Genomic DNA, 242,573 nt, shown 5'->3' on the forward strand with positions numbered 1-242,573 from the left:
AATACAACAGAGAGAGAGCCACATGGAGAAGCTTGTTGGCAGGAAAGTTGGGTTGAGTTAGGTAGGCTAGCTGAGGAACTGCCCCAGCAAACAGGCCGAAATCTTTACGCTATACAGATGTCACTTTGTCCTTATTATTAAACGGGACTGCCTCCTGAGTTCTGGAACTAAAAGCATGTGCTACTATTCTCTGCTTCGGTATTTTTAAATAAGATTTTAACACATCCATGGGCCCAAGTTACTTTGATACATTACAGGGTGGCAACTTGTCACTTTTATGGGCAAATTACTTCCAGTCTGTGCCTCACGGGTTCCACCAGATGCTGTTGTTTATGTGCCTAAAAGGTGCAGAGTCATCTGTCTCTCTGCCCACAGAATGGAGTCAAATGCTGTCTGAACAGCCTGAAAATCCACTGGTTTACGCAACAGGGAGTAACGGGGGCAGCCTGATGTCAACATGAATTGAGTTCGGTAAAAGGACTACATTAGAGAACTTATACTTCCTAGTTTCAGATCCTGTTCTTTAAACAACAATAATCAAGACAATGTGATAATAGCATAAGGTAGTGGTAGATATCGAAATAAAAGAAGTCCGAGTTCAGAAATAAATCAGTGTGTCTATATACAATGATTCCGAAGTGTGGTTGATAACATTAAATGAGGAAACACTATAGTCTCACTTAGATTATCTTCTTGTAGACGGGTGAGGTTGGGTGCAGACTATATCTTAAAATTAATTCAGCTGGCACAGAGGACATGCTCAAGAAAGTGGAGGTAGGAGGATTAATCATGAGTCCTAGGCTAGCCTGAGCTACACACATAGTAAGACTATGTCTCAAAAAAAGAAAAAACCATCTAGGGATATAGTTTAGTTGCTAGAAATCTTGTCTAGCATCCAGAAGTCCTACATTTGATTTTCACCACCAAGTAAACTGAGCACACGCGTGTCTGTAATCTTTGTACTAGAGGAATGGAGGACGAAGGATTAGAAATTCAAGGTCATATTCAGCTGTGTAATGAGTTCAAGGCTAGCTTAGGCCACATGAGAATCTATAAGTAAATAAGTAAGTTAATAAATAAGTAAATAAATAAATAATAAAATGTTTTATAACAAAAATTTGTACCAAAATGTTCATATTTGTGGTGCATAAAAGAAAAATGACTCTAACTCTTGGTGTCATTTCCCCAAGAATGGGCAGTTTTGATCTCTCCTGTTCTCATTTAACAGTAGTCTAATCTAAAAGAAGTCTAGTCTGCAAGAGAAAGGTCTAGTCTAAGTGATGTCTAATATAAAAATAGAGGCATCCTGTCTGGATATTGAGCATAGGAAGCAGAAGGAATGAGAAACTTTTATCTTCATCAACCTTAAAGGCATCTCATGAGGGAGAAAATCATTCTTCTGGACCATCTGTCTCAGAACAGGCCACAAAGCCACACCAGATATCACTTTATACCTACATGTTGTTTCCAACATTTTGGGGTCCTGAGGGACATCACTTTATGTGATGCCTGGTTGTTTCCACAAGACTGTCTCGGACGCGGTTGTCACCGCATCTCATACACACATATTGTTCTGAGTCAGAGACATGAATGGTTTGCCAAGGAAAAGCACAGAATATGGTACAATGAGAGCTGCGTGTCCGCCTGAACTTGGAGAAGTTGATGACACTGGAAGTCCAAACTATACTAAGATTGGTTGCAGCATTTTTCCTAGAGGTCATATAATTCCAAACAGGTTAAATGTACAGTATTTAAGCAGAATAAGTCCTTGGTTATAAATGATCTCAAAGCACATTACTAATTTGGTTGAAGGTTGGGCAAAAGTTTGATTTGTGAAAGTGAACTTTAAGAAGCATTTTTCAGGAAAAACATCCCACCCATTTTAGCATTATTCTCAATGGCAAAAACTTGGAAACCATTCAATCAATAGATGAATGTGTTGTGGATTTAATCAAATGCTGCTTGTGTTAATTTGGTCCTCAAAATTACACGAGAAACCACATGTCTGCACATAAGCTGCTGAGGAACCCTGCCCCCAGTTGGTTTTGATTGGTAAATAAAGTTGCTGGTGGCCAATGACTGGGCAGGGAGGCAGAGACAGGACTTTTAGGATTCCCGGGTAAGAGACTGAGGAAGAAGCAGGAAAGGACAGCAGCTATTGCCTGGGTGTTGGGGGCCGACTTTTAGCAGAAAGCGGCTATCAGCTTTGCAGCCATCTTGAGCCATATACCCTGACATGAGACTTGGATTACAATAGCCTACAACAGCTGAGCACACTCCGATAATCTTGGTTTAAATACCTTGAGATTAAAGGTGTGTGAGATTAAAGGTGTGTGACTTAAGAGTATGACTTAAAAGTATAGAGATCAGAGTTAGAGACAAGACCTAAGGGCATGATTATAGGTGTAACTTAGAGGCGTGGCTTAGAAGTGAGACATATAAAAGGCAGAGACAGACTATAGAAGACAGAACCAGAAGACAGACTATAGAAGACAGAACCAGACATCAGACTATAGAGGGAGAATCAGACAGGAGACACTTAGAGAAAGAGAGACTGAAGAATAAACAGGATTGAATCACACCCTGTCTGGTCTCCATTCTTTGAGTCTGCCCTCACCCTCACTCTTGCTGAACCCCGACCCGCAGACTGGAGCAGCAGCTTGGGCCGGGATACAGTGGCCGCCCAAACGTGGGTCGGCCAGGACCTCAACGTTTTGCCTGGGCTGCAACATTTATTTTGGCCGCCTCAACGTGGGGCTAGTGTGGACCCCAACATTATTTTGGCGCCCGAACAGGGACTCGAGCTTGGGTCTCAACACCTGGGAAGAGAGGAGACATCACACCTGAGAGGTGCAGAGGGCAGAGAAAAATAGATGTCATGTAGGTGCCGGGGAATGCAGCTGAGGGGCTGCAGGTCTGGGTCTGAGTCCTGGGCAGCAAAGATAAAATAGACACTTTAGTAAGTAACTCAGGAATATAGGAGGGGAGTGTGTTAGCAACATGGAGGTTAGGGAGTGGCCCAACCATTAAACTATTAAAGGCATATTAAAATGCAAAGTCTGTGTGTGTGTGTGTGTGTGTGTGTGTGTGTGTGTGCGCGCGCGCGCATGTGTGTGTTTCATTAGGTAACTCAGAGCATTGGGGTGGGTAACAAGGAGTGCTATGTACAGGGTCAAATTGAGTAGCAATAACTGGGATCAACTACATGAATGCACATGCAAAAAGCAGTATATTAACATAATAGAATATTATCCAACAATTATCCAGAGAAATGGAGCTTTGATAAATGTTACAATAAAGATGAATCTTAAATATTCTAAATGAAATAAGACACACACAAAAGAACAAACATAATGTGGCTTGGTTTATATTAAACATTTAAAAGATAAAAATTAAGTTAGATAGCAAATAGTCTAAAAGTTACCAGAGTCTAGAAGCAGGGTAAATGGTAAAGTTGTTGTTTGATTAAAAAACAGTGTTTTGGTTTGGAGTGGAAGAAAATATTCTGTTTTTTTTTTTTAATTTTATGTATATGAGTACACTGCCATGGTTTTCATGACACACCAGAAGAAAGAATCTGATTCTGTTACAGATGGTTGTGAACCACCATGTGGTTGCTGGGAATTGAACTCAGGACCTCTGGAAGGGCGATTAGTGCTCTTAACCACTGAGTCATCTCTCCAGCCCCAGGAGAAAACATTCTTAATAATGTAGGTGGTTCCGTGAGATTGTGAAGTTAAATAATGTCACCACATTATACTGTATTGGGGTTTCCACTTCATTGTAAACATTAATTCAACATTAATTAAACATGATCAAAATGGCAAATTATAAAAAATTAAAGGAGCTGGGTGTGGTGGCACATGCCTTTAGTCCCAGCACTTGAGAGTCTGGTTCAGGTGGATCTCTGTGAGTCTGAGGCCAGCCTGCTCTACAGAGTGAGTTCCAGGACAGCTGGGGCTCTGTTGAAACATGTGCCTGTAATCCGTCACTTGGAAAAAAAAAAAAAAAAAAACAGGAGGATCCAGAAAGATAAAGCAGTTCAAGTTCATCCTAAACTACACAGTGAGTTTTAGGAGGTCTGGGCTCTATGATGCCCTGTCTCAAAACACAGCAGCAGCAACAAAATCCAGCAGAGCTGACACAGTTCAGTTAGTAGAGTGCTTGTCTAGGAGGCAGAAAGCCATAGATTTGGTCCTTAACACTATAAACTGGACTTAGTGTCATCTGCTTGTAACTCACAGGACTGAAGTGGTAGACAGAGAAGAACTGGGGGTTTAGTTTATCAATTCAGCACAGGAGGGGCTGGAGAGATGCCTCCGAGGTTGGGAGCACTTGTTGCTCTTGAAGAGGACCTGGGTTCAATTCCCAGCACCCATAACTCCTGTTCCAGGGTATCTATTCTGACCTCTGAAAGTACCAAACCCTCAATAGGTGCATATATGTACATGAAGGCAAAACACACATAAAACAAATAAATCTGATTTTTAAATTAGGCACAGGAAGAAATTATCAATGATAACTTGTTATAGGATGGAATAATTCTGACAAACCCAATCACTGTGCCGTCACACCATGGTCCTGACTACTGAGAGACTCAGAAGTGTGGGGTCAATACCCTGAACTAAGGAATGCGTCACATACCAGTCAGGACTACATTCGACAGCACGGAGTTTTGTCATACTGTCCAGAACAGGGTGCAATTGAGAACTTATGAATGATTGCTGAAACTTTCCATTAGCTGTTTCCTGATCACAATTGAGCTTAGGTAACTGAAGCCGTGAATAAGGGAAGGTTGCTGTGTTTGATCTATGAAGAGAAAGAATAACAGGAAGAAGAATGAGGAACTGTAATTCCTGGGTCGGTTGCCACAGCTTCAACCCTAGCATGGAGGAGCAGCAGTGTTCTGTGTAATCAGTGACTAGAAATAAAATCCTGAGTGGGATTTAGAAATGACTAATCCAACTCACGAGGAGTTGGGTTACTTCATGTGTAGGAAAATTTAAACTTGGAGTTGGAGGATATCTCAGCTAACAGAGTGCTCACCTTGCAACACAAGGTTCTGAGTTTGATTCCTAACACCCACATAAAAAGCCAGGCATGATGGGCATGCAATCGGAACCCCAGTACTGTAGAGGCAGAGACAGGCACATCCCTAGGGCTCCCTAGCCAACAAGAAAAATCCAATTGGTGAGCTCCAAGCCAGTGAAAGACCCTGTCTCAAAGGAGATGGACACATCCCTGACCCAAGGAACAGTGTATAAACAAAATAAAAGCTAAGTATACAATGGCATGGTTGTTATTTGCAACGGCTAAAATGATAGGAAAAAATGAGTCATACTATCTATCATTTGGTGGTTAGAGCTCCAGCCTTTAGACTCGGGGTTCTACTGAAGGAACGGTGAAGCCTCTGATGCCAAGTTACTTAGACGTTGGCTGGCCTGAGTTCTGGCCTTAGAGCCCTTTCCAGCACACTGAGGCAATGGCAAAGATTGTTTGTCTGAGTCTTAAGGGAATAGGGAAAGGATGGAAGACAAGAAGAGTCAAGGAATCCATCTTTGAACAGTTAGTTATTAATAAAATGGAGTTGACAGCTGGATAGTGGTGACACACACCTTTTGTCCCCAGTACTCCAGAGGCAGAGGCAGACAGATCTCTGAGTTCAAAGCCAGCCTGGTCTACAAATTGAGTTCCAGGGTAACTGGGGCTACACAGAGAAACCCTGTCTCAAAATTAAGTAAAATGGAATTGTCAGAAGCAGCAAAAAGACGAAGGCCAGCTCTGCTGTCAGTAGCTGGGGGACCCTCCCTCAGCACCTCTACTCAGATCAAGTCAGATCCTTGACTATACTGCAGAAGAGAGTTTAAGGATGAATCAAAGTAAAACAAAGTTAGTGAATTTATTATATAGAAGAAAGGAAAAGGGTGCTTTGGGCTTAAGTGTAGCCTGTCAGAGGAAGGAGAGGGGGTGGACTGAGAAACAAATAATTACATGCCCGAAGCATGAGTGTGGGCTTCCCAAGAGGGATGGTCTTTCTTAGATATTTTTACAATCGCTATATAGATGATTTTGTGGCTAAGTTATATTGGTTAAATGATGTAATTTATTACAAGGTTTAAATATTAAGTAGTTTAAGGAAGGAGGAAAAGGTAAAAAAATATACAAGGTGGTTTCTCTGGCTCCCTCCCTCTCTCTCTCTGTCTCTTTCTCCAGTTCTCATAGACCTATGTGCTAGATCTCAATGCTCCAAAATGAGAGTCTGGGCTCAGCTCAGGCTGGACTCTGACCCAGTAAACTCTCAGCATTCCTCAGAAACCTTGTAAAGTGGGTTTGTGTTTGCCAGGAAAAGCCTTACTTTCTTATCTGGTCCTACAGCTCCCCTGCCCCACTCCAGAAAGGGCATCTTAGGTTCTCATCTAACCTAAGCAAGCCTCCAACCAATCCCCTGGCTAGTTCCCAGGCCTGAGGCCAAAATAATAATAATTGCAAACTTATCATGATTTAAACTTTAACTTTTGACTTATTATACTTCAGAGCTCAGAGCTCTGAGGTCAACTACTTGTATTTTCCTGTGAAGCTCTAATGATAAATGACATGGGCAAAGCTGCCAGAAAGAATCAAGTTAACCCTTAACTCAGTAGTTCCCTAGCTTTCTGCTTCTGTACATTGCACTCAATAACTCTCCTAAGAGACCCAGTGTTTTGACTTAGTTTTACTTGTATATAATATTATGTATTCTATACTTTCTTATCTATGAACCACTCTCAAATGTTGTATAAAACTTATTTTATAATTTCAATAGTTTTTTTTTTCTTTCTCAGTGTCCCAATGTTGGCTCTGTTTCATTTTTTAATAATTTTTTCAAACTTTGCAAGTCAAGCATTAATCTGGAACTACCATTGTGCAGTTGTTGCATTGTTTCCCAGATGAGAACACACAGCATGCACCTGGGCCATTAGGACTGTGCTGTGCCTCATGCCTCAATTTTTAATTGTTTAAGAATCATTATATCAAGGAACATCTAGTTTCACAGAATTCACCAGAGCAGAAGGAGAAAGAAATAAGACAGTCAGATATAATAGAATAATTATGCACACCAAGGACAACTGAAAAGCAGTCACTCGAAAATGAAATCTATACAGCGTTATCCAGGGCTAAGGTTAGGAGGAAAGGGAACAACTGTTTTTTACAAAGAGCCACCTCAGGCTACTGAGATGTCTCCCTCCTGCCTCAAGGTAACATTACCCCTACAGCTGGCAGGACTCTCCTGCCATTTCTGCTATCCCCTCTGTGCCCTAGAGATAGTCCTGGCAATTGACAGTCTGCTCCTTCTCTACTTTTCCTCTCTGCTCCTCCCAGACCCCTGAGAAGGAGCCATGACAGACTCCCCAGGTACCTCTAGCTATTCTCTCTCTTATTTGCAATAAAACCTTTCCCTAATCATGGGATGGCCATTTTTGTGGTTTCTTTACTACCAGCCTCGATTACACTGTGTACCTGACATGTCAAACACATAGCACTGCCACACCAGGCAAAATCAAATTCACCAATGTAAAGGTGTTTGTAGTGCTGGATATCAAATCCAGGACCTTATGCATGCTAGGGAAACTCTCTAGTACCGAGTGGCAGCAACAGCCTATATTTGTCTATGTTGAAGGTTTTCCTTTCACAAATAAAATTGTAATACGTTCTATGAGGTGCACTGTTGAGACTTAGAAGAACGCTAATAATAGGTAAACCACAAACATACTGGCTCTAAGTAAGTTTGCTAATTTTTTTTTAACATTCTTGTTTGAGATGTTGTAACCATCCTCGCCCAATCAAAATGTTCTAAAGAGACATTTGTGGCCCCTCCCTTTGGCTTTCAGTTGAATGAAATAATTGTCCTTGAATCAACAGGAATCTCCAGAGAAGTTTCCTACTGGGAAAGGGCTAAGGCCTGATGCCAGCTGAAAGTTGCCTCTGAGGGAGTTCTCAAAGTCTGACATTTGCTAGACTCCTATCACTGACCTTGTACTGGAGCCCAGACAATGGTCAGTGATAGAACCAACTGCACCTCAAGCAAGACTGGTTAGTTTTACCTATGTCAGACAAACCCAATGGCAGAATACTGAGATGGACTTTGGCAGTGGTCACTAGGACTTTTGTTTGTTCCTCTCCACAGTGTGGCTTCATCGAATACACTTTTTTTTTATTGGATATTTTCTTTATTTACATTTCAAATGTTATCCCCTTTCCGGGTCCCCCCCTCCCAAGCTCCCTATCCCATCCCCCGCCCCTGCTTCTATGAGGGTGTTTCCCCACGCACCCACCCACTCCCACCATCCCCCTACTCCAATTGTATTTGTCAGGCTCTGGCAGAGCTTCTCAGGAGACAGCCATATCAGGCTCCTGTCAGCATACACTTCTTAGCACCCACAATAGTGTCTAGGTTTGGTGACTGTATATGGGATGGATCCCCAGGTGGGGCAGACTTTGGATGGCCTTCCCTTCAGTCTCTGTTCCACACTTTGTCTACGTATTTGATCCTGTGAGTATTTTGTTCCACTTTCTAAGGACAGAAGCACCCACACTTTGGTCTTCCTTCTTCTTGAGCTTCATGTGGTCTGTGAATTGTATCTTGGAATACACTTTAAAAAAAAAAAAATCTGCTTTCCCCTATTATATGTCTGTTTAACTGGCCTGTTGAGAATGGGTAAGCATGCCCATGTTGTTGGCACTGCCAAGGGCCAGGCTTTGTCTCTGATGACTCAGGTAACAGGGACTTTAGGAAAACATGCTCAATCTCTGTTGGTAACTTTGGCTTTGTCAGTTATGTTACATAATAAATATTTGTCTTGGTTCTCAGCCAGCAGAAAATAAGAGCTAAGATCCCAGGGTGAGCTTCTTTCCCTTCCCACACCTGCCCTTTTTCTGTTCTCCATCTTTCAACCTGCCTCTGGGTGACAAAAACAGGATGCGGTGCCATGCTCTGAGATGATAAGTAGACCAATGGGAGCCACTTAAGCTGCTCCTCCCTCAATATGATTTATTCAACTTTGGAGAAATTCAGGAAACCTGACCCCAATCATCTGGGGAAAGCCCCACAACCAAATCAACACAAAGACTGATAACAAAGGGCCAGAGCCCTTCAGCTCAAACTCTTTTCTACACCTATTGGCAACACCCAGGATGTACATGAATGAGGAAACCAGTCAGGGAGTGGAGAAAAGACATTTTGGGGATTTTCTGATATTGGAGCCATATGCATGACAGCATCCCCTAGTGAAGCTCTAAGGAAGACCACAATCAGATCAAGACCATGCACAAAGGCAAGCAGCTGAGGTCAAGGAATGGAAGTGGACTGTTTAAATAGGTTACATATGAAATCGTTGGGGTTTTTCCCTTATCTGGGAAGTTTGTGGGAATAAATATTACATTTGAATAGGGAACACTTTGCTCGCCTAGCATGTATAAAACTAAAGTGTGTTGCTGTCCTAATGGAGGCTAAAGTTGTGAGGGTTAATGAAAGTTTGAATGAAAGCTTGTTATTGCCAGATGGTGATTCATGCTTTTGATCCTAGCACTAGGGAGGCAGAGGCAATCAGATCTTTATGAGTTTGAATCCAGCCAGGTCTACATTGTGAGACTCGAGACAACTAGGACTAGAGACAAACAGGGAGACCTGTAGGCTTAGCTTTTTCAAAACCTACTTTAATAAGGATTCTCAAATGCTTTGATCCCTCTTCTAGTCCACCATCCAAAGGTAGGAGAGAACAGATGGTACATAGGACAAGGAGATGTGGACCTGTTTACAAGTAGTTCTTTGGGGCGATTCCAATCTCTGTTGTCAGGATACCAACCGTCCAGTTCAAAGAGTGTCACCAAACAAAAATCAGCAGTGGTGGCACAATCCAGCAGAAACAGCCAGGCCTCCACCAAATCAGCAGGAGTCAGCAACAGCAGCAACCAGAACCAGCCAGAAAACCAAGAGAAGTTCTCTGCCACGGCTTTCTCAAAGAAGTGAAGATCAGCGAAGTTGTGCAAGACCAAAGAAGCATTGCATAGCTAACTATGCAAGTGCCTTCCCTACCAGCCATCCCTGCCCCATCACTGTCTGCTGGGTGTTACTTATCCTCTCTCCAAACATCATGTGTCCTCTTATGGGTCTGCTTCAGCAAAACACCAAAGGAGTCTACATCACATGATACAAACAAAAATTTCCACTTCAGAGACCCTGTCTGAAAGTCACAAAAAACAAACAAACAAACAAACAAACAAAAAAGACATACTATATTTTGCTGCATGTGGTGGCACATTTTTTCTAAAAAGATTTATTTTGTGTTTGTTTGCCTGCATATGTATTTGTTTGTGCACCATATACATGCTTACTACCCTGAAGGATTCCCTGAAACTGGACTTATAACCAATAGTGAGCTGGCACATGGGGGTTGGAACAGAACTAGGGCCCTGTACAAGATCAGCAAGTGCTTTTAACCACTGAACCATCTTTCCAGTCTCCATGACCTTTAATTTTAATACTCTGGAGGCAGAGGCAGGCTAATCTGTGTGAGTCCGCCTGTGGTCCACATGATGAAACCTTGACAGAAAACAAACAGAACCTACCAACATTGTTATGTTTTAGCTTGTATTTGTGATCTCAGCACTGAGATTAAATGAGGCAGGAGAATTGCAGGTTCAAGACCAGACCAGCCTGGCTACATGGTGTGTCTTAGTTAGGGTTTTTATTGCTGTGATGAAATACCATAACCAAAAAGCAAGTAAGGGAGGAAAGGTTTATTCAGTGTCTTAGGGTTTTATTGCTGTGAAGAGATACAATGTCCAAGGCAAGCCTAGAAAGCATTAAATTGGGGCTGGCTAACAGTTTCAGGTTTAGTTCATTATCACAGCAGGAAGGAAGTCAGCATGGACACATAAATATTTTTTTAATTTATTCATAGGAAGAAAGGGAGGAAGGGAAGAAAGGAGGGAGGGAGGTTGAACTAGGGATACAGGTCAGTTGACTAGAGGTGCAGCTCAGTAAAGTGCTTTCACAGCAGGTTCAAAACCCTAGGTTTTATCAGCATCATCTCATATACCAAGCACAGTGGCCCTCAGCTGCAGTCCTAGCACTTGGGAGGTAGAAGTAGGAAAATCAGAAGTTCAAAGTCAAGCTCAGATCTACATGGAGTTGGAGGCCAGAATAGGCTGCAGGAAACTGTCTCAAGAGAGGGGGCAGGGAAGAGAGAGGGAGGAGAAGCAGAGAAAAGAAGAACCATTAAAGACAAATAATAGTTGATATGAGGTCAGGAATTTACAGCAGGAGATGGTATGTATCACCCAGTGATAACTGCTGGGATTTTGAGCCAGAAAATTTTCATTTGTGGAGAAATTCCTAGTTTGCTCTTGGACATTAAGTGACACTTTCAGGCCGGGTGGTGGTGGCACACACCTTTAATCCTAGCACTTGGGAGGTAGAGGCAGGCAGATTTCTGAGTTCGAGGCTAGCCTGGTCTACAGAGTGAGTTCCAGGACAGCCAGGACTACACAGAGAAACCCTGTCTCAAAAAACAAACAAACAAACAAACAAAAAATTAAAAAAGCCACAAAAAAGTGACACTTTCCCTAGAACTAAAAGACTTAAGACATGAAATGTGCATATTTAGAGATGTTGGGGAAACTCTCTAAAGGACAATGAAGTACCTAAAAACATTCTTTGACAAAATGAAAATGGCTTGTATAAGACCACACCCACGGGAAATTGCAAGGAGATGCTGTACTCACCCTGTTCCCTAGAAAATACAAGTTTATTTTTTCTTTTTGTTCTAAAACTAAAATTGGGACTGAGACTTTGCCAGATTTAATCACCATCTGGCCATTTCCTCTGACCAGCAAAGAGCTGCTGGTTTATAATAGCACTTCCAAGGTGGCCACTCAGCATCTTTTCTGAGGAAGCTGTGCTCTGATCTAAGATGAAAAAAAACAGATCAATTCAGACTGTTGAACAAATGCTGTTTGCTCCTGCTTTTGGTTTTCACTGAGTCCTGCCTGAAAATGATGCCTAGTCATAGGGTCAGACAGTGAGGAAAAATTGAAAACTAGCTAATTAAAGGCAAATCCCTGCCAGGGCACATGAGATAGAATGATGTCAAGCTAAGGACCAACTTAGGCTACATAGTAGGTTCCAGGCTAGCCTGTGCTACATAGCAAGATTCTGCTTCAAAATAGATAAATAGCAGGTTGTGGGTGGCTTACAGCTTTATTCCCAGTACTCATGAGGCAGAGGCAGGCAGATCTCTATGAGTTCGAGGACAGTATGGTCCCTGTCTCAAACTAAGAAAGAGAGAAACAAACAAAGGAAGGAATGCTTCTGTGGAATTCACTGTTTAAATTTGAAAGATTAGTGTATAAAGGGGCTGGAGAGATGGTTCAGCTGTTAGGAGCTCTGGCTTCTCTCCCAGAGGAAGAGGTTCAATTCCCAGCACCCACCTAGCAGCTCACAACTGTCTGTAACTCCAGTTCCAGGGAATCTAACACTCTTACACAGACACTCATGCAGGAAAAGCACCAGTGTGTATGAAATAAAAATAAATAGAATTTAAAGTAGAATGTAAAAAGTAGAATGAAGCTTATTAAAGCTAGTTTCTAAAACTGGAAGTGAATGTCCCAGCACGTTCACTTGGGGTGAGTAATCAGGAGCATGAAATGAGTTAGTGTTCAGAGATTGGCAAACATAGAAACAGCCCAGTGCCCTGGGGCAACTTCCCTTGGAAAAATGAATGGGCTTCTTAAAGCTGCTTGGCATCCAGCACCTCCCTACCAGTGTGTAATTTAGGGTCAGGCACTTCCTGGTTGGAGAGAATAAACAAGGCTGAGATAACACTGGGCACACAACCAACAGACTGTGGTTGTCAGTCTGTTCTAAAGCAGTTGGGCCAAGGGAAACCCCTCTTGTTAGTATTGTCTCTTGTTTGTACTGCCAGGTCCAAAGGAAACTTCGATTCCTCAGACTCCAAAAGGTGGTCCAAACATCCAGAAATGAACTCACCTGGCTTGCAAGAGGATTTGGGGGAGTTATTAAAGCCAGAATTCCTCAGGAGTTGTTTTCCTTACCTCCTGCAAAAGGCACAAATGGCTCTCCAATTAACACAACCAGTGGCACCTGGCAGCAGAACCAAGGTCTGCGCTGGCCTCCAGGATGCCTCAGTCCCTACGCATGAGTACTTGTTAGACATTTCTTCCTTCCTTTTTTTTTTCTCTTCTTTTTATTTTGTTTATGTGTTTGTTTTTGAGACATAGTTTCTCTGTGTAGTCCTGGCTGTCCTGGAACTCCCTCTATAGACCAGGCTGGCCTCTAAATCAGAGATATGCCTACCTGGAATTAACTGTGTGTGCTATCACTGCCTGGCTACTTGTTACACATTTCAGTGCCCCTGCAACCAACTCACTATCTACATTCTGCCTTCTCTATTCTCTGCCCTCTGTCATTCTCCCCAGCTCTCCCAGAGAGCCCTAGCCTGGTCCAGTCTGCTGACCATGTTCAGTCTGAGCCTTTCTCTCTCTGCTCTGGACTCATCCAGATGTCTCTGGCTATTCTCTCTCTCTCTCTCTCTCTCTCTCTCTCTCTCTCTCTCTCTCTCATCTACAATAAAAACCCTTCCCTAACCACATCATGGAGCAGTCAGCAGTCATATGGTCAATTTATACAGTATGAGTGCGTGTGTAAAACTTATGGGATATATGTCGATACATGCAGAGTGTCCAACACTATCTAACAGTCCATCAGTCAATCACGGCAAGGAAGTATCCTATTGTTTTTGGTGGAGATCAACCCCTCCCTCTGTGGACAGTGATGGGACAAAACCCAAGTTCCATTCTGTCACCCTCAGTGTCCCACGGAATACCCCTGATCTTTCAGGGACCTTGACTCAAGCCAAACCAGAGTGGTGGTTTCAAAGCAAAAAACAATTTTGGTGTCACCAATCTGAAGCAGAGTTAGAAGCTTGAGCAGGAGGATTATGGAGGAAAGAGATGCCTGTGGGCTTATATTTTTCAAAACCTACTTTAATAAGTGTACTTAAATGCTTTAAGCTCCTTCTAACCCATCACCCACCAGAGATAGTGGAAAGGAAAGGTTAATAGGGCAAAGGAGGATGTGGACCTGTTTAGAAATAGTTCTTTTTGGCGCACACCTTTAATCCCAGCACTTGGGAGGCAGAGGCAGGTGGATTTCTGAGTTCGAGGCCAGCCTGGTCTACAGAGTGAGTTCCAGGACAGCCAGGGCTACACAGAGAAACCCTGTCTCGAAAAACAAAAACAAACAAACAAACAAAAAAGTTCTTTTGGGTGATTGCAATATATGTTGGATATCAGCAATTCAGTTCACATTAATCAGCAGTAGTAGCTCGATCCACTCACAAACACCATTCATGAATCAACAATGGCAGTTTGATCCAGAAGAAACCAAGAGGCTCTGTCAATTGGCTTGAATCCAGGAAGTGGCAAGAAGCTACTGGAATACCACCAGAAGTTCTTTGGTGTGTTTCTCTCTATGAGGTCACAACAAATGATGATCAGTGACGAAGGAAAGAGGAACCAATGAAGACCAATGTCAGCAAAGCCCAATGAAGACCAGCAAAGAGTGGCAAGGTGAACCAGTGCCACACACTGTGGTCCACTTTCTGTTGGGTTATATTTATACCCATCATGTGTTCTCTCAAGCATCTGCTCTAGCAAAACATCATATGCCCTTTTTCCAGGCAACTTCCAGAAAAACACCACATCTGTTCTTAGCAAAACATCTGCTCATAAGACAGTTTCCAGAAAAGCATCACATGACACAACTGAATCTCCAAAGAAACCAAACATTCCCACTTCAGGGGTCAAGAAAGACATACCTCAGGCTTCCTAAGAAACAGAAGGGCCAGGCAGTGGTGGCGCACGCCTTTAATCCCAGCATTTGGGAGGCGGAGGCAGGTGGATTTCTGAGTTCAAGGCTAGCCTGGTCTACAGAGTGAGTTCCAGGTACAGCCAGAGCTACACAGAGAAACCCTGTCTCGAAAAACCAAAAAAGAAAAAAAGAAAAAAAAAAAAGAAACAGAAGGAAACTAAGACATAGTCTAAGTATAAATCTCCTCAAGGGAGATTCAGAATGAACTGTATTAGCATTAGCCATGAATATGTTTTTGTTAGCTCTTAAGTTCCATCTCAAGAGGTTGCTAGGAAACCTTTACTCTCTCTTTCCATGAGTGAGATTACAGGATGGCTCTGGAGATGCACTGGATGGAGTTATGATAAAGTAACACCAGGACAGCAGGTTACAGGAGGGGTTTAGGTACATGTTCTTTCCCTGTAAGCCAAGTTTCTGATGAGATTTTAGAGAAATGTAAATATACTGCTGGGCAGGGAGATACATTGTCATTAATTGTGCTGGAATTCTTGTTTCTGTGGTGTCCAGAGGCTTCAACCTATTACTTTGGCTTTTCCACCCAGCACTTGTCTGTTCCCTGAAATAACGACTCCGAGACTTATTTATTAATAAATGCCTAGACCACATCTTTTGGCTTGTTTTCCAACTAACTCTTAACCTGTTTATCCCTTTTTGTTCTAAGCTAAGTTCAGCTACTTGGCTGGTTTATTTTCCTTGTTTTCTTATATTTTTGGTTGTGAACCTAGCCTTTAATGGCTGAGACATCTCTCCAGCCCTTTCCTTGTTTTCTTATGTCTCCTTGGCATTCTGGGGCAAATTTCCCATGCCTCTGACTATTTCACAGAATTCTTTCTATACCTGCCAGATGTCCCACTTATTTCCTGCCTCAGCTCATTGGCCATCAGCTTTTTAACTGACAGGTGATACTTAGATTCTTTCTACACAGACAGATTCCTGGTAAGGGGACCTCACCCTTTAGCCTCCCCATAATTTCCTCTGCCCCACTTCCATTCTTCTAAATTTATTAAGAGGAACCCAGAAAAGAACACTCACTAGAGCCTGCTTCTATCCTGTGGGGTGATCTCTGTGATTCTTACTTTTTTTTTTTTTAATGAATCTATACTTTCATTGCCATTCAATATCTTGTCCAATTTATTGTTTATTTTCTTTCTCTCTTTTTTAACCCAAAATCAAAATTTTCAGCAGTAACGGGCAAAGAGATAAATCTAACAGACATATCATGTTGCATATTCTCTTTAAAGTGAAGCTGTGATAGAGAACTGTCAAAACAGTTGTTAGGTTTGAAACTTGATGCTCTTGTAAACTGAATTCAGTTCCCAGCACCCATAACTCAGTTCCAGGGAATCTGATACACTGTATTGGCCTCCATGGACGGAAGGCACACACATGGTACACAGACAAACATGCAAGCAAATCAATCATACACATAAAAATAAATGGTTAAAATAAGGAAACAAAAGTTAGCTATAAAACACTTGCCTGCATAGAACACTGCTCAGCTACGGGAAGGAAAAAAGCATGGATCCATGGCTACAGCATAGGGCAACACCGTGAGTGCCAGGCTAGCCAGGATATGTAGAGAGACTATGGGGGTTTGAATGAGGTTGGTCCCCATAGGCTCATATATTTGAATGCTAATTGCCAGTTGGTGGACAGTTGGTGGACAGTTGGTGGACAGTTGGTGAACAGTGGGGAAGGATTAGGAGATGTGCCCTTGCTGGAGGAGGTATGGCACCAGGAGTGGCTGCTACTTCTGCAGCACCATGCCAGCGTGCACGTGGCCCTCCTCTCACCATGACAATAGTGCACTAACCCTCTGAAATTGTAAGCAAGCTCTTTTTTTAAAAAAAAAAAATAAGAGTTGTCTTCACAACCATGGAACATTAAGACATAGACCCTGTCTCAAAATAAATAAAATAAATAAGCCAGACATGGTGGCTTACGTCTTTAATCCCAGCCCTTAGAAGGTAGAGTCAGGCAGATCTTTGTGAGTTCAAGGCCAGCCTGGTCTACATAGTGAGCTCTGGGTCAGCCAAGGCTAAATGCAATCCTGCCAATAGATAGATAGATAGATAGATAGATAGATAGATAGATAGACTAAATAGACAATAGATATGCTAAATAGATAATAGATAAATATAAATAGATGATAGATAGCATGATGATTTGAATATGCTTGGCTCAGGGAGTGGCACTATTAGAAGGTGTGGCCCTATTAGAGTAGGTGTGTCACTGTGGGAATGAGCTTTAAGACCCTCATCCTAGCTGCCTGGAAGTCAGTATTCTCCTAGCAGCCTTCAGATGAAGATGTAGAACTCTCAGCTCCTCCTGCACCGTGCCTGCCTGGACGCTGCCATGTTCCTGCCTTGATGATAATGAATTGAACCTCTGAACCTGTAAGCCAGCCCCAATTAAATGTTGTTCTTATAAGAGTTGCCTTGGTCATGGTGTCTGTTCATAGCAGTAAAACCCTAACTAAGATAGATAGATAGATAGATAGATAGATAGATAGATAGATAGATAGATAGATGATGCCGGGCGGTGGTGGCACACGCCTTTAATCCCAGCACTTGGGAGGCAGAGGCAGGCAGATTTCTGAGTTCGAGGCCAGCCTGGTCTACAGAGTGAGTTCCAGGACAGCCAGGGCTACACAGAGAAACCCTGTCTCGAAAAACAAAAAAAACAAAAAAAAAAAAAAAAAACAAAACAAGAACCAAATAAAAAAAAAAAAAAAAGAAACAAAAAAGAACAATAAAAAGAGGTGTAAATAACTCACTGTGGTAGCTTTTAAAAATGTCCTGTAGAGGCTCATGTACTTGTTGTTTAAGGAGCCTGTGATACCTTTAAGAGGTCGAGCCTTGCTCAAGGAAGTATGCCACTGGGGATAAGATTTGAAGCTTTATAGCCTTGGCCCACCTCCAGTTCTCTATCTCTGCTTCCCTCTTGTGGAAGAGATGTGATCAGCCAGCTTCCAAGTTTGTCCCGCCCACCCCACCCCCTAGATCTCCACCCTCACACCCTCAAACCCCCCACCCACACCTCCACCCACCCACACCTCTATCCTCACCCACCCCCACCGTTATGGACTCTAGCCCTCTGCAACCATAAACTAAGTTAAACTTTCTTAATTTGCTTCTGATCATGGTATTTTATCACAGTAACAGAAAAGTAACTAATTCACTAATACAGAAGGAAATAAAGGAAAAGATGAGCAAATAATTGAGGAGGGCAGCTGCCGTCAGCTCCGGTCTGCGCATACCACTCCCATACACATAAGCAGAGGAAAAGTATATCATATGACTTATATCATATCAAAAGGCTAACATGAAAACAAATACTGCTTATCTTTTAGAAATATATACAGTAGTTTGGAATAGTGGTGCATGCCTATAACCTAGTACTTGGGAGGTAGAAGCAGTAGGATCAGGAATTCAGGGATAGCCTCAGCTATATAGTGAGTTTGAGGCCAGGCTGGGCTATACAAGACACTGCCCCCCCCCCCCTTTAAAAAAGAAAGAAAAAAAAGAAAAGAAAAGCTGGTGGATCTCTGAGTTTGAGGTCAGCCTGGTGTACAAAGTGAGTTTCAGGAGAGCCAAGGCTACACAGAGAAACCCTGTCTAAAAAAAAAAAAAAGAAAAGAAAGAAACATAACAAAACATAAAACCCCAAAACCCAAAACAACAACAACAACAACAACAAAAAAGCCTGCTTAATGGCCAAAAGTTGGTAATTGGTGAAGCTTGTCACCTGAAGGCTCATTACACTGTTTTCTCCACCACTACATTATGTCCCAACTTTTTCATAAAGGGCGAGGGATAACCACACCAGAAAGAAGGGAATGTCACTTCCTCTGAGAGGTAACCTGTCCACAGTCACTGACCACCCCACGCCTGGGCCCACGAGTGAGACTCATAAATGATTAAGGGAAATTTGAGCAGCTCAGAAGCCATGGAGACTGGGAAGGTGGTGAGCACAGGGGCTGCTGTGGACCAGGCAGCTCCGTGCCCTCAAGGGGCTCACCCTGTCTCTTCCGTCCCACCTGCCAAACTGACTGTGGTGGTAGAAGTGGTATCGGATCAGGGATCAGGTAAGAGTGTTGAGGGGGTCGGTTGTTGCTTGCCTAGCATGCAGGAAACCCTGGGTTTGATTCATAACCCCGCACATAACCTGTCTAAAAAAGATAGAAAGATTTGGGAATATAGTTGAGAGGTAGAATACTTGCCTAGAGCATGAGGGGTCCCAAGTTTAATTCCCCAAATTACATTCAAAAGGAAAAAAGGCCGGACAGCTTTCTGAAAGAGGTGGGGCTAAGCCGGCTCAGGGTGGAGGTTGAGAGCGGTGAGCCAGCTCATCTTTAGTTATGAAAACTGACATGAAGCCCACCTCCCTCAGGCCCCACATTTCTTTTGGAGGGACCCAAGAGCCTTCGCCTACTTCAGCCAGACACTCTGGAGCCTCAGGTAGATGGTGGGATGAGGGGAGCAGGGGAGACGAGTATGCCACTGCTGACGCCCCTCCCCCCACCTCTGTGTCCACAGGAACACCGCTTCACCTTTGACAGAGTGCTGGGCCCGGGCGCTGCTCAGGTAGAGGTTCTGAGAAAGGGATGAGAGGAAAATGGGAGCGCTCAGGCCTCTGCATCCTGGGATTCTGAGTAGTCCAGTCTTTTTGCTCAGGGCAATACACAAAGGGATATCCTTATGTGTTCCTACAGGAAGCAGAGCAGGAGCTATTGACACGTGTCCAACCCATGCTGGCCTCTGTGGGACAAGGGTACAATACAGTCCTCCTGCTCCAGGGCCAGAAAACAGAGGCACCCAGCTTTGTGCCTCAGGTAAGGAGCCACCAGCACACAGGTATCCTGATGTTCAAGTATTGTTTGGGAAATCTTTGCTTGCTCACCCCAGCCAGACTGGGGACAGCTTAGATCCCACGGCACACTGTGGTCCTTGGAGGACATTTTACCAAGGCTGCTTTGTGCAGCCGAGAAGACAAGATGGAAAGACATGGCTGGTGGGTGAATGAATCTGGGAGAAGCGAGCGGCACCACAGATCGGATCCTCAGGAGCTCTGCCACTACACTTCTTGTAACACCACAGAAACTACACTTAGAAGCTTTACTACCAAGGTTTCATTAAAAATATCCCCAAATCAAAATGGCTACCTCAGAACCTTACCACACCACGACCCAGCAACAGTAAGGCTTGTTGAAGATGCTTGCTTGCTTGCCTGCCTTCAGGGCGTAAGGTCTAGGATTGGCGACTAGAACCCTTTCAGTTCTGTTTACCAGTGCACAGGGCCTGTTACAGAGTTTATTCTCAGAAGTGCTGAGGGACAGAAAGATGTTTTCTCTTCCCACTGAGCTCCTCTCCCTACATTAGGTCCTGCAGATGTTGTTTGAGGAAGCTCTGCCTCTCTGCAGCTCTGGCCCTGCGCTTTGTACTCTCGGTCTAGTGCAGGTAAGGAGGAAGGGGCTAAAAGAAAAGAGGGAAGGTGGAGCTAAGTGACACCACAGAACCCCCATGATGCTTGTGGATAGTGAGAAAGATGGGTCCAGATCCTCTCTGCTGCTCCAGCCAGGACTTGCCTCATTAGGATCACATTTATACGCTGTCAATGCCTGCCTTTTTTTTTTTTTTTTCTATCTTTCTTCTTTCTTTCTTTCTTTCTTTCTTTCTTTCTTTCTCTCTCTCTCTCTTTCTTTCTTTCTTTCTTTCTTTCTTTTTTTTTTTTAGTTTTCTTTATTTTTATTTATTCACTTTACATCCTGATCGCTGCCCCCCTCCCAGCTACCCCCTCCCACAATCCTTCCTCCCATCCTCCCTCCCCTTCTCCTCTGAGAGGGTGGAGCCCCCCCTGGGTATTCCCCTACCCTGGCACATCAAGTCTGCGGGGCTAGGTGCATCCGCTCCCACTGAGGCCAGACAAGGGAGCCCAGCTAGAAGAACATATCCCACGGACAGGCAACAGCTTTTGGGATAGCTTCCATTCCAGTTGTTCCGGAACCACATGAAGACTGAGCTGTACACCCTGCTACATATGTGCAGAGGTGGCGGGGGGGGGGGGAGACTCTGTCCAGCCCCTGTATGCTCTTTGGTTGGTGGTTCAGTCTCTGAGAGCCCTAAGGGTCCAGGTTAGGTGACTGTTGGTCTTTCTATGGAGTTGCTATCCTCTTACAAGCCCTCAGTCCTTCCCACAACTGTTCCATAAGAGTCACCAAGCTCCACCCAGTTTGTCTATGGGTCTCGGTATCCATCTGAGTCAGCTGCTGGGTGGAGCCTCTTAGAGGATAGCTATGTTAGACTCCTGTCTGCAAGCATAACAGAGTATCATTAATAGTGTCAGGGATTGGGACTCTAGCTGGGCTGGTTATTGCCTGGCCATTCCCTCAGACTCTGCTCCATCCCCCATCCCTGTATTTCTTGTAGACAAGATAAATTTTGGATCAAGAGTTTTGTGGGTGGGTTGGTGTCCCTATGGATCCACTGAGATTCCTGCCTGTCTACAGGAGGTGGCATCTTCAGGTTTCATATTCCCGATGCTGAGATGCACAGCTAAAGTCACTCCCGTTGATTCTTGGGTGCCTCTCCTATCCCAGGTCTCTGGCATGTCCTTGAGATATCCCCCCACCACCCCACCCCTGCCACTTGCAGATTTCCATTCATTCTAATGGTCAAAATTCTTGATCTCACTTAGCCCATGGGACCTACAGGAAGGAAAAGGCTTAGCTTGTGACAGTTGTCTTTGTGTGATCCCAGATTAGCCGCAGTGGACAGACTCGGGACCTGCTCTCTCCATGTATGGAGGACCTGCCAGTACTAGAGGTGGCCCCTCTGGGCTTGTAAGTGTTCAGGCCCAATGGACAGGGGCGCTTGCCTTAAAGCCACAGTGACATCTTCAAGATAAGATATAAGAGGTTTCTACTCTGCATCCCAGGAAAATGAAGCCCTGAGCTTGCAGTCAGGCTTACTTGGGTCTAGATGGGCTCCCAGAACTCTCTTTCCACCCTCTTTCCCTCATCCCACACATATACATCTTATTGCCCTCATAACAAATACATTTCAACTCTCATGCCCACCTTCAAGGCCTAAATCAGTCCAGTATCACACTAGGTGGTTCTGAACACCTCAATGAACAGTTTTTCCCATCTTTGAATTGGCCCGACTAACCTGTTTCCCTTCCTGGGAAGACCACAGGAGGTAAAAACAAGGTTAGGAAGATGAGAGACATTTAAGGAGGCATATTGAGCTCCGAGACTTTGGGGTGATTCTTGTGTGCAGATACTGTCATGGGTTCACACCCAGAGAGAGAGACACTAGCGGGTGCTGCATAGCACCGGGGCTGAAAGGCTGTGCTCAGCTTCTCCTTACTTCAGGGTGGTGAAAGATGCCAGTGAAGTGGAAGTGTCTGATGCCCAAGCTGCCTCTGAGCTGTACCTAAAGGCTGCTGGGAGTGAAGGCAGGTGAGGACCAGACACCTGTCAGCCACCCATCCTCAGTTCCTGCACAAGTCTAGGATTCATTCCTGAGCTGGCCATGTCCTCTCCAGGGCCTGCTCTCTGCTCACTCTTACCATGTCCTGCCCCGGACCTGAGACCCAGCAACTGTGGCGAGGTACCTTGAGGATCATGCAGCTTCCAGGAGACCCGTAAGCCTTAGGGGTCTTGTTCCATCGGGAAATGAGGTAGAGGCCACAAAGTATGGATATGAATCTAAATGTCCAAAGCTGAGATTAGAAAATCCCTAAGTAGCCAGCCCATCTTTACCCCACCATTCCCTCAATGTTCAAAAATAATGAAGACTTCAAGTAGTCACAGCAAACTATAAATGATAAACTATAAATGATAAACTATAAACTATAAATGATAGCAAACTATCATTTCGGGCCAATTTTCAAGATGCGTAAGCATCATGGGAATATTGCCAAATTCAGAATTGTCTCAAAACAAAGTAGAAACAAATAAAGGAGCAAAAGTAACCTGAGTACTGAGGTATTCTGAGGTATTCTTTCTTTTATTATGTAAAAGTATTTTTAAAATATTCATTTATTTTTATTCATATGTACATGACTGTTTATCTATGTGTACATTATGTATGTCCAGTGCCGAGGGAAGCCAGAAGAGGATGTTGAATTCCGAGAATTGGAGTTATAGGCAGTGGTGAACCTCCTGATGTGGATGCTGGGACTTGAACCCAGCTCCTCTGCCAGAGCAGCAATTCCTGTTAACCTCTGGTGGTACAAAGAAAGTTGTAAAAAAAATCTCACTGGGTACTGAGTTACTCCTCCCCATCTACCGCAGGACATTCCTTGTCTTTCTTCCCTCCCCCTGGTAGAGACTGCCCCCTGCTGCAAATACTGGCTGGTGCCACTGCTGGTGAGGAGGTGGAGGGCTCTCTGCCTTGGATCATCTCCTGGCTCCTGGAGGCAAACAGCTACAGTGGAGTACTTCTTCGTTTGGACCCCCGAGGTAGCTGAGAGTGGGGATGGGGTCCTTTGGAAAGTTTCCGCTCGCCTCGTGCTATTCATCAGCCAGTTCCTACCTGCCTGTAGCCCAGTGAGAGAGCCTGATTCTCTAGGTGGGCCAGCATTCAGGAAGGTTTGTCACAGCCAGCATGCCACTGCCAGAAGACTCAAGAGCAAAGCTAATAGGAAAACCAGCCTCAAATCCTTAATCTCAGAGATTTCTCAACAACTTACCAAACTTTTTTCCTGTCCTGCCTTTTGGAAGAGTCTCCCTATGTAGCTCAGGTTGTTCTCGAAATATATATGTAGTCCAGGCAAGCTAGAACTTACCATTTTTCTGTCAGCTTCCTGAGTATGGGGGTTAGTTGTTTGCCACACATTCAGGATTTTTATCAAGCATTTTGACACCTGTTCTCTTCAACTGGGTCTCACTGTAGCCCAAGCTGAAAACCTGCCTGCCTCACCATTCCGAGTGCTGGGATTGCAGGAGTAGTCAGCCGTACCCCGGAATATAGATCTGATTCCCAAATGAGAGAGAGGCAGGCCTAATTTGTAGATGAGGATGAGGAGAGGACCACAGGGGAGAAAACACTTAACCTGTTTTCACAAACCCATTGCAGACAAGGCCTCTGAGGTTGTGGTGCCAGAGATTTGGGGTGGGGGGTGGGGGGGGTGGTGTGTGCAGTGGGGACCAGAGATTAAAGAGCCATGGCAACAAAGCTGAGTGACACACACCTGTAATCCCAACACTCCGAAGACTGGGGTAGGAGTACTGCAAACTCAGGCCAGAGTGAGTCCCACAGCCAGATGGTCTCAGGTGTAAAAGGCTAGAAAAGAACATCAACAAATGGCTGGAAGACAGATTCGCATTAAAGCGCCTGCCTAGATACTTAAGGCCTTGGAGTTGATTCCCAACATCTGAGGGTGGGGGGCAGGAGTAGGTAGACAACTGACCCTCTCTGTCTCCACAACCAACAAACATTCATTTGGCCAGCAGTTCCCAGACATTTCCCTGTCTCTAGCTTGATGGAAGAAGGTAAGTTGGAGCGTCTCATAACCTCAAGATATTAATCAGAATATAAAACTAACCTTTGTCTGCAGGGAGGGCAGACATGTTCTTATGTGCAGGTTAGTTTTATGTTCTGATTAATGGCACAGGCTTTAAGAGGCAGATGGTTTAGAGTTGCTGTGGATAAAAAGATTGGAGAGATGGCTCAGCGGTTAAGAGCACTGACCACTCTTCCAGAGGTCCTGAGTTCAATTCCCAGCAACCACATGGTAGCTCACAACCATCTGTAGTGAGATCTGATGCCCTCTTCTGTTCTGGTGTGTCTGAAGACAGCTATAGTATGCTCACATAAAATAAATAAGTCTTAAAAAAAAAAAAAGATAAATCCAAGAGCAGCCTGAGCACAGGGCTATCAAACACAGTGAAGGTCAAAAAGGAGTTATTAGATGATGAGAAGAAGATGATGGTGGTGGTGGTGATGATGATGACTATGTAGAAGAAGAAGATGATGATTTTAGAATGGGGATTGAACCTAGGACCCCAGCACATAGTAGGCAAATTTACTACTGAGCTATATCCCTAGCCTCTTTGATTTTTGTTATGAAATGGGTTCACTAAGTTTCAAAACTAAGCCTTGAACTCGCTATCATGCCTCAGCCACCAGAGTAGCTAAGGTGACTGCCTTACCAGACCTGGCAAGGGTTAGGTCAATTTTAATACAACAGTTCATGGTAGAAATTTAGAGTATTGCCAGGCAGTGGTGGCGCACGCCTTTAATCCCAGCACTTGAGAGGCAGAGGCAGGCAGACTTCTGAGTTTGAGGCCAGCCTGGTCTATAGAGTGAGTTCCAGGACAGCCCAGGCTATACAGAGAAACCCTGTCTTGAAAAAAAAACACACACACACAAAACCAACAACAAAAAAAGAAATTTAGAGTATCACAACCAGTGTGCTCTGCGGTGCAGGAAAGAGTAGTCTAGTGTGTTGTCTCTTTTTAGGTAGCCCTCTGAGTTTGCTCCAGAATGCTCTGTTGGGGGCCTCAAGAAAAAGGGTGCAGGTGAATGAGGTGAAGCCCACCCTGTGGAATCCAGGAGAGGAGATGAGGGCGCGCAGGGCCACCCTGAAGATGCTACGCTTAGGCCTTCTTGGCGACACCTTGACAGACGGTGGGTTGAACCGACTAGGAAGGGCACTCTGGGAACTACAGGTAAGCAAGGTGAGACATGGTGAGACACCTTCATCAGAGGTGGCCAGTACCCACTTGAGTCCTTTCCTTTTAGGTGGTAAAAGCCTGGGGCCCAAGAAGCCATGCACCCAAAAGGCCTAGGGCTGAGGCTGTGAGGTCTGGACCACAGGTACATTTTCTCATCCAAACTCTTAGGGGCTCCATATATGTCTACCCTCCTCTTCTTTGTTTACAGAATATTCCACTTATTTATTGATTTCCAAATATTTATTGACCATGCACCACACTCTGGGCACAGAGCCACGTTAGCCCCAGGAGTTGCCTGCCCTGGTAGAATTTAGTCTGAGAAGAGACAATTACATTGCTGTGGTCAATGCTCTGAAAAGCTTGGCAACTTGACTCTATAAGACATCGATACGCCTTGAAAAAAGAGGAAAGCAAGATCTCCTAGGAAGTGAGTTCTGATGGAGTTTATAAAGACAGTGAAGAACATTCTAGGCAGAAACTGAAACCAGCAGATACTTGATATCTCTGGGAAACTGCAAGCAACTTAATTTTCTGGAGAACGGAGACAGAGAAAGAATCAGGACTAGACTGGAGCTGGAGGCAGCCAGGGCACACAGGTTTTGTAAATCTAAGGAGACATTAGGTCTGTCTCTTGAAGGTTGAAGGCGAACCACTGAACTACTGTAAGCAGGGAAGACACTCAGATCATTTGTCAGGTAAGCAAGCCGAGGAAATGTGAGCAGCCCAGGGTGTCACCTTGCTTACCTGCAGGCTCACATCTCACTGCAGACCCTGGGATGGGATGCTTTAATTCCTTTGGGTTTTGTGCTTCTCAACCTTCCCCATGCTGAGAACTTTAATACAATTCCTCATGTGGTGATGACCCCCCCCCCCCATAAAATTATTTTCACTGCTGTGGTCCTAACTGTAATGTTGTTGCCGTTATCATAATGGAAACACCTGTGTTTTCCTGATGATCGTAGAGAACCCTTACAAGAAAGTTTCCTTTGACTGGGGGGGGGGGGGGGGGGGCGGCAACCCACAGGTTGAGAGTCAGTGCTTTAGACAAAGCCTTTCTTGTCCAAAAGGGGGCACTGTCTTCCAGGATTTGCTTCAGGGTGGTTGAACCCAGCCCTTCTTTCTTGTGCGGGGGTGGGGGTGGGGGGTGGGGTGAGGGGTTGGGGGGGTGGGGGGTGGGGGGTTGTCCTTCCCTCCTCTCCCCTCCCCTCCTCTTCCCTTTCCGTCCCTTCTTCCCTTCCCTTTCCCCTTCCTTCCCCTTCACCTTTCCTTCCCTTTTCTTTCTTTTCTTTTGAGACAGAGTCTCATTATGTAGCCCTAGCTGGTCTTGAACTCAAAGATCCTACTACTTGTGCCTCCTGAGTGCTGGGGTTATAGACATGTGCCACCATACCTGTCTGCTTTTCCCTTTTTTACAATTGCATATTCACAGCCTATTTTTACCGACCTGGGATAGGGAATTAGGTTTGTTACCACCCCCCCCAACACCCCCCCACTTGGCAAGTATTTTGCTGCCCTGAGCTTTGTTTGCATTGTTATTCATCTCCTCTACTCTGTGTGTGTGTGTGTGTGTGTGTGTGTGTGTGGGTGTGTGTGTACACTTTTAAGTGACTAATGACATTTTCCTCTAGAGGCAGGAAGAAAATTCCTAGGGTCTGGGCTCCACCTAAAGCATCCCCTCAGGCACTGTGAGGAACAGGTAATAACACTTCACATACTTCCTAAAGCTGGGGGGATAAGGGTCCTCAAGCCCTGTGCTGTTATCAGGGAGGAATGGAACTTCTGTGGACAAGGACCTGAAGGTTCTCTGGATCTCATGGGAAGGATCACGGGGAGCAGCTGCTGACCTACTGGATGGATCATAGTGGTTGGGTCCTTATACTACTACAGTACCCATCAGCAGAGGGTCTGTCTCCTCTCTCTAGTGGAGCCTGCTAAGTCTCATCTCAGTCTATGGGCTCTCCCAGGCCAGTCAGAGTCTAGGATCAGCAGTAGCACTGAAGTTCTGTTGGAAAGGCAGGTGTTTGTTCCAGATGTAGAAGTGCGCTGCTTTCTGACTAAGCCTCAAATGATGTCATTTAGGCCCATCAGGCCCCAGATGTGGCCCTGCAGTTCTTTCTGGCCCAGGCCCGGAGGCAGAGACTTCGAGAGGAACACCAGGTTTGGATCCAAGAAGAGCTGAAACATTTGGAGCACCAGAAGGAAGTGGCCTGTGAACAGATCAAAGGCATGGTGGCAGAAGAGGTGAGGAGTGGGGAGTATGGGACCTGAGGCTCCTTGTTCCTAGGCCAGACACTGTGACAAGGACTAGACTGGATCATAACCAGCTGGTCCATGTGCATGCCACACCCCTCTCAGCCTTGTGGGACACCAAAGACGCCATACTCAGTGCCATTTACTATGATGGGCAGCCAAAGGCAGGTAGGAACAATGAGGCCCACTTTACCCAGGCTGGACTGGGTAGTCAGAGGATACTGGGCCTAAGGAGAGACTCAGAGGTAAACTGGAATCAGCCCAGGAATTCACTGTAGTTAGTTCCATGAGGATGCTTAGTAAAAAGTTGTTTAAGAGATAAAACATGTGGCCACAAACCACTACCATGGTACAGGTCTCTCAGCACCCAGGAGGCATAGGCAGGGGAGATCAAGTCAGTTTGGCATCTAAAGAAGACCCTGTCTCCTTCCCAATCCTCTCCTGAAAACACACACACACACACACACACACACACACACACACACACACACACACTACAATTTCAAACAAACAAACAAACAAACATGTGTACATAGTGGGTGGGGACATGTTCTCAGATAAGGCAAAGCCAGAAGCAAAGTAGAAGGAAAAGGCAGCAAAATTGAGATCACGGATTGTTCTGCCTGGCTAGAGCCTAGCAAGTATAGTCAGAGAGAAGGTTACAGAGACAAGTGGGTCACATCTCTGGATTTAGATTTAACTTGAATGAGGACAGGGAACTCTTGAAAGCATGTGTCATTTCAGCTCTGTTCAGTGGTAGCCATGGGAATTTTGTCCATTAGATTACTTATTGATGCATTGTTTGCAAATCTGCAAAAAGGAAACTTTGTCATAAGGCTGTTAGGGATAAAATGAGATCAGATGCATGAACTACTTAGCACAGAGCCTTGCACAGAGGTGGCACTCATGGAAAGATACAACTTATCTTTGCAGGCTTGCATGGAGAGAGAGAGTCAATGGAAGGAGCAGGCAGTGCTGAAACTTCAGGTGGAAGCCCTCCAGGCAGAGCGGGACATGGCAGAGCAGGATCTGGTGGTCCTATATGACTTGTATGTACAGGCCACCCGTGCTCGGACATGCCACTTGCTGCAGGTCAGTGGAGACAAAGAGCAGGTCTTAAGTTGGTGCCGTGGCTGATGGACCAACAGGCACCTCTGAATCTGCACACAGGTATTTCAAGCATGGCAGGGGGTGTGGGAAGAGAAGGCCATGGCCACAGAACATCACCACCGCAGTTTGCTGGCTGGCATCCTCCAAGACACCATTGATCTGGCCTTGAAGAACCAGGAACTCCAAGCCCAGAACCAGGAGCCTGAGCAGGGTGCAGACAGAGCTAGCCGTGCTGCAGTCCTGCCTGGAGAGAAATCTGATCCAGAACATTCTGGGGCTACTTTCCTTTGTCCTCATTCATGAAGGCCCAGAAGGGAGAGGAAGGTGGGGCATACCAACCAAGATGGCTCTCATTACAGAAACCTACCAACACTACCACTAACTGTGTCTCCTTGTACCAAATTCTGCTAAGTGCCCAATAGCTAGCAGTTTTTTCCTCAGCCCCCTGTGTTTGTGCCATTTGACCCTCACTCAGAAATAACCCATTCTAATAACTGTCCAAGGAGTCAGCTAAGTAGCAGAGGGAACATTCTCTTCCTCTTGTGCTAGGGATAGAACCCAAGGCCTCTGCACACCAAGTATCTTCTCTAGCTTTGAACTACAGCTCTAGCCCTGCCACCTTTTCTCTTTTGAGATATGGTCTCAGATAGCCCAGGCTGACCTGGAACTTGCTATGTAACTAAGGATGACCTTTACTTCCTGGCTTTCCTGCCCTCAACTTCAGAGTGCTAGGATTATATGCTGGCATCAGGACAACTAGCTCTTCTTTTGAAAAGCCCACCCAGTGTTCTACCACAAGAGCAGGATCTGACCTTCCTCTGGCCAGGATTTCAAAGGATAGATGATTACAGGGATCAGAACCAGAGTGAATTAGAGTCAAAACAGCAGCTGGGTATGTCATCTCATGCCCATAAACTCTGCACTCCAGAGGCTGAGGCAGGAGGAGTGCTTCTAATTTGATAATAGCCTGGGCTATAGTATTCATTCCAGGTTAGATTCAACTATGATGCAAAACCCTGCCCCAAGACACATTGTGTTAAGTGCTTTCTAGCCTAATTCGTTCGCTGGGTTGAATATTTTCTAGTTCCAAGAATCTGTAAATCCCTCAGAGCCTAAAGTGATTAAATTGTTTCTCAGTTCTGGGGCTCAAACACAGGGCCTTGCACATGTAGGCAAGTGCTTGGCTCCTGAACTATAATCTCAGCCCTTCATTTTCTCTTTCTTTGAGGACAACTTAAAATGTAGCCTAGGCTGGCCTTTCATTTTAAAAGAAACTATGTTTGTGAGTGGGTCTACGACTGTCATGGAGGCCTGAGGGGCCAGATCTTCTGGAGATGGAATTTGAGTCCTCGACAAGAGCAGTACATATCTTAAGCACTAAGCAAGCTCCATCTGCACACTGATCCTTCTGCCTCTCTCCCAAGCAGAGTTACAAGTTCGCATTATCACAACCTCTTAATGGTTCTCTTTCTGAGACAGGGTCTCAAGCCACTCAGCCTGACCTTAAACCCGAGGTCTTCCTTCTCTACCTCAGAGCTGATCACAGGCATGCCCCACCATAACTGGTCAAAAGTCTCAGATCCACAGGGCTCCCAAAAGGAACCACTAGTGACACTTTCCCCCACTCTAGAAGTTACTCCAAAATTACTTAGGAAACTCGGTAAAATCACGTCTGAGGGGAGCCATGAAACACAGAAGACAGGACAACTGTAAATGGTTGTAGGAAGCACCCTACACCCTACAACACTTTATTAAGACCTTATTGCTGAAATAGTTAGACACTGATTGGCTATAAACGTTTTCTGGACCTGGTCCCTGGTTACTCTGCAGAGCCCTCCCAAGCTGCTGGAAGTGAGGACACCACTGAGTGGGAAGAACAGTACCTCCTAAGTGCTTCAGAGGTAAAGTGGGCTTCAACAGGGCTCTCAACTTAGCACAGGGGTCAGGAGTGTAGGCTTAAGCCAGGGCCCAGGGGCAATGTTCCCTGAGATGAGTCAAGCCCCAGCTCCCTCTGATCTTTCCAGAATAATGGGTGGGTAAGGGGAACAGCACTGTAGAGGGGGCAAACTAAGCATCTCTTATGTGGAAGTCATGGTGGGCTGGAACAGCCAGCACCAAGCTTGGAGACAGAGAGTCTTCAAGAATGACCACAGCAGGTAAGAAGACTGCAATTTCACTTGAAGCAGCCATGTACATGTACATGCAGGACAAGGCAGGGTTCTTCAAGGTCAGGCTGCCCAGGCCTGGATTTGGGGCTCCCGCTCTTTAGTATGAAGGAATACACGAGTGCAGTTGGGTGTTTCCTTAACCAAGCTCACTCTTTATGCCTCCTAGGGGCAACTCTCCCACCTGAACATGCAAAGGCTAACCTGGACACCTTAGCTTCTCTTACAAGGCACTTGTTAGAGGGCTGCTGGGGATTGCAGGGGGAATGGGAGGTAACTCTGGTAGTTGCATTTAATCTACGCAGCCACAAGTGAGTGGAGGTGGTCAAGGACTTAGGGGCTACCATAGTACAAGCACACAGCCAGACCAATGAGCAGTGCGGCCAGGAAGAAGACGGCTGTGAGCTGCAGTTGTAGCAGCACTGCTGACAGCATAGCATTGACCAGTAGCGAGCAGGACACGATGAAGAGTCGTGTGATGCTGCTGCCATGCTTCATGACAGCTGACATGAGCAGCCCATTTACTGCCTGGTTCAGCACCACAAGCACTGCCCATCCAGAGAAACCCTCTAGGAAGCCTGGGCCTGGGCCACTGCCAGCATACAGTCCAAGGTTCAGGATCACCCCAAAAGTGTAGAGGAAGAGGTTCTGAAGAGCCAAGGGCAACCGCTGTCGCTTCATGATCAGCTCTGTGTACACGGAGGACAAGCCCGAGATGAGGCAGTACAGGATGAGGAGCAGAAGTCCCAGTGGAGTGATATGCAAGGGCATGGGATGGGCTCCGGCTGCTGATGGGGGCTCAGGAAGGGTGTTCACAGGTTCCTGGAAGCCACCTGATGCATAGCAGGCTCCTGCAGCCATCAACAGCAGCAGCGCCAACCCCTGACGTGCAGAGAGACGGTGTCCAAGGCAGAGGCAGTACAATAGAGCTGTGCTTCCAATCTTGAGATTGCTCAGCACCTGATAGGTGCTAGGGTCCATGTAGTGCTGCAGATAAATCACCAGGTTGTTGTTGGCGCCGTAGAGCAGGGCTGATAGTGCAAAGGGTGCAGCCTGGCGCCAGGGTGGTGAGCCCCGGGGCCATGTTTGCCAGCCTACCAGGAGGGAGAAGGCGCACAACAAGAGCTTGGTCAACTCAGTGAGTAACACAGCGGAGGAGGGCCGGAAGGGCACTCGGCCATCCACATGGCACAGTGCTAAGAATGGCGCGTGGGCACCATACATGGCAGTGGACAGGAACAGCATCAGGGTCCAGCGAGCCTGTCTTGGGCGGGTTAGGCCTGGCATACCCCCATCTTCTACACTCATGGCCCACACCAGACCCTGGGTGGCCTGGGTAGCTAGCAAGGGACAGAGGGACTGGGACACATTTGTAGGAAATTGGGTATAGAACTGTGGTACATCACCAGAGAGAATACTGAGGATCAGAGACAGCTGCACATTCCAGTTAGGTCTTGAAGAAGGGATTCATGACCCATAGTTTTGGGGTCAGTCCCATGGAACTAGGGAGGGAAGGAGTCTAGGGTGCAGGCTGACAAAGCACTGTCCACTCTCTGCAGGAAGAAAGGCAGGGATGAAAGAGGCAGAATAGGTGGAGTTAGCATATGAACAAAGGCAGGGGAAGCCAGATAGAGTGTCTGTGATAGAAAGGTCTCTACCTGCAGGCCCAGCATGCTCATCCTGCTTTCCCCAAAGGGTCTAGTCAGGCCCCTTTCGTAGTGACCTAAAGTAGTTCTTCAGTGCCTTCTCCACATTGGGTACAGCATATGACTGAGCTGCATAGATGCCAGTGCAAGTGCCCACTGCAAAGCCCAATACTGCTGATGCCCTCAGTTTGGCCACCACGTATCCTGCCAGGAATCCCTTGAAGAAAGGGGAGGACAAGACTGCGCCATCCTGCAGGGAAAAACACAGAAGGAAATCAGGTGTGCTCTCTTTTTCTCTGCCTAGGAGCTAAGCTGGGCTTAGAGCATTTGGACACCTGTTCCTCACTGCTGGCAGCTGTGTTCTTTTCTCCAAAGATTATCTAAAAATTCTGGAGCTCGAAAAAGAACATAGGAGTCCCATCACATAATAGGTTCAGAGGACTCTAACCAGAACTCCATTCAGCCAGAATGCCAAAGAGGCTTCCAAGGAACCTGAGTCCCTTCATTTCCTAGTGTGGTCTCTGATAACTTGCTCCTGCTTCACGTTTGTAATGTTGCTTATCACCAAGGCTCTACCTATGTATCTGGAATGTTCACACACACACACATCCCTTCATCTATTTAAAACCCACCTAAGATCTCAGCTCAAGTGCTACTCCCTTCCCCCACTCCTGCTTTCTGGTTTGCCAACAAGGTCTCTTCTGTGTACCAATGGCCCTGTGTATAGGCTGGCCTACAGCTTTCTAGGAAGACCAGGTTGGCCTTCAACCTCTGTGTACTACAATAACCAGTTCAAGTGCTATTTTCTCAAGGAGACTTGTCTCAGGCCCTCAATGTCCACTGAGAAAATTAAAAAAAAAAAAAAATCTCCCTTTCAACATTTCTAAGAGCAACTGGACCCACTGGACCCTTACCTGGCCTACACCACTGTTGACTTCATCTTCCACACGTTGCTGAAGGCGCTCCAGTTGGTTCTTGAGAAATGTCAGGTCCTTAAGCTTGGGCAGAGAATCCTAAGACAAGGGAGAGGCTGGCTCCAGCAGACTTGACCCAGTCCCATGCCCTGCTCAATTTTATCAGAGGCTAGGAACTAGCTGAGCTGTGGGAGGGATGATGGGAAGAACCAAATAAATCTCATCCTACAAAACCTTCCTGCGACAGCAGTGATAAAGGAAGCCAGACACCGAAAAGCGGCGTGCACATGGAGAACAGGAAGGTCAGGTGGGATGTGCACCAGGGACTTAAAATGACTGTTACAGAACCATACAGCAAGCAGAGGCACTTCCATTTTAGCTTTATGTAGGAAGTGCTATGATTAAAGCACAATCTTGCTGAAAATGGTCATTTGTCTTCTCTAACTGCTGTGTTCTAACACCGGAGAAACTGGCAGGCTATTAGGAAATCTGTGAGCGACACTGGGCTTCCAGACCAACTGTGGATAATGGGTTGAAGCAGTTCCCTGTACAAACCAAGACTAACCTGATATATGCTTAGGCCATTTCAAACTGAACATGATACACGGATATGTGAGAGGATAACTGTCACAAGAGTATGACTAAAAGACTCAAGTCTGGTAGCATGTGAGTATAAAATTCAATGAGTGAGCAAAGAGTGAATGAGGGTGGTGGTAAGGATGGACTGGAAACGCTGTCTCTGTAAGGCAGACTTCAGGGGCTAGAGAATGGACCCGAGTGAGGACTGACACAGAATGAATATATTTGAATGTGTGCTCATAGTTAGGTACTGTGTCCGTCCCCAGAAGGATAATCCTTCGCCTAATGGCCCCTACTGTTGAGGCAATTGACAGGAACTCAAAAAAATACCCAAGAGTAATTCCTGACGTCTCTGTTCAAAACTAAGATGGTTAAGAAGCGTGAATACCACGCCGACTGAAGCAGCCCTCGCTTTCAACTCACCTTGTCATCCGCCATCTTCCCCCCGCCGAACTTCTTGCGCACGCGCAGTCCCGCCTCCTCATGTCAAAGGCCACTTCCATTTTTAGAGGCACTTCCGGGGCATTGTGGGGCGGAGATTGAGGGGGAAAGGCGGGGCGTTTTTGATGAAGTCTGTGGCAGATAAGGCCACAGTACTTCTCCCTTCTGGTCTTTTGCTGTGTGCGCGCACGGGTAAAGGTCGGGGCGTGATGATCTCATACTCCACGCGATGATCTCATTCGCGCCCTGGTGCACACTGTGCTTGATCTCCTCTCCCGTCTTCCGCCGTCGGAGGAACTCATAGTTACCGACCGGTGCGGAGTTCGTAGTGTCAGTACGCTTCGTAGGGCACACGTACCGAAACACGTGAGGACGCGCAAGCAGCTCAGGCCCGCCTCTGCCCTCCCCCAAGGCCGTCCCTATCCCGCCCAGTGTTTGTTTGAGCGGTGCCAGTTGGCCCGGCGGTCTCCGGCGCAGAGAGGCTGGGCTTGTGGCCCCTGCAGCTCCGGAGGTCGCCTTGGGCTGAGAGCGCAGGCCGGCAGAGGCTATGCTGGGCAAGGATTATATGCTGGCCATCATTCTGGTCAACTGCGATGGTGTGCACCGAGGGTCCAGTTGGGAGGACCAAAAGCCGGGAGTGGGGGGGGATAAAGGAAGGCTACCCGAGGTTAAAACACGGGGTGGTGGTGGTTGGCGTCTCTGGGATGAGAACCAGAGGATAATTAAACCCTGATCTTTGCATGTGCTGTCTTTAAGATGGGAGTTGATACCTAGGTTTAGGGTTGTCTCCAATGGGGCGGAGCGAGGGTTATAACCGTATTGTTGGGAGCTCACGAATAACATGTGCCCTTGCTTTAATCCCTTGTTCCTTTAGATGACTTGTGGGGGGACCAAAATCTGGAGGGGGAAACAGGCCTACCCCCTGGCTGGAGAAAGATCCGTGATGCTGCAGGAACTTATTATTGGCATGTACCCAGCGGTAGCACTCAGTGGCAGCGCCCAACCTGGGAACTAGCAGGTGCAGAAGACCCAGGAAGGGTAGGTAGAACAAGAGGAGGGAGCCTGAGTTTATGAGTGGACCTAGGCCTGCTGCTACACTGACTAATCTCTATTCCATAGGGAACAGAGGGGATTTGGGAACTGCGACCCCCCAAGGGGAGATCTTTCTCCAGCCTGGACAGCTCATTGAACCGGAGGTAACAGGGGTGGCTCAGGCCAAATGAAAGCCTTAAGGTTATTGTAGCATTCAAAGCAATGCAGCTGGATCCATAAATTGCTTTTTATTTTGAGATAGGGTCTCAGGTCTCACTGTGTATGTAGCCCTAACTAGCCTGGAACTCACTATGTATACTAGGCTGCCCTGGAACTCATAAAGATGACACCATGCCTGCCTCCACAATTTGCTTTTAAACTGTGCTTATGGGGACTCTAGTCTGGGCCTCTATTTGTACTTGGCTTTGTCTCCTGTCCTTGACTTTGAGTATTTTGAATTTTGTCCATTGCAAGTTTTTATCATTAGATCTATGATCTGTATTCTCTGTCCTGACCCATCTATTGGCGTCATTTCTTTTGGGGTTTCTATTCTATGTTCTAGACTATCTTGTTCTGGTTTGAAGCTTTTGTCCACATGTTAATTCATATCCATATTTATGTCTTTTAGTTTATGTCTGTGTCTTGTATCCTGAATTTCTTCACATTTTAAACTACTCGTTGTTGGTTTACTATATTCTGAATCCTATTTGTTTTTCTTGGTTTGCATTTGTGGGAATATATTTTGGGTCTTGTCCCCAAAAATATTTTGATCTGTGCTTGGTCAGGTAGGTTAGGTTTCACCATTGCCTCTAATGTAGGGATCTTAATCCTTTTACTGTCTCTACTTTCTATTCCAGTAACTCTCTAACATGGTATAGTGAAGATTCCTATGTCCAGAGCCTGGAGCCAGGAGCTAAGGTAGTGATTGGACATGATGGCCAGTTTAAAACACTAGGAGATCTCAAGAGAAAATTTGGGGTAGAATAGTAAAGAGTGGAGTTGGCTAAGTGTAAAGAACAGGACTGCCCAAATTTATATGTGTAGATCCTGTGTCATCCACCACTCCACAACATTTCGTCGCTTCTTTTTCCCTATTTTGACAGTGCTTTGCAGTCCGCTCTCTGGGCTGGGTAGAGGTCCCTGAGGAGGACCTGGCACCGGGAAAGAGCAGTATTGCTGTCAATAACTGTATCCAGCAGCTGGCCCAGACCCGAAACCGGAGCCAGCCTCATGATGGTGCCTGGGGTGAGGTAAGCTGTCCGATTTCCCTAGGGGGGTCAGCCTATGTCCCAGCAGAGGTAGGTTTTTCCTGAATTGCTTGTTTGCCATGTTACCACCTTTATCTGTCAACTCTCTGTCCTTGGTAGGGCCAGAACATGCTGATGATCCTGAAAAAGGATGCCATGAGCCTGCTGAATCCCCTGGACCACAGTCTGATCCATTGTCAGCCTCTGGTTCACATCCGTGTATGGGGTGTGGGCAGCTCCAAGGGCCGGTGAGGACTTTTGCATTCCCCCAAGCAAGAGTTGCTTCCCCCTCCTCCCCCTTGCAGACTGTGATCCCCACTGATGCTGAACCCTTGGACACAGATCCTCTGATGTGGACCCAGCACGGCCTTCCCTGCCTGGTTCATCCCTGATTGGGGTGGGTGGGCCCAGCTCAGCAGGGACAGATAGGGGAGAGTCTGAGAGACTGGGCTGATTTTCTCCTGTGCTTCCACATGCTTCTGGAACAGTGACAGGTATGTGATAACTAAGTATTCTAAGCCTTTTCCCTGACTTCCCCATTCTAACGATACCATATCTAAACCCTAACTTCAAAAGCCTCTTACAGGCACCTTGCCCCTAACTTGCTTTATCTCTGCCCCTGCCAGGGACTTTGCTTTTGTTGCGGGTGACAAAGATAGCTGTATGCTCAAATGTCACGTGTTTCGCTGTGATGTGCCCGCAAAAGCGATAGCAAGTGCTCTACAGGGGCTCTGTGCACAGGTGAGGGCCAGTGGTGGGCAGGGAATATGGAGTTTGGATAGGGTGAGCTTGGCCCCTTACCCTGATTTCTCTCCTGTGTACCTCATGCTTGCCTGCATTGTATTTTAGATCTTGTCAGAGAGGGTAGGAGTCAGTGGAGAATCTGCTTGCTGTTCCCCAGATCCTATTTCCCCTGAAGACTTCCCGAGGCAAGGTATGACTTGCTGCATTGCAACTTCAAGATGCTTTTGTGAAAGATTGAGGTGGTAAGGGGGCTGGGGTTCATGGTTAGTTAGCTTCTCTCAGGAGAGTACAGACTCAAGGACCCAAAGCAGTGAATTGGAGGTGCATCTAAAGGTTTTCCTTTACTAGCAACAGCTCTAGCTTGAGTCCTAGCTTTTTCATTAGTGTGGGGAAGCTGGGAATGGTAAGGCATACCTGTAATCCCAGTACTTAGAAGGCAGAGGTAGGAAGACCATCACACATTTAAGGTCAGTCTGTTTGTCATAGAAAGTTCTAGGCCAGTTCTAAGTTACATAGTGAAACCCTGTCTTCAAACTACACACAGGAAGGGTTGGGAAAGGGGTATTGAGTTTCTATGCTAGCTTAGTGTGTGATGTATATATTTCAGTGGAGTTGCTGGATGCAGTGAGCCAGGCTGCTCAGAAGTACGAGGCACTGTACATGGGAATCCTACCAGTCACCAAAGCCATGGGTGAGGACGGAGGGGGCTGGATGGGTATGGGTGTGTTAGGAAAGGGAAAATGGGTGAAGTAAGGTCTATGCTGTAGTCTTAAGAGTTCTTGCATGTTCTTATATAGCCTGAAATATATCCCTTCTTCCAACTCAGAATTCCAAGCTCAGCTCCATCTATTCTCTTTCTATCTCTTTGAATCCTAAGTTAATGAAAGAGTTCTAGAAACTCCCAGGAGACCCTTTCTATCTAAGCCAGACAACATAGTAGGCTTGTCTCCTCAGGTATGGATGTGCTGAATGAAGCCATTGGTACCCTCACTGCCAGAGGTGACCAGAAAACCTGGGTCCCTGCTATGCTCAGTGTTTCTGATTCTCTGATGACTGCACATCCTATTCAGGTATCACTAAAGGGCCTTGGAGGATGAATAGGCTTGTTGAGGTTGGGGGGTGTGTCTTTACTTGATTCTGGAAGTACTGGGTCTGGCCATTGCTTAGTTTATAGTGATTAGGCTTTGTGTATGCAGGCAGAGGCTGGAGCAGAGGAAGAGCCACTGTGGCAGTGCCCTGTTCGCCTTGTAACCTTTATTGGTGTTGGCCGTGATCCGCATACCTTTGGCCTCATCGCTGATCTTGGTTGTCAGAGCTTCCAGTGTGCAGCTTTCTGGTGCCAGCCTCATGCTGGGGGACTCTCTGAAGCTGTGCAAGCTGCATGCATGGTGAGTTAGGGATGGAATGGGAATGGGAGAGGGGTTTCCCTGTGGCCACTCTGTACTGTGGAGTGGGCTCAAGATGGGCAGCTCTCCTTAAATCATAACCCAGTGATCACAGGGCCAAATCTGGTTCACAAATATATCTGGCTTTTAAACACTGTTTTTGCTAAGTTTTGTGTTGGTTACTAATATTTGAAGTCTAGGGCATTCAACATAATAATTTGCTATTTCTGCTTAAAGTATGGGGAATGCTAATACAAGGTACACACACATGCACACACTCATGGACACACTTATATAACACATTTCAGCATTTGAATGAAGTTGTGCTATATAGAGTGGGCCCCATTTTACTGATTCAACATACTTCTTCATGTATGTGGCCATTAAAATGTAGGATGCAGGCTGGAGAGATGGTTCAGCTGAGTTCAATTCTGAGCAACCACATGGTAGCTCACAACCATCTATAATGATCTGATGCCTTCTTCTGGCATACAGATGTGCATGGAGATAGAGCACTCATACATTAAGCAAATAAATCTTTTGAAAATGCAGGATGCTTAAACTACACTATTCAATTCACTTAATCCAGTTCACTTATTAATTCAACAAAAGAATATCTGCAGGGTCCAACTAGTGTAATCAATCCTGAGAATTCATCTGTATAGAATGCCCACACAGCCTTTGCCATTACAGAATGCTCTAATACACATCAGAAATAAGATACATACCACATGATGATGGAGATGGTTCCTCAAGAGGCAGAAAGGCTACTGGTAGAGGAGAAAAAGGCACCCAGAGAAGTATACCAGAGGAGGAGACATAAGGCAGGAATACCAGAGCACCTCCGGAGTGGAAGCGAGAGTGCTGTTAGTGGGTTAGAGTACCTGAAAGAACATAGTATGCATGGCCTGCAAGAGGATAGATGAGAACAAAAATGGCAGTAGCCAGGGCATTGGGAACCTTATCGATTAGTCTGGGACACTAAGGACCTTGAATGGTTTTAAGCAGGACAGGAAAGTGAGATTTGTGACTTTACCTACTTAAGCTACAGTGCAGGTAAACAAGAGGAAGTAGGAAGGCTAAGTGGAATCTGCTCTAAATAATTAAATAAGTTGCTGAGATAGTTATTTGGGAATGGGCGGAGTTTATGGACATTTTCTTCACAGAGAGTCTGTTTTGCATAGACTGGTACAGAACAGGGAGATAGAGGGGACTCTCATAGTGGTAGGTGCACTTATAGTTAAGAGTGCATGTTTTGGCCAGGCAGTGGTGGTGAATGAATTCCAGCATTCACAAGGCAGGTAGATCTCTGTAATTTTGAGGCCAGCTTTGTCTCTAGATTGAGCTCTAGGACGGCCAGGCTACACAGAGAAACTCTGTCTCAAAAAAAGCAGACAACAACAAAAAGAGTGCAAGTTTTGCAGCTGGACAGACTTACATGTCAATGTCAGTTCTAACATTTTTCTATTTGTGAGACCTTAGACCAGTTGATCCTTTAATATACTTCATGTTTTGTTGACCCCCAGACAGAAAATTATTTCATTCCTACTTTATAACTTGAATTTTGCTACTGTTATGAATTGTAATGTAAATATCTGATATGTGACCCCTGGGGGGGGGGGTTCGATCCACAGGTTGAGAACCACTGCTTTAAACAAATCATTTATTATCTTGGGACTGTGGTTATCTTCATTTGTAAAATGAGTTTAGCAACACTTCATAAATAACTAGGTTAAATTAAATGATACAAAGCACTTAACACAGTGTCTAGCTTTCCATAAGTGCACACTACATGTCAAGCTTCATGTTTTTGTTGCTGAGAGGTACCTGGGAATGCTATAGGTACTTGAGACATGACTGTGGGCATTGTATCAAACAGAATTCTTGGCCAGTTACCTGCCCTATGGAAGCTTTTAGGTATGCAGGGGCAGAAAGCTGGATGTTCATATTCCTCTTCTTCCTAGGTTCAATACCAGAAGTGTCTAGTGGCCTCAGCAGCTCGGGGTAAGGCCTGGGGTGCTCAGGCCCGTGCTCGCCTGCGGCTCAAGCGGACCAGCTCCATGGACTCCCCAGGCGGTCCCCTTCCTCCCCCTCTACTCAAAGGAGGAGTTGGGGGTGCTGGAGCAGCTCCTCGAAAGCGGGGTGTCTTCTCATTTCTTGATGCCTTCAGGCTAAAACCTTCTCTTCTCCATATGTCCTAAATTGATCTTAGGAGGGCTGGGGAAAGAGGCTCTATACTCTTCCGGTCCCTAGGGTTCTGTAGCCTCACCTTCCTGCCCATTCCTGATCCTTGCCTACTCTGTATTTATTACCAAATTCATTGTTTATATGGATGACTGAGAGGCCCTGCACTATAGCTTAGGCCTGTGGCACCCCTTTCCTTGGGTCCTTTTGTTCCTTGCCCCTGTCCAGCCCTGGACAATTGGCTCTACCTCAGCAACTTTATAGCAGAATCAGTGCAAATAAAAATCCCTCAGTGACTTCACTAGTTATGAATATATTGACCTGGGCTAAGATTGGGGACCATCAGCCTGTGTGAGGTGGGTATGTATGCTTGGTGTTGGTGACTGCCTGTAGTCATAATTAGGGCATGGTTCGTAATGGTTCATAATCTGACTCCATTCATTTAACAAACAGTTTCTAAGAGCTTTTCTATATCAGATATTAAAGTAGGCCTACTTGTAAGGTTCCTTCTGAGACTTTCAGAGGAAAAACAACCAAATCAGAAGATACCATGTAGTCTAACCAGGAATTATCAGAGGGTTGTGAGAGCTCAGATGGCACTTGTCCAAGGCATTTCAGAAGACTTCTGAAGAGTTGACATATCTGAGTACTGAAGATGAGCTCTTGTTAGCAAGCCTAGATAAAATGAATGTAAAGATTGTGCAGGGCCTTCCAGAGGTGGTTGTACATGGTTAGCTATGGCAGGAACTTAAAATGTTTGAATTTGCTTCTGAGAGCAAACTAGGAAACATTAGAAAAGCTACCTATTTGGTATCTTGTGATATGGTCTGCAGATCACTTGCCAGTTGTCCTTTAAAGAACTGGTGCTGGGCTTTCTAGGCAGCTTGAATGAGTAAGCTACCGCCCCGGAAATGACGTGCTGCCCCGCTGGCGGTGCGGAAGTGGAGATGGCGGAGCTGTACGTGAAGCCCGGTGAGCGCGACCGGCGGGCTGGTGGTACTCGCCCTCTCCCGTCCCCTCAACCCCAGTGTATCTTCCATTGGTTTGTTTGGTTCCTGGTTTCGTCTCATACACTTCCTCGCCTTCGCAGGCAACAAGGAACGCGGCTGGAACGACCCACCGCAATTCTCCTACGGGCTGCAGACTCAGACTGGTGGACCCAAACGCACTCCCCTTACTAAGAGGGTCGCGGCCCCACAGGATGGATCCCCTAGAGGTGGGTGAGGGCCGAGGGCAGAATCCTGTACAAAAATGAAGAGATGGTGTCTGGGATAAATCTGTCCCATCGGCCTGTTTTCCTCAAAGACTCCATAAGAAGGGTTGGGAGTCCAAGGCTCAGCGCAGGCGCTTTTTGAGCCCGATCTTTTTGCAGTTCTGATTAGTAAATGGTATGTTGGATAAAAGGACTCCATACTCTCATGTAGATCGTTTTCAAATGTTTCTTGCCTAGACCTTTCCCCAGGATCCTATAGTCTCTGTGTTATATAAGCATCTTAGATTTTAAATTATTCACTCGTTTGTTTAATCGGTATTTTCTGAGCACCTGTCAAGAGCCAGGAACTGTTTATGTACAGACTAAAAAATGGTGAACAGACTAACAGGTTTTTGATTCCACAGTTCACACTAGCTCAAGATGAAATATTGGTAGGGACTTTGCAGAGAAAACAGGGGAAGCAATAATTTACAGGTAACCAAGTTGTGTGTGTGTGTGGGTGCAGCTATTTAAGTAATCATGGAAATCTAACAAGTTAGGCACTAAAAGATGCAAAAGCATTTCAAGCACAAGAGACAGGTTAGTACAGTCTCTGAGATGAGAACAACTTGGTCTAGTTCAGAGACTAAAAGTAGAGTGCTCCAAAAGATGTTTTAATGGAGGGGTGGAAGTTGGGATGCTCTATGTGATTTGGTGTAATGGTGTAATGTAATCATCCCCAAAGGAGAGGGTGTGGATAGAGGCCTAAAGATGAACCAAGACAAAACCTTATGGGTCTCTAGCACCTAATGATTGTATAGAGAAGACTGGTTAGAATTAAATTTTAAATCAGTAGTGAAGGGAGTTTAAATAAGTTAAAGAGATCAATCAATAGATTTAACATTTCTGTAATAATCTTCAAAAGGAGTTGGATCTCTTGAGTTTGAGGCAGTTTGAGTTGAGCCTGGTCTAAAAAACATTAAACTTGAGTTCCAGGACAGCCAAAGCTATGTAGAGCAGAACTTTTAAAAAAATAAAGGAAGAGAAAGTAGAATGTGAAGGGGCTTTTTTTTGTTGTTGTTTTGTTTTTGTTTTTCGAGACAGGGTTTCTCTGTGGTTGTCCTGGAAGTCACTCTGTAGGCCAGGCTGGCCTTGAACTCAGAAATTCGCCTGCCTCTGCCTCCCAAGTACTGGGATTAAAGGCATGTGCCACCACTGCCCAGCTGTGAAGGGGCTTTTTGATAGCAAATACTGCAGCCTATTTGTACATTCATGGCATGAGGATAGTTTGTATTGGATTCAGTGCTGTGAATAAAGTCAAGTGAAATGAGAAGATGGGAATAAAATGAGCATTGCATGGGGACTAAGCCTTGTTGCCTGATGTAAACATTTCAGCCCCAGAAACTTCTGGGCCACCTCCAGTGGATCATCCACCTCCTTCAAGTAAGGCTTCCAGGCCTCCACCCATGGGGAGCTGTCCTGCTACTGGTGTGGAGCCTCCAAGCTCCCCAGTCATTGAGTCTGAGACTCTGATAGAAGATGTGCTGAGACCTCTGGAACAGGCATTGGAGGACTGCCGTGGTCACACGAAGGTAGGCCCTGGCACTTCAGCAGGTAGAAAGGACTTCTATACAATCAAATATAGTTCTTAAAGACAGATCTGATGGCCTCAAGGAAGCTCTCAAAGTCTTTCCAGGAAAATGGACACTGATGTCAGAGGGATTCTCAGGACTTTTGAAGGACCAGCCAGTAATAGAAGCCTTGTGGAGATGAGTTATATTAAATTCCTATTAGTGAGTTATAAGCTTATTAATTTTCTTAACAAAGCCATTCAGAATATACTGTTGATTTTGTACTCAATCTGGGAGATACGAACAAGCTTTGTACGAAGGTTTTTTCAGCTCTCTAGAGGCAAAGGATTGAAGAAAAAGGAAGCAGCATGGTAGTCTGCTTCAAATTTTCAAATGTTATTTGAACAGTAACATAAAGATGAGCCTTTGAGGGGCTGAGGAGGCACTGAAAATTTTAAATTCTTGCATGTATCTTTTGTCATGGGAGGACACTGGCTTTATCATATTTGTAGTGGAGGGCCTCTAAGCCTTAGGTAAAGGAATATGAACTCTAATGGGCAAGAATCAAACTCCTGAGCCAGAGTGAGCACATGCCAGTAGCACTGAGCTGGATGGGCTTCTGTTTCAGAAGCAGGTATGTGATGATATCAGCCGACGATTGGCGCTGCTTCAAGAACAGTGGGCTGGAGGGAAGTTGTCAATACCTGTAAAGAAGAGGATGGCACTGCTAGTGCAAGGTATGGGTGGGGGCCCTTTATCCTCCCATTGATGGCGGAATTGGTGGTACGGTTTTAATTGATTGGGAGGGGAGGAATGGAAGGCATGACTTTTATTGCTACTTGCTTGCTCAAGCCCTGTCTCTCCTCAGAACTTTTACATCACCAGTGGGAGGCAGCAGATGACATTCACCGATCACTCATGGTTGATCACGTGACTGAGGTCAGTCAATGGATGGTAGGAGTAAAAAGATTAATTGCAGAAAAGAGGAGTCTATCTTCAGAGGAGGCCAAAGAAGAGAAATCTACAGTGGCACCTGAGAACCAGACAATACCAGGCTTCCAACAGTCATCATAATGCCAATGGCTCCCCAGACTCACGTCACATGACTTCCTATGCCTTAGTGTGGAAGGCCTCTTCTCACTTGGCTCCCTTTCACCACCAGGGAGACTATTGGTCTTGACCAAAGATCTTACCTAGGATACTGCAAGATCACTTGTTATTCATATGTACATTTCAATAAACATCTCAGTGGTGGGAAGTGGGTAGGAAAGGTGAGCCATTCTGATGCCAGACTGGATCTTTCTGGTGCCAGCTTCCCCGCTCCATGGATACTACTGCTTAGCTTATTCATCAAGAAGGGCCTTGATAGGGATTGCCAGATTGCTACCTGCTCTTCTCAAAAGTAGACTGGAGAGTGTATTCATAATGTGGCATGGTGTCTTTGGATAATATCATTTTAGCCTGAGAACAGATTCAAATAACTGGAAACTTCCTGTCAGAAGAAACCATTCCTTTTGTTATATCTCTGGTATATTGCTATAGAGAATAGAACCAGTGATTGGGTTTTCTGCTGTTGAGATTGAAGGAGAAAGGCCAGATTTCTGCATTTCTGTTGAGTGTAGTAGCATACACCTGTGGTCCTAACAGTTGAGACATGGAAGCAGGAAGAAGAGGTCAAGGTTACGCTGTACTACAACTACATAGTGACTATGAGCCCAGCCTAAACTATGTTGCTATCCTATTTCAGCAGCTAGATTACTGACACTTGAGGTCAAGATAATCTGATTTACTGAACAAGGTGATGCCTAATTTTGAGTTTCAGTATAGGTCTTAAATTCTTTTTAAGATTTATGTTCATGAGTGTTCTGTCTGCATGTATGCCTATACACCTGAAGAGGGCATCAAATTCCATTGTAGATGGTTGTGAGATATAGTTTTGTTGCCGGGACTCAGGATCCCTGGAAGAGATGCCAGTGCTCTTAACTGCTGAGCCATCTCTCCAGCACCATCCCCAAAATTATTTCTAACACTTAAAAAAAAACAAAAAACAAACAAACAAAAACAGCTGGGACCAGAAATATATGGTAGTTATGCTGAGAAGGTTTTCAGCATTGACCTGAGGATTGGTACTTAGAAAGAGTAAACAGAAAAGTCAGGACAAGAAAATAAGGATAACTGTTTGGTGGCGAGTCTCTCTTCTGGGAGTCCAGTTTACAAATGGATAGGGAGGGGTTGCTAGAATGGTCCAATTCCAGGAAGGCTGCTGCCTGGAAAGACAGGAACTGCTCAACCTTGGCAAGGCTCAGGCTGTTCTTGCTTGTGCCTGGCAATTTCAGTAGCCTTTCCTCAAGCCCTGATTGCTGTTGGAAGTGGGCCAGTGGGAGCTGGAAACTAGACTTCTAGCCCCTTAATCAAGGTTTCTGGGTCTCTCAGATGTGCAGCTGTGAATTTAGCACTGAGGAGGACAATGGAGCCATGATAGTTTTTTGAAAGTTTACTAAGCAGCCAGAAGGTGACATACTCTGTTCCCCAGTGCCAGCCCTGAGGGGAAGAGGTTTGGGAGGAATATGTATAGACCAGAGAAAGCTAAAGGCTTGGCAGGTTGCCCACTGCTATCCCTGGTCTAGCTGCATCAGAACTAAAGGAAGCCCAGAACCAACAAGTCACTCTTTTCCAGATTAGATGAGACCAACTGGCCCGTGAATACCCAGGAAGAGGTGATGACAATAGTGGCATGAGAGCTCTTTCCATAACTCCGTACAGGTCATTTTGCCTAGATTACATGTCCATTTCAAATTGTTCGTCATCTGGGGAGAGAAGGCAAGAGAACAGTTAATCCATCTAAGGGTCTATAAGCCCAGCTAGTACAGGAATCCCTCTTAGAATTGAATCCCAACTCTACTTCACAAAGGCAGTTAATAGTTGATCTTATTTTCTTACCGGTTATCTCTTCCTCTGTCTGCTTCTGTTCCTTCAGCAACTCCAGCTTGGAGGGTGGTACTGTTGGGAGGGTTGTGACCCCTGGAATCTGAGGAAGGCAGCAGGGAGGTGTCCGGGCAATGGGTGAGTTCTTGCACTCCAGTAGGAACTTTCTGTCGTAGATGATCCTGGTGCCTGTGAATGTGTAAGGATTGAAGTTAAGAGTCAGGAACTTGGACAGAGATTACTGCCCAGCTAGGATTCAGCAAACCATCACACTACAAAGGACTTATGTACCCAACCAAGTTCAGTCTAAGCATCATTAAGGCAAGTTGAACATTTTAGCTAGTCCATGTAGGGTGCTGTAGGTTAGGATGGTGGTGGTGGTAGTTACAGCCTTGAGAAGGAACACCACACTTTAAACTTAGGTACTTGAGGCTGTTAGTCTACAGTTCAGTTCTCATTGCTTTGATGTATGTTTAAAGTGGGGCCTAACCTCACCTCTTGCAAAGGAAACTTCATTCCTTGGTAAACATGATGGCCCACCCACCCATCCAAAGTCCATCAGGGCTAACCTCACCCACAGGAATATATGGTCAGCAAAGTGTCCTCAAAGAGCCCTGCCCTGTTCTTGCTGTTCCCTTCTGCTTCCACATAGTAGAAACCTGTTTGTCAGCCCAGCATCTTATGATCCAAGTGCTACAACCATTACATAATACTTGCTTTCTGCTGAAGCCACCTTCTATTGCAGAGGTTCTCAACCTATGGGTTGCTATACAAGGGGGTGGGATGGAGTGGGTGTCAAACAACCCTTTCACAGGAGTCTCCTAGGACCACCAGAAAAAAACAGATGTTTCCATTATTCCTAACAGTAGTAGCAACAATAGTAATTTCATGGTTGGGGTTAACGTGTATTAAATGGTTACAGCATTAGGAGGGTTGAGAACCTCTGTTCTATTAGGACCTAGCACCAGTGATTTTGGTGCAGCATAGGCATGGTGCACAACAGAATTATTCCCCAGAATTACCAGAAAGCTAGGCATAGAGCCTTGTTCCACTGCTTTGGGTTTTCGGGGGAAAACGAGTTTCAAATAGTCTTCCCTCAACGCTATAATTTGAAGAGAAGTCCGAGAAAGCAATGCCAAGGTCAACCCCACCTCACCCTTATACTGTCCCACAGAGCACAGACCCCTGCCCTGCCCTGCCCTGCCCTGCCTGCTGACCTCCCGGGGTAGTGGCGTATAGTGTGCCGCCAGGCGTGGTGCTGTAGCCGTCTGGCAGCCGGTCCCGGCACCCCGGAATTGGGCAACTCGTGGACATGGACATAGCAGCGGGAAGGCAAGAGCTGGTGCCTTGAAAGCGTGGAAAACAGCTCTGAGGTATAGGCAGTCGCAGCAGGCTACACTAGTTTAAGTCCCACCCAGGATGGGCCACTAGCCAGTCAACTCGAGAGCTCCGCCCACCCGCTCCGCCTACCCGCCCAGGGAACACTCAGGATCTGCATTGACAGACCCGAGAGAGATGTGGAGTTTTTTATTTACTAGTTAGACCTGGATGTTGGGAGGAGTAATGTATTATTAACTACGTTTTATGATGAAAGTATGCCCACAGATCTTACAGGAGGGGAAGACAGGATCCCATTTGAGTGACTTCAGAGTTTGGATCCTTCAGCCCAGCTTTGTAGTGCCTCTGATAGCAATTTGTTGTACTTGGTTAAGGTGTCCTGATGGCCTGCCCTTGAGCATAGCAGGAAGGTCAGAGGCTTTCTGAATATGACACTTTTAAAGGTCAGTAAACTAAGGAATGCAGTAGAGGAACGTGGTAGTCAAGATATTTATAGAGTACCGAGGCCAACACTTAGATCACACGTAGCTAACTAAGGGCTTAGTAAGGAAGGCTTAGCCTTTTAAGCTCTCTGGAAAAAAACAAAGATAGACTTGCCTCAGAGACTGGATTTTATTTATTTAGATTATTATTGTTTAGACAGGATCTCATTGTGTAGTCCTAACTGCCCAGGCTGGCTTTGAATTAAGAGATCTATTTGCTTTTACCTCTGAGTGCTAGTCTTAAAGGCATGCACCACTAAGCCTGGCTGAGGTTGGATTTAAAAAAATATTTAAGCACACTGGACAGGTAATTCCTGTTAATGCAGAAGCTGCAGATTTTCAGAATCACACTATAGGTAGCAAGTGTACATACATTTTACTATTCCCAAAATGGTACTAGAGTCTCTTACAAAGTTGATGCATGTCTGAACAGACTGGATAATTGTCTGACAATTTCACTTTTAAGCAAACTGAGAAAGTAGCCTGTTGGTACTGAGTAGAGAGGATGGTGATACTGCAGATGAGTCCATTGGGTAGTGACAATGGAGATGGGTAGTGACAATGGAGACAAGAGAAATGAATGAAATTTAGATACACAAAAGAAGGACAAAGTGGGGGCCAGTAACATGGCTGAGCAGATTAAGGCACTTGCTGTCAAGCCTGATGATCTAAATTCAATCCCTGGGACTTCATAAAGTAGAAGGAGAGAACCAATTCCTGGAAACAGTCCACTAATCTCTACACAGGCACAGTGACATACACATGTCCCTCTCCCAGTAAGTGTAATAAAAACTTAAAAGGTGGAAGATAAAGTGAACTGATCAAGGGCAGGCTGAGGAAAATGGAGTTAAACTAAGGTAACACCCAGTCTCCTGGCTTGGGAGTCTTATAGCTGGAACTATAAAAGGGAAAACAAAAAGGGGTATGGCTTATATTAAGGAGTGAATACTGTGTGCACTGTAAGGAGCTGTAATAAACTGCTCAGAAGGCCTAGGGGAAAACTGTCTGATTATATATGATTATATATATGAATGAAATGAAAGTCAAGATTATAGGATGTGATCATCTGAGAAGATGCAGTGCAAGAAAAGGTTTAGCATACCAGTTTTTAATTAAGAAAGTGATTCAGCAAAATGGACTGAGAAAAAGCAGAACTAGAACTATAGGGGCTGGCTGTATGTGGTGGTACACTTCTTTAGTCCCAACACTGGGAAGGCAGAAGCAGGCAGATCCCCAAGGTTGAGGCCAGCCTGGTCTACATAGTGCGACAAAGAACACAAAAACTATAGGGGCTGAAGAAGTAGCTCAGCTGGTAGAGTGCTTGTGTATGTTTGATTCCCAGCACTACCCAATAAGAACAAAACCCAAACAAGTGCTAAAGGTTTTCAAGGAGTGGTGTGAAGTGAGGTCTTCCTTCTTTGAATCTCCATTATAAAACAGCAGCTAGGATCACTACTATTGCTTTTCTTAGGTTAGCTTTTCTATAACATACTATGGGCTGTCAGGGCTAGGAAACTAGAAAGAAAGCCAAACTCCACCAACACAAAGCATCAGAAACTTAAGCCATAGGGTTAACACTAATAGTTGATAGAGAAGCAAAAGAACCAACCAAAAATCAAAACAGAAACTGCCTAGGAGATACAATTAAACCTATAAGGCTAATACCAGGTAACTATCATTTAAGTAAATAGCTTTGGGGCTGGAGAGATGGCTCAGAGGTTAAGAGCACTGACTGCTCTTCCAGAGGTCCTGAGTTCAATTCCCAGCAACCACACAGTGGCTCACACCCATCTGTAATGGGATCCCATGCCCTCTTCTGGTGTGTCTGATGACAGCTACAGTGCACTCATATAAATAAATAAACCTTAAGACAACAACAAAAAAAGCAAATAGCTTTGGATGCCTAGTAGTCCCACCAAAATAAAGCAAAAGCATCTGGGTATGGTCACACATGCTGTTACTCCCACAAATGGGTAGGCAGAGGCAGGTGGATCATGTCTTTTAAGTGAAAAGTACTCATAGACAGTTTGAAATCAGTTAGTGTCTTCATGCTCTTGTCCTCTAACTTAGGTCTTGAGGCCAGGCTTATGTTCTCTTTTATTATTTTGATATGAAGGACTTCCTATCTTGTTCAGATTGGTATTGAGTTCCTAGGCTCAAGTGATTCTCCTGCCTCAGAAGGAACTTTCAGCCACATGTCACTATGCCTGGCTTCATGACCTTCATTAGATGTGGTATTAACACATGATTTTGATACTTAAGTCCACCTATTCACATTCATTTCCTGAAGTAGAGAGTAAAGGTGAAAGACCAAGCCCATGTTTAATTGCTAAATCACTGAGGGTAAATAGAAAATGCAACATCATCACAGCCCTCATCCCAGGGCAGTGTCCTCTGGGAAGATATTGTTTGGTAGAAGTACTTCTTGCTAGTCATAGAACAAGATGTTCAGAAGTTGTTTTCCTACAGGTTTGTTTGCTTCTTCTGGGTTTACAACATGGTCCAAAGGGCTTCAACACTATGACAGAACTATGCATAACAAGTTCTCCCTTTTGGCCTTTGCTGGGGAGGTGGTGTTAAGATCCTACCTCCACTTTGTAACTGCTAGACACACAGGGAAGTGTACACCACGATGTGAAACTCATATGCCTAGCTCTCTCCTTCTAAATGCTACCTCATACTGAGGACAGACCTTTTGTGTAGTTATATTTCAGCTGGAAGGGGGATAAACCAAAACCATAAGGCTTAAGATTTCTTACCTCTGATTAGAAGAGGCTACCATTGGCTGTCCAATTCTCTTCTTTGGTCTGGTTAGCTGAGGTGATGGAATTTCTCCCTTTAGAGCAGGGACTGAAGAAAGCACACTGGCCTATAAAAGGGCAAGTCAGCACACTGTAGCCACAATGGTTTTAAAGAGTTGTAAAACAATAATCATTTTATTATTAAACAATTTGAAAGAGGTGGATCTGTGAAACCTTGAACATACAATTTTACTCCTTGAAAGATCTTTTATTCTAATGGGGTTTGATATGTGCCTTACTTAGCAGGATGTTTCTTAAAAACTTAAGGGCTCACTATGGATGTGTAACATTTTCTTTTGCTTCCACTAATTTCCAAGCAAAACTGGTCTCTAGAATAGTTTTTTGATTCCACTTATCAGAACCAAACCTCAGAACTCTAAACATTTCCAGTATTCCCAATGCCATCCATCCATTTTCACTGACAAGAAAAAGAAGAAATTCTGTGTTAGAACTACAAGACTCCTCTGGGTTAATTTAATTTTGATTTCATGTTGAGATGGGAAATGCGAAGCCCAGAAAAATGAGATGACTTGCCTAAAGTCACGAAGTTGTAAGTGACAGAAATGAAAATAGGGTTTAGTCTGTTAACTCTCACTCCACTACACCCAGACTGCCTCCCTCCATCCCTTGTATGTTTGGAAAATAATCAAGTTCTTACCTGAGCTAGGTTTTATCCAATGTTCAAGTTGGTAAAATAGCAGTAAAGTAATGGCAGGAAGAGGCAGGAAGAGGAAGAAGAGATTATAGTAGGTAAAATAGGGCTGGGATTAGGCTACCAAGATTCAAATAGAGAGGAGGGTGATGTTAGTGAAAGAGAAGGGAGGAGGGTCTCCCCAGGAGCTCCTTCTACTGCACAATTCCTTTCTTCCTAATTCTCCAGGAGGTTCTCTTTCCTTTCTCTTTATGGGTTCTAGTTCCTGACCTGAGACAGAATTTCTTCTTCTGTTGTATTGAAGGCTTAGAAGTAGATTTCAGGGTACCTTCAGATTATTCGAATACTTTATAGAAAATTAATGTAGAATAAAACTCACCTTTTTGTCTTATCGAATAATTTACTTAAGGCTACACTTTTCTATTTCATCAAGAGTAGTCTCATTTATTTCACTAATTCTAGGTGATTATTTCTGTTATCAATAGGAGGAAGCAGCAAGATATGTAGGTGATCAAAGGGATCTTTCTGTCCTAGTGTGAGATGGCCTCGAGAAGATAGTAAACTTCCCACGAGTGATACTTTCCAAACTTATCAAAATAGAAGATAAGAAATAAGCTTAAGGAAGCTTTCTCATATGTAAAATGGTATAGAAGACTGAAGAAACCAGTTTCATATTACACAGAACTAACATGGTGTTTTTGACCTAGTGATGGCTTAGGACACAGTCAAAGATTATTAAGAATTCTTCATTGCTGTTAGAGTAGAAAAGTGCTGCTTGCATGATTCTCTGCTTGGTTGTTAAGCACGCTTGCACATACGTGTGTGTGTGTGTGTGTGTGTGTGTGTATGCACGCGTGCTTGCACACACATGTGCATCCTCTTGTTTTCTCAGTCCACAAAATAATGTTTTCTTTTAAACATAGTTTATAAAGCTGGGATACATTAAAACAGAATTGATGACCATGTTTCAGTAGGAGAATCTTTTCTCTGTTGTGTCACATTCTTGGCACACAGTATGGTTTAGCTGATCTATTCCCATGTTTTTGTGATTGATTTGTTAAGCATACCTTGCTCTTCATTTTTGAGGCCATTGAACTAAACCCAGCACTAGTCATCTATTTATAAATATTACTCAGAGATTCACCATAAGTTGTTAACAGAAGTCATCCCTTTCCCAACATTTTATGTCCCAACTCAAAAGCCAAGAAGCACAAAAGAAACACAAAGTGAATGATTTGGGTATTCCTAAATCTGTTCAATGTACAGCCTAAGGTTCTTACCAACATAGTCATGATTCATAAAGAACAAAACCTATTAAATGGCCTATTTGCTAATGTCAGCTAAGATAAACTGTCAGGGCTTGAATGTTCTCATATTTAATATTAATAAGGTAAAAGATAGGAGAATAAGAAATAGCTAACAAGCATTAGCAGTGCTTTTGTGGCTGTCCAAGACGCTACAGTGTTAAATGTGAAAAACCTGTTACAAATAAATACAGCATTATCAACCTAATTCAATATGACAGTGGATTGGCTAGTATCTTCATGACCACTGAAAGGATCACACCCCACTTCTAAACACTGTTCATTTTTTTATTGAATATTCTGGTAAATATTTCACATTAATACAGGCTACATTAAGTAGAGCTGCTATATGACAAGAAATTTACTCATATTTTTTCCTTTTAAGTATGTAAACAATTATACATGTATTTATCACCCTAAAAAGTTGAAACATGTAATTATCTAATTCTCTTCTGCACACAAGTAGCATTCATATGTTTAGCCAAAAGCACTAGGCTCATCTGATCTCAAGTCAAAAATGGCTTAACTAACCAGAGAACATATTCAGGTGGATAGGAAATCATCTTTTGTTCTTACACAATGGGCAATCAATTTTCCATTGCTAAAGCCTCAGAGAGTATTTTAGATAGGCACATTAAAAAGACAAAAAACAAAAACAAAAAAACAAAAAAACAAAACAAAACAAAAAACAAACCAAAACAAAATGAAAAAACCCAGAGTTCTTCCATAGTCATAGGTTTCCCAAACAAGGCTAAAAGAGGAAAGACCTTCTAACTTAGTTGACATATTTGAGATGCATGTTTCCAATATGAGGTGCCCACGTGCCAGGCCAAATCTGAAAGGGGGAGGAAAAATTGGAATTTCTAATTAGGAATCTTTACAATTTGTGAAATGAATATATAAATTCAATGGCAATGCACTGTTTCTGCCTAGAAAAAATAACACATACAAGACAGAATGTTTAGTAGCATCATCTTAATAACGAAAAACTTAATTCAGATTAATAGTCATTATTTAGATCTTACATTTCCCATCAAATTCAAAGAGTCACATGACAAATCTGAAAATTGGAAGAGCTTTAAGCCTGTTTTACCTGCTGGGCTTCAGTGCATTCAGTTGAATTCTGGATAACTTTTATCATAGGGTTCCAAGCAGGATCTGGGTTGTGAAGTCCATTGAACAGTGGACCCCCTGGAACTTCAGCAAGCTGAGGATGAGAGGGTATAATGGTGCCTCCATACATGGAAATTGGCAGACCCTAAAACAGCAGAAAAAAAGTCTTAATCATGAAATATTAAGACATGAAATATTAATCAGGACAGATAATGATTCCATTAATACTGCGACCTCTAACTCTTTTTTCAAATAACTTCAGAGGATTCTATTAGTATATCATGGCACAGGATGGAGAAATCAAGTATTTCATCTACATTTGTAGTATTTTTCAATAAGAGAGGAGAAAAACAAAATAAAACAAAACAAAAAATAAAATCAAAACTAATCTAATACAACATCACTAGGAACTTTCCTCACACTGGATGAAAATATAATACACTAAATGTTCTCCTAATTCAGCTTCACTAATAACTTTATACTAATAAGAGGCCAGGAGGTGGTGGTGCACGCTTTAATCCCAGTACTCAGGAGACAAAGGCAGGTTTTCTGATTTCAAGGCTAGCCTGGTCTGTAGAGTGAGTTCTTAGATAGCCAATGCTACATAGAGAAACCCTGTCTCAAACCCCCACCTCAACCCACCAAAAACAAACAAACAAACAAACAAACAAAAAACAAAACAAAACAAACAAACAAAAAAAACCCAAACCAAAAAACCTCCCCAAAAAACTGAACAAAAACAACAAAGTAATTCTTCATAGTGTTCACAACTATAATCTGGCTATTAGGCAGAAGGAAAATGAAAGAGTACAAAAGAAAACCAAATTCAATAGCCAGTTCTTTAGAGGGTAGAGGCCTCCTTCAAATGTGTGGCACGGAAAGCAAAGCAGAACTCAAATTTGACTTTAGAAGGATGGAGACATCTTCAGGATAACAGAGGGCAAAGTACTGTAAGACAGCAGTACCCACTCTTAAAACTGAACAAAAGACCTGACAGTGCTAGAAAAAAGGGTGATTTCCACACAAACTATTCCCTAACAAGTGACTATAGTGGCTGGCAGTGTATCAAAGTTACAACGACACATGTCAACTTACTATAGAAAAATCCACAAAGCCACTTACCATCGGCTGGTGAAAAATGTTAGTGGGAGCTACCATTCCAGAATCATCTCTCTCCATTGGTTGATGCTGGGAGAATGTGCTTGGGTCTGATAACTGTTGATGCATTGGATGGTTTCCTATAACAGATTGTGACCAACCTGATAAGCCTTCTAGAAAAGAGAATTGAAAACAGTGTTTGGTATTTATTTAGGTAAAATAGTAAAATATTACTTTCTTTATATCAAATTTTAGCAAAATAATCCTTCACAAGAGTTCCAAAAACATCAGTTTGGCAAGCTACAACCAATCAATTGAACAAACAAAAGTAAGTTCCTAGAAAAACAGGTGAATGCCTCTGCATATTTCCAACTCCTGATCTGAAAGAACTCAAATAATCATCCTATTTTGCACTGGAAACCTTAAGATAGAGAAGAATTATGCTCTGAGTCATATTCCACTTGAGAAAGAAACTCACTCTGGTAGTCCAGGCTGGTCTGGAACTCATGTTAATACTCTTACCTCAGCTTCCTGAGCTACCATGTCCAGTTGAATCTTTTACTCCTGATAAATTCGATATACCACCAAAAAACATTCTAGACATAAATCCTTCAGAGATATAAGTACCTTTCTCTCACTGAATGTTAAGTGTAGAAACAGGATTTTTCTTCTTCTTTTACACTTTGGTATGTTGTGTCTGTGTGCCATAAAGAACTAAAGTTTTTGCTTCTATGTACTATTAGAGAGTCAACCCATGGCTTTAGGTAGTCAAAGCAAGTGTTCTACTTTTGGGCTGTATCTTTAGTTTTTGGTTTTGTGAGAAGGCCTCACTGTGTAACAGCACAGACTGGGACATAAACTTCCTGTGTAACTCATGCTGGTCTCCAACTGGTGATCCTACTGCCTAAGGTTCTCGTGTGCTGGTATTATATATGTGTACTGGTATTATATGTCTGTACCAATATACACACGCTTAAGGAGTTAATAAATAACTTTATGTGTATGTGTGCATGCCTAAGTATATGTGTATGTATACCACCTGCATGCAGGAGGCCACAGACGTCTGAAGAGGGATCAGAGGCCGTGGAATTAGAGTTATAGGCAACTGTGAGCTGCCATTTGCTCTGCAAGAGCAACAAATGTTCTTAATCACTGAGTCATCCCTTCAGCCCTTCTTCCCCTACCCCTAGGAATTAAGTTTCAATGGCAAACTTTAATAACTTACTCAAAATGTCTTGACAGAGAGGGCAAGGTAATTGTACCTGACATAGCATTGACACCAAATGACCAGATTCCACTGTGTCCAACAGGAGCAACAAAACTGGTCCCTACAGGGGCTTGTGCAACAGATCCTCCTTGCCGAATCCTGGCCAGCCTCTCTGTTCCAATAGGAGGAGGTATCTTTCGATCCTGACTGGCACTGTTTCCTTTTGGTTGTTGGCCCAATGTTGGAGGTGCTGAAGTGGCTGAAAGAGGTGAAGATGATCCCGAAGAAACAGATGGAATAGGAGAGTCACCTGGTGGCAAAATATTTCTCTATTGTTTTATTACATATAAAAACTAAAGGAATATGAGAAACCTTGTAAAGACCTATTCCAATAACATAGGTTCTGTAAAGAAAAGTTCACTTAAAAGGATAATTCAAATTACTAAATTTCTATAACCACTGTTTAAACTACTTTCTGCCTGAGGTAAGTATAAAGAACTTGTAAGACTTTTTTTCTAGTGGAATTGGACAAAACTAGAAAAGAATTTACTATTTTAATAAATAATCTGCTAAAAATTACATCTTACATTTACTGATGCAGTGTTTAAAGAATACTTAGACTACTGTTTGGAAAACACCTGTGTATTTGTTAATTCTCTCCCATTTCTATAGCCCCCATTTTCTATAAGGAAGAGAAGCTAAATGTTAAAATCATTCTAGAATTTAAGTGATAGAAATTAAGTGATTCGTCAATGAACTTAGGTAGTTTTCTTTGTCACAAATACTAATACAGACCAGGCATGGTGCTGCATACCTTTAATCATGGTACTCTGGAGGTAGACTGATCTCTGTCTGATCTCTGTGAGTCTAAGGCCAATCTGGTCTAATTAGTAAGTTCTAGCCAGGGTTACACAGAGAAACCTTCTCTCAAAAAACCCAAGGGAATAAACAGCTAATAAGAACTACTCCACTACAAAAGAAATAAATGTATGAAAGAAAGAGAGAAAGAGAGAAAGAAAGAGAGAAAGAAAGAGAGAAAGAAAGGAAGAAAGAAAGGAAGAAAGAAAGGAAGAAAGAAAGAAAGCAGTAGCTGTAGCTTAGTCCTAAAGAACTTGCCTAATTAATTATGTGCAAAGCCCAGAGTTCAATACCTAGAACAAGGTGGTGGAGGAAAATAGCATATATTATATATGACACCAAATAATTTACATGTTCTAAGTACTGGAATAAGTGAAAATAAAGATAGATCTAAAAAGAACAATAACACATTCATAAAATGCAAAAATAAGTATGAAATCATACCAGAATGACCACCTACAATCAGCTTCTTTTCAAAGTCAAGAAATTTCACAATACTGCCCTTACAGGGGCCTTTTGTAAACTACAAAGAATATTAACAATTCTTGATCCAAAGTCCCAATGGAAACATTTTTGGTTTGATCATATACAGAACTTGGATACCTGCATATTGCTTATTTTACTAAAACCACTATATTGTACCCAGAAACAAATGGCTTAACAACTTATTCAAGATTCTTTGGAAAGAATTTCTCTAGGATTCCTACATGTGTTTGAGGCGCTTGTCCAAGGGTGGGGAGAAAAATGTTGTCTGTTGAAACTAGGAGTGCCGACAGGTGCTGGCCCTTGCAGGAAAACCCTTGTTCCTGGTATGCCAGAGAAACTTGTCAGAGGAGCAGCAGCAGATGGGGAGTTGCCTGATGGGTCAATGGATGGCAACCCTGAAATAAAACAGGTCCAAGACATCCAATTAGTGAAAGCTTTAAAATGGGAAGTTGAAAACTTTACTTAATATTTGTTTTCAAAATAAAGAAGCATATAGTTTATTTTTTCATAAATCAGAGAAAATGTATATGTGATACTGTATGACCAAAACCAATCTTCTAAAAGCAGAAGAATATCACCTAATCTCTCTATAGGAAAGTGAGCACAATGTTTAAAAATGGAAGTCATTTGAAGTATGTTCTAGATAAATCTTCAAGCTTTTGTTAATGAATAGAACATAAAATAAGACCATATTGTATATGTCTATGTGCTATTTGCCCAATATGGTCTGCATTCTCTTTTGAGGAAAATCTTTAAGAATAGCTAGTAATTTACAAAGCTATAGTAATTTCCAATGAATGTAAACATCAAAATTTACCAATGTTTCTATCTACACACACACACACACACACACACGCAAAAGCCTACTAGAAAAACATTCATTTCAGTATTTTTTTTTTGTTTGTTTTTTTCGAGACAGGGTTTCTCTGTGTAGCCCTAGCTGTCCTGGAACTCACTCTGTAGACCAGGCTGACCTTGAACTCAGAAATCTGCCTGCCTCTGCCTCCCAAGTGCTGGGATTAAAGGCATGTGCCACCACTGCCCGGCATCATTTCAGTATTTTCATAAACAAAAATTACAAACTATATTCAGCTTCTATTAGTTTATATAAATCTGAATTTAGCAGTTTTCTTAAATTCCACTGATTTCCCTAGTAAGTGTACTAGGAATATGAGACAATGTTTTAGAAAAAGACTATGGGTAAGTAATCATTACCAGTCCAGAGTAAGTACTTTTTGTTTTTAAGTTATTTTTTTAATGTGCATACCACATGAATGTGAAGATATCATGCATTCGGGAGCTGGTTCTCATGGTCTACCATGTGTTTTCTGGGAATTAAACTTAGGCATGGTAGTGATGGGCCATCTACCAGCAAAGTAGGTACACCCATGTCCAACTTTATATTTAATATTTTATTTTTTTATGTTTATTTTATTTATGTGTATGAATTTTTTGCCTGCATGCATGTATGCATGTCTAGTGCTCTCAGGGGTCAGAAGAGGGTGACTGGGTGTGGTGGCACACATTTTAGTTCTGGCACTGTGAGTTCCAAACCAGCCAGAATTACAGATGTGAGACACAGTCTCAAAACAAAACAAAACAAAAACAAAACAACAACAACAACAACAACAACAAAAACGGAAAATATTGAATCTAAATGGTCTGAATGGAACTCATTATATAGACCAGGGTAACCTTGAACTCTGCCGACCTCTGTCTCCCAGGTGTATTACACTTACAGACATATGTCCCCATGCCCAGCTAAAAAATCGTTACCATAAAAATAAATAAAAAATTATAAAAAATTATCTTGCCAGGCAGTGGTGGTACATGCTTTTAATCCCAGCATTCAGGAGGCAGAGGTAGGTGGATCTCTGAGTTCAAGGCCAGCCTGGTCTACAGAATAAAGAACCAGGACAGCCAAAGCTGCAGAAAAACTGTCTCGAAAAACACAAAAGCAAAGCAAAACAAAAAAAACACAAACAAACCTTAAGAAGGTACTTTTAAACAATTTGATTTCTCCATCATTAAGGAAAATTTTCTTGGTATGTATGTAATACATCTATTTAAAAAGTATAAAATTGCCGGGCAGAAGTGGTGCACGCCTTCAATCCCAGCACTTGGGAGGCAGATTTCTAAATCTGAGGCCAGCCTAGTCTACAAAGTGAGTTCCAGGACAGCCAGGGCTATACAGAGAAACCCTGTCTCGAAAAACAAAAACAAAAAACAAACAAACAAAAAAGTATAAAATTGGGGGTGGAAAAAAAATTGGGGGCAGATAAATGGCTCAAACTGGTAAAATACCTGCTGTATGAGCAAAAGTATCTGAATTTGATACCAAGTACCAGGCTCAGTAGTATGCACACAATAACCCCAGACTGGGAAGGCAGAATTAAGAGGAGCCCAGGGGGTTGCTGGCTAGCCAGTCTAGCTAAGTTGGTGACATTAAGGTTCATTCAGAGAATCTGTCTCAAAAAATAAGGTGGAGAAGGACTGGTGATATAGGTCAGCAGTCAAGGGCCTTGCCATCAAGCCTAATAATCTGAATTTTTAATCTCAGGAATCTATGTTGGGGAAAGAAAACTAACTCCTGCAAGTTGTCTTCTAACCTCCACATTGTGCTCTGGTGAGTGTCTGCATGCAGATATACATTACATGTACAGACACAGTCAACACACACACACACACACACACACACACACACAAATAAGGTGGAAAAGGACAGAAGAGATGAGTCAGAGGTTAAAAACACTCTGCTGTTCTTTCAGGACCTGAGTTTAGTCCCCAGTGTGTCTGGTGGCTCATAACTGACTATAACTCTAGCACCAGGGAATCTGACACTCTTTTATTACCTGAGAATACTGGCATGCAGGCACAAAAAATAAAAGAAATAATAACTGAAGAATCACTGGGGAGGACATCTGACATTTATCCCCAGCTTCCAGGTGTATGTGCATATACTGACTCCCAATCTTCTCCCCATAAGGAAAGTCAAAGAAAAATATTTTCTATCACTAACAGTGAGTTTTTCCTTCACACTGAGGGTTCTGAAAATTTCTATGAGTTTCCCAAAATGAAGTCATAATAGATGTTTACCTCAGAAAACTAAAAAAAAAAAAAAAAAAAAAAAAAAAAAAATTTACATAACAGTTTGGACAATAGTCTTACAAGGTTATATTTCTATTTGAAAAGTAACAGTTATGTTTTGCTTAAAAGATAAGTAAATCTAAACATATCTGAAATAAAAGTTAAGGTTATACCATATCCAGAACATAAATTAGTATTGTACAACTAGCAAAAGGTATCATGGGCTAAAGAGCAGTCTTGCAATTGGAAGAGAAATATTAAGTGGCAGCAGTGTTTCTTTTTTTAGTTATTTTTCATTATTTGTTTCTGTGTATGTGCACCTTAATTCGGAAGAATGCCTCAGATCTTTTGGAGCTGGAGTTTTAGGCAGTTGTGAGGCACATGATGTGGGTGCTTGGGACTGATCCCAGGTCCTCTGGAAGAGCAGAAATTGCTCTTAACAGCTGATTTATCTCTCAAGGCCCTAATGGTGTTTCTTTTCTTTTCAAAATAATTTACTTACCTTTGTTTTCTAAAATTAATTTTATTTATTTATTTTAGGTTTATGGGTGTTCTATCTGTATGTATGCATATGTATGCCTAGTGCCTGTAGAAGCCAGAAAAAAGTGTCAGATCCCCTGACACTGGAATTATAGACAGTTGTGAACTGCTGCTACTTGGGAGGTAAAAATTGAACCCTTGGTCCTCTGTAAGAACAGCTAGTGCTCTTAACCACTCTCTCTAGCACCCATATTTTCATTTGAGACAGAATCTTGCTAAGTAGTTTAGATTAGCCTGGAACTTGTGGTCCTCCTAGCTCAGCCTCCTAAGTACTGCAATTACAGGTGTATGCTACTATACTTATCTCTCAAATGATGTTATTTTTCCCCCAAGTTTTGAATTTCAGACACATAAGAATTTCTCATTTTTCAGTATAGCACATATTGGACTAAAATTTTGCTCTTACTCTCTGCAAAATAGATTTCCTCTTTCAAATATCAAACCAAAACTGGTTTCCAGTCTATCTATATTTCTTAATAATGTATCAGCATATAATTGTTATCTTTTTTCTTTGACAATCATACACACACACACACACACACACACACACACATTCTGATTACTTTGTCCTGTGACAATCATTTATTTCACTCTTACCTCTGCTAGTCCCCATTCTTCTATACAAATCTTTCCCGTATTCACAGGGTTTTGTTTAGTGTCCTAAAGAATTTTACTAGTGCCATCTGTGTGACCCTGCATTTGGAACCATCTGAGCATCACCAGTGGGTACAACTGGATACTATGCCTTACCCCTCTCTTAGAATCTGTTGGTTGCCAATAGAGAACAGTAAGTGTAAGGAACTTCTCCACCCATAGGAGCATCTAGTTTCTAAGTTAATAAGTCAAAGCCAGACACAGTGGTTCATGCCTACAATTCCAGCACTCTATGGCTGATACAGTAATACTGCTACAAGTTACAAGTTTAAGGCCAGTGTGATTACAGAATGAGACCTTATCTAAAAAAAAAACAAAAAAAAAAAAAAAAAAAAAAAAAAGAAAAAAAATCTATAAAGAGTTAGCCCATGACTAGATTATGCCATGAATCCTTTTTATTCATCAACTTCCAAAAACCTGGACCAATATAAGGTATGAACGCCTTACTGTTAGGTACAGAAATAAATAGCTTATTTTATGTGATTTACATACAGTAATTTTTGCATTTAAGTAGCATTAACTAAAAGGCATTATTTTTGTAAGGTTAAGATAGTATTAGGTACAAAATAAGTGCCCATTAGCTTGGAAGATGAGTTTTTTTGTTTTTTTTTTTTCTCCTCGAGACAGGGTTTCTCTGTGTAGCCTTGGCTGTCCTGGAACTCACTCTGTAGACCAGGCTGGCCTCGAACTCAGAAATCCGCCTGCCTCTGCCTCCCAAGTGCTGGGATTAAAGGCGTGCGCCACCACCGCCCGGCTTGGAAGATGAGTTTTAACAGCTCCATATTTAGCTAATGACTTACCAACTGGACTAGTAGAAACTCTCTGTGACGGTGGTCTGAAGCCAGGTGCCTTGGAGTTGTCAGGATGCACATTTTCCAAGTGTCCAAGTACAGAGTTACTCAAGAAAGCTGACTGAACAGTGAAAGAGGCATCTGCAGCAACTCTTGAGGGCAGAGGTCCATCTCCCCACCCTTGGTTAGCTGGCACTTGACCACTATCAAAAAGACTACTGAAGTGATTAAAAAGTGTGGCTGGGCCAAATGTAGGTTGCAAAGACTTATTTGCTGGGTTTATATGCATTTGAGAACCATTCATAATGTTCACAGCTGATGAAAGCTGTACTGCAGCTGGCGGGCCTTGAGGTGGTGTTAAAGGAACTGGGTTGGTAACAAAAATTGACTGGGGATCCTGGTGTATAGTTGCATTTGGTACCACTGAGTAAAAAGAACCTCTGGGCTGTATTCGATGAGAAACGCGAGGTGCGGGTACAGCTAACTGAGGTAAACTACCAGTGTCCTGATTATCAGCAGCAACCAATCTGGGTGATGCCAAAGTCAATGGAGCAGGTTCTGAGTTAGAGGCAAAAGGCATTGACACAGGATTTAAATCAGACACCTTGGATGGCTGTCCCTCTTCTTGTGTATTACTGGAAGGAGGAGTAGGGCTACTGGATGGATGAGTTTCTGGAGCTCCTGAGGTGTTGCTGGCAGAGCTATTACAACTGTTAGCTGTTGGAGATGGTGTACATAGGTTTGTCAAGGGCTGGTCCTGTGTGGATACCTTCTCTTTAGGAGGTGGTATAACAGAGAAAGACTCCACCTTTTGTGAAGAAAGTTGTACTTGAGGAGTAGTTGCAGGCATAAATGTGGTGGTAACTTGTCCACTAGTGATAGATGTGGAAGACACAGAAGGCATGGAACTACTAGTGCTTGTCACAGAGGAAATCACTGTTGATGGAGGACTGGTCTTAGACACACAAGCAAACAACTGCTTTCTGACTGATGAAGGAGTCCGGGAATTAGTCATACATAGTTGCTGACTGGCAGCAACTACAGAAGAGACAGTGACAGGACAACTGGCAGTAGCCAGTCCAGGAGCTTCTGATGGTAAAACAGGTCCATTCTGATTAGGTAGACGGGCTGTATTATTATGCTTTGGAGAACTATTTGTATTGCCAGGATTCACAGGTCTCACTGGGAATGGTCCCCAGGTGTTAGGTGATGGTGAGAAGGTTCCTCCAAACTGCGCCATGGGTAAGCGAGGATGTCGAATCTGTTGCATAGTTTGAGCAGCCAGGAGAGCAAAATGAGGATGAGGATAAGCTAAGGGAAGAGACACTGGGAAAGGAGATCGTACATTTGTTGGCACATTCTTACTAAGTTTATTAGTGGGCTGGAACGTAGATAATGTTGTTGCTTGTGATGTTACAAGAGCTGGAGCACCCAAGGGAAATGCATTCTTGCTGGACGTTGCTGTGGTGCCTACTCCAGATGAGAAGTTTGTATGAATGGACTTGGTACTGGCAGGTGTCCTGATATGGTTTTTAGGAATCAAGTCTTCTAGTTCCTTTGCAGGATCTTGAATAAGGGCATTGATAAGCTGAACTGCGTATCTTGTTGATTCTGTACCACCCCTGGAAAATAAACGACATGAGATCAACAATATAAAGAACAACATACCTTTTTTATCATTGAAAAAATTCTTTTTCATTCAATACATTTTGATTTGGTTTATCCCTAGAAAATTTTAGGAAACATGTAAATTTTTTCCCTGGAGTTAAACATAGGGCTTAATATATGCTAAGCAAGCAATTTATCATTGAGCTATATCCCAATTTTCAAATAAAATTCCTACCTTGAAGTATTCCTCTTATAAAATTTTGATCCAGAACTAGTAATATATGTTATTTTTATAGTTACCGTATTGTAATCATTCTTTCTCCATTCTTATCTTTTTGTTTGTCCACATCAATATGGGCACCAGTAACATCTTGTATTGCTGTAATGTTGCATCCTCCTCTTCCCATTATTCTGGACACCACTGAGGCTGGAACAGATAATTTCTTTGACCTAGAAAATGAAGGCTACCCATGAGTTTATGAAACCAAATGTCTTTAATATTGGAATATAAAGTTAAAGATGTCTAATTATGTTGATGGAATTTTATAGAATATCCTTGAACCTTAAATAATTAAATTCTTACTTTAGAAATCATTCTATTGAATTCAGTTGAGGAAAATGAGATTAAAAATTAGATTGCCATTTAAAACAAAAATCCTAAGCAGAGTGTGGTGGTACAAGCCTTTAATTCCAGCACTTGGGAGGCAGAGGCAGGGAGATCTCTGTGAGTTTGAGGTCAACCTGGTCTACGTTGTGAGTTCTAGGACAGTCAGGGCTACATACTGAGATCCTGATTTAAACAAAGAGACAACTTAGCAACTCATAATGTAAGCATTCTAATCTGCTTAAAATATCACAAGTCAACTAATCTGCAACTAATATGCTTTCTCTTTCTAAACAAAAAACAAAACAAAACAAAACAAAACACCATTGGGCCAGGAATGGTGGTGGTAGCACACACCCGTAATCCCAGGACTGGAAGGCAGAGGCATTTGGATCTCAATGAAGGCCAACCTGGTCTACATAGTTAGTGCCAGGCCAGCCAGGGCCAGCCAGTGAATGAAGCCCTGTGTTAAAAACAAAACAGTGAGTAGTATATATTAGCTTGTAATTTTAAACCATGAACAGTTCATATTTAGCAATTTTTAAAAAGTCTCAAGTTTGGCCTACATAAAATGCAATTCAATACCTTGTGTAAATTCTATGTATTGTTTCTAACTTTCTTTTATTCTATTCTGTATTTAGTATGGTGTTTTCTTTTTTAAAAAATTATTTACTTATTATATATATAAGTACATTGTTGCTATATTCAGACATACCAAAAGAAGGCATCAGATCCCACTACAGATGGTTGTGAGCCATCATGTGGTTGCTGGGAATTGAACTCAGGACCTCTAGAAGAGAGCAGTCAGTGCTCTTAACTGCTGAGCCATCTCTCCAGCCCCTGGTGTTGTAGTTTATAATAAATAATGGTTACATTCAAATGATTAAACAGGTAACCATATCATAAAAGATAAAGAATTTTAAGCCAGGTGTGGTAGTATGTATCTATAATTCTAGTATTGGGCTGTGGAAACAAGTGGATCAGGAATTTAAGGTTAGCTTTGACTGTTTAACAAATTTAAGGTCAGCCTGGGCTGTATCAACTCTAAATAAACAAAACAAAGTAAAACAAAAAGCCATTGTGGTGGCATACTGCTATAATCCCATCACCTGGGAGACAGAGGAGGAGGTCTGCCAGGCATTTTAAGATATTTTTGGTTTACTGATTAGTTCTAAGCAGGCCAGAACTGCTTAATGAGAACCTGTTTGAAAAAAAAGAAAGAAAAAGTAACAAATAGGATTAATTCTACTTACCTTCTAACAACTTCTTTCCACCCTTCTTCTCTTTTTTGACCCCTTTTAGGACTAGTGAGATTCAGTTTCATGGTTGGAGAATTTAATGGCAATGACTTGTAGCTTGTTGACGTGGAATTAGCATTTACTTCACCATCAAGGCTGAGAAAATGGAATTATGGAGTTCAGCAAAAAATACATTTTAAGATAAAATTCAAAAGATTACATAGATTAATATTTTTTGAAGTTTGGTACATTAAATAATCAAGACAGGAAAACAAACAAAATCAGCAACCATCTATTTTAATATCAAATGGGTTATTCAATAAAATTAACACAGTAAACTAAAATCAAAGTTTGGCAATATTTTTAAACTTTAGACTTGAATCTTGTAAAGATTCTTGTAAAGAATCTTGTAAAATATCTAGTAATCTTTACAATGAAAACATGGTCAAGAGGACGGAGACAAATTTTAGCTCTGAAGACTAGAGACAGGATAATATTATGGAACTGTTTAATACAACTTGTACTTAGATAACATACTGTAAAATTTTTATGCCAGGCATGAAATAAGAAGAGTTGAATAAAGAGTTAAAATAGAAAAATGTACCGTGTCTGAGTCTTGGGAGTGGTGGTAATGGCCTTTTCCTCTTGAGAACTGACAACTGTGGAGCTCTTCCTGTCACTGGTGGAATTCACATCCACACTGAAACTAAACTCTTGACTTTTCCCACCGCTGCTGCTCTCACTGTTGCAGTCTGTGCTATCGATGTTATCTGAATCACTATTCCCACCTGCACCACCACCTCTAGGTTCTCCATTTATTTTATTTTTATCTGCCTTTTGTTGTGCTAAAGATATATGTGGCTCAGGTAAAATTAAATGTGCTGTGGGAGGGGACTCTTTTGTCTTATTCTTCTTATTTTTCCGATTGGTGCTGGGAGTTGTCACTACATTGGCTCTTTTTTTGCCAAATACATTTGTAAACGTGGTAGATGTAGCAGAGATTCCAATTGTAGTAGTGGTGGTTGCACTCGGAGGCTCTATGGGAATTTCTTGCTCCACTGAAATTAATGAAAAAAAAAATCACAATGAGGGCCAAAGATGTCAAATAAATCATAACAGAATATATGTAATAATTCATAACCAATCATTTTTTGGGTCATATTTTCCTTTTCACTAATAAATAAATACTTATTGTTATTAGATAATTCTGATGTATAAGTTTGTGTAAAATATATACCATTAATATTCTTTTAAAAAAACATTTTGTTTATTCTTATTTTATGTGCATTGATGTTTTGTCTGCAAGTATGTCTGTGTGAGGGTGTTGGAGTCTCTGGAACTGGAGTTGCAGACAGTTGCGAGCTGCCACGTGTGTGCTGAAAATTGAAAAGGAGTTCTCTGGAAGAGCAGCCAGGGCTCTAAAACACAAAGCTATCTCTCCAGCCCTACCATTAGTATTCTGAAGACTGATAGTACAAATCCTATGAACTATTAAAGAACCACAATATACTTTGAATTTAGGAAAAATCTAAAATAGTATTGAGGAACTAGAATTCAAGAGATGCACAATTAATTTGTCTACTAAATACATCTACTGATAAGTCTACCCTCCATAGTTTTAAGCCTTAACCTTTGCTAAGAATTCACTGAGGAATTATTCTAATTATGGAAGTTAAAAGTAGAGAAGAACCTGAAGGAAAACTGGTAAATCTTTTATTGTATTTGTTTAATATATACAAGGTGTTTTACAGGAAAACTTAAGTTATACTCCACAAAGCTGGTCAGTGGTGGCACACACCTTTAATCCCAGAAGTAGAGGCAGGAGGATCTCTGTGAGTTCCAGGACAGCCAAGGCTACACAGAGAAACCCTGTCTTGAAACAAAGAAACAAAAAATGAAACACTCCACATTTTTAAGTCATGCTTGCCTTTATCTTCCTGTTTTCTCTATTGGTTTATACTGTAAAGCACTTTAGCATTATTTACTATAAAAGCCAACTATCAATTTCAGATTAAAGTAATGTCCCCCAAAAGGTTAATTTAAATTTTACTTATCATTTAATTTAGAGACAGTGTCTTTCTATGTAGCTAGCCTGGTCTTGAATTTATGGCAATTCCCCTGTCTCAGCATCCTATGTGATGGGATTACAGGTTTACTCTACTGTGCTAACTAACAGAGGATAATTTTATCCGTAATTCATGAATCATTTTTTTACCATCTTCATCATTCTCTTCATCTTCACCCTCTGGTTGTTCTAAATTCTCTTTAGGCTTGTTCTCTTCATCTTCTTGTTTCTTTTTCTGTTCCTCTTTTTTCTTTTTTCTCTTTTCTTTTCTCTTCTCTCTTTTAGCCGCAAGAGCTTGCTTTCTGCTCTCTTCTCTTGACTGTAAATAAGGTATATCATTTAATTTAATAATGTGAAAACATTTCTTATATTGTTTTCTGTATGGGTGTTTTGCCTGAGTATGCATTATTTGGCATGCTTGGTGCCTGAGGAGGTCAAAAGCAGGCATGGGATCCTCTAGAACTAGAGGTATAGATGGTTGTAAGCCACCAATGTGAAGGCTGGGAATTGAACCCATTCTCTGCACATGCCACACAAGTGCTCTTAAAGCTAAGCCATCTCTCCAGCCCCAATAATGTAGTAATTTAATTTAAAACATTAAATGAAATGACATTTTTGTCCTTTAGTTCCCATGGATGCCAGTCTCAAATGAAAATTTAAAAGCAACAAAAGAAAAAAAACAAATTTGATGTCAAGATTAAATATCTTTATAATTCAAATGATCATCAATTATAAATATCTTTATAATTCAATGATCGTAAGAAAACGGCATATAAAAATAGAATTACTTTATCTGATAAGATACATGTATACCTAAAATATACAGGTATCTCTTTTTATTCACTAATGATCAAATAACCTAATTGAAAAATGAACTATCAGGCTAGGGTAAGAGCTCAGTGGTAGAATGTTTGCTAAACATGGAGTAGTGGCAGAGAGACATCAAGTCAGAGCAGATGTGATGGTATATACCTATAATTCAAGGCCAGTCGAAATAATACAGTGAGATCCTACATTCAACTAAACCACTAAATAAAAAATTGCTAAATTAAATTTTAAAAGAAATAAAACCATATATTAATTTGTAAATTTTTCAGTTATTCCTTAATAAAGCTATTTAAATAAATAGGAAGGGTTAAGGATATGGCTCAGTGGTTAAGAGTATGTAATACTCTACAGAGGACACAAGTTTGGTTCCAGTACCCTAACCCTAACCCTAGGCAGCTTGCAGGTGTCTGTTACTCTAACTCTATGGGGATCTGATACCTCTAGGCAGCATATGCATAATTAAAAAGAAAAACAAACAAACAAATACCCAGGCTGGGCATGGTTTAATCCCAGTAGTTGGGAGGCAGAGGCAGGTCTCTGATTAACAGGCCAGCCAGAACTACATAGAAAGACTCTGTCTTAAATAAAGTGAGGGAGATGGCATAGATAGATTGTAGTGATGAATGAATGCACAAGTCAATGAATATAATACTACAGTGATTTGTAAAACTTTAAATGGATAAAATCTGTGACATATAAATTTAACGTCAGTTAAAAAAAAAAAAAAACAGAAAAATACAATTCTGAGGTACATATTTGCCTAAACCACAGCTATCATAATATTTATAAACAAGCTCCAGGACAGCCAAGGTTACACAGAGACACCCTAATTAATTTCCTAGTGACAAGACATTTAAGATTTTTACTTTTGTTCATTATAAGCAATAAAACAATGAATGTCAATGAATACTCCTATCTTTTTATCTTAAATTTATTCTGAGACTCATCTTGAACTCTGAGTTCTGCCTCCTGAGTACTGGGACTAAAGGTGTATACTACTATGCCTGGCCCTGATTGATATTTTTAGATAGTGTGTTTTGTACATCTCAGGTGGCTTTAAACTAATGAATCTACTTAATCCTCTGAGTGCTGGGATTATAGGTGTTGCCACCATACCCAGCTTAATTGTTCACTAGATAGTTCTTTGTTTATTAGTAAGTTGAACATTTTTCACCTATTTATTGGACATTTCTATTTTTTTTTTTTTTTTGTTCTGAGTAAGAGTGTCAGAAAGGAAATCCGGGTTTTTATTTTAAAACTTTTCCCATTGTCTTACACATCCTAGACAGTGCCATGGAACAAAGCTAGGATTTCCCTAAATACCCAGACAATAATATAAAACTTTACAAGGAAACTCTAACAATTACCTTTTAATCATATTTTGCTAAAGACTACTATTTAAACAGACAACAAATTACTCTGATTTTGATTTCTAACAGGGAGCTCATTCTAACCCCTCACCTTTTCTAGATCCAGTTCTTTTAGGAGAATGCTTGCATTTTTATTTGCTTCTGCAGCCTGCTGGTCTTTAGCCTTCACAATCGTCTCAACACATTGGTGACACTTCTTCAGCAGTTCCTTCAGAGAGGGCAAAGTACAATTACATAAACACAAAAACATTTATTAATAAAGGGTCCAATATAATTAGAATAAGAAAGGTCCACAAGTCAAACCTCCAACAACTAGAAATTGGCCAAATCAAATTAAACTTTGAGTTTGGTTCTGTATCAATTGTTTATAAGAATGAAACACCTTTAAAAAGAAAAAAAAAATTTTTTTGAGACAGTAGCTCAGCCCAAACCTAGCCTTCAACCCACTAAACTGTTGAGATGGGCCTTGAAGTTAGTTGAGTTGTTGAACCTCCTTCCAAGTGCTGGAAATACAGGTATGGAACTACAATGTGGCAAAAATAAGGCTTATTTATTTATTTATTGAGGCAACGTCTCCTTATGTGGCTCTGGCTGCCCTCAAACTTCTCGAAATCTTGCCTCTCAAGTACTGGGATGATAAGTGTGCATCATCATGTAAGACAAAGGTATCTTTCCTTTTTCTTCTCTTTTGTTCTGATTTTTCAAGACAGGGTTTCTCTGTGTAGTCCTGGCTGTCTCAGAACTCACTTTGTAGACCAGGCTGGCCTTGAACTCACAGAATCTACCTGCTTCTGCCTCCTGAATGCTGGGATTAAAGGCGTACTACACCTGGCTTGGCATCTCTCTTTAAAAAGGTATTCTTAGAAAAGCTAATCAGGCTAACAAAATTTAGCAATAAACCTTAGCTATAGTCACTACCATTATGATGTATAGGGGAAAGGTAATTTTAAATATGCCACCAACAGTATCATATCCATCTACTTTGTAAATGGATAAGCCTAAAGCCTCTGTTCATTTTTTCTTTCCTTCCTCTCGCCACCCCCTTCTTTCTTTCCACAACAGGGTTTCCCTGTATATGCCTGGTTGTGCTGGAAGTCAGGCTATAGTCCAGGATGGCTTTGAACTCAGATATCCACTTGCCTATGCCTCCTCAGTGATGGTGGTAAAGGCATGATGCACTGCCCCCGCCCCCAAGCAAGACCCATGTTCTTAATCTTTAGATGACAAAAAGAACAAGTTCTTTGTTTGGTGCTGGGACTGAACTCATGGCCTTCTTGCCAGCTAAGCATACTTTTATCTCTGAATGCATACACAGCGGAAACAAGTTCCTCATTATACTTCTTGGCATATGCTGCCATAAAGAATAAAAATGAGCTTCAATAACATAGTAAACTTACCTTATCTGTAATTGTTGCTATGTATCTCATGCATTCTATATCAGATGGAAACTGATTGACTTCCTTCACCAAATACTGAACAACTTTTACATGGCCCTAAAAGAAAAAAAAAAAACAAAAAGCACAACAAAACCCACAAAAGTGGTTTTTGAAATTTTATCCATGTTTTAACAACTTAATGTGAAAAATTAGTATTTTAAAAGATTACTAAATTCATAAATAAAATTATGAAAATATGGACACTGTTCAGTTTTTAAACAGAAAAAAATCAGTAGAACATGCTCAAGGATATATGGTAGTAGGCTGGTCACAGTGATAGATGCCTTTTAATTCCAGCATTCAGGAGACAGAGAAAGGCAGGTGGATCTCTGTGAGTTTGAAGCCAGCCTGGTCTACATAGTGAGTTTCAGGACAGTAGGGCTACATAAAGATACCCTGTCTCAAAAACAAAAACAAGCAAGCAAGCAAGCAAGCAAGCAAGCAAACAAACAGTATATGAGAGTAAAGACATTAATTTTCCCATGTCCCACAGAAAACAGGAAAGCTATTTCTAATAGCTTTTTATATAATAAAGCTACTAATAAGGAAAAATGTGGATTGTGAAATAAAGCTCAGCATAAAGGGGGTCTAAGTCTGAAAACACCAATTTTTATATTTCAAAGCATGATTTGAGTTTTATCTTACTATTACACAAAGTGATCTATTACATTTTTCTGAGATTTATGACTTGAATAACTAAAACACTTTTTTTTTTTTTTTCTTTCCGAGACAGGGTTTCTCCGTGTAAGCCTGGCTGTCCTGAAAGTAACTCTATAGACTAGGCTGGCCTTGAACTCAAAGAGATCATACTGCCTCTGCCTCTGCCTCTAGAGTGCTGGAAAAGGTATGTGCTACCACTGCCTGGCTGATAAAAGTTGCAAATTTTCTCTTCCTATTAAGGTCCTGAAACATCCTCAAGTGTGGGTTTCAGAATGGTATGATGACTCAGCTTGTGAAGGCACTTGCCACAGAGTTGGACAACTTCAATGTGATCCCCAGAACTCTTCTCCTGTGAAAAAACTGACTCCTGTAGTCTGTATTCTGACTTCCATTCTGACACACACACACACACACACACACACACACACACACACACGTCCCATACAAATACACTTCTTAATTAACAAAAGGCATTAGACTCTTTCTGAGGGAGACAAGAAAATAGAAAGTAGTTGCCTCTGGAACATGAAATTAATTAAAACATATTAGATAATCTCCTAGTAATATGAAAGTATCTTTTACCTTTATAGGGTAATGAAGTACATGGAATATGCATTTATACCAAGTCATTAAACTATGTGTACTATTTATGTTCTTTACTAAATTAAATTTTAATTAAATGATGTTTTTATAGAACTGGAGAGATGGCTCAATGGTTAACCATGTATATTGTTCTTCAGAGGAACCAAGTGTAGCTCTCAGGATTCAGGATCTAAAGCCTCTAGTTTCTACTTACATGCCCTGACACATACACACACACAGATATACAGGACACATACAGACAATTAAAAAAAAAAAAAAAACTGGGGATTTGTAGAAATGGCAGAAGTCTTGGGGTTCAGTTCTCTGCATGGAAATAAACATTTACAACCATCTGTCACTTCAGTTTCACAGGATCCAATGTTTTCTTCTGGCCTCCCTGCATACCAAACGTGTGTATGGTGTACATGCAGGCTAACATTCATATACAAAAAATATACTGTTATTTTTAAAAAGCCTTAAACTGGGTATGGTGACATATGCCTTTAAGTTCAGACCTTCTAAGACAGACACTATGAGTTTGAGGCCATCCTGGTCTAAATTTCGAGTTCTAGGCTAGTCAAGGCTACATAGTGAGACTTGTCTTAGAAAAACAAAACCAAACAAAATAAAATCTTTAACTTGTATTAAACAGTAATAAAATGATAATAATGTTTCTTAGCCCTCGTGGGCATAAAAATAATAAAAAGTTTGAATATGTAAAATTACAAATCAAAAGAAAAATACATTTTAACCATAAAACCTTTCTCAAATTGGTTATTAGAGAAAGACTCAAAAAAGGTCATGTAAAATGAGAAGTAAAGGATGGGAGAATGGTGACCTAGGTGGAAGAACAATGGAGTACATTTTTAAAACAGGGAAATAAATGAGCAAAAGCATATGAACATTTAAAAACCTAGTGCATTCCAGGCCAGTGACAACACAATACAGTACACAAAAAGAGGAAAAGCAACATGAGTATTTAGGCCGTGAAAGTTAACAAGAACAAAATTATGCAGTATTTTATTGTGTATGTGTTTATATAAATATAAAATGGGGGAGTTCATTCATTTTAAGATTTATTTATGTATGAGTACACTGTTGCTGTCATCAGACACACCAGAAGAAGGCATCAGATCTTATTACAGATGGTTGTTATCCACCATGTGGTTGCTGGGAATTAAACTTAGGACCTCTGGAAGAGCAGTCAATGCTCCTAACCGCTGAGCCATCTCTCCAGTCCTTTTTTTTTTTTTTTTTTTTTTTTTAAGATTTATTACACACACACACTGTCACTGTCTTCAGACACACCCAGAAGAGGGTATGAGGTTTTATTTTACAGATAACTGTGAGCCACCATGTGGTTGCTGGGAACTCAGGACCTCTGGAAAAGCAGTCAGTGCTCTTAACCACTGAGCCATCTCTCCAGCCCCTGAGTTCATTCCCTTTTATTCATAAACAACCATCTGTATGTATCTATTGCTTTCCTTAAATTCATTCTCTCTCTCTCTCTCTCTCTCTCTCTCTCTCTCTCTCTCTCTCTCTCTCTCTCTCTCTCTCTCTCTCTCTCTCTCTCTGTGTGTGTGTTGTATACAAGACTCTGGGTGTTTTATTCTATTGTTCTCTGCCTTCCTGCCTTGAGACAGGGTTTTTCACTGAACCAGAAGCTTGCCATTCTGGCTAGGTTGTCTGTAATCCCAAATGGTGGGCTTGCAGGCAGGTGTAGCCATGCCTGGCTTTTAATTTTGGTGCTAGTATTTCCAACTCAGGTTCTCTTGCATACACAGCAAGAATTTTTACTCATTGAGCTATCTCCACAGCCCCGAATTTTATTTCAGTAATATGACATAAAAAAGCTAATCAAGATACCAAATGAATTAAAATCAAAGCTAATTATAATGAACTACCAAGTAACTCTTAGGTTTACCCACAAAAGACTGGACAGACACCAATGTTTTCTGTTTTGTTTTGCTTCAGATACACAATCCTAGACTGGCTTTTAACTCTGGATCTTTCTGTCTTTACTTACTCCGGAGTGCTAGGATTACAGAATGTGCCATCATGCCTGGCAATAGTATTGTTTGCTTGTGTTTGTTTGTTTGTTAAAAGATGGTATCTCACTTTGTAGTTCTGGCTAACCTGAATCTCATGTAGAATAGGCTGGCCTTGTACTCAGAGGTCTACCTGCCTCTGCTTTCCTGAGTGCTGGGTTTAAATGTATGAAATACCATGTCCAGAAATAAGCATTGACTTTTATACACAGATACACTTATACAGATGCACTTAATTCCACAGTATCAGTTTATATTCTACATATGGTTTTAACTTAGAATTATTTTAAAATTATTAAATTTTATCTTTCCCCCTATGTCATATTACCTTGCGAAATGCTGACATAAGAGGTGTGATTTTCCGGTTGTCTGCTGCATCCACATCAGCACTAGATTGCACTAGTAATTGTACTACATCAAAATGACCACCATTGGATGCCAGCCAAAGTGGTGTATTTCCCTTCTTGTTACGAACATCAATATGTGCTCCTCTACAAACAAAAAAATATCAATAGTCTATTTGATGTAAGAGGCTGACATTTTTGTAGTGTTCTTTACCATGCAACAATTGTTTTTTGAAATGTTAAAGTTACTTTTTAAAAAAAAGAGTGAAAAGGACCATTGGAGTTCTACACATATCAACAAAAATTTACCTACCTGTTAATCAGGAGCTCACAGAACTTGTAGTGGCCTTTGTCTGCTGCTATTGTCAAAGCAGTGTCTCTTGAGGAAGGCACAGGAGGCGCATTGACATCTGCTCCTTTATCAAGGAGAACTCTTCCAACCTCTGCATATCCTCCAGAAGCTGCTTCCATCAAGGGAGTAAGACCAGTCTATTTAAACCAGTTAAGAATGCAATGAAATTATGTAATTCTTAAAAAGATTAAACCAATTAATATTTAAGTAGATTATATGTCTGATTTTCTCTCATAAAACCCCCACACATTCTGTTTTCAATTGTACTAAGTTAATTTCTTGATAGCTCATGTAATCCCAACTCTTGGGGAGGTGAGATCAGAAGGATCAAGACCAGGAGCTCAAGGTAATCCCTAGTACAAATCTCATAAAATCCTGTCAACAGCACCCCACCCCCCAAATAAATAAGCAAATAAATAAAATTTTCTAAATAACAGGTGAAATCATTAGATTTAATGGGGCATGCCAGAGTGCACTCACTTACAATCTTATGCAAGAAGAAAAGCAGAGCTAGGTATGGAGATACCTAAACTCAGCTCTCAGGATGCTGAGGTAGAAAGACAGTTTAAGGGAGCTAGAATTACAGAGTGTCAGTTGGCTCATTCTCCCACCTCCAACCCTTTGAAAGTCTTACTTATATAGATCACACTGGCCTTGAACATGAAGTCTTCTGCCCCAGCTTCTATAATGTTGGAATTTTAAGAGTATAGTTCCATGCCTGGTATAAATTTTTTTCTTTTTCCTTTTTTTAAAAGTTCTTTTTTTAAAAAAAAGATTATATATATATATATATATATATATATATATATATATATATATATATAAAATATCTTCAGACACAATAGAAGAGGGCATCAGATCCCATTACAGATGGCTATGAGTCACCATGTGGTTGCTGGGAATTGAACTCAGGGCCTCTGGAAGAGCAGTCAGTGTTCTTAACTGCTGAGCTATATCTCCAGCCCCTTGAATTTCTTTTTTTTTTTTTTTAAATAATTTACTTATTTTTATTTTATGTGCATTCATGTTTGGCCTCCATGTACACTTGTGTGAGGGTATCAGATATTGAAGTTACAGACAATTATGAGCTGCCATATGGGTATTGGGAATTGAACCCAGGTCCTCTTAAAGAGCAGTTAGTACTCTTGACCACTGAGTCATCTCTCCAGTTCCTTTGAGCTGACTTTAACAAAAACTATTTCTTAAGCCAGGCATGGCACCATCAATCAATGTATGAGGGAGGTAAAATCAGACGGTTGAGTGCAAGTCTAGCCTGGGTTACTATCTCAAAAACCAAAACAAACAAACAAAAACCATCAACAACATCAAAAACAAAACTCAAGCCAAAATGAAACAAAACAAACAATACTACCACTGGCACTAATCCCCAAACAGTGTGCATCATTCCAGGTCTTTTAATAGGTGAACAGAACACAATTAATATTTGAAATTGAAAAGCAGCGGATTATCTTCTAGGTATCGTATGGCCACTGCACCCATAAAATCACAACACCAATGGCTAGCAATACAAGACTGAACACTCAACACTCCATCATGGATGGCAGAGGAGATTCTAATCCACCCGTTCCTGAGAGGGGCTATTTATAGTTAATGGTTGCTAGAAGAGAGAAAATCCTTTTCCTCAGTGATGTAACTACTTGTAGGTAAAGTGTCCTTGCTCCAGCAAACCATCCATCCATGCTCATGAAAATGTACATACATACATACATACATGTGTACGTGTGTCCGTGTGTACGTGTATACGTGTGTGTGTGTGTGTGTGTTTGTGTGTGTGTGTTTGTGTGTATGTATGTACATTGAGATGGCTTGGAAGATAAAGGCACATGATGCCAAGCCTGGCCACCTTAATTTGAGTCTAATATCCACAAGGTAAAAGGAGAAAACTAACACTCTCAGGTTATCCTCTGACTTCCACATATTACCCTGGCATGCACTTGTATACACAGGAACATACACACAAAAATAAACAAAACAAATGTAATAAAAAATGTTTAAAAAGAAAATAGGTTAGGGACCGTGGGGAAAAAGGTATCCAGGAAGCAAACATGGTCAAGGCAAAGTGTGTGTGTGTGTGTGTGTGTGTGTGTGTGTGTGTGTGTGTGTGTTTGTGTGTATGTATGTATTAAAGTACAAAAGAATTAGCCCTCAATTTCTTTGTAGAGTCCACCAGTGTAACTATCAATTCTGGGCTTTTATTTTGGGGAAATGTTTGATTGCTCATGTAACCTTCTATAAACTGTTGGTCTGTTTGTATTAGTTATATTATTCTATATATGTGTTGAGGGGGATGCACATGCCATGGCATACATGTAGAAGTCAGAGGACTTTCCTTACACTATGTGGGTTCTAGGGATCTCAGGTCATTGGGCTAAGAGATAAATACCCCTACCCATTAAGCCATCTCTCTCGCAACCTAACTTTTTGTTTGAACCAAGGTTTCATGGTATTGCAATATATTTTAAGAATAATTAACTGAGGAACTGAAAAGACAGATCAGCAATTAGGAGCACTAGCTCCTTGTATAAACATTCTAAATTCAGTTCCTAGCAACCACATCATGGTTCACAACCACTATAACTCCAGTTCCAGGGAATCTGACCTGTTCTTCTAACCTCTGCAGTGACTAGATATGTACATGGTACACATACATGCAGACAAACATTCAGTCACATATTATTTTTAAAAAATTAAAAGGCTGGGAGTGGTGGTACACACCTTTAATAGTAGTACTGAAGAGGCAGGGCAGAGTCAGGATGATTTCTGTGGCCAGCCTGGTCTACAAAGAGAGCAAGTTCTAAGATAGTTACATAAAGAGACCCCATCTCAAAAAAAGAAAAAAAGAAAAAAGAAAAAAGAGAAAAAAAAGGAAAAGAAAAAAGAGGAAAAAAAAAGATTAACTGTTATAATTGCGAGGGATGAAATTTCCATTCAACTTTTCCAATCTTAAATACTTAAGGTTTCAGCTGTCATCTCATGTAAAAAAATTTGCACCTACCATACCTGGTGGCACCCACCTTTACTCCTAACACATAGGAGGTAAAAAAGCAGGTGGGTTCAAGGCTAGCCTGATCTACAAAGTGAGTCCAGGACAGCCAGGGCTCTGTTTCACAGAAAACCCTGTCTCAAAACAAAACAACAACAACAAAAACCACACAAAAACAAAAACAAAAAAAAAAATCTAAAAAACCCAACTCTTCCACTCCACCTACCTATATGTAAATACCTAATAATTTAAGGTAAAGAAATTCAAAGTACTCATGTACTACTGTTATTTATAAATCCCAAAGAGTCATGAATCTCTCAGAATTTGTCATGTTAACCAGATTTTAGTTGTCTAAAATTTTATAACCCATGAACTTTTTTTAGTTTAGGGATTTTATCAATGATAAGTATATGTCTCATTACAGAAAAAATTTAAAATGTTAATAGTGTGCATCACCAGGAATATTTAGTTTCCTAAACCTTCATTGGAGATGAGCTGAAATAACATATTGTTTCTATAGAACTAAAAACTGAAAAAGTTTACAAGTTATAAAAATCTTACCTTAGCCCTGTGTTCAACATTGGCTTTTCGGTCCAAAAGCAAACTCACTACTTCTGCTCGGCCCTGGAAACAGGCCAGGGTGAGAGCTGTGTTCCGGTTGGTCTCTATTTGTGCATTAATGTCTGAACCCATATCAAGCAGCAATTTCACTGCAGGAACATGTCCATTCATTGCAGCCAACATCAATGGAGAAATACCTAGTTTACTTCCAGTCCTAAGGAAGAAATGTGCTCAGAGAATTAGTATGGTGCCTTGTTTGTGTTTTTTGTTTTTGTTTTTTTTTAAAGCAAAAAGCATGATAGATGAAAGTGTCAGTAAAGAAAGATTTCTAACATTGATGAACAGACCATCTAACTCAGGAATGGCAAAAATCCCATAATTTAAAATATAATTCCTACTAAAGACATTTAAGTAACAGTAAAAACTCAGCAGTCATGAATGATAAGTGAACAGGTGATACCTTGAATTAATTTCTGCCCCAGCATTAAGCAAAATCTTAATAATATTCACGTATCCTCCAGATGCAGCCAGACTCAGTGGTGTATAATCAGACACATTCCTATGTTCTTTATTGGCTCCTCGGGCCAGCAGCAAATCTACCACCTACAAAGGAAAATATGGGTAGAGAAACCAAGTTTACAGTAGTGCTCAACTTAAAATGAAGGAAACACGAATAAAGACCTTCAATTTTCTTGTCTAAATATCTTACATTTAGATATATTTTATTTTATTAGGCATTAAGTATTAAAATATCAGCATTAGACAAATGGATTCAATTTCTTTTTTTTGTGGTGAACTTACAATTCTCCTGTTTCAGCCTCCTAAGTGCTAGAATTTTAAATATGTATGTCCACCATGTCCAGCTGAATTTCCTATCAAGAAACTGTGAGCCTGTGTGGCAGCTCATTCCAGTTCTCTGGAGCACCAGTCAGAGGACTATCTCAACTTTGAGACTACCCATAGCTATATAAGAAACCCCCCAACTTAAACAAACAGAGAAATTTAGTGTTGTGCCCTGTATGGTAGCACACATGTGTAATTCCCGTGCTTGTAAGGTGAAAGAAGAAAGATGAGGAATTCAAAACCGGCCTTAGCTATAATGAGTTGAAGGCCAGAAATTCAGAGCTTTAAAATCCCAGTTATATTGAAATAAGACACTTTCCATTTGTCAATTAATGAGCAATGAATCTGCATTTATACATGTTAGAACTATATTACAGAATGTTAATAAATGTAGAAATAAAGACAACTGGTATTTGTCTTCATGGTTAAAACCATTCCTTTAAAAGGTGTGTGCTATTTTCATTATACTTTATAGACATATTTCAATCCTCAGAAAGTCTATAGCAGCAGTTCCCAACATGTGGGCTTGTGACCCTTTTGAGGGTTGAAAAACCTTTTTTTTTTTTTTTTTTTTTTTTTTTTTGAGACAGGGTTTCTCTGTATAGCCTTGGTTGTCCTGGAACTCCCTCGGTAGACCAGGCTGGCCTCGAACTCAGAAATCCGCCTGCCTCTGCCTCCCAAGTGCTGGGATTAAAGGCGTGGGCCACCACCACCTGGCAAAAAACCTTTTCATAAGTATTGCATATCAGATATGTCATTATGATTCATAGCAGTAGCAAAAGTACAGTTAGGAAGTAGCAATAAAATAATTTTATGGTTGGAGGTCACTACAAGAATAGGAACTGTATTCAAGGGTCACAGCATTAGGAAGGTTGAGACCCACTGGTTTATGAAGCTTTGTAAAACACATGTGATTTACATGTAGTTAAAAAATACTAAGCACGTGGCAGGAGCAACAGCTCAGCAGTTAAGAGAACCTACCGCACGTGCAGAGGACCCAACTTCAGTCATTCCCGGCACCCAAACAGGCAGCTCACAACTTCAGCTTTGCATCTGAACTCTTTGAGCTCCATGAGCATCCACATGCACATAAGCATACATGTATTTAAAAAAAGATCTCAAAAAGTACTAACCATATACATATATAAGCAAAATATTTACAAAAGAAAACCAATGTTAACATACCTCCTGCCGTCCACCAGAACACGCCAAAGAAAGTGGAGTATCTTTAGTTCGTTCAGATTGTGCCTCTATATCTCCACCTTTATCCAAAAGGATTTCAACAACTCCAACATGCCCTGCTGTTGCCGCCAAGATCAGTGGGGTAAAACCTAAATTAGAAAATAAAACATTCTAAAAAATTTGTGGTTTTTACTTACTTTAATGTCACTGTTTTCAATTCCTTTTTATTTTAATTTAAATGAGTTCAGGGCAGATACTGATGAACAATTTAGCACCAAAATGCTCTAATTCTAATTTGTTAATGATAAAAACACAAACAACTGTCAAAAGGAAACACTAAATCAACAAAAGCTATTAAAGTTTATACTCACAAACCACATGAGGATTAAACACAAAGACATTCACAATTTGTTTTTTGTGCCTAGGGCCTGAAGCATGCAAGGCAAGAGTGCAGCCCTATTACTCTATCGCCTTCACTAATAATTTAGTTTACTTTTTTCTTTTTAGAGAAGTATTTGGTTCAGTAGATGAATGAGTCTGGAAACTGCCAATTTATTTTATTACTAACAAAACCAGGTGGTAGTGGTGCATGCCTTTAATACAGCACTTGGAAGGTAGAGGTAGGTGCATCTCTGAGTTCGAGGCCAGCCTGGTCTACAAGGCGAGTTCTAGGCATTCAGGGCTATACAGAGAAACTATCTTGAGAATCACTTATTCATAGTAAAAATTCTATAATTTTGGGAAGTGTAAATACTTAGATTTCATTTCTGAGTGATATTTCCTACCTTTTTTGTCTCTATGCTCAATTTTAGCATCCCGAGCAATGAGAACAGATACGAGTTCTTCATGACCACCTGCACAGGCCAGTGTTAAAGCTGTGTCATGATTGCTTTCCGTCTAAAGAGGAGGAAAAACAATTATTTATGTATTTATAAAAAAGAGTGCTCAATAAAAAGTATTTCTTTTCCTCATAAATGTACAATGACAATTTTCTCTTTTATAATAAATTAAAACACGTAAAGTAAATTTATAAAATCTACTCACATGTGCATCAATGTCAACCGAAGGATACACAGGGGGAATGGATGGGGTAACCATATTGCTTGGAGTCGGACAACAGGATTCAGGTGTAGGACATTCTGTGGTCTGAGAGGGATTGTTTGAACCAACAGGTACTCTGGTACTCACAGCTGAAAAATAATATTTATATTGCTAAATTCTACTTTAATGAATAATATTGTTTGTACACAGAAAAACATGTAAAACAAAATGTCCATTTGAGTAACATACTATAGTGAAATCACTAAGCTTTGGAGTCAGAAGAACCTATACTGAATGACTTTCTGAACTCATGCAATTTATTTAACACATTTAGCCTCTATTTATATGTACAATAAGGATAATAACAATACCTGCCTTGAAAATTTTTTTGGGAAGATCACTTAAGATAATAAGTGTAATTGAGTACAGGGCCTGTTAGTGGCATTTTACACAACCATTAAGGAAGTATAACATTTCACAATTTAAGTTTTTAGCCAGATATGGTGATCCATACTTGTAATCTCAGGACTCAAAAGTCTACGGCAAGAGGATCACAAGGTTAAGGCTAGAGTGGAACACCCCTCAAAAACCAAACAACAACCAAAAAAGAACGTTTATCTTAATTTGCAAAAATTAGACAAAAATATTCTGTAAATAATGAAAAGGGTTGGGGCAATAAGTTAGATAATTTCTCACATAAACAAACAGCAAGGAATGTGTTTTAAAAATTCAGCATTTACTTTTTTTTTTTTTACTTACAATCTCACTATATAGCCCTGGCTTTTTCTGGAACTCCCTATGCCTATGCTGGCCTTAAGCCCAAACACACCTGCTGGGATTAAAGGCATGCACCACCATGCCCAGCTACTATTTACTTTTAAGTTTAGGTAAAATTCTATTTCTGAAAGTCAAACTACTTTAAAAATGGAATTTATATTTGAGATCTCAAAAATTTCTAGTTTGCAGTTTAGAACAGTGATAAATGCTTGTAATTCTAGTACTGGGGGGTGGGGTGGGGGGTGCAGGCAGGAAAGTCAGGAGTTCAAGCTCAACCCTACCTACTGTGCAATTACAAGGCCAAACCCAAAATGTGGTGTTTGAAAACAAGAGTTGAAAATTATTTTACGTCTGTTATATCTTTGTTTCACAGAGGATGGAGTTTTGACTCACAAAGGGTTAAGTAGGGCTAATCTTAAAAAGATGTTAGTAATTTGTGAGATAATGTCTAGTCCAGGCTGGCCTCAAACCTGAAGTGTAGCTAAAGACGGCTTTGAACTATTCATCCTCCCACTCCACCTTTCAAGTGCTGGGATTATGTGCTACTCTCAGTTTAATGTAGACGCTAAAATAACTCAGCAAAATCTAAGATGCCTGGATTTGCTTCTCCATAAGTCATCCTTTCTTCTTCTCCCCACCAATATATAAAACATATTGGCAACATAAATTCCAACAACTTTATTCACCACAAAAATAACATTTAATTATCTGGCTATAAATAGGAATGATTATTTAAAGCTTTAAAACTTTTTGTCATTCAATGAAAGTGGCAGAATAATGTTGTTACATCCCAAAACATCTATATGTTCAGAAGACAGCTCCAAAAACCAACCCCTCTCAACATACTAGATTGATATGTAACATCTTAGTAACTTATTTTTTCAGTGGTGGGTCTTATAATTATTAACATAACATACACCTTAGAAAAGAATTATATTTCTATCAGTTTATTCCTGTTATCTTTTTCAGTAAATGTAAAAAGCAAGGTATCTTAAACATTTTAAAAGTATTTGACTAGAGTAGAAAGCTAAATTCTGATGTTATGAAAGACTCCCTTATAGGACTTACTTAAAATATACACATTTCCTGTGTATTTAACAGCCCTACTACCCAAAACATGGTATGCTACATTATTCTAAGATATTTTCTCTGTAATAATGACAATCAGAACCATTCCATGGAAAGTGACTTTAATAGGATTAATTACAAATGAAGGTTTATAAAGGTTGTATTATAAGAACATACTTTAGAACCATGACATTTTCATCAATTTTTAAAACATTTCCTATCTCTGAACAAAATGTCGCTTAAAATAACAGAAGCAGAAAACTACAACAAAAAATCAATATACAATTCAAATTAAAAATTTTACACTGTTCAAAAGTAGGGCAATAGAAGAACCAAGTGTAACATTTTGACCTGACTTTTTAAGACACCAAGCAAAATTTTGTATGTAGTATGGAATAATAACAAATCTTAACATAAAATTTTATTGCTACTAGAGAGATAAAATATGTTGTAAGGTTTTAATCACTTAATAGATATGGTGCTACTCACCTGTAAGTCATAGTACGTGGGAGACAGAACACGGAACATTAGGAGTTTAAGGCTAGCCTAGACTACATGAGACCCTGTTCCCAACCCCATCCCCACCAGCCCCCAAAAAAGTCCCAGGCATGGTCATACAAGTGTATAACCCAGCTGTTCCACAGGCCAAGGCAGGAAGATTACAAGTTCAAGGCCTGCCTAGTTACAGGCTAAATTTAAGGACTGAGCAACTGAGTGAAATCCTATCTCAAATAATAAAAAACAAACTGGGTTGTGTTAAAGGACTTCCCTAACATTTGTGACAAAATAGAAATGTTATCATTTGGTATATGTCATAGTAGTGATAAAACACTCTCATTTAATTAAAGCCTAAGCTAGGTGGTGGTGGCACACTTCTAACCCCAGCACTCAAGCAGGTAGACCTCAGAGACCTATCAGCCTCTGCTTCTTTGGGAGAGGCCAGCCTGGTCTACAGAGCAAGTTCCAGGACAGCCTGGGCTATACAGATAAACCCTGTCTTGAAAAACAAAACAAAACAAAACAAAAATTAAAGCTTAAAAGTAAAATATTAACATTAGAGGTAATTATTATTTAAAATATCTTAAAAATCTCCCCCATAAGAGGATCTCCAAATTCTTTAAAACACACACACACACACACTTATTTTATTTTTAATTACTGTATGTATGTTGTATATGTGTGTATCACTTATATGTTGGGGTACCCATAAAACTGGAGTGGTTGATCTTTGTATATGTATGTGTGTGAGAAACAAGGTCACATTATGTAGCCCTGGCTAACCTGGAACTCTTTATGTAGACAAGGTTGGCCTTAAATTCACATAGCCATCTGCCTTTGTGTCCTGAAAGCTAGGGTTAAAGGCATATGCACTGGTGATTATGAGCTACCTGACATGTGCTGTGAACTGAACTTGGATCCTCTGCAAGGACAATACATGCTCTTAATTTCTGAGCCATTTTTCCAGCCCTATTTTTTTATGTTTAAACTTCACAATGATCACTACAGTGTCACTTAAAACAAATATATTAAAACTTGATTTTTAAAAAAAGATTTATTTATTTTATGTATGTGTCCCTGTCTTCGGACACACCAGAAGAAGGCATTAGATCCCATTACTGATGGTTGTGAGCCAACATGTGGTTGCTGGGAATTGAACTCGGGACCTCTGGAAGAGCAGTCAGTGCTCTTGACTGTTGAGCCATCGTTCCAACCCTCTTAAAAGTGTAATATAAACAAGTGCACCAAAGTGCCAACAGCAATACCATATTAGACACAAAACCATATTAACTCACATACATACCAAATTTTAATATAAAAACAAGACTGACCTATTGTAATAGGATTTAAAAGTATAAGAAACAGTATTTTTAAGATAAATGCAGAACTTTTATTAAAATCAAATGCATAACACAGTTCTTTTCTTTCTCTTTTTCTCTTTCTTTCTCCCTCTTTCTTTCCTTCTCCCTTTCTCTCTTTCTTTTCTTTTCTTTCTCTTTACAGACAGGGCCTCACTATGTAGCTCTGGCTGGCCAGGAACTCAGGGATCTGCCCTCCCTCTGCTTCATGAGTTCCCAAACTTAAGGCCTGCACCACCATGCCCAGCTTGAACTAAGGTTCTTAAATATGGCTGAACTGAGTAAAAATTTTATACTAACTAGCAGCTTCTTTTATTACTCCTGTTGCAGATGGATGTAGATTTATTAAAGAAAGGTGACAAGGAACTCCCAGAGTTAGGAAAATGTACAGGGAAGTATCCTCTACTTCTCTTCTCAAAGCTTTAGTTTCCATCAGAACTGGAGATAGGAACATCTATTTTGTGGAAAGAGTTTAAACAATCTAAGATGGTTTAAATAAAGTAACTAACACTAAGCTTGGTACATGGTTAGTGCTCCATAGATGATAAATTGATGCTGATTTTTAAACAATGCTCTTTATATATTAATGAAATTTTATTGAATGTTTTCTACAACTGCTCAACAGTCAAAGCTATGTTGAATTTCTTTGAATTGCTCTAAATTTCTAGAGATTTTCTCAGTTTGTTTCTATTCTGAGTATATTTTCCTTCCTTTCCTTTCTATTAAATTGAGACAATATAGCCCAGATTGGCTTTGAACTTGACATGTAGTAAGGATGACTCTGAACCCCTGATCCTCCTGTGACTATTTCCCAGGTACTAGGATTACAGGTGTCAACCAAGAAGGAAATTTTTTTTTTTTAAATTCAAGGAAATATATAAATGGCTATTAAAACTAAGGAAAATTAACAAAATATAAAAATATTAGAAATAAATGTTGTAATAACTGCTTCTATGAGTATATCATATACTTTCATATAAATTTGATAAACATTTTACTTTTAAGATCACTTACTATTATAACTGATAAAAGCCTAATCCTTTCAAAAGAAAGATTTGAGGTAGCATGTTCCTAATCAAGATTAAATATTCTGTTTAGGACTGTATAGAATTTAACATATCTAAGATTACATGCTATAGGCTGAGTAAATGACATGAATTATGACATTAATAAGTTATATATATATAAACAATTCATTAATAATGAAAATATTTTGAGAGTAGAACATCTTAAAGAGGGAAATTTATATTCCCTTTGGAGGGACATGTATGTGTGTGTTTTTCTTCAAGTGAAACTTCTTTTAAGATACATACTATTTTCTCTTTCACTAATGAAAATAAACTGAAGTAGAATTAATTGTGCCTATGGCTTGCTCCATAACCCTACTGATATGCTTGAATGTTTTACAATATAGTTAGCTATTAACCTGTGTAATTTTTGTCACCATGAATTAAGAAAATTAGACTTGGGAAAAATAATTTTAAGTGAGACATGTCATCATCTTGAACAGAGAATACAATTATCACCATGCATTTCAAAACAGATAAACTTCATAAAATAGAACTTTATTTGGCAATTTAAGTTATTTAGAATGTGATGAGCATTAAGGCCTAAGTTTTATTAGGTCAATTAACATACAACACTAAAAAATGTTTTCTAAGGTAATTTTTAAGTTTCGTGTGAACTCTGTAAAAGATTTTTTCTATTTTAAAACACTTTAGTAAAATAAACACTTTCAAGAATGATCTGTAAAAATTACCATAAAGTTAACTACAAGATTCCTTTAGAACTGTTTTGGTTAAAATAAACTTGACTTAAGAAGAACTATAAACCAAAAAATATAAAAATTCAAATTAAAGAATAATAATCCTAACTCCTTAAAATATTTCCCAGCATTTGAATTGTAAGAAAACTAGACATTTTTCTTCTTCACAATACTATCTGTTACATGGCAGAAAAGCCTCAATGGCAAAATTACATCTATTACCAATGGAAATAACACATATACTCAACAAAAATTCCTGACTTAATCTTATTCCACATTTTAAAAGATTTAGTAAAGATCAGGAAGACTAAAGGCTCACAAAAGAAGAAAGGAAATGGGATAGTATAATTGGGGTGGGAAGGGGAGGAGAATATGACAAGAGGAAACAGACAACAATAAGGAAAAAAATGTTGCAATCAAGAGACAGAGGACTGGCCTGCCTTTGAATATCACTCCAGCTACATCTTAGTTCTTGGTCTTCATCCAGTCAACAGCCATTCTGGCTGCAATTCTGAACTGGGCTCTCATGGAGGTGATACATTCACCAGCCATCTTTAGGAAGGTAAATGATTAATTGCACTGTTTTCCCACTGCTGCAAGGACAATGAAAGGGAAAGTAAACTTGTGCACCTCATTTCATAACTAGTTGTAATTTTCCACACAACAATAAACAGAAACATAAACTTTAAGATTATCAGTCCTTTTTCTTTTTTTGTGTATGTGCACAAATGTGCCATGTATGCATGCACACTTTTAAGTGTATCTGTATGCCTGTTCATCAAGAGTTAACAAACATTCTAATCTCCAAACATCAAGTACAATAGTTTAAATGTACTTTAATCTTCTGAACCCAAACTCTATACCATGTAATGCTCAGCTTTTCCCATTTAATTAGAGATAATTAAATTGGTCTGATAACAAAAAGCAGTGTCACTTAAAATTCTGATGCCCAAACATGAAATTCATTGGCAAGAAAATTAAGTGGGTCTCCTTACCTGCATATTTCTAAGCCCTAACAAGAGAGTCTACTAAATGCTCCTACCAAGGAAGTAACAGAATGGCTTTGATAGAAAATTTCCAAAGGATTATAACTTTATTTGTCTTTGAAATGCATTTTGTTTTTTAAATACAAAAGGGAAACACCCATAAAGTGCTAGTGCTATTGGGTTTACTTAAATTCACTCCTGAAATCAGAATAATTTTACAAATTCAAATACAGAAGTAAAAAGTCTTGTGTTTTTGAAGGGGCATTAAAGAAGTTGAACACACAGATTAAAGAGAAAGTATTTTAGATATATTTCTTAACCCACCTGCTATCAGGTCATCAAGAGTGTCGGTAAGCGTCTGGGCTGGAGTTGCAACCATGAGTCCATCTGGCTCTTGAACTAATAGCCCCTGCTCATGTCCAGCAATCGCAATCTGAGGCTGTCCTAAGAGCTGCTGGTTACCTGATACTTTCTGAAGCACAAGAGAATTTGTCCCATTAGAACCTAAGTCACCGGAAAAGTTACATTGTGGAGATGATAGAGGCTGGACTGGGACAAAGTCAATTTGTTCTGCCGATGATGGAGGCTGTTGCTTATCATCAATACCATGATCCTTAAATAAGACTGTATTAACTTGGGGTGATTCTGAAGAGTGATCCTGTGGAAGATTGCCATCGTCTTCCCCTGTCATGAAGACTCCTCTATGAGAACATTGCTGGTGTGGAGACTCTGTGTCTCTCTGACCTTTGGTTTCCAAGTATTCTTTGGTAAATTGCTGCTGTGTTTTCATCTGTAATTGCCTTTCCACTTTCTGTAGTTCTTTCAGTATTTTCTTCTTCTTCTGGACTTGTTCTTCTCTGTTCTTTTTAAGTTCTTCTATCTTATCCTTGTTTAAAGGCTCACCTTGAATTAACTCCAATGACTTAAGCTGTGCTTTCTCAATAGCACTAATTCTTTGCCCCAGTTCATTCAGCTTGCCTTCAGTCTCTTCTACTATGCACTCCAAAGGCTGGTATGGGTGAAAAGGTGATAGTAGGTCCTGATCTGCTACCTGCAGAGAACTGGACTTCTGCTTGGATGCACCTAAGCACATGAAAAATGTTTGAAAATGTGCCATGCTAAGAGGAGAGAGAGAAAGAGAGAAAGGAAGAGAAAGAGAGAGAGATACAGAGATAGAGAGAAAGAAAGAAGGAAATAAAACACACACAAAAAACCCAAAACCCCCAAAGATTCCCCAAAACAAAAACACACAAAAAAACCCATATCCCTCCCCTCTCCCAGACTTACTTCCCCAATTATACGTAATGCTATAGAATGATTCAAAAGTTACACCAGTGTGAAATACATTAAACCTGTACTATCTCATCTGTTTTCACACAGCATAAACTGGAATGTTATCAACTCAAAAATTAAAAACTATACTTTTCAGTGTAGGAATTTGGAAATTATGACAGTACAATGAAAAAAGTAGGAATAAAAGAACCTCAGAATTTAAAAATCTAGTTGAGTATGCTAGTACATGCCTTTAATCACAACACTCAGAAGCAGAGGCAGGCAGAGAGATCTGAGTTCCAGGCCAGCCTGGTCTACATAGTAAATTCTATAAAATTTATAATTTTATAATTTAAATTTATAAAATATAAAATTCTGTAAATTATCCAGGACCACATAGTGAGTATCTTGTTTCAAGAAAACAACAAAATAAATAAATAAATAAATAAATAAATGTATCAAATGTAAATCAGAATCAAAATGGCATTCAGAATATTAATATTAGTTTAATTGCTCTTTCAGAACAATTCCTTTAGGAATGACTATACAAGTAAAGTTTACTCCAAGAGAACAAAATGGGGCAAATATTTTTTTAAGTTGGTAAAAAAGTCTACAGAGTGAGTTCCAGGACAGCCAGGGCTACACAGAGAAACCCTGTCTTGAAAAGCCAAAATAAATAAATAAATAAATAAATAAATAAATAAATATAAAAATAAATAAAATACAATGTGAAATCAGTTTCTTAAGATATTGTCTTCTTTAGCTAGGCATGTAGCCTGTATGCCTGTAAAGTCAGCACTCAAAGTACAGGGTAGAAGAATCAGGGATTAAGGGTTATACTCAGTTATATAGCTGAGTTCGAGGCTAGACTAGGTTACCTAGAACCTTATCCTCAATAAAACAAAGATATATCTTTATCAAATTCTCTATTAAAAATTCTAGTATCTTTGTACCTAAACACTATATTAAACTTATACCACAAAGGACAATTTAAACTAATTTTAAATAAACATTACAAATAACATCCACCTAAGAGAGAAACAATGAGTGTTAGTAATAGGGATAGTCCATATAGAAATATTCATAATGATAATATGTTTTAAAAGGAAAACATTATTTAAAGTTATTAAATATATTTATTCCTTCCTTATAATAAATCTGCTGAAAAGTAAGTATTAACAGCCCTAACCAAAGGTGATAAATTAAAATTTTTATATACTTGATTTGTTTGAACAAATTCAAGGCTGAATCTTATTTAGGAAGAACTATGCCTACTGTGGGGGTAGGGAGACAAATTACTAATGCATCTAGAAATGTAGATGAACTTCAAAACCCTGCTAAGTGAAAGGATCCAGATACAAATTACATATTGCAAAATCTCAGATAATATAAAGTTTACAGAGAAAAGGCAAATATACAGATAGAAAAGGAAGTAGTGGCCTTGGGGGAGGCAATGAGAATAAGGTTCAAATGCAAACAGGCACAGATCTTTTGAGGGTCGTAAAACTATTAAAACTAAGTGAGAACTGTATGGAGCAACAGATGCCTGAAATCCTAGTAACCAGGAGGCTGAGGCAAAAGAAACAGGACTCTGAGACCAGCCTGTGCTACCCAGTAAAACTGTTTCAACGTCTCGAGAGTAACAATAACGAAGACCCCAGGAAACTTGATGGTCGCAACTGTCTCGGAAATAGGCCAGTTTACGAAAACACACTGTACTGCATATTTTAAAATGAGTGAACCTGACAGTTAAGTTTAAGCTATTTTTTAAATTTTTTATTTACTTATTTTATGTATATGGATATTTTGTCTGTAACTATGTCTATATATGCCTGGAACCCATACAGGCCAGAAGAGGATGTCCAATCCATTGGGGCTAGAGTTATTAAAGCTTGTGAGCAGCTATATGGATACCAGAGTTGAACCTGGTATTCATCAATTGCTCTATACAGCAGGGCTATCTCTCCAGTCCCCAATGAAGAAGCTAGTAAAACAAAAAAAAACTGGGTAAAATAACTGATTAATCTTCTGAATTGTAGTTAGCATATTAAAAAACACAGATCATCACTTTAAGATCCGTTTGTTTGTTTTGTGTGAGACTGAGTCTCAGTTGGCTGGTCTTAAACTCACAGTCCCAGGGCTCCATTATCTTCAGTGCTGGAGTTACAAGTATACACGACCACATTTAAGGATTTTTTTTCTTTCTAACAGGTTACTTGTTTGTTTAGAAAGTGAGAGAAGAAGAGAGAAAGGATGTGTGTGTGCTCACATGTCACATAATATTGTGGAGGTCAGAGGACAACTTGCAGAAGTCAGTTTTCTTCCTTCTACCATGTAGGACCCAGGGATCAAATTTAAGTCATCAGGCTAGGAGACAAATGCCTTTTTCCTCTGAGCAATTTTGCCAGCCCCAACATAAGAAATTTTAAAAGAAAAAAACATCTCTAAGTTTAAATCATTCTCAAGCTTAAAAGACTCACATACTAAAAGAAAGTAAATCAGAGATCTTAGAACTACATGCCAGACCTGGTGGCACACAACTAAAATTCCTTAAAACTAAAGTTCCTTAGCAAACTGCAGGAAGAGGAATTCAAAGCCAAAACAATTAAGACCATGTCTCTAAAAAATTAAATTAAAAACTTTAGGTAGTTCAAACATATACATATATGTTTTAACTATGAAAACAATACAAGGTTTCCCCTGGATATTATTTTTATCAAGGTCAGAAGACCAGTTTTAGTACCACAATGCAATTACTTTCAGAGGCCTATTTACTCCCTAATGCAAAATCTGAAAAGCATGTCATATTTAATTTCATATTCCTACTTGAGCAAAATGGTGGGAAAAGACTATTCTTTCAGAGCAAAAGCCATTAGATTTGAGAGATTATTTGATTATTACTTTCATAAGACCTTACAGAAGCCAAACATTTTAACAATTAACAGGAAAGAAAAAGAAGGTGAAACTGTCACAAAGAGCAATATATAAATTCTTATCACAATACAAGTAAAAATGTCAGCTTCATGAATAAATGCAATGACATAAGCAGAGTAAGTATAAAGGCTTAGCAGAGACTGAATTCTCCTGGAAACTTTCCTAACTGTAGCTGTTCCTGTACTAGGATAAAGCTGCCTAGATGATGATCCACAGTAGAGAAAAATACTAAGGACAGAAAGATACAGTAATGACATGCTCAACCATATTAGAAACAGTACATGGAACTACACGTGATGTTTCATAGAACAGAGAGGTACATATAGAACATTAAAAGGGTAGGATGTGGCTGCTCTTCAGAGGACCTAGGTTCAGTTCCCAGCGCCCGTTTTAGGTACCCCATAACTGTATGTAATTCTGGTTCCAGGGATCCAACACCTCTTCTGACATTCATGGGCACTGCATGCACATGGTACACATAAATATACTCAGTGCATATGAATACACATTAAATTTATAAAGTTTAATATATATATATATATATATATATATATATATATATGAATAAAAACAATGGGCCAGCAAAATGACACTGCTGCACACCTGAAACCTGAGTTGAATTTTGGGGCCTACATGTTGGAAAAAGAGAATCAATTTTCTCAAATTGTCCTTTGATTCCCACATATGTCATCAAGTGTACATGTGCACACTTACACATACATTAAAAACATGAAAACATAAAAATTTAAAATGTAATGCATGAAAGTTTTTTCCTTCAAATAGTCAATAGTTAAACTATCCAAAGTTAGAAACTTAGAACTGTCTAGATAGGGGTACATCAAAGCCATTAACACAATTTATATCTCAATAAATCAAAGGTGGTAAAAACAGAATGTTATCTGAAACTGTAGAAATACCAGTTAATAGGTAGAAATCTTGACAAAAGCTCATTGACAATAAAATTTTAATATAAAATAAGTACTAAAGGATGACAGAAAATAAGATTTCCAAGTCCTTCAAACATTTCCCACTGTTAGATATATATTTTTCTGATATACATTATATAACAGAAATACCTAATAGTGGAACACACATACACTTACACACACATACACACACACTCTCTCTCTCTTTCACACACACACTTTCTCTCTCTTTCACAAACACACACACACACACAGAGAGAGAGAGAGAGAGAGAGAGAGAGAGAGAGAGAGAGAGAAAGAGAGAAATCTGTACAAGGATATCATACAGTTGACATGTTGAGTACAATTAAGAGTAGTCATCATCTCTTTTGGTTTGGCTTCTATCTTACAGTTTTTGCTCCCTCTAAGCTTTCTCCCTTCCTAGTAACAAAACTGAAAAACAGTAAACACTAGAAATTGTGGTCTACAGCAGTTTAAAACCACCTTTACTGCTGTTTTGCTGCTGGAGATTAACCGAGGGTTGTGAGCATGACAGGTGAGCATTCTGTCATTGAGTTATTTACATCCTCAGATCTTTTTCTTTTGTTGAAGTGTTGGAGAGGGAATTCAGGGTCTTGTGAATGGTAGATGTTTCACCACTGAGCTACATTCCCCCATCACTGATATACATTAACTAACTTATTTATTTTTATGAGTAATAGGTAGGTGAGGTATGCATCTGCTAAATATTTAGCTCTCTGAAATGAACTTAACCCTATTATTTTCAAGTCTGTATTGATTAATTAGTATAATGTGCAAAAAATGATCAAAGGAAAATATTCATTATCTAGAGTTTTAACATGGAAATCTCTTAACCAAAATATCCAAAGATAGACCATCTGTGTTACACAGTAACATATTCATCCAAGCTATCTCTTTTTACTAAAAGCAGTTATATGTAAAAGCACATTATTAGGTTTGGGCATGCATAAACTTACATAAGCATGATTACATGATTAAAAATTAGTAGTGATATTAGTAAAGTTTACAGAACATTCCATTTTAACTACAACATACACAAGTTTTTCTATATAGTTTAATATTTCCCATAAAAATGTGAGTGTTCATGACACTGACTCTAACAAACAACACTGGAGGTGAGGTGGCATATATTTTACCTGTTTGGAACTTTATAAACACCATCACTCTGAAATACAACTTTTAAAATTGCTATTTTAAATAAAGACAGGGTCTCAGTGTGCAACCCTGGCTGACAAGCATGCGCGCGCGTGCGTGCACACACACACACACACACACACACACACACACACACATACGCACGCACGCACGCACACATGCACATGCGTGCACACACACACACACAGTAGGGCTAGGAAGATGATTTGGATAGTAATTAAGACCTGTGTAAGAAAGCTTAGGCTAGTAATCTCATCAATGGGGAGGGAGACAGGAGGATCACTGGTCAGCTAGACTAGTCAAACTGGTGAGCTCTAAGTTCAGTGACTGATTCTATCTCAAAAAAATGATACAGGAAGAAATCTGACATCAACCTCTTGCCTCCTTAAATGCACACATGCACACACACAAAGAACAATAGTTCTTATAAAATACTCACTATTTTATAAGAACTTATAAGACACACTGGGAGGATAATGGAAGGTAAAAATGATACAAGAAAATAAAACAGAAGAGTCATAAAGACAAACTACTAGGAATTGGGTGATTAATTCAACCCTACATTTCAAGTCTGAAGGAAATGACAAGAGAAGGAAGAGGCAATGAAGTACTACAAAGTTCTCAGAAAAGAAAGTACTTCTCAAAAAGGTCTGAATTATACAAAAGATATGTTGGGCTAAGGGTATACACTTCAGTTGTAAAGAGTTTGCCTACTGTGTGTGAGGTCCTGAGTTCAATACTCAGTACCACAAAGAAAAGAAGGAAAGATAAAATTCAAACTTGCAGTGTTAGCAATTGAACCCAGGTTCTACATACTAGGGCAACCCAGCAATATGATCTCCCATCTTCCCCAACATACCATGTGTATAACTACACACATATACACAAGATAAACACGATTTAATTTTAAAAGCTTAATACATCTTTAAGATGGAATTTTATATCTAAAATGAATATCCGTATCCTTTCTTTTTTTTTCCAAGACAGACTTTTGTTATGTAGTCCTGGTTAGGCTAGATCTTGCTATGAAGATTAGGTTGGCCTTGAACTCACAGAGATCTGCCTGCCTCTGCCTCCCAAGAGAGGAATAAAGACTTGCATTACTACACCCATCCCAAGTGACTTTTTCATTCTGAAAGATTTTATTTTTATTTATGTATATATGTGCCCACGCATGTCAAAAAGGGTACCAGATATCCTGGAATTGTAGTTATAAGTATTTGTGGGCTGCCTAACATAGGTCTTGGAAATCAAACTCTAGTTCTCTGGAAGAGCAGCAATCTTAACCACAAAGCTACTTCCCAGCCCTCAGGTAACTTAAAAAACAAAATAAGACAGAATTTACAGGGACATACACTCTAGGAAGAGTCCAATTTTCTTTAACTAACCTGACAGCTTAATCCAATAAATTATCACAATTTGATCCTTTATAATTGTTAAATAGCTAAGAGGAACTTCTCAAGTATTTAGATACAAATGTTAACTATTTTCCTTTCTTAATAATTTAGTAAAAAGTGTCTTTAGAAGGTTAATTTTTATATCATTGAGTAAAATAGTAAACTAGAGAGAAGGAAATAAGTTGATTCCTAGTATCAGACAGTTTCTAAGCAAAATCATTACTCATGAATATCAACATAAAGAAATCTCAAGGTTTTCTGTTGCTTACATATTAGCTCAGTATTTAAAATGTTCTAATTCTTCTCTGAACTCTTGTCTAGATTGGTTTTTGGTTATTTTGTGGTTTGTGTGATTTTTTTAAAATAATTATTTGTTTTATGTGCATTGGTGATAGCTATGTCTGCATGTACATCTGTGTGAGGGTATCAGATCTTAGAGTTACAGATGGTTGTGAGCTGCCATGTGGGTACTGGGAATAGAACCCAGGTCCTCTGCTAAGCCATCTTTTCAGTCCCTTATGTGAACTTTTAAAAGCGATTTCCTGTTAAGTATTAAATTTCTGAAGCCCAAATTCTTACAGTCTTTTATAGGGTTTAACCATTCAAACATAAAAAAAGATCAGGTATAGGGTATGAGCCTGTAATCCCAGTACTGGGAAGCAAAGACATGAAGATAGTGGAGTTGTTTTGCAATGAGATTCTATCTCAAACAAACCAGAAAAACAGAATCAGTAAAGTAGCCCAGAAGGGAAAGGCTCCTGCTCCAAGTCTGGTGACCTGAGTTTGATCCCTAGAATCCAAGTAAAGCTGGAAGGAGAGAACCCATTCCATAAAGTTGTCCTCTGACCTCCATACATGTACTATGGCACATGCATTCCCATACACTTATCATGTAAACACATAAACACAATAATAAGTTTTTTAACCTGATAAAAACAAAACAAGAGGTACTTTAAAATATTTTAGAAAAGGGTGTTAGTTGGTTACGCTGCTCAGATGTTAACAATGTATATTTTTATTTACTAAGATTAAAAATAGCAGGAAGCCAGGCATGGTGGCTATATTAACATATACTTATTTAGTTTTCAATAGTCTTCTATTTACAATACACTAAATAAGATATATTCATAAAATTTTTTATGTTAAGCTTTTTGGACAGATGCTATTGGTCGTAAAAACCAGGGCCTCATATATGCTATAAGTGTTTCAGTACTATCCAATAGTTCCAACTCCTATGCAATTTATAATATCGTAGACATTACTTCAGCAAACGCAGATATTATAACATATAATTATCGAGAGAAGACACTTTATATCTACGAATGAAAAGAGGAAAACTAAACCAGAGCTAATAAGCTTGACTCCTTCAAACAGTGTATACTCCTCTTAATAATTATTTGGGGTTCAGGCCTATAATCCTAGTACTCAGGAAGCTGAGGCAAGAGGATTGCCATAAACATGAGTTAGGGTAGCCTGGGCTTCATAGAGAGTTCCAGGTCAGGTTGATTTATTCATCCAAGTTCACAGACTGATAATTATTTCTTTAACTCAACCACTATATTCCAGTGTTACATAAAGTGAATGCAACTCTTCAACCTCCTTCTCATGAATTAAATTGATGCTATAAAGATTTACTAGGTAGCCAACACATACTTTTATTATTATACTACAGTTTGGCTAAAATATTGTCAAATAGAAGCTGGGTGTCATAGCACATACTCATACTTCTATCACTAAGGCAGAGGCAAAAGACTGCCACAAGATCAGGCCCAGCCTGCTGTAACTACTGAGTTCCAGGCAATAGACAGGTACATAGAAAGAGCCTGTCTTGAAAAACAAAACAAGAGCTACCAGGTAGGAAAAACAAAGTTTGGCAAATTTTTTTGCTTTAGTATAATAAAAAGCTTAATTTATTTCTTAAGTAATTTTACTTTTGGCCAATGGAAAACTACATCTAGCAGTATGTTAACAGGAAAATAGAAAGGCATTTTTCTAGTTTTTAGGACTTTCCTATTTTAAACATCCTCTAATAGTACCGACATTTGTCAGAGTTATGTATCTCAATTAGACACAGGTATATTAAATATCTCTGTACCATTAAATAAAATTTATTAACTAGTTGAAAAAATAGTAGTTTTAAGAAAAATAATTCAACAACTAACCTTTTTGTACTCCTAAAAGGGCAGTAGATGTCTCCTGGGAAGTTCTGTCAGGTTCCTGGGGAGGCACAACCATGGCAAGTGTGTGTATGGGTACTCGTGGGACCTAAAATATCAACTCAGAAAAAAGTCATCTCAGATCACAGAAGAAAACAAAGTTCCATAAATAAAACATATCTTGCTTTATGTTTTCTTCATATAACATTCACTTCTTTCTTTTTTAGATTTATTTTATGTATATAAATGTTTGCCTGAATGTGTGTATGTGAGCCACATGTGAGTCTGGTACTCTTGGAAGTCAGAAGAAGGCATAGGATCCCCTGGAATTGGAGTTATAGATGATTGTGAACCACCATGTAGGTGCTGGGAACAAAAGCTAAGTAGGTCCTCTGTAAGAGTAGTGCTTTTGACTGATGAACCATCTCGCCCTCCCCCTCATTTATTTATTAGAGCTTAAAATTTTTTCTTCAGCCTTCACCAAGGAATAATTTCTGGGAATATTAAATAAAAAGACTGACAACAATCTATGTGTTTGATGATTTAGGTTAAATAATATTATTGTCTTTTGCTCAAGTGAAAGCCTTACAGCTCCAATTATAGTGAGAAGTATAAGTCATATACTCACTATGTACTGGCCAATTTACTCTTGTTCAAATTTTATTTGAGTAAAAGAGAAAGTAAAATTCCAACATATTTATTGAATTGGAGTAGACTATGAACTTCCAGGATAATTGAATTGAAAAGAACTATTGTTTTTTTTTTTTTTTTTTTTTTTTTTTTCCTTTCTTTTAAATCAGAGCTGAGGACTGAACCCAGGGCTTTGCGCTTGCTAGGCAAGTACTCTACCACTGAGCTAAATCCCCAACCCCAAGAACTATTGTTTTCATTAAACAAAAACTTTCAAAGAATACTTGTATCAAGAAATCGTCTATTTTATTTATACCTGAGATTCATCTTGTGACGGAGAGGTAAGTTGAGACACATCTGTGGTGGGAACCGATAGAACATTATTTGGATAATCCAACAGATAAGAAACAACATTAGTATGGCCACCTTTTGCAGCTTCAATAAGCATTGTTGATCCATCCTAAGAAAAAATTGATCATAGTTAATTCTTTATAAACTTATTCTTAAACTCTGATAAAATTACTTAGTAATTCATATAAAAATCAGTATCCATGGTTTTTTTTTTTTTTTTTTTTTTTTTTTTTTTAGTGGTATTCACTTTATTCCATACATGTCAGCTCCACTGATTTGTCATTCTTTCGGTATCCATGGTTTTTTTTGTTTGTTTGTTGTTTTTGAGTGGCATATAAAATCAAATGTATCAATTTAATTTTACTTTCAGGTTTTGAAATACAGTCCTGCTATTTAGCCCAAAACTTACTTTGGATTCAAGGTAATCATGCTGCTTTGGCTATGCTCCCATATGCAGCTCAAATCCCATTAATAGTAGCAAATATTAAGCATTAAAAGATCAAGCAAACTTTTAATAATAATATATCTTATTATTTGGTAGGTTTTGTTTGCTGGTTTATTTTTTTCTCAAATCAGTCTCAATATGTACCCCATGCTGACTTTGAACTGACATAAGTACTGCTTTGGAATACCTACTGACAATATTATAGGCATATGCCCATACCCAGCTAGTTTTACTTATACACTATATTAAGTAGAATACCTTGAGCTGGGTGTGGTTGTGCATGCTTTCAATATCAGCACCTGTTGAGGCAGAGGCAGGAGGATCTCTGGGAGTTTGAGACCAGCCTGGCATACATAGTGAGTTCCATAGACAGCCAGAATTGCATAGAGAAACACTGCTTTAAAAAAGCAAAAATGAAACAAAAAGTAGAATACCTTGAGTCGATGAGTAGGGTCAGCTCCATGAGCCAAGAGTAGTTCAACCACTGCCAAATGGCCTCCTGCACATGCTAGTGACACTACTGTGTGATCATTATTGGCTGTAGCCCTATTCACATTGGCACCTTTAAAGAAAAACAGTAATCTTAACAAAGGTAAAAATCAAGCCAATTTACAATATCATTTAAAGATTTTTTTCCAAGTATAATACAAATTTAAAACAGTGTAAATCATAGGTGTGTATAGCTTAAAACGTTCACAAAGTGAACACACCTGTGTCACTAGAATCAGATCAAGAAATAGAACATTATTTACAAACCAAAAGCCCTAGCAAGTGCTCCCTTTTCAGATACTCCAAACCATGGTAACTCTTAACTTTGACTCCAAATGGTATCATGTAAAACAAAAACAAAGTACTATTGTATTTTATTTAATCTTCAAGTAAACATAATCTCAAATTGTATAAAACAATCTTTTAAGAAAGATAAGACAATATAATGATCGTCTATTACAATATGAGATTATTTTTTAAGCTGTTTAACAATAAATTTAGACAATGCAATTATTTAGAAAGGCATCATTCAATGTGTCCCTATTCTTGGTAATTCTTATTATATTCTTGGAAGGTTGTTGGTGGGTATGACTTAGGCATTCTGTTTAATTATACAAGCATAAGAGAACTCCAGAAGTTATCTATCTGCTTCATTAATCACCCTCTTACCCCAGCAGCCATTAACTGTAGCTCTTAATCTTAAGGGGTTGGGCCTTGTAAGATTTACCTTCCATGTTGGAATGCCTATTGGTAGTGTCACTGTATAGGTCTTGTTTATGCAACCATACTGTTTCAAGGAATATTTATTTGTTTGATATAGGATCTCACAGTGTAGCTCTGGTTGCACTGGAACTTACAGGCCAGCCAGACCAGGCCAGCCAGTCTAGGCCAGCCTAAAACTCACTGAGATCCATCTACTTGCTTCTGCATGCTGGAATAGGTATGCAGCATCATACCTATGCACAAGGCCTCAAGACATATTTTTAAAAAGATCTTTGTATACTGTTAATTCAACTGTATGACAAAAAGTATAGCGTCTCTCACCTATATCTGCAGTAAAACTGCCTTGAATGTGTTCAGTATTTACTGGAGAACAGTGGTTATTTACTTTTACCCTCTCCAGTTTTCAGGACCAATCATATACAGTTTGATGGAAAAAAAAAAAAAAAAAAACTCAAGACTAATAGAAAATTTCCAGTAATCATCTCAAAAACCGTTTGCTGTTTACTACATAAAATACACCTGAAAAAAGTCTGATTATTTTTAACCACTAAGTGTTTTTCTCAGAGATAGAAGGCTTTTGGAAACAACCACTTTCTGAACTTGCTTTACCTTTGCTAATAAGAAACTGAACTGTGCATAAATGACCAGCTCTTGCAGCTTTCATCAAAGGTGTTCTTCCACCTTCAGATTCATGTTCCTATTAAAGAAACAGAAAATAAATCAATCAACTAACTAAACATTTAAGAACTTAGTACTGATATGATTAACAGTGAGGATTTAGTACTTACTCATGTGGACACTTACACTACCGACTTCAATTCCTCTAATATACAAATTCATTTCAGCTACACTAGATAGCATGACCTATCATGGGCAAGTTTCAACCCTGCATACCCAACAATAACCTTTAAAGATAATAAAACTAATGTTTAGTTTGGTTCCCAATAAATTAAATTTTCTAGTCACAATTAAGAAGGTATTTTTCTTAACTATTCATGTGAACTGTTTCGGGGTGGGGGACAGACTTAAGTCCCTAAGATGATTTTTAAAATCCTGATATTTTATTAAAATCCATTAAAAATTTTACCAAACGGTAAAAGTTGAGAACAGACTTCTGCAGTTGTCCTCTGACCTCCATATGTGTAGTGGCATGCATGCACATGCATACACATACATGAACACACATACACAATTTAAAGGATTTCTACCAAAAGATGAAAACAGCACTAAAAAAAAAATTCATAGTATTTTATGAATAAAGGGAAACAAGAATATATCAATGAACAGAATGTTTTAGAATAGAAATTAAATACTTGAAAAGTTAAAGGCAAAAGACATAGTTTTAGCAGCAAAACCACTGTTCTTCTCCAGGAAGTTTGCCAGATAAAAGAATGAGTGATAAAAAAGCTTCTAACCAGGTCTTTTTTTTTGTTTTGTTTTTGTTTTTGTTTTGTTTTGTTTTGTTTTTCAAGACAGGGTTTCTCTGTATAGCCTTGGCTGTCCTGGAACTCACTCTGTAGACCAGGCTGGCCTTGAACTCAGAAATCCACCTGCCTCTGCCTCCCAAGTACTGGGATTAAAGGCGTGTGCCACCACTGCCCGGCCTCTAACCAGGTCTTATTATCGAATAGCACCCAACTGAACTCTCTTGTATGATTAGTAGTCTTAGTATGGTTAGTGTACAAACTCTTACTACATACACCTAAGTACGGGAATTGTTGTTGATAACTTTGTTTCCATGAAGAGTTTTCTTACCTATCCTCCAGGTTCATGTTTAAATTATACTAAGTATGTAAATGTGAATTCTGTTGTTCCAGTTGATTTTTATTAGGAAAAAGTAGACAAATTGGTAATGACAGTTTTTATTTCACCATTCTTTTAAATTAACTTAGAAAGTTACTTAGCTGTCATACATTCAATTCAAAAGGTGCTTTGTCAACAGAACATAACAAAAAACTTTAATCTACGTTATAAATTAAGGGGGGGGGGGGCAAAGAAATAGTTGGGGCTAAAGAGATGGCTCATCAGTTAAGAGTTCTTGAAGTTCTGCCAGAGGGCCCAAGTTTGATTTCCAGCACCTACACAAGCTTCTGTGACTCCAGGTCCAGAAATCTAATGCCCTCTACTGGCTTCCCAAGGTACCAAACACACACAGAGAACACATATACACATCAAGTAAATAAAAACTCAAAAAAATTAAGTGTGGATTATCAGCCTATTGAAAAGTTTAAACTAGAAGAATTCCAATCTAGAAGGACTTTTTTCTTTTAAATTTTATTTTGAGGCACGGTGTATAGGCCTTAAAAATCACAATTTTTCTGTCTCAGCCCCCAGGAGTCTACAAGTGCACCCTACTGAATCTGATAAACAAGTGGCTATAAAGTCCAGGTTGTATATACTGTTCCTCAACTACTAATAAAATTTTGTTTACTTTAACTTCTTAATTATTACACATATTGATTAGGTAATAATCTTTACTAACTCTGAGTTATGAGAGAACGAGTAACTATAGATAATGCTAAAATAATCTGTTTTTTAGAATGGATTTTGAAAACATTAACTTCTTGAACTCAACTCATGTATTAAGTCACTTTTCAAAACAAATTTCTCTTTGGTCTTTCATAGTGCAGTGAATATGAGAGCGGAGACGTGCCAAGCATTCTTCCAAGCTTTAGGAGATGCTTGTCAAGAGCTTTATTTGGTGTACTGTCAGATCAGGATTTTCAAAGGTGATTGAAAGAGTTGTGGGAAAACTTATTTTGATAAATTATTACACATGAAGAAAACCTGATCACTGACTAGATCTGTTTACAACATGGAAAATAAACTGGATTTTCAGTAAAAAAAAAAAAAAAAAAAAAAAAAAGAATGGATTTTGAAATTTATGTGTAACCAACTAGCATTTCTGGCAATCTAGATTAAAATATATATACACAACAAAGATATCAAATGGCTTAGGGGACTTTGTCTAGGCTTTCTATCCAGACTGTTTTCACATTTTCCTATATTTCATTTTACTTACTATCTTTTAAGTCTAACTTTAATTTCAAAGCTATGTATCCATGGTTCATGCTTGTCATCCTAGCACTCAGGAAGTAGAGGCACATCATAAACAGTTCAAAGCTATCTTCAACTAAATATAGAACCTAAGGTAAGTCTTGGCTACCTGAGACTCCATCTCAAACAAACCGAACCAAAACAAAAACAAAATAAACAACAAAAGGCCAGTGACATGCATGATTCAGTAGGTAAAGGTGCTAGCCTAACCTGATGAGCTGAGTTCAACTCCTGGAACCACATGGTGGAAGCAGACAACTGATTCTGGTTGTCCTCTGATCTCCACAATCGGAGCAATGTGCATGTATGCATACACACAAGAAATAAATGTGAAAAAAATTGAAGCAAAACAAAACAACAATAAGAGAAAAAAAATCACCTATGCACCTATTTCCTTTTGTTGGCTTCATTTTTTTTTTTTTTTTTTTTTCCGAGACATGGTTTCTCTGTGTAGCCCTGGCTGTCCTGGAACTCACTCTGTAGACCAGGCTGGCCTTGAACTCAGAAATCCGCCTGCCTCTGCCTCCCAAGTGCTGGGATCAAAGGTGTGCGCCACCACTGCCCGGCTTGTTGGCTTCATTTAAACTTAAAATGTATGGTTTATTAAACAAGGCTATATAAATATTTATTATATGTAACATACCAGAACAGCTTTCAGCACAAATTCATCAGCAGCTCCCTGTCTTATTACAAACACAGATAATCAAAACAATCTTGAGCATAGTATTTTTATTATTATTTGTTTTTGTTGAGAGAAAATCTCACATTATAGCCCAACTTGGCCTTGAGTTCACTCTGTAGATCCCAAATTAGCCTTGAATTGACAGCAGTCCTCTTGCCCCAGCTCCCTTAATACTGGGATTGCAGAATTAAGCTCCCATGCCTAGCTTGAATAGACTTTTGATGCTATTAGTAGGCAGCACCCGAATCTGTTTAAAAAAATTAACACAATTTGTGACAATATTTATTGTATCCACTACTTTAAATAATTTAAATTATAGCTCCTTCACTAAGATGGACAAACTGTGTCACTGTTGTTTTCCTTCTTTTTAACTTGTCAGAAATATACATTTCCACTGCCACCTGACACTTCTTGCCATACAACACTGAATTTTATTTTCAACATTCCAGTTTCAGTTATAAATGATAGTACCTTAACAAGAGAAAAAAAAAAAAAAATGCTGCATTTTGTCTCCTATTTCTCCATATAAATATAAATGAGAATCACATTTGGCCGTGAAGAACTTGTAGAAGACCTCACTGGCACTTACAAGTATAAGTAAAACAATCCTAATTATATATATATATATATATATATATATATTGTGTATATATACATATACATATACATATACATATATATATATATATATAGTTGGTTTTGTTGAGACATTGTCTCACTATGTATACCATGTAACTAACTATGTAGACCAGGCTAGCCTCAAACTCACAGAGACCCACCTACCCCTGCCTTCCCAGTACTGGGATTTCCACTACACCCAGCTATGAAAATATTCTTATATTTGAGCTGAGTCACTTACCAGCTAGACTTCTCTTACTTCATTTACTTTGCTTGTGATATTTGATCAAGACATTAATGAGTAGAAGGTTGTTCAGTTAAATATGAAATTCACTAAAAATAACTTAAGTTTATACTTCTGGGAGATTTTTTAAAAAGAATGCCATATATAAATAATACTAAGGAAATAAATCACTAACAATGCAAATCTCTTCACCAAGACATCATCATATTTACAAATTAAAGAGGATTTTCTTTGTCAACAAAGTCCTTTAATTTCTTAGCTTCAATTCAGATATCCCAATCTATTCTATATGGTATCAGTTTATAAGCATCAAAAGCCACTGTGATCTAATCTTTGGCTTGGAACTGTGCTCTTCAAAATAGTTTTCATGTCCTCCTGCTTATCATCCTGAGAAAGAAAAAAGAAACTATAGATCTCATCCTAAAAAAATGAGAATCACATTTGGCCGTGAAGAACTTGTAGAAGACCTCACTAGCAGTTACAATTATAAGTAAAACAATCCTAATTAATAAAGACCATAATCTTATGAGCATAGGGTTTTTCTTTATTTTTAAGACAAAGTCATTCTATGTTGTCCTAGTTGTTCTGGAACTTACACTGTAGACTAGGCTAGCCTTGAATCCCTGCCTCTGCCTCCAGAGTGCTGGGATTAAAGTTGCGTGTCACCACACCCCTATGAGTGGTATTGTTTTTGAGACAGGATTATCACTGAGTAGCGATGGTTGGCCTAGAACTCTATATGTAGAACAGGCAAGCCTCTAACAGAGATCTACTTGAATATAGTTTTTTTTTTTAAGGACATGATAATGATCTTTCAATAAAATGTTAATAGAAATCTTGAAAGAAAGTAATTATGCTAAACTATAGACACTTATGCCTTGGTCGCTAAAGAAAGCTAAAGCCACAAGCAGGAATAACATTTTAAAATATCTAACCAAGAATATTGAAGATGGCAAGAAAAATACTATTTAAGGTAATTAGTTATGTAGCTTTCTCGTCTCTCATAAATGTGTTTAATGCTTTTTAGTCATTGACTAGAGTCATTGGAATCCCCACCAAAAAATTAAGAAATGTAGATTTGTAAAGGGTTCACTTAGAATAACTCCAAGTTCCTTAGTGATTGGGACACATTCCTATGATATAAATTTAGTAAGAAGGTATTGAGATAATCATATGATTTGAAAGTGACTTTCAAGTATTCAATTTCTGTCCTGTTCCCTCTCCTATTAATCTCAACTAACAGCAACCCAAATTCAAACAAATAATAAGTACAAAGTATCTGTCATGGAACCTATTATGATGCTCCTATAAAAATAGAAATGAAACAAAAATTTAAGCTATTTCTGTTCATCAAATAACTTCAAAAGAACAGCCCATGTTCTTTTGAACATGCTGGCCACAAGCCCTAGAGAAGAAGCAATTACTGTTGTTTTACTAAATGGACATGTTGTAGATCGTCAAAATAGTCTGTAAATATTTATGTTCAGAAACTGGAGAAATGGCTTAGTGGTTAAAAGGGCTACCTGATCTTTCAGACCAGAGTTCTCTCATCACCCACACCAGGTCTGTAACTCAAGCTCCAGGAGTTTTTGACAACCTCTTCTGGCCTCCAGGGGCACCTACACACACAGCATACACATTTTACAAAATAAAAACTACATTTATGTCAATAGGTAAGTGCTGTTCTGCCAGCTCTGGTCAAAGATACTTCATTCTGCTGTAGTTAGTGTTACTGCAAAGTGCTGAGAATAAGTGACTGTTCAATGCTTAGTCCTAAATGATATCCCTACCACCCTTCCTCCCAACCCCAAGGCTCAGGGACTATCACAGAAGAGGGAGTAGAAAGAATGGAAGAATTGGAGGAAGGTGTAGAGTCTTATGGAATGCTGTCTTCTGGGGCATGACAAGATCATCACACTCATTAACTCAGAGCAGCTGTGCTTACCTGCATAAGATCTACACATGATTGAGTTGTCAACATTCCCTCACGGAAGGGGGAGGGGCAGTTAACAGTTGCTTGGGGGTAGGGCCTCACAAGGCCCCATCCCTCCCTGAGGACCTAGAGGCAGTTAATGGTTGCTGGGTGAGGGAGAGACATTTTCTTCTGGTGTAGTTACTGGTAAGTTGCCCATACTCCCATAAACAACCTCACCAAAGCTCCTATAAGCAACCTTAACTAAACTCACTGGGTCACAAAAAACAACAAAGCCCATGGAAGTAGAAGAGAGATTACTTGGAGAGAAGGAAATCAGTGAAAAGCGGGAGAAAGGGAGAGTAAACATGATCAAAATACATTATATGTGAGTGTGAAAATGTCACCATTAAACTCACTATTGTGTACAATGTATGCTAATAAAATAAAAATATCAGATAAAAAAGTTTTAGAAAGCCATATACTAAACACTGATCTGATACAGTATTTTTAAAAATAATTTATTTTTATTTGATGTGCATTGGTGTTTTGCCTACAGTTATGTCTGTGAGAGGGTGTCAGATCCCTTGGAACTGGAATTACAGGCAGTTGTGAGCTATCATGTGGGTGCTGGGAATTGAACCCTGGTCCTTTGGAAGAACAGCCATCCTCTTAACCACTGAGCCATCTCTCCTGCTTTCCTATGTATAACATTAATGCAAATAAACAAAGTATATTAGGTATAGATATACAATAATATGGATATAAAAATAAAGCTCCTATTCATTTAATATCTGCCAAGAATCAAAGAACACCCTCCACCTCATGCTTCTGCCACGATGCTCTGCTCAAGCAAACTTGAAGCCTCAGGTGCCCTAGGTATACTTATTCTACCAACTGGACTAGATCACTCACACAGAAGTGAAGGCAAGAGCATCAGAGCTTCAAGGTAATCCTTATCTACTACATAGCAAGTTCAGGGGAAGCCTGGGTTAATGAGATCATTTCACAAACAAGAAAAAAAAAACATGACCCAAGTTTACTGTTAGCATAAGAAAAGGCATATTTATTACACTGTATTGTCTCCCTTTGGAATTCTTAATGACCATAGTAAAACTTACATGATCATAATAAGATAGTCTAGAAGATAATATTACATCTTATTTTACAAATAAGAATAATGAGGCAGATGTGGCTTTTTGTTTTGCTTTGATTCTGTTTTATGAGACAGTCTCACAGAATAGCCGAGGTAAGATGTAATGCAGTATGAACCCTGGATAGCTTGGAACTCTGAACAATCTTTCTGTCTCAGTCTCCAGAGCACTAGAGTTACATGCATGAACCTTTCTAACGATTCATATCAAATTAGTGACTTAATGAAATGATTAAAATTTAAGTTAATTTACCAATGTTTAATATATAGGCTTACAGGATGCCTTCCATGGGTATTTCTTCCTTTTAGCAGACTAATTTAGAATGACAAGACAGGCAAATGAAATGAAATACTGAATCACAAAATCTCATTAAATGAATAGGAAATTAATGTATTTCTAATATCTACATAAGTTGTTCACTATGGGATAAAATCCTTAAGTACAGAAACTCTATATCAGTAGTATAGTATAGAACAGTATAGTATAGCATAACATAATATAGATCTTGAAATAAATGACAAGCAAAGGAACAAGGAACAAGAATGTAATATTTATCAAATTTATGTATTGTTCTTTGTCCTACTCCATGTTAGTTCTGTTGGAAAACTCATGTGAGAGAAGTTCTACAGCAATGCATAGTTCCTTTACCATAATGAGTACTGTTTTAGTGCTGGAATCAACATGATGCTACAATGAAGACAAAGAGAATTATCTTCACAAATAGTTTGAATATATAAGACACTTAGCAAATCAAAACATCTCTAAGTATGTTAGCTGATACAACATACTTAGCTACATATGAAGTGACTATCTCTTAAGACCTTTGGAAATTATGACTTAAAACCACCACCTAGGGCTGGAGAGATGGCTCAGGGGTTAAGAGCACCGACTGCTCTTCCAGAGGTCCTGAGTTCAATTCCCAGCAACCACATGGTGACTCACAATCATCTGCAATGGGATCTGATGCCCTCTTCTGGTGTGTCTGAAGACAGCAACAGTGTACTCATATACATAAAATAAATAATTAAAAAAAAAAAAAGAAAAAAAAAAAAACCTTTGCAAGTTCTCTACTTTTAACTTGAAACTAATAGTGAGTAAGAACTAAAGGACTATAGTAAAAGAAGCCAAGTCATATATGCTTTGGCAAAGAAGAGTAACTGTGCCTGGTGACACAAACTTGTAATTCAAGCTATTTGGGAGGCTGAGGCAGAAGACTTTCAAGTTCAAGGCTTGTATGGGTTATAGAATAAATACAAGGTTGACCTGACCACTTAATGAGACACTGTCTCAAAATTTAAACAAGTAAGGCTGGGTATATAGTCTAGTGGTATCATTTCTAGCGTGCAAATTAACCCTTAATACTGGTATACTATAATATATTAAAATTCAGTTTTCTGCTGTAAAGTTCCTGCAGTATTTGAGAAAACAGCCTGGAATAATGTGACGCCAGAACATTTGGAATATATTTTTAAAAATTTTCCTGCATAGAAGATGGATTAGTGAGCATGAGATGCTTGGGCTTGTTTGCCACCAAGGCTTACTATCCAAGGTCAATTCCTAGAACCAACAGGATGGAACAAGAGAATGCTTCCTGCCAATTGTCCTCTGACTTCCATAGGTATGCTGCAGTATACCTTCCCCCAGAAAGAATGAAGCGTTCTCTCTCTCTCTCTCTCTCTCTCTCTCTCTCTCTCTCTCTCTCTCTCTCTCTCTCCTTTTTAAAAGCTGCATGTGGTCCCATTGCTATGGGAACAGAGACAGGAGATTGCTGGTGCTTGCTAGTTGCCAGTTTAGCTCCAGATTTAGTGAAATATCACACATGTAAGTATTATAATTATTCGTTGTATTATTTATAATTTTCCATAGCTCTAAACATTATAATACATATGAACTTGCCACATAATTTGATATTACTCTAGCAAGGAATTAGAGTAAATAACTGACTTCTCCTCGGGCCTTTGTGCAGACATGTATGTTACATTTAGCACACATGCATGTGTATATTCACATACACCACACAAAAATAAAGGAGGAAAAGAAAAATAAACAGAAAGGGAGCATACTGAGATCTATTGTCATAAATCTTGCAGAAATGTTAACTGATACAGCAGATCCTGCTTAGTAAAAACAAATTCTAGGGTTGATAGACGCCGTAACAGGGAAAAGGTCTGGTGTGCAATCATAAGGACCAGAGTTCAGATCCAGAGCACCCACATATATGCCAGTTTTGTATGGTGTTTTGTATGACCCGCCTATTCGGTCAGCATGTGGGAGAGAGACAGGAGAAGCCACTTAGCAAGACTAACCAAATTGCTAAGTTCTAGGTTTAATTGAGAGACTCTTACCTCAAGATAAAGGGTAGAGAATGATGGAGGAAGACACCACCACCAACCTCTAGCCTCCATCCACACACCAGCACCATTAACACATACTGCATTATAATAATAATATATAATAATAATATAATAATAAGCATTATAATACATATGAACTTGCCACATAATTTGATATTATAAAAAGTCAAATACAAAAGGATAGAAAAAAAACAGAACATGGTGATGTTGTTAGAAAGATGGTTAACAGTTAGACTCCTTCTTTTGTCATACTGGAGCTCGACCTGGGGCTGTGCACATGTCAGGCAGGCCCTCTACTGATCAACTACATCTTCAGAAGTAACCTTGCTTCTAAATGCAGAGAAAGTCAGCTCCTCTACCCCCCGTCCCAAAACGAACTGACAAGTTATTTTATTCTGTGAATACATCACTGAATTTTATGATATATGTAATAAATAGCACTTTAGAAAGTACAGGTTAAATGAGGATAAGATGAGAAACTAATAGTTTTACCTAGGAAAAGAAATAGTATTTTCGGCCGGGCAGTGGTGGTGCACGCCTTTAATCCCAGCACTTGGGAGGCAGAGGCAGGTGGATTTCTGAGTTTGAGGCCAGCCTGGTCTACAGAGTGAGTTCCAGGACAGCCAGGACTACACAGAGAAACCCTGTCTCGAAAAACCAAAAAAAAAAAAAAAAAAAAAGTATTTTCTATTAAACATATTTTAAAAACATTTAATACATATAATCGCTTACAAGTGACCAGAGGCTTATTTTATTCAATTAAATCTTAGTGTGTATGTGCAATGTGTATGTTCAACCACATGTACACATGAGGTTTAAGGACAACTGAGAGCTGGTTATCGTCTTCTACCATGTGGGTTCTGGGAATTAAACTCATGTCTTGGCAGCAAGATGTGTATGCCATACTACCAATCCCTATTTTATTGAAAATGTGTAAATTACTGATCATTACAAATGTTTTCTAAATGATAGATGTGAATAAATATTAACATTCATGCATAAATATTTGAAATTTAAAAAAATCTTACTAAATGGGACCCTGCTTGAAGTAGAATATCTGCAACATCCGTATGTCCATTTTCACAAGCATAGGTTAGAGCTGTGTCTCCTGTTGCTGTGGTAGCATGCACATTAGCACCTAGAAAAAAAAAAAAAATACAACCACACATTTACCCTGAAGTTGAAGAATTACATTAGTCCAATTTTGCAATAAGGTGAAACTGAAGAATTCAAAATGTGAAAATGCTATCAAAATACAGTTAAGTATTCCTGTTTTCCCTTTTTGTTTTATTTCCTTTAAATACATTTCATAAAAGTGTTTTGCCTTACAACAAAGCAATAAACTAAATGATTTTAAAGCAGAGAAATTTACCTGAATATCTCACAAAATATACCTTAAGTACTAGATACAAAAGCAAAACATTTAAACAGGGAATTCTCAAACAGCTCTATGGGTAATACGGTACAAATCAAGTAAATATTTGGTAAAAATGAAAGAAAAAATCTCATTAAGAAAACCACATTAATTATTTAAGTTAAATAAAAACCTCATGGTTCTAAATTGGAAGTACAAACATGAATTTATGGCATTTCTTTTAAATGTTTAAGAAAAATATATTATTTCTTATCCCTGACCTTTGGGTCCTGGAGCCCAAAGGACCTTAAATTAAAGCCTGATAAGGCAGCTCTGCAGTGCTACCCAAGTCTGACAACATGTGTTTGATTGGTGGAATCTACAGAAAGGTAGGAGGAGAAAGAAGAAAACTGACTTCACAAAGTTGTCCTCTGACCTCCACATCCACACTGTGGTGAACTTATGGCCATGCACGTACATATATGCAAGTATGCATGCACATGCATACAGACATGTACACAGAGTAGTAATTTAAAACACTCCTCTTCCCCACTACACTGCCTACTTTTGAAGGATACTAGGGGATCATCTCGTTTCTAGAAATGGATACATAAAAGGAGAGGAAAGTCAAGCCAAATGTTATCCTACAATATCTACATGAATTTCTACCAAATTTTGAATATGAGTAGACTTCTTTTTACAGAAAATCCCAGCTAATGAACAAGAACAGAGTAACAGATTGCTAGAATACTTCTACTTTGCAACCTCTTATAATCTAAGTGACCTAAATTATGATAATGGCTAACTAATGATACTATTTTTAAAAAAGAGAGAAAACCAGATAACTGAAAAGCCAGATAACTACTGATGAAGTTATAGAAATATTATTGATAATGTCTTCCTATTTTTAAAAATTCTACCTAAATACAACCAAGTTTCCCTCTAGAGTTAACCATTAATTTATGAAAATATAAGGAAAAAAATGACAAGTATGATTACAGAAATTACTGGGAAGCTTAAGGAATCAACAACACCACCAAAATTCACAAGGAAAAAGTATAAAAACCTACAGAGATCCTGCAAATTAAAATTTTTTTATGGATGCCAAGCATGGTAGTACATACCTCCAATCCCAACACAATGTAGGCAGACACAGGAAGACTTCTGTGAGTTGGAGGCCAGCCTAGTTAGTCTATACGGTGAGTCATTAACCTTATTTCTATTCTATTTTGTTTTATTTTATTGGTATTTTGAGACAGGGTTTCTCTATGTAATTTCAGCTTTCTGGTAGCTGGCTAGGTACACCAGGCTAGCCTTAAAGTCAGAGAGAGCCTTTTGCATCCTCCTCTCTGAATGCTGGCATTAAAGGTGTGTTACCACAAACAGTCTACCTTGCTTTTTAGAAGCAGGAAAAAAGTACTGTGGCTATTTTTAATTTTATTTTTTATCCTTCTTTTGAAGATTTTTAAATTTTATTTTATGTATATGAGTACTCTATGTGCATGTATACCTGCATGCCAGAAGAGGGGATCAGAACTCATTACAGATGGTTGTGAGCTACCATTTGGTTGCTGGGAATTGAACTCAGGACCTCTGGATGAGCAGCCAGTGCCCTTAACCACTGAGCCATCTCTCTAGTCCTAATTTCATTTTGTATAGGTATACTAAAATCATTATATATCTTTTTAAAATCTAATTTTTAAAGCTTTACACATTATAGTTAGGAGCTGCAGAGAGGTCAGAGGTAAGAATACCTGCTGCTCTTGCAGAGGAGCTGGTTTCAGCCCTCAGTACCCACATGGCAGCTCACAATCACCCAACTTCAGTTCTAGAGATCTTTCACCCTCTTCTGGCCTCTATGGACACTGCATATACATGGTGCACACTCAGGAATACATACATATTTAAATAAAAAAAAACTTTGTTTTTGTTTTGTTTGTTTTTGAAACAGAGTTTCTCAGTGTAGGTCTGGAACTTGCTGTGTAGACCAGGCTGGCCTTGAACTTGAGATCTGTCTGCCTCTGCCTCCCACGTGCTGCGATCAAAAGTGTGCACAACTATACCTGATGCATAAAACTTTAAATAAATAATAAAATTAAAAGTATAAATGTTTATTTTAAATAAAAAATTATAAAAATAAATAGGGGAAGTGGGAAGTATATACATGAAATGAGATTGACCATGAATTAAAATTGGGTGGGTAACAAATTGAGCATGATAGGACATACCTGTTACTCCAAATTGGGATGTGAAGGCAGGAAAAACAACAGGAGTTTGAGTCAAGACCAGCCTGTGCTACAGAAGGCTGTCACAGAAAAAAACAAAAACAAACAAAAATCCAAAAACATGCTCATACCAAAGGCAAAAAGAAAAAGATTGGTTAATGTTGGAGTCATCATTCTAATCAGAAAACCCTGGGAACTATATCCTTCAAGTCAGCAGTAGGAACAAATATGAGAGTCAACTGAGACACAACAGAAAGTGATGCCAGGGGCTCCAGGGTTGATTACTGAACACCAGCAAGGTTATATTGATGATACTATGTAGCAACTTTGCATCAGTTAAGTTTCAAGACTTAAAAAAAATAATAAAGCCAGGTATCCTTCCCAGAAGGCTGCAGTAAGAGCCAATAGGGATATATATTAGGACCCAGGATCAAAAAAACAAAAAATAGAAACAGAATGAGTTTAATAATATTTATTTTTTTCTTTTTCACACAGGGTTTCACTTTTTTACACAGGGTTTGCAACTTTCGTGTAAACCAGGTTGACTTTGAAATCAGAGATTCACCTACATTAGCCTCCTGAGTACTCAGATTAAAAGCATGCACTACCACACTCAGCTAATATTTTTTATAACACAATGACTAAAGGCAATTAATAGAAGTAATACAAAATCTGAGTAGAAATATCTAGTATTTGGTAAGTTCTCTCATTTTGTTTTGGTTTGTGAATACATGGTCTCATGTAGCTTAGGTATGCTCTTATGTGACCAACTTGAAGTCCTGATCCTCCTGCTTCCACCTATATGAAGTTCGTTTTGTTTTGTTTTGTATAAGACAAGGTTTCAGTATGTAGCCCTGGCTGGCCTAGAACTCAATTTATATAGAAGAAGCTGGATCCTGCTTCTTCTGCCTCTCCAGTGCTGAGATTATAGGCATGCGCCACCATTTTAGAATTTAGCTTTAAAACAATGTATCAGGGCTGGTGTTGGTGGCAAAGAGAACACAGGCCTTTAGTTCCAGCAGACAGATCTCTGTGAGTTCAAGGCTAACTTGATCTACAGAGTAAGTTCTAGACAGCAGGGCTACACACAGAGAAACCCTGTCTTGAAAACAAAACAAACAACAAAAAAAGGAAAAACCTTGATAAAATGAGAAATTCACTATTACTCCTAAAAGACAAAAGTTTATGTTTTTATCAATACTTTTTCTGGCATATCCTACAGACAACATATATTCTAAAAATGTACTTATTTCTTGATATTACTTAATAAAGAATAATGCACAAATATTTGAAAGAAACATTTTGCCTGTAAAATTATTTCCCACTTTTTGGGTCTATGTATGACTGCTGTGTGCATTGCTGTGTATAGGTGTCTATGTGTATTACACATATATGTAGAGCATATTTGCAAATGTTTATAAAGGCTAAAGGGTGGCATTGGTGTCTTCTTTGATGATCCTCTTATATATTGATGTAGAGTCTTTCTCTGAATCTGAAGCATGCCACAGTCTAGCTAGCCAGCTTGCTCTGCAGATTCCCTGTCCCTGGGATTACATGGTGGCCATCATGCCCACCCAGCTTTTACATAGGTATGACCTTCATGCTTGCATGACAAGGATATGCCAGCAGAGTCATCTCTCCCAAACACCTTTATTTATTTATTTATTTTTTTGAGGCAACTTAAAATGTCAAGAAATTAACAGCCTTAAAGTATCATGCCACAGCCATCTCCTCTTATCATCAAAGACTAAGCAGGAAGAATTAACCTTCCAAAAAACAAAAAAATGAACAGTTTATAAGCAAATTACAAAACAAAAGCCAACAATAGTAACAAGTCTGTTAAAGACCAGGTCTTGGAATATTGCTCAGGTGATCTTCCTGATTAGTGGAATTCCCTAGTACCTGATGCAAGTATGACAAACTAACAAACCCAGAGCTTAATGCATACTAAGAAACCCTTGAACACTGAGCTATATCCGTAACCCCAATTTTATTTTTAATAGACAGATAATACTTGTATATACTTATAGGGCTCAGTGTTACGTTATGAACACATTGAAATAATCAGATCACATGAATTATTATCTATCACCTCGCCTATATATATTTCTTGGAGATAAAAATATCCACGGTCTGGTCATAGTAGAAATTTTGAATTGGGAGATAAGATGGCTTAGCAAGTGAAAACATTTATGGCACAAGCCCGATGACCTGAATTTGACTCCTGAAATTCACAGTGGAAAAACAAAATCAAGTCTTCAAGGTTGTCCTCTCACTTCAATGTATGTGCTGTGACACATGCATGCTTGCATTTACATCCTCATATTCTCTCTCTCTCTAAATAAAAATTTAAAAGAATAGTAAAACACTCTATACCCCTAACTGGGTTATCTTTCTGTGCAGAAGGTAAGTCACTAAACCCTGGCAGTCTGCCAACATTCCCCTTTTTTTGCTGTAGATTTTTTTATGCCTTTATACTATCCCTAGACTCTGGTAACTACCACTGCACTCTCTGTTTCTTAGTTCAATGTTTTTAGATTTGAGACATTAGTAAAGTATTGTTTGTATTTTTCTTTCTGTGGTAAAGGCATTTTTAAAGACACGTACCAGCAGCCAGCAAATATTTAACCAACTCCAGGTGTCCCTCCTGAGAAGCCTCCATGAGAGGTGTAGAACAGCCGAGCTCTATGTCAGCTCCCGCCTTTATCAGGAAATCTGCAACTTCAGAAAAGCCTCCACAGCAAGCCAAGGTAAGAGCAGTTTCTTGAGTTTCTTCTGTCTGGGCATTTATATTTGCACCTGAAAGCGCAACCAAAGACAGAACTAGCTGTAAGAGAATTATATACTGTATGCAAATAGATGATAATTGCCTACCATCTCTGCTTAGGCTATTCCTTCTAGAGTACTGAAACTTTTATATGATTGAAATTCAAGGCCTACCTAAGCTATAGAAAATTTATTTTCTCATCAGTCCAAAAACAGTATCGATTTCAACTCATATGCAAAACACACAAGAGGTTAATTTTAATAAAGTACAATGGCTTTACCTTGTGCCAACAGAAGTGCCACCATCTCTTCATGTCCTTCTCGAGCAGCTTCCATCAAGGGCGTGTATCCTTCATCATTAACTTCTTCAAGATTTGCTCCTCTTTCAATAAGCAGTGCTGCCAATTCAACATGTCCACCACAGGCAGCTAGAGTCAATGGAGACTCAAAGGAATCCGCGGGCATATTCACTTGAGCACCACTGTCTAAAAGCAAACGTGCCACCTCTACATGTCCATCCTGTAGATGATCAGAGGTAAAACAAAGACAGAATTTGAGATTTTTTTTTTTTTTAAGTGGAAGGCAAACAAGGGACTAAAGAAAGCCAATATGGCTTAGATATTATACATTATTATCAAACTACTTGAACCCTACTTAACACCTATTAATACTATTTTTTAAATTGTTTAAGGGGCTGGAAAGATAGTTCAGTTCTTAAAATCACTGACATCTCTTCCAGAGAACCTAGATTCAATTCCCAGAGCCCACATGGCAGCTCACAACTGTCTGTAACTCCAGTTCCAAGGGACCCAACAACCTCACACAGACATTCATGTAGGCAAAACACGAATGAACAAAAAATAAAGAATAAAAATAAATGTTTAAATTTCCTCAATTTTCACAAACTGCAAAATTTTCTAAAACAAATCTAACCTGGTAACAAATAGTCATAATTCCAATAACTTTGAATTTTTATATTCTTTGAAGTTAAAAAAAGAAAAGAAAACCAACCAAATCCAGTCAACAACCTCAAAAAGAATTACTGTTCAAACAATTGTCAGGTCAAATATAACCATACTCTCAAATTTAGAGGGATCCTGCTTCCAAATGTAGAAATTGTATTAGCTCTTCCTTAGAAACAAAAACTTGACAAAGAGACAAAAACAGACAAGACATAAGAAATTGTGAAGTCATTATCACTTGGGATTATGTCACTTAGGGAAGTCCCTATGGATTAGTACTTTTTTGTCTTTGTTTCATCAACTTGTTGACTAAGGCAAAGATATTTTAAATTTATAAAATAAAGATTTTATTTATGTGTAAATTATTTATCAGGGTCTAACAAATGCTAAGCCCACATTTTAACCACTGAGCTCCACTCTAGTCCTCAGATTTTTTTGGTTTTAAAGATTTATTTTTATTTATGTGCATATTTGTATGCCTATAAGTTTATGAATACCTCATGCCAGGATGCCAGAGGGCACTGGATCTCAAAGAGCAGATGTGAGCTACCACATGGGTGCTGAGATATGAACTTAGGTCCTTTGCATGAGCACTAAGCATTCTGGTTGCTTGGATAAGACTGACTTCCATAGACATATATTTGAATGTCTAGTCCTTAGTAGGTGAAATGTTTGAGTAGGATTAAGAGGTGCAGCCTCATTGGAGAAAGTGTGTCACTGGAGTTGGGCTCTGAGATTTCAAAAACCCACACCAGGCCCAGAGTCTTTCTCTGCCCATTGCCTATGGATCAGGATGTAGCTCTTAGCTACTGCCCTGGTGCCATGCATGCCACCATACTCCTGCCATGATGATAGTGGTCTAACCCTCTGAAACTATAAGCAAGCCCCCAAATTAAAAGCTTTCTTTCATAATAGTTGCCTTGGTTATAGTATCTCTTTACAGTAATAGAACAGTGACACTCTTAACCTCTGAGCTGTCTCTGCAGATTCTCAGTTCTCAGGTCTAAATTCTTGACTTCACACTTTATATTGGCTTTAATACTTGTTATAAGTATATCATACAGACACAAATGGACACACACACACACATACACAATATTCAAACCTTAAGTTCAAACCCATGGACGCATATAATAGATGAATACTGAAATTCAATGTTTAGGATTTAATTTTTATATATATAATACACACAAAAAAGGAAAAAATTTAATGTAAAAAATTAAAAGAAACATTAACTTTAAAACTAAAAACACTACATCAAGATTACAAGTTGCTATTATCCTCTAAAAGTCCATATATTAAAGCATTACCTGTTTTTTACTTAGAATTTGGTTAAAAATACAAGCAAAACGTTAACTAGAGACTGGGCTCAGTTGAAGTGGTTGCCTTGTAAGCACGAGGACATAAGTTTGGTCACCAGAAACCAGAGGGAGGAGAAAAAAACTAGGTGTTTTGGTATACAACAGTGAGGTAGACATTTAGATCACTAAAGCTCAAAGCCAGACTGCGTTTTGTGCTTATGAGGTTTCAGGCCAGTGAGAGACTCTGCCTTAACAAGTAAGGAGGATGAGTCTCAAGAAGAACACCCAAGGTTGTCTGTCCTCTGGGCTTCTAAAGGCATGTATATGTACCTGCACACACACAAGAACAGAGACACACATGCAACAGTAACAACAATAACAATTCTCAAATTTTCCCCTACAAGATTTCAAATGAAGATAATTAAATTACCATGCAAGCCTCCATTAAGGCAGTGTGCATCTCATCAGTTTTGTGCTCTTGATCTGCACCAGCTTCAAGCAGAAATCGAACCATATCCAAATGGCCTTAAAAATAAAGTTAGAGGATTGACTATCAATTAAATGGTTTTATTTTCAAATGTCTAGATACAATTTATAAAGTTTTATCTTGAATTTAATTAATCAATCAGTCAATGACACTAGGAAGCCAACTGTAAACAATTAAGTAGGTGCACTTTCAACAAGGTCATATTAAGTTTTAAAGACTGACTTTCTAAAGCACATATTTCTACTTTAAGTAATCATGCTTGTTCTCTGATTTAGTTTATATAAACTATCAAAACACTAGAATCAAATAGAAAGCCAGATAAAGTATATTATAACATATTTTCTAGAAAAACATTGAAAATCACCATAACAATGACAATAAGCAGACACACAAAAACTCCATTTAAAAATAATTACAATCCCCTTGATACATTTAATTTTAAAAAATGTTAATAGCCAATAAAAATACCAACATTCCACTGTAAAAACACATGAAGAATATAAAATAGTAATTCAAAAAATGCACAAATAGACACTAAGCTGATAGAGGAGAAATGAAATAAAACACCATTATTTTAGCCACCCAAACAGCAAAGAGTAAAGAGAATGATAATGCCCAGTACTGGAGAGGGTGTAAGGTAGATAAAGGGGTTCTCAGACATCTAGTGAGGTCTGAGACACTTAGTAAACTGGTTCAACCTTTCTAGAAGGCAGTCTGGAAGTATGTATCAAAAGCTTTAAAAATGTCCATACTCTTTGACGCAGCAATTTCACTTCTAGAATTTATCCTAAGAAAATAAGAGGATTAGGCATATCTACACAAAGATATTATCAGTGTTTTTACATAATAAAAACAATAATAAATAAATAAATTTTTAAAAAATAAAAAGAAACTGGAAGCAATTAGTCTCCAACAATAGGAAATGCTGGTGTATTCATTTCATGAATTCAGCAGAGATTGAGTTCCCTACTCAACATTTATTCTTACTTATTATTCTTGAGAAATAGGACTTTAATTTTATCTAGGTGGCAATATGCCTAACTTTTAAAAAACTATTTCCTGCCTTCCTTGTAGCAGAGGGAAGTCAGGAAAATGCAGTGAGAGTTACAAAGTGAAGCTTCTAGAAAGACTTCTGAAAGGAACTTACTAAATTGGAAGGCAGTTGCTACTTTGCTCTTACCCTCTTCATCTTACAGGACAGACTACTGAGCTCTAGCTGCCTCCTGGACTACAGATAATAGTAACATTAAGGACAGAACCCATATACTAGGAGGTACAACAGAAAAATAACACCCTGATATTGAGGACAAAATTAAATTGCAATACTAGAACAAGTAAGTTAACTTTTGGGTTTCTCTTCTGTACAAATCATTGTTTTGTGGTATACGCAAGCAAACAAGTCTAGAAAATTAACTGAAATACTATGCAATCATCAAAAATTATGTTACAAAAACATTTATTAAGATGAGTGCATATTCATGATACCTACTAAATAAACAGAATATAAAACTATTAAGTCATTTTATTTCACATATATTTTTTAAACACTTACTTGAAAATATACTAGACATATACTAAAATACTTTTTTATGCTTTTTAATCTTTAGACAATAACATTACAGGTCATTTAAATTTTTCTTTGTGGTCCACCATATTTTTCTGGTTTTCTACATCAACTGTTTATCAGTAGATCTGTGTATAATTCTTTAAAGGAAAAATTCTATAGAGTGAAGGGTATTAAATAATAGAAATCCTAAAATCTGTAAGTTGTTTGGTTAACATCATAGCTAAATGAACAAAAATAATAAAGAAATACATATAGGAATAGTACAGAAAATACAGGTTATAATGGCCTTTATGTCTTATTAAGTTTACACCACAAGAATATAACAATATAAAGTTCATTCAAATACTCAGGTGAAAAAGGAATAAAAAGTTATCCAAATATTCAATATTCAAATATCTGAGGCTGTTATAAAAACAATTATAAATATTTTGACATAAAAAGTACCTTTGTAGCAGGCAAGTGTCAGAGCACTTTCTTTAAACTCATTAGAATGAGTGTTGATGCCTGCACCGTGATCTAGAAGAACTCTGGCAACTTCCACATGACCTGCACTGGCTGCTTCCATTAGGGGAGTGTGTCCATTTTCATTATGGTCTTCTATATTTGCACCCTCATTAAGAAGCACTTTTACAATGTCAATAAATCCTCCAGCACAAGCATAAGTCAGTGCAGTGTTCCCTAACAAATAAAAAAAAAAAAATTTCAAAATTATGAGACAATAGATGGGTATACTACTACTATTCTAGTTATCTCTCTCCAATTCCTTAGCATAAATCACAACTTCTATCTCAAGTTATATGTTTGTTTGTTGTTTTTTTATATGCACTAGAAATTCAACCTAGGGTCTCTCACACATGGTACACAAACACGTTCTCCTTCTACTCCCAACCCAGCAGTCTTTCCACATCACCCACACTAGTCTCAATTCAAAATTCTCTTGCCTCAACTTCATGAGTAGCTGAAATTACAAGTGTAAAACATCATTCCCAGCTCAAGTTCTTTTTTTAAACTGTCATCAATTTAAAACATAACTTTATTTTCTGACAGAACTTCTTCAAAGCCCAATACAAAATACTATATATTTTAGCTGTCTAGACAATATAAAAGATGTAGAAAAGAAAAATCTAAACACAAAAACCAGAATAGTGGTTGCTTAAACATCTTCAAATGGGTAAAAATCCTTTATTTACTTTAGATTTATTTATTTATAAGTATTTTGCCTGTATACATGTATGTATGTATGTATGTATGTATGTATGTATGTATGTATGTGTATGTATGTGCACCAAATGTGTAGCTACTGTTCGAGGAAGTCAGAAGAAAGGGCATCAGATTCCCTGGCTCTGTAATTACAGGTGGTTTTGACTGTAACCCAGGTCATCTACAGAGATTTTTCAATAGTAACAGAATTAACCCAAAAGTAAATTGTACAACTTAGCACTGCACATTTAAAACATTTAATTTCACAGTATAAGTCATCAATAAAGTGAAGGAGGTTTGTTTGTTTTATTTTGGAGGTGGTACAGCTTTGCAGCCTAGACTTGCCTCAAACTCTCCACCTGCTTGTCTAAGCTGGAACTACAGGTACAAACTACCACAGCTACCTAGTTTTTGGTTGTTTTTTTTTTTCCCCCACAAAAACAAAATAGCTATATTTGTGTTGAGCCTCAGATAGTGAGTAGGTAAATACAGTATCTGGTACCAAGTAAAAACCACCTAAAACCAGGTAACAAGATTGCTGAGCACCTCCTCAGATGTAGCCAAAGTACAGTGCTATGGTCTTTAGCTCTGTCTCTAAAACTGGACAGCTCTGACGTATAAAAGGAAGTATCCTAGAAGCCTTTAAAAACAAAAATGTATTTAGTTATGAGTACTGTGTTTGAGAGTGTGCAGGCATATATGTACCATGGTGTGCATACATATAGAACTCAGAAGTCAATTTTTCAGAGCTGGTTCTCTCCTTCCATACTTATGTGGGTTTCAGGGGATCAACTTGAGTCATCAGGCTTGAATATGTACTTTTTACCAGCTGACCCATCTCATCAGACTGGGAACCTATATTTTTAATAATCACCCTAAATGATTCTGGCATATAATAGGAGGTAGAGTCTACTGAAAAAAAAAAAAAAGACTAAATTAGGGGCTAAAGAGATGGTTCACTGGTTAAAAGCACTTGCCACAAAAACCATAAAATTGAAGTTTAGATCACTACACCCACAAAACAAGCCAGACATCCTGTACATACCTTGGTGGATACAGGTTGCAGGCTATTGGCTTACTCAAGAAAACAAGAGTCCTGGGTCAGAAAGAGACCTTGCCTCAAGGGAGGAGGGAGACAGTGACAGGAGGACACCTGATGGCCAATTCTGGAACACATGGAAATGTGTTCACAAGAGCATACACAAGTAAGTAAATGAGTCAATGAATTTTTTAAAAATTATTTGATTGGGAATTTACTTATGGGAAGATAAATCAACTTCTTTTTTAATTTCTCTGGTTTTCAATTAAATATGAGTTAAAAACCACTGAGTGAAAATGTTTTAGGTGTAAGGTACTTTCATTAGCTATTTGTAAACTACAATACCATTGGCATATACCTACTGCCTTATACATAACCAGGTTTCTTTCTATATTTTCAGCACTCAAAAAGCAGAGGCAAGTAGATTTGAGTTTGAGACCAGCTTAGTCTAAATTATGAGTTCCAGGTCAACCAAGCTATATAGTTGAGGCCCCGTCTCAGCCCCCAAACCTAAATAAACAAAATGAAAATAAAATGCTAAAATATTATTCAAAATTACTCCTTTACTATGAATACTGTATAACTTAGAACATTTAACACCTTATTTATCTATCCATTGATTTTTTTTTTTTTTAATGTTTTTAACAGATCCATTCAAAAGGCAACTCACTGCTTTTGGGTACATTTTCCCCCAGACATGTATCTTTTCTTAAAAATTTTATCTTTATTACACATACATGAATGTGGATGCATGCAGGTGCTGGCAGAGACAGAGCTATTAGATCCTCCTACAGCTACAGTGCTACAGTAACAGGTGTCTCTGAACCCCCTGAGTCAGGGCTGGGAAATAATCTTGGGTCCTCTGCAACAGCAGAATGTGATCTTAAATGGTATATAATCTCTCCTGCCCAAAGATAAATAACTCATATCTACATTCACAAAATGTCACAGCAAGATATGTATATATTCCTCTCAGTTTAACACCTTCAAAAGAATTTTATTTATTTATTTATTTACTTTTTTTTTTTTAACCTATACAGTTTTTTCACTGTATGAGAATTCTTCTCTTGCTTCAGGCTTGAAAATTCTGAGATTATAGACATGTACCACCAAACCTGGTTTGAACAGGAATGGCTCCCATAGGCTCCTATTTAAATATGTAGTCAGCAGCTGGTGGAACTGTTAGTATTAAGTGTGTCTTTGTAAGAAGAAGTCTGTCACTGAGGTGGGCCTTGAGTCTTGAGCCAGTTCTAGTCTGCCTCCTGCTTAGGGACCAAGATATGAGTTCTCAGTTATTCCTGTTACCATGGTCTTGCTCTAACCCCCTGAAACTGTAAGGTCAATTAAATAATTTCCTTTTATATTTGCCTTAGTCATAGTGTTTTATCATAGCAATAGAAACTCTAACTAATACAGATGTTAGTACCAAAGAGCGGGCTGTTGATGTGACAGACCTGACCATGTGGGGTTTTTTGGATGAATGTAAAAGAGTTTGGGATTTTGGGCAAGATAAATAGTTGAATGATGTAAGCAGAGTTTAATGAACCATTCTAATAGGAGCTTGGAAGACAGTAAGTAGTGCTGAAAACTGTGGACTACGGAGGTCTAGCTTAGGAGGTTTCAGAGAAACAAATAGCAACTGAGCTAGAGACCATTTTTGTGATTTTTTTTGGCAAAGAAAATGGCATCTTTCTGTTCTTGGGCTAAGAACTTGCCTGAGGCTAAATTGACAAATAACAGACAAATAACTTCTTTGTCAGAGATTTTAAAGACAGTCTAATACTGACTCTGTATTAGTAATTACTCTTACAACTACAATGAAAATCAGTAAGTAGGATAAAAATAAATAGAATTTATACAGTTTAAAGAAAAAAAGAACAGCAGGAAATTCAATGTTGGAGTCAAGGCTTGTGTGAAACAGGTAAAGAGATCAAGGTGAGACCTGATCCACATAAAAATAAAGAGAGGAATAAAGACTACACCTAGTTAAGTCTCCAACTTATTAAAAGGCATAAGGAATTTTCTGTTCCTAGAAACCAACAACAAATGAAAGCTGCTGTGTAAATGTGATTGAAGGGGGCCAGACTCCACCCAAGCAGGCAGCTGAACTTAGCAACGTTGTCTATGTGGTTATTGCTTTAGAATCAGTGAAGAATACAGGAGTAAAGGGATTGTAGAATCTTCCTCCATGGTTAAGGAGAGCTGCTGAGGTCAAGTGTGTAGCAGGGGTCCTCCCTGCATGGAGGCTCTGAAAAGCCATTTCATAAAGCTGTGGGTGACAGCTGGATTTCATTGGAGATCTCAAGATATTACAGGTGCCAGAGTTGTGGGATGTCTGCCAGTGAGAGCTGCATACAGGGAGTGGAACTATCCTGCACACAGGGAGAAAGAAGTGTGAAGCGGACTGCAAAGCTGGAAGGAAGAACAATCTAAGCCCTCTGATATAACACATGGAGTGCAGTTTGCTCTTCTGGGTTTCCAGCTTGTTTTAGTCTAGTACTTTGTCTTTGCACCCCATCCCTTCCTTTTGGAATGGTAATACATATTCTGTATTACATTGTATGTTGGAAGCACATAATTTGCTTTTTGATTTTAAAGGGGTTCCAACTAAGAGATTGCCTAAGTAGTGGTTCTCAACATTCCTAATGCTGAAACCCTTTCATATATATAGTTCCTCATGTTATAATGACCCTAACCATAAAATTATTTTCATGGCTACTTCTTACCTGTAATCTTGCTACTGTTACAAACTATAATGTAAATATCTGTGTTTTCCAATGATCTAAGATGACTCCTATGAAAGAGTTGTTCAATCCCCAAAGGGGACAAAACACACAGATTGAGAACTGCTGGCCTTGAGTCTCAGAAAAAGACTTAATTTTTAAAACAGTATTGAGACTGTGAAAGACTACAGGGACTTTCAAAGTTGGAATAAATGTATTTTATATTATGACATGGCCACAAGCCTACTTAGAGTCAGGGAGTGAAATGTAGTGGTTTGAATTAGAAGGTCCCCCATGGCTCATAAAATTGAATATGTAGTCCTCAGTTGGTGGAACTGTTTGGGAAGGATTGGGAGGTATGATCTTGGAGGAAGTATGTTATTAAAGATAGGCTTTGGGGTTCAAAAGACTTCTGCCATTTCCAGTGTGCTCTCTCTTTATGTCTCCTGCTTAGAGATGAAGATGTGAGCTCTCAGCTATTCCCTGCACCATGCCTTTGCTCCACCACCAGTCTCTAACACTCTCAAACTATAACCCCAATTTAATGTTTTCTTTCTTTTTTTTTTCTTTTTCTTTTTTCTTTTTTTTCTTTTTTTTTTTTTTTTTTTTTTTGGTTTTTCGAGACAGTCTCTCTGTGTAGTCCTGGCTGTCCTGGAACTCACTTTGTAGACCAGGCTGGCCTCGAACTCAGAAATCCACCTGCCTCTGTCTCCCAAGTGCTGGGATTAAAGGCGTGCGCCACCACCGCCCGGCAATGTTTTCTTTTATAAGTTGCTTGGGTCATGGTATTTTGTCACAGCAACAGAGGACATGTGGTTTATGTGGTGCTGGGAATTGAACCAGCATTTCAAGTATGCTTGGCAAGTACTATAACAACGATTCCCAGCACCAGCTCTAAATTTAAATCATACTTTTGATATATATTAGTAGTTAGTCTACTCAAACTTATGGCATTAAAAAAAAAGAGGAGGGGAAGGTAAGTTGGGGATGAGTAGCATTCTCTTATTAATACATGTATTCAGCATACTATAAATGAAAAATCTGACATGGTAAACATATTCAAAGTCAAAAGAGCTATCTACTTAAATGAAATAAAAAACTACAGGAAATATAGCACATAACTTTTTCTTTATACATTATATATCACTGGGACAAAAGAAAAGATTGTTTTTAGCAGAAAAACTGTTCATCTTGACCAAACACAATCTATACTGTTTTTGATATTGTTTTACTATGTAGACTTTCCTAGGTATCCAAGCTGTATCTCAAACACACAGAAATCCTCCTGCCTCGGTTTCCTAAATGCTAAGATTATAGGCAAGTGCCACTATGCCTGGTCCAAGTTTACGTTAAAGATTTGTTGCTGGCTCTTACTATCAACCCCAGACCACCCTTAAACTCAAGCACTCCCTACTTCAACCTACTGACTGCTAGGAATTCAGGAAGGCTGCACAGTGGCTTAAAGACTTTTCAGCCGGCATGGTAGTACATGCTATACTCCCAACAGTTTGGAGACTGAAAAAGTGATTTTTAGAACAAGGGCCATCCTGGTCCACCCATTGAGACCATAACTCAACAACTACAACAAAGATTTTTTAAAGATATCAAAGTCATAATTATTTTCAGAAGGTTTCCATTCATTTTCCCTAATAATCTATTTTTTAATTACATTTGTTTGTTTTGTGTATGCATGAGGTAGGATATGTATATGAATGGCCAAAGTGTGGAAGTAAAAGATCAACTTTCAAGAGTTGGTTCTCTTCTGACATGTGGATCCTAGGAACTGAACTCAGGTCATTAAGCCTGGCAGCAAGTGTCTTACTTATCATGCCATCTCACCAATGCTCTAGTAATCAATTTTTATTCATCATGTTAAAATAATTTATGCCAATATTTCCTTCAATTTCTACATACCTGTTGCTGACTGAGAGTTGACATCTGCATCATGGAGAAGTAATAATTTCACAATATCTAAATAACCTCCACTGGAAGCTGCCATAAGAGGGGTTATATCTCCTTTATTCCCTCTATCTTCAACATTAGCATGCATAGCTAGTAGTACCTTTAAAAAAAACACAAAGAAGTTGTTGCTTACTATTAATCGTACTCACAGAGAAACTACTTAATCTGAGAAAATAATATTTTGAGATAAGGATAAAAAATAAATAAAAATATTCACCTTTGAGGAAAATTCAATTTTCTGGTCAGGATGACAGGTCAGATGCTATATTTTTCTACCCCTACATCTGAGACTTTTTTTTTAAAGATTTATTTTTTACATAATCAGCATTCCTCCTGCATGTCAGAAGGCACCAGATCTCATTATAGATGGATATGAGCTATCACGTGGTTACTGGGAATTGAACTCAGAACCTCTGGAAGAGCAGTCAGTGCTCTTAACCACTGAACCACCTCTCCAGCCCAAGATGTTATATTTTTACAGTACTATTGAGAGGCTGGTCTCAAACTAACCAGGCAACCAAGGACAACCCGGCATCCTAGATCCTCCTGTCTCCCCAACCCAAATGCCATTATAGGCATGCACCACCACTTCTAGCAATTACATATTAATCTTTAAATAAAACTCTTATTAGCAATCCTATTATATAAGTCTACTCTTGTGAAAGAATTTGTGCCATGTTTAAGATAATCTAGCAAGAGAACAATAAAAAGGTTAATTTCCAATATTGTTCCATATAGAAGGAAAAACATTAGAACTAGGAGCATCTGAATGGAGAAAAAATAAACTCCTATTTTACCTTATACTTTTATTTGTTAAGGTTATTTTGATATGGGGACTCACTATGTAAGTCAGCGTGGCCATGAACTCAATGTTTGCTTGCCCCAGTCTTCTAAGTACTAGAATTATAGGTGGGCACCACCACCTTAGTTACATGCTGTTCCTCTTCCCTTTATTTTAATTACATTTTATTAATTCTGTATGTAAGAGAGGGCATGCAAGGATCACAGCACACATATGGGAGTCAGAGGACAACTTGTGAGAGCTGGATCTCTCCCCTTTTACTACATGGGCCCCAGTAATCAAACTCAAACTCAAGTCCTCACTAGACCAGTCACCTACTCTACTTTCTTTTTAAAATTATTTTGTATCGGTGCTTTGCCTGCCTGTATGTCTGGTGCCTGCAGAGGCCATAAGGCATCAGATCCTCTGGAAATGGAGTTACAGATGATTGTGAGTTGCCATGTAGGTGCTGGGACTCAAAAACGAGTTCTCTTAAAGAATGGCCACTGCTCTTAACAACTAAAGCCATCTCTGAAGCCCCAGTTACATACCATTTCTTTTCTTTTTATTGGAAACAGGGTTTCTCTGTGTGGCCCTGGCTGTCATAGAACTCACTCCATAGACTAGGCTGCCTGCCTCTGCCTCCCAAGTGCTGGGGATTAAAGGCATGCACCACCACTACCTGGTGCCACTACTGACCAGCTTATATACTATTTTTAAGAGACATATGAGAATATGGGTCAGTGAATAGGGTTTACCATGAAAACCTGAGGGCTGGAGTAGCCAGATGTTGAGAAGCAGATACAGATCTAGAGTAGCAAATTGGTGAACTCAGATTCACCAAGGTAAGAGACCCTTGTGTCAATAAATAAAATAGAGAATGGTTAAGAAAGACACACCCAACATCTACTTCCAGCCTATATATGTACCCACACACATATCCAAACATACATATGTACATAAAAATTTTTAAAAGCTTAAAATATGATTAAGCAATTTTTATTTAATATGATTAGCTTTGAATACATTAGCTTTGAATACATGCTATAAAAATAAACAATGCCTAACTACATATATACAAAAAAAGTGAATTGTGTATGTTTCTAAAGGAAAAAGGGAGGGTCTCTGACTTCCAATTATAGTTCCTTCTACAAATAATAAAAACAAATAAAACACCTAAGGCCACTCTATAATTTTAAACACTAAAGATTATTTTGGGGCTAAGAATGTAGCTCAGGGGTAAAGCACTTACCTCACATACACAAGGCCCTGAATTTGATGATCCCCGCACTACTAAAATTAATAAAGATTATTTCTGCTTACTTGTGCTAGTTCATAATATCCTGCTGAACAAGCCAAACACAGCAGGCTTTCTCCTTCTTCTGTATGTTCATTTACACTTCTGCCTTCATCTAGTAATTTACGAACAGCATTCACATCTCCATCTGAACAAGCTTCTGCCAGACTGCGACTAAAATTAAAGATTACACGAAATTAAGTGATGCGAAGACTCATGATCCTATGATATAAAATTACATTAAATAGCTAAGACACATATAAAAATTTCACTAACATAAATTGGCATAAATATTTTATGTGCCAAGCATCCTACAGCAACTGTAATTATATATAAACTTTAACTAGGCAAAATTATAAATTTGAAAATAACATTTATTATTATTATTATTATTATTATTATTATTATTATTATTATTATTATTATTTGTTATTATATTTTTAGCAGTTATAGGCAATTGTTAGCTGCCATGTGAATGGGAACTAAACCTGGGTCCTCTGTAAGAACAGCAAGTGGTCCTAACTACTGAACCATCTCTTCTGCCCTATTTTTATTTTTTAAACAGTCTGCACAGTATGGGTTTCATTACCAGATTTTTATACATATTTCATTTCTGTTGATTCTCTTCCTACACTGTTTTCTCAATCACTGTCCCAATAACTGCTATTTTTATTTTTCAAAATCTTTCTGGTAAACTGTTTTTATATCTGAAATTGACCTAACAAAATAGCAATCCTCAAAGCTTACAGACTCAAAGGCAATTAACACAATCACTCTTAGATTTTAGGGTCTATAACTAAAGTAAGTTGTGTTTATTTATTGACATGGGTCTAATATAAGATAGTCCTGAATGTCCCCAAACTCTATGTAATGCTGGGATTACAATCACATTTGATCATACTATACCAGCTATGCACAAAGTGACTGAAGATCAGCAAGATGGCTGGCTGAGTGGGGAAAGGCAAAATGCTGCCAAGCCTGACAACTCAAGTTTCAGCCCTCATTGGCCTTCAGTCTTTGTAGCCAAAAGTTTATGAAACATGAATATTCTTTATTAAATATAATACGTGAGGTCCTAGAAAGAATATTTGAGTAATAGTTTTAAAAAGACAAGGTCTTTTTCTATGTAGCCCTGGCTGTTCTGGAACTCACTACATTAGACCAGGCCAGCCTTGAACTTATAGATCCACTTGCCTCAGCTTCCCAAGTACTGTGCCACTGTGTCATTTTAGCAATTTAAGATTTTGAAAGTTTTACATAAGCTTAATTTGAAAGTTATTTTATCCAAAATCACTTTTAGACAGTAGACTCATAGAACAACAACAGTGAAAATACCAGCACTAGCTCTGCAGTGGGTCCCTTAACAGAAAACAATAGGCTCTTGGGGTGAGTCATCAGCTTTTTCCTTTTTAAAAACATCTATTTAATTGTATATAAACCTCTGCCACAGTATCAGTATGTGGAGTTCAAAGAACAGTTCATATGAGTTCATTTTCTCTTTCTAACATTTTATCTTTCTATCCCTGGAATCAAACCGAGATTGTTAGGCTTTGCAGTAAGACCTTTTACCACCGGAGCCATCTTTCTGGGCCAGAGCCATTAATTTCAAATTCCAAACGTCAGCAAGAAAAGAGAGATAGCTCAGTGGTTAAGAGAACTTGCTGCTCATGCAGAGGAGCTGGGTTCAGTTCTCAGCACTTGAGTTCACAACTGTCTGTAACTTCATTACAGAGGACCTGAAATGAAACCCTTCTCTAACCTACAAGCACCAGGCATATAATATGATGCAAATGTGCACATGCAAAAAATGATTAAAAACCATTAACTGATGTAGTACAAAGACACTACCTGTTTTCTGGTATGGGTTGAAGCTTAGCTTTTCTCAAAGCATTAACTCATAGTAATCATAATCTACAAATGAATCCAGAGTTCTTGTAAACTGAAAGGTGACATCACAGTTTAGGCTCTCCTATTTGTGTTAACAGACACTACTGTAACAGACTATATAAAAGCCACCTATGGTGAGTCTAATTAACTGGCCTGTGCTTCTTTGAGACAGGGTCTCATCTTTTTTTTTTTTTTTTTTAGAGCTGAGGACCGAACCCAGGGCCTTGTGCTTGCTAGGCAAGCATTCTACCACTGAGCTAAATCCCCAACAAGACCCTCACTATGTGTATCTGGCTGTTCTAGAACTTGTTATGCAGATCAGGCTGACTTTGAACTTAAGAGATCTGTCTGTCCCTCTGTCTCCTGAATGAGTTGGATTAACTGATCTTTTGCTAAGATATTTTTTTTGCCTTTGTAAAAAAAAATTGTCTTTTGAAGCATTAGATGGACAAGCTTTTAAAGGTACCATCATACTGATTCACAAAAAAAAAAAAAAAAAAAAAAAAAAAAAAAAGAAGATATTTTTGAGCATGAGCCTATGACAAAAGTCTTATCTTGGTTAAAAAAAATCTAAAAACAAAAAACAAAACAACAAAAAAAACCCAATCACTATAAAATAACTAACTGAATCCACTGAATCCATTAATTATTTTTTTTCCTTGTAAGATGGAGTAAAAAAAAAGATGGAGTCTTTTAAGTCCATTCCACTTATGACTATTTAAGTAGTCAGGCTAGACTTAACTGTAACCTTTAGACTATGTAACTTATTTTAAAATAGAAACTAGGTCTTATTCAACTTGGATTTCTTATATACTGTAATACTGAACACCCATAAAAATGTTTACTAGAAAATGAATACAAAGTCAGGTATGATGACTCACACTTAACAGCAGCACTCAAGAAAGCTGAGGTAGGACTCCTGAGAATTCAAGGGCTGCCTAGGCTACAGAGTGAGATCCTGTGTCAAAAATAAAACCAGAACCCAACATGGTGGCACACATCTTTAATCCCAGCACTCAGGAGGCAGAGACAAGTAGATTTCTGTGAATTTGAGTCTAGCCTGGTCTATTTGGGATGTTCCAGAATATGTAAAGCATTTCAGACTAGCCAGGTGAGGCCCTATGAAACCACATAGTGAGACCCTGTCTCAAAAACCAAAACAAACATTTCCTGGTCAATGCAGTATTTGGGGGGGAGGTGGAAGGAGATGCACATGTAATGAGCATACATGTATCCAAACATGGTGGCACATGCCTTTAATTCCAGCACTTGGCATTTGTGAAGCAAAGGCAGACAGAGCTCTGAATTGAGGATAGCCAGGGCTATATAGACTACCTCAAAAACCCAAAACCAAAACAACAACGACAACAAAAAGAATAAATACATATATCTATTTTTATATTTGTATAGTATGTATAGATTCATATATCCACTTTAACATTGTTTCAAATAACTAGTTGGCTTATGTTTTTCAAGAAAACATTCAATACTAGCAAAATATTGAACACCTACGTATCCACTTGTCCAGTACTGTGTGTGTTCTCTGCTCTCATCCGTGTCAATGCAGCAGCAGCTTCGTCCAGCGCACAGCTAACTGAAGATGTCAGTCTCCGGAGTACTTCAGGATCTGCAAAAGCTTTACCATCAGCAGTTGACAATTTGCCAATTCCTTAGTCAATGAGGCAGTGCCGGGAAAGAAAAAGCAAAAAACTGAAGTGAAGATTGAAATTATGTTTTAAACGTCATTATATACGCCAAAGAAACAATATAGTCCCCATATATGAAACTGACAGAAGACAGGTAAGTTTGATCAGTTTAGTTCTACCACTAACATCATAAGCCATGGCATAACCACCGATGTTTTAGAACTTCCATCTTTACAATATAAATATTAGTTTTTCCTATACTTAATTCTGAATTTGATTTAATATGACCATCATTATGCCAAATGAATACTATTTCACTTAAAGAATTGCCATATCAATAAAATCTCTAGTACAGGACCCTGGCCCATTCTGTTTTGAGTAGCAATGGAGAGACTCTAATTTATAATAAAAATGCAATTATTTTTCCTCCTTTTATTCACATATACACTTAATATCTTCTGGGGTAACGTTTTTAAGTTTAGTCTATCAGACTCAAAACAGAAAGCAAAATATCCAACACCCAATGAATTTATGTAATTTTATAAATAAGCTCTATAATTTTCTTTTTGTATCTTTGTCATTAATAGGTGAAATATAAATTTTCCTTCCTTTGATATAAAAGATATTAAAAGACTATTAATGATCTTTCTGAATCTCTAACAGTATAGTTTGAGGTTTTGCTTTTTAATATTATTATTTTGAATATATGTTCATGTATGTATTTGAGAATACAGTAAATGTTATGCAGTATATGCATGTGTGTGAAGGTGCACATGCTTCATTTAGCACACAGGAGGACATCACATGCCTTCGTCAAATTCTACCTTAGTCCTTCTAAACTAAAGTCTCTCACTAAACCAGGAGCTAGATTGACAGCCAGCAAGCCCCAGGGAATCTCCTGTCTGCTTCCCCCAGAGCACTGGTTCACAAACTTGCCACACCTGACTTTTTACATGGTTGTGGGATCCAAACTAATGTCCTCATGCTTGTACAGCAAGCACTCTTAACGATGGAGATATCTATCCAACACCTTGGTTTTTTGGGTTTTTTTTTGTTTTTTTAAGATAAGAATTTATAACGTAGCCCAGGCTGGTCTTAAACTTCGGATCTTCTTGCCTTGAGTTTCCTGAGTACTAGGATCATAGGTGTTTAACACACATCTGGTTAGTAGTACTAGGAAGGTGAGTTAACTTACGTGCTTTAAGAGTTTTATTTTGCCAGGCAGTAGTGGTGCACACCTTTAATCCCAGCACTTGGGAGGCAGAGGCAGGCGGATTTCTGAGTTCGAGGCCAGCCTGGTCTACAGAGTGAGTTCCAGGACAGCCAGGGCTACACAGAGAAACCCTGTCTCGAAAAAAAAAAAAAAAAAAAAAAAAAAAAACAAAAAAAAAAAAAAAAAAAAAAGAGTTTTATTTTGAATTTTCAGCATTTTAGTAGTCTTTATCCCCTCGTTTTTATATTGTCTAGGTTGGCCTCAAAGCTAATATACAGCTGAAGCTGGCTGTAAGCTTCTGCTTCTTTTGCCTCCAGCTCCCAAGATTACAGGTGTGCAACACAATGGAGGCTAACAGATGAGGTAAAAGTATGGCGCTTAATGTACAGCTACATAGCAGGCCTCTCTTCTTTGTTGTCCTCGTATTCATTTATTTGTTTTTGTTTTTTTTTTGGAACAGGGTCTCTTTTGTTGTCCTGGCTGCCCTGGAACTTAATATGTAGATTAGGCTAGCCACAAACTAAGAGATCCACCTGCCACTGCCTCCTGAATGCTGGGATTAAAGGAAGGTGCTATCATGCCTGGCTTTAGGTACTATATATAAGATATATGAGGAAGGAGCTGGAGAGATGGCTCAGTGGTTAAGAGCACTAGCTGCTCTTTCAGAGGTCCTGAGTTCATTTCCCAGCAGCCACATGGTGGCTCACAACCATCTACAACGGGATCTGATGCCCCCTTCTGGCATGCAGGTGTACATGCGGATAGAATACTCATACACATAAAATAACTAAATAAACCTTTAAAAACAGTAGGTGTCAAATAAATATATATTTTATATATATGGAAATAAGATGGCTCATCAAGTAAAAGCATCAAGTAAAATGCTGCCAAGCCTGATGACCTGAGTTCAACCTCAGTGTTGCACAAGGTAATAAGAGAAAACTAACTCTTGAAAGTTATCCTTTGACCTCCAAGCTCATGATGCGGCACAAGCACCCACACACATACATATGCACACAAAAAAAAAAAAAACCAAAAACAAAAAAAACAAAAAACCCACATAATAAAAATTAAATAAATTTAAATAAATAATAATTTTATTTATCTTTATTAATCTCTTTTTTAAAAAATTTTGAGAAAGGGTCAATATGTAGCCAAGGCTAGCTATCAACTCCTGATCCTTAGCCTCCCAGGTGCTGGAAGCACAGGTATGAGCCCCCATACATACCTACATATATACTCAAGAAAAAAAGGAAATGACAGATTTTCACTTTACAGGCCAGGGTGGCCACAGATTTGCAGTAATCTTTCTGCCTTGGCTTCCTGAGTGACAGAATTTAAGCATGTGCCCCAACAATTAGCTAGACTTCCTTCTTTTATTTTGTCTTTGTGAGACAAAGTCTTGCTATGGAGGCTAAACTAGTCTGAATTTAAGGCAATCCTCTAGACTCAGTGTCCCAGGTGATAGAATCTAGGTTGTGCTACCACACCCTGCTCTAGATTTCTGTATTTTAGAGAAGTGAAATACTTTAATTATAATGCAATGGAAACTTTGTACAGTAAATAATGAGTAGAGTATACATTATAAAATAATAAGTATGACTGTACATGTGCTTTGTTTCTTTTTAAAAATCATCTACAACTTGTAACTCATGTTCTGTTTTCCTCACCTTCCCTTATACATGTTTACAACACCTAGTGAGCAAGTATGTTAATCACATATTTAGATCAGCTTTTTTTGTGTATAGGTATTTTAGTTTTATGTATGTCATGAGCAGCCATGTGAGTGCTGGGCATTGAACCCAGGTCCTATGGAAGAAAAGTCAGTGCTCTTAATTGCTGAGCCATTTCTCCAGCCCCTGAATCAGTTTTTGAGACAGAGTCTCATACCATAGCTCCAGCTGGCTTGGAAATCACTATGTAGTCCAGGCTCTCTAGACAACAATGCCTCAGCCTGTAGAGGGCTAGTATTATAGGTGTGAGGTACCACATTAGGCCCATCAAAGTTTTTTTTTTTGTTTTTTGTTTTTTTTTTTTGTTTTTTTTTTTTTTTTTTTTTTTTTTTGCTGATACTTCAAAACCAGTAGTTTGGCACACCTTGATATATTTCAAGTTTGTGCTCATTTAAAATAAAAATAGCTATTTATAATTATGGTAAGCATCAATTAAAATGAATAAGTAAACATTAGAATTCCCTGAATCAATTCAAATACAGTAAAAATGTGATAAACTACAATTACTGCTATGTTTTTATGCCCAGAAAATTTCCTTGATAACTAGCTATCCTTACCTTAAAATTTGAGTCAAAAAATTATTCATTGCATTCAACCAAGAATTTTAAAAATATAGAATGTGAACTTTTTTAGGAAATATAAATAAAAAATTATCACAGAGATTGTAAATTTGGGATGTTAAATATTTCTGAGATAATCTTGTTTGGTTTGTTTGTTTGTTTTTTGGGTTATTTTTTAAAGATTTATTTATTTATTTTATGTACCCACCATTGCTCTCTTCAGACACACCAGAAGAGGGCATAAGACCCCATTGCAGGTGGCTATGAGCCACCATGTGGTTGCTAAGGCTTGAATTCAGGACCTCTGGAAGATCAGTCAGTGTTCTTAATCACTGAGCCATTTCTCCAGCCGGATAATCTTGTATGACATCTTAGAGAGAACTATACTATCTATTGTCATTGTTGTGAGATAGGGTCTCTTCATGTAAACCAGGGTGGTCCTACAGAGGCCAGCCTGCCTCTGCCTCTGCCTCTGCCAGAATTAAAGGAATGTGCTATCACTTCTGGTAAGATCTGCTTTTAAAGAGAAAATCAACAGAGTACCTGCTGCTTCTAGCAATGCTTCCAGTCTCGCTTGGGTCTCTGGATCCACTGTGCGCAAATCTGTTCCTTCTGCTGTACTTGATAAGAATATCTCTGACGTTTTAAGGACTGGGTTATCCAAATCTTCTTGGTCCAAAATAAATGATTCAACCTGTTTATGAATTAAAGATAGAATAATGATAAAGCTAATGCCAATGTGATTACAATAACTATAATCTGTCAGCATTATTTGAAATTTAAATATAACCAGATAATTATATAAACATCAATTATGAGAACAGAACTTTGAGGGAGTATTCTGTTAATCTTTAAGCATGATGGCAGGTATAAAAGACACATTAAGTAAGTTTCTTGGAGAGCACTGTATCTTTATGTTCCTAGCACAGAGCATAAAAATCTATATTCATATATGAAGTATATACACCTAACCTTTTAGAAAGCTGTACACAGACCTAGATCGCAAAGTGCACACATCTCAGCCTCCTAGTGCAGACCTGCAATCCTAGCTTCTCAAGAAGTACAAGGCAAGTTAACACATCCCTTGTTCTAAGTAAAACAAAAAAGGGCTAAGTGGGCCAATGGGTGGCTAAGAATAAAAGTACTTGCTGCCAAGCCTGACAGTCTTGAGTTTGATCACAGAAACCCACATTGTAAGAGAGAAGTAAATTCTGCAAGTTATCTTCTACACTGACACCCATATGTGCACACACAGAGAAAAACACATATACACACACAGACAAATAAGTGTAAGGGGAGAAGCTGGGTGTGTGTCTTATATTAGAACACTTGTCTAGCATGTGCAAAACTAGGCTCAATCTCCAATATTGAAAAATAGATAACAGCATTGTTAGGCCATTATAAGATAATTCTCCTCTTTTCTAAATAATTTATTCTGACTCTAAAAAAAAAAAGTCAGTTTTAACCAACTGCTGGGTGTGGTGGTGCATGCCCAATACATCATACCTAGCAAGTATTTGATGTACACTCTGCTGAAATTAATAAATGATAGAATAAAAATCAATTACAAAATACATGGAACCCTCCAATTTTAAATCAAGTTAATTTTAATTGAATTTTAAAAAATTAAAGTGTACAGCTTTCTTGGAATGTATTAAGATTTATTTTTAATTATTTGTATATGCATGTGCCTATGAATGTGTGTGTTAACATGCACACAGGTACCCTCAGAAGCCAGAAACAAAGAAACCATCAGATCCCTAAAACTAGAATCACAGGGTGGTTTTGAGCTGTCTGACATACATGGCTGGGCATCTAGTATTCTGCAAGAACATTAAGCCATCTTAATAGTTAAGTCTATTTTATTTTTTTCTATCTATTGTTCTGCTTCCTATCTCATAAAAGTATAAAAACATTTGAATCTAAACTCTCAATTAAGTCAGGCAGTGGTGGCACATGTCTTTAATCTCAGCACTTGGGAGGCAGAGGCAGGCTGATCTTTGAGTCTACAGAGCAAGGTCCAGGACAGCCAAAGCTACACACAGAAACCCTGTCCTGGAGAGAGAGACAGACAGAGACAGACAGAGATGGGGGGGGCACAGAGACAGACAGAGAGAGACAGAAATACATAGACTAATATAGGAAGATCATGAGGGTTTTGAGGCTAGCTAGCTATATAACATAACCTAGTCTCAAAAAAAAAAAAAAATGGTTATGGCATGGTGTATTCCTGTAATTTCAGCTACTTGGGAGGCTGACATAGAATGATTAATGAGGCCACAGGCTGAAGACTAGCCTGGGCAACATAGCCTGGGCAACCTATCTCAATAAACAAAAAGCAAACAGCAGCTATAAACGTAGGTTTATCTTTCTTTAGTCTGCTGGCTAAGATCAAATGCACGTTAAGCATGGTGGCATATGCCTTTAATTCCAGCATCAGGAGGCAAAGGAAGGCATATCTCTTGAATTCAAGGTCAACCTGGATTTTCAAGTTCCAAGACAGATAGGGCTTTGCAGTGACCCTGTGTCAGCACAAAAAGATAAGGACATAAACCAATCTTAAAACCCAAAGGTCTGATTTCAAATCCTGACTCTTGCTGGATATGGGAGTACACATCTATAATCCTACCCCAAAGCTAAGAAAGTAAATGTCAAGTTCAAGGCTAGCCTATGCTGTGGTATAGAAATCCAGCCTCCAAAATAAAGAAAAAAAGGAAGAAACCTAGCTCTATCTGAATATAACTCTGTGTATGTTATATATCATATACATATTGGTAATCATATACTTTTCCTTCTATGATACTTAAGATTTATTTTTAGAATATATAAACAAGCCTTTTAGTTCAGTGGACAATGAGCACTCAACATGTTATAACTATGATTCCAGAAGCCATAGCAATGAAAGCATATATATCAGGACATACAATAATAGCTTAATCTTCAGAACTACAGCAATTTGGTATGGCTCAAATATAAAAATCAAATGGAGGTCAGTGAGAATTAGGACATAAAAAAAAAGCAAAATCCTAAATAATCTTGTATACTATGAAAACATTTTCTTTTGGGGGGTGGGGAACTACTTTATAGCCTAGGCTAGCAACAATCCTACTATCTCTGTCTCCAAAGTTCCAGGACAACAAATGTAAGCTGAAATGAGTAACACTTTGGTAAAAGAGAATTTACTCTAATGGCAGGGTAAAGAGCTGGAGATACAAGATTAGAGGCAGACAGACAGCAATAGCATAGGTGAAAGATAGTTTCATTTACAGCAGAACAACACAGAAAAAGAAATGAATTAGATGTCTACGATGAGAAATAGCAACAGAGTAAGCTATGAGGTCTCTGAGTAGAGTTACTAGTTTTAGGGCAATGCTACTTACAAAGATGACAAGGGTCAGTCAATATTTAGTTCAGTGCTAAAGTACTTGCCTAAGATCATACCCAAAGCCTTGGATTTAATGTCCAGTACCCCACCACCACCACCACCACCACCACCACCACCACACACACACATACACACACACACACAAATGGGGTAAGAAGAGATGGAGTAGACAAAAGAAAATGATCATTTCAGTTTTAAAATTGGAGAGCTTGAGATATTTACAGAAAAGAAGCAATAGGTAGTTGGAAGGTCTATTAAAAGAATCTGGGAATAGTAGCACATGCCTGTAATCCCAGCATCAGGTATTAAGGTATTAGAATGTGAGACTAGCCTGGGATCCATAGGGAGTACCAGGCCAGTCAAAGTCTACATAGAAAAGACTTTAATAAGATTAAAGAAATGGAGGTATCAGGCTGCTGGTGTAGTTCAGTGTTAAAAAGTAGTCAAGTCAATGCTACATGAAACATACAAATCAATGGGCCAAGGATACCCAGCAAGACCCTGTCCCCTAAAATTATTTAAAATAAGATAAAAAATTAAGAGAAAAAGAAGCCACATGAGTATCTTAAAGGAGAATGTTCTTATCAGAAGGACCTGAAAATGGCAAAGGCCTAGAAGTAGAACATGCTGATAGAGTATGTAAGACATTATTAGGCCAGGGAGCAGCTCGGCAGACAAAAGGGCTTAACTGAACTTGGCCATGAAAGTCTGCCAACTGGGGTTTAATTCCCTGAACCCAAGTGAAACTCCAGACATGCGATAGAAGGCAGAGACAGAAGAATTACCCAGGATCTCATTGGACAGCCACCTTGCAGCAGCAGAAACAAGAGATCCTGTCATGACAAGGATGACAAGGTAGAGCATCTCATCTCCCCCCCAACCCCCCAAGACAGGGTTTTTCTGTGTAGTCCTGGCTGTCCTGGAACTCACTCTGTAGACCAGGCTGGCCTCGAACTCAGAAATCCACCTGCCTCTGCCTCCCAAGTGCTGGGATTAAAGGTGTGTGCCACCACTGCCCGGCTTATGACAAGGTAGAAAGTGAGAGCTCCCTCCCCAAATTTGTCCTCTGACTGTCATACACATGCCATGGCATGCAACTGCCTGCACACACTAAATAAGTAAATAAATATATGAGTTTATAAGATAAAGTTGGAGTTTTGCTAAAACATGAGCACAAGAGCTGGATAGATGACTCAGTGGTTAAGAGCACTGACTGCTCTTCCAGAGGTCCCGAGTTCAATTCCCAATGGTGGCTCACAACCATCTGTAATGGGATTCAATGTCCTCTTCTGACAGCAACAGTGTGCTCACATACATAACACAAATAAATAAATCTTAAAAAAAAAAAAAAAAAAAAAAAAAAAAAAAAAAAAAAAACACAAAAAACCATGAGCACAAGACACAGGAATCCATGATGGCTGAATAGGAATGCTTTTATTTTAAATTATTACCAATGTAAGCCTACCTCTTATGGCTCATCCATGACCTCAAGTAAAGACTCAAACACTACCTATATCATCCAATTAATGCACACCAAGAGTTTATGCATTGATTCTGGTATCTTGGATTGCCACAGAACTATAACAAAATTAAATATGATGAGGTAATTCAATTGCAGCATGCCTGGGACATGCAATATAATTCATTAATATTGAAAGAAGTTTAAAAGGATATATACATTTTTCTCATTCCTTGAAATGTTATTACTGAAAAAAAAAAAAAAAACTAGTATCTTTGAGAGCAGAAAACATTTTTTTCCCCATCATCTAAAGCCTAGCATACAGCTTAACAAATAGTAGATTCTAAATAAATAACTCTATTCCAAAATACCAATCAGGCTAGATCTGTGGTATTACCCTGTAATCCCAACTACATAGGAAGTCAAGGCAAGAAGTTCAAAGCCTACTAGAACTGAGTTCAAGGCCAGTAATTTACTGAGACTTTGTCTCAAATAAAAAGAGGGCCAGAATCTTTAGCACCACAAAGAAGCTGGGAGCCAGGCATCACTGCTCATGCCTATCATCCTACAACTTGGAAAACTGAAGTAGGGTTGCTATAAATTCCAGGGCAGCCTGGGCTACACATAGTAAATTATAAGACAGCTTGAGACAGCTTGGATTATATTACAATATGAAATAATATCTTGAAAAAAATGACCAGGAATATAATATGGCTCAGCCACAGAGCACTCTCCTGGGATGTCCAAAAACGTGGGTTTTAATCCTCAGCGTGGATGAATAAATGAATGAATGAACAATCAACCAACCAAAACTCTTTTTTTTTTTTTTTTTTTTTTTTTTGCTATTTTGTGTGCACATGCATATGCAGGTCAGAAGACAACTTGTAAGAACCAGTTCCCTCGTTCCACTGTATAGGTTCTAAGGACTAAAACCTCTGAACAACCTTTTTTGTTTTCTTTTTGCAAGTGCTGGGGATAGATCCTTGGGCCTTGTACAGGATAGGAAAGTCCTCTATTGTTAAGCCACCATCACCAATTCTTGTTTTGTTTTAGCTTGAGACAGTCATGTGCAATTCACTGTGAAGCTAAGAACAACCTTGAATTTCTGATCCTTCTACCTCTACCCCTATGTGAGCCAAGATTACAGGTGCACACCACCAAGTCTAGTTTATATGGAGATAAACTCAAGATCCGTCAACACTAGGTTAGCACTCTACCAAATGAGCTATATAGCCTCTGCTGCTATGGACGGGGGAAAGAGGTGGAGGCTAGAGGGCAATCTTGGATTCCCTTCCTGCTCAGGCATCATGCACCTTGTTTTCTGAGACAAGGTCTCTCACTGAGGCCCAGGAATAGGTAATTAGGTTAGGTTAGGTTAGGTTAGGTTAGGCTAGGCTAGGCTAGGCTAGGCTAGGCTGGCTAGCTAGCAGCCAGCAAGCTCTAGGGGACTTATCTGTCTTGGCCTCCCCAAGGTAGAATTACACACATGCACTGCCACTCCTGGCTTTTTACTTTTTATGTGGATGTTGGTGATCTCAGGTCTGAACTCTCTCCAGCTATCCTTTGATTCCTTAATGTATAGGTCAGGCTGGCCCAGGGATCCCAAGGTAGCTTTATTCTGACACATAGGTAGGGACCTTTAGAATTATTTCATTTTTATGTTTCTTTCTTTTGAGATCGGCTCCATTGTAGCCCAGGCTGTCTTCTATCTCTTAACTCAGTATGCACTGAGGACAGACAACCTTCAACTTCTGATCTTCCTGACTCTACCTCCCATAGTCTTACACCATCAAGCTTGGTTTTATGCTATGATGGAAGAGAACCTAGATTTTCCTGTTGTACTAAGCGAACACTCTACCAACTAAGCTACATTCCCAGCCTGGAACTATGAAATTTTATATGAAAGATAAATTCATGAAGAAGTTCTACTCACTAAACAGTTTCTTCTGTAAAGAATGAATAAACAGTAGGACTAGAGAGATGACTTAGTAGTTAAGCACACATACTACTCTTACAGAGGACTAGAGTCCTATGCCCATCACCCACCTCTAACTCCAGCTCCATCAGAATGTGATGCTATTAATGTGATGCTATTAAGCACTCACACATAGACTCCACACATAGTTCCACACAGACATATAATTAGAATAGAACATAGGATCTAAGAGATATTTGTCCACCTATGTTCACCACAGCATCATTTACAATTACCAAAAGAACAAAGCCAGCATGGGCTACAAAACAAAACCCTGAATTTTCTCCAAAACTAGAGTGGGTGATTATTTCAAGATCACCCTAAGCTACATAGCCAGTTTGAGGCCAGCTTGGGCTTTATAAGATCCCACCTCAAAATACACACACAAGAGAATGAAAGAAAGGAACTGAAGGAAGGAGGGAAATGGATAGACACCAGTAATCCCAGCACTTTCAAATTAAAAGCACAAAGATCCTGCTGAGTTCTAGGCCAACCTGAGCTGTATGAGACTGAGTCTCAAAGGTGGGGGAGGGACACAACAAAGATGGCTCTGCAGATAAAAGCACTGTCACAAAAACCTAACAACCTGCATTGGCTCTCCAGATCCACAAGTGGAAGGAGACAACTAACTTCCAAAAGTTGTCCTCTGACCTTCACATTCAGGTAATGGGTCATGTACTTCCATGCTCACCTCTGTCCCTCCCTTCTTCCCTCCACACACTCTCACACAATTTTTTAAAGGAACATAAAAGATGAAAAAAAGGAGTTCATTACTTTTTTTTTATTAAATTTATGAACTACATGTTAAATGTTTAAAGATGCTTTTAACACTTAACAAAACCCCTTAAAAACAAAAACTCTCTCGTTCTTCAAATTTCACAATGAAGTCTTTTTCCACTAACACTAACCAATTCTGCACTGCTCTAAATTCATATAATAACAATCAATGCATTAATTTATATGCTGTCCTACCGCTTTACACAATGATACTGTCCAAGATTGATACTGAAGATTTTAAGTTATAGTAACAGCACATAGCCTTCCTTTGTTTAATATTTCCAACATCTCCAAAGTTTACATATTAGACTACAAAGTTATATTTCCTATTTTATCACTGATATTTATATAATAAAACCCTTTCTGTTTTAGTTCCCATAACAATTGCTGTATATTTTATTTTCATGAAAACCAGGTAAACTTTTTGAAAATATTTTAAATGAAAGTTCTTTTAACTGATAAACTTACTTTAGAAAATTTAAAACATTTCTGACTAGTTTTACATTAAACTTATTAGTACCTTCTATTTCTCTCTTGTTATGTGTAAGCCCTGGGATGCTATTAAAAACAGTGAATCACCTTGTTTACCTCAAGTTTGAATAGAGTATTCATGACAAAATTGCCATCTCTGACAAGAGTGGCCTCTAAACCAGTGAGTGTTTGTCAAGCAAGAGCAACTTTGTTCCCCGTGAGGCATCATATAAGAACTTGAGTCTATTTGAGTCTATCTCAGTTAGGTAGTTTCCACTGGCATCTAGTGGGTAGATACAGATACTACTAATGCATGGGAAAGCCCTCACAACAAAAAATTATCTGGCCCAACATGTCAATATACTAATGAAAACTCTGTTCTATATTACATAACAAATAACTATAAAGGAAATTAACTAGCTCTTTTGCCACTGGAAGAAAAATTCAACACTACATGGTCTGTACTTCTGACTCTTAACTACAGCTCTACCTCTCCAACCTATGCTTTCAGATTTTTGAATCTGAAAGTAATTTTCAGAGAGGAAAAAAAATCCCTACAAAGTTTCTGCTATAGTTTTCAGAGCCATATTCAGTATCTTTGTGCTTTTACAAAGTTGTAAAAACTATCGATATGATATAAATTTATTGAAAGAAAAAGATTATTGACTACTTTGAAGAATGAAAATTGAATGGCTAGTTGAGGTGGGAAGGACTTTACTTTCTACACGTTCTTTGAGACTGTTTAGTTTTATAATTTTAACCTTTTTCTTCCTGTAATGGAAACTGAACCTAGAAACATGTACATTAGATGAGAGTTCCACCCTATCATGAGCTACATCCTAAGCCCCATAACTTTGTAGTATACTGTCCCCCACAGTTTTACTCTGTAGCCCTGGCTGGCCTGAAACTTGATGTTTAGCATATAGACCAGGCTGATTTTAAAACTCAGAAATCTGTCTGCCTGGGATTTAAGGTGTATGTGTGTACAACTACACCCAGCAGTTTATAATATTAAAAGATGTCATATATTATTCAAATATAGTATATGCACACTTTAAAAAACTTTAAAATCATTGATCTAAAAAAGTCCTTTCTCTAGAAATTTTTTCTTTCAATCTGCTAAAAGGGGAGAGGTATCACTCCAAAATTCACATTTAAAAAGTGGTTTGTAACTGGTTTGTAGTGTGGTACAAGCCTTTGATCTCTGGCTGTGGCAGAGGTGAGCCTCTCTAAGTTTGAGGCCAGCCTGGTATACATAGTGAGACCCTGTCTAAAAACAAACAAACAAAAAAATTGACTTGTAAGCTACAAAGCTGATTCAGTGGTTAGGAAGACTGACTACTCTTCCAGAGGATCTGGGTTTAATTCCTATTACCCACATGGTGTCTCACAACTATCTGTAACTCCAGTCCCAAGGAGATCTGATGCCCTCATCTGGCCTCTGTGAATACTGCACACATATACCTACAAACCAAACCACTCATAAAATAGTTTAAAAAAAGAAAACTGGTTTATAAGGAGAGATGGCTCAGCAGTTAAGAACATGAAATGCTCTTACAGAAACCTTGATTCCAGCATCCACACTGGACTGCTTACAACTGCGTTCCAGCTCTAGAGATTCTGACAAACACATATATATATGGCATACAGACACACATACATATAAATCTTAGAAAAATAATTTAAGTTGACTTATATGGGTTTTATTTTTGAGACAGGTTCTCATGTTGTTCAGGCTGGGCCTGCTATGTATGAAACTGAGGATAGCCTTTAACTCCCGACTCATTCTCCTAACTCATTGGATTATAGTTGTGCACCTAGCTTGAGGAAATTCTTAACCTGACCTCTATTACCAAGTGCGAATTTTGGCTCCTCTAGTCAAGGACTTACATGGATAAGAAAGAGACTCAATAGCCCTGAAGAAATATAAAACAAGATATTCCCCCTGTTTAAAACTATATGCACTAATTGGATTTGGTGGCATCAGATGAAGCAGAAGTACGAAGTTTGAAGTCCAGTAGGGTGGCACATGCCTTTAATCCCAGCACTGAGAAGCAGAGGTTGGTGGATCTTTATTCAGTTCAGAATAACCAGGACTTTACAGTGAGTGTCTCAAAATCAAACAACAAAGTTTAATCCTTGCCTGAACTAAACAGCAAGCTCAGCCTGAGCAATTTAAGGCCATCTCAAATTTTACAAAGTAAAGACATGCTAGAGATGTAGTTAGCAGAGTACTTCCTAGCAAACACAAAGCCCTGGGTTTAATCCCCAGAACCACTAAACAAATAACTGACCAAATAATAAATTCCCTAAAATAAAATTTAAAAACTTAGGTTTTTGCTTGTTTGTTTTTAAATGTATGGAGTCTGGTTCAACAGTTATAAATACTTCAAGTCCAACCACCTCAGTTCAAACCCTAGAACTCATAGTAGAGAGGACTAACTTCCACAAGTTTGTCCTATGACATGTAAAAGAATGCTACCACACACACATGCATTTGTGCACATACACAATAATAATAAATAAAACTGAGAAAAAAATTACTAGTAGTAACAGTCCTAAATTCCCTCCTCAAACTATAGAATCTTTTAACTTAACCAGCCAGAGACATTACATTTTATTTTTCATTTCTTACCTTTTCCTGCCCCACATGGTAAAGGAGATAATCTCCATTTCCAAACTATGTAACAACTAATCCACTGTCTGGCTCTAAAATAATTTAGAAAATATGAAATGAGGATTTTATTATTCAAATACTTCACAGGTAAGATTTTTTTCTAAGAATATTATTTGTTATCCCTTCCAAAGTAACAGGAAAAGACAGTTCATAAGAAAAGAAAACAGAAAAGGTAAATAATTTAAGCAAAATAATTCATTTCATTCACAAAGACAGACTATATACCCTACTGCACTTACTGCTGCTGTGAGATATTTCAAGAATTTCTTTTCTGAAAGAAAGGGAAAACCACAAAAAAGCTTCTTCTTCTCTACAGGTTAAGAATCTACTTGCACACCAAATGCTACTCACCCTCCCCAAAATCCCCTGTAGCTCAGAGATCTGCATTCCAAAACTGAAGTTTTGTTGTTATTATTTTGGTTTTGGTTTGTTTTGTTGTTTTAGGGAGGTTTTTTAGAAGAAAAAGAAAGGAAGGAAGGCCAGCCAGCCAAACAAACATAGTGGTGGCTGAGACAAAATACTGCCTAGCACTCCCAAGTCCAGCCTAGACTACAAAGTATATAATCCTGTCCACAAAAAAAGGGGTGGGGGGGAAGAATCTAAATATACTCTCAATACCTAAATTCATTTGTGGCACAGAATGTATAAGTAAACAGAAGAATAAGAATAGGTGTTCTGAGGTTAGAGATGGCTTAGGGTTAAGAGCACTCACTGATGCTCTTCCAAAGGACCCCAGTTCAATTCTCAGCACCCACATAGTGGCTCAAAACCAGCTGTGACCCCAGTTTCAGGGAACATGACACCCTCTTCTGGATTCCATGGGCACCAGGCATAGAAGCAGTGTGCATTTTATTTCTTTTTATTTTATTTCTTTTTTATTTTATTTATTTTATTTCAGTGTGCACACATATAGGCAAAACACCATTACCTGTAAAACCAAAAATTTTGAGTATGAAGCTGGGCATAGTGGCACATGCATTCAATCCCAATCACTGGAAGACAGAAACAGGTTGATCTCTGAGTTCAAAGCCAATCTTGTCTACAAAGCCAGTTCCAGGTCAGCTGGGGCTATGCATTAAGACCTTGCCTCAAAAACACTATGAAAATGTATAGATTGTACCCGTAGCTTTAATACAGTGTATGTGAGGGGTTGGGGATTTAGCTCAGTGGTAGAGAGCTTGTCTATCAAGTGCAATGCCCTGGGTTCTGTCCTCAGCTCTAGAAAAAAAAAAAAATACAATGTATGTGACAGAGACAAATATAAGACAGGAATTTGACTTTGGAAGTTCACTAACACTTTTATCTGTGAAGAAATTTAAACACTACTCTCATAAAAGCAAATCAGTAACCTCTAATCTCATTCATGCCAATTATGTCAAAGTGGCCCCCCAAAAATCAAGGAGACTATCTTCCCATACATTCAGAATAAAGCCAGCCATTTCAGATTTTCCCTTACAAGTTACAAAGAAAACAAATCTTTAGAATCTAAAGTTAGCCAGCATTTTCTTTCCTAGCCAAACACCCATGTGGTCTGAGTTCAGCTCTCATAGTTTTATTGAAAGAATAAAAGCCTTCCACAAACCCAAATTGAGGGACCTACAGACTCCCCCAACGACTATCCAAATAAAACTCTTCTCTCATCTTGGCCTAGAATTTATTTTTCTTACAGGGAAATTAAAAAATATGGATGGATAATATACACAGCTTTTTTCCAAAGTAAAATGTTGAATCAAAAAACCCTCCTGTTCAGACCTGGGAAAAACAGTGTTGTAATTTTACTCTGGAATAATTTCTCCTTATTCCTGTCAAATGCACAAGCCAGGATCATCGGCACACAGAAATTCCTGTACTGTACTTTAACACCAGGACCAGAGGTTAAAGTCACAAGGGATGAACGAGGCATGCTAGGACCAATGTAGAAGAAATAGTTAGCTAGGCATGGTGGTGCACACCTGTAATTCAACACTAAGGAGATACAGGCAGGAGGAGGATCACAGAAAGTTCAGCCACCCTGGTCTACACAGCAACTCACAGACTAAATCTCAACAATTAAAAGTGAATAAATCATAGCTAAATTAAAAAGAAATATAATTCTGAGCACTTAAAACATCACAGTTCAGTTCTCTGACTTGACCATTGTCAAAGAAAATAAGTCAACCTGTAAATGCACATGTATGCAAGTACGTGTGCAAATATCTACAACTATGTATGTTTGTGTCAACTTTTCTTAAAGAGACTAAAGGACAGTATCCCCCGTCCTAAATTGCTCACACCTGAAAGGAGCACACAGTAATATACACATGTGCTAAAAGAAATGCAAGAGCTCAACGCATTTTCTTTACAAGAAAAGGCGTCTGTAAGATGCCTCATCTTCTCGAAGGCTAAAAACCTCAGAGTTCAACTATCCAGTTATTCCGAAGCTCAAAGATGCCTTGGAACTTCCTTTTCCTGTCTAACTTCATAAAACGTCCAAGAACCGATCACGTGATTTTTCGGAGTAAAAGCTGAGAACTTAATTCTCACCTGCCTCTAACTAAAGAGAAAATAAGAACTGCTCTACTTAAATGCACAGGCAAGGCCACACTTAACGCAGAGGCGAACAGCAGACAGGCTTTTTGAGCTAGCTGTGTCCGCCAGTTTCTCAGGCTCCCTCAGTACCAAGGGCAGGGACTTTGGCTAACAAGACCCCGCCCTCCCCCATCTCCAACACCGGGTGGGCGGGAGGTAGCCTGAGTCAGGGTTCCCGCGCGAAGCTCGCAGACCAAAGAACTCCCTATTGTGGGTCTACAGACGGTGACGGGAACCAGTGCCGCTCCTGACGCGCGCCGAAAAGCAAACCGAGCGCTCACTAGGCCCGCACCGCTGCCACCGTCGCCTTACAAGCGACTGCTGTCAGAGAACACTGCACCCGGGAAGCGGGAGGTGGACCAGCCAAGTGCTAGTCCAAAGATTTCACGTCTCACGCAACGTTAGAGACAAGGGTCCTGGAGCTATACCTCGGACACCTCGTCCTCGTCGCTTCCAGAGGCACCACCTCCGCCGCCCGTTCTCAGCACCGCAGCCGCCAACTTAAAATCCAGCGCTGCGTCCCCTCCGCCCGCGCTGCCGCCAGCACCGACTCCAGGCGCGGGCCCAGCCTCCCCAAAGAGCCTCACGGTGCGGATTCCCAGCCCGACCCCTCCCGGCGGAGGCGGCTCCGAGGCCCCAGCTGGGGCGGATCGCGGAGCTACGGAGTCCAAATCCTCCTCAAAGGAGGTGCCGCCGCCCCCGCTGTCCGTCAGCATGGTTCTCACGCGGAGCCGGAGACGCTGCCGAATCACTCGCGGCCACCGCCGCGGCTGATCCCGGGAAGGTGAGGAGCAGCAGGAGGAAGAAGCGTCTCTTTCCCCCCCGTCCCAGCAGCGCCACTAACTTCTCACTGCCTAACCTGCTGCCTCCCGCCCCTTAGACTCATCACTGGTTGCGATTTCCAGGCGCCTGCAAATCATTGGCCACAGAGATCTGTCGCTCACGCTCTCCGTCACGCGCTGCTAGCTGGCTCGCAGCCCCCAAGCTGCGTTGACCCGCGTAGGCCTAGGCGGTTGTGAACACCCGCCTCCTACTTCTCCCGAGCTGACTTCCGGTCTCCTTCTATATCTATTGGCCAGCCTCTGTGACTATCGTATCACGACCTTACAGTCTATTAGTTGGCCTTGTGGTCAGTCAAAATGAACCCTAACAATGGGGAACTCCATTGGTGCCAGATATTGTCGGTCATTTTGTCACGGGACGTCGCGTGGTACAATTGGCCTGTGAGACTACTGTTCATCCCGCCCCCATGTGAGGTGACGGGAAAAGGTCTGGGGAATTTCCATTTCTCATTAAAAGGAGGGCTGCAGTGAGAACCCGCAAGAAGTAACAAAATATGAAGTAGACCTAACCCTGCTCTTGGAGAGTCTTGTGCGTCCAAGATGCAAGAGGCGTCGAGGTAGCAAGGTAGCTCCCACCTGTCGCTCTCCCACAGGCGCCGCGGCTATGGCCGGAAGTAGCTGCACTGGGATTGGCGGAAAGAAGCAATCAGTCTCAGCGAAGCCCCATCTTCCTGCCATTTCCTGGTTGGAAGACCGCGACGTCAGTCACCACATCAGGCTCCGCCTCCGGGACAGGTGAGGCTACTTAACCCGTTTGCCTCCGGCTGTTTGGGACTGGGAGCGGCCGCGCTAATCGGGAATCAGGGTAGGGCTGGTTCTATTTGGCGCCTCCCGCCTGTCCGGGCAGAGCGCAGCGCGCGGAGCTTAAGCAACCCGGGAGCAGCTCGGATGGCCTCTTTGAGGCTTCTCCACCCGCCCGCGCGCCTGGTTCTGGACCGGCGCGCTCTACAGCCTTGGGGCAGGATGGCCCGGTGTGCCGCGTTCTCTCGGGGAAGCCGGCAGGCTGGACAGCGCCATCCCTTGGTCCTGGGAACTGTCCGGCGGAAGAAGACAGAATGGTGCGTGGAATCCGACTGCAGGGCTGGACGCGGCTAAGAGGGCGTGCTAGCGGGCTATTTCTAGTCCGGTGCCGCCACTTATTTGTTGAGTGACCTCGAAGCGTTTGATGTTACTCTGTGTAAAATGGGAATGTGAGCACCGTCCCCACGGGTTGGTTAGCACACAGAGTTTAGCAGACTGACCAACTTTTAGGGAAGATTCGTTTTTCTTAATTAATCCTCCCTCTTCAGTTCTCTGCCTGTCCTGGGTTCTGCCAGCCAAACCAAATCTAGCTAAATTTCTGACCAGGGAAGTCATCCCCCTCTAATTATTTTCTCCCTTCCTCTCCCTCTTAATCCCCCGCCCCCATTTTACCAATAAAAAAAAAAAATTAAAAGTGTTCCGGTTCCTCACTAATTCATGATTTAAGAAAATCGCAAAGGAGTTTGGTGATGTTTGTATGACAAATGTCCTTTTACCCAGCAAATGTATTTATAATAACAGGTTAGCTAAAAACAAAAGCTTTGTCATCTTATTATTTAGAGCCCTTACAAAGAATCGAATCTATCTCGATTGTGCAATAGTCAGTATTTCAACTCCATTAAATTGGGTTTTGAGAATTCTATTTTCATGTAATTGGGCTGGAGAGATGGTTGTGCCATTAAAGGCCAATCAAAAGGTTCAATCAAAAGATCAAAAATATAGTGATTTGTGCTGAGACAAAAAATTTTAATTGTTAAAATTTCTTAGATTGGTAATTGTTCGTTTTATATGCCAAGAAATACAGTGTTTCCTATGATGAAAATGTATCTAGTTCTTTCTAGATAATAAGTTGTAGAAAATGAGAGACATTTTATTTTACATAACTATTTTTATGTAAACAACATATATAGCTTTTGTGTTGTTTTGTTTCATTCAGTTTTGTTTTTTTTGGTTTGGTTTGGTTTTTCAAGACAGGGTTTCCCTGTGTAGCTTTGGCTATCCTGGAATGTGCTCTGTAGACCAGGCTGAACTTGAACTCATAGAGATCTACCTGCCTTTGCCTTGCAAGTGCTAGGATTAAAAGCATGCCAAGCTAACATAGAAAGTTTTAATTAGCCTGCATCCTCTGATGTTTTCAAGGCATGTGTGACTAGCTCACAACTCAAACTAAGCAATAAGCAGAAAAGAAAGAGAGAGAGGAAAAAAAAAAAAAGCAACTAGCACTGCCCAACCCACTTCAAAGCTGGATTACCCAGAATTGGTTTGGATACATCCTTAGACAAAAACAGGTATTGACTGGTACAGCATCACAAAGGAATTGTTTGTCATTGCTACCACAGGTACAAAAATAACTTCTGATGCAACTCCCTGAATAAATACATTAAAGTCTTTAAACAAATGTAATAAATTGGAAAGATGGGAAACTGAAAAGTGGGTATTTTCAATTTCTTTATCCATTTGAAAAATACATACTTCTTGATTCAGTGCCTAAGAACTAACCCAGAGCATAGTCAGTATGACTGAGCAGTGATCACTGTTTCTTCTCTACCTTTACCTGAAACATGTCAGTAGTTTGTCATTATAAAACTCTACATTTCCTAGATTTTGGTGAGTGTTATATAGTTCATATATCTACAGCTCTGTGCTTTTATTTTTTAATTTATTATTTTATGTACATAAGTGTTTGCCTGCATGTATGTCTGTGTACCACATGTATAGCCTGGGACCCACAGAGACCAAAAGAGGGTGTGAGATGCCATGTGGATGTTAGGAATCAGACTCCAGATCCTCTGCAAGAACAGCTAGTGCTCTTAACCACTGAGCCATCTCTCCAGGCCTTTTATCTGCTTATTTATTTGTTTACTTACTTATGTTGTGTGAGTGTGTTTACATGTGTCACAGTGCTCATGTGGCGGTCAGAGGACGACTCCATGGAGTGGGTTTTCTCATTTCACCTTTACATGTTTGCCAGGGATCTAACTTGGGTTTCCAGGCCTGTGTGGTAAGCATGTTTACCCAGTGAGCCATCTCAACTGCTCCTGGTTTTTATTTTATGAAACAGGGCCTCACATAGCCCAGGATGGCTATAAACTTTCAATATAGTGCCACTTCCACCTCCTGTACCTAGCTGGGTTTTTGTTTTGTTTTTGTTTGTTTGTTTCTATTGTGTAACTCTAACTGGACTGGAATTCACTGTGTACACTAGGCTGGTTCAAACTCAGAGATTCTCCCTGCTTCTGCCTTCTGTGTACTAGGAATAAAGGTGGCTTGTGCCTCACCACACCCGTTAATTTCATCATTCGGGAAGCTAAGGCAAGGGACTTGAGACTTGAAGGCCAGACTGAGTTATATAGCATGACCTTGTCTGAGAGCCAACATGTGTTAGAAATGAGCATTAGAATAAAAATTGTGCCACAGAAAACTAACAGGAGTACTTACTTTAGTGTATTTGTACTCATTTGTTGTGTTTTGTACGTTCACGGTGCTGAGGACCTCATAAATGAAGTCCCTACCCCTGAACTACCTCCCCAGTAATATATGGTATATTTATAATGTGTTCCTGGTCTGCATAGTCCAAAGAAAATAGCAATATTGTCCTAAGCACCCAGCATTTCATGTAAATGTGAGGTTTCTGGAGAATGACAAAGGAACTCAAAAGAGGGTGTGAGGTCTCTGAGGGTGGAATTATAACTGGTTTCGAGCACTAATATGGGTGCTCGGAACTGAACTTCGGTCCTGTTTGAGAGCAGCAAGTTCTCTTAACCTCTGAGACGTCTCTCTAGCCCCCTCTCTGTTTTTGCCTTTTTTTTTTTTCTTTTTAAATCTGTGTATGTACATTGCAAGGAGAGTAAGTGGAGGTCAGAACAGAGAACAACTTGAGTGTGTAGATATCTCCTCTTACCATGTGGATTCTAGCTAGAGATTGAACTCAAGTCATCAAACTTGCTAGCAAGCCCTTTTACTCTCTGAGCCATCTTTCTGGCCTGTAGGTGACTTTTATTTAGTTGTATTTTCAACTTATCTATAAGTAATACATTACACTGGGGTCATCAGAAAATTCAATAAAGGTAGTAAGAAAAAGATCACTGCAGTTTGGTTGGGAATGTAGCTCAATCAGTAAAGTACCAGCCTAGCATGCACAAAGCCCTGAGTTTGATCCCTAGCATTTCATCAAACCAGGTATGGTTGGTTGTATTGGTTGTAATCCTAACAGTTGGAGGGGGAGGTAGAGATTAGAAGTTCACAGTTGGTGCTGGAGAGATGGTTCATTGGTTAAGAACACTAACTGCTCTTCCAGAGGTCCTGAGTTTAACTACCAGCAACCACATGGTGGCTCACAACCATCTGTAATGGGGTCTGATGTACTCTTCTGGTGTGTGTGTGAAGATAGCTACAGTCTACTCATATAAATAAAAATAAATAAATCTAAAAAAAAAAAAATAAGTTTAAGGTCATCCTTGACTACATCCCATGTTCAAGGCCAGCCTGGGCTACATGAAACTGTCTCCAAAAAAAATCATTATACATATAAAATGAAGAGCTAGTCAAATGAGATACTTGTCAGTGAGTGTTAGGGATGGTTTTTGGTTTGTTTGATTGGTTGGTTGGTTTGTCTTAATTTTTACTGCTTTTACTTGGTTTTTTGAGACATGATCTCACTCTACTGAAATTCTAGACAAGCACCACCACATCTGGGCCATTCAAAAAAATGATTGAAAACAATCACTTTTTCAGGTGACGATGAAGATGACTGGCTTGTTGTTTATGTTTGGAGGAACTTAGCCCATGCAAAGTCAAGAACTTCTGAGAAACTGCTGGACAGAAGCACAGGTCAGTGTCTTTACAGTAACTAGAAATATATTTCAAAAAGATATCTGTAGAATGTAGACTAATCTGCTTCTTCCCTGATGAGTCCTTGGGAAGAATATATTTTTCATATTGCCTTCCCAGGAAGCTGCATCTTTCCAGTGAAAGATGAAAACTTGCAGCAATTCTATAACATTTCCCCCACATGAGTACATGGTAAAAGAAAAGCCAAACATCACACTGAAGAATGCACATCAGCAACTATATAGAAATGCAGCACAGTCTACATTTGTACATGCTCATTGCAAAAAGACAAAGAAAAAAATCTAAGCCTACAATCAATAGATCCCTGGAAAAGTCAAGTCCAGATTTCTGCTTCTGTCTCACAAACCCACTGTGTAAACCTGAAGCTAGCTACTCTAAACATCTTTCATATGTATTCTTAGATACTACACACTACAACTGAGGCAGTCACATCTGGTCTCTTTTTTTTTTTTTTCTTTTTTTTTTTTTTGGTTTTTCCAGACAGGGTTTCTCTGTATAGCCCAGGCTGTCCTGGAACTCACTCTACAGACCAGGCTGGCCTCTAACTCAGAAATCCACCTGCCTCTGCCTCCCAAGTGCTGGGATTAAAGGCATGTGCCACGTAGGAGCTTGGGTTCTTGTGTGTAACACTTTCTTGATGGGGGAGCCACTAGATAGCAACCCCGACACAATCGCACACTCATTGCACAGTCACTATGGCCTGGCATTTAGTGAATCGGCACTTGTTAGTCAGAAGGACTCCTGAGGATTCTCTAGGTTCACTTTTTGTAATTTATATGTTTTACTTTTGGACAGGGTCTTGCTGTGTGGCACCAGCTGCAGACTGGCCTTGAACTTAATATTTAAGAGCTTTGTTTTCTTCCTGTCTTGTTCTTTCTTTCTTTCTTTCTTTCTTTCTTTCTTCTTTCTTTCTTTCTTTCTTTCTTCTTTCTTTCTTTCTTTCTTTCTTTCTTTCTTCTTTCTTCTTCTTCCTCTTCCTCTTCCTCTTCCTCTTCCTCTTCTTTTTTTTGTTTTTGTTTTTTTGGTTTTTCGAGACAGGGTTTCTCTGTGTAGTCCTGGCTGTCCTAGAGCTCACTCTGTAGATCAGGCTGGCCTCGAACTCAGAAATCCGCCTGCCTCTGCCTCCCAAGATTAAAGGCGTGCGCCACCACCGCCCGGCCTTCCTCCTCCCCCACTACTACTACTACTACTACTACTTCTTCTTCTTCTTCTTCTTCTTCTTCTTCTTCTTCTTCTTCTTCTTCTTCTTCTTCTTCTTCTTCTTCTTCTTCTTTTTCTTCTTCTTCTTCACAGGGCTTCTCTAGTATCCCTGACTGACCTGGAACTCACTATGTAGGTACGGCTGGCCTCAAACTCACAGAAGTCTAACTCCCTCTGCCACCCGAGCACTGCTATCATCAAGGGCCTGGCTTTTGTTTTTGAGACAGGGTCTCATACTCTAGATTGGCCTCAAACTCAACATATAGCTGAGGCTGGCCTTGAACTCATGAGCCTTCCTGCCTCCACTTCATAAGTACCAAAAAAAACAGGTATTCACAATCACACCCAGCTCGTGCCTCTGGTGTTGTTGATGTTGTTATCATCATCGTCATTGTCGTCATTGTTGTGTATATGATGTGAGGGAGACACTTTGTGGTAAGTCCTTTAACCCTCTGAACTATCTTACCTCTCTCAAACTTCCCTGTTTAATATAGTAGAGGCCAGAGGATTGAGTATTAGTGTCAGTATCTCCTGGGAAAATCTCTGAGTTAATACACAGCCTCTTGCCTGTTGAATTGTTTTCTGTGAGAATTAGAAGCACTTACCAAAGTGGGGAAGCAGCAGGTACAGGACTCCAGTTCCACGACTAATTTTAACTTGCAGGTGAGGCCTGAGTCATTTTGCAGGCTGAGCTCTGAAGTTCTTATGGAGTGTTTGAACTTAACTCGTTTGCCACACCCCTCACTCATCAAGACAGGCTCATAAATCAGGAGACGCAACAAGGCGTTCACCTGCAGGGCAAGGTAACAGTGCCACCTACCAGGTGTTCTTCCTTAAAGAAATGATATGGTGGCCCCAATAGCACATGTATAGAAAGTCTGGTTGAGCCCTCAGTCTGATAGGAGCTCTAGAAAAGAAAAATGGTTAGGGCTCTATCTGTAACTTTTTGTCTAGAAGGCCTGCGTTGTCAATGCTAGAAGATGAAAAAAACAATACTGAACCTTATCAGAGATTTAGATATAAAGGTTTGTCAGTTAAAGAGAATTACTTCACCATTACAGTGGTATGCAGAACATATGGCTGAGAAGTGGGCGGGCTTGTCAGTGACCTCTCAAAACCTGTTCAGAAGTTGGCAGTTTTTAGTCAAGATTGAGCCATACTAGGGAGTCCAAAGAAAATAGCAATACTGTCCTATGCACCCAGCATTTCATGTGAATGTGAGGTTTCTGGAGAATGACAAAGGAACTCAGAAACATTTAAAACAAAACTGGTTAGACCACTTCTTAGAGTCTTGTAATCACATGTCCAATAATTGGCCTCGTATATTCTCTAGTGTGTTCCCGTGTGCCACTAGCACCTGAGCAGACAGATGGAATCTTTAGTATGATCATCTTAGAGGTGACTTCAGGGGGGAGAGAGAGAACAAGCCTGAAGTCCTGAGTTTAACCCACATTAAAAAAAATAAAAAACTGGATGCAGTAGCAGTTATCTGTAATCCTGGTGCCTCAGCACCACAGAAGGAAGAGAACTGACTTCCATTGGCACACCTGCCCTCAGCCATTCTCGCCCCCTCTCACTCTCTCTCTCTCTTTCCCTCTCTCCCTTCCCCCTCTCCCTCTCCCTCTCCCTCTTTTTCTTGGCCTCCCAAGGGTACTTGCATGTGCATGATGTACACATACTAACAAACAAAATAAAACATTTAAATCTTTAAAAAAAAATATGCTGGAGCTGGAGAGATGGCTCAGTGGTTAAGAGCACTGACTGCTCTTCCAGAGGTCCTGAGTTCAATTCCCAGCAACCACATAGTGGCTCACAACCATCTGTAATGGGATCCGATGCATTCTTCTGGTGTGTGTCTGAAGATAGCTACAGTGTACTCATATAAATAAAAATAAATAAGTCTTTGAAATATGCCAGGCAGTGATGACGAATGCCTTTAACCCCAGCACTCTGGAGGTAGAAGCAGGTGGATCTCTGAGTTCAAGGCCAATCTGGTCTTCAGAGTCCCAGGTTAGCCAAGGCTACACAAAGAAACCCTCTGTAGTGGTTTGAATATATTTGTCCTGGGGAGTGGCACTATTTGGAGGTGTGGCCTTGGAGTAGGTATGTCAATTTGGGTGTAGGCTTTAAGACCCTCTTCCTAGCTGCCTGGAAGCTAGTCTTCTAGAGGCCTTCAGATGAAGATGTAGAACTCAGCTCCTCCTGTACCATGCCTATCTGGATGCTGCCATGCTCCCACCTTGATGATAATGGACTGAACCTCTGAACCTGTAGGCCAACCCCAATTAAGTGTTGTCCTTATAAAAGTTGCCTTGGTCATGGTGTCTGTTCACAGCAGTAAAACCCTAAGATACCTTCTCTCTCTCAAAATAAAAAAAAAGTAACAAAAAAAAATGTAGCTCAGGCTAGCTTGAAATGCACTGTTATCATGGATGTCCTTGAACTCCTGATCCTCCTAACTTTAACTCATATACCTGCTACCACTTCCCATTTTATGTGGTGCTGGGATCAAACCCAGGGCTTTGTATATGCCAAGCAAGCACTATACATCCCTAGCCCCCCTAATTTTCTTAGCAATATTGGAATTGACCCTGTGAGCATCAAATATGGAAAGCAAGCACTGTACCACTCACTGAGCTACACCCTAAACCTAAAGAAACCTCACATAGTTGCCCAGAGGGTCTTGAAAGTGACATCTTCCTGCCTCAACCCCTACAGTAGATGAGGAACAACAGGCACACACCACCAGACACCTGGCAGTAGTCCTTACTCCTCTTCTGTAATAACTACTATTCCACTGTTTGTTCATTTGTTACAGGATCTCACTCTACAGCCTGGGCACACTTGGGACTCACTGTGTGACCCAGGCTGGCCTCAGACAAGGAGCATTCCTCCTACCTCAGCCTTTCAAGTGCTGGATTTACAAGCATGAGCCACATGCCCAACTCTCAAATGTACAAAATATACTTAAGTTAGAAAAATGGGAACTTAGGGAAGAGATATTTGACATGTTTTAACATAAATGCACAGTTTTATCACCACAATTCTCAAAAGTATCATCTGTATATGTCCAGAGGTTTGAAAACCTTTGCAGGGAGCCCATGAAGTAACAACTGTTTTTGAGGCCAGGCATCTTGCCACACACCTGTAATCCCAACACTTGGGAAACTGAAGTAGGCTAGTCTGAGGTACTGTTGAAACCTTGACACAAAGGTGAGGGAGAGAAGGAGGAGAAAGAAGAAAGACAGTAGGGAGAAAGGGAGGAAGGGAAGAGAAGGAGGGAGGAAAGGAAGGGAAGAAGGGAGGGAGGAAGGAAGGAAGGAAGGAAGGAAGGAAGGAAGGAAGGAAGGAAGACAATAATGACAAAATAAAAACCTTTCCTCCTGGCACCTTAGCACAATTATTTAAGGCATGAGTATCAAATTTCCAACAGTCACTGTATTTGTCCTCATTAGGCACTTAAAGGAGAAAGAAAAGCAGATGTCACTAAGAATGTCCTGAGTTTGGAGATTTAGGTCAGAGCACATACATACATGCTCAAGGCTCTAGATTCTATCCCCAGTACTGCAAAAGGTAGATATGGTGGCAGACTACTGTAATCCTAGCACTGGGAGATGCAGGTAAGAGGATCAGAAGTTCAAAGCCAATCTCTGCTAGAGAGTTCAAGGCAATTCTGGGATACAGGATGCCCTCTGGCTCACTCTCAAAAAGAAACACACACACACACACACACACACACACACAAGGAAGGAAGGAAAGAAGGAAGAAAGCATCATTATTAAGTGTCATGATTAAAATAAAAACCACAGTGAGATATCACTAAGCTCAATAACAGTACAAAAAAGGACAGATAATAGCTAGTCTACCACTAAGAGAAGGCAGGTGGGAACTGGAAGGCAAGAACTGAAACATCCCCGAGGAGTGCTGCCTACCGACTTGCTCCTCCTCATGAACTCAGCCTGCGCTATTGCACTTCACAGGACTGCTCAGGGGCAGCAGCATCCACAGTGACATCAATCATTAAGGCAAAACTCCCACAAACTTACCAACAGGCCAATCTTACCCAGGTATTCAATTAAGATTCCCTGTTCCAAGCCTGGTGTGGTGGCACACGACTTAAATGGAGGCCAGCCTGGTCTATAGAGCAAAGCACCAGGACAGCCAGGGCTATCAGATATGTGTAAGTGTGTATCAAGTGAAAAAAAATGAAAAACCAAAAATATATATATATATAAAACAACAAGCACATTCAAGTACACTTAGATCCTTTTGTAGAGAAAAAAAAAGTTAAGTAGTGAGAAGCATGAGGCACCAGACAAAAGGACAGAAAAAAACAAAATAAGAATTTAGAACCTAGGGGTAAATCAGAACCACAGGAGAGGCCAGGGATTCACATGGTAACCCTGGATTTTAAAGCCCACAAAAATTTGAGAACCATTATTCCACAGGTTCAGACTGGAGACAAGAAGTCTTAAATGGCTGATATGAAGGGTTTCCCTTGGAGCTTGGGAGGCCCTAATAACTCTATATACAGTTGTAGGTCTTTCATCTGAAGATTTCAAACAATGTTATAGGCATTAATTACTTTTTGCAGCACACAAGACTAAAATTCCATGCTCTTGGCCCTGTTTTATTGACAGAAAATGGTAGCTTCTGTCTTACAATCATTTGGCCTGGTTTGAATGGCTAAGAAGGATGCAGGGAGTGGAGGATTTCCTGGGCATGTGAAGTGCTAAGTGAATGTGTGGTGTTAACATGGGTCCTAGCCTCAAACTCAGAGGGAAATAGCAAAGCCTCTGCCTGCCCTATTGGGGCAAGGCTCAGAGAAATGTCTTCCTAGTGGACCCAAGGGTAGACAGTGTGTGCAGAAAATGTCCATCATAGCTTTCTCCTTCCAGATATTTTATGACCTGAAGGCTGTTCCCCTATGGAGTTTACTCCTATGAAGATTAGCTAAATCTATCTTCTTAATCCATTTGTATTTCATAAACATTCACCTCCTTGTCTTCTTGTTTATCTTTACGTAATAACCCTGCTCACGATCAACTCTGTATAAGAAACACACCAAGCCTCTGAGATGCCACAGTTTCTCCATCAAGGAGCCCATCCAGCCAAACTCATCTTTTCTGTGTGTCCTGTCTATGCCTGTCTTTTCTCCATACCCTAGCTGCCCCTAGTCAGATTGGTCCATCCCTGGAGCTGTGCAGTATTGTACTGGCTGGTTTTATGTGTCAACTTGACACAGGCTGGAGTTAGCACAGAGAAAGGAGCCTCCCTTGAGGAAATGCCTCCATGAGATCCAGCTGTAAGGCATTTTCTTAATTAGTGATCAAATGGGGAGAGCCCATTGTGGGTGGTGCCATCCCTGACCTGGTAATATAAGAAAGCAAGCTGAGCAAGCTAGGGAAAGCAAGCCAGTATAGTAACATCCCTCCATGGCCTCTGCATCAGCTCCTGCTTCTTGATCTCCTTGAGTTCCAGTCCTGACTTCCTTTGGTGATGAACAGCAATGTGGAAGTGTAAGCTGAATAAACCCTTTCCTCCTCAACTTGCTTCTTGGTCAAAATGTTTGTGCAGGAATAGAAACCCTAACTAAGACAAGTCTGAAGCCAACACTGACCTCAAATATCTTTCCCTCTAAACAAAGTGTAAATGTGTGTGTGTGTGTGTGTGTACACATGTATGTGTACAAACACCTTAATACATATGGGGGTGGGTTTTTGTTTTTTTGTTTTCTGAGACAGGGTTTCACACTCTCCCTTTGGCTGGCCTTGAATTCCTTCCAGTCCTCAGTTATCTGTTTTGTTGGTTTGGTTTTGTTTTTTGTTGTTGTTGTTTTGTTTTTGTTTTTGTTTTGTTTTTGGTAGGGTTTCTCTGTGTAACAACTCTTACTGTCCTAGAACTCACTTTGTAAACCAGGCTGACCTCAAACTCACAGAGATTCTATTGCTTCTGCCTCCTCAGTACTGAGATTAAAGACATGCATCACCACACCTGGCTTCTCAAAAAAAAAAAAAAAAAAAAAAAAAAAAAAATGTGTGTGTATGTTTATGGGGTTGGGGGTGTCTGGAGATACAGCTCAGTGCTAGAATGTTTGCCTAGCATTCAAATCTCAGTCCTGTAAATCTGCCTGTATTCCTTGTAATATTGCTTAGCTTTGGGTTTTTGTTTTTGCTTTTTCATTAAAAAACAAAGCAAACAAATGCTTTTCAGGGGCTAGAGAGGAGGCTGGAGAAGCGGCTCAGCAGCTACCCATCTAGGTTTGAGGGATCCACTGTTTGATGACAAGCAGTTACCTGCTTAGCTCACTCGCCTGGGCCTGGTTTTGTTTTTGTTATGTGTATGGGTGCTTTGTTTGCAAATATGTCTGTAAACAATCATATGCCAGGTAACCTCCAAGGCTGGAAGAGAGTGAGAGAGTGTCACATTCCCTGGATCTGGAGTTACATTTGTCTATAAGCTGCTAGGAAGGTTCTGGGAATCACACCCAGGTCCTCTGGAAGATCGGCCAGTGGGTTGCTTTTTTTTTTTTTTTTTTTTTTTTATGTTGTTACATTTGTTTGATGTGTGTGTTGGGGGTGGGGTGCACGTGCATGCACAGTCATCCACAGAAGCACATGTGCATGTATGTGTCATGACATGCATATGTTTGCCAGAGGACTTGATTCTGTCATTCTTATGTATAGGTCCAGTGGATTGAACTCAGATATTTGCCAAGTATCTTGCTAGCCCTTTTGAAGGTTTAGCTGGTTGGTTTGTTTGGCTTGGTTTGATTTTGTATTGTTTTGTTGTTTTAGTAATTAATTAATTTTTTATTTTTGAAACAGAATCTCTCTGTAGTCCTTGATGTCCTAGAGCTCACTGTGTAGTCCAGGCTGGCTTTGGACTCACAGAAATCCTCCTGCTTCTGCCTCCTGAGTGCTGGGATCAAAGACTTTCACCACCACACCAGACAAGAAAATAAATCTCTTTGATACCTACTAGAGAAAGTCACTTGTTCACCACCTGCTAGAGAATGTGCCTTGTGGAGGGGGAGGGGACATGGGACACCCATCCCTGTGATAGTCTACCATATCTTACTTCAGGAAGATTTGTGTCTTGGGAATTATCTACCCAGCCATCTTTCTTTCCATAAAAGAAAGCTGAGACTCTTCATCAAGAACCCTTCATCAAGAACCTATCAAGGCCCTTCATCAAGAACACCCAAGAAGTCAATCACAGCACCAGAATGAGAACCAGGTCTTTGAACTCCAGGGCACACATCCAGGGCAGCTCCTTACGGCATGCCTTTCCCCAGCCTGGCTAGAATATCAAAGGCTTTCCTGGGTTCCTAGGCAGCTCCTTCACCAACATGCTATGCTCTAAGCTCCCAGGTTGAAAATAAGGTCTGGGGAGCAGGTATAGTGGTTCCAACCCCTTTTCAGTTCTTGGAACAGGGTCTTATATGGCCCAAGCTTGTCTCAAATTCATTATGTGGTTGAACTCCTAATTCTCCTGCCACTGCCTTCTAGTGCTGAAATTACAGATGCATACCACTGTCCCCAGCTTTGAAATATCTTATTTCTAACATAAAAGTGTTCTGTTCATTGCTACTCTCTTTGAGAAGAGCAGGAGTCTCTGGGGATCATGTGTTCTCTAAGTGGGAGTTCTACCATTGAGCCATGTCTTCATCCTATTCACTGCTACTAGCTCCTCTTCTTTGGTTTGGATGTTTTGAGACAGAGTCTTGCTATATAGCCAAGGCTAGCCAGAACCTACCCTGTGGTCTAGGCTAGCCTCAAACTTAGAATCCTTGTACTTCAGCCTCTCCAGTGCTAGGATTTCAGGTGTACATTACCACACCTAACTCACTGTCTTTTTTTTCCTAATTATTCACAAAGTATTTTTAAATATTTATTTATTTTTACTTTATGTGTATGAGTATTTTGTTTACATGTATTTAAGGGTACTTTGTGTATGACTGGTGCTCAAGAAAGCTAGCAGAGGGTGCTGGATTCCCCTGGAACTGAAGTTAGGGACAGTTATAAGCTGCCATATAGATGTTGGGCATCATACTTAGGTCCTCTGGAAGAGCTGCAAGTGCTCTTGACTTCTGAACCATCCTTCTGGTACCTAAAAAAATACATATTCTTTAAATTTGCATACAATATGATGGGTTTTAGTATGGTATTCTCATACTTATTATTCTTTAATGCCACTCCTAGGTATAGAAATTCTTGTACTTGCAGAAGATATTTTGTATACTTTTTATCTTTTCAACTTATAAAATTATTTTTGATATGCAACTGTGATGATTTGCATGAGAATAGCCCATAAGCTCATATATTGAATACTTGGTTCCCACTCAGTCAGTGGAACTGTTTGGGAAGAATTAGGAGGTGTGGCCTTGTTGGAAGAGGTATGTCACCAGGGGCAGGCTTTGAGGTTTCAAAAACCTGGGCTTGCCAGGCAGTGGTGGCTCAAGCCTTTAATCCCAGCACTTGGGAGGCAGAAGCAAGCGGATTTCTGAGTTCGAGGCCAGCCTGGTCTACAGAGTGAGTTCCAGGACAGCCAGGGCTACACAAGGAAACCCTGTCTCCAAAAAACAAACAAACAACAACAACAAAAAAAAAACCCCTGGGCCTGGTCCCTTTTGACCTTTTGACTGTCTCTGTCTCTCTCTGTCTCTCTCCCTCTCCCTCCCTCTCCCTCTCCCTCTCCCTCCCCCCCCCTCTCTCTCTCCTGTGCTTGTGAATCAAGGTGAGCTCTCAGCTATTGTTTCAGTGCTATCTATGGCTTCTTTTGCTGCCATGCTCCCCATTGTGACAGCCATGAATTCTCTCTGAAACTGGAAGCTGCAACTTAAATATTTCTTTAATAAGTTGCTCTGGTCATGGTGTTTTTGTTTTTTTTTTATCACAGCAATATAAAAGCAGCTAAGATAACAGGTAATAAGAAGAATGATATAGCTATATATGTTGAAAAAATCCAATAAATATTAAGTAATAGGTATATTATGAAATTCTATGGTATAATTCAATTTAATAAATATTTTGTTTGTTAAAATAAATCTTAACATCAAACATGAAAATATTGGTGTAATTATATCCAGTAAATTTCAATTTCTTTTTTTTTTTTTTTGGTTTTTCGAGACAGGGTTTCTCTGTGTAGCCCTGGCTGTCCTGGAACTCACTCTGTAGACCAGGCTGGCCTCGAACTCAGAAATCCGCCTGCCTCTGCCTCCCAAGTGCTGGGATTAAAGGCGTGCGCCACCACCGCCCGGCAAATTTCAATTTCAAAATTATAAATCCCTGTAATGTTTCAATACTTTCCAGTAACCTCATTTGCTTTGTAAGCAATAAAATAATAAAGGTTATTTTATGTGCATAAAAAACTGTCAGCTAGAGAGTACCTATTCTAGAAAAAAAATGCATTTTTTTTTTTTTTTTTTTTTTTTTTTTTTTTTTTTTGAGACAGTATCTTTCCATATAGGCTTGGCTATCCTGGAACTCCATGTAAAACCAGGCTGGCTTTGAACTCATAGCAATTGATTTGCCTCTGCTGGGTCAAAGATGTGTGCCACCATGTCCACCCCCACTCCTCTTTTTTGAGACAAAGTCTGGACTAGCCTGTAATCTGTGACTGTTTTCCTAACTGAGTCTACCAAATGCTGAGATTACAGATATGAACCATGCACCTGACATCTTTTCCTCCCTATTACAAGTAGAAAAGGTGATCCCTACAAGCTATAAAAAGAGGACTTTTGAGCACTTAACATAGAAGACTTAAACATAAAAGGACTTCTTAGCTGGGCATTGCTAGTACATGTCTTTAATCCCAGCACTCGGGAGGCAGAGGCAGGTGGATTTCTGAGTTTGAGGTCAGCCTGGTCTACAGAGCAAGTTTCAGGACAACCAGGGTTACACAGAGAAGCCCTGTCTCAAAAAGAAGAAGGAGGAGGAGGAGGAGGAGGAGGAAGAGGAGGGGGAGGGGAAGAGGGAGGGAAGGAGGGGGAAGAAGAGGAAGAGGAAGAGGAGAAGGAGAAGGAGAAGAAGAAAAGTTCCTTTACTATATATAAAATGAGTGAATGGTGCCTGATCAGTCCCACTGGTTTGTCTGTCTTTCTTAAGCAACAGCAAACCAATGGCTCCCTGCTACTTCCCACCCCCAGTTCTAAAGGTAACCTAGGTCTTTGTCATCTGCTCTTCAATCCTGCATCAGTATCCCAGATCCGCAGCCAATGACATCTGGTAGTGAAGACAAAGGCTGAGAAATTTCCGCCTTCCTGAATAAAACACCTATGAAATGACAGAAAAACACAGCGATCCCAAAGCAAGTGCATGGGGAGCCTGAGATGCTGTTCTGGCTTAGCCAGTAAATTGTCCTTTTTCTATCTAGCCTCTCCCATGCATGCCCCAAAGATGCAAAGCTAGACAAGGTGGCACACACTTGTAATCTTGGCACTCAGGATACAGCAGGAAGGTGGCAAATTGGAGAGCAGCTTAGGTTATATAGTAATATCTTCTCTATTAAAAAAAGAAAAAGTCCATGTCATGTGATGGAGGCTCTTGGACAGGTCGGGGTGTGGACATGTGTTCTGTTACCAAAGGAAAGTTATCCAGCACTCTCCCGAGGAAAGTTCCCCACCTGTCTGTCTCCCCCACTAATATCCTGAGATTAGGGGGTCTATACTTGCTTTACTCAACACTGGCTATGTTGATATGAGTCAGAAGTGTTACATGGGTGAATAAAATGAAAGGCAGAGAGAGCCAGGGACCCTCCAATGTCCAGAGGGAGCATTGTTCTTACCAGAGAGGAGGCTTCTGAGCAAAGGAGAGGAGCATGGGCTTTATTCTCCCTCCCCTTCCCATTTCTCACCCCTTCGCCTTCTCAGAACCGCCATCTCCTGGGATCTGTTTGGAATGAGCTTGAACTCCCTCTACTGGCCAAAACTCAGAACTGCCCCCTGGGAATTCATTCTTCCCTATGGAAGTTCCTTCTACTTCCTCCGCAACTGTAGAGTTCATGAGGGACCAGAATTTAAGTAGAAAACAAGGATATCCATTGAGCAAACAGGAGGTTTCGAGGTCTAATTTCATACCTCTCCTCCCTCGACACTGGGAGCACTTGCTTGCCTCACCCCCTCACCTTGTGTCTGTTTCCTGAGGTCTCCACACCATGACTTCAGCTAATTCACAGAGATGTTGATTTCTGGAGCCTTTGGCTGATACATCAATTCTGACTGTGGAAGAAACATCCAAAGACAGAGTTGGGGGGAGGGAGAGAGAGAGAGAGAGAGACAGACAGACAGACAGACAGACACAGACATAAATAAATAAAGTGACTGAAGAACTAGATATGAATCCACATTCAAAACCAAAGATCAGGGTTGAGAATACCTCACAGAGCTGTGTGCCTAACTCTTTGTCCATGAGCTCATAAACCAGAACCCTGACAGATTCTGAATCTAGTAGAGGAAGATTTCCCTAAGCCCTTCATTCTGCCTACATTAATACAAAGACAAAGGGCCTTTAGATTGAATGGAGATGTCAGACTTTAGGGACAGCTCAGGACAAGTCTCTCAATCCTTCCCCATTCTTTAGAAGGACTCATCTTAGAGCTTACATCTTCACTATCATTTCCACTGAACAAGTGCTCCGGCTCCGGCCTGTTCTCAGGGCTGCTCTTCTCCTCCTCTGGCATGAGCTCATCCAGCCAGAGGAGCTCCTGTGGTGAAAAGACCCATTCCAGTGCCTTCCGGACTGCCACCAGGCCCAGCAACTGCAGGAACAGAAGCAAGCCCTGGAGCACTGGGCAGCAACAGCTGGGACGAGCAGTCTTAAATGTCCTATTAATTCACTGAGTGTTAACACATTTCTATGAAGTAGATCCTTTTTTCTTTGATATAGCTTTGTTTTGGGGATGACCTTTTATGTAGCTCAAATTACCCTTGAACTTGCCTTGTAGCTGAGGGTAACTTGAGCTCCTCCACCCCTCAACTGTAAGTGCTGGGATTAAAGTGTGCACCATTGTACCCAAGACTGACTGATTGATTTTTTTCCTGAGACATATATACTCGCTGTGTAGCTCTGGCTGGCTTGGAACTCGCTATGTAGACCAGGCTGAACTTGAACTTGTGGTGATCCCCCTACCTTTGTCCATTGAATGCTGATATTACAGATGTTCACCACCACATCCACTCTTGTTTTGATTTTTAAGACAGGATCTAACTTTGAGGTCCAATACCATATGATCCTTCTGCCTCCATTTCAAAAATACTCGAGTTCCAAACCAAAAAAAGAAGGTATTCCCATTGTACATAAAAGGCAATTGAAGCCCCAAAAGATTAATAACTTCCCTGAGGCCACACATCTGGCATGTGGTAACCAGATTGGTCCCATCCCAAAGTCTGTGGTTCTTACTTTCCCCTCTGGTAAGCCTGCCTAAGTAACAAAAGTCAGCATTGCCCTTCCAGAATCTCAGTTATTGGGGGGTGAGGGGGAGTGTTGTAGACCAGCTCAAATGAGTTAGGAAAGTTGGTGAGTCAACTATCCCAGGATCAGTTCATCTGTAAGTATCCCCCAGGTGTCTTAGGATTTCCAATCAGGAAGAGCCAGGGAAAGTAAGAGAGAAGTAAGAGGTATTCTTAAGCCATCCCCCCCACCCCCAAGCTCAGAGTCTCCCAGAACCACTCAACGCCCGCCCCCAAGTTACCATGAGTGGGAAGACAATGGCTGCAGGGGTAGACTTGATTACCCAAAGCAGACCTAGACAAGCAAGCTGGATGCCTGTGAATAGGTGGACTCTGCTCAGAGGTATGTGTCGCAGGAGCAGCATGTCTGGCTGATGTTTCCTTGGCATCAACAATAGCTGCACTCTCTTCATAAACTGAGAGAATGAGGGGAAAGGAAAGCAGGATGTTGGGGTCATTTGGAGGGTGTCACTGTTAGCTATAAGTACTTCAGCAGGAAGGGAAGGCAGCTCCCTTGGCCTTCCCGCCTAGGTCATGGCAGCATAGTTTCTATGCCCAGGAGAAGCAGGGTAATGGATATGAGGGGGGCTGTCAAATGTGGGAATGATGACTAGGCTTGCTAGATGATTGGGGTGAGCTCACCTGGATGCTGCTAAGCGCTGCTACCCCCATGTACAGGAAGATGCCATAGAGCACAGGCATCGGGATGAACTAGTAGGAAGAAATAGAACACAGGAGCTTACCTTCCAGCCTCCCAGAGGCCCCACCTTAGGCCTGCAGACTGGAACCTGCCAAGGCTTTCTTCTCCTTTCACATTCTGCATGCCAGACTTCATCAAGTCTTTCCATGTCAATCACACAAGGTAAAATTACTATTATGGTCTGCATTTTACAGATGAGGACATTGAAAGACAAAGTAACTTGCCCCTACCTCTCCAGTTTTTTATCTCCCGTCATGGTATTTAGTGCTGGTCTACAATGCTACATCCCCATGCTCTAGCTTCCTGGATGCCACTGTGCCACCATGGCTGGTCTTATCCATCACACTGCCTGCTGCTCTGCGTGCTCCCATATACTGCCCTCCCTCCATTCACATGCTGGCGTTTGTTCCCCTTTTAAAGCCCTTTGCTTTGCTATTCTTTCCTCCTAAAATGTTCCTCTCAGCTGGGCATGGTGGCACACAGCTGTGATGCTAGCACTTGGGAGGCAGAAGCAGGAAGATGGCAATAAATTCAAAGCCAGCTGATCTATGTAGCAAGGTCCAGGCTAGCCAGGACTACAAAGTGAGACCCTGTTTTAACCAACCAACCAAAAAATCAATTAATCAAATATTCTAAGGGTCCTCTCTGACTGCTCAATCTGAAGTGGCCCTGACACTATTTGCAAAAAAATTTTAAATGTTTATTCACTACTGTTATTCTATGTGTGCCACAGCTTGCACATGGAGGTCAAAGGTCAATTTGTGGGAGTGGGTCTTTTCCTTCCACCATAGGTTCTGGGGACTGCATTCAGGCCGAGTCATCAGTCTTGCATGGCTAGTGCTTTTGCTCACTGAACCAGCACCCTTCATCACCTTGTCTGCTTCCGTTTTCTCGTAGAAGCTACCTGCTGAAGTTATCGTATTGCTCTAACTTTTAAACATCTGTCCTCTCTCACCAGACTCCCAGGAGGGCAGAGACATATATATGCTGTCACCACTGTATCTCTCCAGTTCCTGGGACAGTGGTTGGTATACTATTTATGAGAGTCAACCTACTTAGCAAGTGGTTAATCCTGTCCATCTGGCTCTCCTACTGCATTATTCTTACACAGCCTCCATGACCTTGGCCCTGCCTAACCTCCTGCCTCCTGCCAGTGACTCTTGTATGATATTTCCACACCCTCCATGACTGCCTTGCTGTCTTGGCTTGTTGACCTTTTTCTTCTATAGCTTTCTTCTATAGTCATGTAGGGGAGGTGTGTGTGTCTGTGTGTGTCTGTGTGTGTCTGTGTGTGTCTGTGTGTCTGTGTGTGTAGTTTCTAACATTTAGTCTCATAGCCCTACTCAGTACTCCTCTTCCTCTCTCATAGGTGCCACACATAGTGGGGTACCCCGCAGAGATTTCACAAGCCTTGAAAAAGAATAAAGGTTTTTTGCTTCAAAGTTTCTCTGGGATATGGATATATACTTGTCCAAAGCTTGTTGGAGAGCTGGACCAAGGGTGGTGCTAGAACCCCAGGGCATGATGGCATCCCCATATCCTATTCCACTAAACAAAAAGCCTACTGGCTAGGAAATTAGGTATATTTTTAATTTTTTTTATATTTTTAGATAAGGTTTCATGTAGACCAAGATTTGCTCAAACCGACTATCCGAGGCTAGCCTTGAGCTTGAACTCCTGATCCTCTACCTCCCAAGTGTTTGAATTACAAGTATGCAACCACCACAACACTTTTGTTGTTATTGATACGTGTGTGTGTGTGTGTGTGTGTGTGTGTGTGTGTGTGTGTGTAGCATGTAGGTCATGTAGGTCAGAGGATAGCTTATTGGAATCAGTTCTTTCCCTCTATCACACAGACCCAGACCCAGTATCAAACTTCAGGCTTATTAGCAAAACCCTTTATTTGCTGAGCCATCTCAGACTCCCTGGTTTTTTAGTTTCTTTTGATGTAGGGTCTCCCACTATAGCCCAAGCCGTCCTGTAACTTACTGTGTACACGAGCAGGTCTCAAACTTGAAACAAGCCTCCTGCCTCAACCTCCTGGTTCTAGGATTATAGGCATAAACCAGCATGCTCTGGAAGTCTAGGTTTTCCATTGTTGTTTTGTTTTGTCTTGTTTTTTTATCTGAGAAATGGCTCTCTTGGTGGGCACTTATAAATTACATCTTTAACCTTCAGGTTTCTCATTTGTAGAGTATGTGTGTCTCTCAGGGTTAGTCAGCACAAAGATTAATATAACCATGTGAGAAGAAAATGCAGTTCCTGGCACACTGTAAGTGTTCAGCCAGTATCAATTCTATCGACACTGCTGCACTGGCCCTGATCCTGGCCAAACATGTACCTTGAGCACAGGTGCCAGGAAGATGGAGACACCTGTAAGGATGAACACCACCAAGCCTGTCAGCCTCTGTTCCCTGTGGAGAGAAGGAGAAATTAGCTGGGTCTTAGTGTGCTTCTAGAACACCCAGGTTAGAAACCTTACCAGACCTGTAACAGACATGGCACCAGAGAAGAGGAGGGATACCCTTGATAGGTCACCTGCCGAAGGACCCCTGCCTGCCCTGAGAAACTGAAAGGAAAGGCAGAGCACTCCAACCTGGGGCCCCTGGCCTCTCCATCAGTCCAAGCTCAACATTGTTCTGTTTCTTTCTTTTTAAAAAAAGTATTGTATTACATCTTTCTTATTTATACTGTGTATGTGCAAGCATGTATGTAAGTATGTGCCTGTCTTGGTGTATATGTGATGGTCAGAGGACAACTTGCAGGAATCAGTTCTTTAGATTGATTGATTGATTGATTTTTTTTGTTGTAGCCTTGGCTGTCCTGGAACTCTGTAGACTAGGATGTCCTCAAACTCACAGAGATCTGCCTCCCTCTTCCTATTGAGTACTGGGATTCAAGGTGTGTGCACCACTATGCCTAGCTGCTGTTTTTATTTAGATGGAAAATTAACAATTTTTCATTGCCATAAAGACCTATATTTCATAATTTACACGGTTAGTCAACTTCATGTATTTGGTAGACTGTTTCTAACAGTTACTAATTGTCTTTGTCATGGGTTCCTTTGCAACATCATGACGTGCTTCTGCTTTGAGTGGGGACATAAAGATGGTATCTCCCCTCCACTTTAGCCCTGGCTCCCTTCACCCTTACCTTTATAATGCTTTTCTTGAAGCCCCTCACCCATCACAGAGTGCAGAATTTGCCTCCCATTTACTCACTGCAGTTCTTAGGGGGCACAAGCTGAGAATTCAAGCTGCCCAAATAACTCACACATCCCATAACCATTTTGCCACACCCCTCTTCCCCCAGCTTATTGATTACAGACTTCACCTGATGCCCAGGAAGTTGGGGACTTCTCCAGGGACACAGGCTTTGCTCTCTCTCCGAAGACTATCCATGTGGGCCAAGGAGATGACGGTAGCTGAGACATACCAGGGCAGCCCAAGTGCTGATGTGAACAGCATCAAAACGGCTACACAGAAGAGGTCCAGGTGGAAGCCTGCTCCCTTCTGTGGGGAATGGGTGTTGTTTTGAAGCTAGAAGTGGAGTGTAGACACCACCCTGGAGTTCCTTACCCAGCAGCCTTACCTGCAGTCTGTATTCTGCACGGTTGAGGATGACTGCTGTGATCTGCTGGTCCATGAAGATAAGGATAGACAGCAGCAGAGCAGGCAAGGCAGCGGCCACACTCAGCCACCAGGGGTTAGCTCCAAAAGGAGACACCAGCCAGCCACGCCCAGGGAGTGTAGGCTGAGGGGATATTCCATGGGCAGGGTGGAAATGCCTCCCAAGAACACCTCATCAGCACACCCCCAACCACCACTACCATGTCTATCTTCCACATTCCACAATTCCACATCCTGCCCCCAAGACCTTAGATTCTAGGAGATAGCACTGTCACACAGACACACAGACAAACAGACAGACAAATGCATGTGTTCTCTCTCTCTCTCTCTCTCTCTCTCTCTCTCTCTCTCTCTCTCTCTCCTTCAGTGTATCCCAGTGCCTTAAAAGAGAGCAGAAAGGGCTCTGGACTTTGGTTCAGGGGCTCTTTCTCTCTTTCCCCCCAACCCCCTCCCCCAGAAGAAGAGTTGGTGAATAAAACCTACACACACATACTTATTCACAGCCTTCCTCCTTAGGCTTACCCTCCCCACCCCCTACACCCAGAATGGGGCAACTCAGGTTCAGACCTGCCTCAGTCTGGGACAGGACTAGGTGTGTCTGTGTCTGCTCTGATTTATAAGCGTCTGTGGTGGGGAGGGGGCCCACGTGTTTGGCTGGGGTTCTGAGCTCTAAAGCCACCTCTGTAGAGCCCCCTTGCTGTTCTGCCCTGGTGGTGTTGCCCTACAGAAGGAGCTCCAGCTTTACTGTTGGTAGTGAGGGGTATAAGGAAGAGTAGGGTGTATGGAAGAAGGTAAGGCCAGTGGCAGGGAGAAGTCATAGCAGCATTTACTGAGTGTTTGGTATGTGCCAGGCACTATAGTAACTATTACACTATGATATGTAAATCCCAAAACAACCTATGGGAGAACTACCATTGATTATTCCATTTTATAGACTAAGAAATTCTCAGGGGAGGTATGGTGATGTGTGTCTGTAACTACAGCACATGGGGTTAAAGCAAGAGGTTATGAGTTCAAGGCCAGCCTCAGTTGTGTTTGGAGTTTGAGGTTAACCTGAACTGTGTGAGATTCTGTCTTTTAAAAAGGAGATGCCTAGAGCAAAGCCTGCAGCCCGGAGCCTGTCTTCCAACACCTACCCTATAATAATAGCTACTGTATACAACATTCCTCATTCACTTATGTGTCTGTTGAAATACCTCATTTTATCACTCAGCAACTGTGTGAGGCCATTGTTTTTACTGTCTCTATCATGAGTGACAGAAGAAGCTCAGAGAGAAAGAAGTATGGAATCTATGAGGCATATTACTTTTAGTTGCTGGCCCCACTTCCTCCTTGCCCCCTCATCCTGTCCAGCTCTCACCTTGAATTCTGTGGGCACCAAGAGCTTCGGCGTGGCTAGGCCCAGGAAGGCGTCAAGGCTACAGCCCAGCAGGATGGCCAGGACTGAGGAAAAGTCACTGAACACTTTGCGCACCTGGCCATAGAGCAGACACTTTAGTCTGGACCTGCCATCCCATTTCTGTTTTCCCTTTCCTGTTTGCAGACAGGATCCAGGGCCAAAGCCAGACCTTTCACGCAGAAAGGAAAAGACACTTACCACGGAGGGGAAGAGGCGGCTGCTCTTTAAATGCTTCAGGGCAATGGCACAAAGGAAAGAAGTAAAGAAGAGGAGAAGGGAGAAGAAGGCGATGTCTGGCACCGTGTGACAGCTGGGGCCTCGAGGGTGGCCTCCTTGCTGGATGCACTCAGATGGAGGCAGGAAGGAAGCATTGACAAGGCCTGGGTGCTGAATAGAGGAGTGGTCAGGTATGGGATGGTGGGCAACAGAGGACTCATCCTACTCTCTCATCCACCTCAAAGGAAGGGGAACCCACAGAGACACCAGGAACTCAGAATGGGCCATAGGCTAAATTGAAGAAACCAGTGAAGCTTTCTTCCCTTTGAGGATGGGGAAAGCCGAAGACCACTACCTCTATTCTTTCTCAGACCTTTTTAGGAGCAAGCCCTCACCACGCTTAAGACATCCTCTGTGTCTTTGAGCTTTGTACTTGTCCATTCAGACGCATTTCCTGGGAAGCAAAGAATTCAAGTGTAAGCCCTCCTTCCTTGAGAAACTCTTCCCCACAGGAGTCTAACTTGTTCTACCTAAACTAAAAAGGTCTTAATTCCGATCACGCTTCTGATTCTGTCACACTTCAGTGTGTTCTCAGGTTCCTACTTTGTGTCCTCATGCCCTCAGTTTCTCTACCCATCTGTGTCTCTGGTGCAGAACACAGAACTGAGCATCAAACATCAACCTAATGCATGAGCTCACAAATCTGTATGTACTAGAGGGAGAACTGGCCTCATTCAGGACAAGTAGAATTGGGCACACATCAGAAAAGATATGTTTGTAGCTAGATACTTGCTGGCCCCTACTTATATCCCCAACAGTTGGAGTTAGAGGCAGGAGGATTGGGAGTTCAAGGTCATCTTCAGTTACATACTGAGTTGGAGACCATATTAGTACCCAGGACCACCACCTCCCCACAAAAGACACTTTCCCCCATCCCTGGTGCTCCTTCCATGTGGAGGGATCTACGCAAGTGTCACACTCCAAACCCCTCCACATGGTTATCTGCTCTCACTCAGCTATGAGTTGCTTGATTGGTGAATTTAGGAAATGAAGCAGGTCCTGCCTGGTCCTGTCCTTTCCTCTCTCTTTTCTCTAGATTAAGCTGCCTGGTTCATGTCCTTACGTCTGCTCTTCTGATGTAACAAAGTCCCCATTCCAGTGCTACCACTATTCTCAGTTGGGTACACCTGATTTTGGCTTCTCTCTTAAGAAGCTCATTAACCCACACTCTTCTGTCAGGGCTGTCAGAAATAAAGACAATCCTGGGCTCTCCCAAAATCTATTCTATAGTTGATCCAGAACCAGAAGTAGGACTGCTGACTATTGGATAAGTACTCAGCATTTTTCTGAACTTAGTCCATTTCTTACATCTTTCCTCACCTGGCCAAGGTACCAGTTTCCCTCACCTACCTCCTGTGCCTGGGTATTGACAGAAGCAACCATAAGCAGGAGATCCTGGCCTTTGGACTGGATAGGCACGGATCAAGTTCAGCATTTTCCCCACGGCATCATAAATGAAGATGAGGCTGATGAGGGCACAGAATCCTTCCTCTGTGAATCTGGTGAAGTAGCGCACCAGCAAGCTAGCCTCTGTAGCCACCAGTGCAAGGCAAAATGTGGCTACCCAGATGCCGACCCACAGGCGGAAGGGCAGGTAGTCCAGGCTGTAATCTCTGTGAGAGTGAAAGACAGTCAGGGCTGTCTCCTTCTTACCTAACCCAGGTCAAGTGCCCCTCAAGCCAGTGGCAGTCCCTCCCTCTCTCTTCACCCAGTTAGGACCAACGGAGGATGGGCCCACTAATGGGCTGGGGAGGTGAGAGAGGTCTCCTACCTGCTGAAAGAAAAGAGTAGCCGCTCAAATACCAGCACTGGCCCGGTGCTGCTAAGGATAGTAAGGGGCTGGCCCGCCATCAGGCAGAAAACAGCTCCAGCCACCGCTGTGCCCAGGAAACTCTCCAGCACTCCCTGGAAGTAGACAGACCTCATCATAGGATCCCGGCCTCCCAACACAGGAGCCCAAGCTTCTGTGGAGTCTCAGCCCCATTCACAGTGCCAAGAGGTCAGGCAAGTGGGACACCAAAGTTTATGTCAATCCCATCAGACAAACCCACATACCTGGGCACCTTCAGTGGCATCTCCCAGAAGACCCCCAAAAGTGATGGCGTTTGTGACTGTGGCCAGGTAAATGTAGAACACAGCTGAGAAACACTGGGGGTGTAGGGCGTCCAGGAAATCACTGGGGTACCAACATGCCTTCCGGCGCACGTCCTGAATAAGACCCCCAAAGAGCCTCCCACCCGTGGGCCGTCAGAGATCCAGGTTTCCACACCCCACACCTGAATCCTGATTTTCTCTGTATTCTCCCGAATTGCCTGCACATTTTGATGCCCCTGTGACTCTTCCACGGGATCCCAACCCTTGTTCCCACCTAGCTCCCCTCACCTGCCTGTCCTTTGCAATTCTGGGATGGGTGTGTGCGGCCCATGGTGGTGCTTGTCTTCTGCCAGGGCAGCACTCTGGCGGGGAAGGCTGGTGACTTCCTTCACTTTCGAGGGAAGTCTGGGCAGAATGAGAACCTCAAATAGGCTGATGTCTCCAGCCAACCTGAGATTTGACGCCCCGCCCCCTGGAGGCTACAGAGGTGGCGGCAGACGACGCCTTCCAACTATCTGATAAGAAGTTAGATACCACCCTGTGAATGCCAAGCTTAGCTGGGGAGCGTGGTAGACCCATAACCAAGGAGAAGGTCAGCGTGGAATCACAACCCCAGGTACCTTTTGTGCTGAGAGGGTAGGCATTTGGGCGGAGGAATCCGGGCTGTCCGGTCCCACCGACCTGGAGGTAGAACTGTCACCTCCTGTAGGAAGGCATCCAAAGCTGCCAAAAGGTCATGAAGATTGCTTGCCCGACGAACTGACCACTGGAATTGCTGCATTTAAGGCCACAGAATGGACAGTAAATGCATATTAGGGACTCTTACATGTGTGTTCGCTTGCATTTTCTCAAAGCCATGCTCACACAGGCTACAAGCAGACAAATTAATGATTTACTCACAAATCCATCCATCCATCCACTCGTTCATTCATTCATTCATTCATTCATGCCTATGTGTGCCTACCTTGGGCCAGTAATGCAGCTACATTGGTAGCTGGAAACTTCAGCCCCCATGTTACAAAAACAAAGCCACACTCTAACTCACTGTTATTCATGATCACATACACATGCTACACACACACACACATACACACACACACACATACACACACACACACACATACACACATACATACACACACACACAGAGAGGGAAACCTGCCCCACTCACCGGGTCACTGAGGAGGACAGCTGCTGCCCGTCCCATCTCATGGTAGCTCCTTCCCAGGGTGGGAGGACCGAAGAGGAGGCAGAAAAACCTGAAGAAGGAATGGGGTGGGGGGCAGGGGAGCTCCAGGCTGCTTTCTCATAGGACAGCACTGCCTGCTGCTAAGAGCAGCCTCTGACTGAGACTTAGCTCTGCTCAAGGACACACGAGCTCTGCAGACTGACCTCTGGGGAGGAGAATTTCCAAGACACTCTTGGGGAGCCACATCCAAAGACCCCACCCTCCTCAGTAGAGGCCCTTCTTCTGGGCCCCAGAGCCCTGACTCAGTCACCTCACCTGCTAGGCAAGATCACCTCTGTAAGAGACTCCAGCACCACCGGATTCTGCAGTCTTACAAAGGCCCCTAGTGGCTGTTCCAGGAAGCCCAACTCTCCTGCTAACACCGCTGCTGCCTCAGCTCCAGGAGGCAGCTTCTGTCTCAAGGGGTTCTGGTGCTGGATGGCAGAGTATGAGAGGTTATTTAGGGAGGGGGATGTTGGCAGAAACTCAACGACCAATGAGTCTGGTGGAGGATGGGTGTCTGTTAATTTCTGATCTTCCTCCCAGCCTTTCCCAAGGAAGGGCCACAAACCTTCAGCGGGGTGTCCTCATCACGAGAAGCCTTTCTGAAAGCATTAGACCCTGCAAAAGCAGGAGTACATAGTGGTTAAGAGCACAAGCTTTAGGGGCAGGCCCAGCAGTTGTGATACAGCCCTTCATGGAAACTAAAGATTAGGTGAGAAGATAGTGCATACAGGACTCCTGGCACAGTGCCTGCCAGGTACACCCCTTTAGAGAGCCCTGGCTGTTATGTCCCTGGCACTCCATCTCCTCTGCATTCATCATAACCACCAGTTTTCTCTTTCCCTGAGGACTGAGCCAAAACTAGGCCATTCCTGGCTCAAGAAACTGTAGAAGATTCCTGGGACTCTCCTATCCCAGAATCTTGATCCTAGGCCCAAAGAGAGATCTCTCACCTCTGCAGGACCTGATGCCTGTGGTCTGGATGTGGTGCTGGGGTCTCTGCAGGAGCAAGGCCTGAAGCTGTCCTCTCAGTTCAGGGCTCAGTGACTCCCCACTGACTACCTGCTCTGGAGAACAGATGTGACGTTCAAAGTTCAATCCCACTCCTGAGCGCACTCTGTCCTCCCACCGGCTCCCTTCCCTGCCTCTAATTCTGGCAGTCTGTCTTTCCTCCTACCAGTCTCAGAAATACAAGGGTCAGTGACCCCCCAACCCCCACCACATACACACTGTTGTTTTGAGACAAGGTCTCACTACATAAACGGAGCTGCCCAATTTTCAGTGGTCCTCCTGCCTCTGCCTGCCACGTGCTGAGATTACAGGCATGTGCCACAGTGCCCAGCTGCCTTACCATCACTATCCCCCCGACAGAAATGGGCAGTCCCTGGGGTAGGATGGGGTGGGATAGGCTCTGGAAGACTCTAAGACTTTGGGGGAAATTCCCAGGAAATGGAATGTTTTCCTCAGCTTACCCACAAGCTCCAGGAGGCTCTGAGCTTGACAGTCTAGCAAAACAATGCCCTCGGCCAACAGACTGCGAAGCTTTTGGAGGCTGGGTAGTGCCAGGATAGGCACATGGGGGCCACTCCACCGGCCTGCGCCTATGTCTAGCTTTTCCTCGAACAGAAGCCACCTGTGATGAAGGGATAGACAGTGTTATTGGGAGACTCTTGCCCATGTCTAGGACATAGGTAGGTCAGTGTGGCTGCCTTTGACCCAGTGGTACAGAGGATCTCCCTCCCTGAGCAGTCACGCCTCATTAGGTCTCAGAGAACTCAGAACTATATTGTAGAGGAAGCTGAGTCTCATGGCAAAAACACAAAGAAGTCCTAATTTGAGGTAGAAAGGATGCTATAGAACTAACCAGGACCCACTCACCTGCCTGTCTCTCGCCACTCCAGTGCCTGGGGCCAGCCCAGCAGCTCATTTAGTTGAATGAAGAGCAAAGGGTCCTTGGATATCGGAGACTCCCCAGTGTCTGTGACTGAGGGTCCATCAAGGCCAGGGCCTAGGCCACTGTCCAGTTCCTCTGAGCAAACATTTTCATGAGCATCAGAGCCTTCAAAATCCTTTTGGCCCGGCAGCTTCATCTTAGAAAGACTTGCACAAACCTTGGAAGCTCTGGGTAGCTGCATTTATACCCATTTCCACAGCATAAGCAAAGCAAAGCCTGTTGGCTCCAGAAAATACCAGTCGTCTCCTCCTCTATTTGGTCTCTGACCCCCTGCTGGCCTGTTTGTAAAACTAATCTAGCCTCTCCTAGACCTTTCAGAAGTACCCAACGTGTAAGTGTGCATCAAGTCTGACCTCACTATGTTTTGCGTAAATATATGGGAGTAACTGATACCCACCCCAGATTCTGTTGCTCCTGACTGTCCTATGTCAAATATTAACACCACAAATCCAAGACTATTTGGGTGTCAACAATATAGCCTAGGGGTCCCAGAGACACATTTGGACAAACAAGGAACTAATAAATAACTAGGCTTGTGGAAGCTAGGCAGGGAACAGGAGACAGAAGAAGGTAGATCCCTGCCTGTTAAATGGCCTAATTTTGGAAAGTGGAGACAGATCATGGAGAACACAATACCTATACCTTTAAGTCCTCTGTGCAGTGTCTGAAAACCCCAATTAAGCTATGTGCCCCTTTAACTGAGACCCTCACTGAAGGTGATAGAGGGATGTGTGTGTGCCTGTGTGTCTGTGTATCTTTGTGTGTGTGTGTGTGTGTGTGTGTGTGAGAGAGAGAGAGAGAGAGAGAGAGAGAGAGAGAGAGAGAGAGAGAGAGATATCCTGGAGCCAAAAGAGAATGTTGCCCTTTATCAATTTCTATTGAGCCTGCCTAGCAGACATGCCTGGGATACAGCCACATTCCAGCATCAGCACCACGGCTTTGCTCCATCCTTTCTCACCTGAGTTATTTCAGTAGCCCACTAAGTTTTTGCACTGATCTCTCTGGCTTTGGCTCTTCCTCCTTTCCCAAAGTTCATCTTCCATAAAGCAGCCATAAGGATTTTTTTCCTTTCTCTTAAGACTGGGTCTCATCACTAAGTATCCCTGGCTGGCCTGGAATTTGTCACAAAGACTAGGCTGGTCTTGAATTCTTAGAGATCTGCCTGCTTCTGCCTCCTCCTGTCTGCTAGGCTTAAAGGCATGTGTTACCACCCCTAGCTAAGGGTTCTTTAAAAAATCTTTTTTAGGTTTAGAGAGATGACTCAGTGGTTAAGAACACTGCTACTCTTTCGAAAGACCCAGGTTTGATTCCCAGCTCCCACATGGCAGCTCACGACAGTCTATAACTCTAGTTGCAGGGAATATGACACCCCTTCCTCTGGTCTTCTCAGGCACAAGGCACACACATGATGGACAGATATATATGTAGGCAAAACACTCATATAAACACACACACATGTTTGGGAGGCTGGAGTACTAAATAAGCTCTCTGTCTCTCTGTCTCTTTGTCTCTGTCTCTCTGTCTCTCTCAGATACACACACACACACACACACACACACTAATGAGCTATGCCTCAAGTCTAACCCCTTCTGACTTACATATAAGTAAGGGCACCCACTTCTCCAGCTGTAAGTTGTAAAATCTCCTCCTCCAAGACAAAATTCCATGGATAAGAAAAAGGAAGATGGGCTGGAGAGATGGCTCAGTGGTTAAGAGCACTGACTGCCCTTCCAGAGATCCTGAGTTCAATTCCCAGCAACCACATGGTAGCTCACAACCATCTGTAATGGGATCCGATGCCCTCTTCTTGCCTAGCTGACATCTCTTGCTTCTGGCAACAGCCCACCCTCAACACATCTCCACTCTTCCTTTGCTGCCTTCTTTCTAACCTCCTACCCTCCAGCTCCCAGCCCCCTTCTATGTAATGAAAAGGCCTGAGGGGCTTTGCTATTCTCTGCAAGGAACTCTTTCTCCCTGAGTCTTCACACATCTGGATGCTCACACCCAAGTCTCATCTCAAATATGATTTACTCAAGGAACCTTTCCTCTGGCTCATTCTATGGCATTTCTGTTTTGTTTTCTTACCTAGCAGTTATCACTACTAGTAACCTTATTTATTGTTTGTTTGTGGTTTATTGCCTGCATCACCACACATAACTGTACAACCCTTGATGCGGTATCTTACTTGACTTGGCCCCTGAGCCTTGAGCAGCCTGGCACACAGTGGCTCTCAATAAATTCTTGATCCATGAACACATAGAAAGGAAGGGGTTGGGCCAAGAGTCGCGCTTCTTCTGATGGCCACACGAGGGCACTGCTCCCCACGGCCTGAATCGCCAGAGCCGCTCCCTAAGACCAAGGGGTTATGTTTTTGTTTTTCTGCCAGGACTCAGCAAAAGGCAAGATGGCAGGGAGGAGTATTTGAGTCTCTGCCTAGGCCTGGCCCAATGCAGACTGGGCCCGAGGATGGCATGTGGAGGAGCATCTAAGGACAGGAAATGAAAGGACAATCAGGACTGTCTGAATAAGAATTAAAACCCTTATTAGAAACAGGATTCAGATGTCTCTGTCCTCCAACATCCTCTGGCTTAGGCAGAGAAAGGAGTCACTATGTTACCTATGCGGAGGGGAGAGGTGGTTTCAGTCCCCAGAAGAGCAGAAACTGGCCTAGGGGCTGAACTCCTGTGACCATTCCTTCAAGAATGTGTCCAAACCTTAGGGGGTAAATGACTCAAGAAAACTTGAAGGGATAGAATCATGAGTTTGGCATGAATAACCCCCAAAACACATACACACTCCCCTTCATAACTTCTGCCAAAGTTCAGAAGGTCTGTCCTTACTGTTCCAAGAGTACCTTAAAATCACTGAGGCCATCATACCTGTTCACCAGACCTCATTTCACCCTGTGAGTGTGGGTGCTCAGAGCATGGCAGGTTGGTGAAGGAGCTGCCTAGGAGTCCAGAGCAGCCTTTGATGTTCTAGCCAGGCTGGGGAAAGGCATGCTGTATATAAGGAGCTGCCCTGGATGTGTGTCCTGGAGTTCAAAGACCTGATTCTCATTCTGGTGTTGTGATTGACTTCTTGGGTGTTCTTGATGAAGGGCTTTGCCTCTGGGTCTCAGATTTCTTTTATGGAAACAGAGCAAGATACAAATCTTCCTGAAGTAAGATATGAATGACTGTCATAGGGATGGGGGCGTGTGTGTGTGTGTGTGTGTGTGTCCTTGTTGTCATCTTCGTTGTCCTTGTCCTAGCATGTGTGAAGGCTTGTTTTCAATTCTCACCACTGAATAAACTGGATTTGGTGGTGCCTGCCTACAATCCCAGCACTTGGGAGCAGGAGATTTAGAACTTTAAAATCATCCATGGAGGCCAGCTTATAATACACCAGACCCTATCAAAAAAAAAAAAAAAAAAAAAAAAAAAAAAGCCAGGCTGACACATGCCTTTAATCCCAGCAGGCAGAGGCAGGCAAAGTTCTGTGAGTTCAAGGCCAGCCTTTTCTATAGAGCTAATTCCAGGACAGCTAGAGCTCTGTTACTGAGAAACCCTATCTTGAAAAAAAAAATGTTTTCATACTTCATTTTTGTAACATCTGCTGTTAGCACTCTTTTGCTATCCTGGAAATGAAGTTCAAGGATAATACCCTGCCTGCACACTTAGTCTTAAAACAAAATCAACACCTGGAGGCAGGCACATGGGAGCATCTTTAGTTCTAGCCACCTAGAGGTAAAGGCAAAAGGAATGCTTGAGGCCAGGAGTTCAAAGTCAGCCTGGCCATAATAGCAAGACATCCCTCACCTCAAAACAAAAATCATTTCAATGTGTAAATCTTCCAGTCAAGACTATTCTAGAAATAGCATTGCATACATCTACACAGGCTTAAGGAATGTGACAGCTATAAATACTGCTTAATGCAAATACCACCAAAATGAACATTCCATTCTAACTTCCTTCCTGGAAAAGCTCAAGGAAAACCTCTTTGTATTTTGTATAAGTTAGAAATGGGTTTAAGATCAAGTAGTGGGGCTTTCATCAAGGAAGAATCCAGCTGGAAGTTTAAAAGAACAAAATGTACAGCAATGTTTTGTATCTTATTCTGTGTGTGTGTGTTAAGTTTACTATATTCATGAACTGCCCTTATAGGACAGAAGACAATATTAGATCCTCTGGTACTAGAATTACAGACAGTTGTGAGCTGCTGTGTGGTTGCTGGGAATTAAACCCAGGTTCTCTGGAAGAACAGTTACCTCTCCAGCCCCTTCTTTTTGTTTTCGTTTGTTGGGCTGGGTTTTTTTTATTCTTTGAGAATTTCCATACAATGTATTTTACTCATATTTACTCCCCCCCCCAACTCCTCCCAGATCCTCCCTGTCTTCCTACTTACCCAACTTCTTGTTCTGTGTCTCTCTGTGTTTGAACTCATCCGGTCCATTTGTGTTGGCTGATTAATTACTCTGGGCTTGGGATCTTCCCTGGCTATGCCAGGTGTCCGGCATTAGAGAAAACAGATATTCCCTCCCCAGAACGCCTCAAACACAGCTAGGGCTGGAACTTGGTGTCCACTTCCTCTCCTCTATGCTGGAATTTTGTCTGGTTTGAGATTATGCAGGTTTTTTATGTGTGCTGTCACAATTACTGAGTTCACATATGTATCTGTCCTGTTATGCCTGGAAAACACTGCTGCCTTGAAGTCATTCATCACCCCTGGCCCTTACAAATCTTTCTGGACCCCTCTTCTGCATAGGTCCCTGAGCACTGAGGGAGAAATATCCTCTAGACATCCCATTTATGGCTGAGGTCTCTCGTTTTTTGTTTATTTGTTTGTTTGTTTAGACGGGGTCTCACTGTATTCTTGCCTGGCCTGGAATTCACTGTGTAGACAAGGATGGCTTTGAACTCAATAGAGATCTGTCTGCCTCCTCCTTCCATGTGCTAAGATTATAGTATAGATTTGCATCACCATACCTTGGATGTGTAGAGCTGACACCCCCCCCCCCTTTTTCCATAGATTCCTTAAAAAAGTCACTGATAGAAAAACAAAAAACCCCTCCCCCAAGTTCCTAGAATGTCCTGTAGGGGGCAGCATCTCTTCCTTCCTAAACCATTGTCTTAGACCAGCAGTGGCTGTAAATGGCTGTTAAACTGTTAAATTGCTGCCCTGTAACTGCATACCAATGAGGAACTGAACACGCACATTTCCGGCGCAGAGTACAGTATGACTGCATTCCAAGGTTAAGCATTGAAAAACTTAACAAGAGTATTGACTTATTCACAGGGAGCTCCGTGCTTTCCTAAGCACTCCAGAAACTATCTCCCTCCATTGTCCCAAGAACACAGTAAGCAGACTATTATCCTCACTACTTTCAAGCCAAGAGGCTGAGTCACCGATGAAAGCTATCATGCCTGTAGATGGCCCACTGTATGCACTCCAGAGAATGTCTCAGCCAGCCTTTGAGAGCACCTGACAGAAAACACATCATGGACCCCCACAGCACAGCCAATGCCTGGACATGGCATGGCTGTTTGAACCTCTCATTATTTCTATGTGAGGAATCTAAGGCTTGAAGAGGGGGATGGGTTGTTTGAAGGAGGAGGAATCCTTTGCTCCCTTCCTGCTAGCAGAAAGCCATCTGTGTCAGGGAATGACTGACAGATAAAGTCACAGAAATGCTGTTGGAAAATAGAAGCGAACGGGAGGGGATGGGGAACATTACAAATGTCCCTTCCTGACTGAGCATCATGGATTTCTGGACAGTTCTACCAGAGCTTCCCCTACCACCTCCATTCCTGTTCGTTAGACTTCAAATCCTGGCCCAAGTCAGATGCCAGAACACGTCCATGCCCAGGTGTGTATAGAGTGTTCACTACCAGATGCCTCAGGCCAGCATAAAGAGGTGCAGGGGACCCCAAAGACAGGACAGAATCCAACATTTTAAAATTCTAAACATTCTAAGATTGCTTGACCAGCTGATTCCAATAGCATAGGAGAAACCATGCCAAGAGGGAACAGTGACCCTTCAGCCCAACCTTGAGTTTGAGTGACTCTAACCTCTTGGTTGTTAAAGCATCCTCTAGTAGAAGTATCCTCTGGAATCACTGTCCCCCACCCTACAGAGCCCTGGGGCTGCTTAGTATGCACTTCCAAATCCTCTGCCCACAAGCTTCTGGATGAGCTCTGAGCCAGGACTGCTGTTCTTGGGTTGAGGTTTCCAACCCTCTAGATTTACTGCCTCATTATTATGCATGGCCGTTTCTGGCACTCCATCTCCAGGGAAGGCTGGTCCAGGACAAAGTAGTAGTTTCAGATTAGCTACTCTCGATAGTCACAGAACTGCCTCAGCAAACCTTTTGATAGCAGCATGACAAGAAAAATTAAAAAAACAAAAAGCATGATTGGGCTCGCTAGCCATAAACAACATGACTGTTTCAACCCTTCATCATTTCAAATGAGCAGTCTAGGGCTTGAAGCAAGGCAAGGCATGGGATATGTTAAGTGCATGGATATATATCAAATTCCCCACTCAAGAAGAAAACCAAGGAAGAAAGGGAAGAAATGAATTTGTTCATAGTAACAGCTGCCATTACCCACCTACTATATGCCAGGCGTCATGCTGTTTTATACGCATGAGCTGATTTATTCATCACAAAAGCTCAATGATAGTTGTTGTCCTTGCCCTGTTTCAGATGTATAAATTACATATAAGGAAACACTGAACAACTTGCTGCGAGTTAGAAACTTGAGCAAAGGGGCTTAGGAGATGGCTCAGTAGGTGAGGGAATCTGCTGCCAAGCCCTGTGGCCTGAGTCTGGTATCTGGGACCCACATGGTGGTGGAAGGAGAGCAATGGCTCCAGCAAGCACTTCACAACTAACAAGTGAAACAAAACAAATAAATGTTAAAATAAAGCCAGGAACCAAACCAAACCAAACAAGCAAACAAACAGCAGCTACAAATAAGTGTGAAAATTTGAACTCACAACTGCCTGAGTCCTGTGTGCGTCCGTTTCACTAGCTACTCTGCTGCTCTCATCCAAATCATTGCTCAGTTCAGCCCAGTTAGGCAGCAATTATGGTCGCCATACTCCAGGACTCCCTCAGTAAAGCTGATGATGGTATTGAGTGCAGAGACAACGGGGAAGGAAGCTGCTGTCCTCTCGTCCACTTGCTCAGGTATGGTGAGCTAAATAGTCCAGCTTGGACTATTCCATACATCTTTGAGCTCTAACCCTTTAAAATGAGGGCAATGATACTAGCATATTTAATGTACATGAACACGTATCTCAGATTTCCTCTGTCCCTGCCTTGGAGGTTCTAATTCCAAAGGGTTTCTGGTTTTGTTGTTTGGGACAGTATCTCATGTAGCCCAGGCCTTCCTCAAAATCTTGCTATTTCTGTCTTGGTCTCAGGTGCTGAGATTATAAGCATGTACTACAATGCCTAGCTTTACATAACCCTTTGGTTGGTTGGTTGGTTGGTTGGTTGGTTGGTTGGTTGGTTGGTTTTATAGTACAGGGTCCTGTACATACTAGGCATGTGTTCTTCCAACGAGCTACACTCCCAACCTGGAGTTTGAGCCTTTGTTTGTTTGTTTTGCTTTGTTTCTCAGAACAGGGTTTCTTTCTGTAGTTCTGGCTGTCCTAGAACTCTCTCTGTAGACCAGGCTGACCTCCAACTCAGATTTGCCTTGCCTCTGCCTCTCAAGTGCTAGAACCAAAGGTGTGCACCACCACATCTGGCTGGGCCTTTTTATCTTTAATGTATTCCCTGGTGATTCCGATGCACAGCCAGGTTTAGAGGAACCCATTTACAAGGTATATGTAACAGCCTCAGAGAGGAAAGCACCATGAAAGGTCCCTTCTCCAAGAGCCCCACCCCTCCAACCCCAACTCCGGTTTCTTGTAGCACTTTCCTCCCAGCTCCTCCACACTGGTGTGCAAGAGTTCTCTTCAAATCAAGGACTCAGTGCTTTAGCAGTGAGTCAGCAGCACTTGGAGTCCCAAGGAGCCTGCCTTTCCAGCTGCCTGGGAACCCAGCCTGAGCTGGGAAACAGGATGCCATGGGCTCTGCTCTAGATTAGCTCCTGTTTGACTCACTAGTAGCAAGAAGCTAGTCAGAGAGCCTCAGTTTGCTCGTGCTCAGTCAATAGCTGAGGAAAGCAGACTTGCCCATTGAAGTGCTACCTAAGAGTGAGTCCTAGGCTCGTGACAGCCAGAGCAGATAGAGGAACAAGTCATATGGAACAATCTTACACAACTCTGATTTCCCATCCCTGTCTCATTTGATTATTAACGATGGGGAATAATCCACTGTCCACCCTGTCATCTTATGTCCTTGGCTCTCTGCCCTCGTCTTTGTCCCATGGCCGTCTCACTTGCTACCTGTACGGTCTTCCTGCTACCATAGCATTAAGCCACTTTCTACACCCACCCTTGCACTACCAGTGAGACTCGGAATGCTCGGCCACAAATGATCACAAATCTGCTTTCTTCTTACGCAGGCCTCGGTCTTGTTGCCTTTTCAGATAAGGCTTTGTTAATCCATCCTCGAATCTAAGGTGTGAGTACAGGATCAGAACACGTCCTCTTCTGCATGGCTCTTGAGTTCTCACCATAGCATGCTCTTACTCTGACAGTGAATGTTTAGGGAATAAGCCTGCTAACAGGGCTATTCCAGGACACATTATGATTGAGATTTTTATTTTTGAGATCTATTCTCAGGTAGTCTAGATAGGACTCAAATTTAATATATTAATGAAAATGACCTTGAACTCCTGACCCTATTCCTCTACCTTCTAGGTGCTGGGATCAGTACAAGGGTTTTTCCTAACCACGGGTCCTGTTCTACAAAGATCCCGACTTTCTTATCAGGCAGGGAACTACATATACTCACCAGAGTCTCCGCTGAACTGTAGACAGCCTATTGTTCTTTCTATAAAACCGTTGCTTCTTCCATATCCAACTTACCCTCTGCTGCCGGGATTTCAATGGCCAAAATCAAGTGCAAAGTTTCTTAGACATGTTATTTCTTTTCTTTCCACCCTCCCTCCTCCTTTCTTGTGGTGCTGGGGATCACATCCATGGCCTTATACATGCTGAGGAAACACTCCTATCACAGAAATACATTCTTAGCCATAGTATAGTAATTATACATATTTAAACATTTTTTGTTTGTAAGTAAGTATGGGGGGTGATGGTGGTGGTGGTGGTGATGGTGGTGGTGGTGGTGATGGTGGTGGTGATGGTGGTGGTGGTGGTGATGGTGGTGATAGTTTTTCTTTTTTCTCTTTTTTGGGACACTAAAGATGGAACCCAGGGGTTTGCCCATGCTAGGCAAACTCTCTACCACTCAGTTGCATTCCCAGCCTGTAATTCTGTTTTATTTTGTTTAATCTTTCAGTCCCAGGTTCTCTGCAGTGCTGGGAAGGGAAGTGACTATCCTAAATACATTTCAGGTCTTTCACCTTCCTTGTAAAACCTGACACACAGACCTGGACAGGGTGAGGCTCCCAGGTGTGATGAAAGCCTGGAGTTGCCCCAACAAAGCTGAGCTGACGTGGTGGTGAGGCGGAAGGACCTAGCATAGGAAGGAAGAAGCAGGCTAGGACAGGAGAGCAGGGTGTGAATGGTGGGAGGGGGGAAAGGGGAGTGATTTGGTCATGTGTCAGGAAGTGTCTCCCTCCACCCTTCCCTGGGGAGAACCCTGACCCCTGGATGGCTTCAGTTTTAATATTAAACAACTTCAGGAGATGAGGTGTGGCTGGGGTGGTGGCCAGCTGCTGAGGTCCTGGGCCCGATACTGAGCACCCAGAGGAATTCCAAGGTGGCTTTTGGCCAAATAGGTGACAAGTAAGATTCTGCCTGAGAGCAGTTTGTCAGCACAATTGGACCCTGACACCTGGCCAGACTGGGTGCCTAGGGAAGGGAGAGAAAATGGTATCTAAGGAAACAGAGTAGTCAAGGTTGGATGTCTTGTAATAACAACTACAGCAGTATTAGGTCAAATTTATTGCGAGCTTATACCAGATCCTGCACTTTCTGCTTTATATTTGCTTCCTTGTTCAGTCCTCAAAAGGCTTTCTGCACAGCAGGCATGGCTAGTATTACTACTGTTATTCCCATTGGCCATATGAAGAAACCAAGGCTTAGTAAAATCAATTGTTTTAGGGGCTAGAGACATGGCTCAACTGTTAAGAGCGCTGGTTTCTCCTCCAGAGGACCCAGGTTTAATTCGCTGCATCCACACAGGGGCTCACAACCATCTGTAACAACAGTCTCCGGAAGTCTGATGCCTTCTTCTGACCTCTCTGGGCAGGCATGCTGTACACAGACATACATACAGGCAAACACCCATACACATAAAATAAAAACAAATTAACCTTCTTCCAAAAAAAAAAAATAGAATCAATTATCTTGTCCAAGTTCACATAGTAAGTAGCAATCCAAGTCAGTGGACGCGGCAGTTCACTGTGGAAACCTAGGCCTGGGAGTGGAGCTGTGGAGAATGAAGAGGGAAAAGCCAGATTGACCCCTAAGAAAGTGGGGGTGGGGTGGGGAGAAAGAGTGGGATAGACAGTGTATAAATAGTAGGCCTGTTTTTATCCCTACACATGGCTGAATCAGGCAAAGTGCTCTCTGTCTGGCACAATTTGAAGGCTCTGAATGCCAACCCAGCCCTGTGTCAAACTCCCTACCCAGCACGTCCCTGGGAGCCGAAATACTTACTGAGGGAGTCATTATTTGAGTCAGGACATTGACTCCAGGCGACCCCCCTCCTCGTAAAATTACAACCGTCGGAAAAGAAACACATCTATCCTGCACGGGTTGCACACACTCGAGGTTAGATTGTTGGGTCCTTTGAGAGGAAAGCTTATGTTTGAGAGAGTGGTCTCAGTATCCAAAGAAAAGTATGAGGCTTGCCCCATAATCATAAGGCTTGTTCTATAATCTGTGTCTCTCTGGTTGCAAAAGCCTGGGAACTATATCGCATAGCTCAGAAATCCTAAAGTAGACTTTATCCCCTGGGGGAAAGCAGTGGAAGCCACTCCTAACTTCCTTTACTGTTGCTGGACTGGCATCAAATGATTGCAACTTCGTGTCTGGTCACTTTGCCCTCAGGAGACCAGCTGGCATTCGTGTTTCTAATTTTTAAGCGATAAACGAATTATTCTTTACTGCTTGGTATCTTCTGAGCGCAGATACCTAGTGTAGAACGAGGACTTGTCAGAGATGCAGAGGCAGAGGCCAGGAACAGCTCTCAGATCACCTTTCGCTAGGCTGCACCGAGACCCGCGTAGGAGGAAAGGTAGGATCCAGTCTTCGCCACCTGCTGGTCATTCGCCCTACACCCACACTCCAGTCACTGCTGCTCTGGCCTGGTCCCAAAAATGTGAGCGCCTCCCGGTCCTCCCGCCGCGACCGCCTAGTCCGGGGCAGCGCTGTCGGCGCCTCCAGCCAGGCTAGCTTCCCGGCGCGGGAGGGGGAGGGGAGGGGGCGGCGCCGGGCGGGGCGGGGCTCCCACTCCTTCCCCGGAGCCTTATTCCCGGCCGCGCGCTGCGAGCGAGCGCTCAGTCGGCCCGGGGAGCTGCACGAGGCTGGTCGGCCTGACGGACCTTCAAAGGCTGGAGCGGACGCGCGGACCGACTCTGAACAGACAGACTAACCGCGGCCGCAAGGTTCCCAGACAGGATCTCACCCAGAAGCAGGCAGCGGACAGTGCCTAGTGTAATCTCGCTGTCCTCCGCCGCCTGGCTCCGTGCAGGCGTCCAGCGGCCGCCGCATCCAAAGTGATCGCTGCCTTCCCGTCTCCGCCAGGCTCGGGACCATGAAGCTGCTGCCGTCGGTGGTGCTGAAGCTCTTTCTGGCCGCAGGTAAGAGCTCATATGTCTCTGAGGTCGGGGGTGGGGTGGGCGCCGTGCGGGGGACACGTGGGAAGGTCGCCGCGGCACCCCCCACCCGCCGAGCGGGCCACTTGGTGGGGCCCGTGCTCCCTGAAGGGCGGGCGTGGACCTCGATGGCGTGGTAGAGCAGGGTCTAGGCAAAGGGTCTTATTGCGGCCTCCTCTCTTCTCTTGTCCAGTGTTGTCCGCGTTGGTGACCGGTGAGAGTCTGGAGCGGGTTCGGAGAGGTCTGGCGGCAGCAACCAGCAACCCCGACCCTCCCACTGGATCCACAAACCAGCTGCTACCCACGGGAGGTGATCGTGCTCAGGAGGTCCAGGATTTGGAAGGGACAGACCTGGACCTTTTCAAAGGTGGGTGCGGAGGCTGCCTAACCTTAGATGCTGTTCTCAGCTGAAGAATGCACAGGCCTAAGGCTTATGCTTTTGCCCCTATCCCCCACCCCCGGGGAACTGAAGGGATGTTTATGGAAGACTTCAAGGAAAAGCTTATGACCTGACTGGAGTTGGGGGTTGTGGAATACAGTTTAGTCATTCTTGTCTTTGGTCTCACCTAGTGTGGAGGTCTTACTTTATATTTTAGAGAAAGTGAAGGAAGCTGGTTGTCCTCTGAGGTAAGCTAGATGATAGAAGGAAGGCATGGTAGAGATGCTTTCTCTAGAGTTTCTATGCCAAAAATAAAGTGCAAGTCCTATTTGATGTATGACTATATATGTGATTATATATAAAAAGTTAATAGATGGGAACGTTGAAAGTGTGCAATGATAGTCTCCTTCATCCACCCATCTCCAGGCTAGAGGATGAGAGGGCAGTGAGGAACTCTTAGTTTTGGTAAATGAGGCCAGCACCCCTGCAGCTGGCTATAAATGATGAACGTTGGGGCCCTGGGAGGCTACTATTTTGAAATGCTGAGGGTCTGAAACTTATAGAAACCACTGGAATACCTAAGGAGACTCCAGGAAGAAGAGCTATGTATGATCCTATAACCTGTATCTGGGGCTGAGCACAGGGACTGGTCAGAGTCCTGAACCTGAGGACCTCCCTGCCTCTGGTCACTTGCAGTGATTCTCAGAGGCTGAGCTAGCCCAAAGCCCTGTGGGCCCCGGAATGACTATATTTGGTTAGAAAGAGACACACCTGTTCAGCTCCACCTGCTGCTTAACATGCCTGCTCCCTCCTTACCCAAGACTACCCTAGGTTCTTTCTCTACTTTGCATAAGTCAAGTCTGCTCTAAAACTGGGAGTCTGGGATCCCACACATCATTCTCTCAACAGTGGCCCCCTGGGGTCACCCATGTCCTGAACAGTCTGGATTCTCCTGGTTCTCTCTCTCTCTCTCTTAGGCTGGATAGGGCTGGGCAGGGCTGTGACTCACCCCCCACCCACATGGCTGCTTCTCTTACCTCTGCCAACCTGACTCACTGCTCCCTCTCCTCAGCAGGAGCCTAACTTGTCAGTCTTATTCTGCATCTCTCTGATTGCCTTGGGTTCTGCTGCTTTGCTTCCTTGGAGTTCTGATAACTGGCTTCCTCTGGCCACCTGCAAAACCTTTTGAGCATTATAGAAGCCTGGAACAGGACAAGATAGCATTGCTCCAATCCTAATCCTGTAGTACTCTGGGGCAAGTCCCTGCCTTTTGGGATCTAACAGTTTTCATCATGAAAATGCCCTGGCATTCTTGAAGTCTCATTTATCTTGAGGATTCTATGTCCCTAGTGTAACCTATCATGTTCATCTTTCTGCCAGACTCAAGCTATAGCTATGGACAGTAAACACCTTTTAACTATTGGGTTCAGGGATGGGGAAGGCTGGCATCTGACTCCTGGGCTTATGACCAGTCCCTGCTAGATATGACATTGCCCCCTCCCCATATCTGCAGCCTGGAAAGAAGAGTGGGGTTGTCATAGTCCAGTTCCTTCCGGATAGTTCCTTGTACATATTGTAACGCCCTCCCTATCCCAGGAATAAAGAATTTGGGGATGAATCTAATTGGATGTTTGAAAACATGGAAGAATTGTTAAAGGGCAGAGGGCAGGGCAGATATCTTGCCTAAACTCAAAAAAGTAAGGCCTTTTAAGTCAGAAATGGCTCGTTTTCTGTTTCAGAGCTAGGTTCTGCACCAAACCCATCACTCCCTGTGACCAATGGGAATTCCAGAGGAGAGTTCCCAATCTATAGACACTCTTATTTTAGAAGCTTCCTACCCCAAACAGCCACATTCCTTCTCCCAAAGCAATTTTTGTCTGTGACACAGTCTTTCTGCAAGTGGGTCACTGAGTACAGGGCCAGGAAATGAGGCTGAGAGCTACAATAGAATCGAGCTCATGGAGGATCACAGTAGAAAGCACGCATGTGAATGCCAGGCTGGTAGCTTTGCGCTGTGACCTGCAGTTACTCTGGCTTTCTTAGAACAAAGCCCTTCTTCCTTGGGACTTAACACAATCTCTATTTCCTCTTAAAAGTTTCCTCTTTCTAGTGGTTTTTAAAGAGTTTTCCCAGGCCTCTGACTACAGGTGGGATCAAAGAGTGTGTGCATCCTCATCAGTCGGTTTGGGGGTTACCCATCTGTAATTCCATGTTCCCGATGCTGGGGTGGGTCTGGGAGACTGAGGTCAACCTGGCTTGTATCTGGAGATACCTTTTCAAAGGGACAGAGTAGAAACACTTACGGAGTACCTTTTCCTTGCAGTTGCTTTCTCCTCCAAGCCGCAAGCCCTGGCCACCCCAAGCAAAGAAAAGAATGGGAAAAAGAAGAGGAAAGGCAAGGGGTTAGGAAAGAAGAGAGACCCATGCCTTAGGAAATACAAGGACTACTGCATCCACGGAGAGTGCAGATACCTGAAGGATCTCCGTATTCCCTCTTGCAAGTAAGTGCTCCACTCCCAGAAGGAATCTCATTGTCACACTGCCAGCCACATGTTCTGTTTGTCACTGTTCCTTGAATTCATAATTTCACCCAGTTTCTTTTCAACCTCTGGGAGGAAGTTCAAAGGAAGGGACATATTTTTAGTCAGCGGAAGTCCCTGCCGCCACCACCACCAAAGAGGATGTAACTTCCTGTGGCGTGGGGTTGTGACTCTCCTCAATCCTTCAGGACACTTCCTCCTGCCTACCTTTAAATGAGTGTGTGTCCATGAGAGCTGGCACTTGTGAAGGAGGACCTTAATTCCTGGACACTTCTCTGGAAAGGAAAGCTGATAGGAAACACAGCAGATAGGTTTCCCGGTAGCTGATATGAGGTGCCTTAAGTCGAGTGCTGTGCCGGTGTGTGTACTCAAGTGCATGCATGTGGACAAGCAGGTGTGCCTTGATCCTAAGGCATAGCAGGACTACACAGAGAGAAAGCAGCATGTAGTGGGAGTCGAAGCTCCTCCTCTTTACTTTTTCACCCAGGCAAGGGATAGAAGGATGTGGGAGACATAGAGGATGCTGAGCTTGTGGGGAATAGGGGGTTAGAGAACACTTTTTGTGTGTGTGCAAGATTATCAGTGGAACCCAACTCAGCCTGCAGCATCACTGCTCCCTGTCAAGAGTGTGGATGGAGGGGTTGTGGGTTCAGTATCCTCTCATAGGCAAAACCCAGCAAGTAGCCACCTTGGCAACCCCTCAGGGATGACGATGGTGTTATGCTCTCTGACAAGCAAATTGTGGCCACTGTGCCTGAAGCCAATATCCCATATCAGGCTACAGATATCCCCTCTCTTCCCTGTCAAGAGAGAGAAAGGCTCTTGGAACCCTGTGACTCTTTGTAAGAGACTCTGGACAGTTCAGGATGCTGTTGGGTATACACTGCCTCCCCTCCTGTCCAAAAAAAAAAAAAAAAAAAAAAAAATCTGTCTGTATGGCATCTCTTTTACCTGTGACTAGCATGGGTCCTTTTAACTTTCATAAGCACCCAAATCTTATCTAATGACACACAGCAGATCTATCCTGTATTTAGCAATCGGCAGACAGATCTATTCTCACCTTCACAGACAGTGTGTCCTTTCCTGTAATGTCCTAGGCAGGAGTTTGGTGTATTGGAGAGGCTTGGTTAAGAATGGCAGAATCAGCCAGCTGGTGGTAGCACACACCCTTATGCTTTTAATACCAGTACTCAGAGACAGAGGCAAGTGGATCTCTGAGTTCGAGGCCAGCCTGGTCTACAGAGCCAGTTTCAGAACAGCCAGGGATACTCAAAGAGACCACTGTCTTGAAAAACCAAAAAACAACAACAAAAAAGGTAGAGTCTCAGTCTGCTCCTTTCCAATGTCCTGGGACAGGACAGAAAATGTTTGTCTTAAATGTGTAAAATGGCACCATTAACTCAGGGTGGAGAGAGTGACTCTTAGGGTAGTCAAGACAGACTAGAGCCAGGAGTCTGTCTAGCCATGCTGTCTCGGGATGTTTGTGGCTCAGGGTGTTTTGTTGAATAGATTTGCAGGGCTTCCATTGATCAGCCAAGAAGCAGGGCTTCCCTGATCTCCTAAACTCAGAGAACCCAAGAAGTGTGCTTAAGGCCACCTAGTGGCCCTAGGAATAGTGATAATAATCATATCGCTATTAGTGGTGTTATTTCTTTGAAGCCTTCATTGTTTACATTTAAATCCAGTTCAGCCCAGCAGGCATGGTGAGCACTTACTCTGTCTGAAGGAATGAAAGGTGATGATGGTCTTTGGGGTTTCCAAAAGCCCTCTGCTGGGAGGGCAGAACTTTCTCTACTTGGAAAATGAGGAAACCACAGAGAGCAAGTAGGAAGTTATTTGCATGAGATCAAGAGCTAAATAAGTTCATGGGAAGAAAATGGGGTCTCACTCCTATCCCAGCATGCTTTTCATGTTCCCAGGACACACTGGGTGTTGGCTTTCCTCCTCTATGCCTGTCCTTCTAGAGCCTGAGCAGAATTTTATGGGAGGCAGCTGTTGTCCTAGAACACTCCTTAGGATTTGACTACTCTAAGAGCACAGCAAGCATCCAGAAGGTTTTGTGTCAACTTCCTAGGCAGACTTCATAGGGTGGGTTCTTTGACATAGAGCTCCTGGTTTTGGGCAATGTGATGTCTGTGCACCTACATCTGTGTCCCTCTTTGTGACTTCTCCTCTACTTTAGACCCAGAAGCTGCTAGCCAGGGTGTGTCCAGGCTGCTGTGGTGAACTTGAGGCTAACTGGCTTCCTAAACCAGCCTTTGACAGCCGCCAGGAACAGGAAAATCCTTCTGTGTCACCAGCCAAAATTTGCCCTCAAAGAGCAGTTTTCTTGCGCTTCTGACTGGCTGCTGACCCAGAAACTGAATGCAGGGTTTCCTGTGGCTAGAGCAAACCTGGGGGGTAGTTGGGTTGGGAAGGACTCCGCTGGATGAAAGGCAAGCTTGGAGCTGCGCTGTGCACACTGCTCACGTGCAGAGAAGCCCCTTCCTTGACTTCATCTGGCTTGAACATCTCGTTTCTTGAGAAACAGGCTTTACCCTCTGGTTTGATTTTATAATAACTCACATAAGTGGGCCCGGGGTTTTTCATGATGCTCCAACAAGATAGGCTTTTATTACTTCTGATTTTACATGAGGAAACCAAAGCTTAGAAAAGTAATGAGACTTGCCCAAGATCACCTGGCTAGAAATAGCAGAACCAGTCTGGAACTCACTTATTCTGATCCCCTCTCTCAAATGATGCTTCCTTCACCTCCTGGAGTAGATACGGAGATATATAAGATTATCTCTGGCCTCTAGAAGGAGCTTATGTTGTCATGTAAGTTCTGAAGTGGGTCATAGATGTGCAGAGGAGAAACATGTCCTAGTTTGATGGATGTGTGTGTGTTGGCTTGAGAGAAGACACATGATCTTGCCCTGCATCCAGGGATGCTCAGAATGTACTCAACCCCCCTTCTTCTCCGGGGGAAGCCAGGCTCTGACGGGAGGGGGAAGTGGGTAATATTAGTACATTTACATTATTATCCTTTTGACTCAGGACTGAGGTGGTAGAGGGATTATATAACTGAATTGCGGGACTCTGAGGCCAAGTTTTATTTCTACCATCTGAGTAACTACCTGTGGGGTTTGAGTGATGGCTTGGAACTGCAAAACAGCTTCAGATTCAGCTTCCCTCCCCTGCCATAGCATAGTTGCTGAGGTCATCCAGACTGCTGGGTTAAATCCAGGGCTCTACTACTCTCTAACTTTGTAATCTTGGCATGTTATTTATTGGAAGTTAAGCCTTGGTTTCTTAAAAATGGGGATGGTGACCTCTACTTCACTGGTGGTCTGACCTTAAATGTTAAATGATATTGAAAGGCCCCAAGTTCAAGCCTCAGCACCAAAGGCCAAATAAAATAATCCTTGTGAAGCAGTTAGCGCAGAGTACTTGGCTCATGGTAGGCCTTTATTATTTGCTATTTATTATCAAAGCTGTGAATAATAAGCAATGATGATGATGATGATGATAATGTGGTCAGAGAACAGATCAGATAGTCCCAGGACCTACCAGATTTTTTTTTTATTTTTATTTTTATTTTTTTTAAGGATTACCTGCATTGCTCAAAGGGGTCGAAATTGTAGCTTCTGACCTTGGTCTTGCTGCTTCCTAGTTCTGAGATTTGACAGATCACTTAATCTTTTTGATCCCTTATCTCTGTGCACACAGGATTTTCCAGAAACATTCCCAGGAGCTTCCTTTAGGTCCTGGAAGGGTAGGGGTATTGTTAGAGATATTTTTCCTGATTCCAACTCAGGGACCAGGCATACTGAAGAGGCTAGATAAGGAACGTATTCTGTCCTTTGTGGGGCTGACCTACCTTTATGCTGCTCTGAACCTAGAAGTAGGTGCCGGGCAGTCCTAAGGTAGGGAGGGACAGGGATGCAGTGCTACCCATCCTGACCCCTGTGCCATTGCCAGAGTCAATAGCTCTGCTCCATGGAGCCTCCCAGGGCCCTGCCAGCAGGAAGGATGCATTCATCCTGGCTCTGGGGCTCTAGGTGCACACCTCTTTCCAGAGAAGGTGCGATTCAGAGTAGAGGGCCACAGGTTCTCCGTGCCTCCTTCAACAGATGCTGGCCTAACATCCCCAAGCTGACAAGCCTACCCCCTAGCCCAGCTGGTGGGTGAGCAGTCGTGGGGGCTCATGAGCAAAGTTAGAGGGTTCACACCAATGTTGCTGCCCTATCGCTGAGACCTAGGGAAGCCACGGGCACTTTTCTCTAGCGTGGGGCTCCCCCTACATCAAAGGATATCAAGGGTGAGAAGGGATGTCTTCTCTTCCTAACAGTTTTCAGGAAATGCTTTGTGTTTGAAGAAGGGGTTGTCACATGATTTGTTTCTTGAGTGAGAAGAGCTCTGGGGATTGTTTCTAACATTCTTTCCTGATGTGACAGGGTGGCTGGGCAGGAAGATGTTATCTTGGTTTGTTTGCTTTGTGCCCTGAGATAAAGGAGAACCGAGAGGCCAGCCTTCGGAGGCCAAAGGCTGTCGTTCAGCTCCCAGGTTGGGAGTTAGGAGTTAAATGAAGGAAATGAGAAAAATGATTCCTGGCAGAGAGACAGGCCTATTAATAGGCCGAGCAGCAGTGGGGAGGGACTGCCTGCTGGATGCATTGATGGGCAAGGCTGGGTTTATTTCTGGGTCAGAATGTCGAAGGGCCTCTCTAGATAGAGGAAGAGGTTCTGAGTAGCCCTGCTCAGTCCATCAGCCCTGATGCTCAAGTCCTCAGAAGTAGCTTAAGCAGAACACCTTAGCACAGATGTAAGAGATCAGGCCCATGTGGAATACATCTAAACTGAACCTTCAACTCCTCCTTCACTTTTTCCCTGCCCAAAGCAGGACTCTGGGGGTGGGGTGGGTGGAAAGAGAGTCAGATGGGGTGCATACACCATTAACTCTATCTTCTTCTTGTTATTCTAGCTGCCTCCCTGGTTACCATGGACAGAGGTGTCATGGGCTGACCCTACCGGTGGAGAATCCCCTATATACATATGACCACACTACAGTCTTGGCTGTGGTGGCTGTAGTACTGTCGTCTGTCTGTCTTCTTGTCATCGTGGGACTTCTCATGTTTAGGTGAATGTTTAGAGCCTTGCAGGCTTGTTTTTCTGAGTCACTCATTCACTTCTTTCTTACCCTTGGACTTAGAGCCTCTCCTCATACCCCTAGCTGCTGGCCTCAATATTGTATACTTTCTAGAAACTATTTTTTTTTTTTACCTGACACAGCATGAGACCACTGTGTAAAGCCCAGGGTACCTATTGCCAGGCCAGGCCATACAAGTTCTGTTCCTCTGTTCTCGTGGGTTCATTTTCTACCTGTGACCTGCTCATTCACCCATAGAGGCACCTTTTAAACATTTCTTCCCCTGGCATTAATGCATGGTTTGGTAGTAAAGGCATAGATAATATTATTGATGGTAATCTTTCAGTAATTGTACTCTATAAGGATATTTTGTGGACCAAATAATGCTAAAACCACTAAAGTCAGGGGTGACAGGTACACACCTGCTATGAAGCCATCCTGGGCTACATAGGAAATGCTAGTGCAGTCTGGCTTACTAGGTGCTGTCTCTAAAAACATGATTATATATGCATACACAAATATATATCTAAATCCTCTGCTGGTAGAGACAGGAATCTCTCGGAGAAGTTAAATTCTGGCTAAAGACTCATGAGCTGCCATACCCTCTGGGCTTTTTGAAGAAATAGATCACTGTCGTGGGAGTCTCTTGAGAGGGCTGGCTGAGGGGCCTACCTACACTTTGTCATTTCTTCACAATTTTTTCCTTATTTTCCTCAGGTACCATAGGCGAGGAGGTTATGACTTGGAAAGTGAAGAGAAAGTGAAGTTGGGCGTGGCTAGCTCCCACTGAGGAGGACCTGGGCTCAAGGTAATGCTCCATCCTTTGTCCTGGGCAGTAAAGGCAGACAGGCCAAGGCATGGGTGGGTCTGGGGTCTGCTTCAGTGAGTGTTGAATTCTCTTGGTTAGAGATAGCAGGGGGCAGGTTACTACTGTGACATCTGAGTTCCAACACAGAACTGTTTTCAGAGACTCTGGCTAGGTTACAAGGCTGTGGTACCCCCAGTTCCCCTTCCTAACCCTCTTTGCATTCTGTAAGATTGAACCCAGCTTTAAATGCCTCCCTCATATGTTACAGGAACCTTCAGAGGCTACTTCTGAGACAGTGGTTCATTACAAGTTCTACAGAGGAGAAATACTTCACCAGCAGCCATGAAGACTTCTTCATTCATTCCCAGTTGCTACCCTGACTGGGCCTCCTGTAATTGCTCTGCAAAAATCTCAGAGCCTCTAAGTGCCAAACAGACTATGCCCACTGGGATCCGGATCAGAAGAAAGCAGGAGGAAGCGAGCCCTTCAGGCCTTCCCGATCCTCCTCCACTGAACCCAACGGTTTGTTTAAACACTTAGCTTCTGGATTAAAGTGTCAGCTAGTTTCCATAGGCTCCAGGATTTTTGACTGTAAAAAAAAAAAAAAAAAAAAAAAAAAGGAGAGGAAGGATGAGTGGTTTATGGACTGGAAGAGAGCAACAGAGTTGAGAAGCAAGTGTTCAAGTAGCCACAAGGGATCTGCTGTTTGGACCCGCCAGCACGCTGGATTTGATGAGCTAACTGTGAAATACCACAAGCCCGAGAACTCTTGAGTTTTGGGACTTTTCTACCCAGAGGGGAAAAATAACAAGTATTTTTGTTGTTTTGTTGTTGTTGTTTTTGTTTGTTTGTTTGTAAATGCCTCTTAAATTATATATTTATTTTATTCTATGTATGTTAATATATTTAGTTTTTAACAATCTAACAATAATATTTCAAGTGCCTAGACTGTTACTTTGGCCATGTCTTGGCCACCTCTCTGCAGCTCTACCATCTGGCTCAATGCCATGCTCCCATTTGCTCTGTAACCCATCAGTAGTAATTTATTGTCTGTCTACATTTCAGGAGATGACCCTGTAGCAGAGTATCCCGGGGGCGGGGGGGGGGGGGGTGTATGGTCAGAGTGCGGGGATTGATTTGGGCAGAGCCACTCTGTGAGTTGGACTGCAGTCTTGCCTAGGTGATTTTTGTCTACCGTTTGTGTTTCAAAAGCCCAAGGTGCTGATGTCAATGTGTACTAGATACTGGTGTTTGCCTGTGTCCTCTCCCTGCCAAATCTCAGAAGAGATTGGGCATCCACGCCTGCAGCTTCCTGGAACTCCATCACCCTGTCTCACTCCCTTTGTGTCAAGACATTTCCCTTATCCTGCCATTCTTCTGGTGCTACTCCATGTAGGGGTTGGCAGAGCACAGGACAGTTTGGAGAAAGCATTAGTAAAAGAAAAAGGCTGAGGAAGAACAGGGAATTTTGGAGTTGACTATTCTTGTTAATTGATATTTATCAGTTAGTACAGAGAAGGTTGGTGGGAGGGAAGGTTTTAGGTGAGGAGACTACTTTCTCACCAAGACTATAATGTATGCTGTCACAGTCCCCATGGAAGGCTCTAGTGCCATTTCTGAACTGTTACAACCTATATTTCCAAAACCTGGTTCATATTTATACTTTGTGATCCAAATAAAGATAACCCTTACTCCATCCATGTTCTGTTTAGTTTTTGGTTTGGTATTTGTTTGCTTGTTTGTTTAGGGTCTCACTATTGAGCCCTGGCTGTCCTGGAACTCTCTATGTAGACTAGGCTGGTCTTGAACTCAGATCTATCAGCCATTGCCTCCTGAGTGCTTGCACCATCACGCCTGGCTTGTTTTGTTTTTATGGGCATCTCACAATTGCCAATTGCTCTCCTTTATTATTTATTTTTCCTTTTTTTTTTTTTTTTTTTTTAACAAAGTCTCACTACATAGTCCTAGCTGACTTAGAACTTAGAGATCTACACGTCTTTGCCTCTTGAGTGATGACATTAATGATGTATAAGCTACCCTGGCCAGTTTGCTCTTCTTATTTTTTGAGTCAGTCTCTCATTGAACCCAGAGCTGACCAGGCTAGTGGGCCAATGAGCTTCAGGGATTACCCTGTGTCTGGTTCTACTATCCAGGGTCTGGAGTTACAGACATGTCAGTGTGTTGGCTTTTATAAGGGAACTAGGGATACAAACAAAGGCCCTTGTGTTTGCATATTAAACACTTTACTGACTGAGCCATTCCCCAGCCCTGTTCTGCTCAGATTACCTGGGATCTGTTTAACACAGAAATTTTCTCTTTCTTTCTTTTTGTTTTACTTTTTTGTTGGTTGGTTGGTTGGTTGGTTGGTTGGTTGGTGGGTTGGTGGGTTGGTTGGTTGGTTGTATGGTTGACTGGTTGGCTGGTGTTTTTGTTTTTGTGTTTTTGAGACAGGGTTTCTCTGTGTCTCTCTGGCTGTCCTGGAACTCATTCTGTAGTTTAAGCTGGCCTTAACTCAGAGATCTGACTGCCTCTGCCTTCTGAGTGCTAGAATTAAAGGAGTGTGCACTGCCACTTCATGACAACACAGGAGTTTTTTTTAAGCTGTCTCAGTGTCAGACATGTTTATGTACACTGTTCTCACTGTCCACAACTCCATGGTGGGATGCTATTAACTAGCTCATTTTCCTAAAAGAGGAGTCTGAGTCTTAAGTTGTACACCTTGCCTAAGAATACACAGTGACCAGTTACTCTGTTTTGATACTTACTAACTCTCACACCAGGAAGACCAGAACTTTGGTATATGAAGTTTGGCTGGCTGGGCTTGTGTATGTTACTTGTTAAGCCCTAGACTCAGGATTTAATTGTGTACTGTTCATGTAGGCAGCCATTGCTCCTGGAAAGAACAAGATCTTTTTATCCTGTCCTCTCATGCTCCACAGCCAACCCACCAAACACTTTTGTCAACTCTACATTTTGAATGTCTGTATGCAACCACGTATCACAATCGTCACCCAGACCAATGCACCATGCTCTCAGACCTGGACTCTGAAATGGCCTCTTGTCTTCCCACCTTGCTTCTTGGCTAGAATGATATTTTATTTAAAACACAATTCAGGGATGGGATTGGTAGCTCAGTGGTAAACCACATGCTTTGCATACAAGAAATCCAAGATCTGAGTCCCCATATATGACACACACATAAATCAGATCTTGTCTACTTTGAAGGTCTTTGATCACCTTATTATACATAGAACATTCCTCAGCATACAAAGTATATACAAAGTACATACATGCCCTCCTAGGAGGGATTTATGTTCTTCCATAGTTCCTAATTACTGCCAACACCTTCCTATTTGTTTATTGTTGATCTGTAGGTATTCAGTATTTGTTACATTCCTACATTATTGTAAGAAAATTGAACTCCAATCCAAGACCAACAAGCAGGCAGATTCAGTCTAGTGTTGCTCTGAAAGTTGTTGAGTTTACAGAGATGCCTCTGTCAGGGAAGATAGACTGGACAACAAAGTGAAATTAAGGGGCAGTGTGGTACATGGTGTCCTGGTAAGGCAGAAGCAAGGGAAGCCAACATACACATGCCCTGTATGGAGAGATGAGATAAGCTGAAGTTTCTCTGGGAGCCCAAACAGAGATATTTTTTCTTTACTTCCTTCTAAAAAACAAATAAACAAACAAACTAACTAAAGGTGACCAGCAGACTATAAACTTATCGTTGGAGTAAACTATCTTCAGTACTCAGCCCTTGTTAAAGGATACATGGCTACAAAATCAACAGCTCGATGTTGGTTTATTTATAAATAAATATTTGTCTATTTATATTAGGGAAGTATATAATATGGAGGTCAGAGGACAACTTGTGGGAGTTGTTGGGAGACCCAGGGCTGGAACTCAGGTCATCAGGGTTGGCAGCAAGTGCCTTTACCCACTGAATCATCTTGTTGCCCTTCTCTCCCTTCCTCCCTTCTTTCTTTTTTTTTTTTCCTTCCTTTTACTCTTCCTCTTCTTCCTCTTCCTCCTCCTCTTCCTTTTCTCTTTGACAGGGTCTTTCTGTGTAGCCCAGGTGTGTCCCAAACCCTCCATCTTCCTGTCCCAGACTTCCAAGTGCTGGGATTTCAAGGAGTCACCTACCTGTGCCACAGATAAAGAGCATCTATCTCTAGGGTACCTACCTCCCAGAATGGTGAGTTGTAGGTCAGCTAGTGCCCCGAGCGTATACAGCCAGTGTCTGTATGTGGTGAGCACCCAGTGGACCTAGCTGTTATTAACCTATGACTGATTACTTATAACCACGGTAAAAACTTTTCGCAAAAAGCATCTGGAGAAGCCTGTTGAGAAAAAGTAGATATTCTTTAAGGCTCAGGGTGCCGTTTTCTCCTGATGGTCGATGCTGAGAAATCCCTGCAAGTTCAGCATCTCACAAGATCATGGTATCAACTAAGACAAGGCCAGAAGACCTCCAAGCAGAACTCCCATCAGCAACAGGGGCCGGAAGAGAGGACATAGGAGAGGCAAGAAGCGAGCCAGCAGAAAACATCAGCTGGAGAACGAAGTGTGCTCAGAAATCCAGCTCTGCCCAGTGGAGGGCCTTGAGACTGGGAATTTGGAGCCAGAGAAAAGAACCCATGGAGAGCCAAAGAAACCAGCTCTCCAGTTATTTCTGCCATCTTTACTCTTCTCTGTGAGCACCAGAGTGAGTCCTTCACAGAAATGGATGGAAGGCAAGAAGAGCAAGCATCCTTTATCCAAACTGTTGGTTTATATTGTTTTGCTTCTGTTTGCTTGTGATAGAGTTTCATGTAGCCCAGGCTGACCTCAAACTTCCTCTAGAGCTAGGTGTGACCATGAACTTCTGATCCTCCTGACCTTATTTCCCAAGTGCTTGGACCAAGATTGGGGACCTAATTTTGATTCCTTGAACTCATAAAAATCAGGGAGAACTGATTCTATAGAGCTGTCCTCTGACCTTCATACATATGCCATGGCATTCACCTCACACAAATAATAATACATTAAGTAATGAATCTCTTGAGTGAAGTATAACACTGGGAAAAAATGTGCAGGTCATATTCAGCAAACTTCTCAAAGGGTGTTCCAGGCAGCAGATCATACAACAACTTTATTGGAATACCAGATGTCTTCCCTATGTTTCCAGTCAGTGCTGCTCCTGGCCAGCATCTCATTCCTGATTCCTTTAAGTAACTTTTATTTTCAGCACCGTGTATTACTGTGAGGGAGCAGGGATCATGCCACTGTTCATGTATAGAGGTCAGAGGAGCAACGTGGGGAGTCAGTTCTAGTTTCTGGGATCGGACTCTGGTTGTCAGGGTTGGCTGAGCCATCTCCCTGGCCCAGTTTTTTTCAGTTTGATGTAATTGGATCCACACAGAATGTCCTCATTCCTGTCTGGCTCCTTCTGTCATGAACGTTGTAAGATTGATCCACGCTACTGTTTAGCACTTTATTGTCAAAATTTGCCAGTTTGTTTACTCATTTCATCATCAAATATCTATAGGGTTGTTTGGTGGGATTTTGTTTGTCTTTGGTTTTTGTGCTAGAGACCAAATCCAGGACTTGCTTGCTAGCAAAGCACCTCACCCCTGAGCTAGACCCCTAGACCCCCTCAGACCTACGTTTTTGTTTTGTTTAGGTTACTCTCAAACTAACAATTCTCCTGCCTCCACCTCCTAAGAACTCATCCATGCTCTCAATCACTGAGCAATCTCTCCAGCCCCCTATGATCATTGTTTTAAGACTTGATGAACACTGGTACTTGTTTCTGTTGTATACATGCCTAGAAGTAGAATTCTTGAGTGATAGAACAATCATACAGTGTTGGCAGTTACTTGGTTGTCTCACTGTTGTGTTAAAATATCTGACACAGCAACTTAAAGAAAGGAGGGTTTATTTTGGTTCACAGTTTACACAGTATTTAATGGCAGGAAAATCGCCACAGCAAGAGCTTGAGGCAGCAGATACATTGTATCCTCAGTCAAGAAGCAGAGAGATAATCGGTGGTGCTGGGTTTTCGGCCCTTTTAATAGTCAATCTGGATTCAGCCCCTGGGATGGTGCCGCTCAGATCTAGGGCAGGCCTTCCCTCCTCAGTTAACCTGATCTGGAAACCCCTCACAGATAAGCCTAGAGTTTTGTTCCCTTGTTGATTCTAGGTCTTGCCAAGTTGACAGTCAATATAAGCTAGCACACTGGTGACCAGAGTTTCAAGAAGATATTCAAAGTACATACAAGATCTCTGTGTGGGCCAGATAGGTTGCTACTTCAGAGGTAGGTACTCTTTATCTGTGGCACAGGTAGGAAGACAGACTGAGAGAAGTTGGATGATGTGCTTATAGTTAAGGGATAAAGTCAGGACACTGAGAAACTAAATTCTCAAGCTTGAGTTCTAACTTCTAAGTGACATTCCTGAATTCTACTAGGCTAGATATCTCTGTCTCATTCTGTCTCTCTCTCTCTGTCTGCCTCTCTCTCTCATTCTGTCTGTCTCTCCCTCTCCTCCTCCCCCCTCTGCATTTTCCTTTCCCTCTCCCTCTCTCCCCCCTTCCCTCCCTCCCTTCCTCCCTCCCTCTCTCCCTCCCTCTTTAAGAAAGAGTCTCTCCTCAGGAGGTAGAGGCAGGCGGATTTCTAAGTTCGAGGCCAGCCTGGTCTACAGAGTGAGTTCCAGGACAGCCAGGGCTACACAAAGAAACCCTGTCTGGAAAAACAAAAAAAAAAAAAAAAAAAAAAAAAAAAAAAAAAAAAAAAAAAAAAAAAGAAAAGAAAAAAGAAAAAAAAGAAAAATTAGTTTTATAAACTAGAAATAATGTAACAAAGAAATCATTTGAAGAAGACTGAGTGACTCAGGGCTGGTGATACACGCCTGTAATTCCAGCAATCGGAAGAAGATAAAGTCAAGAGGATCAAGAATTCAAGATCATCCCCAATTACATAATGAATTTTCATTATTTGAGACCAGATCTTGTAGCTCCCTATGTTGCCCAGGCTGGCCTCAAATTCTCTGACCTGTCCAAGATGCTAATTTGTGGCACATCTAGAACTGATACTCAAGCCTTTGCCAGTCCTTCACTTTAAAAAAAAAAAAAAAAAAAAAAAAAACCCAAAACAAAAAAACCCCAACCAACCAACCAACCAACCAACCAAAAAAACCTGATGCTTTTCAGTCACAGTCTCACATTCTAATGTCAAAGAGACCCTCATAAGTATTGGGGGACCTAAGCAGCCATGGGACAGCAATTCTGTCCAAACATGTCATTTCAACTCAACTGGTCTGAAGTTCCTTGATTTTGTCAACAATGCTAGAAAGTCAGGTTCCTGCAGGAAATGCTAACTCTGGAGAACAGTGGGGCCTCCGAGGGTGGCATTCTTTGCTGCTGTAATTCACTTTAGCCTCATTCATTCAGCAAATATTTGTGGAGGCCTTCCTACCACTTTCCAAATGAGACGATTAACCTAAAGGAGAAAGCATCTTGTTTCAGTGGCGGAGGGTACATTTTGGAGCAAGGACACTCATTAATTCATTTTTAAAAATGGGCATTTAAAGAAAGTCAAGCTCTATTGTTGTCCCTGGAGAATCAATCACTTATCAGTGAATAAGGCTGACACAAGGGCTGGCAATATGTGCATAAAGAAATAAAATCGTTTCAGGAATTTGTAATTTTGTAATAAGGACAGAATTAATTTATATGGGGTGTGTGACTCAAGGAGGAATTCTCTGGAAAGATAATATCTGGCCTGAGACAAGGGGGAGCACTTACCTGAAAGTCCTGAGTTAAAAATAGGCTTAAGGGAAAACATGGATTTAGGATGTGTAAAAGGCAGAAAGGGCATCTGCAGCTGCAGCTCTGTCATTAGAATTGACGAGAGGCAAGGCTGGGCACATGGAGCCTCCCTTAGAGGCTGCAGTAAACAGCTTGGAAGCCAAGGAGCGAACTGACCCAGGGAATGATGTGATTTGATTTATGTTTTAGAAACAGGACTGATGCAGGGAATTTGGGCTCTGGAGGACACACATGTAAGAAGCAGGAGTTAGAAGTTAGGAAGTTAGAAGATCTTAGGAGATGACTATACCAGACTGGGCAAGAGACAGTGATGTTCAGGATTGGAATGGTACCTAGGGAGGTGAAGAATTCTCAGATGCAGGATACATTTTGGGGGAGCACCATGAAGCTGTGTTGATTAACTGGGATGGATCTGTGGCCTGGAACTCCTGATCTTTCTGCTACCATCTCCCCAGTATTACAGGTGTCCATCACTACACCAAGTTCTAACCCTGTTCTTTGTATGGTGTTTTCTCTATGGGATTTTATTCGATCCTCATCCACACCACGGACCGGTAGTAGTTTTAACCCCAGATTAATGACTGACAGCCCCGGGCTTTCGAGGGGTGAAGTAATCACACTTGGTTGCTATTAGCTAATGCAATTTTGCCCAATGCTGACCTTGTCTAGGGGGCCCAGCCTCCTCAATGACCATGACTCATCCTGGCCACTATTCTCTAGAGAGCAGAGGACAAGGCTCTACCATTTCCTCCTTGATGCAGTAAGGTGCCTGACCCAGGTTAAGCCTCTAGAAAATGAGACAGGATAGTTGCTCAGAGGCCAACCCCATCCAAGGGCAGAAGAAGAACTTAGAGCTACCCCTTCCCACGATTAGTCTTCCAGCTGTCCAGCCACCACCAATTTAATATAGTTTGATGGTTGCTTGCCAGTTGGTTTTTCTTTTTGAACTCTTTTAAATTGTACATTTTCTCTTGCTTGCCCCCTTGATTGATGGATTAGCTCATTGACACCCACACAACTATGAAAGAGGCCAACTGCCCTCACTTTTCAAAGACTGTCCCCTCCCCTTGCCTTCCTCCCCTCTTTTTTCTCCTTCTTCTCTCGCTTTATTTTTCCCTCCCAGTATTTTGTCCATTACTAACCAGCAGGGAATCTCAGGAAAAGGTCTCCATTCAGGGTTGGAGAGCTGTAGTTGGTGGGTCAGAGTCTGCGTGGGAGGTTGCCCAAAGACACATATTGTGGGTGTAGGAACCAGACAGACAGAAGGAATTAAGTCACCCCTTTCCCCACCCCTCATTTCCTCACCCAACCTATAAGTCACTGCATTGCTTTCTTTATAGTGTGAGCCTGACTTCATCTTAACTATTTCCCAGTGTTGACAGGTAGAAGAGAAAGGCACCAGCTTGTCTTGTTTGTTTGTTGGTTTGTTTTTGTGCCTCTTCTAGAGAGCAATTTAAAGTTATATAAACCACAGTTACTCAAGATGAGGAAGACAGGCACAGAGGATAGTTTAGGACACCGCAGCACTTTGTGTGGTTTGTGTAGACCCTCTCTTCTAGTAATTCATTTGGCAATCTAACTCCTTGATCTGCACCCTAAGCATACACATCTCTCTTTGAACAGTGCACCTAACAACTCAAAACCCCCACCTTCATTAAGCTGTAGACACACTGCTCTCTGAACAGTGGGGTAAGCTTTCCCTTCTCTTACTGACCATGAAACTTTGACAGTTTCTATTGAAATATATTCCTGATACAATCTGGTACAGGGCAAGGGGAACCCGTTCAGCCTGACCTGGTTTTGGGTGCATGTTCATAAGGCAAAACTATTACTCAAGTAAACACTTTAAGGAAGAATCTCTTACATAGCATCTTATGCCTATGCATAATTAGGTGTATAATTAAAATCAGATGACTTATGGGAAGAGATGTGCACACTAGAAAAATAATTATATGACCTAATCAATCAAAACAGAGAATTACTCTCACTACAGCTTTTAGTAGCTGCTCTAGAGAGCTTTGTATTGCTGTGATAAAGTCCATGACCAAAAGCAACTTGTAGAAAAAAAGGGTTTATTTGGCTTACAGATCTCAAGATACAATCCGTTGAGAGAAGCCAAGGCAGGTATCTGGAGTCAGAAGTTGAAGCAGAGTCCATTGAGGAGTGCTGCTTCCTGGCTTGCTTATCCAGGCTTGTTTGTTTGATTGATTGGTTTTGGCACACAGGATTTCTGTGTAGTCCTGACTGTCCTGGAGCTGGCCTTGAACTCAGAGATCCTCCTGCTGCCTCTTCTCCCTAAGTGCTGGGATTAAAATCATGGCCCATCCTACTTTCTTATACAACCCAGGACCATGGGCCCAGAAGTAGCATTGCCCATGTGGCCTGGGCTCTCCCATGTCGATTATTCACCAAGAAAACTCTCTACTTACTTGCCTGCAATCTAATTTGATGGAGGGATTTTTCTCAATTGAAGTTTCCCTTCTCAGATAACTCTAGCTTATATCAAGTTGACAAAACCTAATCATGACAGTAACTAAATTCCCCCTCCTCTTGAATCCTATAACAGAGAGCCCCAAACAATAATCAGATTCCTTGAATATCTTCTCCCATGTGGTCTGCTGTGCACTTGTAGTGTTCTGATCTTCTTTTATGACTTATTTTATGTGTACATGTGAATGTCTGCGTGTGTGTGTGTGTGTGTGTGTGTGTGTGTGTGTGTGTATGCGCCATATGCTTGCCTTGTATTCACTGAGGCCAGAAGAGATTGTCGGATCCCCTGGAATGGGAATTACAGACAGTTGTGAAGTACCATTGGGTGCTGGGAACTGGATCTGTGTCTTTTGTAAAAGGAGCCAACAGTCTTAACCTCGGAGTCATCTCTTTGGCTCTGTAAAGCAATATGTATACATATTGCTTTGCTGTACATGGAGTTTCTTTGCTGCTGTTTGCAAATATGTGTGGGCTTTTATTTCAGTCCCTTGAATAAGAAACCAAGAGCCTGGAGTCACTTGATCCTGATCCACTGGTAATAAGGGCTCTTCGAAGGTTGGCCTTCTTTCTATTCTCTGAGTAGGTGAAAGAAGCAGTATGCTCGAAAACCAGGGAGGGACCCAATCAAGTCAGTTTAGGGGTATGTGCTGATGTAAGAGCCTGACTCAAGTTCAACCTGTAGACAGACTCCTCTTCCAGGTGTGTTTCTGGGCACATGGAGAAAGTATGCCACTGACAGCTGAGCTGGTCATCCTTCCAGCTGTTCCCACATCACCTAGCTCTGGACAACACATGAAAAACTGGTCCTCTTCCCACAGCAGCTTTGCTGTGTCTCCTGCGTACCTCTCATCCCACTGTGCCCTGGCATTCCCTGCTTGCTCATTTATTTCTCCCATGGGGAACCCTTGGAGGCCATGCTGGTGAGTTTTATAATAACTTGACACAAGCTAGAGTCATCTGAGAGGAAGGAACCTCGACTGAGAAAATCCCTCCATAAGACCAGGCTGCAGGCAAGCCTGTTAGGCATTTTTAAATTAGTGATTTATGTGGGAGGGCCTAGCCCACTGTGGGTGGGGCCATCCTGGGCTGGTGATCCTGACTTCTATAATAAGCAGACTGAGCAAGCCATGAGGAGTAAGCAGTAAGCAGATCTTCTCCATACCCTCTGCATCAGATCCTGCTCCAGGATCCTGCCCTGCTTGAGTTCCTGTCCTGATGTCCTGAAGGACTTCAGTGGTGAAGAGTGATATGGAAGCATAAGCCAAATAACCCTTTTCTTTCTAAGTTGCTTTTAGTCGTGGTATCTTACCACATTCATAGAAATCCTGTCCTTTTGCAGGTCTGCTCTCCAGCACCCAGTTCAGTCTGTAGCACATTACAGACATTGAACTTTTGGACTTATACACAAGTGAATGGGTTATTGAGTGACTAAATGAATACATGAATAAATGAATTAGTGAAGAGAAAGTAGAACCCCCAGTTCTAGCTGGGTGTGCTGGATACCAGCACTAGAAAGGCTGAGGTAGGATTGTTGCCAGTTCAAGCCAGTCTGGGAGTGTCAAGATGGCTCACTGGGTGAAAGTACTTGCCACAAAGCCCGAGGACCTGAATTCAAGCCCCAGAACCCACAGAGTGGGAGAAAACAAACTCTTGTGAGTCTTCTGACCTCTACAATGATGAAAAATATGATGTGTGTGTGTGTGTGTGTGTGTGTGTGTATGTGTGTAAGACCTAGCTTTAGCTTTCTTTTTCTCTTTATTTTTTAAGACAGAATCTCACTGTGAATGGCCTCCAACTCATTAAGTAGACCAGGTGGGCCTCAAACTCAGATCTATTTCCAAGAGTTGGGATTAAAGTTATACACTAGCTTCCTTGTTCTCTGTAGAGTTTTTGGGAGATTACAGTGCACATAAAGCATTTATCACAGCATAGATGGGATAAGTAAGTATTCATGCATGGTAGCAATTACCATCCTTTGCCATTCTCACCCTCATGTTGGGTCTTGTCTGCACTTCCTCTTCTGGATTCATGACCCAGCTGGTTCTTTCCAGACTCGAGATTTGGCCTATAAGGCTTTTCCAGTAGGTGCGAGTTGGGGTCAGGCCATGAAAGCATGGGTACCGCCTGGGCTTTGCTGAGCAGAGGAAATTGTGACAGTAGCTTGTTTAATGCCAGGCAAGCAGGTCAACTGCCACCCCCATTGTTTCAGGCCTTCTTTGCTGGCGGTGTCCTTAGGAAAACAGAAACAGTACTGCATTTAAGGTGCCCGGATGACAGCCACATCAAATATGTGACCTTTTCCTAGGAAGCCTGGTTTCCATGGTGATCGAGGCCTCACTCCATTTCTCAAGTCATGCTCTATGGCTCTTAGACTGCCATGGAATGTGATGGCAGTGGCCCCGGGGCAGCTGGGTGGGGACATCTGCCCAGGGTCTGCCCCCTCCAACATCTCCGCAGTGGGGGAGGGGCAGAGCTACCCCAGACTGTCTGATCCCCATAGTAGCCTTTCAACTGGGGAAGACTTGCACTCTAGCCCTGATTTCCCCCTTCAACCTCATTCTGTACACACACACACACACTCATGGCCAGCTGGGTGTCAGGCTGAGCAGAAAGAAGGGGTCTTTCTGTGCTCCCTCATGTCAGGCAAGAAGCCGTGACCCTTTCTCTCTCATCTTGGCAGCCTGGACTGAGAAAGTGCCTGCCTCCAGGGCCTTGGCAGAGAGTGTGTTCAACCAGCCTCTGCAGCTGCCAGAACAGGAGCTGAATGTCCAGTGCATCTGCCAAAGCTTGCTAACTTCTTTCTTCTTTCTCTGAGCTATGCAAACGGAGGCGCTGAGGAATGCTGTAGCAACCAACTTTCCTGCCTCTGGCCTCCTTCCTCCCAGGGCCCGTGCTCCCCCAACCCCCAGGCTGGAGTCACATCAGAAAAATGTAGGGGAAGAAAGAAATCCCCCAATGTGTCATGACATTATGTTTCCGCCTGGTGCCTAGAAACAAGGAAAGTAGGTGGAGGACCAGGATGTCTTGTGGCCAGCCAGCCAGAGGTGACAGGTTCATGTCACTGCTTCCTGGGGCAAATCACCTGCTCCTTTGGAGTTCTTTCTTCATGAATATGTGGGTGTGAGCCAGTCAGGCACAGTGATACAAGCCTATATTCAGGAGGTGGAGGCAGGAGATGGAGTTCAAAGTCATCCTCTGATATATAACAGGCTTGTGTCCCGCTGAGCTACTTAAGACTTAAAAATATAAACAAACAAACATAAAGTTGTTGGGTGGTGGTGATACATGCCTTTAGTCCCAGCACTCGGGTGGGAGAGGCTGGAAGATCTCTGAGTTCTGAGTTCAAGACCAGCCTGGTCTATAGAGCGAGTTCCAGTATAGCTAAGGCTACACAGAGAAACCCTGTCTCAAAAACCAAACAAACAAACAAACAAAGAAAGTGGGTTAAGTCATCTTGACTCAGACCACATGAAATTGAGAATTTACCATTTACTGTCACTAAGAACACTGATAGTGCCAAGAGTCACCGTCATGGTAACTTTATTTTTATTAATTTGTGTTTTTTATGTTGCTTTTTTAATCAAGGTCTTACTGTGTATCTCTGGCTGGCCCCGAACTCACCATAAGGATGAAGTTCTCAAACTCAGAGAGATCTACCTGTTTCTGCTTTCCAAGTGCTAGGATTGAAGCAAGCATTACTGTTCCTGGCTAGCACAGCAACTTTAAACTGCTGGATGCTATTCTAGTCTGCTGCTCTCAGTAGGTATTTAATAGACAGTCTGATTCCTGCTTTGTCCTAGAAAGACTAAGGTCACAGGCTGTATCCAGCATCCAGACTCTCTCTTTTAACCGGAAAGACAGACAAGACAGTCAAATGAGTCACAACAACCGAGAGAGTTGGGATGAGAAGCAGGAGATGGCAGATTAGAAGTCAGAGGGCACTTCTCTGAGAAACTGAAATTGAAGCTGAACACAAAGGGGCAGATGAAGAGGAGGGTTGAGTATTCTAGGTAGAGGGGGCAGAATGAGGAACTGAAAGGAACCGGTTTGACGTCTGCAGTTGGGTCAGGGTCAGAAGAATGGCAGGAGGAGGCAGGATCATGCAGGGCCTTCGAGGCTGGCCTAGGGTATTTAAGCAATTGTGGAAAGGGGCTGATGTGAGCAGATCCACTTTGGGGACGATGATTCAGGCCGAAGAACTGGAGGAGAGAAGCGTATGAACTTAAAATACATGGAGGCTGAGAGACAAGGAAGGAGAGTGAATAAACCGTCAGTTTGAGGCTTGTATGCTTGGATGGAAAGTGGTGCCATCTACCAAGAGGGGCTAAACGGTGGGGAAGAGATTGGGGGGGAGGGGCTGCTTCACTGAGCTAGATAGCCAAGTGCAGCTTTGGCCACTTACAGTCACAAGTGGTGGCTGCTTTGTAGGTTGGGATATCCAGGGCACAGCTGTCAGGTTATAAAACTACGCCCAGAGCCTGGAGGGGAGGCTTCTGGGATGGACGGGTAGGGTATAATTCAGATAATACCAGCAATCTCAGAGAACTCGCAGCTGCAGAGGCCCATCAGAAAGCTCCCCCACCCAGGTAACGTCTAAAACAGGTGCTTCTGCCAGGTGCAGTGATGCACATCTTTAATCCCAGCATTTGGGAGCCAGAGGCAGGTGGATCTCTGTGAGTTAGAGGTCAGCCTGGTCTACAGAGCGATTTCTAGGACAGTCAGAGCTATGTAATAGAGAGACTTTGCCTCAAAAAAAAAAAAAAAAAAAAAAAACAAAACAAAACAAAAAAAAAAAACAAAAAAAAACCAATTAAAAAAATCACATTACGCCGGTCGGTGGTGGCGCACGCCTTTAATCCCAGCATTTGGGAGGCAGAGGCAGGCGGATTTCTGAGTTTGAGGCCAGCCTGGGCTACAGAGTGAGGTCCAGGACAGCCAGGACTACACAGAGAAACCCTGTCTCGAAAAAACAAAAACAAAAACAAAACAAAAAAAATCACATTACAAGTTAGATGCTCTTTTCCAAGGAGAGGCTCAGGGACCTAGGTTCTTCTCTGCCATTTCTGTCTCCACGGCTTGAGTGTTGACTGACAGGGAGAGTGTGGGCAACACACCAAGGTCACACCTTCATACAGAAGGAATGAGAAACTGCAGTTATCTGGGTGGCCCTGAGAGAGAAGATGTGACTTTGACAGCTCCTTCCCTCTGAAACAAGAACGTACAGGGACACATGAGTTCTGGGATTGGTCACACTCATTTCCATTTAGGGCAGAGAGAAGGAAAGACAAATCCCCTTTCTCTTTCCTTCTTCCTCCTTCTCCTGCCTGCTTTAAGCCTAAGAATAAGAAAGAAGGTCCCAGACCATTCCCATGTGCTCTGTAAATGGAGCAGCTTCTCAAGGTGGAGTGATTTCACCAAGCAGGCTGTGTTGAGCAGGTTATCTGCCAGCCTTTGCTCTTCTGTGACTGCCTGCCATTCATGCTCCCTGAACTTCCCCTCTCCTCCAAGAAGTATCTGGGATGTGTTGGGTGCAATGTTCTAGAAATGTAGCAATAGACCGAGCCTTCCCTATATTATTTCATTTGTTAATTGTCTCTCTTATGCCAATAGAAGTTTCAAAAGTATAGTCTGGAGACTGTGGGTATGTCTCAGTGAGTGGTAGATTGCTTGCCTAGCAGGCACAGGGCCCTGGGATTGGTTCCCAGCACTGAAAGAAAAAAATGTTTGGAAAGATTTGGGACTGCAGATGTAGCTCAGTTGGTGAGTGAGTGCTTACTTAGCATTCAGGAAGCCTTGCTAGTTCCATCCCTAGCAACAAAAGCCAGATGTGCTGGGCCTGATAAGATGGCTCAGCATGAAAAGGTGCTTGCCAGTGAGCCTACAGACCTGAGTTTGATCCCCAGAACCCACGTGGTGGAAGGAGAGAAACTATTCCCACAAGTTATATTCTGATTCTATATGTGCACCATGCTATGAACCCCTGCCCCCAAATAAATAAAACCGGAATGATAGCACACACTGTAATCCTAGCACTTAGGAGTTGAAGGAAGAAGGATCAGAAGTGAAGGCCATCTTCATGTACACAGCAAGTTCAAAGCTAGCCTAGGCTACAGGAAACTCTGTCTCAAATAGTAGAATCCGTGTCTTACCTTACTTAAAACTGTATCCCTAGAACTCCAATCAGTGTCTACCATCCAGGAGGCATTTCAGGAGAAAAGAAAAGTCAGATAAATGGATAGTTGAATGAGAGCCATTGTGGGGGTTCACATCTGTAACAAGTGAGATTTAAGGGGAAGAACAAGGAGTCCGACTGATGGCCCAGTGACTTCAGGAACCCAATGACTGTCTTCCCAGGGAAGAGACTTTATGCTTAGAGTTCCAGGACACCAGGAGACGGAAGAGCATATTCAGAGGCCGAGTACAGAAACAAAGCAAGGTGAGTTGGCCGTGGCGGCAATCCCACATGCCTGCAATCCCAGCACTGAGGAGGCTGAGGAGGGAAGACTGAGTTTGAGCCATCCTGGGCTACACTGAGAGACCCTGCCTTTAAAAAAAAAAAATAGGTCAAGGAACAAAGAAAGTTCAACATACTAGTGCGTAAAGGGCCTGGGGGAGTGCAGCTGCTCCTTGGCTGTGTTGCTCAAAGCTTTCACACGTAGCCAGTGTATTTTAGGTCATTTAGGCAGCCAGTGTATTTAGGTTCAAGAGGAAAGGCTTGACTCTCCTCTAATTATTCTAATCTCCTCTAGTGATTCTCATTTAATTATCTCCATAACTCTGAACTGAGGTCAGAATCATAGATCCCCTCTGTCTGATTCTACTTTCTACACAGAGACTAAAGTTTGGTGTGAGAGACTATAATCCCAACATTTGGGAGGTGGAGGCAAGGGGGTTGCCAAGAGTTTGTGAGTTTGAGGCCAGCCTGGGCTGCCGTGTGAGAGCTCATCAAAAACAAATAAGCAAATAGGAAGACTAAGAGTATGGTCCAGTCATAGAGCGCTCAGCCTGCAAGTGTGAAGACACGGAATCCAGTCTAGAACAAGGGAAAATGATAAATTAGTCCCCAGCATCTGTGTCGTGTGGCTCATACCTGCCTGTAACTCAAGCTCTAAGGGATTGGATAACTACTTCTGGTCTCCATGGTGGGCAGTCAAATAGTATACACATAAATTTAAAAATAAAAACAATAAATCTTTAAGGATGGTACAGAGGTGCACACCTTTAATCCTAGTATTTGGAAAAGCAGGTGGATCTCTGGGTGTGACTGGAGCCTGTCTACATAATGAGTTCCAGGAGACCTAGGGCTACAAGACCTTGTTTATTTGTGTAGAGCAGTATGCACGTGTTATGTGCATACTTGTAAATCCCAGCACTGGAGAGGTAATGAGGAGACGACCTGTGAGGCTCAACAGCAGGTCAGCTTAGCCTAATTGGTGAGCTCCAGGCCACCAAGAGATACTGTGTCAAAGGAGATAAAAGGTGGTCCCGAGGACAACACCTGAGGTTGTCTTCAAACTTCCACATGAACATAAACACATGCATGAAAAAATAAATAAGGCCTAGTGGCACACACCTGGACACAGGTCAACCTCTGTGGGGCTGGCAAGATGGCTAAGTCGGCAAAGATGCTTGCCACAGAAGCTGGACAACCTGAGTTCAACCTTCCAAGCCACAGACTTGTGGAGGAGAGAGTTGACTCCACAGAGTTGTCCTCCATATGCACACCATGGCACACATACTTATTATACACTCACACACAGAAGAATAAACATGAGTTCAGGGCCAGCCTGAGTCACCTGAGTCCCTGTCTGAAAAGAACAAATAGGGTCCCAAGAGATGGCAGTTAAAAGCCCTGGATGCTCTCCCAGAGGTTCTGGGTTCAATCCTCAGATTCCACATGGCCCCTAACAAAGGTCTCAGTCCCAGCGCACTAGCCACCCTCTTCTGACCATCAAGGACACTGCATGCAAGTGGTGCACAGACACACAGCATGCTAAACACTCAAAATACGTAAGATAAAATCCAAAAATAATTTTTTTTCAGAGCTGAGGACCAAACCCAGGGCCTTGCACTTGCTAGGTAAGCGTTCTACCACTGAGCTAAATCTTTGTTTGTTTTTTGTTTGTTTGTTTGTTTGAGACAGTATAGTCTTAGCTGTCCTGGAACTTGTTCTGTAGACTGAGCTGGCCTGGAACTCAGAGATCCACCTGGACTAAAGGTGTTGGTCATCATGCTTGGCAAACCAAAAAACCAAAAAACAAGACAAACAAATAAAACAGGTGGGGTAGGGCTGAGTTTTTTTCCAAGGCTTCATTTGATTATGGCAGCAGCTCAGAAAGATCATCATTATAAACAAGGAAATCAAATGCGAAAAGAAATGAGGATCAAAATTGTGGTGGTTTGAATAGGGATGCGCCCCCCCCCCCACCCCCCGTAGGCTCAAGTATTTAAATGCTTGGTCGTTAGGGAGTGGTGATACTTGAGAGATTAGGAGGTGTGGCCGTGGACTTTGTACAGGAATTTGCTCAGTAAGCACCTTACCGCTAAACCATGTCCCCAGTCTTCCTTTTACTTTTAGAGATTTTTTTTACTTAAAAGTTTTTTAAATATTTATTTATCTATAATTTATTTATGTGTATAAGTGCTTTGTATGTGCATCATGGGCTTGCCTTCATTCCTTTTTAAAAAGCTAGTTGTGGGGGAAGGAGATCTGATTCCTGGTCAAGCCTGATGACGTAAATTCAGTCTGTAGGACCCACATGGTAAATGGAGAGAACCTGTTCCTGCAAACAATTTCTTCTGACATCTACATATGCATAGTGACGTGTGCACATACATGTAAGTGTAATAAAAATAAAATAAATAAAGCCTGAAATGAACAGAACAAATCAAAATTTAAAAATATTTTACATAGCTGGACATGGTGGTGCAGACCTTTGATCCCACTCCTGGGCTTTGGAGGCTGCTGGATCTCTGTAAATGAGAAGCCAGTCTAGTCTACAAAGTGAATTCCAGGACAGCCATGGCTACGCAGAGTTCTTGTCTCAAAAAAAAAAAAAAAAAAAAAAAAAAAAAAAAAGAATAAAGAATAAAAATTGGATTGGAGAGATGGGTCAGTGTTTGAGAGCACTGACTGCTTTCCCAGAGGACCCAGGTTCAATTCCCAGCACCCACATGGTAATCACAACTACACATAACTTCAATCCCAGAGAATCTAACATTTTCTTCTGGTCTCCAATTGTACCAGGAATGCATACGGTACACAGATATACATGGAATTAAAACACCTACACACATAAAATAATAAAAACAAACAAACAAACAAAAACAACCACACAAAGATGCTATTGAAAACAGTAATAGTGGGGGCAGGAGAGATGGCCCATTATTTAAGAGCATTTAACTGTTCTTGCACAGGACCCAAGTTCAATTCCCAGCATCTAACTATAAGTCCAGTAGCCCAGAGACCTAACATCCTCTTCCAACCTCTGTGGGCGTCAGGCATGTATGTTGTACAGATATACATGTAGGCAAAACACTCAAACACATTAAACAAACAAACCCAAACCCCCAAGAACAATAGAACTGGGGTTGTAGCTCAGTTGTACTTGGTTGGAGCTGAGCACGCTTGAGGTTCCATCTCTGTTCTGCATTAAACCAAATGTGTTGTGTGTGACTGTGATCCCAGAGCTTGGGAAAGAAAGCAGGTGGAACATAGCTCAAGCACCATCCTTGGCCACATTATGAGTTCAAGATCAACCTAGGCTACATGAGGTCCTGTCCCCCACCAAAAAATATTTATGAAAACTATAATCTATAATGTGAGACTCAGTAAAGTTCCTTCATGAAAAAGCCGCTGAGTTGAGATCCACAGGTTGTCAATGACCAGGCCACATGCTAGAATATTCTAGAAAAGGACTCTGCATATAGAAAACCTAGACTCACAGGGCAGTGGTGATGAGTGCCTTTAGCCTTGAATCCCAGCACTCCAGAGGCAGAGGCAGGTGGATATCTGAGTTCGAGGTTAGCCTGGTCTACAGAGTGAGTTCCAGGACAGCCAGGGCTACACAGAGAAACCCTGTCTTGAAAAACAGACACAAATGAAAGAGAAAGGAAGGAAGGAAGGACAGATGGATAGAAGGAAGGGTAAAAGGAAGGAAGGAAGGAAGGAAGGAAGGAAGAAAACCTGAAATCAAGAAGCTTCTTGGCATGTTCTAGGAATCCAGTGGGAATTAATTATATGATGAGACCACTAATATAAAGGAAAACATATTTACTGCTTTCTATGAATGAGCCTGTGCCTGTGATGGACGGCATGATGACAGGAAGCTCAAGAGACACTATCCTGTTCACTGCTTGGGCAGTGCCTAGCATCCTGTAGACACAAATTCTTGTTGCATGCATAAATCGGCAAATTTAGTGCAGTGAATGGGTTTTTGTTTAGACACCGAAATTGCCAAGAAATAATGGGTTTGTATTAACACTCTACTGCCCATGGCTTGAGGGTCTGTAGTCTCATATGTGAGAACTAAGCAAGTCAGCGGAAAGCTGATTTGCCTGGGTGCAAGCTATGCTCATAATGCAACTTCATAGGCCCGTGACTGCCTTTTGAATTCTTCTGTTTCTTCTATGGTTTGTTGGGTTAGCTCTCTCTCCAAGAATTCTAATCATCTGCTTGTTGTAAACACCGGAAGCATTTACATCAGAATGGGTTTCAAGTGCCAAGCTCTGAGGTAACTTTTAATTCTTCCTTCTAAGAAAGCACCTCTATTACTATTCTCTTCTAGTACTGCAACTCCCAAACCAGGTATGATGTCAGTGCACATTTTAATCCCAGCCCTCAGGAGGCAGAGGCAAGTAGATCTCTTTGAGTTCAAGGCCAGGCTGGTTTACATAGTGAGTTCCAGGTCAGCTAGGGATGCAGAATAAGAACTTGTCTCAAAAAAAAAAAAAAAAAAAAAAAAAAAAAAAAAAAAAAAAAAAAAAAAAAAAAAGTCAGATTTTCTGGGTTCTATACCCCTGTGCAGATCCAGGAGGAGGGGCTTGAGGCTTCCCACCTTTCAAACTCCCAGTCCCTCAGACTAGGCTTCCTAGTCTGCCATGTCTTCTTTCTGCTATGAATTCCACCATATTTTCTTACCTGAATGGACTGTTCTCTCTGAAACTGAAATTCAAAAACCAACCTTCCCCCACTAAGAAATAAAATAAAAGGAGCTTCTGAGTCAGCAGGATGGCTCAACAGATAAGCCACATGCCACTCAAGCCTGATCTGAATTCTATGCCCCTGAAAGTGGAAGGAGAGAAACCACTCTACAAACTTAACCTCTGACCTACACACACACACACACACACACACACACACACACACACACACACACACTGTGCCACTCTGTGGCACACAGACTACACCCCCACCCAATCATAGTGTACACAGGCACTGATAATGATAAAACTAACTAACTAAATAAATAAATAAATAAATAAATAAAGTAAAACTCCCCCTTAGTAATTTTGATGAGAAATCAGGTCTTTGGGAACATCATTTTGAAGTAGTAATTTAAAAAAAAAAAATCTGACAGCTGGGTGTAATGGTACACACCTTTAATCTCAGAACTTAGGAGCCAGGGGCAGGTAATCTCTGTGAGTTCAAGACCAGCCTGGTCTACATAGTGAATTCCAGTGCAGTCAGAGCTATGTCAGAGATCCCATCTTTTAAAAAAAATATCTGATTATTATTTATTATTTTATGTGTATGGGTGCTTTGCTTGTACACCACACTCGTGCCCGGTGCTTGAGGAAGCCAGAAGATTCCTGGAGCTAGAATTATGAAAAGTTGTGAGCTGCCATGTGGACACTGGGAACTGGACACATGTCTTCTGCATCACAGAGCTCTTTCCTGCTTGCTGGGCCATCTCTGCACCTGAAGTAGTCATTTTTAACCTGGGGTTACTGGGACCTTTCTCAAATGTTAAGGAGACTAGTCATGTAGTGGTTTGATAAGACTGGACGCCATAGGCTCATAGGATTGAATGCTTAGGGAGTGGCATTGGGAGATGTGGTCTTGGAGTATATGTGGCTTTGTAGGAGGAAGTGTGACACTGGGTGGGCTTTGAGGTTTGCCTCTCTTTCTTCCTGCTGCCTACAGATCCAAATGTAGACCTCTCAGCTGCCTCTCCAGTTCCATGTCTGCCTGCATGCTGCCATGCTTCCCGTCATGACAAGAATGGACTAAAAACTGTAAGCCAGTCCCATTTAAATGTTTTCCTTATAAAGGTTGCTTTGGCCATGGTGTCTCTACACAGCAATAGGATGCAGACTAAGACAAGGGCCACCCAGATCCAGAATAACATCTAAAGACACACAGCATATGCTGTTGAAGATGTCCTATACAGGCTGGTGTACTCACAACACCCAGGATTCCCAATGAATTGATACATCGAGTTCATTTCTCTCTAGGGAGCTGAGCTCTGAAGCATCTGTCTTATCTTCTTGGTGCCCTGGGTTCAAAGTCCTGTTCAAGATCCACCCATCTAAGTGCTGTCAAGGATAGGTGGCTTTGAGTAGGAGTCCTGTAGACCCAAGTAAAACAGACTTCCAACTAAACTATTTTCTCGATTGAGACAGCAGCTCATTAAAACTCCCCCAAGCAAGGGGGAAGAACCCTGGGAAATAAGGCTCTTGGGCTCCAGTCCTAATATGGATTTCTCTCTGTGTGTGTGTGTCTCTCTCTCTCTGTCTCTGTCTGTCTGTCTGTCTGTCTGTCTGTCTGTCTCTCTCTCTCTCTCTCTCTCTGTCGCTCTCTTTCTCTCTGTCTCTCTCTGTGTCTCTTTCTCTGTCTCTCTGTGTCTCTTTCTCTGTCTCTCTCTGTCTCTCTGTCTCTCTCTGTCTCTCTGTCTCTCTCTCTGTCTCTCTCTGTCTCTCTCTGCATCTCTCTCTGCCTCTCTCTGCCTCTCTCTCTCTCTCTCTCTCTCTCTCTCTCTCTCTCTCTCTCTCGTAATCCAAGCTGGCTTACGATTCACTTCATAAATGGCCCAGGCTGGCCTTGAATTTGACAGTCCTCTGCCTTGATCTTCTGAGGGACAGCATCATGGGCATAAGCTATCAAGCTCAACCTTCCTAGTTGTTTGAGTCCAGGATTCTTTCCCAGAAATGGCACGCAGAATCCTATACTTCAAAAAGCAGAACATAATAGAGATTCGTGGCCTGGTCTGACATGGTCCCTGGGAGAATTTTCCTCATGGTTCTGTACTGCTTTCTGTAAGACTTTGGAGGTCACTGAGGGTATTCTCCACAGCCAGTCAAGCTTGCCATCTTCTCAAACCCACATAGAGGTCTTTGACCTTAGTTTCAGGGACAAAAGGAAGTGGAAACTTCCACCACCCCTCACCAGTGGCTGCCTCTGTCTATATATCTGTTATCTACGTATACTGGTTTTGCCTTCCCTATGTAGGCCAAGCCAGCTTCAAACTCAAAGCAATCTTCCTGCCTCAGTCTCCTGAGAGCTGAGGTTACAGCAAGTGTCAGCACACCCAGCCACAATGTGTCTTTAATGAAACAGACAGTGTTTAACATTGCTGAGCTAGAGGAGCTGAAGAACGTTATGTCTTGGGTTCAGTTCTTTCCAGTGGGACACTTGTCCAGTGATGCAGGGACTCCACTACAAAGCAAGGCGATTTCACTGAGGTCCCAAACCACTGCTTCCTGAGGATACATGAAAGCCAGCAGCATGTGCTTCACATGCCCTTTGAGATAGAATCACTCTACTTGTGAAGAGAGACAATGGGAAAAGTGGAAATGTTGGTAGCTTGAGGGATAGCGGACATCTGTTTTTTTGATCTTTGTGACAGACATGTAGCGTCTCTTCCTGACAGGAATACTTTAGTCTTCAGTCAACTCTCTTTTACCCTCAGTTTATGTGCTTTTTATTTTTGTTTTGTATTTTCTTTATTTGCTAATTCATTTTGACACAGTCCCACATGTGCTTGAACCTCCTCTGTAGCTGAAGGTGACCTTGTACCTCTGATTATCTCCACTTCCTGAGGGCTGGGATCACAGGTCAGTGTTACCATATCCAGTTTATGTTGTCCTGGGCATGGAACCCAGGAGTTTGTGATTAGGCGCAGACATTCTACCAACTGAGTTATATACCAAGCCTCCCATGTAAAAGTGACACCCCTAACCTTATACAAATGGGTCTGTGACCTTCACCTGACCAATTAGAGCATCCTTTGCCTCTGGCCACTGTACTTGGTTTAGAAATAAAAGTGGGGACCAAGGCAGGCCAGGATAATCCAATACTGAGACTCTTTGTGGAACCATAAAGGAAGGAAACATTGTTTCTTTGGCCTCACTTTCCACCAGAGGCTAAAGTTTTCCAATGTTTACCTGCATTTACTAGTGATCACACAGAAGAGTGAACAGGCCTGGTGGTGTGGTAGTGGCATACACCTTTAATCCCAGCACTCGGGAAGCAAGCAGATCTCTATGAGTTTGAGGCCAGCCAAGTGAATTTCAGGCCAGCCAAGGCTACACAAAGAAACCCTGTCTCTGAACAAACAAAGAATTAATAACAGACTTGACTGGGCTGGGGCCTATTTTATCTAAGTTCCTTGCTTTATTACTAGGTATTACAGTCACTCCCCCCCCCCCCATTAATTAGCTCCTTCTGATTTTAAATACCTTTATGTAAACACAAACAGGGCTAGCAGGCCTCTCAGTGCTGTCCTTGCCTGACATGTGGAAGGCCCTAGGTTGAATCATAGCACTGCAAAACCAAAACAACGACAATGAAAGTTTGAGGTGGATACATGCATACTCTGAAGTAAAGCTTCATCACCTGACCTAGATCCGGCCCCAGAAGTGGAAACATAGTCCTCTGTGCTGGTAAGTCCTGGTGCCTACTGATGAAGGATGTGTAAGTGGGGTTTTGTCCAGATTTCACCTCAGCTCCATGGTAGTCCTTTGCTTTGCATGGTAGTCTGTGATGCACCAAAGATTTTCTGCTGAGTACCCCGGTGTGATAGAGGTACAGGCTTCTTCATCAGGCTCAGGATCTCTGATTTATTCCTTCCCTCTGTTACTGGCTCTCACCTATTGCAGGCCGCATCCCCTCACTTTCTCTGGTGACCAATGGGCTCAAATCCAGTCTTTGCTGCCCACCTCCCTTGCTTACACAGGTTTAATCACGAGGGATGATTGAAAATACTTTCTTTGGAATTTTCACAAACAGATCACGTGGCATGATGCCAGGGAAAAGCTGCCGTCAGTTCCTGTTGCTGACGACTCACTTCCTCTCCTTGCAAAGTTTCCTATGACTGTTTAATTTGGTAGGCACAGTGACAACCCCTTTCCGGGCTGCGACCTTGCCAGTCCCAAACTTACTTTGTTAGCTGGAAGGGCTAACTCATGTGTCTTAGCCATGTGTCACTTGGGAAGGGTCCTTCCTCATCTCCCTTTCTTAGAGCTTCAGAGAACTACCATATAAGCTCACAAATGATCCCAATCCTACTCTTGGACACACTTTTGTATGGAATTTAGTTTCATAAGTACAGACTGCCCCATTTTTTTGAAGAGGGGGTTGTGGTGCTAGGGATAAAATTGGGGGCCTCATACATGCTAAGCATATACTTTAGCAATTAGCTAGCCCCGGCTATGCCCCTTTCTTGAAGATATTGGAAGATGAACCATGAGGGGAAGAGTCTCACAGGCCTTGATTGTGTTTAGCTCAATTCTGTATCCACAGTGGCTACTTACAGGCCAGCAGACCACATCTTCTTACATTCTTGGGCGAGGTAACCAAGAGCTTAAGAATGAAGGGTCAACAAACAAAACAAGAAGAAAAATAAAAAGAAATCAGGAGGTAAATGTTTATAACAACCATAATTTCAAGCCGTTCAAAGCAAGTCTAGTATTTCAGGCACCATTCTGAATACTCAGCATATTTCAGTTTGTTTAATCCCCACAATGACCCTGGTATCTATGATGCTGTTTGTTCCTATTTTTCATATGGGGAAACTGAGGTACAGAGCAATAAATCACCTGTTTGCCAACATGTATGGCAAGATGCCTGGCCTGCACTCTATCTTGCCATTGGAGTGCTGAGATTTCAGACTAGTGTTAGCCACCGTTAGTATTCTGTCTAAACTTAGTATTCTGTCTAAACTTCACCTCCACAGTTACCTGGCAACAGCCAGGTAGGCCTGGCCCACTATAAAAGGGGCTGCTTGCCCCCTCCTCTCTCTCTTAATCTTTTGATCTCTTGCCTCTAGCTTTTCTGTCCCCTCTCCCCTCCCTCTTCCCTTCCCCCTCTCTCCACGTGGTCATGGCCGGCCTCTACTTCTCTGCTCTCTCTCTCTCTCTGTCTGCCTCTACTACCCTCCTGGCTCCCCTTCCCATGCCCTCAAAAAATTCTATTCTATACTGTACCGGTATGTGACTGGTCCCTCAGGGGAAGAGATGCCTCTGCATGGGCCCGCTAAGACATCCCCTTCCCCCATACCTCTCTACACACCCACAGAACATATTCTCTTTATCTCTTTATCTTTTTAGAAACACTTCAACTACCTCTCACTTTATGAGAGTTCTAGGGATCCACAAGGAGGTACTTATGCTTTCTCAACAAGCACACCCACATTGCCATTCCCTAGCACTAGAGTGCTTTAACCATTGTACCACACTGCCTTTTTCCTAAAAGCTCTGGGAGTTGTGATAGGACTTTTTTTTTTTTTTTTTTTATAAAAAAAGGTTTTTTGAGACACGGTTTCTTTGTGTAGTCCTGAAACTTGCTTTATAGACCAAGCTGGCCTCAAACTCATGTAGATCCACCTGCCTCTGCCTCCCCAGTCCTGAGGCTAAAGGAGTGTGCCACCACGCCCGGCTAAGATAGCAACTATTATGTAGAAATAATAGGAAAGAAGCTGAGTGTACGTGCCTGTTGGATTTCTACTGGTGCAATAAAACACCGTGACTGAAAGCAAATTAGGAGGAAAGGGTTTATTTCATTTTACTAGTTACAATCCAACTTCCAGGGAAGTGAGAGAAGGAACTGAAGGCAAGAACTGATGCAGAGGCCATGGAAAGACGCTGCTTACTGGAGGCTTGCTCAGCCTGCTTCCTCATACTACCCAGGAACACCTACCCAAGGGTAGCACCTCACAGTGAGCTGGGCCTCTCACATCAATAATCAATCAAGAAAACACCCTACAGGCTCCCCCACAGGCCATTCTAGTGGGGGCATTTTCTCAATTGAGATTCTCTCTTCCCAAACGACTGGAGCTTGTGTTAAATCAACATAAAACTAGCCAGCACAACTGATAAGGCCAGCACTTGGAAGGTATAGGCAGATTCAAAGGTTGCCTTGAGTATGGGACCATCTTGGACTCTGAGAAATTCTATCTCAACAAAACAACAAGCTATATGTGTATATTAGTAAAGGTGTTATTTTTTTTTATCATTTTTTTTAAAGTAATGCTGGTCAAACATTGGACCTTATTCTGGTTTTGTTTCCATTGCTGTGATAAAATATCCTGACAAAAAGTAAGTTAGAGGAGGCAGGGTTTTATTTCTGTGTACTGTCCCAGGTTACAGTTGATCACCGTGGGAAAGGTGGGAGCTTCATACAGCTAGCTAGTCTTCACACAGCTAGCTGGTCACATCACATCCGAAAGCAGAGAGAAATGGATGCTTGCTTGTTTGTGGTCAGCTCAGTTTCTCCACTTGCTACTGCTGTTTGTTTCAAGATAGGGTCTCACTATGTAGTTCTGGGTGTCCTGAAATTCACCCTGTAGATCAAGCTGGCCTCAGACTCACAGAGATACATCTGTCTCTGCCTCCTGAATGCTGAGATTAAAGGTGTGAGCCACCATACCTGATATATATATTATTTTAGGTGTATTTGTATTTTGCCTACTTGTATGTCTGTATGAGGGTTTCAGAAGCTCTGGAACTGGAGTTACAGATGTTATAGGCTGCCATGTGGATACTGGGAATTGAACCCAGATCCTTTGGAAGAGCAGACAGTGATCTTAACTGTTGAGCCATCCCTCCAGCCTGGTTTCTTCACTTTTTTAAAAAAATGTTTTTAATTTTTTTTTTTTTTACTTTCTGTGTAATGTGTATCAGTGTTTGCTTGTATGTATGTTTGTATACCTTGTGTGTGCTTGGTGCCTATAGAAACAGAAGAAAGTGTTAGGTCCCTTGGATCCCTGTTAGAGTTACAGACAATTGAGAACCATGATATGGGTGCTGGGAATTGAACCTGAATCATATTAACCCCTAGCCTTCTCTTCATCTCTCCATCTCTCCAGTCTTATGAGGTTAAGAACACCCTGCCTCAGGGCAGTGGTGGTTCACGCCTTTAATTCCAGGACCTGGAAGGCAGAGGCAGGTGGATCTCTGGGTTCAAGGCCAGCCTGGTCTACAAAGTGGGTTCCAGAACAGCTGGTACTACACAGAGAAACCCTGTATGAGGTGGGGTTTAGGGGTTGCTGGAGAGAACATCCTGCCTAGGGAATGAATGGCTGCTCAAACAGAGCAGGACCATCCCTCATCAATGAACATGATCAAGACAGCCTCGACAGATGCATACAGGCCAACCTGATCTAAAGAACCCCTCACTGAGACTCCCTTCTCATGTGACTCTGGGTGCTGTCAAGTTGACAATTAGAGCTAGCCATCGCAGGCTTTGTGTATTCGGGGTGAGTGTACTATTGCTGGGCTACACTTTCGGCCTGCTTTAAATTTTATTTTGACACAGGGTTTCAATGAGTTTCCTAGGCTGGCCTTGAATTTGCAATCCTCCTGTCTCAGCCTCCTCAGAATCTTGAGTTTACAGGCCTGTGCCATATATAGTAAGTGTTATTATTGTTGTTCTTATTAGTAATAGTAGTAGCAGAGTGTGTGTGTGTGTGTGTGTGTGTGTACACATGTGTATGGTGCCACAGTACACAGATGGAGATCAGAGTATAATGTTCAGGAGTTGGTTCTCTCCTTTCCATGATGCTGAGACAGGATCTCTTTTGTTTCCTCTGTACTGCAAATTCTAGACTAGCTTCTAGACTAGAAATTAGAGGTCAGTCTCCTATCTCTGTTTTCGATATTGCTGGGTCTCAGACAGCTGTTTTACTTTCCAGGGAATGACAGGCTTTCACTGTTAAGGACAACTTGTACATGCTGAGCCACTCTTTTACCTACCATACTTCTGGCCTCTTAGTGTCTGCGTGAGTGCCACAGCTTCTGATCTGGGAATCCTGTTACACAAATCACCTGTGGTAACCTTTGAAAGGGTAATATGACCAGTGACTGCCCTGCTTACAACCCCCTGTGCGTCAGTGACCAACAAAAGAACTCTAGCTCTTCAGTTTGACTTGGCAGGCCCTCCTGCTCCGGCCCTAGCACTGCTGTGTCCTCTGGCCTTAGAGATGTCATGTTCCCTGATGCAGTCATGGTCTCACTATGTGGCCCAGGCTGGCTTAAAATTTTTTATTACATCATTGATTTGTGTGTGTTTATGTATGTATCATGTATAGTGTGTTTGTGTGTGTGTGTGTGTGTGTGTGTGTGTGTGTGTGTGTGTGTGTGAAACATGTGGAGGCCAGAGGATTTGAAGGAGGCACTTTTCACCTTCTACCATGTGCTTCCATGGGTTCAAACTCAGGTTGCCTGCTTTGGTGGAAAGCATCTTTACCCACTGAGCCATCTTACCAGACCCCACCTTGCTGATTTTTTTTCTCTTTCTTATTTGCTTTTTCTTTTTTGTTTAGTTTTTTTGTTTGTTTATTTGGTTTTGTTGTTTTTACATTTATTCATTTGGGTTTGTTTATGTGTTGGTGTAAGTGTGGAGGTCAAGGGGAACTTGTAAGAACCATAGATTCTCTCCTTCTATTGGGTGGGTTCCAAGGACCAGAGTCAGGGCAAAAGGTTCAATGGCAGGCACATATACTCACTCACTGAACCATCTTACTGGCTCTCGGGTGGTTTTTGTGCCGCTGAGTCCAGCAGCAGCTATTTCTCCTGAGCCACCAATAACCAGAGCTGAGTGTTGAGTCGTCACGGGCCCAGCTGAAATCAGGGGTCATTTACTTCAACATTGTCCGAACCTTTCCAGATCTTCCCATTCTTTGATAAGTCCTTCAATGTCACAACTTCCACATCTGTTGTACGATCCAGAGCTCAGGCCTCCTGATTCACTGACATATTTGTGGCCTCTGTAGCTTTATAAGAAGAAAACCCAGAATCCTTGGAGAGTCACTAGAGGGTTCTGTGGATCAATTTCCTAATCATCACAGAGCCACAGGCTTTCTGATGACTCAGTCTCCAGGTTATATATATATATATATATATATATATATATATATATATATATTTTTTTTTTTTTTTTCTATGCTGCTGGGCCCAGTCTCTGTGCACAGCTCCCACTGAAGCCTTGCAGGTTTGCCTCTGTCCCATCTCATCTGCCCAAACATGGCTGGAAAAAACGTCATTATTATTGCCATAGGCAATTGTAACTTTAATTTTTTTTAAAACCTTATTTTTAATGATGGTTCTTAAATGCTTTAGCCTCCCTTTTAGCCCACCACCCACCAGGGGTAGTGGTAAAGAAAGGATGCGGGGGAAGAGGACCTGTTTAGAAATATTCTTTGGAGGAACTCCAGTGTGTGTTGTCTGGAAATCGGAAGCTCAGTTCACAGGTCAGCAGCAGCTCGATCCACTCGTAAACACTTTATGGATGTATCAGTAGTCCAGCGCAGTAAATTAGGGATAGCGAACATGAATCAGCAGCTGTGGCACTACCTAGCAGAGACAGCCAGGCCTCAGCCTCAGCAAGAGTCAGCAGGAGGGGCCAGGAGGAACTCCAGGAGGAACGCCAGGAGAAGTCCTTGGCTATGTGTCTCTCAGAAGATCAGTAAAGATGTGAGACCCACAAGCATTGCACAGCAAGCTGTATAAGCAAGCCTAGCTCAGCCTCCATCACTGTCCATCGAGTCCTATTTAACCCTCTAAACATCATGTGTCTTCCACGAGTCTTGCCTCAGCATGGGCCTGTCTCAGCTGACCTTCTGCCAATCAGCTTGAGTTTGAGGAAGCAGCAAGAAACTGCAGCACACTACAACTTTGGTGTGTTTCCATCTATGGAGTCCCAACAAATGCAGCCGAACTACAAAATATAAGGCAGACCAATGCATTCATGTCATTAGCAAAGAATCCTTCAACACGTTCCTTTCGTGTGTTTGCTTTAGCAGAACATCCTTTCACCTGTGTCTGCTTCAGCTAAATGTTACTTCACATGTTTGCCCCAGCAAAACACCATCCAACTAACTTTCCAAAGAACCCTTAAGTTCTTGGGAAAGAACCACTTCAGGCAATCATGTGCCTAGTTAAACACCACAAATTCTGTTACTGGGAAAGAGAAATGGAGGACAGATATAGTGGAAATAATCAGTTTCTGCTCTAAGTTTTTCATTTATGGAGTCATTTCCTAGTTCACCATGTTACCTCATTTTCACAGCTTTGGAGCTTTCTGCCCTGGACTCATTCAGGGTGAGAGTAGTTTAGCTGAGTAGTTAGAGTTTTGTGTCTTAGTTACTTTTGTAAGGTATAAAAGAAAACACTTATTTAGGAGCTTACAGTTTCAAAGGGTGAGACCATCATGGTGGGAAGCAAGGCAGCAGGCAGGCAGGGGTGGTGCTGGAGAAGAAGTAGCTGAGAGCTCACATCTTTACCCACAAGCATGAGACAGAGAAAGAGAAAGAGAGAGGGGGAGGGGGAGGGGGAGGGGGAGGAGGGAAGGAAGGAAGGAGAATTAATTAGTGGAAGAGCAAAAATGATACAAAGATTCATCTATAGAAAACTCAGAGACTATAGAAAAGGGGTTCCCAGAAATCTTGTTCTTGCAGGGATCAAATACAGTATAGCACCTGGCTCATACTAGGAGGGCCTTGGCCACCAAACTACATACATACAGCCCTAGACTTACCCAAAAGTCCTGCAGGAAGGAGAAAGGATATTCTTAGAAGAATCAAAGACACTAAGACAAGAGAAAGAGATTATAATAGCATAGTGCTATGATTCCAACAACCAGAAGGCAATCCGGGGGGGGTCAAGAGTTCAAGGCCAGCGTCAGATTAAGTTATGCTTTCCTGGACTACCTGCTACCCCAAACTACATGAGATTCTGTCTCAAAAACAAACAAACAAACAAACAAAAAACCAAAACAAAAAAACCTAAAGTAGAGCCTAGAGCCAGCCAGACGACTTGAGGGCTCTTGCCACCAAGCCTGATGACTTGAGTCATCCCTGGATTTTGGGCATGCCACCATTGATGCCCTGGCAGTCCATCTTCCTTTTATCCTTAGATGACAACTGTATTAGCTGCTGGTTTTGTTGCCATGACAAAATATCAACAAAAGCAATTTAAGGAAGCATTAATTTGCCTCACGGTTTGTGGGTGCATCCTCAGTCAAGAAGCAGATAAAGATGAACGCTGTACTCAGCTCATGGTTAAGTCCAGAACCAAAACTTATGACATGGTGCTTCCCACGTTTAAGATGGGTCTTCCCACCTCAGCTGACCTACTGTAGATACTCCCTCTTAAACAAGCCTAGAGATGTATTTCCGTAGTTATTCTAAATCACATTAAGTTTTCAATCAAGATTCACCTTTGAGTAGACAGTTATTGTTTATTATTATTATTTTCAGACAAGGTCTCATTATGTAGTCCTGGCTGACACTGAACCTGATATGTAAACCAGGCTGACTTTGAACTCAGAGAGAACCAACCTCACTCAATCTCTGGAATGTTAAGATTAACTACATACAGCACCATACTTAGACCTCACCTATTCATTTCTTTTAAAGAGATTCTTTTTAAAGACTTACTTTGTTGGTCTGCCCTGCTACATGACAGTGGGTGGGCAGAAGACATCCGCAGGCCCACCTGCCTGCTCCTCCCATAGCAGGAGCCATTATGATATGCAAGTATGTGCTGGAGAGATGAGAGGGGAGGGAGGGAGGGAGAGAGAGAGAGAGAGAGAGAGAGAGAGAGAGAGAGAGAGAGAGAGAGAGGTGGAAAGGTCTGAACTCTGAGAGGTGAAATAGGAGACTTACAGGTGGAGGTGAGATTCTGGAGTGACATAATGTGAGCAGCTTACCCTGCCACCTGAAGCCTTGGTGAAGTCTGGGCCCCTGCTGCCACTGCGGGCTATGTCTGGGTCCATGGCCATACAGCAGTAAGAGTCTGTGTCATTGTTTGCGGTCTGTATTACCACCAGAGGCTGTGAGGATGTCACTGGGACCATGTCGATGTCTAAGGGCTATGAAGAGCTGGACTTTCCCCTTGCCAGCTGCAGCATTCAGGAGAGCTGGCCCTGTACCTCACCTGGACAGCACAGTGGAGCTGGCCCTGGTGGCAGGAGCATAAGAACTGGCTCTGCCACTAGCCTGCAGTGTGAAGTTGTGGGTGAGAGAGAAATGCTCCCACCCCCTTGTCCCTCACCACCTGTAGCAAGTGGGAGAGCTGGTCCCAAGGTCATGAGAGTGGGAGGGCTGGCCCAGCCCCTCTCTAGCTGCAGCACCTTGCCCAGGCAGTACAGTAGAGCTGGCCCTGGTCTGTGGGTGAGCCAGCCCTAAGGGGATGAGAACAGGAAAGCCGGCTTGCTGGCTCTCCTTTCTGGCTACTAGCTTTGGGTGAGCTATCTGGGCAGTGCTGGAGAGCTAGCCCCGGTGAGGTAGGTGTGGGAGAGCTAGTGGGCTAACAAACTCAGCTACCACCCAGGCCTAGATCCAGGGCTTTGAGTTGGCCCACCCCAACATCTACCCCATCTAAGAAGAACTGAAGCACGTGAGGGGCCAGTGCAGATCCAAAGCTGCAGGATCTTCATGACACAGGCAACAACAGGATATCCAAGAGGATCTCTGAGGAGGATCCAGGATTGGTAGTGTAGCAGAAGCCAGAGGCCTCACACCGGACGAATGGTATATTGCAATGAATATTTGCAAGTAAAGATGTATGTATGAAAGTGTCTACTGTGTGACACACTGTGACTCACTACAGCTTCTACAAAGAGATGCTTTTTGTTGTTATTTTTTTTGTTTTTATCTTAATTTTTTATTTTCTTTTAGGGAGGAGGCTGTAAGGTCAGAAGGTGGATACAAAGGAACGGGGAGATGGTTAGGATTGGAATGCATGATGTGAGATTCACAAAGAATCCATAAAAATATTTATTTTGTTTTTTTTATTTGTGTGTTTGTGTGTGTGCCTGCATGAAATTACATTTGCTTTGTGTGTGTAGTTGCCCTCAGAGGTCAGAAGAGGGATCCTGTTCCTCAGAACTGGAGTTATAGGTAGTTGTAAGCCACCTGGTGTGAGTGAGGAAACCCGACCCAGGTTCCTCAGAATTCTGTCTTAGTCAATGTTCTACTGCTGTGAAGAGACACCATGACCACAACTCTTATTAAAAGAAGTATTTACTGAGGGCTGGCTTATAGTTTTAGAGGCTTAGTCTATTAGCATCATGGCCAGGAGCATGATGGTACATACATAGACAGGTATTAGAGCAGTCCCCGAGAGCTGCATCCTGATCCATAGGCAGAAAGAGATCCTGAGCCTGATATGAGTTTTAGAAACCTTTTCAAAGCCCACCAACTGTGCCATGCTTTCTCCAACAAGGCCATGCCTCCCAATCCTTCTAATCCTATAAAAGAGTTCCCTTCCTCAGTGACTAAGTATTTGAATGTATGAACCTATAGGGGCCGTTCTTATTCAAACTGCCACACTCAGGAAAGACAATGTGTGTTCTTAACTTCTGATCCATCTCTCCTGCCCAGTTTGTTCATTTTAATGTGTTTCTTTCTTATTCATTTAATGGTTTGAGCTTTTAATTTTTTATTTTAAAATGTCAAAAATTACATTAAAAAGTGTGTTGTTATTGTTGTTGATGGTGGTGGTATTTGTGTGTGTGTGTGTGTGTGTGTGTGTGTGTGTGTAGGCAATGAAGTTTGTGAAGAGGTCAAAGGACAACTTTCAGGAATTGGTTCTGCTAACTCGTCAGTTTTGGTGGCAAGCATCTTTAGTTGTTGACATATCTCACCAGCCTGGTGTTTGGTGTTTTAAACTGTACAGACAAGAGTGAAGTTGAAGTAGGGGTCTGGGACCCTACACCATTTCTAGGGGATCTGATATCTGATGCCTTTTCTGGGGCATCAATGCAAATGGTACACATAAAGTCACACTAGTACACACATGCAGAAAGAAAGAAAGAAAGAAAGAAAGAAAGAAAGAAAGAAAGAAAGAAAGAAAAAAAGGAAGGAAGGAAGAAAGGAAGGAAGGAAGGAAGGAAGAGCCAGACAGGTGTAGTAAGTGTCTTTAATCCCAGCTCTCTGGAGGCAGAGGCAGGTAGATCTCTACACTATCATAACCAGAGCTACAGAGTGAGGGCATATCTTAAAGAGAAACAAAAAGAAGTAAAATTCTAGACTAATAAAGCATTTAATAAGCCTTACCTCAGTCAATATTATTTGTGAACTTCTTTGTGGATTTATATTACTGCTGTATTTTGTTTGTTTGTTTGTTTTATGTGTATGGGTGTTTTGCCTGCCTGTATGTCTGTGTACCATGTACTTGCAATACCCACAGTGACCAGAAGAGGACATCAGATCCCTTGGAACTGCAGCTACAGAAGGTTGTACTCAGTCATGTGAGAGCTGTGAATAGAGTCTGGGTCCTCTGGAAGAGCAGTGAGTTAACCATTCAGAGATCTCTCCAGGCCCTGTAAATGAGAGAGAGAGAGAGAGAGAGAGAGAGAGAGAGAGAGAGAGAGAGAGAGAGAGAGAGAGAGAGAGAGAGAAAAGAGAGAGAGAGAGAGAGAGAGAGAGAGAGAGAGAGAGAGAGAGAGAGAGAAAAGAGAGAGAGAGAGAAACAATGAACAATGTATGCTGGCCTGGAACTTGCTGTGCATAGCCTAAGTGCTGGAGTTATAAGCATGAGCTAATACTTCCAACTTTATTTAAAATTTAATGCATTTAAATTCTATTTTGTGCTTAGCATTTTTATAATCAAAGTATAATATTAAAAAGTCATTTAATTTGGAAAGGGTTTTAAAATAGAAGTGCTATCTGATATAGAAAGTAGAATAATTTAAAAATATTCAGCAATTCAGTTTTGTGTGTGTTGCATTATTTCTTGATGTGTTAAAAATTAGACTATGAGAAGCTAATAGATAAAGCTAGAAAACTATACTGAAGCCAGCAGTGGTGGCGCACGCCTTTAATCCCAGCACTTGGGAGGCAGAGGCAGGCAGATTTCTGAGTTCGAGGCCAGCCTGGTCTACAGAGTGAATTCCAGGACAGCCAGGGCTACACAGAGAAACCCTGTCTCGAAAAACCAAAAAAAAAAAAAAAAAAAAAAAAAAAAAAAAAACTGATGTGTGTTATACCTCAAATGACAGATATTAAGTCATACTCTTTTGGTAGTGGGGAGTTGAGACAGGATCTCTGTATGTGGTCCTGGTTGTCCTGGGACTCACCATTTAGAATTCAAGTGCTGGTATTAAAGGCATGTGTCACTGCACCTGGCTGTTGATTGACTCTTGATTCTGCTAATTATTGCCAACAAAATTGTGCCCATGATAGTTTCTAAATTTTCTGTAGTTATGAGTCTCTGTAAAGCTATGTATTGATGATCCGCCGCCATCCAGCACTTAGGAGTCTGAAGTAAGGGACCAGAGTGAGTGTAAGGCCTATAAACAAACAAACAACACCCCACACACAATAGGGATGGGGACTATTGTTCAGTGGCAAGACACTTGCCTACAAGTACAAGGCCATACATAGGTCAGTTCCCGGCATCATACAGACACTGATATACATACATACCACAATAACAACAAAACTCTGCAACCCACAAAGTTACCCGGCATGATGGCACAGGTCTGTGACCTCAGCACCTGGGAGGTGGAGGTGGGAAGGTCAGAAGTTCAAGGCCATTCTCAGCTATATAACAAGTTCAAGGCAGCTTGGATTATAGAGACTGTCTCAAAAACAAAACAAAACAAAACAACCAACCAACCAAAATATAAAATAAGGGTTGGAATTTGGTGAGGTTGGTAAAGTGCTTGCTGTGCAAGTGTGAAGACCTGAGTTCAAATCCCCAGAGCCCATGCAAAGAGCCTGGTACAGCAGTATGCATCTCTAATCCTAGTGTTGGGAGGCAGAGATAGGCAGATCCCTGGAGCTTGCTGGCAAGTCAGTCTAGCTGTGTTGTCAAATTCAGTGAGAATCACTGTCTCAAAAAATTAAGTGGAAAATTATTTTAAAAAGATACCTAATGCTGATATCTGACCTACACACAAAGCCCTCAACATGTACAGATATGAACACATATAAAAATACAGACACATATACTAAAATTCACATGAAGGAGGAAAAGGAAGAAGAAGAAGAAGAAGAAGAAGAAGAAGAAGAAGAAGAAGAAGAAGAAGAAGAAGAAGAAGAAGAAGAAGAGGGGGAGGGGGAGGGGGAGGGGGAGGGGGAGGGGGAGGAGGAGGGGGAGGAGGAGGGGGAGGGGGAGGGGGAGGGGGAGGGGGAGGGGAAGGGAAGGGGAGGGGAGGGGGAGGGGAAGGGGAGGGGAGGGGGAGGGGAGGGGGAGGAAAAGAGGGGGAGGGGAAGGGGGAGGAGAAGAGGAAGAGGAAGAGGAAGAAGACGAAGACGAAGATGAAGACGAAGAAGAAGAATTATTCTCTGAATGAAGAGGATGAGAGAAAGGAGAGAGGGAGCTTTCTCTCCTTCAGGCGAGACTGTGGATATCAAAATGACACGTGGTCTTGGATCACTTGGATCTGTGTAAGACAGAGGGGCCTGGGGGCTCACATACTTGTCTTAGACTGTTTATGCATGCATGGCTGTGACGGAGAGAGACAGGTTCTATCTTGTTTGAGCAGTGACTATTTGGATTCCTGTTACAGCAGCTGAATCTGTATTATACTTAAGCCATTTACTCACGAGAGTGAGGATGATTATTCCTACAGAGCAGACAGACACTACATACATGCTTTCCCCCCAAGGCCTAAATGCAAATTTTTCATGTTTCTGTCTCTTGAGTGTTGGATGTCACTATACATGGCTTTTTTTTTTTTTTAAAAGAGTTTTATTGAGCTGAACTTGACATATAACAATAATCTGAATATATTAATTTAATACACTCATGTTTGGGAAGCCATCTCCATAATAAAGCAATAGCTTCAGCTGTCATTGCCATCTCTTTAGTGGCCTGTGGCAATACTGTCCTAACCGGTTGTCTGGTTTCCATTCTTGATTTCTCCATTTCATTCTCCGTTTAGAACCCACACTGTTCCTTTGAAAATATCATCTCAATATTTTATTTGAAATTATATAGTGGCTTCCAGGGCTGGAGAGACAGTTCGGTCCATAAAGTGAGTATTACTTAAGCTGAGTTCAGATCCCCAGAACCCACATAAAAAGGTGGTCATGGTGGCACAGTATTAAACACTAGTACTGAGTGGGCAGAGACAGGAGGATCCCAGGAGACCATTGGCCAGCTCAATTAGCTAAATAAGGAGACTCTTATAAAATAAAATAAAAAGCTCAAGGTTGAGGAAAGACACCAATATCTGTGCCCTCTGCACACCGGTACACATAAGCCCATATACACACCTGCACACACCAACAGCTGCATTATACATAGACACACCACACACATACAATGTAACATACCC

The 242,573-nt window shown here is 41.6% G+C and overlaps 9 protein-coding genes and 1 long non-coding RNA gene across 19 annotated transcripts; 5 read left to right on the plus strand and 5 right to left on the minus strand.

Moving 5' to 3' along the window:
• Positions 1-19,649: 19,649 nt before the first annotated feature.
• LOC117720187 (uncharacterized) lies at positions 19,650-29,355 on the plus strand. Its single transcript, XM_034518661.2, has 12 exons — positions 19,650-19,763; positions 20,311-20,388; positions 21,688-21,770; positions 22,305-22,391; positions 23,263-23,396; positions 25,399-25,607; positions 25,681-25,755; positions 26,251-26,308; positions 27,242-27,309; positions 27,693-27,854; positions 28,797-28,955; positions 29,034-29,355. The coding sequence occupies exons 1-12, from the start codon at positions 19,680-19,682 to the stop codon at positions 29,274-29,276; spliced, it is 1,440 nt and encodes a 479-aa protein (XP_034374552.2). The 5' UTR covers positions 19,650-19,679; the 3' UTR covers positions 29,277-29,355.
• Positions 29,356-30,678: 1,323 nt separating this feature from the next.
• Slc35a4 (solute carrier family 35 member A4) lies at positions 30,679-32,446 on the minus strand. The gene has a single exon (XM_076912791.1). It carries the CDS (start codon positions 32,444-32,446, stop codon positions 31,472-31,474), a length of 975 nt encoding a protein of 324 aa, XP_076768906.1. The 3' UTR covers positions 30,679-31,471.
• LOC117720101 (SLC35A4 upstream open reading frame protein) lies at positions 30,679-35,030 on the minus strand. 2 transcript variants are annotated; one of them, XM_034518562.2, is made up of 4 exons: positions 34,701-35,030; positions 33,699-33,797; positions 32,797-33,034; positions 30,679-32,691 (listed from the first exon to the last, which is right to left on the minus strand). In XM_034518562.2, the coding sequence occupies exons 1-3, from the start codon at positions 34,713-34,715 to the stop codon at positions 32,837-32,839; spliced, it is 312 nt and encodes a 103-aa protein (XP_034374453.2). In that variant the 5' UTR covers positions 34,716-35,030; the 3' UTR covers positions 30,679-32,691; positions 32,797-32,836. The 2 variants fall into 2 exon arrangements, with proteins under 2 accessions (XP_034374453.2, XP_034374452.2); XM_034518561.2 differs by having other exon boundaries at positions 30,679-33,034.
• A 63-nt stretch (positions 35,031-35,093) lies between these two features.
• Positions 35,094-41,606, plus strand: Apbb3 (amyloid beta precursor protein binding family B member 3). The gene is given in 12 exon segments (XM_076912795.1): positions 35,094-35,314; positions 35,593-35,756; positions 35,838-35,914; positions 36,608-36,668; positions 36,854-37,000; positions 37,118-37,266; positions 37,606-37,738; positions 37,847-37,931; positions 38,349-38,432; positions 38,696-38,811; positions 38,938-39,129; positions 41,091-41,606. Coding segments are annotated over 12 exon segments (1,494 nt in total). The 5' UTR covers positions 35,094-35,265; the 3' UTR covers positions 41,328-41,606.
• An 86-nt stretch (positions 41,607-41,692) lies between these two features.
• Positions 41,693-57,572, plus strand: Sra1 (steroid receptor RNA activator 1). Of its 3 annotated transcripts, XM_076912792.1 has the most exons (7): positions 41,752-42,282; positions 42,401-42,526; positions 43,898-44,094; positions 44,702-44,810; positions 44,942-45,012; positions 56,042-56,114; positions 57,097-57,572. In XM_076912792.1, the coding sequence occupies exons 1-6, from the start codon at positions 42,222-42,224 to the stop codon at positions 56,102-56,104; spliced, it is 627 nt and encodes a 208-aa protein (XP_076768907.1). In that variant the 5' UTR covers positions 41,752-42,221; the 3' UTR covers positions 56,105-56,114; positions 57,097-57,572. The 3 variants fall into 3 exon arrangements, with proteins under 3 accessions (XP_034374456.1, XP_076768907.1, XP_034374455.1); XM_034518565.2 differs by lacking the exons at positions 56,042-56,114; positions 57,097-57,572 and having other exon boundaries at positions 41,693-42,282; positions 44,702-44,707; positions 44,942-45,348; XM_034518564.2 differs by lacking the exons at positions 56,042-56,114; positions 57,097-57,572 and having other exon boundaries at positions 44,942-45,348.
• Eif4ebp3 (eukaryotic translation initiation factor 4E binding protein 3) lies at positions 46,553-51,555 on the minus strand. Its single transcript, XM_076912794.1, has 3 exons — positions 48,216-51,555; positions 47,014-47,187; positions 46,553-46,880 (listed from the first exon to the last, which is right to left on the minus strand). Exons 1-3 carry the CDS (start codon positions 48,316-48,318, stop codon positions 46,852-46,854), a joined length of 306 nt encoding a protein of 101 aa, XP_076768909.1. The 5' UTR covers positions 48,319-51,555; the 3' UTR covers positions 46,553-46,851.
• Ankhd1 (ankyrin repeat and KH domain containing 1) lies at positions 52,982-153,032 on the minus strand. Of its 3 annotated transcripts, none has more exons than XM_034518555.2 (34): positions 152,591-153,028; positions 139,394-139,544; positions 135,211-135,367; positions 131,838-131,985; positions 129,686-129,833; positions 123,254-123,487; positions 121,186-121,280; positions 118,774-119,011; positions 118,334-118,525; positions 113,176-113,285; positions 102,736-102,823; positions 101,349-101,476; positions 100,435-100,578; positions 99,495-99,597; positions 89,952-90,710; positions 83,179-83,324; positions 82,920-83,031; positions 82,138-82,283; positions 80,570-80,712; positions 80,110-80,323; positions 76,506-76,681; positions 76,177-76,339; positions 72,520-72,615; positions 71,214-71,330; positions 69,075-69,243; positions 67,464-67,917; positions 66,875-67,015; positions 65,318-65,467; positions 63,419-65,031; positions 58,559-58,732; positions 57,049-57,252; positions 55,811-55,959; positions 54,669-54,833; positions 52,982-54,410 (listed from the first exon to the last, which is right to left on the minus strand). In XM_034518555.2, the coding sequence occupies exons 1-34, from the start codon at positions 152,876-152,878 to the stop codon at positions 54,351-54,353; spliced, it is 7,575 nt and encodes a 2,524-aa protein (XP_034374446.1). In that variant the 5' UTR covers positions 152,879-153,028; the 3' UTR covers positions 52,982-54,350. The 3 variants fall into 3 exon arrangements, with proteins under 3 accessions (XP_034374446.1, XP_034374445.1, XP_034374450.1); XM_034518554.2 differs by having other exon boundaries at positions 57,049-57,303; XM_034518559.2 differs by lacking the exons at positions 52,982-54,410; positions 54,669-54,833; positions 55,811-55,959; ... (14 more) ...; positions 82,920-83,031; positions 83,179-83,324 and adding an exon at positions 83,911-89,234 and having other exon boundaries at positions 152,591-153,032.
• Positions 153,033-153,413: 381 nt separating this feature from the next.
• LOC143434344 (uncharacterized) lies at positions 153,414-179,309 on the plus strand. 2 transcript variants are annotated; one of them, XR_013103783.1, is made up of 3 exons: positions 153,414-153,739; positions 157,760-157,855; positions 177,400-179,309. It is a non-coding gene; the product is annotated as an uncharacterized LOC143434344 (long non-coding RNA). The 2 variants fall into 2 exon arrangements; XR_013103782.1 differs by lacking the exon at positions 153,414-153,739 and adding an exon at positions 153,747-154,062.
• Positions 167,067-183,084, minus strand: Slc4a9 (solute carrier family 4 member 9). Of its 4 annotated transcripts, XR_013103781.1 has the most exons (23): positions 182,735-183,084; positions 182,329-182,489; positions 181,810-181,923; positions 181,425-181,474; positions 181,130-181,287; positions 180,797-180,884; positions 180,246-180,400; positions 179,914-180,030; positions 179,587-179,761; positions 179,303-179,436; positions 178,882-179,144; positions 177,867-177,925; positions 177,454-177,642; positions 177,217-177,330; positions 175,819-175,980; positions 175,561-175,739; positions 174,569-174,641; positions 172,170-172,238; positions 171,770-171,943; positions 170,681-170,836; positions 170,204-170,297; positions 169,934-170,069; positions 167,098-167,188 (listed from the first exon to the last, which is right to left on the minus strand). XR_013103781.1 is itself a non-coding variant. In XM_034518647.2 (22 exons), the coding sequence occupies exons 1-21, from the start codon at positions 182,989-182,991 to the stop codon at positions 170,244-170,246; spliced, it is 2,901 nt and encodes a 966-aa protein (XP_034374538.2). In that variant the 5' UTR covers positions 182,992-183,084; the 3' UTR covers positions 167,067-167,188; positions 170,204-170,243. The 4 variants fall into 4 exon arrangements, 3 of the variants coding, with proteins under 3 accessions (XP_034374538.2, XP_076768904.1, XP_076768905.1); XM_034518647.2 differs by lacking the exon at positions 169,934-170,069 and having other exon boundaries at positions 167,067-167,188; XM_076912789.1 differs by lacking the exons at positions 169,934-170,069; positions 170,681-170,836 and having other exon boundaries at positions 167,067-167,188.
• An 11,247-nt stretch (positions 183,085-194,331) lies between these two features.
• On the plus strand, positions 194,332-205,243 carry Hbegf (heparin binding EGF like growth factor). The gene is made up of 6 exons (XM_034518701.2): positions 194,332-194,678; positions 194,887-195,060; positions 197,396-197,573; positions 202,575-202,730; positions 203,457-203,547; positions 203,816-205,243. Exons 1-5 carry the CDS (start codon positions 194,633-194,635, stop codon positions 203,527-203,529), a joined length of 627 nt encoding a protein of 208 aa, XP_034374592.1. The 5' UTR covers positions 194,332-194,632; the 3' UTR covers positions 203,530-203,547; positions 203,816-205,243.
• The last annotated feature ends 37,330 nt before the right edge of the window (positions 205,244-242,573 follow it).

Source organism: Arvicanthis niloticus, chromosome 14, assembly GCF_011762505.2.
Source record: "Arvicanthis niloticus isolate mArvNil1 chromosome 14, mArvNil1.pat.X, whole genome shotgun sequence".
NCBI classification, from domain to species: domain Eukaryota; kingdom Metazoa; phylum Chordata; class Mammalia; order Rodentia; family Muridae; genus Arvicanthis; species Arvicanthis niloticus.

Coding starts and splice junctions, on each gene's coding strand:
- Sra1 (XM_034518564.2), top strand. CDS start 42,222: ATGACGTGCTGCCCCGCTGGCGGTGCGGAAGTGGAGATGGCGGAGCTG. Junction 44,095..44,701: donor ACTGCCGTGGTCACACGAAG/GTAGGCCCTGGC, acceptor CTTCTGTTTCAG/AAGCAGGTATGTGATGATAT. Junction 44,811..44,941: donor GATGGCACTGCTAGTGCAAG/GTATGGGTGGGG, acceptor GTCTCTCCTCAG/AACTTTTACATCACCAGTGG.
- Slc35a4 (XM_076912791.1), bottom strand. CDS start 32,446: ATGAGTGTAGAAGATGGGGGTATGCCAGGCCTAACCCGCCCAAGACAG.
- LOC117720101 (XM_034518562.2), bottom strand. Junction 33,035..33,698: donor TCAACAGTGGTGTAGGCCAG/GTAAGGGTCCAG, acceptor TTTTCCCTGCAG/GATGGCGCAGTCTTGTCCTC.
- Slc4a9 (XM_034518647.2), bottom strand. CDS start 182,991: ATGCAGCTACCCAGAGCTTCCAAGGTTTGTGCAAGTCTTTCTAAGATG. Junction 181,475..181,809: donor AGGCATCAGGTCCTGCAGAG/GTGAGAGATCTC, acceptor CTGCTTTTGCAG/GGTCTAATGCTTTCAGAAAG. Junction 179,145..179,302: donor CTACTCTTTTCTTTCAGCAG/GTAGGAGACCTC, acceptor TCACTCTCACAG/AGATTACAGCCTGGACTACC.
- Ankhd1 (XM_034518554.2), bottom strand. CDS start 152,878: ATGCTGACGGACAGCGGGGGCGGCGGCACCTCCTTTGAGGAGGATTTG. Junction 118,526..118,773: donor GGCACTTCTGTTGGCACAAG/GTAAAGCCATTG, acceptor TTGCGCTTTCAG/GTGCAAATATAAATGCCCAG. Junction 113,286..118,333: donor TAAATATTTGCTGGCTGCTG/GTACGTGTCTTT, acceptor TTTTTTTTCTAG/GTGCTAATGTGCATGCTACC.
- LOC117720187 (XM_034518661.2), top strand. CDS start 19,680: ATGCTGGCCTCTGTGGGACAAGGGTACAATACAGTCCTCCTGCTCCAG. Junction 25,608..25,680: donor GGGCACTCTGGGAACTACAG/GTAAGCAAGGTG, acceptor CTTTCCTTTTAG/GTGGTAAAAGCCTGGGGCCC. Junction 25,756..26,250: donor CTGTGAGGTCTGGACCACAG/GTACATTTTCTC, acceptor TGTCTCTTGAAG/GTTGAAGGCGAACCACTGAA.
- Hbegf (XM_034518701.2), top strand. CDS start 194,633: ATGAAGCTGCTGCCGTCGGTGGTGCTGAAGCTCTTTCTGGCCGCAG. Junction 194,679..194,886: donor GAAGCTCTTTCTGGCCGCAG/GTAAGAGCTCAT, acceptor TCTCTTGTCCAG/TGTTGTCCGCGTTGGTGACC. Junction 195,061..197,395: donor AGACCTGGACCTTTTCAAAG/GTGGGTGCGGAG, acceptor TTTTCCTTGCAG/TTGCTTTCTCCTCCAAGCCG.
- Eif4ebp3 (XM_076912794.1), bottom strand. CDS start 48,318: ATGTCCATGTCCACGAGTTGCCCAATTCCGGGGTGCCGGGACCGGCTG. Junction 47,188..48,215: donor ATACGCCACTACCCCGGGAG/GTCAGCAGGCAG, acceptor ACACATTCACAG/GCACCAGGATCATCTACGAC. Junction 46,881..47,013: donor GACAGAGGAAGAGATAACCG/GTAAGAAAATAA, acceptor TTCTCTCCCCAG/ATGACGAACAATTTGAAATG.